Consider the following 288,358-nt stretch of genomic DNA (forward strand, 5'->3'; position numbering starts at 1 on the left):
ACAGTTCTGAGGGCTAGGAAGTTCAAGATCAAGCTGCTAGCAGATTTGGTGTCTGTTGAGGACCCATTCCTCATAGAGGGCATCTTCTGGGTTCTCACATGGTGAAAAAGACAAACAAGCTCTCTCAAGCTTTTTTTTTTTTTTTTTTCAGTAAGGGCACTAATCCCATTTATGAGGATAGAGCCCTCATTACCTAATCAATTCCCAGATGCCCTCCCCGCCCCCAACATACGGCACTGGGGATTAAGTTTCAACCTATGAATTCTAGGGTGACACAAACATTCTGCCCCTGCCCCCTCAAATTCATGTCCTTCTCACATGCAAAATACATTTATACCATGCCAATAGCTCCAAAATCTTAACCTTTTCTAGCATCAGCTAGATATTATCTCAACTAGATACTGATGAAATTCAAGGTGGGATTCATTCAGAGGCAATTCCCTTCCAGCTGTGAGCCTGTGAAATCAAGTCATGTGCTTTTAAAATACAATGGTGAATCAGGCCAAGGATAAACATCGCTATTCTAAAAGAGAGCAATGGGAAGGAAGAAAGGAGTAACAGGTCCTAGTAAGTCCAAAACGCAACTGGGCAAACATTAAATTTTTAGGCCTCAAAATAATCTTGGACCCCATGTTCCATTTTCAAGACACACTGGAGTAGGGTTTGGGCTCCTAAAACTCTGATGGCCCTGCCCCCATGGCTTTGCTGGGAGAAGCCAATGCAGCAACTGTCCTGGGTTGGAGTCACATGCCTGTGGCTCCACCAGTCTGAGGTCTAGGGTGACCCTGCTGCCATGACTCCACTGGACATTGCCCTAGCAGGGACTCTCTACAGTGGCCTCACCCCTGGGGCAATTATCTTTCTGGGCCTTGAGGCTTTTTGGGATCCTTTGAAATCTAGATGGAGGTAGTCATGCCCTCACAGCTTGTATACTCTGTACACCCATGGAGATGGCCCTGCATGGATGCCTCCATGGTTTACTCTCTGTGCCTTTCAGGGGGATGGTCTGAGTTTCAGCCACTTGAGCCACAGCTGGAATGGCCATAGAGTGCTGCACCAGAATATGGGGAGTAGAGCCCTAAAATTCTTCTGTCCCGATGGCCCTGGCCTTCTGGGTCTGTGATGGATGAGACAACTTCAAAGGTCCCCAAGATGTTTTGGGGGTCTTTCTTTCATTATCTTGATGAAAGCACCTGGATCCCTTCTATCCATACAAATCTTATCAAACATATACTTGGCCACACCGTTGGCATTCTCTTCCATGCTTTTTCATTCTTTATAACAGGGCCAGGCTGAGAAATTTCCAAATCTTTGAGTTGTGCTTCCTTTTTAATGACGGATTTCATCTTTAAATCACTTCCATCTTCTCACATTTTACTACAAGCACTCAAGAGAATCTATGCCACTCCTTCAACACTATGCTTAGAGATTTCTTCTGCCAAATGTCCTATTTCATCACTCACAAGTTCTACCTTACACAAAATACCAGGACATGAACACAGTCCAGCCATGTTCTTTGCCACTTTATAACAAGGATAGCCTTTCCTTTAGTATCCAACAATATGTTCCTTATTTCTTTCTGAGACCTAATCAGAATGGTCTTTTCCATCCATATTTCTGTAAACATTCTGATTATAACCACCCTCTGGGGCTTTCTCTACCACTCTTCTCATCTTCCGAGCCCTAACCAGAATTCATCCTTAAGGCTACTTTCATGACAAAGTACCTCAGAACTCTTCCAGTCTCTACCCATTACCCAATTCCAAAGCTGCTTCCACATTTTAAGGTATTTGTTATAGCAACACCCCACTTCTGGTACCAACTTGTGTCTTAGTCTCTTTGGGCTGCTATAACAAAAACCTTAGACTGGACAATTGATAAACAACAGAAATTTATTACTCATGGTTCCAGAAGCTGGGAAGTCCAAGATCAAGTTGCCAGCAGATCCAGTGAAAGGTGAGGGCCTATTTCTCATAGATGGCACCCTCCTATGTGTCTTCATATGGCAGAGGGTACAAGGGGCCCCAAAGAGTACACCTCTTATACTATCACAGTGGGTATTAGGTGCCAATATATAAGTTGAGGGGAACACATATATTCAGACCATAGCACCCAGGATCCATATCTGCCCCACAAAAAAACATGCATCTTTGCCTTCTGCCATCAGGGAGAGTACAGCTTGCAGTCTCTGTCATTAGGGTCAGCTGTCAGGTCTGATTCCTATCTATCTCCTGACCTCATTTTGTCCTGTTTTCTTCCAAGCACACTATACCTGAGCCATGCTCAGTTTATTTTGTCCTTGCTAGTTGTATCTTCTTACTTGGAAGATTGCCCACTCTCCCCTCATGCTTTCCCCCATATTCCTGTAGCTGGCTCCTTCATTCTGAACTGAGCTTAAAGGTTGCCTCTCATAGGGGATTTTCCTGAACATCCATCCTAAGGTAGCAACACATTCACCATCACCATCACATCTACATAGCATTTGTATTCCTACAAATGCTACATAGGATTTACCTTCATCTAATACTCTAATTTCTGTAATTGGTCTGATTGAGGGCTTTTAAACAGAATAGTGTAACAACATTGTTTTAGTTGTTTTTCAAAAGCTGCTATTTCTATTCCCTGTCAAACCTCTCTTTTTGCTCTGGTTAGAGCCTTCTTCATGATATAATATTTCCATGATATTCCAGTCATTCGGTTTTTAAAAGTGCCTTTTCTGTTACTAAGATTCACTTCTGTTCATTTTAAAAATTCAGTCTCATGTTTGACTCAAACCTCTTTCCTCAGCACAGGCTAAACTTTTGGCTCTGGGTGAAGGGACTGGGGAAGCCCATGTCCTCATGTCCTGCTCTCTTGTACTGCCATGTTCTTATCCCCTTGGTGTTGGGGAAGAGAGGAAGGAAACAGGTTAAAGATTATGTAAGCATACACATGTTGCTGGAAGGAAGGTTGCTATTCTTTTGGATGCTATTGCTTTCTAACAGTAGCCATAAGTTCCAAAAGTGGGGCAAGTATCCAAACGATGGGTCTTTCCTAGAGATTATTTTTTGAATCGATCTCTGGAGGGCTTTTCATGGTTTTTCTCTATACATGATTATTCTCTCTAAAATTTTTGTTTTACTTGGATTAATAATTTATTCTCATTTGAGTTTTCTATGTATTCATTGCTATTTGTTTCCAAATACTGCAAAATATTTGTCAAATGCCTACCAAGTTTTACCAGTGCTTCAGTGCATATGATCATCTGTCAGTTCATTTATTCAACTTGGAGATTTGCTTTCTCACCTTCCATCCTCCTTCTAAAATCTGGATGAATTGCTCTCTAGGCAAGAGACACAGTTGTCGTCCTGAAGGTTCCCTCACTTGCTTTCTTAGTTTGAGCCCCTTGGTTGGATTCCATGTATTCTTTATCATATTAACTAATTCTGCTGAAGCTCTTGGTACATGAGAGGTGAGCTTTTGTATTTCTGAAATGTTTTTCCTTCATACTCAGAACCGGTTGGTGGTTTGGCCGGCGTGCTGGATATTTTTGTTTTGCCTGTCTAGAACCGCTTTCTGCCCTTCTCCACTCTGTTTTCTGCTCCCAGGAGGCTGAGCTTTAGCAGCTCTGTTAATCTGGTTATCTTGCTGTCTGGCTGCTGCTTGAGTTCAGCCAATCTCTAGGGCAGAGGGAGAGTGAGGACAGGATAATTATTCCATCAATCACTCTATTAGGGCCTCCTTGGCTGACCACAGCTCTCTATTGAAAGTCACTCCTCCACTCAAGACAGCCCTCTTTCATGATCTGTTCCTTCTGAATCCTGGGAGCCACTGCTTCCCATCTTTTCTTGGGCCTAGTGATGGTAACAGCTCTGCTGTTGCTAGCCTTTGAGTTCGGCAGTATTTTATTCTCACTTTTTGAGATAGCCCTTTATCAAATCCTCCTCAGATTATCCTAATTTGAGTGACTGTATCATCTCTTCCCTGGGTATTAAATTCTAGAGTGGAAATCATTTTCCCTTGGAATTGTTAAAGGTATTGCTCTTCCTGCTTAGCTTGCCATATGCTGTTAAGAAATCTGATGCCAGAAATCTTACTCCAATTCTTTTTGTTGTTGTTGTTGTTTGTTTGTTTTTTTGTTTTTTTTGAGACAGAGTCTCGCTCTGTCACCCAGGCTGGAGTGCAGTGGTGCAATCTTGGCCCACTGCAAGCTCCGCCTCCCGGGTTCATGCCATTCTCTTGCCTCAGCCTCCCGAGTAGCTGGGACTACAGGCGCCCGCCACCATACCCAGCTAATTTTTTTTTTTGTATTTTTAGTAGAGATGGGGTTTCACCGTGATCTCGATCTCCTGACCTTGTGATCCGCCCGCCTCGGCCTCCCAAAGTGCTGGAATTACAAGCGTGAGCCACCGCGCCCGGCCTGTTGTTTGTTTTTTTAAAGACAAGGTCTCACTTTGTTGCCCAGGCTGGAGTGCAGTGGTGCAATCACGGCTCACTGCAGCCTTGACCTCCCCAGGCTCAAGCAATCCTCCCACCTTAGCCTCCTGAGTAGCTGGCACTACAGCTGAACACCACCAGAGCAGGCTAATTCTTCTAATTTTTGTGGAGATGGAGTTTCACCATGTTGTCAGGCTGGTCTCAAACTCCTGGGCTCACACAATCTGCCTGCCTCGATCCCCTAAAGTGCTGGGATTACAGGCATGAGCCACCGTGCCCAGCCCAGTGCTTTTGTAAATTGCCTTTTTTCCTTCTCTCTGGAAGCTTTTGACATCTTCTCCTTATTTCTAGTATTCTGAAATGTCTCTGATGAGACTTGGTGTGGATCTGGTTTTATTCATTGTGCTAGATATTTGATGGACCATTGGAATTTGAAGATTCATATATTTCAGTTCAAGAAATTTTTTTCTATTATTTACTTGATAACTTCCATGTTATTGCTCTCTCTTTCTAGAGCTCTTATTGGTTTGGATTTTGGACCACTGGATTTGATTCTCTGATTTTCTTATTTTCTTTTCTATTGTTGAACTCTTTTGTTCTTATTCTGAGTGATTTTCTTTAACTTTCTCTACTGATCTCCCTGTTTATTTACAAATTTTAGTTATTTTTTAAAGCCATGTAATTTTTATTGATAAGAACTAACAGTGTTAAACTCAGCAAATACTTAAAATTTCTTTATAGCCATAAAATATTTTTAAAAATGCTTATCTATATTTAAAGAAAGGAAATTTATCTTGGAATAGGCAACTAACAGAATCTCAAAACTTAAATACTTTATAAATACATTTTAAAAGATACTACTATATGTCCTTAAATTCCTTTCTTTTTATAAAAATGGAAATATTTTAAATTATTAACAAATTTTTAGTTTAAAATTATTAAAATAGTTTTTCTACTTGATTTAAATTGTATAAGAGATGATAGAAAGACACTTATCATACAAATAAAACATTTTTTGCTACATGTCTTTATATCCATTTCTATCCATTAATTGGAAGCACTATTTACAAGACACCTCAAATAAAGGTCCATTTATACAAGTACAATCAAATAATATAAAATGATAGAACTTTGATGTGAATAAAGTAAAATTTCTTCAGCAAAGAATTTTTAAGGGCAAGAATCGTTAAAAACATTTAATTTAAAAATAGTAAATGAAAATATAAACTGCCAAGACAAATAAAGGATTGTGCATTAGTACACTGGTATTAAAAAAACATGAAATCCATGTATTTTCAAAATCCTGAGAAAAACAATACTTCATTGCTTCTCAGAGGTATAGCCATAAATGCAAAGATTTACATCCACATGAAGAGAGAGGATGGGAGGGAGCAAAGAAAAAAGAAAAGGAAAGGAAAAAAGAAGAAGCATTTAAAAAATATCTTTGCTGAAAATTTGTTCCTAAAGATGAATGTGCAGATACGGAAGTTTATATGTTAAGTAAGAAAGTCATCACAGTTTAAATTTACAAGATCTTTTCCTTGTGCCCGGATCGTGTCTTTTCCATAGCATCCTGTCTGATTTCACATACACAGTATATTCTCTCGCTGGGTTTAGCATTCACTTATGATTTCTGCTTGGGCAAAGTGTTTTGTGCTTTGTTTGTTTTGGTCTCTCCCTTCAATGTTGGACATGCTTTTCCTCAAACATCTGGTTATGCTTGGCAATCCATTTGGATTTGAGCTCTATGGACTAAATTGAAAGGTTAATTAGAATCTCTGTGTGAGTCTCTGTTGGGTAGTCTGCTTCTTTGTAGGGTGATCAGGCAAGAAATTGACTTTGCGATGGGGACCCCTAACTACCAGCGTGAGGCCTCTGTCCATTTTCTTGTCTGATTAGAGCACATATCTGCTAGCATTGGGAAGAAACAGGAAGAAGAAGAGAGCAGAGGGTTTCCCAGCTCAATATAGGGACTTTCGTTTAATCACCCTGTTTTCAGTCTTGAATCTCATCTCCACTCATCTCTATACCTGGTGTATTTCATTTCAGAACCCCTCTAGTTTAATTTCTCCAGAGAATACATTTGGAGAAAGTAGGGAGGGGGCAGTTACTGGACTTTTTTATTAGTTGCCTTCAGCCAATGGGAGGTGGGAGCGGGAGGAAGGGAGATGTCACGATATTCCCCACGTTGTTCCTTTCTCCGACATAGGTTGCATTTCTTCAGTGGTTCCAGCTCACCCTACCCTGACTAGACCCACTGTGGTTCCAGCTTCCTATGGGTGACCTTAGCTCCTGGGTTCTAATCATTCTTTCTCTTCCTAGGAATGGTGGTTACTTATTACTGTTTATCTGTCTTCGGGGTCTCAGCTCTTCCATTACTTGCTAATTCTCTGTGCTAAATTCCGTGTTTTGTTTTTTTTTTGTTGTTTTTTTTTTGAGACGGAGTCTCGCTCTGTCGCCCAAGCTGGAGTGCAGTGGCACGATCTCGGCTCACTGCAAGCTCTGCCTCCCGGGTTCACGCCATGCTCCTGCCTCAGCCTCTCCGAGTAGCTGGGACTACAGGTGCCCACTACAGGTCCGCCACCACGCCCGGCTAATTTTTTTGTATTTTTAGTAGAGACGGGGTTTTACCGTGGTCTCGATCTCCTGACCTCGTGATCAGCCCACCTCGGCCTCCCAAAGTGCTAGGATTACAAGCGTGAGCCACCACGCCCGGCCTAAATTCCATGTTTTAAATTAATAGAGTAGTTTCTGTTTTTCTTGTGGGATTCTGACTGATATGGGACAAATCCTATATATATCGACAATACTTCATATTTTGCCAAAAGTATCAAAGCTTTCAATGATAGATCAATTTCCAAACTCAAATGGATAGTGGCTCTAAAGACCTAACTAACTCTTCAGGCTATAAACAAGTGTGAAGCTAGCCTGTACTCCCAGGCTGGTGTCACCCTTGGGTTGGAAATGATGTTTGTTTGTTTGTTTGTTTGTTTTTAATAATATTTAGTTTTAGTTTTAGTTTGTATTTTTTTCTTGTTCGTTTGTTTTAGATATGCTAGTGTAGTGGTGACATCATGGCTCACTGCTGCCTTGACCTCCTGGGCTCAAGTGATCCTCCCACTTCAGCCTCTGGGGTAGCTGGGACTACAGGTGCATGCCACCATGCCTGGCTAATTTTTTGTACTTTTTGTAGAGACAGAGTTTCACCATGTTGCCAGGCTTGTCCCGAACTCCTAGGCTCAAGTAAACCGCCTGCCTCCGCCTCCCGAAGTGTTGGGATTACAGGTGGGAGCACCATGCCCAGCCAGATGTTGCTTTTTTAAATCCAGTATTGATTTCTGGTAATGTCGGATCCCTGAACATTAGGGTGATACTTTACCCACCCAACATATTTTCCGATCTTAGACTGTTTTTTTAAGCCTGTCATTCAAGGATGTTAGTCATCCTAATTAACCTTGAAAAATTGTCATTGCCTAATGTCTGGGGCGAACAATTTCTAATTTGTTCTGTTTTTACTGAAGTAAAGGGGGAAAACCATGGTTTCTTTTTGTTTTTAAACAGCTGCCTTTTATTGAGTGCTTATTACATACCAGCCACTCTGGTAAGTGCTTTGCATACATTATTTCTTTTTATCCTTGTAGCAATTCCATTGTCTGTCACAGTCACATAGTAGAAGCTCCATATATTTTTTTAACATTTTAGTTTGAAAAAAATTAATCATATTTCTAAGAATAGTATAATGAACTCTCCTGTATCCCCCACCTTGATTCACTGTTGGGAGCCAATTCTTCATGGATATCCACTTTCTATACATCTCATTTTTTGTACAAGTGGAGACACTGTCAGCCTTTCCAAGACTTTTCTGGACTATCTTTTCAAGGTTATTCCACTGGTGAACAGCCTTAGAAAACAGTGTCTCTGGGCTGGGTGCGGTGGCTCACGCCTGTAATCCCAGCACTTTGGGAGGCTGAGGCGGGCAGATCACGAGGTCAGGAGGTCGAGACCATCCTAGCTAACACGGTGAAAACCCGTCTCTACTAAAAATAGAAAAAATTAGCCGGGCGTGGTGGTGGGTGCCTGTAGTCCCAGCTACTCGGGAGGCTGAGGCAGGAGAATGGCTTGAACCTGGGAGGCGGAGCTTGCAGTGAGCTGAGATCATGCCACTGCACTCCAGCCTGGGCAACAGAGCAAGATTCCGTCTCAAAAAAAAAAAAAAAAAAGAAAACAGTGTCTCTGCTTGGAATGAGGGACAGGTTTATTTACTGTTCAGTATAAGTAAAATGTCTTAGCTGGGTCCGGCGACTCACATCTGTAATCCTGGCATTTTGGGAGGCTGAGGCAGGAGGATCACTGGAACCTAGGAGTTCAAGACCAGCCTGGGCAACATGGCAAAACCTTGTCTCTACAAAAAAATACCAAAATTAGCCAAATGTGGTGGCACATGCCTGTGGTCCCAGCTACTCGGGAAGCTGAGGTAGGAGGATGGCTTCAGCCTGGGAGGCAGAAGCTGCAGCAAGCCGAGATCATGCCACTGCACTCCAGCCTGAGCAACAGAGTGAGACTCTGTCTAAAATAATAATAAGTAGGCCGGGCGCGGTGGCTCACGCTTGTAATCCCAGCACTTTGGGAGGCTGAGGCGGGCAGATCACGAGGTCAGGAGATCGAGACCACGGTGAAACCCCGTCTCTACTAAAAATACAAAAAAAAATTAGCCGGGCGTGGTGGCGGGCGCCTGTAGTCCCAGCTACTCGGAGAGGCTGAGGCAGGAGCATGGCGTGAACCCAGGAGGCGGAGCTTGCAGTGAGCCGAGATCACGTCACTGCACTCCAGCCTGGGTGACAGAGCGAGACTCCGTCTCAAAAAAATAAAAATAAAAATAAAAATAAAATAAAATAATAATAAGTATAATGTCAGTTTCTGGTGCAAAGGTGTTCAGGGTTGCTCAAAACTCATTATAAAAGATTGGGGGTCTTGGTCAGGCATGGTGACACACCGTGTAATTCTAGCACTTTGGGAGGCCAAGGCAGGAGGATTGCTTGAGCCCAGGAGTTCAAGACCAGTCTGAGCAACATGGCGAAACCTCATTTCTATAAAAAAAAACCAAAAAAATTAGCCCAGAGTGGTGGCATGCACCTGTAGTCCCAGCTACTCTGGAGACTGAGGTAGGAGGATTGCTTGAGCCCAGGACGTCGAGGCTGCAGTGAGCCAAGATCACACCACTGCACTCCAGCCTGGGCAACAGAATGAGAGCCTGTATTAAAATAAATAAATAAATACATACAAAAATACATAAATAATAAATAAATTAGGATTTCCTAAGCTCATGATTCCTCATTTGTGACCTAACTACACGGAATGCACAGTATTTAATTGGGCCATTTTCCATCACTCTGATGTGACATGAGAAGCGAGAGCAACTGACATGAACAGAAGATCGTGCTTCTTGCAGTGCCATGAATAATAAAGTCTTTAATCACTGACCTAGGAATCTCATGTCTTCTGCCAGTATTCAAAAAACTATGGCAGGGCTGGGCACAGTGGCTCATGCCTGTAATCCCAGCACTTTGGGAGGCCGAGGTGGGCGGATCACTTGAGGTCAGGAGTTCAAGGACAGCCTGGCCAACATGGTGAAACCCTGTCTCTACTAAAAATACAAAAATTAGCCAGGCGTGGTGGCGTGCACCTGTAGTCCCAGCTATTTGGGAGGCTGAGGCACAAGAATTGCTTGAAACTGGGAGGCATAAGGCAGAGATTGCAGTGAGCGAAGATTGCACCACTGCACTCCAGCTTAGGTGACAGAGCGAGACTCTGTCTCAAAACAAAACAACACAAAACAAAAAACAATGGCAGGCTGACATTTTTTTTTAATTTTTAATTTTTTTTAGACAGGGTCTCACTCTGTCGCCCAGGCTGGAGTGCAGTGGTGCAATCTTGGTTCACCACAACCTCAGTCTCCTGGGCTTAAGCTGTCCTTCCACCTCAGCTTCTGGAGTAGCTGGGACTACAGGTGTGCGCCACCACACCCAGCTAATTTTTGGTATTTTTTGTAGAGACAGGTTTCCCCATGTTGCCCAGTCTGGTCTCAAACTCCTGGGATTACAGTTCTCCATGGCTGGGGAGGCCTCAGGAAACTTATGATTATGGCGGAAGGTGAAGGGGAAGCAAGCACCTTCTTCACAGGCAGCAGGAGAGAGAAAAGCCAGCCAGCAAGGAAGTTCCACACCTTTAAAACCATCAGATTTCATGAGAGCTCCCTCACTATCACAAGCACAGCATGGGGGATACTGCCTCCATGATCCCATTACCTCTCACCAGGTCTCTCCCTCAATACCTGGGGATTACAATTTAATATGAGATTTGGGTGGGGACACAAAGCCTAACCATATCATTCTGCCCCTGGCCCCTCCCAAATCTCATGTTCCTTTCACATTTAAAAACCAATCATGCCTTCCCAAGAGGCTCCCAAAGTCTTAATTCATTCCAGCATTAACCCAAAAGTCCAAGTCCAATGTCTCGTCTGAGACAAGGCAAGTCCCTTCCATCTATAAGCCTGTAAAATCAAAAACAAGTTAGTTACTGCCAAGTTACAATGGGGGTACAGGCATTGAGTAAATGCTCTCATTCCAAAAGGGAGAAATTGGCCAAAACAAAGGGGCCACAGGTTCCATGCAAGCCCAAAATCCAACAGGGCAGTCATTCAATCTTAAAGCTCCAAAATAGTCTCCTTTGACTCCATGTCTCACATCCAGGTCAGGAGGATGCAAAGGGTGGGCTGCCATGGTCTTGGGTAGCTCCACCCCTGTGGCCTTGCAGGGTACAGCCCCCTCCCAGCTGCTTTCATGGGCTGGCGCTGAGTGTTTGTTGCTTTTCCAGGCACACAGTGCAAGCTGTTGGTGGACCTACCATTCTGGGGTCTGGAGGACAGTGGGCCTCATCTCACATCTCCACTAGGCAGTGTCCCAGTGGGGACTCTGTGTGGCGGCTCCCACCCCACATTTCCCTTCTGCATTGCCATAGCAGAGGTTCTCCATGAGGGCTCCACTCCTGCAGCAAACATCTGCCTGGACATACAGGCATTTCCATATATCCTCTGAAATCTAGGCAGAGGTTCCCAAACCTCAATTATTGACTTCCATGCACCTTCAGGCTCAACATCATGTGGAAGCTGCCAAGGCTTGGGGCTTGCATCCTTTAAGGCAATGTCCTGGGCTGCACATTGGCCACTTTAGCCAAGCTGGGATGCAGGGCACCAAGTTCTGAGACTGAACAAAGCAGCAAGGCCCTGGGCCTGATCCACAAAACCATGTTTTTCCTCCTAGGCCTCTGGGCCTGTGATGAGAGGGGTTGCCATGAAGACCTCTGACATGCCCTGTAGACATTTTTCCCCATTGTCTTGGCAATTAACATTTGGCACCTCATTACTTATGCAAATTTTTGTAGCTGGCTTGAATTTCTCCCCAGAAGATGATATTTTCTTTTCTATTGCATCATCAGGCTGCAAATTTTCCAAACTTTTATGCTCTGCTTCTCTTTTAAACATAAGTTCCAATTTCAGATCATTGCTCTCAATTTCAAAGTTTCACAGATCTCTAGGGCAGGGGCAAAATGCCACCAGTCTGTTTGCTAAAGCATAGCAAGAATGACCTTTGCTCCAGCTCCCAATAAGTTCCTCATCTCCATCTGAAACCTCAGCCTAGACTTCATTATCCATATAGCTTTTGGTCAAAACCATTTTGGTCAAAACCATTCAACAAGTCTCTAGGAAGTTCCAAGCTTTCCCACATCTTCCTGTCTTCTTCTGAGCCCTCCAAACTGTTCCAACCTCTGCCTGTTACCCAGTTCCAAAGTTGCTTCTACATTTTCAGGTATCTTTATAGCAGTACTCCACTCTCTGTTGTACCAATTTACTGTATTAGTCTGTTCTCAAACTGCCGTAAAGAACTGCCCAAGACTGAACAATTTATAAAGGATAGAGGTTTAATTGACTCACATTTCTGCAAGGCTGGGAGGCCTCAGGAAATCTACAATTATGGCAGAAGGCAAAGGGGAAGCAAGGCACCTTCTTCACAGGCAGCTGGAGACAGAAAAGCCAGTGACCGAGGAAGTGCCACACTTTCAAAACCATCAGATCTCATGAGAACTCCCTCACTATCATGAGAACAGCATGAGGGAAACTGCCCCCATGATCCAATCACCTCTCACCAGGTCTGTCCCTCAATACCAGGGGATTATAATTCAAGATGAGATTTGGGTGGGGACACAAAGCCTAAGTATATCACCATTCAAATAATTTGTTATGAGTACTATTTATGTTTGGGTTATGGACTGGACAATAAAACCACATTTATTGAAAATTGAGAAGGGGAGGCAAGTTGAATTTTAGTTCTCTGAGTCTGAATTATGAATATGCTACAGAAAAGGGTTGAAGTCTATAAATGATGCATTCTTTTGAATAAAATTAATATTCAATTATGTAAGAAACTTGGACTTCCTCTGGGCATTTGCTCCAGGGTAATAGCAATTTTATCACTTGTTTAAACATTATTTGTGTACTTAAAAAAAAATAGTTGATAACCTCAGAGTGCCCTCCAGATTAACACTGGGTTGAGGCCAAATTATAGTCATGCGTCACTTAATAATAGAGATATATTCTGAGAAACGTGTTATTAGGCGATTCCATTGTTGGGTTAACATCATAGATTGTACTTATTCAGACCTAGAAGATATAGCCTACTACACACCTAGGCTATATTGTATAGCCTATTGCTCCTAGGCTATTAACCTGGATAGCCTGTTACTGTCCTGCATGCTATAGGCAATTGTAATGCTGTGGTAAGAATTTACATATCTAAACATATCCAAACATAGAAAAAGTACAGTAAAAATACAGTATAAAAGATAAAAAATGGTACACTTGTATAGGGCACTCACTATGAATGGGGCTTGCAGGACTGGAAGTTGCTTTGGGTGAGTCAGTGAGTGAGTGGTGAGTGAATGTGAAGGCCTAGGACATTTCTACACACTACTGTAGACTTTGTAAATATTATACACTTTAGCTACACTAAATTTATTAAAACATTTTTTCTTCAATAATAAATTAATGTTAGCTTACTGTAACTTTTTTACTTTATAAACAAATTTTTTAAAAGTTTTGACTCTTTTGTAATAACATTTAGTTTAAAATACAAAAACACAAAACATTGTACAGCTATACAAAAATATTTCTTTATATTCTTAGTCAATGTGCTTTTTTTTTTTTTTGAGACAGGGTCTTGCTCTGTTGCCAAGGCTGGAGTGCAATGGGGCAATCATGGCTGGCTGCAGCCTTGACCTCCCAGGCTCAAGTGATCCTCCCACTTCAGCCTCCTGAGTAGCTGGGACCACAGGTGTGGCCACCATGCCCAGCTAATTTTTAACATTTTTGTAGAGATGAGGTCTTGCCGTGTTGCCCAGGCTGGTCTCAAACTCCTGGGCTCAAGTGATCCTCCTGTCTCTGTCTCCCAAAGTCCTGGGATTATAGGCATGAACCACTGCACCAGTAGTTTTTTTTTTTTAATATTTTTTTTTCTTTAAAAACTTTTTTGTTAAAACCTAAGACACAAACACACACATTAGCCTAGGCCTACACAGAGTCAGAATCATCAATATCACTGTCTTCTACCTCCACATCTTGTCCAATAGAAGGTCTTCAGGGGCAATAACATGTACAGAGCTGTCATCTCCTATGATAACACTACCTTCTTCTAGAATACATCCTGAAGGACCTGCCTGAGGCTTTTTCAGTTAATTATTTTTATAAGTAGAAGGAGTGCACTCTAAAATAACAATAAAACATATAGTATAGTAAATATATAAACCAGTAATACAGTCATTTGTCATCATTATCAAGTCTTCTGTACTGTACATAATCTTATGTGCTACCCTTTTATACAACTGGCAGCATAGCGGGTTTGCTTGCATCAGCATCACCACAAACATATGAGTAACACTCAGTAGCTATGTAGACAGCTATGATGTCATGAGGTGAAAGGAATATTTCAGCCCCATTAAAATCTTATGGGACCACTATTGTATATTCGGTCTGTCATTAACTGAATTATACAGTGCATAACCGTATCTGCATACTTTCTTTCCTTAAAATAATTATTGAAAAATATTTTTTGGAGCTGGGTGGAAGTGGCTCACACCTATAATCCCAGTGCTTTGGGAGGCTGAGGTGGGAGGGTCACTTGAGCACAGGAGTTCAAATTTGAGGATGCAGTGAACTATGTTCACACCACTAAACTCCAGCCTGGGTGACAGAGGGAGAGCAAAACTCTGTCTGTAAAAAATATAAATTAGGATAAAATTTTTTTAACTATGGAACATATGGTAAATATAGAGACATAAAAATAGGGGAAAATTTTTATTGCACCCATTAATCAATGTTAATTTAATATACATTAGTTTCCTTTCAATCTTTTTCCATGTATTTAAAAAAGATATTGTATAGGATATGTATCCAATTTCATATTATGAGTAACATAAACATTTGGCATTAAAAAACATATAAGTATAGTTAGTCTAATAGTATTTTTGAGTGTATATACCATTATTTACTTAATAATTCCCTTATTATTTGATATTTTGACGGTTCAAACTATTGCTAGAGATATTTTTCTGTGCTATTTTTTAATATATAAAAAAATCTATTTTCTATGCATAGAATTATTTTGAAGATGCTTATTATACTGAACTAGACTCCCAGCTACTAGAGATAAGGGGGGCTTGCCAACATTAAATACTTTCATTTATTTAAAGTATTGCCTAATTAAATTGATCCAAATGGCTGTCTTTCATTTTCAACTTGCTTTTCTTTGATTACTAGAGGAGTGTTGACCATTTTTTTCACTTTTTTTAACTTTTTTTTTTTTAACGTTTTTTAATCAATTACAAGGTAAATAGTGTGATCCTGTCCTTTGTCCATTCATAAACTGGGGTTTAGTGGAACTGATTTTAGTGAGCTTTCAATGTACTTAACACTTTGTCTTTTTTGCTGGTAATATTTCTGTTTCCCTTTTTTTTTTTTTGGAGATGGAGTCTCGCTCCGTCACCACGCTGGAGTGCAGCGGCGTGATCTCAGCTCACTGCAACCTCTGCCTCCCGGGTTCAAGTGATTCTCTTGCCTCAGCCTCCCAAGTAGCTGGGGCTACAGGCGTGTGTCACCACGTCTGGCTAATTTTTGTATTTTTAGTAGAGATGGGGTTTCACCATGTTCGTCTAGGCTGGTTTCAAACTCCTGACCTCAAGTGATCCGCCCGCCTCGGCCTCCCAAAGTGCTGGGATTACAGGCATGAGCCACCATGCCTGGCCTCTGTTTCCTTTTTTATTTTGGTGTTTTATGTTTATAATTTTTATGCATAGTTGAATCTGTTTGTTGGGTATCTGTTATTTTTAATTTTGGGGGGGAGGGTGTAACTTACCAATTTTTAGTTCAGAAAGTATGCCCATGCTCAGAACTCTTCTGTGTTCTGTCATTTTCTGACTAGCCTTGGATTTACCTAAGTTTATGCTATCACTAGAGAATTTACATTAATAATGTACCTCGACAAAGGTCTAACACTATTACAAATATTTTTCTCAATAATCTGGGGTGACTCCTTTAAAAAGTATACAATTCTTACATGGAATGGGGTCTTTTCTGGAATAATTATCTTAGTATGTGGATAACTTTGTCGATTCTTGTACCTCGTCTATACTTATAATGATTACAACTTTATAGAATGTGTTTCAAATCTGGTAAGGCTAGTTTCTTTTCACCTTTCCTTATTTTTAAATATTTGTTTGGTATTTTCATGTATTTATTCTTAAGGTGATCTTTAGAATAATTTTGTTCCAAATCTCTTAGGGATTTTGATTAAAACCATGGTAATACAGATTAATTTGAGAGAAAAATGACATCTTTATAAACTTCCACCATGGAAAATCTTTTATTTAGGCCTTTTGTTTTTCTCAATGAGGTAGTAAAATGTTTTCCACATTGATAGCACACACTCCTGTTGAAGCTTCTGGCTATTCATTTTAATCAAGCTCTTAAGATTGCCAGGAATAAAGATTCACTTGGGCAACTTTTAGTCCTGGGATTAACTATGAGATTACTCATCATAGTAAAGAGACTGAACCTAGGGGTGGCTGTACAGCCAAGCCTCATAGGAATTTGAATGTGGGGGCGGGTGCGGTGGCTCATGTCTGTAATCTCAGCACTTTGTGAGGCCAAGGCGGGTGGATCACCTGAGGTCAGGAGTTCGAGACCAGCGTGCCCAACATGGTGAAACCCTGTCTCTACTAAAAATACAAAAAATTAGCTGGGCGTGGTGGCGGGCGCCTATAATCCCAGCAACTCGGGAGGCTGCGGCAGAAGAATAGCTTGAGCCCGGGAGGTGGATGTTGCAGTGAGCCGAGATGATCGTGCCACTGCCCTCCAGCCTGGGTGACAAGAGCAAAACTCCATCTGAAAAAAAAAAAGAAAAAAAAGAAAGAAAAGAAAAAAATTCAAATGTTCGAATGTGGCCTGGGAACTGGAAGCATCCAGCTCTAGTTGCAGACTCAGTTTTCTCATTTTCACTTCAGATGCAGAAGTTTGTTGATCATTTGTCATTAGAGTAATAAATCATTTCCCTGTCTAGTTCCACTATTCCTGCAGACAAATCACCTCACCCTCTACTTTGTTTAAGAGTTTCTTCATCTCATTGCTTTGGCTTACTCAAAACCAACCTGCTTTCCTTTCACTCACAGTCCATTTTAGTCCTTCTGCCTCATTGCCTCTCTTGGAATATAAATTCTCTTTAATACTTTTAGGCCTGGGGTGGTAATGGCTTCTGGCTATTGGGGCCACAGTGTACCACCCCTTATTAGTTTCCTCCTACTTTGCTCACACCCTTGCAAACAGTTCAGTGCATTGCAATGTGGTGCATGACTGGGCTGGCACCTGCCTCAGGCCCACCCTGCCTAGGATGCAGCCAGTCTTCCATAGGTAAGACTCCTTATAATGCTGGAAGTGAGAGGTGCAATCTCATCACTGTTCTTCTGGCCTGTGGGCCTGCCTCTCTGAGAAACAGAAATGGAATTAGTCTAATTGAATCAGAGGAAAACGGTTCTTCTTTTAAAATTATAACATCTTTACTTAAAAAAGTTACAAATGTTCCTAATAATAGAAGTATATAAAACTTTAATGGCCAGGCACAGTGGCTTACACATGTAATCCCAGCACTTTGGGAGGCTGAGGCAGGAGGACTGCTTGAGCCCAGGAGTTTGAGACCTGGGTAACATAGCAAGATCCCATATTTACAGAACATTAAAAAATTAGCTGGGTGTGGTGGCGTGTGCCTGTAGTCCCAGCTACTCGGGAGGCTGAGGTGGGAGGACCACTTGAGCCTGAGAGATGGAGGCTGCAGTGAGCCATGATTGCACCACTGCACTCCAGCCTGGGTGACAGAGTGAGACCCTGTTTCGGGAAAAAAAAAAAAAAAATTAAAAGTCTACAATTTCAAGATTAATCACAAAAGAGTATAAAATTTAAAGATCAATGGTGGGGCACAGTGGCTCATGCCTGTAATCCCAGCACTTTGGGAGGCCAAGGTGGATGGATCATGAGGTCATGCGTTTGAGACCAGTCTGACCAACATAGCGAAACCCTGTCTCTACTAAAAATACAAAAAATTAGCCGGGTGTAGTGGCGGGTGCCTGTAGCCCTAGCTACTCAGGAGGCTGAGGCAGAAGAATCGCTTGAACTGAGGAGGTAGAGGTTGCAATGAGCGGAGATGGCAGCACTGCAGTCCAGCCCAGGTGACAGTGCGAGACTCCGTCTCAAAAAAAAAAAAAAAATTTTTTTAAAGATTAACAAAGATAAAATATACACTCATGCATCATTATCCAACCTAATTACTGCACATAGAAGCACTGAGAAGGGTTCTCAGCATCAACTGAATGGCACCTCCATGCACTAGGACATGCTGTTTTACATATGCAGAGGTTTGTTCTTTTTTTGTTTTCTGAGCCAGTTGAGGTACTAGACTCCCAAAGTCAAATTCTATGATGCTTCAGGGTCTAAAGAGGTTGTCCTAAATTGACATGAACAGAGATGTAAGCGGCAACCAGACAGTGACATCAAACGTATTTGCAATAGTCTGAATGTTTATGTCCCTGCCCAAATTCTTCTGTTGAAATCCTAAGCCCCTAAAGTGATGGTATTAGGAGGTGGCGCCTTTGGGAAGTGATTAGGTTGTGAGGGTGGTGCCCTTGTGACTGCAGTTAATGTCCTTATGAAATAGGTTCAAGGGAGTTCATTTGCCCCTTCTACCACGTGAGGACACAGCTAGAAGTCTTTATTATTATTATTATTATTTTTTTTTTTTTTGAGACGGAGTCTCGCTCTGTCGCCCAGGCTGGAGTGCAGTGGCGCGATCTCGGCTCACTGCAAGCACCGTCTCCCGGGTTCACACCATTCTCCTGCCTCAGCCTCTCCAAGTAGCTGGGACTACAGGCGCCCGCCACCAGGCCTGGCTAATTTTTTGTATTTTTAGTAGAGACGGGGTTTCACCGTGGTCTTGATCTCCTGACCTCGTGATCCGCCCGCCTCGGCCTCCCAAAGTGCTGGGATTACAAGCGTGAGCCACCGCGCCCGGCCTAGAAGTCTTTATTTATAAACCAGAAATTGGGCTCTCACCAGATACTGAATCTGCCAGCTCCTTGATCTTGGACTTTCCAGCTTTCAGAGCTATGAGATAACAGACTAAGGCAAGATTGAACCTTTGACTATTATTGATTGCAAATAGCTTCCCACTTTTTTTTTTTTTTTTTTTTTTTTAAGACCAGTCTCACTCTGTCACCCAGGGTGGAGTGCAGTGCCACAATCTTGGCTCACTGCAAGTTCAACCTCTTGGGCTCAAGCGATCCTCCCACTTCAGCCTCCTGAGTAGCTGGGACTACAGGCGTGCATGCACCGCTATGCCTGGCTAATTTTTGTATTTTTAGTAGAGACAGGGTTTTCACCCCATGTTGCCCAGGCTGGTTTGAACCCCTGGGCTCAAGCGACCCGCCTGCCTTGGCCTTCCGAAGTGCAGGGACTACAGGTGTGAGCCACTATGGCCACATTCTTTTTAGGAAGGCAAGCAAGCGCCTGTCGGGGAAGTGGGCTGCTTCTGCTTAAATGTGGTTTTGATCTACTCATAACTTCTGTTATTTAGAGTTTCGGCTTAGTCTGGGATTGTGCATACTCCTGGGCTCTGTGAACTGCTTTCTCTTTGAGTATCTCTCCACCTGTGGCCTGGCTCACAGTTTTGTATGTCTCACATTCAAACTCCCCAAGAGACAAAGGATCTGTGTGTTTTGCTCAGGCGTGTCATATGGCAGATGCATCTGCTGAGGCAGAGCATCACGGAGGTGGCCTCCACCGCTGCCGCTGTGTCCTTGCTCCTGGGGAGCTGGTGGCTTGATTGGCAGGCCCAGACGCAGCCTGGGTCCAATCAGCTGTCACAGGATGGTTGCATGGTCGGTTTTCCTCAGAAGACGCTATGAGTTTGGCAAGCCTTCATAACCTAATGAACTTCTCTTCAAGTTAGTGAATGTCTGAACATGACCTTGGATTTCTTTCTGGGTGTGGATAAATGTCTTTCTCCTAAATATACATTTTTTTCACTTGGGCTCTGAATCTTACCTCCTCCCTTTTTATCTTTGCTTTTGCATTGAAGTTTTCTTTCGTCAAACATACTGAGTCTGTTGTCTTCTTGGCAGGGATTACTGTCACTTTTATTTATCTGAGCTGAACCCCTTTATACCTCATTGAATCCTTAAAACAACTTTATGAGGTAGGTGTTATTATCTTCCACATTTTTCAGAAAATGAAACAGACTTTGAGAGTCAGGGTTACTTCCCCAAGGTCACTCTAGAGTTATGAGTAGAGCAGTGATTTTTGACTCCAGGGGTGCCCTTTTAACTCTTGGCAATGCTTCCCCACAGCTGGTTTCAGTGTCGATATCTGCCCTTTTAACCCTTGGCAATGCTTCCCCACAGCTGGTTTCAATGTCGATATCTAGTTCGTCCTTAATAAGGAACTGGTGGTGATGACTCAACCCATGTGGCTAGGGGAACAGTTTAGGTGGTAGCTTGATTTTTCTGTTTGCAGCTACTAGGGATTTTCTAGAAGGTCCTACATTGTAGTCTCATTTCCCACTTACAAGGCTGGCATTCAGAAGCTTTTATTATTCATAGAGTTTTCAGGTTTTTGATTATGTATGTGTTCAACGTTAAAATTCAGAGTCTTTATGGATCAATGTTTCTGGAAAGCTTGGCATCCATCTTAGGTGCTCCGCAAGCTGCTGGCTGCCAGCTTAACTTAAGCCCATGCTACGGTTTGAATGTGTCCCCTCCAAAATTCATGTTGAAACTTAATCCCCATTGTGGTAGTATTAGGAGCTGGGGCCTTTGGGAAAGTGATTAAGTTGTGAGGGCTCTGCCTTTACGAATGGATTCATGTTTTATGAAAGGGCTGGAGGGTACTAGCTTGGGCTCTTTTTGCCCTTCCTTTCTTTCCATCAAGTGAGAACACAGTGTTTCTCCCCTTCAGGGGATGCAGCAATAAGGCGCCATCTTGGAAGGAGACAGCAGCCCACACCAGACACCAATCCTGCTGGTGCCTGAATCTTAGACTTATCAGCTTCGAGAATTGTGAGAAATAAATTTCCGTTGTTTATAAATTATTCAGTGTAGCCGCACAAATGGACTAAGACAGCCCAGAAATTGCTGCATGATGCTGTAACGTCGAGTTTGCTAAGGTGGGTCTAGGTTCTTATGTGGGTTCAACACTCTCTGATGGCCCCTGAAAGCTGCCCCTGGGCCTGAGATAATGTTGTTACCATAAGGATGTGCCACTGGAATGAGGGACAACACACGCTAGTCACTCAGAGGCTCTCAGGTTCTGGGTCACTGGCATTGCAGAGTCTTTTAAAAGGCTATTTGCAAAGGCTGCAATCCCTTCCTAGCTCCTCTGCTTCTGAGTATATCCTTATGGTCTACCTCCGTAGAACGATAAAACCTGGGCATGACTCTTTTCCTTGCAACCCCAATGAGCCTGACTAACCTACTAACACATCAAATGGTAAAATCTTCAATAAAGGAAATTAGAGAGCAATATTTCCCATAGAATCATTCAGTTTCTTTCAAAGATTTCAAAACTTCTTTCATTCAACAAAGAGGACATTCAGTTTACAACTTCAGGAAATCAAATGTGCAAAACTACCAAAAATAAGATTGAGTGCTCCCTGGTCCTTAAAAGGTGGCTAAATCATTTCTTGAACTAATTATTGGTGTTTTCCCCTTGTGTTCCTCTCTCCCTCCACACTTTGACAGTGATGAATCCCTTTAGGCTTCCTTGCCTTGAGAATTTTTGCAGGAAGGACAGAAAGAAGAAGCCATCTGATCAACAGCTCTTCTTGCCTCTTGTAAAAGCCCTCATTGCACTGAAGAGAATTTCATAAGTGTCCCAGAGCGGGAGGATGGTGAGTGAAGGCTTTTGGGGGTCCAGGAGAGAGGAGAGAGCAGCTAATTTCCTAAACTGGGAAGGGATCAGAGAGATATCTGTGAGTCCTGCAGGCAGTAAGGATCCGTCCCCTGTTCTGTAGGCTGTGGGGAGGCAGTGGCATCATAGAGAGGACAACCCTGGGGTGCCAGGAGATACCAGAGTTCCCAACCTTGGCAAAGATTCTAATATTTGTCCGTTCTGCTACAGTGATCACATACATTTCCAGGACACTGGTATGACTCTCAGAAGGGAGGCCACCAATAATGCCTGAGACAGAATTTTTCACTAATCCACTGGAAAGGGAATTGGAGTTGGAATAAAGCTACTTAAACATAATAAAGAATATAGCACCTTCGCCATAACCCAGCAGTTTCACTCCTATGTATCTGCCCAAGAGAAAAGAAAATACATATTCAGAAAAAAGACATGTACAAGAATGTATGTTACAGATTTGTCTATAATAGCTCCAGATTAAAAATAGCCCAGATGTCCACAAATAGAACAGATAAACAAATTGTGATATATTCATACAGTGGAATGTTACAGAGCAATGAAAAAAACCCTGTGAAAACACAAGACGGGTGAATCTCAGAAATATGCTGAATGAAAGAAGCCAGACAATAGTACATACAATATAATTTCAATGATATGATGGTCTAGAAAAGACCAATCTCATCTATAATGCCAGAAAGCTGATGAGTGGTTGCCTTGGCTGTGGGTTAGGAAGAACCATGGTGGAAATTTTTTGGGTATTGTAAATGTTGAACATTTTGATTGTGGGTGGGTGAGTGTATAATTTTCCACACACTCATTGACTGTGCCCTTAAAATGGGTAAATATTATTTTCTGTAAATTATACTTTAATAAAGTTGATTTTTAAAAAGTGAATGAACTGCTGATACATGCAGCAATATGGATGAATATTGAAGAGAAAACCCCAAAAGATTATGCTGAGCCAAAACAAGGCAGACACCAAGAATACATATGATTCCATTTAGTGAAGCTGAAGGACCCATAAAACTCATCCATGGTGCTAGAAAGCAGAACGGTTGTTGCCTAGGGGGTGGGTCATGAGGGAACTTTGTAGGGTGATGGAAATGTTCTCTGTCTTTAGGGGGGAGGTTACATAGGTGTATATGTGTATTGAAACTCCTTGAATTGTACACTTAAGATCTGTGCATTTCACCATCTTTAAACTATGTGGCCTATGAAAGACACATAAAAATTAAGAACAATAGCCCTGGCGTGGTGGCTCACGCCTGTAATCCCAGCAATTCAGGAGGCTGAAGCAGGTGGATCACCTGAGGTCAGGAGTTTGAGACCAGCCTGGCCAACATGGTGAAACCCTGCCTCTACTAAAAATACAACAAAATTAGCCGGGCCTGATAGCATGCGCCTATAATCCCAGCTACTCAGGAGGCCGAGGCAGGAGAATTGCTTGAACCTGGGAGGCAGAGGTTGCAGTGAGCCAAGATCGCACCACCGTACTCCAGCCTGGGGGACCAGAGTGAGACTCTGTCTCAATAAATAAATAAATAAATAAAAAAATAAGCCGGGCACAGTGGTGGGCGCCTGAAATCCCAGCTACTCAGGAGGCTGAGGCAGGAGAATTGCTTGAACCTGGGAGGCAGAAGTTGCAGTGAGCTGAGATCATGCCTCTGCACTCCAGCCTGGGGAATAGAGTGAGACTGTCTCCAAAAACAAAAACAAAAACAAAAAAACAAAACAAAACAAAACAATAAAGTGACTTTTTTTGCACATATGAAATTGTTGACTAAGTCATTTCTGTACATTAACTCCCTTCATCATGGTTGTGTAACAGGCACTCCCAGTGCAAAGGGCAGAGTGGATGACACAGCCACCAATATTGAGAAACCACATCCTGCTGGACAGCCTGAAGCTCTCTACTTGCATGCTGCTGTAACCCAAGGTTTTGGAAATGTACATAGCGAGCAGAAAAAAACATGAACACATTGTCAGCTCTGCCACATACAGAAAATAACTGAGAATCACACATTGTTCTGGAGGGGCAGAGCTACATTTTCTCAAAAAAAAAAAAAAAAAAAAAAAAAAGAGAAGCCTGGGAAAGGCTTCTCTTCTGAGCATGTGGCATAGGGGGCATGAAGCCTTGAACAAACTCTGAGCTCTGCCAACAAGAAAGAAGTGGGGGTGGGTTTGGGGGCAACCAATACTTTCGGTTACGCATCCCATTTTCCCCAGCTTCATAACTATTCTTTCCAAGTCTTATGTCTGAGTCACATGTCTAGATCCATAGTCAACCCACAACCACCATTAATTATCAGGTGAAATAGCTTCTTCCCCAAATACACAAACATCTTCTGGAAGACTGGGGACTGATGACCTACAGTCTTCTGTGCCCAGGGTTCTTTCCTCTTGGAAGTGCCTCATTATTCAAGGCAAGGGCCCAGATCCTCCGAAAGCATAGTGGATCGCATATGGCATTTGTAACTGGGATGAGACGTTCTCCTATTATTCTCCCTTTGTGGGAGTCCTCACTAGTTAGTTGGTTGAGGATAAATTTACACCAATGCAGAGCTTTCCCTTTTATGTTACCACCATGTCTCAGAGTATCCTACACCCCCACCTGCCCTGCCCTTGGCGCTGGAGGAGTGCTGGGCAGAGTGCCAAGCCTCACTCCCACCTGGATGATCAGTGGTGAAGTATGGCCTGCAGTCAATTGGCAGAAATCCTGAGCTGCGCTGCCAAGCAACTCCCTGGAGTTTGGCATGGTGGTGCTTGTCTCCTTAGAGCCTTGCAAGTTTCTTGAGGTCACGTTCTCCTAACTGTTCAGCACCTCCCCCTTCCCTTCCGCAATACCAGCTTTATCTAGTTGGGGATAAGGGGGCTGGAAAATTTCTCAGGTGTGTATCTGAACTTTTTCTGTGTATCTGAAGTTTTTCTTAGACTAGGTGCTTTGTATTTGCAGGCTTTGTTTTCCAGGGCTCCAAGCAGCTGACTTGTGTCTTGCTGTCCAGATTGGGAACACGGCTAGTGGGGGCAGTGATGGTAAATTGATGGAAAGAATTTGAACAAAGGAATTTGAGGGAAGGAGGAGAGGAGAGAAGGAGGGAGAGAGAACAAGCATATAAATTAATCCTTCTTTGAAATATTATCCAGCCCCATTCATAAATACAAGTCAAAGCAGGAACTTAATTCACTGTTTACTGCAAAAGTACTCTCATGGGCTAAAAGAATTAATGCAAATTCCAAAGAATACTAGGAATTGTTTGAACACAGAGAGTATACATTTCTCACTGTCTATAATGGTCTTCCAAAATGTCAAGTAAACTCATTATTTTCCTCACTACCTTGTCTATGGTTGGTTGATCCAATTAGCTCTTTATCCTCTTTCAAAAGGGTGTATTCTCTAACAGATTATAGCTGCTTAATATTGTCTAAAGTACTGTTGCCCAGTAGAACTTTCTATGTTGGAGGTATCCTATATCTATGCTAATATAGTAGCCACATGAGGCTATTGAATACTGGAAATATGAGAACTGGAAATATGGCTAGTGTAGCTGAGGAAGTGAATTTTTAATTTTATTTAATTTGTTTTTATTTTTTAATTAAAAGAAATTTTTTTGGAGACATGGTTTCAGTCTGTCACCTAGGCTGGGGTGCAGTGGCGCAACCATGGCTCACTGCAGCCTCCAACCCCATGGCTTCAAGCAATCCTTGTGCCTCAGCTTCCTAAAGTGTTGGAATTGCAGGTGTGTTCTACCTTGCCCAGCTTAAATTAATTTAAATTTAAATAGTCACATGATTAGTGGCTCCTGTATTAGACAGCACAAGTCTAAAGTTTACCTGTGTGCTCTGGTAATATGTGAAGGGGGCTTCATCCCACTGCAGCTTATATGACTGTGTGAATCAGTCAGCACTCCACCCGGCACAGAACAGGTGCTCAATAAACCTTTGTTGAAATACCTAAAATGCTACCCTTGAAGAAAGATGGTGGTGGAACCTGGGTTTTATGTAACCGCAGTAGTAGGGGTTGAGGCAGGCAAAATTTCTCTTACAAATCTCCTCTTCCTCCTCAGGTGAAATAGGGGTAGCCCCTTCTAATTAAGGGTGGGTGCCTGGGAGACAGTTTCATTCTATGAGATAAGGTGCTAGCCTAGTCACCAGACAAGGAAAATATACATTTCAAGTGAAGCTGGAGAAAAGCTTGTTGCCAAAAGGTAGGATTTCTTGGTATCTGGTGATGAAATATCATTTCCCAAGTTGTAGATGGGATTCATCTGGAAAAAGGGGGTTGGATCTCATGGTTTGGCTTGCGTAGTTCCCTGCAAACTCTCTTTCCCCTGAGCCCAGGAAGCTGCATCTGCCTTTCATTAGATTGTGAGTTCTCTTGTATAAATATTGCCTGATGCTGTGTTATGCCGTGCCCCTGTGGCCTGAAGCACTGAATTAAATCATATTTGCCTCCTTCCTCTCTTTCACCAGGGCATCCGGTTAATCAAGTTCAGCTGAGCTTGTCTCCCAAATACTATCAAACATGTTTACCCCTTTCCTTCCCAGCTTCCACTGCTCTAGTTCAGATCCACAGCAACTTTTGCTTGGACCATTGCTGTGGGCCCCCATTTCCAATCTAACACTCCTCTAATCAGGGTCATTGTGCACAGTTGGGCAGTTTGTCTACTGCACATAGGTGCCTGGCCAAGGAGGTTGGTGGGGCTGAAGTATAGCCTGTATTCCTACACTCTGGTGTGGGCCTCTGTCCATCTGGAGAAAGTAACTTTACAAAAAATTTTATTGGATTTTATTGATTTTATTTTATTTTATTTTTTTAAAAAAGAAATAGAGATGAGATCTCATTACCTTGCCCAGGCTGGTCTCGAACTCCTGAGCTCAAGTGATCCTCCTGCCTTGGACTCCCAAAGCGTTAGGATTACAGGCATGAGCTGCTGTGCCTGGCCAAAAGTAACTTGATAATTTGCACATAGGTGCCACATAATTCTGGTGGTACAGGTTGTACTGTCCAATACACTAGCCACATTTTACTTAAAGTGATGTGAAATTTAACGTTCAGTTCCTCAGTCATGCTAGACGATTTACAAGTGCTCAATGGCCACATGTGGCTAGTGGCTACTGTATTGGGCAATGTAGGTATCGAAAATTTTCACCATCACAGAAAGTTCTGTTGCACAGCACTGGACAGACCCTGCTTCTAAACTATTCTACGCAATTTGCTAGGTGAACGATCTTTAATGCAAATCTAAACATGGTCTTCTTTTGCTCAAAAGGCTTCAATGATTTTCTCTTCCATCAGCAGCAATCAGTTAATAGAGTTTTTTTTCTTTTAAAAATGGTTGTAATGGAAAGTTAATCAATTTTGAATCAATTTTGTGTGTTACAACCAGCATTAAAAACAAAAAAGTAGCAGCAGAGAGTAGAAGGGAAAGTACTTACGGATCATTAGTACAGTTTTGGGAAATTGTTTTGGTTATATCTATATTTCTTTGCCTCTATATCTAGATTTCCACCTCTTCATAACTTGATGTCTGTATGATACTCCACCGGGTTGCAATGAAAAAAATCTTTCTAGTCGTGTGTGGTGAGCAAAAAAATTGGAAAAATTTGGGCTTATGGGATAAGAAGTCTGAGCTCCGTAATGAAGCATATAAGGCCCTCTATGATCTGATCCCTTGCTAATTCATTTCTAACTCTCACCACTGTCTTGCACTTAGGTTCCATTAATACAGAATTGCTGCTGGTTTCACCTGAGACACGAAGCTTTATTTTTCTTTTCTTTTTTCCATCTCTGTGCGTTTCCTCATTCTGAACCGTTTCCTTGGACTGCCAGTTCTACCTTCTTTTTGCTTGGAGAACTTCTCATCATCTAAGGCCAACTTAGGAAACACCTACAGCAGGAATCCTGCCTAAATGCTCCAGGGCGGGCTGGCTGTCCTTCTTCGACCTTTCAGAACATCCCACACACATCCGTTTACGGGGTTATAATAACTTAATTATTTATTTAGGTGTTCATTTCCGGCACTATACTAAGTTCTTTCAGTGCAGGTACTATCTTATTCATCTTCGTATCTGAAGCGAGAAGCGCGGTACCTGTAACAAACTAGGCATTCATTCAATAAATATTTGTTGAAAGAATAAACGCAAGAAGGAAGGAAAAATCAATCAATCAAGTGTGCGGACAATGTCAGTGCAACGCAGACTCCGGCCATCAGAGGGCGCCGGGGCGGCTGGGCTGGTGCGCAGGCGCGCTGAGAGGGCTGGCTCCGCGGCGGCAGCGGCGGCGGTCGTGGCTGTGGCCGGGGGAAGTGAATGGTTTTACCCACACGGCCCTGCGCCGCCTTTCTCTGCTGGCACCAGCGCCTCTCCCCGCTCCTCCTCCCCAGCCATGGCGTTCACGTTCGCGGCCTTCTGCTACATGCTGGCGCTGCTGCTCACTGCCGCGCTCATCTTCTTCGCTATTTGGCATGTGAGTAGCTGGGGCTGGGGGAAGGAAGGCGAGGCGGAAACACAGCCTCTTTTCGCCCTGGGCCCGCGGTCCGGGCCGCCACGGACGCCGGGGCTTTGCGCGCCGGGGATGCGGCCGGGCTGGCACGGGCCGCGCGGCGAGGGGTCTGCGCGCCCTCCGTCCGCGGTCTGGGGGCCGCGAGTACTGGAGGAGCCGGGGCGCGCGGTCGCCAGGTAGATGCGCCCGCGGTGTCTCGGCACAGGCCGCGCGCACCGCTACTCCTCCCCGACTGGGTGGGGCGGCCGCGGTCCAGGCGGGCGCCCGCCGTTGCGCGCTGCGTTCGCACCGACCTCTGCCGGCCCGCGGCCCCGCATCCCCGGGGAGGATGTCGACCGCGCGGTGGTATGGGCGTAGTGTGAATGAAGTTTTCCGAATTTTTGTTAATATAGATTGGCTTTCTTTTAGGGTTTCCACAGAACTGTGGCCAAAATGTAACCTACTTAGGGTGAATTTCCAACTCTACTTTTCAGCACTTGTTGGGTGCTCTTCAAATCAAATCACTTTTTTTTTTCTTTTTGCAGATTGTTGTTTCCTGGTGAACTTTGATGCAAGTTCGGTTGATTACTTTGTTGATTGCATGTCCGCGTTTCTCCCCCAAATCATACTTTGACCGCTGGAGTTTCAACCGGCAGCTTTCCAAGCCACCCTTATATTCAGGATTGCTTGATTTAGTAGAGGGGGTTTTCATTTGATTTTGAGATGCTCAGAAACCTTAAGCTTTTCTGGGGCAGTATTTATTTCTGTTACACACATCATCATCACTATTGCAGGGTGGAAGCACAGCCTTACTGGTCCCTCTAAGGAAAAAGAAAAAGTCGTAAGTTCCCTGTGACATAGTTTTACAGAGATAAGAATTTCTGTTGCTTTAGCACAAAATTAAAAGCATTGAGAGCCTTCTGGAAACCATTCATTAAAAATTTATCTCATACTTGCTTCTCTTTTCCCCATATTCCAGTACCTTCTGGAATATTGCTTTTAATTTGAATGACCACGTTCACTCTTATGTAGATTTTAAGTCAGGTTTCATCATGCCAGTAACAAGGATTTCTATGAAACATACGGAGGGGCAGAATGATTAAACAGCAGCAGCATCTTGTGCAAAAAAGTCTCGAAAGTGGAAGCATATCACAAATCCATTCCTTTTTGCTAAGCAGTGTGATTATGTTTATAATTATTTTAGGACCTGACTGCTTATTGTAATCAGGAATACTTATGTAGGCTATTAACTGTGTCGGAAATAACTGCTACCTCAGAATGCTTGTCAGTAGGAGCAGTAATTTGAAGAGCATCTTCAGCCCTGCTTTGGTAGAAGAAAAATACCTAAGACAATTTGGGATACAGACTAGCTCAGCCTTAGTAGGCCTCTGATGAAAATGTGTGGTGCCATGGCCAGGTGCGGTGGCTCACGCCTGTAATCCCAGCACTTTGGGAGGCCGAGGTGGGAGGATCACGAGGTCAGGAGTTCGAGACCAGCCTGGCCAACATGGTGAAACCCCGTCTCTACTAAAAATACAAAAAAATTAGCCGGGCATGGTGGTGGGCGCCTGCAATCCCAGCTACTCGGGAGGCTGAGGTGGAGGAGAATCACTTGAACCCGGGAGGCAGAGGTTGCAGTGAGCCGCGATGGCGCCACTGCACTCCATCCTGGGCCGAGACTCCGTCTCAAAAAAAAAAAAAAAAAGAAAGAAAATGTGTGGTTCCATTCCACTTGTAGATGTAGCTTTAAGTCACCCTGCTTGATGGGTGTTCCTTTTTTCTGGGATGATGGAGATTCTTAGAGCGGTGGGGTAGGCTTTTTCACATTTTACATTTTGAACCAGGTTGTGTTTGGCTTAAGGAGAACCTGAACTGCACTTTCAAAAAATGGATAATTTAATTTCAGCTTAAACGAATGCGTGTCTGGGTGAAGTAAATAATTTTAAGTCGTGTTATAGAATTAAAAAAAATTATACCACAGATTCGTGGAGAGCTTTTATGCTTAGGGATTTCTTCATTCAGAGAATTAGTATCCTTTTGGAAACAATTCTAAATAAATAGTTTTAATTTTTCTATTATCCATATAACCTCATGTTTATCATCTTAGGTAGTATCTTAGTCCATTCCTTTGTAGTGTTTATAGTGTTGCTATAAAGGAATACGGGAGGCTGAGCAATTTACAAAGAAAAAAGAGGTTTATTTACCTCAGGATTCTGCTGGCTGTAAGACTGGGCATCTGGTGAAAGTCTCAGCCTGCTTCCACTCATGGTGGGGGAGTAGCGTATAGAGATCCCGTAGTGAGAGGAAGCAAAGGAAAAAGAGGGGGAGGTGCCAGGCGCTGTTTACAAGCCAGTTCTCTTGGGTCCTAATAGCAGGAGAACTCACTTATTCCCTCCAAGATGACACCAAACCATTCATGCGGGATCTGCTTCCATGACCCAAACACCTCCCGTTAGATCCCGCCTCCAACATTGGGGATCAGATTTCAACCTGAGATTTGGAGGAGATAAACCAAAGTCTAGCAGGTAGTTGAAGTATCTTTCAGAAGACTCATTTTACAATTTTTAAATTACATTCCAAAAATCTTATTTACATTAATCACTGTATTAGAGAATGTTTTTTATGCTGATGATTGTATCTGTCAATTTAGTCCTAATTCATGTCATTGATACTCTGTGGAGAATAGAGTCGGGAGCATATATTGTTTGAAAAATTAAAAGTTTAGAAGTCATTCCTTAAAGATGTGTATCAAATTGGAAGGTATCCTGAATTGTGTATGTGGGCATCTTTAGGGATTTATCTGTTTTATTTTTGTTATACTTCTGTGGGAAATTTTTTGGTGTCTTTGCTAAGCCACATAGCTGCAAAAAGATTTGAAAATCATTAATTTAAGAATCTTCTCAGAAGAGGTTCGAAAACCCTAGCCTATAGCACTCAAAGAGAAACCCATTCAACAACATACTTAAAAAATCCTTGTGACTAGGTACAGTGGCTCATTCCTGTAATCCCAGCACTTTGGGAGGCCAAGGCAGGTGGATCACCTGAGCTCAGGAGTTTGAGACCAGCCTGGGCAACGTGGTAAAATCCCATCTCTACAAAAAATACAAAAATTAGCCAGGCATGGCGGCATGCACCTGTAGTCCCAGCTACTCCGGAGGCTGAGGCAGGAGAATCATTTGAGCCGAGGAGGTGGAGGTTGCAGTGAGCCAAGATTGTGCCACTGCACTACAGCCTGGGTGACAGAGTAAGACCCTGTCTCAAGGAAAAAAAAAAAAATTCCCTTGAAGTCACCTGAAGAAAATGTCCAAGTAAATGTCAGTTTTAAAGACAAGTTTTGTATTCTGTTAAGTTGGATCTTGTTACAGACAAGTACTTATGATTATGATTCTTGTCTTGAGCTTTATTACTAAAATGCATTGGGGTTATATACCATGGCTGACGTCAAGTAGCAGACTAATAATGTCCGTAAGTAATCAGAAATTAGTATTTTCTAATTACACATTTATGTTTTTAACATTTGTGTTAGGTGTCATTAGCCAAGGGAAATCCCCCCCGGTGAGCTCTGCATTTTTTTTTTTTTAAATCCCTAGTGCTATTTTTTCACCCCCTCCTTCCATTTAATATTTATTGAACACTGAACTATGTGCCAGGCACTATTTTATATATTAGGCCCCGGGACATAATAGTAAATACAACAATCTTTGTTCTTTCAGAGATTACATTCTAATGTTTTATTATTTTCCTTCTATTGCTATTTGGTTGGAGTTTTTTTAGGGCAGGTTGGTGAATTTTATAGAACTGTAGAAATTTAAAAAACCGTCTTTTTATGAATCTAAATTTTAACAGGGAAATAAACAGTCATGTTAAAAGATGGAAATATGTAACTTTACTGATTACTGATAATATTGAGCAACACTTTCACATATAAAGATACTATTCCTAACTCATTAGGAGAAAGATAGCTTAGGTTGTGTGTCCCTGGGGTGAGTAGTGTTAGCAACTAAAATGGTTCCCCCATCAACTTGCTGCGTCTCTCTTCTTTCTTTGTCACCGGAAATGATGCCACAAAGTGGTGCAGAGTCCCTATTTTGACTCTTAATGTACATTCTAGTGACCCTTGAGGTCGAAGCCACATTCCTCCAGAGTGTGGACAAAAGCATCCTTAGCAATGTATGTGTTTGGGCACAAATGGGAACACATTGAAGAGTTCAAGCCCATCTCTAGTGTCCCACTGAGCACTGTGCCAAGGGAGGAGGAGCATGCACAGATAAATAAAAATGGTCTTTCTCCCTGAGAGTGTAGAGGGGCAGACAGACCTGTGTGTAAATACCACACTCCAGTGTGAGAAAAGCCATATTGATGGCATTATAGAGTCCCATGCTGTGTGGAGATGTGGACAAGGATGCAATTACTTCTGCCCAAAGGAGTTAGGAAAGCCTGCAGAAAGAAGTTGACATAGGAAGGTTTGCTTTTTTTTTTAGGATAAAGAGGAATTTGGATAAAGAGTTGAAATGATTTTTCTACTCAAAAGATTATTTCAAGTAGAGATAAGTTGAAATAATTTGAGCAGAGGCATTGAAGAAATTGAAAATTGAAGGTATTTATTACAGTAATACCAAATTTTAGTGATACTAAGAGTGTTTTCACTTTAAATCGTATTCTGGTTCTTCTTTTTGTCATATATGAGTTTACCATAAATTGGTATTTGTGATCTTGGTGTACTTTTGTTCTTGTTTTATTAACTTTAATAGTTATTTGAAGACGGGGCAGGTTTGTTGCTGCTTTTAATTAAAGTGAGTGGTCGTAACTGTTGTAATTTTATTTTAGATTATAGCATTTGATGAGCTGAAGACTGATTACAAGAATCCTATAGACCAGTGTAATACCCTGAATCCCGTAAGTTATAATATAGGATTTATCTTTAGATTTTAAAAATATATTTGTTTTTAACTTGATGTAATTTGAAAATGGCCAGTATTCTGAGTAGCATAATATATTTGTACTTTTTGAAGTAGGCAGAATTTTAAAAATCTTCTTTCTCCTGTCATGCTTGACTATTCTATTATTAATCTGCTGGTGATCTTGTCAGCTGTCATACTAACATTCTTCCAATCTGCTTTTTACATTGTCGGCCAAAGACAGTTGAAAAAGTCAAAAAGATTAAAAGAGTCAAAATTGCATTAAAGGTGTGTACTGCTTCTTAGTTTAATGTTTTAATGCTATATTCATTTCATGGGGAGGGTTAGGGCATTTGTATTTGTAACGTTTTGTTCAGTGTGCTCGTTCATATGCCTGTTGAGGTTTATGATTTCATGAAATTTCATATTTTATGCAAATATATGCTTGCTGGCCCAGTCAAGTAGGGAAAGCTGTTAAATGCGTATGCGTTTTTTTATGTTATAGCCATAGGCACTTCTATGTGAAATTATTTGATGCAGTACTTGAAAGTTGGTTAACATAAAATGACTAATAAGATGGTGAGATGATTGTCGGGTTGTGACTTATTGTGAGGTAGTATGTGAGTGAAATCTTTAGTATGGACTTATCTGCCATATCTAGTTTTATCTTTGGTTTGCATATTCTGGAATAAATGAGTCATTCTTTCAGCTGATGTTTATTCAGAGCCTGTTAGGTGGATAGCTCTGTTCTGGGGGCTCTGGGATCTCGCAGCAATGCCATTCTTTGGACTTAGGGTGCCATAATTTTGTAGATAACATTTTGTATACAAATGTCTATGTAGTTATTTCTAGTGTGTATCTACCTTCTGTTTCTAAAACAGGCCTGAATTACACTGAGCTCTGAGCCATCATGAATTTAGTGATAATGCAGCTCCATTGTGCTTAGGGTTTTTGAAAAAAAAAAATATATGTATGTATTTTTAAATTTTCTTTCGAGATGGGGGTCTCTCTATATTGCCCAGGCTCGTATCAAACTCCTGGGTCAAGTGATCCTCCTGCCTCAACCTCCTGGGTAGCTGGGATTACAGGCGCACACCAGGGTACCCAGTTTGTTTTTTGTATTTTTGACTGCATTTAGGAAGATTCTCCTTTAACCTGTGTATTTGATTTTGCCTGACTGGTCAGTAATTGAAAGATTGGTTGTTTATAAGAAAGCAGTGGCCATGTCTTCAAGAAATAAAATACAGTAATTCAGCTTTAAAAATTATTTAACGAAGGGGAGAGTTTATGTAGATTTTAATTGTCTGGCATACTAGTGTACTAGCACTAGTGTGCTAGAGGGATTTTATTTGGAAAAGCATCTAGAAAGTTAGTTTGGTACTTTATTATTGTTTCCCAGATAAATGTGGATGGTGGAAGAGATTTCTAGTTTGTCTTTAGAGAACTGTTACAGTAAGAGTTGATGTAGGTACAATTAAAAGTATTAACTTATTAGCTGTTTCTTTGCTCTTAAGAAACAAGACATAAGAAGATGAATTTGCCTTCTGTTGGAAAGTATTAAGTGTTAATTGTAAAACATCTTAACCTAAGTAGTTGAAGTTGTTACCAGGAAATGAAGAAACTGAAATTTCCCCTTTTGATAGCTGTTTATTAATAGTATTCTATGCTGTTTGTCTTTTCATTACTTCAAATAACCAAATGATGATGAAGGTAAAAATATCTGAAATCAGATGAGGATTTTCCTGGGTGCTAGGCTCTGTGCTAAGCACTTTGCCTGAATTTTTAAATTTAATTCTCATGACAATCCTGAGGTAGGTATATTGTTAACTCATGAATAGGAGAGTAAACTGAAGCTTTGCCAGGTTAAAACACTTTGCCGAATGTTATACAGCTAAGATGGAGTCAGAATTTGAACTGAAGACAGCCTAATTTTTGAAGCTCAAGTTTTTGTATTTTCCTAATGTATTGTAAATTGAGGAGGGACAGGTTTCATTTTAACAGGTAATATGCGATTCCTGGCTTTTCTTAATGGAAAGAAATTCTCACTGAGAAGAGACATGTGCTTGGGACATCCTAATGCTGCAGGAGGTTGAAGGACGTTTTTATAGCAGCACAGGTTGCCTTTTGGATAGGGTGCCGATAATTGGCTGAATAGCAGTGCATCTGACAGTTTTCCCTATTTAAATTTGTTTTGACAGTTCTGCCAAAGTATGGGGGAAGACAAATATCATTGTTTTTTAAATTGTGAACTTTAACAAGAGAATATTATATTTTGCATGTTTAAATGCTATCATTTCAGCCATATTTGCATGAGGTATTTTTTCTGGATACTAGTTTCTGTTTGAACCTTGGTTCCTAAATTGAATAATTTTTTTGTCTCTTATGGGGAAATTTTGTCATTAAAGAATGCTCGGAGAGGGTTTTTAAGAGAGATGGGTAGTAAATGTTTCTGGACTCCTTTTGAGGAGAAGGGAGGGAATGACGTTGTTTCGTATTAGAACTGGTAGAGTTGTAGATTATTAACACTTTTATTAAAGTAATATTAAGAGCGGGAGGGGGTCATGCTTTCAAAATCATTCTTTCCGTACTTCAGTCTGTAAGTGTAGGATAAAACCTTGCATGAGGATTTGTTTGTTAGTTATCAGTTGGCTTTTTAGGGCTGAAATAGGCTTATATTTTAAAGACAACATCTGTAATTTAAACAAGTATTATAAAAGCAACTCTAGTGGAATTCTTAATAAAATGTATATTTTTCTTGGTTTGTTCTGGTTATAGTCCTTGAGTTTCAGAGTCCTATGGCCCTTTTCTTGTTTAGAGAACTTTGATCTTAAATAGATGCTGGCTTAAATGTTATTTAGAAGTTTAGGTACATATGCAGAGTTTGTCTTTTGTTATTGTATTGCTCAAGTTTGTAGAAAATATTTGGTTAGTGGTGTAGATGAGTTGTTTACCTGGATTTTTTTTTTAAATAGTATTCATTAAAAAGTCCCCTCTACAGCTTTAAATTGGAAAGGTAATTTGGGAGTATGAGAAAATGGGTCTGAGTATGTAGTATGATTACAATATCAACAGCCATGGTTTCCCCTCAGGAGTGATCTGATGATGATAAGTATTCATATGATTTCCATTTGGTATGAAGTAAACATTTGAGAAACTGGCTTTGTAGCTGTGACTTACAGGAGATACTTTGGGTGAAACTTGCAATGAGAGGTTTTGGTATTTTTATTTAACAAAGTCCTTAGGCTGAAATCTTTAGGATGAGAAAGATAATTTAACATAAAGCATTAACTCCTGGTCATTTTATAAAAAGCATTTTGCTCGAATTAATTTTTCTTCACTTAATACTACCTACTACCAAAAGGTTTATTTTGTTTTTGGGTTCTGAGCTTCTGTTGGTCTTCTGTTGTGTCTGTAGCATTTTGTTGGCAAGCAGGGGTAAAGAAACGGAAAGGCCACCTAAGAATGAGAACTTGGGAACCTGGAAAATCCTAATTTCATGGTTAAGAACTCAGTCTTTTCCCTCCTACATTGCAGAAAGCAAATCTTTTACATTTGTGCATATTAGTGTTCTTCCCCCCACTGTGCTGAGATTATTGGCTGATTGGCTTTCCATTAAAAAATTACTTTTGTGAGAATGCAATGTGGTTTGCTAAATATTGTGTATGTAGCATTTCTGGTTTCTGTTAAAGGCTTAAAAACACTGATATGTAAAATTCTAAAGGGGAATTTTGTTTCTGTGGGATTTTTAATATGTTGCATGTGATCAGATATCTCATTTTTGTACTTCTATCATTGTTGAATGGTGAAAAGAAAAAGTATTCTAGTTGACTAGCAAATTGTTTAACAATCTGGGTGGTATAATTTGATCTATTACTCTAAGAATTTGAGCTTTGAATTTTAAGTCACGTATCTTACTATGTTAGTGGAAGCTATATGCTCTGGTCAGTTTGCCTGTAATCCTACTTTTGGTAAAAAGTTAAACATGGAAATAAAACTCAGTAGCATCTTTTATTTCCGAGTCAAGAAAACAGTGATTTTTCCTTATGGAAACTTGGTTGCCATCTGCTTTCCAGATTAGCAGTTGACTTAATGCCGAGGCATTTTGATAACTGGCTTGTGTTTTCCTTCCAGCTTGTACTCCCAGAGTACCTCATCCACGCTTTCTTCTGTGTCATGTTTCTTTGTGCAGCAGAGTGGCTTACACTGGGTCTCAATATGCCCCTCTTGGCATATCATATTTGGAGGTAATATTTAGATACACTTTTAATATTTTTTTAAATTAAAACTTAAATATACTGTGATTGATATGGTTATCTTACATGCTAGTCACCTACATAAAAATGGAAGATTAGTTGGCATTTTTTTTTTTTAAATCAAGTGGATGAACAAAAACTATTTCAATACCTCTTATAGAGCTTACTTTATTTTTAAAGGAATTTTTTTAAAAAGTGAAGTATAACAGTGTTGTGCACAAGTCTGAAGTATATAGCTCAATGAATTTTTACATGTGTATACACCTGTTAAACCACCACCCAGATCAAGATACACAACAGGTGTAGCCTCCAGAGCATTCACTTGTGCCCCATCTTAGTCAGTTACCCTCCACACCTCCCAAGACCACTGACCTCTATCAACTTAGATTAGCTTTGCTTGTCCTTGAACTTCGGAGAAGTCAAAATGTACAGTATGTGTCTAATTTCTTTCTGTGTTTAAACCTAATTTTGGTTATTTGTAAAAGATAATATTTTATAACTTCCATAGTAGTATCTGCCGTATATAGAGTTAGAAGTTTTTGTTTTAAATAGGCATGTCCAAACCTTATTGTCCTTGATTTTAGGAGACATATACTGAAGAAATATTTAGAAGTAAAGTGGTATCAGGTCTACAATGGACTCTGAAATGATTCAGAAAAAAATGTACTTGGCCGGGCGCAGTGGCTTATGCCTGTAACCCCAGCACTTTGGGAGGCCGAAGTGGGTGGATCACAAGGTCAGGAGTTCAAGACCAGCCTGTCCAAAATGGTGAAACCCTGTCTCAACTAAAAATACAAAAATTAACCAGTAGTGGTGGCGGGCGCCTGTAAACCCAGCTACTTGGGAGGCTGAGGCAGAGAATTGCTTCAGCCTGGGAGGCGGAATTTGCAGTGAGGCAAGATCGTGTCACTGCACTCCAGGCTGGGCAACAGAGTGAGACTCTGTCTCAAAAAAAAAAAAATTTACTCAGGGCCAGGTACAATGGCTCATGCCTATAATCCCAGCACTTTGAGAGGCTGAGGCAGGTGGATCACTTGAGCCCAGGAGTTGGAGAACAGACTGGGCAACATGGCAAAACTCCCTCTCTACAAAAAAGTACAAAAAAATTAGCTAAGCATGGTGGTGTGTGCCTGTAGTCCCCGCTACTTGGGAGGCTGAGACAGAAGGATTGCTTGAGCCCAGGAATCTGAGATTGTGGTGAGCCAAGATTGCACCACTATATTGTAGCCTGGGTGACAGGGTGAGACCCTGTCTCAAAACAACAACAAAAAAACAAACAAACAAAAAAACAGTACTCAGAATGAGAAAGAGAAGGAGAAAGCAAATATAGTAAAAATGGACATTTGGAATATCTGGGTAAAAGGTTCTTATATCTTTTTTGCAAGTCTAAAATTATGTCAAGATAAGTAAAAAACAAAACACCTATTTTCTTTTTACAGTTCTTCCTATTTTTCTTGGATTTCTGAAAAGGCAGAGACTAGATGAAACTTGTTTAGCTATCTCATTCTGCTCATTTAGGGGCTCTACTTTTAAAATTAAGATGGTAAAAGGAAAGCATTTTACCCATAAGTAAAAGAATGCTTCCCTGTATGGACCACCTCTCGTAACAGATTTTTTAGAAGAAAGACCTGCTTTCTTATCTGAACGTTTGCTGCCCTTTCTGAATGCCTAATCGACTGTGTTTATTCCAGGTATATGAGTAGACCAGTGATGAGTGGCCCAGGACTCTATGACCCTACAACCATCATGAATGCAGATATTCTAGCATATTGTCAGAAGGAAGGATGGTGCAAATTAGCTTTTTATCTTCTAGCATTTTTTTACTACCTATACGGGTAAGTTGAAAAGGTAAAATGAAATATGCTTTCACTTTGCTGCTTTAAAAGTTTGCAGGCATTATGGTTTTCACACCTTAAAATCCATTCGAAGAATAACTTAGTGTCTTAAGTGTGCGTGGTGCACGCCAGCAAATTCACACACATTCAGTGTGGCCCACACTGGTGCTTGTCAAGGCAGTAAACCAGCCTGCCATCAGAGGCAGAAGGTTTGGTCAGGGATGCTGCTTCATAAGTTTTCAGACACATTCAGTCAGTAAAGGATGATCCTCATTCTCCATGGCAAAGTGATGTCATTGAAGGATAGGGACGTGTGAGTTTGCAGAAGCTTCTGCTTGTCTTCAGGGTCTCTCCAGACATTATGTTTCATTTTTTCCTTATCATTCTTCATAAGTGGGGTGCTCTGCCCTTTATTTTTTGATTTGCTTGATTTGAGTGGTATGAATGAAAGAAGTAGTTCTACCTTACAGGGTGGTGCAGTTTCCGATTTTTTTTTTTTTGAGTCGGAGTCTCTGTCGCCCAGGCTAGAGTGCAGTGGCGCGATCTCCGCTCACTGCAACCTCCGCCCCACCAGGTTCAAGTGATTCTCCTGCCTCAGCCTCCTGAGTAGCTGGGATTACAGGTGTGCACCACCACGCCCAGCTAATTTTTGTATTTTTAGTAGAGATGGAGTTTCACCATGTTGGCCAGGTTGGTCTTGAACTCCCGACCTCAGGTGATCCGCCCACCTTGGCCTCTCAAAGTACTGGGATTACAGGCGTGAGCCATCGCGCCCAGCCTGATTTTTTTCCTTTTATACTCTGATGGACTCATTGTTCCTCTAGGTCAGGGTGTCTCAACTTCAGCACTGTTGACGGTTCTGGGCTGTGTGGGAATTTCTGTGTGAAGCTGTCCTGTGTATCATAGGACGTTTAGCAGCATCCCTGGCCTTTACCCACTAGATGCCATTAGCACCCTCCTGCCCCCCTCATGACAACCAAAAATGTCTCTGGACATTGCCAGATGTCCTGAGGGGCAAAATTGCCCTGGTTGAGAACCACTGCTGTAGGTGTGTTGTAGGTGCAGTGAAATGACTGCTTATTAAAACTAGAAAAGGACACTGTTAAATGTAGAATTATATATTTCTTTAAGCTATGTGAATATACTTTTACACATCACTTATATAAAATACTTTCTCATTTTTTATTAATACATACTCAACTAGAGAGGGCTTTCTCCTTGATTTTCAGAATATTTCCAAAAAAGCTGCAAGCTTTAAAAAAACAGCATAAGCTTCCATTCTTTTTCATTACTTGAAAACTTGCTAAGATAGGCTTATATTCATATTCATATTTCTCTTCATACATAAGTTTCCATCATAGAAAAGATGAATGGTTAGACTGAAATTTAGGAAAAAGGTATTTTTGGTATTTTTATGCTTTTAGAGGCTATTACTGTGAAAATGAGTATCCTTTAGTGCATATGCAGATATTACTCATCTATGAAACAAAGAAATGCTCTGAAAAGTGAAATTGTATGTGTCATTTTAGTTTCCTGTTAATTTTCATTTCGTAAGTTTCCATAGCAAATGTCTGGAACGGGCTGGTATATGATAGGCACTTCAAACATATTTGTTGAATGAAAGAAATGAAATGAATGATTGAATAAATGATAAAGTTAGAGATGTGCAGTTGTGGGAAAACGTTCACCAGGATATGGTAGCACCAAGACATTTGTTCTGTTTTAAGGTTGTCTATCAAGCTTGTTCAACTCCTTTGTATTTCTGTTTAGAGATACATGCTTTTTGAACCATGCCCCTATGCCGTTCCCATATCACTCTATGTAGAAGTGCCCTTGGCAGTTCTTAAACCTAAATCAAAAGGTCATTGCCTTTTATTTTGCTGTTTTCCCTCATTTTCCTTTTTAACCGCTTCCTAAACGTTGCTATTGTCTAGATCCTTTCTGTAATGGGAAAGATCCTTGATTGATCATTCCTTTCTATACAGTGGGGATACACATGGTACCTGCCTTCTAGGACTGCTTGGAGGATTAAGCGAGGTAATGTGTATAAAAGACCTAACAGGGCCTGGCATGAAGTGAGCCCTCCAGAGATGCTCATTCTATTATTAGACACGACTCCAGAGTGTGTGATGTTTGGATGGCTTCTCTAAGCTCTGATCCCCCATTAAGCTTTCAGCTGTGCTGTTCTACTTGCTAAAATTGGAAGGGAATAGGGGACAACTACAGTACATGCACTGAGCCAAGTCCTATGTTAGGCAGAATTCCATAAATGCAAATTAAAATCACTGTGAACTTGTCATTAGTCTTGTCATTTTCTGTGATACTAGTTTGCTATATAAAGCATACTCTCTCATGCTCTGAGTTTTTTTAATAATTAGGAATGTTCAAATTAACATCTTTTTTCTTCTTTTCAGCATGATCTATGTTTTGGTGAGCTCTTAGAACAACACACAGAAGAATTGGTCCAGTTAAGTGCATGCAAAAAGCCACCAAATGAAGGGATTCTATCCAGCAAGATCCTGTCCAAGAGTAGCCTGTGGAATCTGATCAGTTACTTTAAAAAATGACTCCTTATTTTTTAAATGTTTCCACATTTTTTGCTTGTGGAAAGACTGTTTTCATATGTTATACTCGGATAAAGATTTTAAATGGTATTACGTATAAATTAATATAAAATGATTACCTCTAGTGTTGACAGGTTTGAACTTGCACTTCTTAAGGAACAGCCATAATCCTCTGAATGATGCATTAATTACCGACTGTCCTAGTACATTGGAAGCTTTTGTTTATAGGAACTTGTAGGGCTCATTTTGGTTTCACTGAAACAGTATCTAATTATAAATTAGCTGTAGATATCAGGTGCTTCTGATGAACTGAAAATGTATATCTGACTAGTGGGAAACTTCATGGGTTTCCTCATCTGTCATGTAGATGATTATATATGGATACATTTACAAAAATACAAAGTGGGAATTTTCCCTTCGCCTGAATATTATCCCTGTATATTGCATGAATGAGAGATTTCCCATATTTCCATCAGAGTAATAAATATACTTGCTTTAATTCTTAAGCATAAGTAAACATGATATAAAAATATATGCTGAATTACTTGTGAAGAATGCATTTAAAGCTATTTTAAATGTGTTTTTATTTGTAAGACATTACTTACTAAGAAATTGGTTATTATGCTTACTGTTCTAATCTGGTGGTAAAGGTATTCTTAAGAATTTGCAGGTACTTCAGATTTTCAAAACAATGAGAGAAAATTGTATAACCATCCTGCTGTTCCTTTAGTGCAATACAATAAAACTCTGAAATTAAGACTCACTTTCAGTGCATTGTTTGAGATTAAAAATAGTATTTCTTAAACTTGCTTAATCCATGATAAAGACGTGTTGCTGTCATTTTTTAAAAAGTGAAGTACTGCATTATGGTTTTTCTGAAAAATACCATGCCTAGATCTAAAAAGGAAAAATTTTAAATGCCAAGCACATTAACCTCTTTTGTCATTTGACAAGATTCATAAACGTGGATGGCATAGCATCATCATTTCTCTTACCAATTAAGAAAAATTATGGTGACACTTAAAATATTTTATTTTTATTTTTCCTTTTTGGAACAGTCAGTTTTTTTTTTTTTTTTTGACGGAGTCTCGCTCTGTCGCCCAGGCTGGAGTGCAGTGGCGCAATCTCGGCTCACTGCAAGCTCCGCCTCCCGGGTTCACGCCATTCTCCTGCCTCAGCCTCTCCGAGTAGCTGGGACTACAGGCGCCCGCCACCACGCCCGGCTAATTTTTTGTATTTTTTAGTAGAGACGGGGTTTCACCGTGGTCTCGATCTCCTGACCTCGTGATCCGCCCGCCTCGGCCTCCCAGAGTGCTGGGATTACAAGCGTGAGCCACCGCGCCCGGCCTGGAACAGTCAGGTAAAATGGCTTGTAAATTTGAGTTTTTGCTGGTGCTTGTAAGGCAGGTAAATTATGGCTTGCATGTTTTCATAAGCACAAATAAATCTTGTGCTTTATTTGGGATGAGGAAGTTAAGGCAGTTGAAAATAAAATAAGTGGTTCAGAAGTTTCTTGAGAAGAGGGTCAAAAGAAAGAGAACCAATATATAGAAATTTCACATGATCAAGGAAGTTTATGGATGTTTATGGAAATCTTACTCTATGAACTTGTTGTATTAGATGCTGTTTTATTCTCTACTAGTGAAAAATGCTTTATTTCAGTGCTTTCCCATGGTTGGGAGAGAGTAGCTGTTAACTATTCTGGGTAATGGGGGTGAGTATGTTGAGGAAGAGATGTAGAACCAGAAGAGTGAAGAGACTCAAAACTGTTCCATAACAAGGAAAGCTTTAAAGACCTTGTATTTTACAGTCTGGAGAACTAGAGGGATCTGACTCTTGGTCAGTTCATGCAACAAATTATTTATTGAGTACTTGCTGGGCTCTCAAGATTCATGCTTTGAGCACAGGCAGTCGTTCAGTTTCCAGTCCACCTGATTACATCAGCATGCACTTATTTTTCTTTCTTGTTCACGAGGACTTTTGATCATGCAAGACCTGGCCAAGTCTTCTATAATCCAGATGGGTTTCCTGGGGCTGTTACTTGAGTATTCCTGTCAAAATATTTTCGTGAACCTGCCTCTCTTAGCAAACACTACTTTCCTTCATAAGTGTTAACAAAACATCCTTTTAATAATCTATTCCAGAATATTCTCCAGGAGTAAGTTTACTGGTTGGAATTTGTGGAAGCCATTTTCTCATGTTTCCCAAGTAAGATATGTAGTCCTCAGCTGATTCCTCAAAGATGATTGACAGTGAGTTTCACCCATCTTTGTGGTAGTTTGTTAGTTCCTAGGCATGTAAGTGATTAAAAGATTGAGTACCTGCTTTTACCATGTCAGTGTTTTATGAATTAGATCACTTACCAAGAGAAAGCAGAAACAAAATACTTGAATTTGACAATATCCGACTGGCTCTTTTCATTGCTCTGGATTTATTTTCCACATCAATCTCTTTGGGGTGGCCCTAGCCTATTATTCCTGTGGGTTCAGCTGAGGCATGGTTAGCCTGGGTTTATAATTCAGTTTATGTTAAACATTCCCTGTGCAGCAACAGCTGTTCATTTAGGTACTCTTCTTTTTTTGTTTTTTCCTTATTACAGTTACTTTTGGTATTATGTGCTTTATCTTTAAAAGCTTTCTAGCTCTAGGAAATTGTTTTCCCTGTTTGTGTCTATTTTATTGCATCTAGTGTAACACTATGGTTATATCTATAGCAACAACTTTTTGTTGCTATAGATACCACAGATTGTCCTGAATTAAAACCCTAACATAATAAATGTCTGTTTAGCAGTTACTTTACTGAGTAATAATACTATATGGTGGCAATATGGCCCTTTAATACTAAGGGGGTATGGGGTAGAAATTATTTGAACACTCATATCCAAATGTTATTAATGATGTTTGACAGTTTTCTCAATGCTTAATGATATTCCTCACTCCTCATTCCAGGGTAGAGGAGGGTTTGGTCCCAGGCTATGGACAAACTGCTAATTGTTTGAAGTTTGAATTATTTTTCATGGGAAAGGGAAGTGATAGGAAATGACCAAGACCATCCACTTTTGACTTGAGTATGGATCAAGTATTAGTAATAGTTTCCTAGCCTCTTTTGACTTGAGTATGGATCAAGTATTAGTAATAGTTTCCTAGCCTCACTTATTGTACCATGAACTGACAGACCTACCAGTCAAGTTCATGTACGCAGATAATGGTCTCTCACATGGCAACAAAGTACACAGCAGTTTGCAGTTATGTGTCTCTTTTAAAGCCAGTTCAGTGTTTTCACCTTGACGACCACTCCTGCTAGCATTTCTCATAGAGCTCTTCTCTGCTCCCCAAATCAATATATTTTGAAGCTATGTCAAATATTTACATAGAAAGGAAATAAAGTTGTATGTGCTTTGAAACCAGCAAAATATTTTCCTTTGTACAACACCTCTCTTTTCCCTCTATGTTTATGAATAGAGTTCGTGGAATATTGCCATGGTGCAAATAATGACTTCTGTGTATCACTTATACCCTGTAGGGGGGTGAGCTTTCACTTTAGGTGTGGTTATATCCTGGCAGTGTATCAAGCCCACTCAAATAATGATCTATATTTAAAAGTATGTGTCTAGTTCACTTATTTATGTCATTTAACATCCATAAATGTGCATCTCTTAGTTGTATATTATGATTGTAGATCAGAAATTTTGATGGCAAAAATATTCTAAAACAACATTCTTTAGGGGAAAGAAAAATATGGATACCTTATCTAGCATTGCTCTTAAAAGTACTCATGTTCATCCTTTTTGGAAACTATTAATCATGCTAGCCTTAGATCATTTTAAGCTCCTTTGCTCAAACCAATCATTGATCTGCAGTATGACCAGCAGCTAGTAAGTCTGTGGTGCTGCCAGTGTAGCTTAGAAGATGGTTCTGAATTAATACCTCAGAATGATGTCAAAAGTAAAAGAGTGGTTCTATTGCTAAATATATTGACTAGCTTTCTTATAACAATTTTACTTTGAAATTCAGAGTTCTAAAGCTAAATGTCTAAAAGAAGAAACTGCAGCTTGTTCTGCTGATTTTGGAAAATAGTATTAACCATGTAAGATCTTTGGGGTTGGAGTGAAGGTCTTATCTGCATTAATTTTGTTAATGCACATTGTAGACGATGTAGAGAACATCTTGACATGCATAAGAATTGCATCTCATAATTTTATTGTGTAGTGGTTTTTCTAAATATTTACATTTCTTTGGTTACCATGTTCATGTATTCTGGAGAAGTAAAATTTCTTGATTACTAGGCAGACCCTAAAACTACTAAGAGAAACATAATATGTAGTTAGCTGTCTCTGCTCATGGTTTGTTAAAATCTAAGCTAACCTTAATGGTGCTGTACCCGCTATCCACAGAAAATGCCCTTAAGTAGCCCTACCTTACTCCTTAGAGCTTATTTTGCTTTTGTATTTAATAAAAACTGTCTTAAATGTTTCCTTGTGTAGTTTATGCATAATGGTTGAGTCTGTGTGTTAAATCAATTTCAAATGCCACTAGTTCGTGTATGACCAGGACTCTGATTCTCTCTCCGCCCTCTTTCCTCATTGTTTTGGGGAATATCACACAGGTTAGGTAGAGAAAATACTTTTCCCTGGAATGCTGGAATATTTAACTGGACAATTATATTTTAGTAATTGACATCTCATGTTTCTCTGCTGTAGAATAGTTGGTCTTTTCCCTTATACTTAAAGTAGTTTAGTGAAGCATTTAAAAAAATTTTTTAATTTTTTTTGAGACAGGGTCTCACTGTCGTCCAGGCTGGAGTGCATTGGTGTTATCATGGCTCACTGTAGCCTCTACCTCCCTGGGCTCAAGTGATCCTCCAACCTTAGCCTCCCAAGTAGCTGGGACCACAGATGCATACTACCACACCCGGTTAATTTTTGTATTTTTAGTAGAGATAGGGTTTCATCATGTTGCCTAGGCTGGTCTTGAACTCCTGAGATCAAGCGATTTGCCTGCCTTAGCCTCCCATAAGTGCTGGGATTACAGGCATGAGCCACTGCGCCTGGCCTACTGAAGCTTTTTAAATGTAGAGGCTTAAATAGCACTTGCCGTGGGAACTGAGAGATGCAAATACTTTCAAAATTCAGTTGATTATTAAAGTATTTGATTAATCCATGCCAATATTTTCTCTCAATTTTCTAAGTATTCATGAATAAGTTATGTATTTATGTTGCGAGAATGATAATATATATGCTTCTCAACTTACAATGGGATTATCTCTGGACATCATAAGTTGAAAATGTAAGTTGCAAATACTTTTAATGCACCTAACCTACCAGGCATCATAGCTTAGCCAACCTTAAACGTACTCATAACATTTACATCAGCCTACAATTGGGCAAAATAATCTAACACAAAGCCTATTTTATAATAAGGTGTTGAATATCTCAAACATTGTACTGTACTGAAAGTGAAAACAGAATGGTTGTGTGAATACTTGAACTATAGTTTCTACTGAATACATATTTCTTTCATACCATTGTAAAGTTGAGAAATCCCAAGTTGAACTATTATAGATTGGGGACTGTCTGTAAAAGACTGGCTAATGTAAATATCAGTGACTGTCTAAAGTTTAATAGAAATTATGATTTTTAAATTGCATATGGTTATAATACAAAAATCCTGAAGAAGGCCAATCTGTTATTACAGTGTGTACTTAAAAAACATGCCTTTCTTGGGCCGGGCATGGGGGCCAACGCCTGTAATCCCAGCACTTTGGGAGGCCTAGGCGGGCATATCACGACGTCAGGAGATTGAGACCATCCTGGTTAACATGGTGAAACCCCGCCTCTACAAAAAATACAAAAAATTAGCCAGGCATGGTGGTAGGCGCCTGTAGTCCCAGTACTCGGGAGACAGAGGAAGGAGAATTGCTTGAACCCAGGAGGCGGAGGTTACAGTGAGCCGAGATCGTGCCACTGCACTCCAGCCTGGGCAACTGAGCGAGACTGTGTCTCAAAAAAAAAAAAAGCCTTTCTTGCTATAACTTTTGGTATTAATTATATGAGAAAATGAAATCCCTAGGTTAACCATTTAGATACTGCTGGGATATGTGATCCTCCTCTACCTTCCTTAGTATCCTCATAAAATGTTAAGTTCTAGAAACAGCATATGTATAAAAGTACAGTCAGCTGTTTGTATCTATGGGTTCTAAATCTGCTGACTCAAACTCAGATTAAAACTATATGAAAAATAAATACTACAAATAAAACCAATACAGTATAATAACTACACATCATTTACATTGTATTAGGTATTATAAATAACTAGAGATGATTTAAAGTATACAAATACTATGCCATTTTATATCAGGGACTTGAGCATCCATGGATTTTGCTGTTGGGGGTGGGGTGGGTGGTCCTGTAACCAATCCTCTGAGGATACCCAGGGATGACTCTTAATATATTGATTTTATATTACGATACATAATAGTGCTCTGAAATTCCCAAACAGGGCTGGTCATTATTTTGCAGTATTTTGTAATGAAATTCAAGCAATTCAGCAGCAGCAAGAAGAGTAGTGTGAGACGAAATAAGATGTTTAGTCATCGTACTTTTTTTTTTTTTTTTTGAGACGGAGTCTCTCTGTTGTCCAGGCTGGAGTGCGGTGGTGTGATCTCGGCTCACTGCAACCTCTGTCCCCTGGGTTCGGCTGACTCCAACCTCTGCCCCGCCGGGTTCAAGCGCTGCTTCAGCCTCCTGAGTAGCTGGGATTACAGGCGTGCACCACCACGCCTGGCTAATTTTTGTATTTTTAGTAGAGATGGGGTTTTGTCATGTTGGCCAGGCTGGTCTCAAACCCCTGACCTAGAGCGATTTGCTCACCTTGGTCTCCCAATATGCTGTTATTACAGGCATGAGCCACCACACCCAGTCAGTCATTGAATAATTATTTAAAAATGAAATTTTGATGTGGTGAAACTTTGTCTTTTGTGGAAGTGCCTATGAGTCTGCAACCTGGTGGTCATTGCCAAATGGCCATTGGTTCACACTTGTAATTACCAGTAGCCAAGAGAGCCATGTGACTACTGTAAGCCCTACTGAAACCACTGACTGTTACAACAAGTGTGTCTGTTTGACACATTGTGTGTGATCCTTGTCTACAGCCCAAATGACTGTTTTGGGTAACTCGAACTTAAAGATGAAAAAAGATAGGTTTCATAGTATAGGGGGAAGTGAAAGAGTGAGAGAGTTGGAAATTGTTAATCTGTAGCTAAGTTCTTTATGAAATAAATGTGAAAGGATTAAGCTCATTCCATGTAGTTCCTAGGGTGGAAAAAAGGTGGAGCAGCTGTCTGAACCAGTGAATTCCTCATCTCTGAAAATGTTCCAGCAGATAGTGAATAAACACCCTTGGGGCTGATCCAGTACTGGGAGGGGGCGAGTGGAAGACTCACAGCATCCTTTTCAGTTCTGTAGGTCTATGAAGTAAAAAGCGGAAGAAGTTTTGGGAGGAATAGAGGGGGAGGGGGACATCATTTAAAAGTAAGTTTGGGCACTCATACCAATTCCCATACTTATTACTTTGTCATATGCTACCCAGTGGTTACAAACAGTAAAATGAAGTAAAAGTGCAGTCTAAGTATTAAAAATAGGCAGTCAAATATTTTTCCAAATGCATGTTTTCAGCATTACCTCCAGGTAAAATATACCAGAACAACCAGTTCATTTCTAAAAGGAAAATTGCATACCAATTTTCCTATCCCAATTTTCCTATTCCTATAAGAAATGAAAGAGACACAATGAGTTTTGTCAATAAAACTTTAGGAATATCTGCACATGTACATTTACATTCAAGTTGATAACACTGGTGGTTTCATTTCAATACAAATTATGCTAGAGAACTGACATTTTAGACATGGTCATATATATGCTATTTGAATTCCTTTATCTTGATACAGATCTTGATTGTGAATCTCTTGATGATAGATGTGCAGCTAATTTGTCCCGAAACTCATGAAGATAATTGTATTGCTGAAAAAAGTAAAGATACATTGGAATACACTGTAGAAAACTATCAGTGTGGGCACAATATTAGCAGGTATCAGGAATAAAAAAATACTTGCTAAGCACAATTCTACATCTTTTTGGGTAAGGAAGCATTTGCATCATGGGGAAGTTTTATCTTTTAGTAAAGACATATAGTGTGAAAAACTATTGTTCTACAAGTCTCTAAAAATCAGAAGGTGAAATATAGATGGATATGTTTTAAGTCTAAAATCCTTTCTCTCTTTACTTACAGGACCAAATAAGATTAAAACAGTACACAATGGCATTATTTTTGCTAACATTTTTCCCCCCTCGTAAGAAGGACAGAGCACTTTCTGTAGCAAGTAACTGGTGTATTTAACAAACTCCATTTCTCAATTTATAGAAGCCCTAGTCTGCTTTTTGTGATGACATAATGCACTAGGGATAATTTTTACAGACAATATTTTTTAAAAACAAACTGTATTGCTAATCTCAGCAGATAAGCAAAATAAAAGCTTTAAATAATTTATTTGGAGTTTTAATAGCTTCCCAGAAGATATTCTTACTCTGCCAATCATCTCATTTCATATCCTTATTGAGATGTGGAAACTGCATTGCTAACACCAGCAAGCCTGTTTGCCACAGAATGCTGAGGTGATAAACTGACAGTCTGTAGTAATATGGGCTTAATTATCTGCAATGTTAAAGATGTAAAACATATGGATATTCATATATACATCTGGCCATGGCCATGTATTTTGTTTTCAAGAGAAGAGAGGCGAACTTTTTGGATTTGAAGCATCATTTGATTTTTTTTTTTTTTTTTGAGACAGGGTCTCGCTTTGTCGCCCAGGCTGGAGTGCAGTGGTGTGATCTCGGCTCACTGCAACCTCTGTCTCCCAGGTTCAAGAGATTCTTGTGCCTCAGGCTCCCAAGTAGCTGGGACTACAGGCACACATAACCACCCCGCACCCCGGCTAATTTTTGTATTTTTAGTAGGGACAAGGTTTCGTTACGTTGGCCAGGCTGGTCTCCAACTCCTGGCCTTAAGTGATCCACCCAGCTCAGCCTCCCAAAGTGCTAGGATATAGGCATGAGCCACCACGCCTGGCTGCATCGTTTGATTTTAACATAAGGAGAGTTGTCTGTTTCAGACCTGTACAGTGGAGTGGATCCTGTATGGATTGTCCCGTTAATGACCTTATTTAAGCCCTAAGAATCAGGTTGCTTGGTGAATTTATTAGTAATTATGATAATTCACTGTTAATGACACTGGATTAGACCTCCAACCCTGGGAAGATGGGCTCTCAAGTCTAGGGAGCTGCCTAATGGCCAGGATTCTTTGGTGCCCACTCCTCTGATGAGTGGATTCTAATGCTGAGGGCACGCTTCCAAAAGGAAGGCACATCAGCTTTACAGATCTACAAAAATGAAGTGAAATCTGCAGAATCTTTTCAGTAACATGATTAATACAATATCCTTGGCATTGCTAGTGCAGTGTTTTGAAGTGTTAGGGGAATGTACATGTGGAAGATGTCCCCAGTTATCCACTGCAAAGGATAATTAGCACTGCTTTCCATTTTTTGTATTATAGTCATTCATCTGTCTTTATTAAATGTTTTGGTGATGTAATAGGATCTTCCATAGATTTTTTTTTGGCCAAGTATCTACCCAAGAACCTACCAAGTTTGTATTAATAACAACCATCTCATTGTTCTAGGTGAGAGGATCCATTCTCAAAACTGACTGGGGCAAAAACTGAGCAGTAGGTAGATCCTGGAAAAGCAAACCAGGAAGTTCAAATTTTCATTATCTTGTTTGAAATTCTGTGTGCTTTTTTAGACTACCTGGATTATATTTACGTGTAAATTTTTAAAAACTAAAAGCATAAGCAAATGGTATTTGACTAACAGAGTGCTTTGGATTTTCATTTCACTGCCCTTTTGGATTTTCATATGTAACCTTTTGGTTACATATGAATCTGTATTTGTAACAGCGACCCCAACCACAACTGAGCAAGCACCGCCCACCTCCTCACCTTGATGGTCTGTATTGCCCCGGATCCTCTTAGGTCTCGCAGGCTGTCTATGGCTTGCTCTGGTGATATTGTGTCAGACAGGTATAGTAGGAGACAAGCAGCTACTAATGGAACATGACAGAAAATATGTTATTAAATAACTAGTGACAGGGTAGAGCATTTTATATTTAATAAGACTTCTGTTGATACAGAAGACTGGTGTAATTGTTCCAAATGAATTAAAAGACTGAGACTTGTAGTGTGTGTTTTTGACAGTTAAATTATGATCTTAAATGACCGTATGGTTGAATTAAAGTTTAACACTGGCTTCATTCTGTCATCCATTTAAAGTGTTCATCCATTCAGTGATTTTAGTATATTCACAGATATGTGCAACCATCACCACAGTCAATTTTAAAGCACTTCATCACCTCAGAAAGAAGTGTACCTTTTCGCTCTCATCCTCTATTCCCCATCAACCCCTGCCATAGGCAACCACTAGTGTACTTTGTCTCTGTAGATCTGCCTATTCTGAGCAATCACATAAATGGAAACATACAATATTTTTTTTGTGTGTGTCTGACTTCTCTTAGCATAATGTGTTCATGGTTCATACATATTGTAGCATATGTCTATTTAATTCCTTTTATGATCAAATAATATTCTATTGTATGTATATGCCACATTATGTTTATCCGTTCGTCAACTGATGGACATTTAGGCTGTTTCAATTTTTTGGCTATTATGATTAATGCTGCTATAAACATTTGTATACAAGTTTTTGGGTATATACTTTGGAGTGAAATTGCTGGGTCATATGTTAACGTTTACCTGTTTGAGGAACTACTGCCAGACTATTTTCCAAAGCAGCTGCACCATTTTACATTCCCACCAACAGTGTATGAGGGTTCGAATTTCTCTACATCCTTGCCAATACTTGTTATTTTTCATGTTTTTAATAATACCCTTCCTAATTGGTGTCAAGTGGTATCCACTGTGGTTCTGATTTGCATTTCCTGATGATTAATGACGTTGAGCATCTTTTCATGTGCTTATTGACTATATGTGTATCTTGCCTGTAGAAAGGTGTATTCGGATACTTTGCCCATTTTTCAATTATGTTGTTTGTTTATTATTATTAATTATTATTTCTTTTTTTGAGAGAGAGGATCTCACTTTGTCATCTAGGCTGGAGTGCAGTGGCGTAAACTTGGTTCACTGGTGCCTTGACCTCCTGGGCCCAGGCAGTCCTCCAGCCTCAGCCCCGCAAGGAGCTCGGACTACAGGCATGCACCACTATGCCTGGCTAATTTTTGTATTTCTTGTAGAGATGGGGTTTCACCATGTTGCTGATGCTGTTCTCAAACTCCTAAACTCAGGTGATCTTTCTGCCTTGGCCTCCCAAAGTGCTGAGATTACAGGCATGAGCCACGACGCCCGGCCTATCTTTATTACTGAGTTGTAAGAGTTCTTTTTATATTCTGGATACAAATCCCTTATCAAATATATAGATTGCAAATATTTTTTCCTATTCTATGGGTTGTCTTGTCATTTTGATAGTATTCTTTGAAACACAAAAGCTTTCAATTTTGATATCATCCAACACTAAAAAAATAACTACTACTCCAGTGTGGCATTTCATGAACTCTTTTTGTTTTTCCTAGTACATTTAAAAAGTTTTTAGGCTGGGCGCGGTGGCACACGCCTGTAATCTCAGCACTTTGGGAGGCTGAGGTGGGCGGATCACGATCGAGACCATGGTGAAACCCTGTCTCTACTAAAAATACAAAAAATTAGCTGGGCACAGTGGCGGGCACCTGTAGTCCCAGCTACTCTGGAGGCTGAGGCGGAAGAATGGCGTGAACCCGGGAGACGGAGCTTGCAGTGAGCCGAGATTGCGCCACTGCACTCCAGCCTGGGCGACAGAGCGAGACTCCGTCTCAAAAAAAAAAAAAATTTTTTTTAAATTAACATAATAATTAACTTTGGTATTCATAAATAGTTACCTATGGAAACTATTTGGAAGTTACTGTATTATAACACCTCCACAGGAAGAACATCAAAAAATGTTAAAAAATAAGAATGCAGGTGTTAAGACTTGTAAATGATGTTTTGCCAGAATCCTCCAGAACAATGCTGAAAATACCTCCCACTCCCACCCAAGCTTTCCAGGGAACACCATGTTTAGGGCCTTAAGTAATCCTTTGAGTCTTAGCAAACTTATATTTTGGTTGGTTCCATTTTAATACAAAATGAACATATGGTCTGGAAACGGAAGTTTGTCTATTTGCGGTTAAAAAAATAATAGAAATATATTTCTTACCAAGACAAGATCTCCCAAGTCCTCCATAGCAGCTGAAAGGGAAATACAGTTTTGAAGTTTGTACATTTCATTCCATCCCTAGTTACAACTAAAGACTTGCTCTTTCTGCCTTCTATTTACAACTCTAATGCCTAGCACAGTGCCTTGCACACAAAGATTAATAAGTATTCTTGATTTAATCAACTGAGAGCAAGGTGTGCTTATTTCTTTGTTGGGAGGAATTCTGAATGCCTCTAAGCATCAAGATAGGCAGAGTCTTTTTATTGACCTCTTTAGGCTCCAAGATCCACATCTGAGAAATGGAGCATGTTACCAATAGATAGAAATCAGACTTTTACCAACTGTCACTTTGATTATTCCTCTGTCTAAACAAAATCTGAGTGGTTACCGGACAAATGCCATGTAGATAATAACTGTTCATGTATCTAAAGGAGTCCAGAGATAGGGTATCACCAAAGTCTGGAGCATGGGCTCTGGAGCACCACTGCCTGGGCTTGAGTCCTGGCTCTGCCACTTATTAGATGTGTAAAGCTAAGCAAGTTATTTAATCTCTCTGGGACTCAGCCTTTTCACCTTTAAAATGGTGATAGCAATAGTATGTACATCAGAGTGAGGATTAAATGAGGCTCACAAATGAGTGAGCATTTGCCAAGGATTTAGAACACAGCTTTGTGCAGAGTAAGAAGTAAATGAACATTAGCTGCTGTCATCTAGCACTGTAAAGAAATTAGCAGTTTTGTATAACTGGATTTTCCAGAAAAATGGAGATTAACCCTCAGTAGCAAAACTATTCATTTAAATCATTTTCAAAGATCCTAAAAAATGTATTACATGCTTCCTAATGTACTTAGAGGGTATACAGAGCCTAATTTAGTGTGGATGACTTATCATTATGGACATCAATTACTGTATTGTATTGTAGGTAAAGGTGCAGGTATATATTTTGCTTTAGGATGTGAAATAGAGGACTGAATAGGTACTGACCCCTAGTCTTACTCATGAACTTGCTTTCCACAAAGTGTTCCAGACATAGGCCTGTTTCAGAGATCTGGATCTACCATATAAAGATAGAGGCTGGGCATGATGGCTCAGGCCTATAATCCCAGCACTTTGGGAGGCCAAGGTGGGAGGACTGCTTGAGTCCAGTAGTTTAAGACCAGCTTTGGCAATAAAGCGAGACCCTGTCTCTACAAAAAAAAAAAAAAAGGCCTGGCACAGTGGCGCACACCTGAAGTCCTAGCTACTCGGGAGCCTGAGGTGGGAGGATCTCTTGAGCCTGGGAGTTCAAGGCTACAGTGAGCTATGACAGTGCCACTGCACTCCAGCCTGGGTGACAGAGAGAGACAACTGCCTTATTTAAAAAAATAAAATAAAATTAAAAAAGATCAAGATAGAACACTGCAGTGTCTTTTTGCAAGATTAATACTATTTTATACCTTTTGCTATTTTCATCTTTTTTCTTCTATTTGATGAATTCCTACTCATCTTTTAAAACCTCAAATTTCATTTCCTAAAATGCCTTTGTGCTCCTACAGAAAGGATCATTTTCCTGTGTGCTGCCTCTCCTGTCTTACCGCACTTAAATGGTAGTGTTAGTTATAGGTTCCTCGAAGGTGGGGACTGTGCCTCCTTTGGTAGTCTCAGCATGTGGTACACGGCAGGTGTTACTGGTTGAATTATGTCCCCCCAAAAGACATGCTGAAGTCCTTATCCTGTACCTGTGAGTAGGACCTTATTCAGAATTTGTGTCTTTGCAGGTATATTCAAGTTAAGACAAATTAGAGCGGGCCCTCATCCTAGATGACTAGTGTCCTTACACGAGGACAACACCATGCAAAGACACAGACACACAAGGAAGCGTGTGATGACAGAGGCAGACCGGAGGGATTCGGCTGCAAGCCAAGGCCTGCCACGGATTGACGGCCACCACCAGAAGCTAGGAAGAGGCATGGAAGGACTCTCCTCATTCTCAGGGAGCATGGCTCTGCTCTCATCTTAATTTTGGACTTACAGCCTCTAGAAATGGGAAAGAAGAAATTTCTGTTGTTTTCAGCTACCTGGTTTGTGGTACTTTGTTACAATAGCGCCAAGAAACTACAAAATACAGTAGGCAAGCAGTGTTGTTCACTGATTTTATAAAGGGCTGCAAATGTCCAGGCAGAACCAGTGAGATGGCACTGGTAGACAACAGGACAGTGAAAAAGGTTTACCAGACCCCGTTGCTGAAGGATAAGCTCTATAGCTGTCTAGAAGTGTGGGTCCTCAAAGATGGCAGAATGGATAGAAAATAAACTAGTCACTGTAGGACACCTTTGAAAGCTCTAGGACAATGAAAAATTCGAGTTGTCAGATACTTTATTTTATGGGAGACTGAAACATTGACAATATGTAAAGTCACCCATCTACTGTCTATCCTGTTTGTAGTCTGCACAAACATCAGAGCATTTGGGTTGCCAGAACCAGCTAGAGTAAAATTTGTTAAGCTTCACTTCACTAAACAGAGCTAGTTTGATTTCTGGAAACTTTCCAGTAGAGGCTGCTTTCAAAAATTTATTTGAAAAAAAAAAAAAGATCTCAAAATGGTTTGAAAAATAGGGCCCTATATTGGAAAATATTTTTCCCCAGCTACATTTAACTATCTAATACTATTTTACCTACATGCATCAGAAACTTTCACATCAACAACTGGATCTATTTGAAATTTGGCTTTTATAATTAGTACTGGTTAAGTGACTATGCTTTTCCATAGAGGAAGATGGGAAACAATAGGATGTAGAATAGCTTCTAGTTCTTTACTACATATTCTGCAAACTATATTTCTCTGTATGTCAGAGTGCAGTCTGGCCACAAACAGGTGTGTGTCCCCAAAGACCCTCGTACTAGTTGGTTTGCCTTCAGAACTGGCACTGTTGGCATGAGGCCTCTGGGCTGTAGGTTTAAGTGGAGAAGTTGGCTGGGCTTGTCCTATCACTAGGTGCCCTGAGAACCTCATGGCTATTTGATATAATTTCTATACTTCTAGCTCAAAGCAATGCCCTTAAGGAACTTGGGGCTTTTGAGGTTGTAAACTATTTAATACCCTACCTTATTCCAGAAAGGATTCAGCAGGTTATTAGAATATGAAATGTACATTATGCACAGCAAAGGCCAGTTTCCTCCCCATGGCTGGCTCTCTGTTGCTTTGTGTGTTTCACTTCCGGCAGAGTATCTCTTATTTATTATCCACATCGCCCCTTTTGAATCTTTGCCATCCTACTATCTACTGCCCACTGCCACTCTCTCCGGCCTTCCTCCAAGCTGCTTTTCTTTCCTCCTCATTTTGTCCCCTTTCCTTAATCCATCTTATTTTGTTTTAAACTTTCACACCAGCAGCTTGTGTTTTTATAGCCACTGACACACAATGAGAGGCCCTCTTTCAATCTGTTAGCAGAGTCATATCATCAAATGTAATTTTCAAGTCATATTTTTAAGATTGCTTATTGCTTAGAGGTAATATTTTTGGTAGCTAATTTTGAAAAAATTGACTTTCTTTATTTATTTTTATTTTTATTTTTTTAAGATGGGGTCTCCCTGTCACCCAGGCTGGAGTGCAGTACTGTCATCTTGGCTCACTGCAACCTCTGTCTCCCAGGCTCAAGCAGTCCCCCCACCTCAGCCTCCTGAGTAGCTGGGACTACAGGCACGTACCACCACGCCTGGCATGTTCTTTTGTATATTTTTTGCAGAGATGGGGTTTTGCCATGTTGCCCAGGCTGGTCTCGAATTCATGAGCTCAAGTGAGCCACCCACCACGCCTCCCAAAATGCTGGGATTACAGGCGCGAGCCACTGCACCTGGCCAAAAAATTGATTTTCTTGCTATTGAAAGCAACTAAGCAATTGAAAAGCTAATAAGTGAGGCGGTGATGGTGAGGAAGGGAAAGGAGGGTCCCAAAATTGCAACTAAAGGTCTAAGACTAAAGGAAAGAAATTTAAAAAAAGCTTGTAACCTTGTTCCAATAATTTCCAAATCTACTCATTTATTGTCCCTACTCTTGAAAAGTAATAACAGCACATATTTGACTACTTACCCTGTACCAGACATTGTGCCAGTGCTTTTCTAGTGCATTATTACCTTTTAATCCTTACGACAAACTAGGAAGTAGGTAATAACTGAATAGGGCTACCATAATTCCAGAAATCATTTTGACTGAGACATTTCTCACGTAGTGTATGAAGAAAAGAAGAACGTACTGTATTAAGGTTTTTCGGTAATTTTTAAGGCAGATTGTAAGCTCTTCCATTATTTCACAGCAGCTGGCTATATCAGGAGTCCCTCCATCTGCGATTGGATGATGATGGGTGATAATTCCACATTGCTGGTAGAGATCCAGAAGGTTTGGGACTCTATATTTTGACAGTTCCCCTCTGGTGCAGAAAACAAATATGTCTTGTATACCACAGCTCTTTAGTTCTTCTGCCAATAGACCAGGATACACAGACACACACACATAGAAAACATCACACATTTAAATACCATCAAGAGGGAGAATGTGAAGTTAAGTTTCTTAAGCCAAACTAATACCAAATGACAATCTATAAATCTGAAGTGCCTATTGATATGTCTGAATCAAAAGGTGTCTAGAATTAAACCTCATATTACAAGTCAAAATGCCTTTTACTGAATTTCAAAATAAGTCAATTGCTGTTCTTACAAAAAAATTTTTTTTGCAATAAATACTGCTTTAAAATAACTCTTTTTTTTTTGAGATGGAGTCTCTCTCTGTCGCCAGGCCAGAGTACAATGGCACAATCTCGGCTCACTGCAACCTCTGCCTCCCAGGTTCAAGTGATTCTCCCGCCTCAGCCTCCCAAGTAGCTGGGATTGCAAGCATGTGCCACCACACCCGGCTAATTTTGTATTTTTAGTAAAGATGGGGTTTCACCATGTTGGTCAGGCTGGTCTTGAACTCCCGACCTCAGGTGATCCACCCGCCTCAGCCTCCCAAAGTGCTGGGATTACAGGCATGAGCCACCATGCCCGGCAAAAAATAAATCTTAAAACACTTAAAATCGAGTAGCAAATATGGTTGATTTTGTGAGAAAAAGAAAAAAAGTGCTATCAATTAAGGTATGATAGATCTATGTTCAATTAAGGATGTTAGCACTTTTTTCTTTTTCTCACAAAATCAACCATGTCTGCTACTTCATCACTTAGCTGTTTGCTTGACTCTGAGTATTGTATATAAAATCTCCAGCATGGCCATGGTGTCAGAGTGCTAGTATTCTCCCTCATATCTGCACTGTAACACATCTTTGTGTATTTAATTTTATAGACTAGGTCGCCAGTAAATAAAACATTACCTATATTAAACTTATGTGACCTAGCTATTCTCATTATAATGATATGAATACTATGGGCATTCTATACACTGGGACTTCTTTAAGGCAATATTAACTATAGATCATTTGGTTTAAAATAAATAACTCTGGATGATCTAAGTGCCCCCAACTCCAGCCCTCTCCCTGCCCCTTAAATCCAAGGACATTTAGCTATTTAAGTACAAAGTACCTTCTCATGAACTAATCCCTGAGATGTACAGTACTGTACATCTATTTGCCTCTTGTACACATTTGGTAATTTTTATTATCCAGTGATTTTCCAACTTTCTGAGAAAGGGCTAAGAAAGTATCTCAGGAACTGCTGCAGGGAGATTCTAGGTCTCCAATCAAACATATTGACCTGTTTTATGTACTGGATTCCATTTAAGATTTCATGGCAGAAAAAAAATTTGAAAAAAATTGGAAACCATTTTTATAGAAAATCCTAAATGAATGTGACATTCCGAAATATACAAGTTCAAATGACTTTGAACCAATGATTTAAATTACATATATTTTGCTTATGACCTAAATGTTCTCCAAATGGAAATTTCCTAGCATGGTGGGTGTGTCTAAAGCAGAAAATTTTTATAAATACTACAAGGGTCAACTATCTATTAGCGTCTTTAAGTCTTTTTTTGGTAGGTAAGGAATACTTTTTTTTTTTTTTTTTCTGAGGCAGGGTCTTTCTCTGCCACCAGGTTGGAGTGCAGTAATGCAATCTCAGCTCATTGCACTCCAGCCTGGGTGACAGAGCAAGACCTTGTGATCTCAGCACCATCTCAGCTCACTGCAGCTTTGACCTCCCGGGCTCAAGCGATCCTCCCACCTCAGCCTCCCAAGTTGCTGGGACTACAAGCACATGCCATCATGCCCAGTAAATTTTTGTATTTTTTGCAGAGACAGGGTTTTGCCTTGTTGCCCAGGCTGGTCTTGAACTCCTGAGCTCAAGTGATCAACCTGCCTCGGCCTACCAAAGTGCTGGGATTATAGGTGTGAACCACTGCACCTGGCCAGGAATAAATTTTTAAAAGTACATTAGCAAACTGATGTTCCAGAATAACGAGGAAAAAGTTTTAAGATTCAGAAAATCTATACTGGTTAGAATCAAGCAATATATACATTTTAATTTGCCGTACTATAAGGATATTGGTAGGACCAGTAGGTTTGAGACATTCCAGGCCAATCAGAATAAAATCTTTTGAAAATCCACATTTGTTAGTATCATGCAATATGTAAATTCCAAATTGGGGCAGATTATGAGGATTATTAGACTTGTGGCTATAATGGTATGAACATCCTTGGGCATGCAACAACCAGTTCCCATTCTGTCTTTTCCATCTAGATGCTGGCTCTCAAAATTTTCCATCCAGGATTCACAATTTCACTGCTAACTTGGAGTTCCCAGCTCATGTTTAATTTCTACTATCACAGTCAAGTCTGCAAGGAACAGTAAAGACCTGGGGGGAGCAATATGTCAGTTTTCTATTTACATACTTTTTTTCCTGCCAACTTCTACATTCTAACCTCAAATGTAGTTTATACATGTAACTACAACAATCAGTGAAAAGCAACTCCATGGTTAGGTAAATGATGATCTTCACAAATACCTCTTTACATATCAGAATAAGTCTATAGTTTGAAACTTCACAAAATATTGAAAATTTATTGCTATATTGAAAATAAACTATGATTTGTTCTTTTTGACAGAGAGATTTTCAGTGCTATTTATTTAAAAAACCCATGAGTGTGGTTTTGTGATGTTACACCTACCTGTATCTTTTTGGACATTTCTTCTAACATCTTTAAATTTACAACCTATAAGTAATAATAAAGCAGGTAAAAAAGTCAGTTTTTGGTCATATGTAACAGGTATGTTTAAACACTTATATAGCTACTTTATAAAGTCATTTCACGTAATCATTTATATGTTTCAATTATATTTTGAATATGAATTTCAATTTCTTATATATCTAGGAATATAATTACAGGGATTCATCCTAATCAAGGATTCTGTATTCTGTGTTTCTTCTGTAACAAGTACCTGGTTGTAGTCCTGAGCCTCATTTGTACTCAAAGCTTTAAGCTTTATTAAGATTGGCAAAGCACAACTGTAGGGCTGTGACTGCAGATCTGGAAGGGCTGAAAGGTAGATCTATGTTCCTTTAGCTATAGTCCACCATGAGGGCTTCACAAAGTGTGTTCCCCAGTGCTGATGGTCTGTGAAATTTACTTATTGCCCAGTACAGAGAATGATGTGTTAGTTGACCAAATACTTGTTCTAAATATATTGTTGGCATGGATGTGGTGAAAAGGGAACACTTTTACACTGCTGGTGGAAGCGTAAACTAGTACAACCACTATGGAAAACGGTGTGGAGATGCCTTAAAGAACTAAAAGTAGATCTACCATTTGACCAGCAATCCTACTACTAGGTATATACCCAGAGGAAAAGAAGTCATTATATGAAATGATATGAAAAAGATACTTGCACACAAGTTTATAGCGACATATGCAACTGCAAAAATGTAAAACCAGCCCAAATGCCCATCAATTAATGAGTAGATAAAGAAAATGTGGGATTCCCAGGCAAGATGGCCGAATAGGAACAGCGCTGGTCTGCAGCTCCCAGCGAGACCAATGCAGAAAGAAGATGGGTGATTTTTTATTTCCAAATGAGTGGTACCTGGAATGCCAGCGAGACAGAACCATTCACTCCCCTGGAAAGGGGGCTGAAGCCAGGGAACTGAGTGGTCTTGCTCTGTGGATCCCACCCCCAACGGAGCCCAACAAGCTAAGATCCACTGGCTTGAAATTCTCGCTGCCAGCACAGCAGTCTGAAGTCAACCTGGGATGTTCAAGCTTGGTGGGGGGAGGGGCGCCCACCATTATTGAGGCTTGAGTGGGCAGTTTTCCCCTCACAGTGTACACAAAGCCAGCCAGAAGTTCGAACTGGGTGCGGAACCCACCACAGTGTGGAAAAGCCACAGTAGCCAGACTGCCTCTCTAGATTCCTCCACTCTGGGCAGGGCATCTCTGAAAGAAAGGCAGCAGCTCCAGTCAGGGGCTTATAGATAAACTCCCTTCTCCCTAGGAGAGAGCACCTGGCGGAAGGGATGGCTGTGGGCACAGCTTCAGCAGACTTAAACATTCCTGCCTGCTGGCTCCAAAGAGAGCAACACATCTCCCAGCACAGTACTCGAGCTTTGCTAAGGGGCAGACTGCCTCCTCAAGTGGGTCCCTGAATCCCATGCCTCCTAACGGGGAGACACCTCCCAGCAGGGGTCGACAGACACCTTGTGCAGGAGAGCTCCGGCTGGCATCTGGCAGGTGCCTCTCTGGGACAAAACTTCCAGAGGAAGGAGCAGGCAGCAATCTTTGCTATTCTGCAGCCTCAACTGGTGATACCCAGGCAAACAGGGTCTGGAGTGGATCTCCAGCAAACTCCAGCAGACCTGCAGAAGAGGGGCCTGACTGTTACAAGGAAAACTAACAAACAGAAAGCAATAGCATCAACATCAACAAAAAGGACACCCACGCAGAAACCCCATTCAAAAGTCACCAACATCAAAGACCAAAGGTAGATAAATCCACGAAGATGAGGAAAAACCAGAGCAAAAAGGCTGAAAATTCCAAAAACCAGAACACCTCTTCTCCTCCAAAGGATCACAACTCCTCGCCAGCAAGGGAACAAAACTGGACAGAGAATTTTTTTGATGAACTGACAGAAGTAGGCTTCAGAAGGTGGGTAATAACAAACTCCTCCAAGTTAAAGGGGCATGTTCTAACCCAATGCAAGGAAACTAAGAAATTTGATAAAAGGTTAGGGGAACTGCTAACTATAAGAACCAGTTTAGAGAAGAACATAAATGACCTGATGAAGCTGAAAAACACAGCAGGAGAACTTCGTGATGCATACACAAGTATCAATAACTGAACTGATCAAGCAGAAGAAAGGATATCAGAGATTGGAGACCAACTTAATGAAATAAAGTATGAAGACAAAATTAGAGAAAAAGAATTAAAAGGAATGAACAAGGCCTCCAAAAATATGCGACTATGTGAATCAACCAAACCTATGTTTGACTGGTGTACCTGAAAGTAACGGGGAGAATGGAACCAAGTTGGAAAACACACTTCAGGATATTATCCAGGAGAACTTCCCCAACCTAGAAAGACAGGCCAACATTCAAATTCAGGAAATACAGAGAACACCACAAAGATACTCTACGAGAAGAGCAACCCCAACACACATAATCATCAGATTCACCAAGGTTGAAATGAAGGAAAAAAATGTTAAGGGCAGCCAGAGAGAAAGGTTGGGTTACCCACAAAAGAAAGACCATCAGATTAAGAGAAGATCTCTCTGCAGAAACTCTACAAGCCAGAAGAGAGTGGGGGCCAATATTCAACATTCTTAAAGAAAATAATTTTCAACCCAGAATTTCATATCCAGCCAAACTAAGCTTCATAAATGAAGGAGAAATAAAATCCTTTACAGACAAGCACATGCTGAGGGATTTTGTCTCCACCAGGCCTGCCTTACAAGAGCTCCTGAAGGAAGCACTAAACCTAGAAAGGAACAACTGGTATGAGCCACTGCAAAAACATACCAAAATGCAAAGACCATTGACGCTATGAAGAAACTGCATCAACTAATGGGCAAAATAACCAGCCAGCATCATAATGACAGGATCAAATTCACACATAACAATATTGACCTTAAATGTAAATGGGCTAAATGCTCCAATTAAAAGACATAGACTGGCAAATTGGATAAAGAGTCAAGACCCATTGGTGTGCTGTATTCAGGAGACCCATCTCACGTGCAGAGACACACATAGGCTCAAAATAAAGGGATGGAGAAATATTTACCAAACAAATGGAAAGCAAAAAAAAGCAAGGGTTGCAATCCTAGTTTCTGATAAAAGACTTTAAACCAACAAAGATAAAAAAAGAAAATGAAGGGGATTACATAATGGTAAAGGGATCAATGCAAAAGAAGAGCTAACTATCCTAAATACATATGCACCCAATACAAAAGCACCCAGGTTCATAAAGCAAGTTCTTAGAGACCTACAAAGAGACTTAGACTCCCACACAATAATAGTGGGAGACTTTAACACCCCAGTGTCCGTATTAGACAGATCAGTGAGACAGAAAATTAACAAGGATATCCAGAACTTGAACTCAGCTCTGGACCAAGCAGACCTAACTGACATCTACAGAACTCTCCACCCCAAATCATCAGAATATACATTCTTCTCAGCACCACATCACACTTATTCTAAAATTGACCACATAATTGGAAGTAAAACACTACTCAGCAAATGCGAAAGAACAGAAATCATAACAAACAGTCCCTCAGACTACAGTGCAATCAAATTAGAATTCAGGATTAAGAAACTCACTCAAAACTGCACAACTACATGGAAACTGAACAACCTGCTCCTGACTACTGGGTAAATTAAGACAGAAAAAAAGAAGTTATTTGAAACCAATGAGAACAGAGACACAATGTACTAGAATCTGCAGTGTTTAGAGGGAAATTTATAGCACTAAATGCCCACATGAGAAAGCGGGAAAGATCTAAAATTGACACCCTAACATCACAATTGAAAGAACTAGAGAAGCAAGAGCAAACAAATTCAAAAGCTAGCAGAAGACAAGAAATAACTAAGATCAAGCCGGGTGCGGTGGCTCACGCCTATAATCCCAGCACCTTGGGAGGCCAAGGCGGGTGGATCACAAGGTCAGGAGATCGAGACCATCCTGGCTAACACGGTGAAACCCCGTCTCTATTAAAATACAAAAAAAATTAGCTGGGTGTGGTGGCAGGTGCCTGTAGTCCCAGCTACTAGGGAGGCTGAAGCAGGAGAATGGCATGAACCTGGAAGGCGGAGCTTGCAGTGAGCTGAGATTGCGTCATTGCACTGTAGCCTGGGTGACAGAGCGAGACCGTCTCAAGAAAAAAAAAAAAAGGAACTAAGTAAGATCAGAGCAGAACTGAAGGAGATAGAGACATAAAAAGCCCTTCAAAAAATCAATGAATCTAGGAGCTGATTCTTTTGAAAAGATTAACAAAATAGACCACTAGCCAGACTAATAAAGAAGAAAAGAGAGAAGAATCAAATAGACACAATAAAAAATGATAAAGGGGATATCACCACTGATCCCACAGAAATACAAACTACCATCAGAGAATACTATAAACACCTCTACACAAAAAAACCAGAAATCTATAAGAAATGGATAAATTCCTGGACACATACACCCTCCCAAGACTAAACCAGGAAGAAGTTGAATCCGTGAATAGACCAATAACAAGTTCTGAAATTGAGGCAGTAATTAATAGCCTACCAACCAAAAAAAGCCCAGGACCAGACGGATTCACAGCTTAATTCTGCCAGAGGTACAAAGAGGAGCTGGTACTATTCCTTCTGAAACTATTCCAATCAACAGAAAAAGAAGGAATCCTCCCTAACTCATTTTATGAGGCCAGCATCATCCTGATACAAAAACCTGGCACAGACACAACAAAAAGAAAAATTTCAGGTCAATATCCTTGATGAACATCGATGCGAAAATCCTCAATAAAATACTGGCAAACTGAATCCAGCAGCACATTAAAAAGCTTATCCACCACGATCAAGTCATCTTCATCCCTGGGATGCAAGGTTGGTTCAACATATGCAAATCATTAAATGTAATCCATCACATAAACAGAATCAGTGACAAAAACCACATGATTATCTCAGTAGATCTGGAAAAGGACTTTGATAAAATTCAACACCCTTCATGCTAAAAACACTCAATAAACTAGGTATTGATGGAACATATCTGAAAATAATAAGAGCTATTTATGACAAACCCACAGCCAATATCATACTGAATGGGCAAAAGCTGGAAGCATTCCCTTTGAAAACCGTCACAAGACGTCTCTCACCACTCCTATTTAACAGAGTATTGGAAGTTCTGGCCAGGGGAATCAGGCAAGAGAAAGAAATAAAGAGTATTCAAATAGGAAGAGAGGAAGTCAAATTGTCTCTTTTTACAGATGACATGATTGTATATTTAGAAACCTCATTGTCTCAGCCCAAAGCTGATAAGCAACTTCAGCAAAGTCTCAGGGTACAAAATCGATGTGCAAAAATCACAAGCATTCCTATACACCAATAACAGACAAATGGAGAGCCAAATCATGAGTGAACTCCCATTCACAATTGCTACACAGAGAATAAAATACCTAGGAGTAAAACTTACAAGGTATGTGAAGGACTTCTTTAAGGAGAACTACAAACCACTGCTCAAGGAAATAAGAGAGGACACAAACAAATGGAAAAACATTCCATGCTCATGGATAGGAAAAATCAGTGTCGTGAAAATGGCCATACTGCCCGAAGTAATTTATAGATTCAATGCTATCCCCATCAAGCTACCATTGACTTTCTTCACAGAATTAGAAAAAACTACTTTAAATTCCATATGGAACAAAAAAAGAGCCCATATAGCCAAGACAATCCTAAGCAAAAAGAACAACGCTGGAGGCATCATGCTACCTGACTTCAAACTATACTACAAGGCTATAGTAATAAAAACAGCATGGTACGCATACCAAAACAGATATATAGACCAATGGAACAGAACAGAGGCCTTAGAAATAACACCATACATCTATAACCATCTGATCTTTGACAAAACTGACAAAAACAAGGAATTAGGAAAGGATTCCCTATTTAATAAATGGTGTTGGGAAAACTGGCTAGCCATATGCAGAAAACTGAAACTGGACCCCTTCCTTACACCTTATACACAAATTAACTTAGGATGGATTAAAGACTTAAACCTAAGACCTAAAACTCTAAAAACTGTAGAAGAAAACCTAGGCAATACCATTCAGGACATAGGCATGGGCAAAGACTTCGTGACTAAAACACCAAAGGCAACTGCAACAAAAGCCAAAATTGACAAATGGAATTTAATTAAACTGAAGAGCTTCTGCACAGCAAAAGAAACTATCATTAGAGTGAATAGGCAAGCTACAGAATGGGAGAAAATTTTTGCCATCTATCCGTCTGACAAAGGTCTAATATCCAGAATCTACAAGGAACTTAAACAAATTTACAAGAAAAAAACAAACACCCCCATCAAAAAGTGGGGTTGTAAAGTATAATAAAAAAAGAAAACGTGAGATATACACACACACACACACACACACACACGAACACACGCACACACACACCATGGAATACTACTCAGCCATGAAAAGGAACAAAATGGCATTCACAGCAACCTGGGTGGAACTGGAGACTATTCTTCTTTTTTTTTGAGACAGAGTCTCACTCTGTTGCCAGGCTGGAGTGCAGTGGTGCCATCTTGGCTCACTGCAACCTCTGCCTCCTGGATTCAAGCAATTCTCCTACCTCAGCCTCCCAAGTAGCTGGGACTATAGGCACACGCCACCATGCCCAGCTAATTTTTTTATTTTTAGTAGAGACGGGGTTTCACCATGTTGTCCAGGACGGTCTCGATCTTCTGACCTCGTGATCTGCCCGCCTCGGCCTCCCGAAGTGCCGGGATTACAGGTGTGAGCGACTGCACCCGGCCACTGGAGACTATTATTCTAAGTGAAGTAACTCAGGAATGGAAAACCAAACATCATATGTTTTCACTCACAAATAGGAGGTAAACTTTGAGGACACAAAGGCATAAGAATTATACATTGGACTTCGGGGGCTGGTGGGGAACGGGTGGGAGGGGGATGAAGGATAAAAGACTTCACATTGGGTACACTGTACACTGCTCTGGTGATGGGTGCAACAAAATTTCAGAAATCGCCACTAAAGAACTTATTCATCTAACCAAACACCACCTGTTCCCCCAAAAGCTACTGCAATAAAAATATATTTAAAAAATATATATATTGATAGGAAGCCCATTATTGTGTTACCCACCTGGAAGAGCACATAAACCGAGAAACTGAGAACAATTCACTCGTGACAAAGATAGCCTGAAAAGAAGAAAAATTTATTATGTTTAGTTAAGTTTTCAAAAAAGTTATAAATGGAAATTCAGTTTAATCAATATGGGTGCTTGCCACCAAATAAGGTTGTGTTAAAGTTTTACAGTAGTCACAAAGTAAGAATTCATAGTTAAATATCAATATGTTGGTCCCAAAAAAAAACCATAGAAAGACAAAGTTTTAAAACAGGGACTTATTTGCTTTGTGATTATTTAAGTCTTAAAAATGACAAGTTAAGCTGGGTGCAGTGGCTCATGCCTATGATCCCAGCACTTAAGAGAGGCCGAAGCAGGCAGGCTGTTTGAGTCCAGGAGTTCAAGACCAGCCTGGGCAACATGGTGAAATCCTGTCTCTACAAAAACAAGAAAACAAAAAACCAAGTTAATTTAAATTTACCTTAAAGATAATAATGCCTAGATTGCCAACAGGTAGTATACGGTGTACTTATGTTATCCTGTGGTATATTACCCGAGATAATTTGTATTAGTGATTTAGGAAAATAAATTGGAAAATGACTATCTGACAATTTTCTCCCCAGCATTTATTCTACATTATTATTTTAAGATTTTTTTTTTATAGAACTTCCTTAACAGATATAATTTCATATGATGAAAACCACAGGTTTTTGGTTAAAAAGAAATAATGTGAAGAAATCACATTCCCAGTTTGCAGTACTCATGTCAGAAGATGATTTAAAGGAAAACAGGAGGCATCATCTAAATACCACCTGACTTTGAAAATTAGATGAATTTTTGTGTTTAAATGGGAGTTTTAAGTGGAAATGGAAGGTAATGCTATTTGATGGCAGGACAAAAGACCTTTAGGACTCTCTTTCTCTTCTGACAGTAGGGATAGTGCTTTCTTAAGGGGAGAGACTATTATATTTGCAGTGATGAGAGAAAGCATTTGATTGCTCATTGTAAAGAATCTGGTATGACCATAAGTCACTTGCCAAGATTAAAAGGCTGATTTTATATAGAAACTTTTTGTTATTGCATTGATGTGGCTTTTATCTTAAACAGTCTGTTGATAGATGCATTACTGTGACATTACTTCTAAGTATTACCTAGGATTTGATTTAATGAGAAATGATTAAATATCTCATCTCATATTTGGTATATTATTCTTTTGTCATAAAAGAATAAGTAGATTTAGGTACTAAATGGGAGATTATTTCAATCCTACCTTTATTTCCTACTTACTTACTTCTACTAAGTTAGTAGAAGGGCCAAAAAAAAAAAGGGTCTTATTCTATATTATAAATAGTAAATGAATCATGGAGTTAGAATGTATAAAGAAGGGCCAAAAAAAAGGGTCTTATTCTATATTATACATAGTAAATGAATCATGGAGTTAGAAGATCCCTTAACGATTAGAATTATATAATCAGAGGGGGATAATCCCTTAACATTTTCAATATGTGAACTACGTTCTACTAAGATTATGATGTAACTAAATTTACATTTATGATGTAGATTGTGATTTTAGCTCATCATTGATCAGAAATGCTAACATACCATGATATCTGAATTGGAGTCTGTTCATCTTCAATAGGCTCTTCATCTGATGAGTCAAACTCACTTGTTTGTATTGAACTAGGCTTCAAAAGAAATGTTATGTTAAATAACTGTAAAGAATTTTTTTGTAGTTTTAGGATAGTTAACCCTTGTCTAAACACACACTGAATTCATATTTGCAATGTATTCAGCCATCAATCCAGAATATCAATGAGATCAGCAATATTAATAATAAATGACTGCTATTTACCTTCCTATTAATAATTATAGCACTGCATAGTGGAAAGAGAGTTGGATTGGGAACCAAGAAATCTGGCTTCTGATCTTGGTTCTGCCACTTACTGTATACTCTCTGACAAGCCACTTCAGTTGATTCTGGATCTCAATTTTCCTCAACTATAAAGTGAGGAGATTTATTCATTCACAAATATTTCTTGTCCACCTTCATTTGCCAAGCACTGGAGATGCAAAAGATCTATAAGATAAATAGCCTGCCTTCAGTATGGCTGGAGAGACAGACGTGTGCATAGATTACAGAAGAAAGGTATTATGTAAGTGCTGAAATGGAAGCAGAACTACGCACTGTGGAACAGAGAAGAGAGTGACCACGTAGGGAGCTGGCAAAGGCTTCACAGAGGAAACGCTTTAGCTGGGTTTTGAAGGAAGAGCAGGTTTTTAAGAAGATAGGAAAGGGAGGGTGCGGTGGCTCATGCCTCTAAATCTCAGCACTCTGGGAGGTGAAGGCGGGCGGATCACCTAAGGTTAGGAGTTTGAGACCAGCCTGGCTAACATGGCAAAACCTGGCTCTACCAAAAATACAAAAATTAACCGGGCATGGTGGCACATGCCTGTAATCCCAGCTACTCGGGAGGCGGAGGCAGGAGAATCCCTTGAACCCAGGAGGCAGAGGTTGCAGTGAGCCAGGAACACACCACTGCACTCCAGCCTGGCTGACACGGCATGACTCTGTCAAAAAAAAAAAAAAAAAAAAAAAGAAGAAGAAAAAAAGAAAGGAAAGAAGTTAAGCCAAGGGCTTGTGTATCGAGGAACTGTGATATCAAAATAGAGATGGAGTAGAGGAGATGAAGAAGTAGTTTTGCCCACCCCTTTTATCAAAAAACATCCCCACACGGCCTACTAGTTTGGTGGGGGTGGTATAGGTGAAATAACCTGCCTCCAACTTTATGAATTACTAGACTAGAGAGATTGAGATAGACTTCGTATGCTGATCTAAGCAGTTGGAACTTAATCCTGCAGCATTTTGACATGGAAGACTTCTACACTCCTTGTTGAAATTTTAAGGAATCAAAAGAAAAACAAAAACAAAAACAAAACAGAACAAAACCCATACCCTTTTCTCACTCCCTAGTTGAAACCAATTGAAAGATAAGGAAATGGAGTTTTATTATTGTATATCAAATGGAGTATGCAGCTTAAAGCTGTTGCCATGTGGGCTTGCCCCTTGTTCACCCCAGAATTAGACAAATGTATCCACCCAGTCACAGGTGGCCATGGACAGTCTGGGGCTCCTGTGTGCCAGAAAGTGGACCAGAAAGCACCTTCTGCAGGCAGGCAGGTAGATCTCAAGAAGGAAGGAAAGAAAAAGTTGAGATACTGGTGTTCAGTTCCTTCGAAACTCGGGGATCAGATAACTCTATGGGGACAGGTGGAGAAAGAGGCCAGGAGTGAAGGACAGCTGATGTCCCTCCACATGGCAACATAGGGATTAGCAAGTGTAACCACCTAATGCCCTTTCTAGCTCTGAAGCTATATTCTACAACGGTCTTGGTACTAGAAGATCACAGGACGGCCAATTTAGGCTATGGATTTTTTCTTTCTTTCTTTCTTTTATCTTGAGACAGGGTTTTGCTCTGTCGCCAAAGCTGGAGGGCAGTGGCGTGATATCAGCTCACTGCAACCTTTGCCTCTTGGGTTCAAGCTATTCGTGTGGCTCAGCCTCCCGAGTAGCTGGGACTACAGGCGTGCACTACCACGCTCAGCTAATTTTTGTATTTTTAGTAGAGACGCAGTTTCACCATGTTGGCCAGGCTGGTCTCCAACTCCTGGCCTCAAGTGATCCGCCCGCCTTGGCCTCCCAAAGTATTGGGATTACAGGCGCGAGCCACCACCCGGCCCTAGGCTATGGATTTCTGTTGTTTTTGGCTCTGTCTTAAGTATTATAATCAAGTGCACCCAAAGGAAATGCGTCCAGTAGGTTGTCAAGCCGGGCAGTAGGAAATATGGGTTAGGTGGGGGATCTTCAGCCCCTTGCCTGCATCTGTTTTTTCTTTAAAGCAGCTTTGATGATTCATATTTCAAATTTGTGTTGCCCATTCACCAGGTTTATTAATCCTAACAGAGCTGGACGTTTCTGCTTCCCCAGGCCCTGTGATTCTGAACGTCACGGGAAAAGAGCAGCATTGCCAGGTGGCCCTGGGGCATGGTGACAGCGGTGGTGTCGCCCACAAGCCGCGGTGTGGCATTCGTACTCATGGTTTCCCCAGGCCCTGTGGGCGCAGGCAGCGCCCAGGCACCCTTCGGGGCTGGAGTATCGCGACCACTCATCGCTGACACTCAAGCCCCTCGACTCGGTTTCCTCGGTGCAACGAGGCTCGGCCCTCTTTGGCTGGGCGGTTGGGAGGCTTATGAGACCCTGCAGGGGACAGGTGACAGCCCACAGCAGGTGCACAGCGAATGTCAGTTTTTCCGTCGTCGGCCACCGACCCTGCTCCTTCGTCTCTCGTGCCCGTGCGGGGCAGAGTCACCTCCCCGACCCGCAGGACGGTTACGGCGCAAGTCGCACTGCTACCAGGCTAGGGCTACCCTCCGACCCAGGATCGGGTCCCCGGGACCGCTTGCCTCCCTGCCGCCTCGCTCCTCCAAGCCCCAGCACGTCCGACTCACCGGCTTCATCGCTGGCCGCCCCACGTCGAGACCAGTGCCTCCTCCCTCTGCAGCGCCGGCGACTCACCGGTGCCCCGGCCGAGCCCGCGCCCCCCAGCTTAGCTCACTGGTTCGTCCTCCTGTGAGGTGGGCGCGGCGTCTTCCAGCAACCAATCAGATCCGCTCCTGGTTTCTTACTCCGCCTTTGGGTGTCCGAAGACTCGGCGTCTAATCGCTGATTGGTTCCTAGAACACCTTTGAAAGACGCGCGGGAGGCGGGCCCTGTGGGACGTTGATTGGCTGGGAGGGCGCCCTCCTCCCGTCAGTTGGGAAAGTGCAAGGGGCGGAGGCGGGGCGGAAGAGTCAGAAGGCGGCGCTAGCGCTTGGGGGACGCTGGAAAGCTTTGCTTTCTGATGGCAGGATGTCAGCGTGGTCCATAGGGTTGGGAGGTGATTTTTTTTTTTTTTTTTGAGACGGAGTTGGCTCTTGTTGCCCAGGCTGGAGTGCAATGGCGCCATCTCGGCTCACCGCAACCTCCGCCTCCCGGATTCAAGCGAGTCCCCTGCCTCACCCTCCTGAGTAGCTGGGATTACAAGGATGTGCCACCAAGCTTGGCTAATTTTTGTATTTTTTGTAGAGACGGTGTTTCTCCATGTTAGGCTGGTGTCGAACCCAGGTTGGGAGTTTTTGTGTTTGTGACGGAGGTCTTACTATGTTGCCCAGGCTGGCCTCGAACTCCTGGCCTCAAGCAGTCCTCCCGCCTTAGCCTCCCTACGGTAGGGAGTTTTTGTTTCTTTAAGTTGCATTTTTTTTTTTATTTTTTAAGGGCTCAGGGAAGCACTGTATTGGATCGTCACATGAAAAACACATCACATAGACTTTGTAATTATATCTAGACATACAAATAAGAGGGAAAAAACTAAAAATTTAGAGTATAAACATTTTATATGCTTGAAGTTTTATTTTATCATTCCAGAAACTAGACAAGTTACAGTGTAGATCAACATTCCTGTCCCCCAAATATGAATTAAATTATATTGTGTGAAAGGGAGATTATAAAATGCCAGGTAAGATATGTCTAAGGGCCAGTGTGTCTACATAATTAGCTGTAATCTTTTAAAAATGTGTTTGAGTATTTCTTCCCCTTTTCCAGTCCCTATTTAACTAGCCATGGGAAAGGAAGTCGCCTGGGGCAGATCTGAGAAAAATATGCAGAAATTTCAGCCCCTGATTCGTGTTGTGAAAGCCAATGGGTATAGAGCTATTAGAAGGAATTCCTTAGTAAATAAGGTATCACAGTTTGACTTAGAGACTGCATTAGTTGGTCATGGTTGCCCAGAGATAAAGAATGAATAGGATGTGTATATATGAATATAGAAACAAATTTATTTTAAGGAATTGGCTCCTGTGCTTGTGGAAGCTTTTAGATCTGTGCTGTTCAATATAGTGACCATATTGGCTGATTATCTCAGGCCAAATTAGAAAACAAAATCAAATCAAAGGCAAAATTAGAAAACAAAATTTTTGCGTGAACTCAAGGGCTACTTAGGAAATACTGCTCCGAAATACTGCTCTCTTTGAATGTAGATCTGCTTCCTCCGATGAAGGCCTTAGTAGGGTTAAGGAACAGACCACACCCACCACATATTTATAGCTATTGTTTTGACGTGTAAGTTTACATTTCATGTTAGAAATGGTCCTGGTACCGTGTACAAGAGAATGTAGACGGGTATGTACGTCTAGACGTAGAGTCCTGCCTTTGGTCAAATAATCAGGCAGTTATTTAAGGTGCACCTATTGAGAGGTGACAACGTGCTAGCAGCCCTCACTGGCTCTCAGCGCCTCCTCGGTCTTGGCGTCTGCTCTAGCCATGCTTCGGCAGCCCTTCAGCCCGCCGCTGCACTGTGGGAACCCCTCTCTGTGCTGGCAGAGGCCAGAGCCGGCTCCCTCTGCTTGCCGGGCAGTGTGGAGAGAGGCGCGGGCGGGAACCGAGGCTGCACGCGGCCCTCGCGGGGCAGCGCGAGTTCCGGGTGGGCGCGGGCTTCGCACTGGGAGCGGCTGGCTGGCACCGCCAGCCCGGGGCAGTGAGGGGCTTAGCACCTGGGCCAGCAGCTGCGGAGGGTGTGTTGGGTCCCCTTGCACTGCCGGCCCGCCCACGCCGCGCTCGAATTCTCACCGGGCCTCAGCTGCCTCCCCGCGGGGCAGGGCTCGGGACCTGCAGCCTGCCATGCCAGAGCCCCCGCCCCCTACTCTCCGTGAGCTCCTGGGCGGCCCGAGCCTCCCCGACAGGCACCACCCCCTGCTCCACGGAGCCCGGTCCCATCCACTGCCCAAGGGCTGAGGATGGCCCAAGGGTTGAGGAGTGCCGGCGCGCCGCGCGGGACTGGTGGGCAGCTCAAGGCAGGGCGCAGTATCCACTAGGCTAAGCCAGCTGAGCTACTGAGGCGGGTGGGGACTTGGAGAACTTTTATGTCTAGCTAAAGGTTTGTAAATGCACCAATCAGCACTCTGTGTCCAGCTCAAGGTTTGTAAAGGCACCGATCAGTGCTCTGTGTCTAGCTAATCTAGTGGGGACTTGGAGAACTTTTGTGTCTAGCTGAAGGATTGTAAATGCGCCAATCAGCACTCTGTGTCTAGCTCAAGGTTTGTAAATGCACCAATTAGCACCCTGTCAAAACGGACCAATCAGTTCTCTGTAAAATGGGCCAATCAGCTCTCTGTAAAGTGGACCAATCAGCTCTCTGTAAAATGGACCAATCAGCTCTCTGTAAAATGGACCAATCAGCTCTAAGTAAAATGGGCCAATCAGCAGGATGTGGGTGGGGCCAGATAAAGGAATAAAAGCAGGCTGCCCGAGCTGGCAGCGCAGTCTGTTGGAGTGTAGGTCTGTGGAGGGGCCAGCTTCGTTGTTTAGGTCTTTTCACTAACGCTTGTTGCTGTGTATTTTTTTGGGTCCGTGCTTCCTTTACGAGTTGCAACGCTTGCTGCAAAAGTCTATAGCTTTGCTCGCCAAGCCGATGAGACTACAAATCCACTAGAAGGAGCAGATAACTCCAGGTGCACTGCCTTAGCTGTAACACTCACTGCAAAGGTCTGGAGCTTCACTCCTGAGGTCAGTGAGATCCATGAGGCCACGGGGAGGGGTGAATAACTCCAGACGTGCTGCTGTAAGAGTTGTAACACTCACCGAGAAAGTTTTTGTAGCTTCACTTCTGAGGCTAACGAGACTAGGAACCCACCAGAAGGAAGAAACTGAACACGTCCAAACATCAGAAGGAGCAAACTCTGGACACGCCATCTTTAAGAACTGTAACACTCACTGCGAAGGTCTGTGGCTTCACTGTTGAAGTTGGTGAGGCCAGGAACCCATTGATTTTGGACACAATGTTATATTTTATGGCTAGGACTGTGGAGTCTTTAAGCAGAGTGGCACAGCTTTAAATGCATTTGCATATACTTAAAAGTAAATCAGGTTGGCCCTGGGTGAAACACTGAAGTACGGTTGGCTGTTGGTGTTTTGGGCTCATTCCTAATGTTCGATCCTCTGTCAAAGGTGAGAATCCTTAAGGTTGGTCTGGTATGTTGGAGGAGAAGGGAGTAGTGGAAACATTTGCCATGCATTGCTACGAGGCCACTGAGGACTGAACAGTTCCAGAAAGTGGGTGGGCTGTGGAGTGTGTGGGATGGGGAAGCACGCTCACGTGTGCGTTTGAGTATGCGTAAAAACAAAGTACCCCCGAATGGAAATTGAGCTCTAAGATGGGAACCAGGTTGTACCCTTGGAAAAGGGAGCCTGGCCCAGGAAAGTTGAAAACGATAGCAGAAGACAAGGAAAGCAACTACCATCCAGCCTCACATTCAATAGAATAAGCTCATTTAACCATAGGCGTTTTCTGTGTCATTTCTTGGTGGACCGTTTTAACCACAGGCTTATTTCCATCATAATCTCAGTATCTTGAGTTCAAGATCTTATAATCAGCTGACCTTTTCCTTCCACTCCTCTGTTTATCTGACTCCTGGATTTTGAGAAGGCCCACTCTACTGTATCACCTGTCAGCCTGTCGCTGGCCAGCTGCTTCTCTCAACTCCAGCCCCAACTGCAGCCTCTGCGGGGTGATGGTGCTCTTTCTTCCTGGTCTTGTCATTCACAGTCTCAGGTCCCTGAGTTTCTGCTGTTTCAACCTTTACATTCACCCAAATCTGGAATTGCCACTTCATTTTGAGAACAGCTGGGCTGGGTGTGGTGGCTTACGCCCGTAATCCCAGCGCTTTAGGAGGCGGAGGGCAGGCGGATCATCTAAGGTCGGGAGTTCCGAGACCATCGTGGCCAACATGGTGAAACCCGAGCTTTACTAAAAATACAAAAATTAGTTGGGCGTGGTGGTGGTGGTGGTGGTGGTGGGTGGGCGCTGGTGGTGGTGGTGGTGGTGGTGGGTGGGCACTGCTGGTGGTGTTGGGTGGGTGGCGGTGGTGGTGGTGGTGGTGGTGGTGGTGATGGTGAGTGGGCTCTTGTAATCCCTGCTACTGGGGAGGCTGACACAGGAGAATCGCTTGAACCTGGAAGGCAGAGGTTGCAGTGAGCCAAGATTGTGCTATTGCCCTCCAGGCTGGGTGACAAGAGTGAGACTGCATCTCAAAAAAAATAAGAACAGCCGGATATACTACTTTACATGCTGCTGGGATTGGGGTGGAGACAAGGGATGGAAGGGAGGAACATGGATGGATGGTACAAGTGGGTAAAGCACAGGAAGTGGCTGTTGGGGAAGCAAATGCAATCAATTCATCTTTTAATTGTGTGTGTAGAGGACTAAATTTGAAAGACGAATCTGCATGTGTTGTTTATAGATACTAAAAGTACAGGAAAGGGGAAAAAACCTTGTTTAAAAAAATTTTTAACTCATTTTCTTTATAAACACGAGAAATTGAGAAAGATAGAAGTCAACATGATAGGAAGCTAAGTGTGAACATTAGAATCAAAATTAAGATAGAAGTCTTAAGCACATTCAAAGCAGCAAAGCTTTGTTTCAATTCAATGTTTAATGAATCTAGCGGGGGTCAACCATACATGAAATTGTTAAGGAAAATAAATAGAAGACAAACGGTCTTTGACCATTCTTACCAAAAAAAAGATGTTTTATAATATTTTTATAGTTTTTATTTTTGAGAATGATCTTCTTATGTCATGCTGGAGGCAAACATCCCTCCCAGGTTCACGCCATTCTCCTGCCTCAGCCTCTCCAAGTAGCTGGGACTATAGGCGCCCGCCACCACGCCCGGCTAATTTTTTGTATTTTTAGTAGAGACGGGGTTTCACCATGGTCTCGATCTCCTGATCTCGTGATCCGCCCGCCTCGGCCTCCCAAAGTGCTGGGATTACAAGCGTGAGCCACCGCGCCCGGCCAATTTTTTTTAATTTTTAATTTTTTTTTTTTGAGACAGCAGTCTTGCTCTTTCCCCCAGGTTGGAGTGCAGTGGCGAGATCTTGGCTCACTGCAACCTCCGCCTCCCGGGTTCAAGCAATTCTGCCTCAGCCTCCGGAGTAGCTCAGATTACAGGCATGCGTCACCACACCCGGCTAATTTTTCTTTGTGTTTTTAGTAGAGACGGGGTTTCACCATGCTGGCCAAGCTATTCTCGAACTCCCGACCTTGTGATCCGCCCGCCTCGGTCTCCCAATGTGCAGGGATTACAGGCGTGAGCCACCGCGCCTGGTCTGATTTTTTTTTTTTTTTTTTTGAGACAGTTTTGGTCTTTGTCACTTAGGCTGGAGTGAATAGCACAATCTCGACTGACTGAAACTTCCACCTCCTGGGTTCAAGCGATTCTCTTGCCTCGGCCTCCCGAGTGGCTGGGATTGTAGGTGCCTGCTATGATGCTGGACTAATTTTTGTAATTTTTGGTAGAGACGGGATTTCACCATGTTGGCGAGGCTGGTCTTGAACTCCCGACCCCAGGTTATCCGACTCGGTCTCCCAAAGTGTTGGGATTACAGGCATGAGCCACCGTGCCTGGCTATTTTGGTTTATAAAGTTGTTAATTATATAAACATCTAATTGTACCCTTTTGCCAGGCATGTGATTATCTCTGTACATTTTATTTGGTTAGTACAAAACTGTTAATATATGTTTATGCTTCTTTTTGTTTTGCTTATGTATTCCAAATTTAAGAAATTAGGCCAGGTGCAGTGCTCATGCCTATAATCCCAGCACTTTGGGAGACAGAGACAAGAGGATTGCTGGAGGCCAGGAGTTCAAGACCAGCCTGGGCAACATATCAAGACCCTGTCTCTACAAAAATAATAAAATTAGCTGGGTATGGTGGCAGGTGCCTGTAGTCCTAGCTACTTGGGAGGCTGAGGTGGGAGGATCACTTAAGCCCAGGAGTCTGAGGCTACAGTTAGCTATGATTTTGCCACTGCATTCTAGCGTGGGTGACAACAAGACCTTGTCTCCAAAAAAAAGTTTTTTTAAAATGAAGGATATTGCCTTAGTGTGCCTGTGCTGTATAGAGCTGTTCTGTTAGATACTAGTGGGGGAAGAAAGCTAGAAGAGACTTTGAGTGATGCTAGCAAAATAAATAGCTGAGTTGAAAAGAGTGGAAGGTTCAGAAGGGCTGAAAAGGAAGAATAAATGAGGTGAGGGGAGTCATCTGGGAACTGAGGACCGGGACTGATACCGCAGCATCTGGGTCAGCAGATGCCCCTCATTCTCTATGTTCGGGGGGACCCAAAGAACCAAGAGACGATTGCTGCCTCCTTGGGTGGTCAGAAAAGGTCATTAAAATAAAAACTTATTCTGAACTATAGGCAGGAATGTGTAAAATTCAAAAAGAAAATACATACTTCTTGGCTAGCTGATGGAATAAGAATCTGCATTGGATACAGAACGGAGCTCAGTGGTTGGGCAGAGGTTATTGAGAACTAAGTGGTCTTTAACAATAATTAGTAACAGCTGACATTTTTTAAAGGGCTTATTATGTGCCAGGCGCTGTTTTAAGATGTTTGCCTGCATCTTTTCCTTTAACTCGCTTAGTTTTCCTAAGAGGTGGTTCAAAAAGATGAAAGCAACTTGCCCAAGGTTAACTGGCCCCGTTAGTAAGGAGTGGAGCTGGGAGTTGACTGAGGCAAGTTGACACTAGAGGCTGATACTCTTAAGCACTGTACTGCATCCCCTAGGAAAACTTGGATCTGTACTTGAATCTTAAATATGTTAATGGGGATATGTTAATCACTGGAAAGGTACATCTCCGTTGTAAATGATATATGGACATTTGATTTATATCTTGAGTTTTTGCTGATGTGGTTAGAATTTAGAATGCCTTAGTCCTGAAGGGTTTTATCAATATGTGGTTTGATCAATACCACTAGAATGTTAGCTCAGTTTTGTCTGCTTTGTTCTCTACTGTTTGCTCAGCATCTGAAAAACCTCTTGCACATGAACAAACATTTATTGGAGGAATGAAGACAAAGTTGGAGACTGCCTGTAGCTCCATGACGCCTCGTCTGACAAACTAGTCAGCTCTCATCGGACTTAGCCATGGGAAGGCTTTCAGATGGTGGCAAGAAACTCAGTGAGTCGGATATTTTACCTTAATGGTTGACAGTATTGTTGGGGAATATGATCTTTTTTGTAAGGAACTTGAAGAAAAACTAAGGTCTGCCATATAGGTAAATAACAACTGTTGAAAAAAGATAAGAGAAAGGAAAAATCAACATAGAAGAGAAATATCTGGGATGGCTTTGTAGAATAATAATTTATTCGACACTGTCAATTTGTCAAGGGCAGTTCTAATTTCTTCATATATTTACACGAACGGTGGTAGTTAGAATTAATGGTCCCGACCTTTGTCTCTCTTTGTAGCCAAACTTTCTGCCATGAGATTTTGCGGTTCCTCCCACTAATATGGTAAAGTATATTTTCCAGTTCCTTGACTTTAGATTTGGCTGTGGAACTTGCTTTGGCCCCTGGAATGTTAGTAAGCATATATGTTGGGGTGTCCTCAAAACCACCCCAAGGTTGAATGACTTGCTAGTATGGACTCACATGACTCGCACATTCGTAGTCACAGCTATGATTTCTTACAAAGAAGGCATACCAAGCAACATCAGCAAAGAGAAGGGTGCATGGGGCAAAGTCCAGAGGGAACCAAGTCCAGGGCTCTCTCCCCGGGAAGTCACATGGGACATGGCTAACTTAGCAATGAGTTGTGACAACACATGTGAAGTGTTGTCATAGGGAGGTGTGTAGAAAAATTATCGGTAGGATCCCATGCAGTAGGGTGGAACTCACTTGCAGTTACCCTTGTTAGGGGTCGTGAGCTTAGCCAGCTGAAATGAACCTCATTAACCATAAAGGTCTATTTTTAGAAAGCTATGTGGCTTCCTCATTGAGTTTCTGTATAAACCTTTCGTTTCTAACCTGAGGCATCAGTTCAGGGGCAGCACAACTCTGGCCAGTAAGCTGGAGACTCCACGGCTGGGGCAGTTCCATGGTAGTCAAGGTAAACCCCTGAGAAGTACAGGGTGTGCATGCCACCCCTTGAAACAGAATTTACAATTCTAGGGTATCCCAAGCAGGACATACGTGGGCCAGGCAGGATAGGTGAGCAGTGCAGTGCCGCAGTGTGCCCTCTCATGCTGGGACCTCGTACCCTAGGGTTCTCAGTCCAGTCCAGATAAATTCAATTCGGTCCTCGGCTTTAGGGAGACTTTGAGACAGTCAGTTCCAAACAGCTCTGCTTGTCAGTGACATGGCTTCATTTGCCTCGTGTGTGGACATAGGTGTGCTGTACAGAGCGCAGGGGGCTGGAGCTGGCCAGCTGTGGGTGCCACGGTCAGCGCTGGCCTCATGTGACTTTGGCTCAGGAGTCAGTTGGAATTCAAAGTGCCCGCTTCGATCTTGGAAAGGCAGCATGGGGAGTTTTCCCTCATGAAGAGGAGGAAGCTTCCAGAAACAGTTCTAAAAACAGAGGTCATTAATGCCTCCCTGCCCCTGCCCCATACCTCCCCAGTGTTTTGTTTTTTCTTCCTTGTTACAAAATTATATTTCCCATTTTATAATCATTACTTTATGGTTTTTTCTAGTCACTTTTTTCTTCTCTCATCAGACCTTTTGTCTGAAAGGTTATAGGCAAGGGGACAAAAGCATTTTCACAGAAAAAGTTTTATGCCACTTAAGCAGAAAGGCACGTCATGTTCAGGAATCAGGACAGAATCCTGAAGTTTCAAAAAGTTTCAAAATGATTGACGTAACCTCCCACCTCTTTTGTCCTGATAATGCATCTAGTGAGCAGCCTAGAAAAGATCAACCCCTTTCTGGAAACAGTTGCATATAACGATTATCCTGCCTTCTGTATTGTGTGTACCAGGAGAAAGGTGAGGGAAGTAGAATCAGGTTGTCAATTCGTTATAGTCAGTGGCAGTGAATCCAGAACACAACAGGTCAACGGATGTAAGACCCAGAGGGGCTTGATAGTCTTGTCTGTCGGGGCGGTGGAGGGGTCACTGTGATCTCTTCCGTTCCAGTTGCCGTGATGTGCTTCCCCCAGGGTGTAACTTTTGGCAGTAATTGCAAGTTAGGAACAGGTGTGTTAGAAACACAGAAATGAGCAGCTCAATTTCAGATGGTCCCATCAGAGAGTAAACCTTCTTCTATGAGCATCTGTATATAACCCAGGTGGTCCAGCCAGCTCCCGTGATGTTTTCATAGCATCCGTGGTCCAGCCAGTGTCCTTGATGTTTTTGTATGTCTGCACAGAGGAATGTCTCAAACCTGCACTGGTCCTCAAGTTGAAGTCCTATTCACCTAACCTATGCCTGCCTTCAGTTGAGCATAGCTTGTCTGGAAGCTGTAACAGCTCATAACAGATAGTGTCAGCATTTAGCTTAAAGTCCCAGGAATTAGGATCTGTGATTTCAAAAATTAAAAAAAAAAAAGCAGAGGCTTTGCTTTGGCAGCAGCAAAGGCAAAGTCTTGCAGGGGGCAGACAGCTGTGTTCCAAGTCCAGGTGACAAGCAAGGCTTTTTCTGAGGCTTGTGATAAATATCAGTTCAAACTGACCTTAAAATATGCACATCAGGCCAGAAATTCATCAGCCTTCCTAAGGGTCAGACATCTGATTTCGAGAGAGTTCATTAGCAAACTAAAAACTGGTCTTTAAAATTCTAAAAATGTATCTTTATCTGGAGATTGCTTCTTTTCTCATATTATCTCCTTTTTCCCTGAGGTTCCAATTGGCAAAAATAGTAAAAATCATCAGTTACGGAGACTGGCTCTGTTTTTACTGTAGTAAAAATGCCTATTTCAGACATTATAGATTCAAGTTTCAGACTGCCTCAAGAAAGTGAGTTACACAAGTATTTTAGTGTCCCAGTGCGTAAAGAAGTTATATTTATGTTTTATGCAGCATTATGTATAGTGCAATACATGTGTAAAAGTGTCCATACCTTAATTTAAAAATACTTCATTGCTAGAAAGTGCTATATACAGCATTATGTATAGTGCAATACATGATATCTAAAAATGTCCAACCTTAATTTAAAAATACTTCATTTCTAAAAAGTGCTAACCATCATCTGAGTCTTCAGCAAGTTGTCATCTTTTTGCTGGTGGAAGGTCTCGCCTTTATGTTGATGGCTGCTGACTGATCAGCTGAAGATTGGTTGCTGTAGGATGAGGTGGCCCTGGTGATTTCTGAAAATGAGACAGCAATGAAGTTTGCCACATAGATTGTCTCTTCATTTTATGCAAGTTTTCTCTGTAGCATGTGATGCCATTTGATAGGAATTTGCCCGTGGTAGAATTTAAAAATTGGAGTCAATCCTCTCAACCCTGCTGCTGCTTTATCAACTGTTGATATAATATTCTTATTCCTTTGTTATTCTAACAGTGTTCACAGCATCTTCACTAGGAGCAGATTCCATCTAAAGAACCAATTTTTTTGCTCATCCATAGGAAGCAACTCATTCATTCAAGTTTTATCACGAGATTGTAGCAATTTAGTCACATCTTCAGGCTCCACTTTTTATTCTAGTTCTCTTGCTATTTCTACCATGTCTGCAGTTATCTCCTCCATTGAAGACTTGATCCCCTGAAAGTCATCCATGAGGATTGAAATAGCTTCTTCCAAACTCCTGTTAATGTTGATATTTTGGTGGCCTTCCAAAAATCACAAATGATCTTTATGGCATTTAGAATGGTGAATCCTTTTTGGAGATTTTCAACTCACTTTCCCCAGATTCTTCAGAGGAACCACTACCCATGACAGGTATAGACTTATAAAATGTATTTCTCAAATAATGAGACTTGAAAGTCAAAATTACTCCTTGATCCACGAGCCGCAGAATGGATGTTGTGTTAGCAGGCATGAAAACAACATTCATCTCCTTGTACATCTCCATCAGTGCTCTTGGGTGACGAGTGCATTGTCAATGAGCAGTAATATCTTGAAAGGAATCTTTTTTCTGAACAGTAGGCTTCAATAGTAAGTTTAACACTCACTAAACCAAGTTGTGAACAGATGTGCTGTCATCCAGGCTTTGTTGTTCCATTTTTGGAGCACACAAGCAGAATCAATTTAGCATAATTCTTAAGGGCCCTAAGATTTTTGGAGTGGTCAAGGAGCATTGACTTCAACTTAGTCATCAGCTGCATTAGCCCCTAACAAAAGCATCTGTTCTTTGAAGTTTTGAAGCCAGACATTGACTTCTCTCTAGCTATGAGAATCCTAGATATCATCTTCCAATAAAAGGCTGCTTCAACTATCCTAAAAATCTGTTGTTTGGTGTAGCCACCTTCATCAGTGATCTTAGCTAGATCTTCTGAATAACTTGCTGTGGCTTTTGCATCAGCACTTGCTGCTGTACCTTGAAAGGAGATTCGGGACACAGCTTCTTTCCTTAAACCTCATGAACCAACCTCTGCTAGCTCCCAGCTTTTCTTTTGCAGCTTCCTCACACCTGTCAGCCTTCATAGAATTGAATAGAGTTAGGCTGGGCGTGGTGGCTCACACCTGTAATCCCAGCACTTTGGGAGGCCGAGGTGAGCAGATCGCTTGAGGTCAGGAGTTGGAGACCACCCTGGCCAACATGGTGAAACCCCATCTCTACCAAAAACACAAAAATTACCTAGGTGTGGTGCATGCCTGTAGTCCCAGCTACTAGGAAGGCTGAGGCAGGAGAATCGCTTGAACTCAGAAGGTGGAGGTTGCAGTGAGCTGCGATCATGCCACTGCACTCCAGCCTGGGCGACAGAGACTCTGTCTCAAAGGAAAAAAAAAAAAAAAAAAAAGAAGAGCGTTAGGGCCTTGCTCTGGATTCTAGATTAGGCTTTGGCTTAAGGGAATATTGTGGCTGGTTTGATCTCCTACCCAGAATATTCAAACTTTCTTCATATCAGCAATAAGTCTGTTTCACTTTTCTGTCATTCATGTGTTCACTGGAGCAGCATTTTCAATGTCCCTCAAGAACTTTTCTTTCCTTTTACAACATGGCTAACTAGTGCAGTAGGCCTAGCTTTCAGTCTGTCTTGGTTTTCGACATGCCTTCCTCACTAAGCTTAATCATTTCTAGCTTTTGACTTAAAGCGAGAGATGTGTGACTGTTCGTTTCGCTTGAACACTTAAAGTGGTCATTGTAGGGTTATTAATTGGCCTAATCTCTTTTTTTTTTCTCTTTCTTTTCTTTTTTGACATGAAGCCTTCCTCTATCACCTAGGCTGGAATGCAGTGGTGCGATCTCGGCTCACTGCAATCTTTGCCCCCCGGGTTCAAGTGATTCTACTGCCTCAGCCTCCCAAGTAGCTGGGTTTACAGGAGTCTGCCACTATGTCTGGCTAATTTTTGTATTTTTAATAGAGACGGGTTCGCCACGTTGGGCAGGCTGGTCTTGAACTCCTGACCTCAGGTGATCTGCCTACCTCGGCCTCCCAGAATTCTGGGATTATAGGCATGAGACCCTGAGCCCTGCCTAATTGGCCTAATTCCAATATTATTGTGTCTTGGGGATAGGGAGGCCTATGAAGAAGGAGAGAGATGGGGGGAATGGCCAGTCAGTGGAGCAGTGAGAGCATACACAACATTTATCAATTAGGTTTGCTGCCTTATACAGGGATAGTTTGTAGTGTTCCAAAATAATTACGATACTAACATCAAAGATCACTGACCATAGATCCCTATAGTAATAATCAACAAGTTTGAAATATTGTTTGAATTAGCAAAATGGGACACAGAGATACGAAATGAGTACATGCTGTTGAAAAAATGGCACTGATAGACTTGCTTGGGGCAGGGTTGCCACAAACCTTCAGTTTGTAAAAAACCCACAATATTTGCAAAGTACAACAAAGCAAAGTGCAACAAAATAAGGTATGCCTGTATTCAAAGAGTTCACATTCGAATCCACCCACTGGTGGCAAAAAGAAAAAACCTTGTTTCTTATTAACATTCTTTGCAACTTTCTTTGATTGAGATTATCCAGTAGTAATTATGAAATTACAAGCATATAATATTTTGCATCAGTTTATATCATACATCCAGATGCAGTAGTCACAAAACAAGATATTTTAAAGAAATTTATTTTTTTCTCATTGCAAATTTACTCAACTCTCTAGCCGTAAATCCAGCATTTATAGGGTTAACATTCAGCTGTCAGGGAAGAGTCTTGCTAGAATGCATGGGAAAGGGAATGGTTACTGTAGCAGTGGCAGCAGCAGCTAGGCTGAAGACTGGACAGCCAGAGTATATTTTTCTTCCCCTGCCCTTCTCCACTTTCTGATTTATCTAAAGCTTTGTCTAGCCCTAGAATTGATTTAATGTTTTCCCCACTTACTTGGAGGAAAGAGCAATATAAACTTTTAAACTCTTAATTTTAATTTCTTAGAGACAGGGTCTTCTGTCACCTAGGCTGGAGGGCAGCAGCACAATCGTAAGTTTACTGCAGCCTTGAACTCCTGGGCTCAAGGGAGCCTCCTGCCTCAGCCTTTCCAGTAGCTAGGACTATAGACAAGCACCACCATGCCTGGCTATTTATTTATTTTTTGTAAAGATGAGATCTTGTTATGTTTAAGCTGGTCTTGAACTTCTGGCCTCAAGTGATCCTCCCACCTCAGCCTCCCAAACCTCTAGTATTACAGGCATGAGAGTCACTGCACCAAGCTGTTTATAATATTTTTGTTTTTTAGGTCTAAATCTTTTTTTTTCATTTATTAGAAATTTAGTTGATTTAAAAAAATTTTTTAAAAAATTTATTATATTTTAAGTTCTGGGATACATGTGCAGAACATGCAGGTTTGTTAACATAGGTATACATGTGTCATGGTGGTTTGCTGCACCAATCAACCCGTCACCTACATTAGGTATTTCTCCTAATGTTATTCCTCCCCTAGCCCCCACCACCCGACAGGCCCCGGTGTGTGATGTTCCCCTTTCCTGTGTCCGTATGTTTTCATTGTTCAACGCCCACCTATGAGTGAGAACATGCGGTGTTTGGCTTTCTGTTCTTGTGTTAGTTTGCTGAGAATGATGGTGTCCAGCTTCATCCATGTCCCTGCAAAGGACATCATTTGTTATGGCTGCATAGTATTCCATGGTGTATATGTGCCACATTTTCTTTATCTAGTCTATCATTGATGGACATTTGGGTTGGTTCCAAGTCTTCGCTATTGTGAACAGTGCTGCGATAAACATACGTGTGCATGTGTGTTTATAGTAGAATGATTTATAATCCTTTGGGTATATATCCAGTAATGGGATTGCTGGGTCAAATGGTATTTCTGCTTCTTGATCCTTGAGGAATTGCCACACTGTCTTCCACAATGGTTGAACTAATTTACATTCCCACCAACAGTGTAAAAGTGTTCGTATTTCTCCACATCCTTTCTGGCATCTGTTGCTTCCTGACGTTTTAATAATCACCGTTCTAACTGGCGTGAGATCTCACTGTGGTTTTGATTTGCATTTCTCTAATGACCAGTGATGATGGGCTTTTTTCATACTTGTTGGCTGCATAAATGTCTTTTGAGAAGTGTCTGTTCATATCCTTTGCCCACTTTTTGATGGGGTTGTTTTTTTTCTTGTAAATTTAAGTTCTTTGTAGATTCTGGATATTAGCCTTTTGTCAGATGGATAGATTGCAAAAATTTTCTCCCATTCTGTAGGTTGCCTGTTCACTCTGATGATAGTTTCTTTTGTTTTGCAGAAGCTCTTTAGTTTAATTAAATCCCATTTGTCAATTTTGGCTTTTGTTGCAATTGCTTTTGGTGTTTTAGTCATGAAGCCTTTGCCCATGCCTATGTCCTGAATGATATTGCCTAGGTTTTCTTGTAGGGTTTTTATGGTTTTAGGTTTTACATTTGTTTTTATCCATCTTGAGTTAATTTTTGTATAAGGTGTAAGGAAGGGGTCCACTTTCAGTTTTCTGCATATGACTAGCTAGTTTTCCCAACACCATTTATTAAATAGGAAATCCTTTCCTCGTTGCTTGTTTTTGTCAGGTTTGTCAAAGATCAGATGGTTGTAGATGTATGGTGTTATTTCTGAGGCCTCTGTTCTGTTCCATTGGTCTATATCTCTGTTTTGGTAACAGTACTATGCTGTTTTGGTTACTGTAGCCTTGTAGTATAGTTTGAAATCAGGTAGCGTGATGCCTCCAGCTTTGTTCTTTTTGCTTAGGATTGTCTTGGCTATACGGGCTCTGTTTTGGTTTCATATGAAATTTAAACTGTTTTTTTCTAATTCTGTGAAGAAAGTCAATGGTAGCTTGATAGGGATAGCATTGAATCTATAAATTTGGGCAGTGTGGCCATTTTCACGACATTGATTTTTCCTATCCATGAGCATGGAATGTTTTTCCATTTGTTTGTGTCCTCTCATTTCCTTGAGCAGTGGTTTGTAGTTCTCCTTGAAGAGGTCCTTCACATACGTTGTAAGTTGTATTCCTAGGTATTTTATTCTCTTTGTAGTAATTGTGAATGGGAACTCACTCACGATTTGGTCGTCTATTATTGGTGTATAGGAATGCCTGTGATTTTTGCACATTGATTTTGTATCCTGAGACTTTACTGAAGTTGCTTATCAGCTTAAGGAGTTTTTGGGCTGAGATGATGGGGTTGTGTAAATACACAATCATGTCATCTGCAAACAGACAGTTTGACTTCCTCTCTTCCTATTTGAATACCATTTATTTATTTCTTGTGCCTGATTGCCCTGGCCAGGAGTTCCAATACTATGTTGAATAGGAGTGGTGATGGAGGACATCCTTATCTTGTGCTGGTTTTCAAAGAAAATGCTTCCAGCTTTTGCCCACTCAGTGATATTGCCTGTGGGTTTGTCATAAATAGCTCTTATTATTTTCAGATACATTCTATCAATACATAGTTTATTGAGAGTTTTTAGCATAAAGGGGTGTTGAATTTTATTGAAGGCCTTTTTCTGCGTCTATTGAGATAATCATGTGGTTTTTGTCATTGGTTCTGTTTATGTGATGGATTATGTTTATTGATTTGCATATGTTGAACCAAGCTTGCATCCCAGGGATGAAGCTGACTTGATTGTGGTGGATAAGCTTTTTGATGTGCTGCTGGATTTGGCATTTGGAAGAGTTAATATTTTTAAATCATCCAAAACCCACCTTTGGGTATTTTTGGTCCTTTTTTTCTCCCAACTGGAGGAAAGAATGAAAACCAAAGGTATCACCTGAGCTATACTATTTTCCCTCCTCACTTTAGCCAGAATGGCTGAAAATAGCCAGGTGATCCAGTGATTGGGTCTCCTTTCTTGGGTAAGGATCTATTATTTAAAAATTCCATGGGTAACTTTTAACTCACAACACTCAGCAGCCAGCTGCCGTTTAATATCATGGGTAACTTTACAACCTTCCAGCCATTAAGGGTTTGTCACCTCCTGTCCCTCAATCCGTCCTTTAACCAAAGAATGCATTTGTCATATTTCATTGAGTCAGAGTTGGTCTAGGGAAAATCCCACTTTTGACATGAAATATATGTCAGGGAGGTCCCTAAGACCACTTCCAGATTTGAGGATTCACTAGGATTGTCAGGATTCAGTATGCAGTTGCACGCATGGCTAGGAATTGTTAGAGTGAAAGGATACTGAGCAAATCAGCAAAAAGAAGGGCATGGGACAAAGTGTGGAGGAAACTAGGTTCAAGCATCCACACATCCTCTCCCTGGGGAGTCAGACAGGATGTGCTTAATTCCCCAAGCAATGGGTTGTGACAACACGTGTGAAACTGATACCAACAGGAGACAGGGAAATACTGGGTAGAAGAGGGCAGTTCCCTGGCAAAGGCCCTACCCTCAAGCCTGAATACCCACAGCCCTAAATTGGAACAGGCATTCCTGTTTTTGCACCCAAAAGTTGCCTTTTGGCCCTCCACGCCCCCCTATCCTGTACCCATATGAACCCCATATCCTCAGCTCCAGAAGGAGACCAGGAGATGATCAGAGAGCAGAAGGATGGCAGAATGGTGCAGCAGAGAGAAGAAAGTGCATCTGAATGCCAAGAGGAGTTCGACTGGGGTTGATGGGAGAGGAGATTGGCTACCGGGTGGTGAAACTCCAGGGGAAGATCATCTTCCCACTTCATCCCCCTTGTAGCTCCCCATCCGTCCCACTGAGAGCCACCTCCACCACTCAGTAAAACCTCTGCTTTCACCATCCTTCAAGTCTGTGTGTGACCCAATTCTTCCAGGATGCTGGACAAGATCTCAGGATATAGAAAGCTGTCACATTGGCCCTCTGCCCTTGCAAAAAGGCAGAGGGTCTACTGAGCTGATTAACACTTAAGCTGTCCATGGACAGCAAGGCTAAAAGTGCACCATTAACACACACCCACTTGGGCTCCTGTACCTGTCCGTCTGCGTGATCCCCCTCCTGTCAGGGGTTTGAGCAGCGGTGGTGACCGAACAGGTGAGCCACACCCCTGTTGCCATCTGCAAGGGGGTTCAGGGAACTCTCCCATCTCAAAACGTTGTCTATCAGGGAAACTTAGAGACTCGGTGACAAGGGTTTCTAGTGGGGGCTGATCATGCAGGCACCTTTGCCTGGCAGCTACTAAAATTTCAGACTCCCAGAAGGAAAGCAGATCTTCAGGATAAAAGTATTGTTTGCACAAAATGTTTAGGTACAGTGAGGCTTTTTTATCAGAGATAGTGTTATCTCTCCACAAATTCAATTTCCAGATACTAGCAAAGGGCAATCTTGCAAGCAGGTTTTTCTAAGGACAGCGGTATCAGGCTTGCTATGCTCTTTTCTGCACAGCATGATGTGGCGAAAACTTCAAAAAGTTTTTGCCCAATCAAGCTTGTCCTTGTTTCCCTCTTCTGTTAGGATGAGAAAAACATGACTGATATAGCCCACTTATCTGAGGAGGAATATATGACATATAGGAAATAAAGCTGGGACTCCAGCAGACCTCAGTCAAAATCAACCAATAACCCTAGGCATTCTCTATGTGAGGAGCTCAGCTGAGATAGGTAGAGCTGTCCAGCTGAGTCCAGCTTAGGTAAGCTGACCCTTAGTCAATCCTTAGCTGACCCTTACATCTGTGAGAATAATTGTTTTAAGCCACTGTGTTTTGGGGTGGTTTGTGGCCATAGCTAAATGATACACTAATTTAACACTCGAATAGCACTATGAGGTAACTATTATTTTGGAGACCAGTTCTTACTCTGTTACCCAGGCTGGAGTGCAGTGGCATGATCTCAGCTCAGTGCAACTTCCGCCTTCTGGGCGCAAGCAATTCTCCTGCCTTATTCTCCTGAGTAGCTGAGACTGTAGGCACGTGCCACCACTCCCAGCTAATTTTTGTATTTTTTTCCTTGCAAAGATGGGATTTCACCATTGTTGCCTAGGCTGGTCTCGAACTCCCGGGCTCAAGTGATCTGCCCGCCTCGGCCTCCCAAAGTGCTGGGATTACAGGCGTGAGCCATGGTGCCTGGTCGAGGTAAATATTATGAACTTCATTTTAGAGATGAGGAAACTGAGAAAACCAAAGAGGGAAATTAAGGTCCTATTTATCCAAAGTCCCACAACTTCTAAGCAGAAGGGCCAGGATCTGAAGGCAGAATTTCGGCTCCGGAGTCTGCATGCTTAACAATTGCTCGATGCCATCTTGGAGTTTCGGCTGGAACTGGGAGAAGGGCAAAGCCTCAGGTAAGAATAGGCACATCTCGTAAGGAAAGCAGTTGGAAGGCCAGCAAGCGAGAAGGGAAATAATTGTGTTAGAGAATCATGAGGAGTCATGTTAGAACCTTCGTCTCCTACCTTTATTTTGAATGTAATGTTGTGAAGGCAAGTTTTGAGATCTCAGGGAGTAAATGGAAAAGGAACCTCAGAATCATGTTCAGAAAACCTCGTTGATGATGATAATTAATAGAGATTGGGCATCTGCTAAGTGGTAGATACTGCTAAGCACTTACAGTAATCATTGGTGCTGTCAAAAAATACCTTCAGTTTTTTCTCCAGGGCCCACAGTAGAATTTCACTTTCTTGCTTTCTGGAAGTAGAGATGGCCAACTGATTAACTTTACTCTAGGGTCAGCAAACTACATTTTTCAGCCTGTAAGCTAAGAATAGTTTCTACCTTTTTTATAGCATTAAAAAAATGAACTATGTGAAAGAGACCACATGTGGCTACAAAGCTGAAACTTTTTACTGTCTGGTCCTTTACAGAGAAAGTTTGTTAATCCGTGTTCTAGTCAATACACTGATAGTGAAGGTGGCATGTGTCACATCCAGGTGGAAGCTTTTAAGGGCCAGCATATGATTTTTCCACTTTCTCTTTTCTTCTGTCCTGGTTACAGAGAGAGGATCTCAGTCTGGAGTGAGGATAGTGCAGGCGGAGCCTTTACCTGACCTGCTGTGGACATGCAGTATGATAAAGGCATAACATTGTTGTAATTTTAAATCACTGAGATTTTTCTTTTTATTACTGAGAAATACTTAGACTATCCTGACTGACATAGCACTTTACAGACATTTAATCCACACAATTGCCCTATAAGATATTATATCCTCCTTTTGAAATGTATCCTGAATCAGATAATTTAAAACACGTGAACCACCACCATACTCCATATCATCATCATATCTCTCTTACACTATTGTCACAGCTCCTGATGGCCTTTCTTTTTTTTTTTTTTTTGAGACGGAGTCTTGCTCTGTTGCCCGCACTGGAATGCAGTGGCTCGATCTCAGCTCACTGCAACCTCTGCTGCCTGGGTTCAAGTGAGTCTCCTGGCTCAGCCTCCTGAGTAGCTGGGATTACAGGCATGTGCCACTACGCGTGGCTAATTTTTGTGTTTTTAGTAGAGATGGGGTTTCACCATGTTGGTCAGGCTGGTCTGGAACTCCTGAGCATCAGCCTCCCAAAGTGCTGGGATTATAGGCGTGAGCCACTGTGCCTGGCCTCCTGATGGCCTTTTTGATGATATTCCTGCCTCTTATAGACTGTTCTCATTAGTCAGAGACATCTTTTAAGAATTATAATAGATGATTCCAGGATTTCATTTCTGGCAATGATTGGCTAGGTAGCTTAGACAAGTCTTCCCATTTAATACAACTAGGGAAGCTGGATAAAAATTTTAAAAAATGTTTCAAGGCATCAGAGAGCTACCAAGGAGGTGACAAATTATAGGGCAGAGATCTGGGAGGGGAGAGGAATGCAGAGATGTGGGTCTGGCATTTGGGGCTATTTGCCCCTAATGGCTGCTTTTAATTCTGAAAGTGGAGCTTTCTATGGACTCACAGAGCCAGTAGATAAAAAATTGAGTTCAGGGCTTGTCGAAAAGGAGGGTCTTGATAAGAACCCAAGGCTTTCAACTGGGACTCTAAAGGGCCATACCCTAGGAGTAAGAGTGAATGAAAATAGGCCAGTTTCCAGAGGATGTGAAGCCAGCTCTGAATCATCTGAGTCCCTGTTTGCCTTAAGATAATCTGAAACAGCTAAAACACCACAAATCAGCCTTGATTTATTATTTTGTTGGTAGTCTAGATCTGGGTTTCTGAACCTCAGCAGTATTTGACATTCTGGACCAGGTAATTATTTGCTGTGAGGGGCTGACCTGTGTATTGTAGGAGGCTTACTAGCATCCCTGGCCTTTACCCACCAGATTCCAATAGAATCTTCTCAGTCATAACTAAAAATGGCCATTGCCGAAAGTCCCCAGGAGGGCAAAAGGCAGATTCGGTTTATAGTGTGCTATACCTCTAGCTGTTACGTTGTGAGTAGCACCAAAATGTTGAGGAAATGTTCTCTTAGCATTTGACAAGTGTTATCCTATTCAGCGGACTTTGCTCAATTGATGAATGAATGCAATTCTTTGTTGTTTCACTTTTGTCTTGCTCATTAATGTAAATGAATGTACCAATCAACATTCATGCTACAACTGCACCCATCCGTCACTTAAAAGCATACAAAAGTTTGGCAAAAACCAACAAAAACATTTTATGAGAATCAACTAGCTATATGAAATTTACAATGAGGAGTAAGGAGTATTTGTACCTTTTATTATTACCTGTAAATTATTCATTTCAAAGAACTTTTGGATTGTCGACCCTCTCTGTTGTGTGGTTGTTTGCTGCTATTTCATTATTTTTTTATTTTTATTTTTTTTTTTTTTTGAGAGAGAGTTTCACTCTTGTTGCCAGGCTGGAGTGCAATGACATGATCTCGGCTGACTGCAACCTTCGCCTCCCGGGTTCAAGTGATTCTCCTGCCTCAGCCTCCCAAGTTGCTGGGATTACAGGCGCCTGCCACCGTGCCCAGCTAATTTTTTGTATTTTTAGTAGAGACGAGATTTCACCATGTTGGTCAGGCTGGTCTTGAACTTGTGATCTCAGGTGAATTTCTGTTTATTATTTCATTTCTTCTTTTTGCTTGGTTTTGTTTTTTATTTTATTTTTATTTTTTTAGACAGAGACTTGTTTTGTCACCCAGGCTGGAGTGCAATGGTGCGATCTTGGTTCACTGCAAGCAGCCTTGACCTCCTGGGCTGAAATGATCCTCCCACCTCAGCCTCCTGAGTAGCTGGGACCACAGGTGTGCACCACCACACTTAGCTATTTTTCTGTATTTTTAGTAGACATGGGGTCTCGCCATGTTGCCCAGGCTGGTCTTGTACGCTTGAGCTCAAGCAATCTGCCTGCCTCGGCCTCCCGAAGTCCCGAAGTGCTGGGGTTATAGGTGTCAGCCACCATACCCAGCTGGTTTTAATTTTTTATTCTTTAATTTCTTGAGACAGATGCTGTATTAGTTATTTATTACTGTGTAACAAGTTACCTGAAAACTTAGCAGTTAAGAAAAACGTAATCATTTATTCATTCCTTTTTCATCAGTCTTGTTCTATTTTCCTCCCTTTTTTTTTCGAATTTTTTGTCCTTTTTCTCATTCTCTTTCTGTCTCCCTCCCTTTTCACCTTTCCTTCCTCTGCTTAATTGCTTCAAATATGGGATTGAAATAAATTAAAGACCAAAGCATGGGTGGTAAATTGATGGCCAACAGGCTGAATCTGGTCGGGACATCTTGGGAGCTTGTACAGTGTTCTAATCATTGGAAAAGTCTACATTAAAAAAAAGGGGAGGTGGCTGGGTTTGTTGAATTATGTCTGTAGTCCCAGCATTTGAGAGGTTGAGGGAGGAGGATTGCTAGAAGCCAGGGGTTCAAGACCAGCCTGAACAAAGCAAGATCCCATCTCTACCATTTAAAAAAAAAAAATTAGCCAGACATGGTGGCATGCACCTGCAGTCCTAGCTTACTCAGGAGGTCAATGTGGGAGGATCACTTGAGCCCAGGAGTTTGATGCTGCCTTGAGCTATAGTCACAACACTCCAGCCTGGGTGACAGAGTCATACCCTGTCTCTCTTAAAAAAAAAAAACAAACAAAAAAAACACCAAAAATCAGGGAACATGCGGGTGGGGTGGGGTAGATTTCTCTTCAGAAAATCTGATGTCACAGCAAAGGGTCTGTTTTCCCACATGGAAACAATAAGCCAGAGCTTCTTTAATTCTCTCTTCCATTCCTTGAGAGGCCTTTAGACCTCTTTTAGGCCAAATTATTTGTCCATAACCTTCATCACTCCCTGTTGCCATATACAACTTTATCTTGCTTAATTTTGTTCCCTTCAATGTCCCATGGGCATTGAAGTTTGAGGCTTTTGAAATAAAATTGTATAATCTTCACCTTTTAAATTAACAAAGGGAATTCCTTCTCTGCAAAAACAGCCACCCTCCAACAAAACAACTGATACAAGAAAATAAAACCAAAACTGAAGGCAACACTATAGTTAATCAGGCAAGCTCTCTTTTTATGTGGCATAGTCACATCTCTTGTTATTCTTGTGAGTGGGGTTATAGGAAAGGAGGCAGGGATTGGTCTAATGGGCTACGGACTGGCTAGTTCTGTTAGTTCTCCACAGTGGGTGGCCAGTGGCCATGGGATTATTATGGAGTAGAGGGCCCACTACTTTCTGAATACCTTCTTATACATCTTCTTCAGGCCAGATACAAATTGTATTACTTAGGGTTCTCTAGAGAACAGAACCAGTAGCAGATACACACACATACACATACACATTATCTATCTATCAATTGATCGAGATATTTAGGTTAAGGAATTGGCTAATGTAATTATGGAAGCTTGGAGGTCCACATTCTGCAGGGCTGGCAGGCTGGAGACCCATAAGAGCTGGCACTGCAGTTCAAGTCCAAAGGCTGTCTGTTGCAGAATTCCCTTTTGCCTGGTCAGTATTTTGTTCTATCCAGGCCTTCAACTGATTGGATGAGGCCCAACTACATATGCAGAGCAATTGTCTTTAATCAAAGTCCACTGATACACATGAAAATCTCATACAAAACAGTCTCACAGAAACATTTAGAATAATTGACCAAATATCTGGGCCCTATGGCCCAGCCAAGACCACACATAAAATTGACCGTCACAGGCATGTTAAATTTTAATTCATCTATTCACTCAGTAATTTTTTTTTTTTTTTTTTTTTGAGACAGAATCTCACTCTGTCCCCCAGGCTGGAGTGCAGTGGCGCGACCTCAGTTCATGGCAACAGTCGCTTCTCAGGTACAAGAGATTCTCCTGCCTCAGCCTCCCGAGTAGCTGGGATTACAGGTGCCCGCCACCATGCCCAAGATAATTTTTGTATTTTTAGTAGAGACGGGATTTCATGATGTTGTCCAGGCTGGTCTCAAACTCCTGACCTCAGGTGATCTGCTTGCCTCAGTCTCCCAAAGTGCTGAGATTACAGGCATGAGCCACCATGCCTGGCTTCACTCAGTAAATATTTATGAGCACCATCTATACCCCAGGTACTATTCAAGGTGCTGGGAATACTATAGTGAATAAAATAGACAAGATCGCTGCTTTCGTTTGGGTTCACATGCTCTTGGGAGTGATAGTCAGGTGGTGATATGTGTTACGGAAAATTAAAACAATGGGGCCTCATGAGGATGTTATTCTAGATAGAAAAGTCAGAGAAGGCATCTCTGCGATGTCATTTGAGAAGCACCCAAATGAAGAGAGGGAGTGAGCCATGTAAATATTTAGGGGAAGAGTTTTCAGTTTCAAGAGTAAGGAGGTGCAAAGGCTGGGTGTGTCTGAGGAACAGCAAGGAGGCCAGTGTGGGAGGAGCTGACTGGGGGAGGAGGGGAAACAGGACCTTGTGGGGGCTTAAGAAGTTCCTATGTTGAAGGATCCAAGAAAAGGGTCCAGGTAAACGAATTCACACCTCTGTGTGACACAGGGGACAAGTCCTGGGTGGGCTTCAGGATGTTGGGTACTCCCTCTCTAACTCTCACCTTCTCCCCATTCTCCCAGAGTTAGCTCCCCAGATTTTCTTTTCATTCTTCAGCATCAGGTGTCTGCTCATTTCCTCAGAATCTATTGTCTCCCCCACCCCACTCCTTGTGATGAAGGAAATCCCAGTTCCTTAGAATGTCGTGCAAATTCTGCCACCTCTGGCGTCAGCAGGATGTGAGCAGAGTCCCAATCTGTTCTAGCTCCTGCTGACTGCAGAGAGGGGAGGACCAGCTCTGGTCCCATGGTAGGAAGGAGGTGGGGGGCTATGGTAAATCAGGGGTGTTTGAGCTTCCATTTGTTCTCTCCGCAGGCAGGGTTTGCCCAGGTTTTCTCTTTAGCCCATGACAAACACAATTCACCTCTGTGTGTTTTTTTTTTTTTTTTTCTGTGTAGTCCAGGGGTTGGCAAACTGGCTGATGAGACAAAACCCACAGGCCTGTTTTGTCAAGCTTCACACTCCTTTTTGCTGGTATTATCTGTGGCTGCTTTTGCACTACAACAATAGTGATGAGTAGTTGCAACAGAGACCTTATGGCTGGGAAGCCTGAAGTATTTATTATCTGGCTCTTTACAGAAAAATTTTGCCTACCCCTGGTCTAGTCTCTGAGAGAAGTATGTGTTTCTTCTAATATATTTTTTAACTCTGCTTGCAAAGCAATGATTCTGGCCTTATAATGCTAAAGCGCTCTCTTCTGCTCGGCTTGGTCCCTTCATCATGGAGGGTCCCACATAAACAGACAAGGCCTCTGGCTGAGCCATCTGATTGGATGGCATCATAGTCACCTGGTTTGCCTCTACTCCCCAAGATTCTCTCCTGAGAGGAAGAGGGGGAGGGTTAAGTTCAGCCTGCCACACCTGTAGTCTTCAGTTAAATTTTTGGTGTATGACTGACTCATGGCTGTTAACAGAAATGTATGTGTTCAAAGCAATGTGGAAGATTTTTCAAACTACCAGAGAGGATAGTGTTAACACATGTTCATAGACAAGTGAGTCTGTTGAGAAGTGCTCAAGGAGAAATTAAACATCATTCCTATCCATAGTTGTACTTGGATGTGTGTTTTACCACTAGATCCATATTTTTAAAATATTTTAATATTAATGCAAATGGATTTGACACGTGTTAGGTAGAGAAGGCAGGAGTTTCAGAGTTGAATGTAATTTGGAGGGAACATACTTCCTCATTCTTGACATACCAAGTTTAAGAGTTTCTCACATGCTGCTGGGCATGGTGGTGCGCTCCTATAGCCCCAGCTACTTGGGAGGCAGAGCTGGGAGGATTGCTTGAGTCCAGGAGTTTGAAGTGACAGTGAGCTATGATGGCACCAGGGCACTCCAGCCTGGGTGATAGAGTAAGACCATCTTTAAAAAATACAAGAATTTCTCTTGTATGACCATCAGATGCAGACCATACAATTTCTCTTGTATGACCATCAGATGACCATCAGATGCAGTACATGAGGTATGCAGTAGACATCTGTTGTCTCCCCATTGCTTCTCCCTTTGGAGAATTGCCCCTCTCTTATTTTATGTGGTCTTGTTGGGCACGTGGTTAGGACTCACTCGTAAATGTACCCTATTTCTACCGTATTTGTCTGGTCATAGTTATGGGTCCAGGGAAGGCATATGACCCAAGCTGCAGCATGTGCTTTAGAGGCTGGTGCTCTCACTTTCTTCTTTACCTTCCTAAGCTTTCTGCTTTACCCCAAGATGATGCTGAGCTCTAATTTGCACTGGATAATTGGAGTAGATTGTAAAATTTATTTAAAATATTCCTTAAATTTGAAAAATTCTTTTGTATTTTATAATGGGAATCAATTGTGTTTTCATAACTGTATCATTCGTCCCACTTACTCTACTGTGATGTGGCTTGCCACTCCCCATCAAGAGGTGGAGTCCAATACTCTCTTCCTAAATATGGGCTGGCCCTACTGACTAGTTCACCTAGTAGAGTGCAGCACAAGGGACAATTAATAGGATCGATAAATTTTCATACCCACGTAACCAGCACCCAGATCAAGAAATGGAACATTCCCAGCACCCAGAGCCTCCTTTGTGTCCCCATCCACTAGCCCCTTCCCAGAATAACATCTGTTTTCTCTCCTGACACCATTGCTTAGTTTCGCTTGTTTGCGAATTCTATCTAAATGGAATCTTTTGTGTCTGGCTTCTTTTGCTTGACTTTATGTTTGTGAGATTCATTTCATGTTATTGTATGTGGTTGTACTTGTTTGTTGTCATGGCAGTATTCCATTGTGTGAATATACCATAAGTTATTCATCTAATCTACTGTTAGGTCATTTCCAGTTTGGGGCTATTATGAATAGTGCTGCTATAAACATTCTTGTCTATGTCTTTTGGTAAACATATTGTATACATTGCTATTGGGTGTATAACAGGAGTGGAAGTGCGTATGTTCATCTTCTGGTCGATACTGCCAAACAGTTTTCCAAAGAGCTTATATGAATTCACATTCCCACTAGCACTGTGTTAGAATTCCAGTTCAACATCTTTGCCTGTGTAGTGTCTGTGTTATCACTTTAGCTATTTAGTGAGTGAGCTATTTTGTTTCAAAACAGTATTTAATTTCAAATGGTTGAAAGACTAACCTGTTGAATATTAGAATCAGTAGATGACATTCTTTAAGAGATAGCAAAAGCCCATAATTTTTAGGACTTTTTAGAAAATGTTTCTATATTACATGTTAATTAACCATGTGTAAATATTTTGCTGCATTATTTTATAAATGCACATATAATTGCAAGGTATATATTTTGGGAGTATGTGCCTACTCTAGACCATACTAATATAAACTGAGTGGCTCCAAATTAAGAAGGTTCTCTAATTTAGACATAACATCAGTGAGTACTTTGTACTCTGATGAAAGAAATATTACCTAAGTTTTCCAAACATCACAGATTGGAAATGAAGTTAAAGTCATAGTTATTATCCTTTACAAAATATTATTTCTCTGGTTCTTCCTCTGTTCACTGTGTGAAACTGCAGCCTCTCTCTACTCATAATAGTTCAGTGAGTCCTCCAGGATGGCCTCTGTATCCTCTAAGATATAAGAGCAAGGCACCCACCATCTTCTGGCTCTCCTTTGCTGGGGTAAAGTCTCAGATCACTGCCCAAGCCCACCAATGTCCCACTCTACTGCAATGCCAGCTGTACCTTCTCTGTTGCTGCTGATACTGCTGGCACAGGATTTTGCTAATCCTTGCAACTTCAAGGTTCTGCGGAAATTTTAACAAAACAGCTCTTTTTAGTTTCATCTGCTTTTAAGATCCATGGCACCTGGATCAGAGGACGCTGGGGCTGACCACCACTGGGAGGCACCAAGACTCGTCCCTCCCCTCTGGCCCTGTCTTGATGTCACTGAACTCAATTTGTGTGCTTAGGGTGAGTTACTTCCCAGGAGTCCTCTGGCCTCTCCTGTAAACAATCCTAGCAAGATTACCTCACCCTCTGCCAGCTGTGCCCAGGCCTGGGTGAGTCCTGAGAGCTTGGTCTCAAGCTGAGGCTGACCGTGTGTCCTCATCGGCATGGGTTAGTCCTGGTTTGTGACTGTCGTACTGGCATAATTATTAACAGCTCTCCCTTTCACTCTTGCAAGCCTCCTGCTTTGAATGGTTAATTATACAGGGTCACCCTCTCTCAAGCCATCTTTAGGAAAATGTTACAGAAGTGAAACAATCAACAACACGTTTTAAAATAGTCAGGAAATACACTATGTAGAGAAGAATTTTGACCTCCGATGGCTGGAGTGAGCATTGCAGTAATCTGCTAGCCTGCGGGTCCTGCAGTGCTTCTCAGCCCCTAGCTGGCAGCTACGTGGCTCCATCTACAGGCTCTGCTTTGCTCTGCTCTGGCCGAAGACTATTTCTTCCTTTCTCCTGTGACTGAAAGAGATCACCAGAGATCACAAGGAGGGATTGAAGGAGCCGGGGGTAGGATGCTCTGAAACCCAGCCAGAGGTTAATCATTGTGGTGGTGGGTCCTCACCATACCCTTGTGCCCAGTTTTCCTAACCTGGCTTTGGCTGTGTTCCTGAGACAGCTTCTATTTCATTTGTTCCCTAGTTCCTAATGGGCCCTAATGGTCTCTTGCTATTTCCTCCAATCCTTGGCCTGCCTTGGACCCGGACTCTGGCTCCTGACCTCAGTGACACGGGATCTGCCATCCACTGTATCTCTCTTCACATGGCCTGCCTTACTCTGTTGTCTCTCCCACTTCCCCAAAGTGCAGTTTGCTCTTTTGGAAGCCATGCTGTAATCTCTCGTACTTGCATGCGGGGTTTCCACCAGGAAGGCAAGGTGCTCTAGCAGAAAGGAAAAGGGCTCTGAACTCAAAAGACCTGATTCAAGTCCTAGTTCAGCAATTAGCCACGTGTCCTTGGATAAATCACCTAGATACTTAACCTGAATGATAATCCCCTCATCTGTGGCAGGTAGAATGAAATTGCCAGTTGAAAATGGATGGATTGACTTCTGAACTCAGGATTTCCTGCTGAGTTTGTTTGGTATCAATCAGTTGACTGGGGCTTGGTTAATCTTTGGGAAAGTCAGATTTCTGAGCTTGAGGAACTAAGGCTGTATGTCAAGGATGCTGGGATAATCAGCTTGGAACCAACATGATTCCCAACTTAATTTTAGGGGAAAGTTCAGCCAGCTTTGGAAGCTGGGCTATTCACCTACCCAATTGTTGCAAGCCCAGACAGGTCTTGAATCAGACAACTCTCACAGGAGAGTGTAACTGGCATCTTTTCCCCATCTCATCTGTTGGTTTTGGTAATGAGATGAGATGGGGTAGTTAAATTTGCCAGGAATGGAGAACGGCCTGATACTCTTAAATCTCTATCTTTCAGGAATACCTAGTTCATTTTATCCTAATTTATTTATTATTTATTTTTTGAGACAGGGTCTTGCTCTGTCATCCAGGCTGGAGTGCAGTGGCACAATCATGACTCACTGCAGCTTCAACCTCCCAATCCAATCTCAAGCAATCCTCCCACCTCAGTCTCCTGAGTAGGTGGGACAAAGGCATGTGCCACTGTGCACAGCTAATTTCTTTTTTTTTTTTGTATTTTTTGTAGAGACAAGGTTTCACCATGTTGCCCAGGCTGGTCTTGAACTTCTGGGCTCAGGCACTCTGCCTGCCTTGGCCTCCTAAAGGCCTGCATTTACAGGCGTGAGCCACTGTGCCCAGCACTTAGTTCTGTTTAAATATAATCTAAAATAAGGAGAAAGAGCCTTATTTTAATCACTTCATACTGAAGTACATTCAGAATGAGTTGAGAACCCATGTATTGTAAGAATCCATATTAATGACCAAAAATATAAAACAGAAATGGCAAGGCCATCCAGTAGTTCTGTTCTTCCTGGAATGGGAGATGGCAGCCGAGAAAAGCAGGATTTCAGTAAACATCTCCCTCTTGTGCAGAAATCCCCAGTCCGGGATTCAAATCTGATTAAGTGAGTCAGGCTTACCTTTATTACCGTATATTACAAACATTTTTCAGCATTCAGGAGTGAGTGGTGTCTCTGTGGATTTGGCCAGTTCCTGGCAATTATGCACTTGGCTGCTAGTGCAAACCAGCATGCCAAATGCCTGGAATGACGATCCATGTCTGAGCAGCTTTCAGTCTGGGAAGGATGTTGTCCAAACACCACATTCCTTCCCAAGGTGGCCAAATCCTGGTTACAGTTCTGTCCTTTAAATCTATGTATCCTGAAACTTGGCCAGAAAGGATATGGCCACATCCCTTTGCCCCTTTAAGCTTCCGCAGCAAACACCTGGGGGAACTTGCATTGATTTTGCAGTGTCTGGCGGCTGCTTAGTCCAGAAGTAGTTTCGTGCCTAGTGCCTTAATCAGAAAATCACATTCTGAACATAATCTGTCAGGTGGATTATTAGAAAACACTAATTCTTTCAGAGACTAAGTCAGGAAGCCTGGTGAAATGCCAACTGAGTGATGGCATTGTTTTTCTGAAATGCCCTTCCAGCTTTATTTGCATGGTTATTAGCCAACCTGTCCAAATTGTAGCTGATTCACACTTGTTTGCACTTCAGAAAACAGCCCTGGGTTAGAAAGAGAGTCTATCTCTTGGCATGCCCTTTACGGCAGTGGGTCCTGGTAAAACCAAAAACTTTTAATGAAATTTAGCAAGGACTGTCTTGGTATACAATTGGCTCTCTGTCTCCACTGGTTTTGTATCCACAGAGTCAACCAGCCATGGATTGAAAATATAGTATTCGTGGGATGCAGAACCCACATACATGGGGGGCCAACTTTTCCTATCATTGGGTTCTACAGGGCCGGCTATGGGACTTGAGCACTTCAGTATCTGCTGGGGGGTGAGGGTGGCAGAGGTGGGGATAGGGTGTCTTGGAACCAATCCCTTTCAGATACCAAGGGATGACTGTATATGGAGAGGACTAAAATGTATGTTCAATGAGATGGGAATTTGGTCTGTTTACCATCTGTTGAATGAATAAATAAGTGAATGAGCTTGTGAGGCTGAGGCAGAAGGATGGCTTGAGCACAGGAGTTCAAGACCAGCCCAGGCAACACAGCAAGACCCTTGTCTTAAAAAATAGATGAAAAATAAGTAAGCAAACGGATAATTGTAAACCTACCCTCTTCTTAATTACATAGTATATATCATCTTGTCCATTTCTTATTTCCTTTTATATTTCTCACTTTCTTTTTATTCAATTTAGATAGAAGGCAGTTAAAAGCCTTTCTCTATGAAATAGGCAAATGGAAAGTGAAAACGCCTTGACTAGGGTCCTGTGCCCACTTGTCTTTCTGCTTATCCCTCACTTCCTCCCATGAGCTTGCCACTGTCTTCAAGAAGTAGCCCCACTCCCCTGCTTTCTCAGCTGGTGGCCTGGCCTTCTATCTGCCCCTAACAACACTCATGTGTTTTTTCCTGTAGTCCAAATGAGGCATCTCTTCTATAATGAAAACCCCTTCTCTTCTGTGGAACCTTGCAGCATTAGTTACTCCTCTCTCCTCTGCCTTCAGTATTGGCTTTTCGGAGTCCATAGAAGAGCTCAAGTCTCTCCAATATTAAAATAAAAAAACACCAAAGCACAAAAACAAAACAAAACAACTGCCACACCCCCAAACCAAAAAAAATCCCACCTAGCCCCATATCACTTTTACCTTCACAGCCCAGTTTTTCAGTAGAAAGATCTATATTCAGAGACTCTATTTTCTTACTTCTTTTTTATCCTTTGTAAAAGTAAATAAGAAAAAGGTTTTTTTCCAGAAGGTAAATATAAAATTAGAAAATCAGAACTATATCTCTCCTTTGAGAATAGAAACAAATTTTTTCCCTTGGTAGCTAGATTTCTTAGGGTAAGAATATAAATCCCAAATCAGATTGCATTTCGTTTTGACAACAAAGGAGAAAAGCACAAGAACAATATTTTATTATAAGACTTGTTTATAATCTTAAGCACTGGATGCAATTCCACGTGATTCCCTGTCGTAGCTCCTTTCCTCAGACAGTCCTCTGACAGTCCTGCAGGTCCTTTGCTGGGCTGTCTCCTAACTCGACATGCTCGTCTTTAGCTGTCTTATTGCTCTTGTGGTTTCAGCTGCCAGCCATCCAGTGAATTCCTAATCACCACCTCTGGCCATTCTCTGTCTTCTGAGTTTCAGACTCATGTATACAAACACCTCCATCCTGATGGTCCCTGAGCAGTAAAAATCAACATGTACAAGACTGAACTTAGTGTCTCTTTCTTAAACTTGCCTCTCCTCCATATCTCTGTAGCCCCACACCTGAGAGTCATCGTAGCTCTTCCTTCCCCGTCACTGTCTGTATTTAATTGGTAATTTAGTATTGCCTTTTCAGCTTTTTAATACTTCCTGTTTTGGCCTCCTTCTGTCCATTCTCGTGCTGACGGCCCCAGTTCAGACCTTACTATTTTTCATCCTTTGAGTTTTCCACCTGCCTGCTTCCTCCTGGTTATACACTTCTCCATTGCCTTCTCCATGTGAATATTTTGATGATGTTGAAGGAATCACTTTAAAATGCATATCTGATCATTTCACTTCCCTGTTGAACACTCCTTACTAGCTCCCCAATGCCCAGAGGATAAAGCTAAAATCTTTAGCATAGCATAAAAGATTAAAGTTTGTTACTTGTTTTCCCTTCCTCAACTATGCATCTTAGCTTTCTCAGGGGTCTCAGACTCAAAGGTCTACAGTGGAGGGTATGGTGGTGACTAGGTAGGGCTACTGTGAACTAGAGGATTCATAATCGCATTGAAAAGGGTGAACCGTTGCTACAGACCAGATTTTCTCTTCAGCATTCACATGTTGAAATCCCAATCCTTGATTTGATGGCATTAGGAGGTAGGGCTTTTGGCAGGTGATTAAGTCATAAGGATGGAGCTCTTAGAAATGGGGGTTTTACCATTATAAAAGAGACCCTAGAGTCCCTTTGTCCCTTCCACCATGTGAGGCACAGCAAGAAGACGGCCCTCTATGAATAAGGAAATGAGCCCCCACCAGACACTGAATCAGAGTGCCTTGATCTCAGACTTCTCATCCTCCAGAATTGTGAGAAATAAATGTCTGTTGTTTAAGCTACAGTCTACAGTGTTTTGTTACAGCAGCCTGAATGAACCAAGACAGCCACTCTTTGGCTCCAGCCAATTACTGGCGAGTGGGAATTTGGGCTTAGTGTGGCCAAGGTAATAACTTCTTTTTTCATGAGAAGCTGGATTTTTACATCAAACTTTCTGTTTACTAAGTGTTAGAAACTAATTTTAAAACATTAAAACTCATTTTTTGAGTCTCACTGTCATGCAGGCTGGAGTGCAGTGGTGCAATCTTGGCTCACTGCAACCTCCGCCTCCTGGGTTCAAGTCATTCTCCTGCTTCAGCCTCCCACATAGCTGGGATTACAGGTGCCTGCCACCATGCCTGGCTAATTTTTGTATTTTTAGTAGTAACAGGGTTTCACCATGTTGACCAGGCTGGTCTCAAACTCTTGACTTTGTGAGCCGCCTGTCTCGGCCTCCCAAAGTGCTGGGATTGCAAGTGTGAGCCACCGTGCCCAGCCAATCATTGCGCTTTTAAATGTTCATTATTAAAGTGAAAAAGAAAAACAAACATATAGCCTGTGTACCAAATTAAACACGTCTGTGTAAGATTGTGCAAGATTGATGCCCATGTCTATAAGTTCTTCCTGAATTCTGATTCTTAATCATGTGGAATTGCTTCTGGTACCCTAAATATGTACTGTGCCTCCTCACCTTTGTTTTTGCTGGCTTTCTCTGTTTGGAATGCCCTCTCTCTTCCTCACACTCCTTCTATCCCACTCTTACTCTTATCCCAAACATATGGTAAAGATTTTGAAATGTATACTTACTTGTCAAGACTCCTCTCATGGGAGGGAGGTTGTAGCAAGATGGTGGAGAACTCTTCAGTGATTTTCACCCCACAGAAACATCAATTTGAACAACCACCTACACATGAAAATACCTTCACAAGAGTAAGGAAACCAGTTGAGAGATTACAGTACCTTGTTGTAGCACAATAACAAGAAAAGATGCATTGAAGTGGGCAGGAAGAACAGTTCTACATTACATGTGTTATTCATTCTCCAAGCCCAGGCAGCATAGTGCAGAGACAGATATAATTTGCTTGGGAGAAAGAGAGGGAAGTGAGCACAGGACTTTGGCTGGAATCCAACACCAGGCCCATAACAGTAAAACTCAGCACTGAGAAGGCCCCTCATGGCCCCAGACTCCAGGCTGGTACCTAAGGATGACGCCTTTACATGCACCCCAGTCCCAAGCAGGACCACACAGCGCAAGGCTTCAGGCTTGTGTAGTAGACTTGATCTTTGGCCCACACCACTGCCGAGCAAACATCAGTGGCTCCATGCTTTGATCATGTCTGGCAGCCCTCAGTGTCTCTGGGTGTCTGGTGTATATCAGTGCAATGCTTGTCATAGCAGGTCCTGGGCTTCTGGGTGTGCCACACTGGCCATAGCAGGCACTAGAGTTCTGATGCACCCTGGTGCTGTCCCTGCTGCAGGGCTTTTCTGAACAAAGCTGGTCTCTGAAAGCTGGAATAAGAACCTATTTCTTCAAATATGCTGACATTGGTGCACAGCCACAAGGCTCAAGAACAATTAGGCAAACGTGAGATCCCAAATGGATAAAATGAGATGTCAGTGACTGGTGTTAAAGAAATGAAGATGTATGAACAACCTGACAAAGAGTTCAAAGTAACTTTTAATGAAACTCTTTGACTTCAAAACAATAGAGAAACATTTCAATGAAATGAGGAAAATAATAAGTGACCAGAATGAGAAATGCAATAGAGAGTATCAATAGCAGAACTGATTAAGCAGAAGAAAGAATCTATGAACTCAAAGACAGGTTATTTGAAAATACACAGTCAGAAGAGAAAAAAAAAAGAATGAAGAAAGCTTACGGTTTTTTTTTTGTTTGTTTGTTTTTTGTTTTTGTGATGGAGTTTCGCTCTTGTTGCCCAGGCTAGAGTACAATGGCATGATCTTGGCTCACTGCAACCTCTGCCTCCCAGATTCAAGATTCTCCTGCCTCAGCCTCCTGAGTAGCTGGGATTACAGGCATGTGCACCACCCCAGCTAATTTTGTATTTTTAGTAGAGATGGGGTTTCTCCATGTTGGTCAGGCTAGTCTTGAACTCCCGACCTCAGGTGATCCACCCGCCTTGGCCTCCCAAAGTGCTGGGATTACAGGCATGAGCCACCACCCCTGGCAAGCTTATGGGATTTATGGAACAGCATCAAAAGAGCAAATATTCAAGTAATAGTTTAAGGAGGAGAAGAGAAAAATAAGGGAGTAGAAAGCCTATTTAAAGAGATAGTAGCAGAAAATTTTCCAAACCAAAATGTGGTATATATACATAATAAAGAAAGGTGCAAGTATTCAGGTACAAGAAGGTCGATGGTCTCCAGTCGGATTGAATCCAAATTAGACTACCCCAAGACATTATACTAAAACTGTAAAAAACCAAAGACAAAGAGAATCCTGAAAGCAGCAAGAGATAAGTAAATAACATATAAGGGAGTTGCAGTGTGACTTGCAGCAGACTCCTCAGCAGAAACCTTAAAGGGCAGGAGAGAGCGGGATGATATATTCCAAGTACTGAAGGAAAAGTATTGTCGACCAAGAATAATATACCCAGCAAATATGTTCTTCAGAAATGAAGCAGAAATAGACTTCCAGACAAATAAGAGCTGAGGGAGTTCATCGTCACCAGACCTGTCTTAACTTAACAAGAAATGCTAAAGAGGAGTTCCTCAAGCTAAAGGCAAATGATGCTAATGAGTAACACAAAAACATCTGAAAGTATAAAACTGACTGGTAAAAGTACCAGTCAAATTTAGAATACTGTAATTGTGGTATACAAATTATTTATTATGAAGGTTAAAAGACAAAACTATTAAAAATAACAGCTACAATAATTCTTTAAGGAATATGCAATTTAAAATGATACAAATTGTGACACCAAAAATTCAAAATGTGGGAGTGGGGAGCTGGAGTAAAAGGGCAAAGTTTTTTGAAGTGGAATCAAAGTTAAGTTGTTATCAGCTTAAAATAATCCAGTATAACTATAAGATGTTGAGCATTTTTTCATATATCTTTGTTATTTGTATATCTTCTTTTGAGAAATGTCTGTTTAGGTCCTTTGCCCATTTTTAAGTGGGTTGTTTTCTTGCTATTGAGTTGTTTGAGTTTCTATATATTTTGGATATTAACCCCTTATTAGATGTATAGTTTGCAAATTTTTCTCCCATTCTGTAGGTTGTCTCTTCACTCTGTTTATTGTTTCCTTTGTTGTGCAGAAGCTTCTTAATGTAATGTAATTCCATTTGTCTAAAAAAATACATAGGAGTAAATTTAACCAAGGAGGTAAAAGGTCTGAAAACTATAAAACATCACTCAAAGAAATTCAAGGACACAAATAAATGGAAAGATATCTGTGTTCATGGATTGAATAAATTAATATTGATAAAATGTCCACACTACCCAAAATCACCTACAGATTCATCACAATCTCTATCAAAATAACGAAGACATTTTTCACAGAAATTGAAAAAACAATCCTAAAATTTGTATGGAATCGCAAAAGACCCTGAATAGCCAAAACAATTTTGACCAAAAAGAACAAAGCTGAAGGCATTGCACTACCTGGCTTCAAAATATACTACAAACCAAAACAACATAGTACTGGCATAGAAACAGACATGTAGACAAATGGAATAGAGTGGAAAGTTCAGAAACAAATACATGCTTTTACAGCCAACTGATTTTTAACAAATGCACCAAGAACACACAATGGGGAAAGGGCAGTCTCTTCAATAAAGGGTGTTGGGAAAACTGGATATCCACATGCAGAAAGATGACTTTAGACCATTATTTAATACCACAGACAAAAAATAACCAAAATGGATTAAAGACTTCAATGTAAGACCTGAAAACTACTAAAAGAAAACATAGGGGAAAATCTCCATGACATTCGTCTAGGCAACGATTTTAAGAATATGACCCCCAAAAGCACAGGTGACAAAGCAAAAATAGACAAATGGAATTACATTATATTAAAAAGCTTCTGCACAACAAAGGAAACAATAAACAGTGAAGAGACAACCTACAGAATGGGAGAAAAATTTGCAAACTATACATCTAATAAGGGGTTAATATCCAAAATATATAGAAACTCAAACAACTCAATAGCAAGAAAACAACCCACTTAAAAATGGGCAAAGGACCTGAACAGACATTTCTCAAAAGAAGATACACAAATAACCAACAGGTATGGGGAAAAAATGCTCAATATCACTATCAGGGAAATGCAAATTAAAACCACAATGAGATATTACCTTACCTTGTTAGAATGGCTATTATCAAAGAGACAAAAGGTAACAAGTGTTGGTGAGAATGTGGATAAAAGAGAACCCTCATGCCCTATTGGTGGAAATCTTAATTAGTATAGCCATTATGGAAAACAGGATAGAGGTTCCTCAGAAAATTAAAAACAGAACCATCATATGATCCAGCAATCCCACTACTGGATATATATTTAAAGAAAAATCAGCTTGTCAAACAGACATCTGTACTCCCATGTTTATTGCAGCATTATTCACAATAGCCAAGATATGGAATCAACCTGTCAATGAATGAATGGATTTAAAAATGTGGTATATATACACAATGGAATTCTATTCGTCATAGAAGAAACCCTGTCATTTGCAACAACATGGATGAATCTGGAGAACATTATGTTAAATAAAATAAGCCAGGCACAGAAATACAAATACTACATGATCTCATTCATATGTGAAATGTGAGAAAGGTGGTCTCGTAGAGGTAGAGAATATAATGGTGGTTACCAGGATCTGAGGAGGTTGGAGGAGCAGGGGATACAAAATTTCAGTTAGAAAGGATGAATAAGTTTAAGATATCCATTGTATGACATGGTGTCTATAGTTAATAATATATTTTTGAATAATGCTAAGGGAGTGGATTTAAAGTGTTTTCACCACAAAACTTATACGTATGTGAGATAATGCATGTTACTTAACTAAAGGTAGCATTCCACAATGTATATATACCTCAAAACAATGTTTTACATGGTAAATACAAACAATTTTACCTGTCAACTTAAAAATTTTTCTTAAAAACTTTCCCCTCATGAATCCCTTCTCTCTAAAGCATTTCCTAACATTCCTTTACTCCACTTTAGGGAGAACCGACTCTTTGCTTTGCACTCCAACAGAGTCTGTGGAATTTTTCTTTCCATGATGCACACTCTAAGCCTCTAAGCTCCAAGAAGACAGATTTCACGTCTTAGTTATCCACTTATCCTCCAGACCTAGCACAGTGATTGGCACATAGTAGGCACTCAATAAATTTTTGTTGAATGAGTAAACTAGACAGTAGTTAGTTGCCAAGATGTATGCTTTCTAAAATTTGGACTCACTTTAATTTTTATTAAAAAATTGCCAAAATGATATTTTATGGCTGAAAATATCATTCCAAGATCCTCATAAATATTGATGGTTCTTTTGGAAGCTAGTCTCCAGTGATGGTCCCCAGTGAAACGTGCCTCCTAGTACTCTTGTGTAGTTCCCCACCCTTAAGTCTGGGCTGGCCCTGTGACTTGCTTTTTGACCAATAAAGTGAGGTGGCAATGACACTGTATGACTTCCAAGGCTGGGTCAGGTCTTACAGCCTCTATCCAAGCCTCTTAGAATGCTTGCTCTTGGGATACTTCCTCCGGGATCCCAGCTACTGTGCTGGGTGGAGTTCAGGTTACATGAAGCGGCCACATGTAGGCTATGTGATGTGCTTTCCCAGACCGCTGCTGGGCTCTTGGCCAATAACTAGCTTCAACTGCCATCACAGGAGTGAGGCACAGTGAACGTCAGGCCCACTGAGCCTACAAATTGAAACTCACTCCACCATTTGACTGCAACATGACGTCCCTGGATGAGAACTGTCCAGCTGAGCCCATTCAACATTCAGAATTGTGGGAGATAATAATAAAATTATGTTTTAAGCCAATAAGTTTTGGACTGGTTTGTTAAGCAGCAGTGGATAGCCAGAACATCTTTGAAGTGAATAAAATGTTTGAAATTATTAAGTCAGGATAGTTTAAATTGTCTTGCTATGATTGACTTTGGAGTTCTGTGCTACATTATTTCACAAATAACCTACTTGACCTCATGCCTCAATGATTGCTTTTAAGTGTACAGTTTCCTTTATTTAGTTAGTATTGATATATTTACATATTTATCTTTAAAAATCTTAGTTTTAAGTTCTCTAACACATTGATACACACCAAATTTTTAGACAGTGAATAACAGGATGATGAAAAATAACAGTATAAATTCCATCCTATAGTAGCCAGTAAATTTTTATTTTATTAGACTGAAACTAAAAAAAAATCTTTTAATGATCCTATTAGCAGTCATTCTCTAGTAAAATAATCTGTGGCAGGGTTTAGTCAGTAATATTTATTTCACTTCTATCTGTTGGATGGTTCTCTCCCTCCATTTAGAAATTAAACTATACACACAGTAAAATCATGCTTATTTGTATGTAGTTTTATAAAATAGATGCAAAACTATTTGAATGTATAGTTTCTACATTTGACTAATGTAGATAGCTGTGTAACTACTGCCACAATCAAGATACAGAATAATTCCATCATCTCCCAAAGTAGTCCTGTGCCCCTTTATAGTCAAGTCTCTTCCCAACCCCTGGCTACCACTGATTTAAAAAAACTTTATTGAAGTGAAACTCATATAACATAAAACCATTTTAAAGTGAACAATTCTGTGACATTTAATACATTCACAATGTTGTGCAACACTACCCGTCTAGTTTGAAAACATTTCCATAACTTCAAAGTAAAATTCCTTACAGTTTTCTCCCTCTTCCTTGCTCCCCAGTCCCTGGTAACTATCAATCTGTATTCTGTCTCTGGATTATCTAGTCTGGGTATTTCATACAGATGGAATCATATAATATGTGACCTTTTGTATCTGGCTTCTTTAACTTAGCATAATGTTTTCAAGGTTCATCCACATTGTAGCAAGCATCAGTACTTCATTCTTTTTCATGGCTGAATAATATTCCACTGTATGTACATAATCTATTTTTTTGTCCCTATAATTTTGCCTTTGCAAGAGTGTCATATAAAATGCAATTATATCATCTGTCAGCTTTTGAATCCAATGAGATGTTTTGATCTGTGCTTTTAGAGTGTGTGGATACCTTCCCTATCATTTACTAAACTTTTTTTCCTCATGGTTCTGTGGGGGATGATATTTTGGATTTACAACTTACGTGTACCGTCCTGCTCTATGCTTTATCAAATTTACTCATTTTTACATTGAGGCCTTGCCCTAAGCCTGAAAACTCAATGTTAGTCCCATCACTTTAAGGAAAGATTTTTGGTGTGAAATCGGTGAACACAAGTTCTGAATGTTCATTTTAAATTCCAAAGCCATTTCATGGGTATAAGCAAGATTTGTGAAGAATACTTAAGGAGTCGGGATTATTTATCCCCCATAAGACACAGAAGAGAAGAAAACTGGGCTGGAGAGGCGAGACAGAGGCAGGAGTAAGCGATCTCTGAGAAAGCAGAACCTTCTGCTACTCACGCCCATTCTAGAGAGCAGCACTGTGGAAGGAGCAGTGTGCTGGTGAGGGAGAAAAGGAAAAATGAGTTGGGCAGACAGCTAAAGATGGGTCCTTGGTGTAAAACTCCTTCAAACAGAAACGGCCTGAAAAATCAAAGCTATAGGCACAAACAGAGCAGCCTGGGGAAAACTCAGGCTGCAGTTGCACAGATAAGAAAGCAAGACCCAACACAGCAGCCTTTGTTATTGGTGTAATCAGCAGGCTCCCAGGAAAAAGTTTCCTCCCCTTTTCAGGTATGTACATGGGGGGCTCCATGGGAACTTGCACGGGGAGAGAGTGGGGCTTACCCAAAACATACCCACAGTTACACAAACAAGAGAAGGTGCACTCTGCTTTCCTAAAGACATGCCCACAGCTGCACAGATTAGGAGAGTTAGACAGCTCCGCAGATTAGGAGAGTTACACAGACAGCTCCACAAATAAGGGAAGTTACACAAACAGCTGCAGAGATAAGAGTTTCTCATAAAAGCTTTTGGATTCAACTGTAAAAATGGCAACTCCTCTTTTGGGCCCTGTCTCCATGGCAACCCCTCTTTTGGGCCCTCTCTTCTTTCACTTATTAAACTTTGACTCCAACCTTGCCCTTTGTGTCCACACTCCTTAATCTTCTTGGTTGTGAGACAAAGAACTCTGGTGATACCTCACAAAGAGAGACTGCTACATTGTGGTGCATTGGCTGAAAGCCAAGAGGTAACAAACTGTGTAACACTGGGACATTGAGATCCACATGGGCACACAAGGGCAGAGGGAGCTTGAGATGATGTCCAGGATGAGTTCTGGGATAGCATGCCATGCTCTGGAGCTTCCCTCCCACACTGGTGGGATGCCTCACACAAGTAAAGACAAGGAGCGTTGATATCAACACAGCCAACAACCTACCTGGTTTACTGCCCTTGGCAGAGCACAGTTTCATATCACTCAAGAAGGGCTTGCAAATTAGCCAAGAGGAAGTGTGAGAGCAGGTGGGTCTGAAGGTGTCCCTTGGTAGAAAGACCAGCATTTTGAGTGCTCACTTTGTGGCTGGAGACCAGATAGGAATTCAGCTCCCCCAGCACATGCTGGCTCTGGAGGGTCATCAGATCTGAGGACCAAACTGAGCAGAACATCTCAGCAGTTGCCAGTGTAAGGCAGATGATGGCCACAAGGGAGGAGATGCCTTTTTCAGGTGTCACAGTGCTACACAAGTCCCCAAGAGCTTAGAAACGACCTTGAGAAATGGAGGAGGAGGAGGAGGAAATGCTGAACTGTTTTTAAATTTGAAACGGCTAATGTACCTGGGGTTAGCTAGGAGTGTAATTTCTGCCAGCAGTTTGAATTGGAGCTTGATAGAGATGAGGAGTGGCAGACTTACTAGCTTCTGTGTGCCTCAGTCGTTTCAGCTGGCAAAGAGGGAGGTGGTCATAGTACCTCCCCGCGAAGGTTACTGTGAGGGTTAAGTAAGCTAATGTGTGCACAGAATTTAGGATGGTGCCTGGCGCACAGCAAGCATTCAGTAAATGTTTGCTCTCATTGTCTGCAAAATACATACCTACATACCATGAACAAACAAACTGAAAAACAAAAGGTGACAGAAAATAAAGACATTGTTGGAAAAACTTACCTGTGGTAGTTCTGTGGTATTGACAAGTAAACCAGGAAGTCAGACTTCCTGCCCTTTGGAGCTTTCAATTTAAGACATATTCAAACTTCTGACAGTCCCTAATGTTGCCGATAAAGCTAAAGATGAAATAAATGTTGACTGCGGCTAGGCACAGTGGCTCACGCCTGTAATCCCAGCACTTTGGGAGGCCCAGGCAGGCAGATCATGAGGTCAGCAGATGGAGACCATCCTGGCTAACACGGTGAACCCCGTCTCTACTAAAAATACAAAAATTAGCTGGGCGTGGTGGTGGGCGCCTGTAGTCCCAACTACTCAGGAGGCTGAGGCAGGAGAATGGCGTGAACCCGGGAGGCGGAGCTTGCAGTGAGCCGAGATCGCGCCACTGCACTCCAGCCTGGGTGACAGCGAGACTCCGTCTCAAAAAAAAAAAAAAAGAAAAATTAGCCAGGCATGGTGGCACGCACCTGTAGTCCCAGCTACTTGGGAGGCTGAGGCAGGAGAATCAATTGAACCCGGGAGGCGGAGGTTGCAGTGAGTCGAGATCACGCCACTGCACTCCAGCCTGGCAACAAAGCGAGACTCAGTCTCTTAAAAAAAAAAAAAAAAAAAAAAAAATTGTTGACTGCACGTTAAGCATCAGCCAATTGAGATGATAAGACTGGTTATTTTAGGAAGGCTTTATAGGGTCTTTGCATCTGGGGACCTGGGATCTTTATTAATTCCTTTTTTTGAGACAGTACAGTGACGTGATCACAGCTCACTGCAGCCTTGACCTCCCGGGCTCAAGTGATCCTCCCACCTCAGCCTCCTGAGTAGTTAGGACCACAGGTGAGAGCTACCATTCCTGGCTACTTTTGTTTAGTTTTTGTAGAGACAAGGTCTCCCTAGGTTGCCCAGGCTGGTTTTGAACTGCTGGGCTCAAGTGATCCTGCCTCAGCCTCCCAAAGTGCTGGGATTACAAGCATGAGCCACTGTGCCTGGCTTTCACCTGGGATCTTACCTTCAACCTTGTACCTTGACGGGCTTGACTCAGTGTGTACTCTTCCTATAATCTGACTCTCTTTCCTTTCCATGTATATTACATGCAAAAATATTTTTCTGTTCAGCCAACCTTTTCAGTGATTTAAAAGATGTATTGGTCGGCCGGGCACGGTGGCTTACGCCTGTAATCCCTAGCACTTCAGGAGGCCGAGGTGGGTGGATCACGGGGTCAGGAGATCAAGACCATCCTGGATAACACGGTGAAACGGTGTCTCTACTAAAAATAACAAAAAATTAGCTGGGCGTGGTGGCAGGCACCTGTAGTCCCAGCTACTCGGGAGGCTGAGGCAGGAGAATGGCGTGAACCCGGGAGGTGGAGCTTGCAGTGAGCCAAAATTGTGCCACCGCACTCCAGCCTGGGAGACAGAGCAAGACCCCGTCTCAAAAAAAAAAAGAAAGTATTGGTCAACTTGATAATAGCATATCATTACAAATGTGTTATTGCTAGGAATTAGCAGCCAAAATATAACATATGATAGAGTGTTCCTTGTAGCTTCCTTGCTCATCTTACATTGCCCATCGTAACATTTTTAGGATTGTTAACCATATTATTTTTTCATGTTTCACAGTACTGCATTTATGATTAGTGTCTATCAATGTCTGTTACCATACTGTCCTCTTGGCTTTCAACCAGTTATTTGTTGGATTGCTTTTCAGAGTACTGGCTGCCTTCCCTATGACGTGCTGCCTCCCCTCCCGCTGATCATCTTACTCTTCTGTTCTTTGCTATTTTCAGACACTATTTTGTACTCATTATGCACAAGTTCAAACCTTAGTCCTGTGAAGAGAGCTGAGTGCCTTGTCTAATTTTTCAGCACCAAAACCAAATAAAAAACGCATAAAGTCCATTTAAAAATATCCACACTGCGTCAAGGAACAGAGAAGCTTTTTCTCATGTGAAATCTTCTCCAGGAAACCATGAGGCCTGAGGCCCCCATGGCGCACACATGCTTGCTTTAGGTGCTTACGTTAAGATGGTATTTCATTGGTTTTGGATGGTCCCTTCCACAGAACTCAGATGCTATGCTTCTTTCTATTTTAAAAGGGGGGAAGAAAAGATTGGCTTTTCATCCAAAATACTCATGTTCTTCTAGCATATTAAAATTCATTCGTGACTAAGTCATTATAGTGAAGTACTTGGAAACCTTTCTGTTCTAGAGAGTTCTGGGCACAAACACATTTACAGTGTGCACTAATGCCAGGCTCATGTCCTCGTGTCCTCCAAGGGACAGGGATGAGCTGGGTCATAAACCAAACAGTAGGACTCTGGCAATCTCTTTTAGCTCAGGCAGATGCAAAATTGAGGACCCAAAAGAAGCCTTCCAAAGGTCAGAGCAGGTTGCTCTCAGGAAAAGAGAATCAGTAATTTATTTTTTAGCAATCTCTTAGCCTCTGTTACAGTTACGTTTCCTTGTAAGCTGCTTTGGAGCCACTCACCACTCTGGAATTGCAGAGTAGGCTACGAACAGTCTGGCTTCGTAAGAACATGCAAGTGAGGACCCACGAGGAGATAATTCATGTGCTTTTTAAAGTGCTTCTCTCACTTTGCTTCCTAAACTGCCTTAATTGAGGCAAGGGAGCCAACACGAGTGAGTTCCCTCCCGCGGCTTGCTCTGCCTTGGAGTTCAAGGATGCCTGAGCCCTGAAAACACGGCGCGGTGCAGTTGGGCTGATGGCAAGTCCTGAACAGCTTGCTGAATTATTACTTCATTCTCGGCTGAAGCAGCAGGAGGCGAGATGATGAGTGAAGGAAAAAACCCATGGACTCCAGCGTGGGCTGAAGGAACGAAAACAAACACTGAGAAGACAGGCCAATACTGAAATCTGTTTTAGGGATGGAGCGCACAGGAATGTTTCACCATATTTTGTCTAAGGAACAGATTTCATTTTTTAATGGCTGTATTAATCAGTGGAAGCAGAACGGCAGTAAGGAATCCGTTTTCCCCTCTCCCCAACGCCTCCTGTGGCTCTCAGGGACATTCCCCCCATTCTTTGTACTGAAGGTGGCCTGGAAGTTTTAGAGGCGTGAGACAGGTTCTGAACTCGCATGCCCTTTCTTTCTCCTTCCCGAATAAATTTTGCGTAAGAATATTTGGGACAAGGAATCCACCATGGTGGGGTGCAATAAAAGCGTTTCACAAATTATGATTTCCCATTCTCTAGGCAGCTCAGCTCTGCCTAACAGCTCTAATTTCCTAGACAAATAGTTCTCCCTCTCCTCTCCAGCTGCTCACAGGCGCCTCTCTGGGTATTCTTTTTAAAATCCCTCTCCTGGGGAATTTTTAAAAAAGCTTCTCGCACTTTTTCATGCTTCCATCCATCTCCCCACTTTTTTGGTCAAGGCCTTCCTCCCAAATATCCGTTGCTTTTTCAACCCGTCCATACTACTGCTCAACTGTTGGTTGAGCTCCCAGCCTCCTGCCACTGTCACTGGGCCAATGGAAGCCAGTCCCTTGCCTCTTTGTTCTATTATTTTATGGCAAGATAATAAACTTCTACATTTTTGAAGTACTTTTCACCGAGTTGATATCAACTATTTTGATAATCACAAAGTGATCAAACACATGTTCTCTTTTTCCAGTTACATAATGAGATCAAATATTGATTAGCAGTGAGTAGATAGATGTATATTGTACACACACACACACACCCCCGACCATCCTCCTTTGGCCTATGGAGACCGTTACTCCAAAGGGCAGACACATTTGTGTTGACATTTCAGTCATCCAAGAAAGCTGCCAATTTCACTTCCTTTGAATATTTTCCTCCAGTTTTCAGAAAAGAGTTGGGGGAACTAGCTTGTCATGGATGGCATGAGCTGAGGGGATGGTAATTTTTCACAGTATTAATAAAAGTAGACGTTCCAGGCTAATAGTAAGCTGTAATCTAGACTCATAACTGTAGAGGGCGCCCTTGACTTAATAATGACAGCATTGACATTGTCACTCCAGGAAGCTGGGTGGTGACAGAGTATCCTTTTATTACTAAGTATTTTATGGGGAAAGCGATAAGGTGCCTTTTGGAATAGACAAGAAATCCATATTGTTTCATATTACCTTTTATAACATGTTTTCTTAAGAATAAGCTCATTGTCTAATTCGTAGCCCCTGGTTACAATTTTGTTAAAAGTGCAGAAGCTTCCAACTGATGAGAATGAATCTCATCGATGTCTCATACCTTGTGTGGGTCCTGCCACTTGGTAATGGGTGCTTTGCGTGCTGGGAGTTGTGAGCGATCTTCCAAAAATGGCAAGTGAGGTGGGCACTCCTTTGCAGAAAAGTCTTCCGTGGGTTTCAATTTCATTTAGCATGAACTCCCCACTTCTTACTGTGCCCTACCAAGGCCTTCTAGGATATAGCTTCTTCCTACCCTTCAAGCTCTCTTTCTCTCTTCCGTCCCAGTGTCTGGGCCAAATCTGGGACAGCACATGGACCTTGTCAAGCGGGGCACACTCTGTGGCATCTGCATTTGCTCTTCCATCTGGACAGTGAGCTCTTCCGTGCATCTTCCAAAGGCTGGCTCCTTCCCATTTCTCAGTCCTCTGGTCATAGAAACCCCTTGGAGGGAACTTTTTTGACTACCTCATCTAAAATAGGCCCGGCCCCAGCCAGCTTTTCTTTTTTAATTAAAAATTTAATTGTGATATAATTCACATAAGATTTCACAAAACACCACATTCACCATTTAAAAGTGTACAATTCAATGGTTTTCGGTATATTCACAATATTGTACGGCCATCACCACTATCTAACTTCAGAACATTGCCATTGTCCCCAAAAGAAACCTCATACCATGAAGAAGTCAGGGCCCACCTCCCATTCTTCCCAGCCTCTGGCATCCACTCATCTACGTCTGTCTCTATGGAATTGCCTGTGCTGGGTATGACACACCCACTTCTTTTTAAATGTTAAAGCACCCTGTTTATTTCCTTCCTGGCATGGATGTATTTGCTTATTTACTTGTTTACCATTTATTCTCACAATCTATGAATAAGTCGCAGAGTTTCTTCACAATTCAGTCTACCCAGCCTTAAAATGAGCCCAGCCTTTCACCATAGGATCCAATCTATGTGGTGGTGCAACCACTTTTGGGGCTACTGTGGAAGAGACTCCTCTGTGGTAGCATGTCCTCCAAGAGCTCTTGAGGGCTCCATGTCTTTTGAAGGATTTTCTGCTTTTCACTTGCAACCCACAGAAGCCATAACCTTCTTCAGAGTACTGCGTGCATTTGTAGAAGACTCTTTAAGGCCTGGGCTCTTGCTGGAGCAATAAATACCAGTAACCTTTACAGAGCATGGGCCGTATGTCAGGCACAGGGATATGTGCTTCACTTGCATTTTTTTCCACTTGGTTTTATTACAGTCCTGTGAAATAGGTATAATTATTGCATCCCATTTTAAAGATGAGAGAATTAAGGTTAAGGGAATTGGCACATTTTACTCAGCTAGCTTGTGGCAGAGTGGAGACTGGAGTCCCAGCAGTTAGACCTCCAGGGCTCATGCTCTTAACTACTCTGCTCTTTCTTCAGCCTCTCAGACTTCAGTCAAGTGTTAGCACAAAGTGATGGTGTAATGTTTGCATGCGGCATATGAATATTATTGCTTCTGGTAAGATTGTTCACAATGACATCATAGACAAAGAAATGTTTCCTTGAGTTCCTAGTATAGCAGCTGAGCAGCAGTTTTTGTTATATGGGATTCTTTTCTGCCCTTTAGTTTGGGAAGTGACCAGCAAGGTGTCCTGGGAATGCCAGGGGGCTGTGTAAGCCTTTGTGCATGGATGAAAGGAAGAGGCATGAGATGGCAGCTCATGCTTCCAGAGCAGATGGCCCTTGGAAGAACTTGGTTTCCTGCAGGAGGGTTGACTCCCAGGAGAACTACATCTCAACAGCTTAGGCATGTGTATTAGAGTTCTCTGGAGAAATATAACTAATACATGATATGTTTTTTATATATATGTGTATATATAGTGTATATATGTATATATATGTGCATATATGCATATATATGTATATATGTGTATATATATGTATATATATGTGTGTGTATATATATATAAAGGGATTGATTTTTTAAAGAATTGGCTTATGTGATTACAGAAGCTGGAAGTCCCAAATCTATAGGGTGGACCAGTAGGCTAGATAACCTGGGAAGAGCCAGTGCTGTGGTTCAAGTCTGAAGGCTGTCTGCTGTAGGATTTATACTTGCTCAGGAAAGGTCAGTCTTTTGTTCCATTTAGGCCTTCAGCTGATTGAATGAGGCCCACCCATATTATGGAGGGTACTGTGCTTTACTCAAAGTCCACTCATTTAACGTAAATCTCACCCAAAACCACTTTCACAAAAACATCCAGAATAATGTTTGACCACATATCTGGGCTCTGTGGCCCAGCCGAGTTGATATAAACTTAACCATCAAGGTGAGGTACTCAGTGCTCAGGTCCAGTTCACCTAGGATCTAGGCTGGAAGGCAAGGAGGGCAGTGTTGGGAGGGCATTCTACCTCCTACAAGGTGAGGGGAGTCTGGATCTCATCTACTGTAAGGGATGACCAGTCGGCTCTCCAAGGGTGGTTCTGGTGGAGAAAGATGTGTCTCAGTCATCTTGAGTTTGCCCGGAGACCAAGCACTTGTCAGAGACCCTGCTTTGGGTTGGTGGGTAGAAGAGCAGATGGTCTCTGCACTTTCTCACTGGGTGGATCTCAGGGACTAAGTGATTATTCACCCACAGAAGGCTCACTTGGTGCTGGCTTGAGCCATCTCTGGATTGTATTCATCCATTCAACAAATACCTGTTGACTGTTTATTACATGCCAGGGCTCTTCTAAGTAGTGGGGATACAGCAGTGAACAGACAAAAATCTCTGTCCTCAAGAAATTTACATTCTGGGAGTGAGAAGCGACAGACATCTAAAGAAAATAAAGAAGTAAAGTAGTATATTGCAGACCAGATAGTGATAAGTGCCATGAGAAAAAATAAAGGTGAGAGGGGAAATGGGAATGCTGTGGTCAATGGGGTGGGGGTTAAGGGGGGTAGGGGTAAGGGGTGCTGGTGGCTTGTACTGTGACGTAGGGTGGTCAGGGAAGGCCTCCCTGTATAAAAGGTGCCTTTTGAGTGAAGAGCAAGTCATGAGGGTAACAGGAGGAAGGGAACTCCGGGCAGAGGGCACAGCAAGTGCAAAGCCTCTGAGGAAGGACTGCGCCTGCTGTGTCTGAGGACCCCAGAGGCCAGACGGCCTGGGACAGAGCAGGGAGGAGGAGCATGGGGGGAAGTGCAGTGAGAGAAGACGAGGACCAATAGGAGGCCAGAGGGAGTGGGGCCCCAGCACCACTGTGAGGTCTGGCTTCTAATCTGAGAGATCTGGAAGCCAGTGGAGGGGTTTGTATGGAGGAGTGACACGGTCTGGCTGCTCTGCTGGGACGGATGGTGGGGTGTGTGTGGGAGGGTGGAGGGGAGAGCCAGGCAGAATCAGGGAGACTCTTCCTGGAATCCAGGGGAGGGGAGAGATGGTGGTACCAGGGACCAGCGTGGTGGGAAGTGGCCGGGTTCTAGATCTGCCTTGAAGTTCAGGCTGAAAGGATCTGCAGCCTAGAATGAGGACTCTGAAGTGTGTGTGTGTGTGTGTGTGTGTGTGTGTGTGTGTGTGTGTGTGTGTTGTTGAACAGGGGAGGTTTAAAATTTACCTTCCCATCCAGCCCTCTCCTGCACAACCTCACGTCAGGGTTGGAAGGGGGTGGTCTTTGGACTTTAGGATTTCTGCCCTCAACACGAATGTCTGAGAACTGCCTTTGGGGGCTGTTGTAGGAGGTGAAACCAATTTGATCATAATGGAAGAGAAAACCTCTCCGCGGCCCAGGGTGGATTTACCCGATCACCCATCTTTCCCAGTCCTTGGTGCCCTGCAGACATCTGCGACCCAGTGGCCACTCAAAGGAAATGACCTCATGAGCGTGCATTTCAAGCCACACAGGATGGGTTGGAGTGCGACATTTGGCCAGTCGCTCTGGTTTACACCAAATCCAACAACTTGTGGCCTGCAGATCCTCAGTATAAATAGCTGGAAAAGCCTGACCTTGACAAGCTCATTTCTCATTCCTTTCTTGTTACAGGTAATAGAGCTGAAAATGTGGTTTTAATTATAGCACTAATGAAAACTGAAAATCCAGACAGACACTTGATGAACTCTGCTGCGCTTTATATTACATTTGTGCTAACTACAAAGTGCCCAGCTGGGTGTAACATGATCCCCTTTCCTCGAGCATCCGCCTGACTGAAGCTGTATAATTGATGTGTACTTTGGCAGGAGGTCAGCTTAAAGGGATTTTTTTTTTTTTTTTTAGATTTTTTTTAAAACATCTTTAACGGTATTTTGGGGAAAGGAGTACGTTTATTACCTGGGCTGGGAGAACATTTCTCTGGGTTGCCTGACATGCCCCACCCCCATTCCAAACTTCTTCTAGAGCATTCCGTATAGCACCTTCAGGAGAAGCTCCAGGGCCAGAAATGAGCTGAGAGACTGACTTTAACTTGGAGCCCTGTAACTTTGTTGTTGGCCGGTGACTTTACCACACAGCCCTCCTCTCTCTTTTACCTGTCAGAAGGATGTGTTCAGAGTCTCTGGAAGGGACAGTTTCGGTAGCTGTGACATGGAGGCTGTGACCCATTGGCCTCGCGTGCTGGCCCTTGTGTGCTGCATGGCGTCTCTCCCCAGGCCGTGGGGCTCCTTACATGTAGAGGTGCTGAATAAAATATAGGACGCCCAGTTACATTTGAATTTCAGATAAACAGCAAATGCTTTTAAATTATTTTTATCTGGAATTCAAATGTAACTGGGCATCCTGTAGTTTTATTTTTGAATCTGGCAACCCAGCTCATAGAGTTTCTGCGGCTGGACAGGGTCTCTGAAGGGACTTAGGAAGAATTCCTGCCATGACTTAGAGACAATGTAAGGTTAACTCTGCTTTAGCTAACCACAGACCTTCATCCACATCCCATCAGACTACCACATCGCTCTCTCACCCTGCTCCTTAGGCCGCACCCTGCATTCACTCCTGTGGTTCTAGATGATTGGAATTCATGGCACGGCCAACCTCAAAAACAATGAAAGGTTCTGTAAAGGCCCACTGGTGTCAGGTGTCTTTACCGGCTGGGTGGGTGGCCAAGTTACATAATCTCTTTCTTGTTTAGTTTATAATCTTTTTGTTTTTATTTACATTTTTGAATGGGTAATCTATTCAGAGATTTCAATAAAACATGAAAGGTATACAGTAAGAAGTCTCCCTTTCCCTTTTCTTGTTCAGCCATCCAGTTCCTTCTCTTGTAGGCAACACATACTATTAGTTTATTATTTTTCCTTCTAGAGATATTTATGCATAGATACACAAATGAGTATATATCCTCCCTCTTCCCGATTTCTACACAACTGTCAGCATATTGGACCCACTGTGCTCACTGCAGTAAAAGCGTCTTCTTTACTTCACCTCCAATATCTTGGAGATCTTCTCATACCACAGCATAAAAAACTTATTATTTTTTTAATGGCTGCATTGTGTGGTCATATCATTATTTATTTATTTATTTGAGACAGGGTCTGGCTCTGTCACCCAGGCTGGAATGCAGTGGCATGATCTCAGCTCACTGCAGCCTTGACTTTCTAGGTTCAGGTAATCTTCCCACCTCGGCCTCCCCAGTAGCTGGGACTACTGGCATGTGCCACCACCCCTGGCTAATTTTTGTATTTTTTGTAGAGACGAGGTTTTGCTATGTTGGCCAGGCTGGTCTTGAACTCCTGGGCTCAAGAAATCTGCCCACCTTGGCCTCCCAAAGTGCTGGGATTATAGGTATGGGCCACTGTGCCCAGCCCCATCATTTAATCAGCTTCCTTTTGATGAATGTTTATGTGGATTCCAATTGTTTACTGTTACACACAGCAATGCAGTACATGCATTATTTGTATTTATGTGAATGCCTTAGGTTAAATTCCTAGATATGGAGCTGTTGGGCCAGAGTACCTGCATACATTTGTAGTTTGCCAAGTTGTTCTCCATGTTAGTTTCCCATAGCTGCTATAACAAATTACCACAAAGACAGTGGCTTTAAACAGCACAAAATTATTATCTTACAATTCTGGTGGCCTAAAGTCCTCAAACCAAGATGTGGCAGGGCTGTGCTCCTTCTGGAGGCTCTAGGGGAGAATCCATTTCCTTGCCTTTTCCAGATTCTCGAAGCTACCTGCATTCCTTGGCTTGCGATCTCTTCCTCCATCTTTAAGCTCTTCCTCCATCTTTAAGGCCAGCTGTGTGGCATCTGCAAATCTCTCTTTCTCTGGCCACTGCTTCTGTTATCACAGCTCTGCTGGCTCTGACACTCCTGCCTCACTTGTATAAAGAGCACTATGATGATATTGGGCTCACCTGGATAATCCAGGACACTCTGCATTTCTAGATCTGCAACTTTAATCACTTACACAACGTTCCTTTTGCCATGTAAGGTAAATATAGTCACAGGTTACAGGGAGTAGCATGTGGACATCTTTGTGGGGTCATTATTCAGATGGCCACACTCTCCGTAGAGTTTGTCCCAATTTAAACTCCCAACACAGCCGTAACTCGCAGAACATGCATTCAAAATTTCTGAATATTTACCAACCTGGGAGGTTAAACAAATGGCATCTCCATGTGAATTTTACATAGCATTTTTCCTTTTATGGGGATGGAGGACCTATTCTTTAAGAATCATCTCTTTTTTGCTTTCTTTTTGAATGTCTATTCAAATACTTGCTTATTTGTCTATCAGGTTGTCAGTTGGAAAGTGATTATATATTAGTGAGAGTAGATGGTGTTTCTGAAAAACAGGTTGCACTTTTTTTTTTTTTTGCAGTTTGTCATTTGTTTTCACTTTGCTTTTAAAAGCTTTTTCACCATGTAAAAGGCTTTAGTTTTATGTAGTTGAATTTATCAAACTTATCTATGGCTTTTGGGTTTTGTGTCATAGTTACAATGACCTTCTCCACCTCAAGGTAATAAAAGAAACAGTTTCTTTTTAAATTTAAGTAAACGGAAAACATACAGTCTTTTTTGAAGAGGTAGAAAATACAGATTGACAATAAAAAAGAAAAGCCACCTAAAACATATACAGTATTCTGTGGTATATTTTATGTAAGAGGGGCCTACAACGTTACACTTTGTTTGAATGTGGGGGCAAGGCAGTGGGTCGCTGAAGCTGGCCCACATTCAAGGGTAGTTGAGGCTATGGTGAGCATCTCTTCCCAACACCATGTTTGGTAACATCAATTTGGGAGTTTGAAATTAATCCTGTTGAGGGCGTTTACAGTATAGAAGTTGGCAGAAGCTACAAATCAGAGCTTTTTTCCCTAGCGAACTAGTTGTTAAACATTTACCAGCACACCACTAGGGCTAGAGAACTTGTTTTCAAAGCTTTTTTTATTTAAAAAAATCCAATAACTCAGTTTACTTAGGTTTTTTTTTTTTTTTTTGTCTGTTTGAGAATAACTGAATGGCTATTGGTGGGACTAATAGGGATTGTATGTGGGTAGCTTTAGATTAGTGGTGCTTCTGTGCATGAGTGTGTGCAAACACACACATTTACTAGAAGATCACGTGGTGCATTAAGTCTGATGACCTGTTTTTTTGTCTCTTTAATGGTATTGTAGCCATCTTTCTACCTCAATAAATATTTATCTGAATCATTATTTTAATGGTTGCATTTTATGCTGCAAAATGATTTATTGCATTTCGACCAATCCCCTGTTGAGACACTTATGAAACTTCTGTATGTTTCGGTTTCCCCCTCCAGTTGCTAGATGAGGCTATTCAGTTCTTCTCAAGGATGTTGGGATTATCAGTGAGAAAACTTTCAAGGAGTGCTGTGATACCCTCAGATATGTGAGATCTTTCCAGTGTTGGCATCACTCTTCTAACTACCCCCAACTGGGCAGGCCTTTTGGTATAACTAGCTCAGACCCCTTAGAAACATAAATTCTGGAGCTATCTGTGTAGCAACAGCAGCTCAGGAAGAGCTGAGCTAAATAATGCTAGCACTAAAGATGTGGATCCCAAAACACAGAAGCCCTGCCATGAGACAGACAGGGAAGGTGACAATTAAGCCATAGATAACAAGATGAGGACAAATTCCATCAACTCACTGTGAAGTTTCAGACAGGCCAGCGGGAATGGAGGATTCAGGGTGGGGGATAATTAGACAAGATATTTTTGGGCTAAGAGACAAAGTGGAAATGACATTCCTAGTTAGCGTGGACTAAAATAGTGCCACACGATAATTCTTTCTCAGATTATCTTTTTTTTTTTTTTTTTTTTTGATCTTGCTCTGTCACCCAGGCTGCAGTGTAGTGGTGTGATCATAGCTCACTGCAGCCTCAAACTCCTGGGCTCCAGTAATCTTCCTGCCTCAGTCTCCCAAGTCGCTGGGACTACAGGTGCATGCCACCATGACTGGCTGTTTATCGTTATTTTTTTTCGCAGAGACAGAGTTTCTTTATGTTGCTTAGGCTGGTTTTGAACTCTGGCCTCAAGTGACCCTCCTGTCTTGGCCTCCCAAAGTTCTGGGATTATGGGCGTGAGCTGCTGTGCCTGGACTGAATATCTTCAATTCTGTGTTTTGGAGAATTTAAGAGAAATATGAGAAAGGAATGAGTAGACTGATTTTAGTGAGGAAGAAATTGGACATTTTTTAAGTTCATAAACATCTTTGAACAACCACTTTGCCAGGCATCAGTTTGATTTTGTTATATCCAGAACCACTGGCTACTGGTGATGCTTTTGATGATGAAATACAGTATTACTGCATTCAATTTAGTCCACAGAGTTATGCTGTGATATTATTTGAATAATGTAATTGCTCTTAGTGGGATTCCCATCTACTAAAGGGAGGAAGGTGCTCTGAACATTTTCAACAAGTGCTAAGAAAGATTATTAATATGTACATTTTAAATTAGTGCCTACACTAAAGGTTTGAAAATACTCTTTTGGTGTTTCCTTGACCTTAAGGACAAACAGGCACTACCAAGGTGAAATACCATAATCTACTCTGGTTTTTGATTTCTTAAGACATGTTGTTGCCACTGGAAGGCAGTGTTGCTTAGCCACCGTGTGCATCCAAGACATTGGGCAGATCTAAAGGTTTGTCCTGAATTCACAAGGAATCCTACTGAGCTAAAGAAGCGGTTTTCTGTATGCCTCTTTTCAGAATCTGGCAAAGATCACAGGCTGCTCATGGATGCACCTTGCTTGTTGGGTGTTTCCTTTAAGCAGGAGTGTTGACTTTAATTATGTGAAATCAGCCTGTATGTGCTAAGCTGGTGAGCCTTGATTCCCTTTGGTCTCCACCTTTCTCAGTTGTGAAATGGCACCATCAGTCCTCGAAACCTAACAGCATAATGCAAACACAACACAACACAGCAATCAAACGAACAATGGCAGGGTTTCCATATAGTCACAGAAAAACTGACCAGTTGATCAATGAATTATAGAGGTATTCTTTCAGAAATCTCACTTTGACTATTGGCTCTCATTAGACAAAATTATTTCATGATTATCCTAGTTTTTTTTTTTTTCCTATCACCTACTGTACTCAGTAGAATTCTAGGTAGATCATGAGTTTTCTCAAAGAAAACTGATTTAACAAACAAATATTCTTCCTGCATTTTTTTCTCATCAACAAATCTTCAGGTAGGGTTTTGATTTAGAAGCACACTTCAGGATGCAAATTAGGGAGTACTCTCTGTTGATTTTTTAATAGTATACGTCTCCCCTTTAGACTGTTTAAATAGTAACCTTTATCTTTGTACAGTGGATTCAAAATTTAAAGCCTTTGAATGTATTTTCTCATTGAATTCTCCTAACAGTCTGTGAATTTGGTAAAGGGAGGAATCATGATTTCTATTTTGATGCTCAGGAAACAAGTTCAGGTTGAGTGAAGCTCCCAAAGCCAGTTAATCAACTTCTGGTTTTAAACTGGGCTTTCCCTCTTCTTTGTATACACTATGTATGAACAAAGGCCCCTTCGTGACACAGGCTGTGGTGAGAAGGCTGGAATTATATAGGCTTTTATTCATGGCATATTTTTGTCCCATCTTTCTTCCTTCAGTTCATAGACAAGCTTACCTCATTTTGGTTTTGTCAATGAATGGTCAGCACAGCATCATTTTTCATGGACTTACGGTGAATAAGGGGCTCCCTACGTTAAAAGCTTTTCTGCTTCTTAGGGGGCTTTATTCTAAGGAGTGTTTCTGCAGAGATGTCTTTTACCTGAAAGACTGTGGATCACTTTTCAAACACGGAATTGTCTTATCTGAAATACATTTCTACCTGTGCTGAAAGACACAGGCATAATCAATGCCTTGATCATAGGAACAATCTTTATCAAAAGTGCCTTAGATCCTGAAGAGCCTAAGGGTAAGAGAGAGAGCAGCCCTTTGCTGGTGTCAGAATGTGGGCAGGAGCTCAGCTCCCTTGTGGACTCGGCTCGATGGAAGGTTTCAGCAAACGCTTTGGAATCCCTCTAATCCCTTCCGTGTTTTCAGCATCAAGTAATTAACATATTTCTAGATGCAGGTCGCTTTAGTTCAATTGTTGCCTTTATATCCTGCAGCGGCTTAGTTTTAGTGTCATTTTAAAAACTGAAAGCTGCAGTGTACCAGGTAGTGAATTAGTTAATGAGGATTCTTTTGTCTATTATACTGGCTATCAATATGGATTGAAAGTTAAATTCGCCTTCTTCATTGCCCTTCAGCAAAGTTCATGAATGAGGAATAGTCCCTCAGAAGCTGCTTAAAAAATCAAAGTCAGACTTACTATTAATAGCAGTATTCAGACATAGTTGGTAAGATTCTAAGGTAGGGTCCTTTATCCTTGACTAATCCAGCTCAGAGCTAGGAGTTTTGAGAAGACTAGATAGATGGATCACAGCTGACATTCTTCTTTTTGTGTTAATGTTGTACCATGCCAGTGAAGTCTCTCACATTGTGCCTATATAATTTAATAATATATCACACACATATAACTTTTAATTTAAAATTTTCATTTTTCTCTTTTTTGAGGCAGGGTCTGACTGTCGCCCAGGCTGGAGTGCAGTGGCACGATCATGGCTCAAGTGATCCTCCACCTTAGCCTCCCAAGTAGTTGGGCCAACAGGTGTGCACCACCACACCCAGCTATATTTAAAAAAAAAATATTTTGTGGAGACATGATCTCAAATGTTTCCCAGGCTGTTCTCAAACTCCTGGGCTCAAGTGATCCTCCCGCCTTGGCCTCCTGAAGTGCTGGGATTACAGGCATGAGTCCCTGCACCCGGCCTTAAGATATTTTTAATTAAAGTTTTTACTGAGATAGTTTTAGATTTACAAGCAGTTATAAGAAATAGTACAGAGATGTATTAGTCCATTTTCATGCTGCTAGTAGAGACATACCCACGACTGGGTAATTTATAAAGGAAAGAGGTTTAATTGACTCACGGTTCTACATGGCTAGGGAGGCCTCACAATCATGGTGGGAGATGAAGGAAGAGCAAAAAGATGTCTTACATGGTGGCTGGCAAAGAGAGAATTTGTGCAGGGGGCTCCCCTTTATAAAACCATCAGATCTCATAAGATTTATTCACTATCATGAGAACAGCACAGGAAAGACCAACTATCATGATTCAATTACCTCCCATGGGGTCCCTCCCATGAAACATGGGAATTACAGGAACTACGATTAGAGATTTGGGTGGGGACACAGCCAAATCATATCGAGAGAGATACCACATAATCTTTGCCAGTTTCCCTCAGTGGTAGCATTTTGCAAAAAACTATAGTATAATATCATAACCAGGGTATTAACAATAATACAGTCCACCGATCTTGTTCGGATTTCCCCGGTTTTATTTGTGCTCACCTGTGTGTGTGCATATGTGCATGCATATGTGTTCATGTGCTTAGTTCTGTACAATCTTGTCATGTGTGTTCATGTTTCACCACTACGTCTAGACCCTGAACAGTTCCATCACTGCAAGGATCCCTCACGTTGCTCTTCTATAGCCACACCCACCTCTATCCTGCCCATGCCCTCACCTTTCCTTAACTCCTGCCACTACTAATCTGTCCTCCATTCCTAAAATTTTGTCACTTCACAAATGTTGTATAAATGAAATCATGCACTATGTAATCTTTTTAGGATTAGCTTTTTTTTTTGGACTCAGCATAATCCCTGGATAGTCATTCCAGTTATTATGCCTATCAATAGTCTGCTCCTTTTTATTGCTGAGTCATATTCCATGGTATTAATGTACCACAGTTTGTTTAATCATTTACCCATTGAAGGACATTTATGTTGTTTCCAGTTTTGGGCTATTATGAATAAAGCTGCTACGAGTATTCATGTACAGGTTTAGCATGAACATAGTTTTCATATATCTAAAATAAATGCCCAACGCATACATCATTTTAAAGAATAAAAGGAGTGGAATTTTTATGCTACTTTCCAGAAGTTATATTCTTCTAAAAGATGACTCATTTCAGCTTGTGTAGAGACTCCATACTTGTAAACACCATGAATATTTATTATTTCCATCTTGTCCTAGGTAAACAGGTTTTTTGCATGAAAATAATTTGGATTTCAGTCAGTTCATTATGTGGCTATTTCATGGGGCGATGAGGTATTAGTAATTAAAAAAGAAAAAGGATGCACAGGCAGAGTTATCACCTCCTGCTTTGCCTTGCCACCTCTAAACTCTGCCAGCTATATGAAGTCCCTCTGTGGCTGTCATAGTACATTGTGGTCATTTGTTTTCACACCACACTCCCCACCCTGGTGGTCTCTCAATTCCTTGAGAGCAGGGATCCTGTCTTAATTATCTCTTTTTTTTTTTTTTTTTTTGAGACGGAGTCTCGCTCTGTCACCTAGGCTGGAGTGCAGTGGCGCAATCTCCGCTCACTGCAAGCTCCGCCTCCCGGGTTCATGCCATTCTCCTGCCACAGCATCTCCGAGTAGCTGGGACTACAGGCGCCCGCCACCTCGCCCGGCTAATTTTTTGTATTTTTAGTAGAGACGGGGTTTCACCGTGGTCTCGATCTCCTGACCTCGTGATCCGCCCGCCTCGGCCTCCCAAAGTGCTGGGATTACAGACGTGAGCCACCACGCCTGGCCGGTAAAGAAAATATTTACAAAGACCAATGAAGTGTGCACATAATTATATACCAATTTTTAAATTATAAATTTGAACTTCTTTTATAAATCTTCTATAGGAATTTTTAAAGGTAACAATATCCAATAATTGTCTTATGATCTCTCCTTTTGCAACCTCTGCTAGGGCGCTACACAGATATATAAAGCTGCCAAATGGCATGTTGAAACAATGAAAAAATTAGTGTTTGAATAATATGAAAATTTAATTTTCTGAAGTAGCCCATACAATCTTATGTGATCTGATATAAAAGTTGTCCTTTCCTTTTAAATTTTGACAAATTTTGTATCAAGGAGTTTTTGGACATTTTCTTCCTGGGAAGACTAGAAAAAATTAGAAACTCTTCCATTCTTGACATCCTTTCTATTATATTTTGGAGAGTTTACATTGGTAGGCTAATATGTGATATTATTTAAGAAGCAACAGCAATTTATAGTTTGGCTGAAGCCAGTTCTTGTAATAATGACAGGCACGATTCAGCACTAATCCATGGGGATCTATGCAACATGGCAAACAATACACTTTCCAAGACGTGTTTGAATTATGAATCCAGTGGTGGGCGGTCTCTAAGTTTTGTGCAGAATAGCTTTGGTGTGAGTTGATGGAGCATTTTGTACCTGGGATTCAGAACTTTTATGAAGGCCAATACCCTGAAACTCATTCAAGCAATAAATTCACTTGTCTTTGAGTTTACAAGGCAATAAACAGTGAAGGCCTTTGACCTTAACATTTACTGAATACATTTGCAGCAGTTGTGTTTATTGACAACTATTTATAGGGAAGCATTGGGCACTGAATTTCCTAAGGACCAGGGGATGGGGGGGGCGGTTAGGGTAACCAATTTTGCAGGTCTTTTTTTAAAAATAAAAATTCTTTTTTTTTTTTTTATTATACTTTAGTTTTTAGGGTACATGTGCACAATGTGCAGGTTTGTTACAAAATAAAAATTCTTAATTTAATTTTCAGCTATTTGGCAAATTTTTAGTTTTAGAGTTAGGGTTTGATTCTGTGTATAAATCATGCTTTGAGTATTTCTTTCATTGTGATAAAAGCTTGATTAGGTTAGGTATTTTTAAAGAAGACTCATAGGGAGAGGCTAACATTGGAATAAATGCTTGCCCTTTAAATTCATCTCTACACTTTGAAAGTAGGACAGACGAGAACGGTAAAAGGATTTAAAGTTAGTATTATTTTTTTTCCCATGGGTTCATTGTATGTCGTGAAGTAAATGACTTCCCTTCCATATGAGCATACAGTTGTAAGGACTGATAATATGATGTCTCTGAAAGATGTTGGAAGAATTTATTAATCCCAAGCACACTGTGCATTTTGAGTTTCATGGATTAAGCACATAAAAGTAAAACAGGGATCTTTATTATTGAAATAATTGCTGTCGTGGAACAGGTAGCCTTCTGCTCTTTGCTCTTCCTGAAAGTTGGGAGGGATCACCATTGTTCCACATTGCAGATGGGAACCTAGGCCATGGTAATCAGTTTTGTTTTGGTTGGAGGGTGAGTCTGTGGTGATGGCTGAATTAGGAAAGATGTAACAGGGCATGAAGCAACAGTAACGGGAAGGGCCACTTTTATTCAAGGTGGTGCTTCCAAGTCAAGTTTTACTATAGACTCAAACCGCAGTTACTTCCCACCACGAGGGAACCCCTTCTGGTGACTCTATTTGAACATGCTTGAAATAGAAATTCCGTGCTGGTTTCGGTGGAGCTCAAGCTTTGGAGAACAAGATGTGCTGATCATTATCTTAACATCTGATGATGGTGGGAGTACCTGGGGGAGTAGTTAACAGAATCCATCCTTCTAGATTCCACGGTAACATTGACACCACACTCTCAGTAGAGGAATTCTGCAGAAACTGCATTTGGCAGCCTTGCAGTTAGCTTAAAATACTTCAGCTCACAAAGTTCTTCACAAGCTTTCTTAGCACAGAAGGAGTAAACTGCAAATGAAGTATGTGGTTTTTTGTCTAATAAAAAGTGCTGTCACTTTTTATTAGATACTATGTATCTGTGGCCCAACTCTATTGAGTCCTGGTCTGTATTTTTGCTTATTGACTTGCATCTGGGCTTGCTTACATGTCTGTTTCAACAGGTTGTGAATATAAAGGCTGTTGCATTTGCTGGTTGAGGGGATGGCATCTGATTCGGTTGGTTTAGCTAGGTAAATCTGGTGTTACGGTGTTAGTGGCTAAAGTTCTAGTTAGCCCTGCCTAGAGAAAAAAAAACATGTTTCAATTGCACTGAAATTGAAATTTGTGAAAGAAATGACCGTATTTCTTTCACAAAATATGGTCATTGTTCTGGGGGAGTGGAGGGACAGTGTGGGTGACTCTGGACAATTCATTGATTAAACCCAGCAAAGTCCAGGGTAGATACTGCTGTTGGAAATCAGTTGGTGAGATTAACTGACAATAGCTGGAATCATGCATCTTACAGAATTAAGAGTTTTGCATTATTCTTTTCATAATGATCAGACGCTTGTCAAGTGTTTCCCCATAGTCATATTCAGCATGACATTTCAGTATGGTCTTCTCACATTGAAGTTAATTTCATCTTAATTTAGCCATTTGCTGGTGTGCTTCTGGCCTGTAATTGAAGACAACACTCCACACAAAGTTATGGGGTTGTGTGGTGATATTAGCTGGGCAAAGCAAGTGGCTGCTTTCTAAGGTTATCCTGTGTAATGCCTTTTTCCAGTTCAGGAGCATATCTTGTTTTAAACAACTTTTTGAAAGGCAGCCAAAGAAAAGTTTGGCTCTGATATGCCCTTACCCGTCCTGTTTATGGGATACAGTGTTCCATTTCTTGGAAGAAGATGATAAAGTGAAGCTGGATTTCGGAGGTGCACAGGAATATGTGTTCGTGTATTTAAATTCCACGTGTAAGAAGAAAGTCCAAAGGAAAAGAATAAAATAGAAAAACATTACAATAGGAAGATGGATTACTATGTTATACTTAGTTACAGGTACCAAAGTAGGAGTGAAGTTCTAATCTTTTTTCGTGAAAAGAGTACATTAGGAACACCTAATGGTGATGAATTGACATTACTTTGGATGGATTGAAGTTGGGGCAAGAACATGAGAAATGGCATGGATTTGGAGGAATTTTATTTTCTTTCCTGTTCATTCTTATTAAACATAAAGGCAAACAAAATTTTCTTGAAGGCCAGAATTGTTTTTATGATTCAGCTGATCTCACATGTTAACTTTGGGACACTCACCTAGAAAAACGGGAAGCTTAACTCTCTGACAAAACTAGGAATTCCCTGAAATAACTAGAAACTTCCCAGAAAGTGGTGCACTCAGCCTTGTGTCGAAAACAAACAAACAAACAAAAAATTCCACAGGCTGCGGAAACCTGTTTGTTAAGCAGCGAAGGGAAGTGCCGTTGGCCAGACAGTCTAAACACAGGAATGTCAGGCAGGAGATCAGATCTGCAATCGGAAGGGGAGAAGAGGCTGATAAGGCCCCCAAGAAAGCAGGTCAGTCACCAAAACTGGTTTCAGAGGTAAAGTGAGGAGGGCCAGGATGTTTGTGATACAATCACATTGTGCTGCTAAATTCTGGCACACACTGCAGGAGCTGATACTAAGAGGCACTATTTAAATAATGCAGTATGTGCAAATGTGGAACCCCCCCAAATTGTGCTTATGTATGACATGAAATACGTTATATTTAATGTGAAACAATCTTACTGGGAAGTAGTCTTCCTCCTTCTCAACAGGGCATCTTCTGTAGTCACTGCCATTGAGCAACATGTTAGTTGTATAACTAGGGTTACAGATGATCTGTGTGTGTGTGTGTTTTTTTTTTTTTTTTTTTTTTTTAGACAGGGCCTCACTCTGTCACCCAGGCCGGAGTGCAGTGGTGTGATCATGGCTCACTGCAGCCTTGACCTCCTGGGCTCAAGTAATTCTCCCACCTCAGCCTCCTGAGTAGCTGGGAGCACAGGCACCACCACGTCTTGACTAATTTTTAAAATTTTCTGTAGAGACAGGGTTTTACCATGTTCTCGAACTCCTGGGCTCAAAAGATCCACCCACTTTGGCCTTCCAAAGTGCTGCAATTACAGGCATGAGCCACCGTACTCGGCCAACAATCCGTGTTTTGAACTCTGGATCTGTGAGGCTCATTTCCATATATTAATACGGAGATCATTTTTGTGCAATGAGGATTTTATATGGCGTTACTTACTTTTCCTCCAAATGTAGACTTACTTCAGTTAGGCTCAAGACAACACACTTTCATGCCTCTCTTTCTATTTTTGGTTTCTTGAAGTATAACCTTTCTGGAGAAGATGGCAACTTTGAACATTTTCTGTGCATTTGTGAGTTTCTAGGATTTCAATTTATGGTACCAATTCCTACTCTGAAACACTGGAACTTGTGGTCATAATGATAAGCAGTGAAAATAGAGTTTCAAAATGTACCCTAGGTAACCGTGAGAGTGAGCCTCGTTGGGGGATGCTGTGCAGGTAGCCTTGTGAGTGAGCCTCGTTGGGGACACTGTGCAGTGAGCCTCGTTGGGGACACTGTGCAGGTAGCCTTGTGAGTGAGCCTCTTTGGGAATACTATGCAGCTGAACATTTTTGAACTCTTGCTTCATCACTTCCAATTCTGCCCTTGGAGGGCAGAGATATGCAAAAGCACATGCTGGGGATTTAAAGTAAGCTAAACTGTATTCCAGGGTGTTCTGAAGCTTGTTTTCAGCCAGTGTAAGCGTGGTGTTCTTGACGGGGGAAGTGTTCAGGTGTCCACATGTGGAAGACGAACATTGCTGCTAAGTGAGAATTGTCAGTAAGTGGAAATCAGAAGTGGAATACCCTCAGCTTTCCTTCTTGTTCAACATTAATCTCAGGACTACATTTATAGGCTGATACCAGATGTGCTTGATTCCAAGGCTGAGTTTTCAGAGGTGACACGTGGTGTTTACTTCCGCATAAAAAAGGTCAAATTGTGTTATAGATCGAAGGGCAAATGTCTGACTATCCCATGGGAGTGCCTGATAGATGGGTTGCAATTTGGCCCAGAAGCTGGAGGAGAGAGTGCTTACTTACCACTGGAGTAGGGAAAAGATGCCATTCTCCATGGCTGCAGTAGAGGTCGCAGCTCGAAAGGAAAGAGCTACTTAGAGAATGTGAAATAGGAGCTTTTAACTTAGTGTCTGCCGGGGTCATTCCCCTTGGTGCACCACTCTAAGCTGCTGGCTGACTCTTGGTGTTGTTATTCTGCAGCTATGGTATTTGGTGAGCTCTGCTTTTAGGAACACTTAATTAGTTTGACCTGCCCCACTGCTTCTTACATGAGGGGAAGCATTCCAGGGATAGAGCTTGAGATCAGTGCCTCTCCAACTTGAGAAATGCATGGACATCTTTTCAAGGGACAACATTGTCTTTGTGCATTCTGCTATTGACTAACATCCTTTTTATTATTATACTATATATGCACATCAAGTTTAGATATACATTCCTTATGCTTACAAAACCAGTACTATTGAAAATAATAATATTCATCAAATAGAGTGGATGATATCATTTTGCCAAATCCCAAATCACTGGCTAAGAGTAGAAGCACAAATTTGAAGCTGAACCCTATGTTTAATTTGTATTAAATTAAAGGATTTAACTTCAGTGGTGCTAGTTCAGAAAATTTCTGTACATGCAAGTAAGTTATGAGAAAAAGATGAATAACTTCAGGGCTTTGTTTAATAGTTTAAAAATCTCAGGCTTCATATGAAAGCCAAGTTTTGCTGGAAATCAGTTTTTCAATGCCAATCTGAATGAGGAAGCAGTTAATGATGGGAAGGTGTCTTCTGCACTAGAAGGTACGATTAGCATTGAAATGCATTGAAATCTGCATCAAATGAGTATTTTATTCAATGCTTATTTGAATTGGGTGTAGAAATTTTTTTGTTGGTTATTTCCTATCATACTTTGCACATAGTGATGTACAAAGGTGGGGCCACTCAACACATTAGCTCACACTATAAGCAGAATACAGACTGTTGTAGCAAAAGTTCTTTTGAGCACTGCATGCCTATGTTACTATGAGCCTTGCGATGACTTTATTCCTCCACCAGTGTGTTTAAATGTGAAGTACCTTGAGGTTGCCACATGTGGAGCACGTGCCAAGGGAAGGCAGAAGCAGATGCCAGGCATGGCAATTCCAGACCTGGGCTCAGTTGTAAGACACTAGCAAGATGATTCAGAATCTGCTTATGTTACACATCTGAGATTGTTGTCATGGGAAAAAAATAAAAGTTCTAATGGAGCACGGTAGCCAACAGGTGGAAACAACTCACGTGTTCATCAATGGATGGATAAGCAAACTGTGGTGTATACACGCGCGCGCGTGCATGCACACACACTGACACACACACACACACGCGAATATAATTTAGTCTTAAAAAGGAAGGCAATCCTGACAAGTTACAACATAGATGATCTTTGAAAATTTCATGCTAAGTGAAATAAGCCAGTCACAAAAAGACAAATATTGTATGATTCTACTTATAGAAGGTACCTAGGGGTAGCCAAAATCATGGAAACAGAAAATAGGATGATAGTTTCCCAGGGCTGAGGGATAGGGTAGGGTATGGGAGTTGGTGTTTATGGATAGAGTTTCAGCTGGGGGAGATGAGAAAGTTCTGGAGACAGGTGGTAGTGATGGTTGCAAAACAATTTGAATGTACTTAAGTGTCACTAAATTTTATTTAGAATTGGTTAAAATAGTACATTTTATGTTGTATATTTTACCACAATAAAAAACTGTAACAGAGGAATTTCAGATTCCCAGGAATACTTCACTCTGAGAAACTGCTTTGACCTGTGGATGTCCCAGCATGGGCCAGGACGCCAGGACCAGGCCACTGTCCTTGGTGAGATGAGGAAAAAACAGACCAGTGTCCTAGCTTCTCCTAAAGCTAAGGTTTATTCTGGGTTTATCTTTATGTCGATCCTTTTCTGGAGAGTGGAGCCTTAAAATCTTCTTCCTTTTGTGAAATGAAGAGAGAAGAAGCAGTTGATTTTTTTTTTTAATGTATCTATTTGGCAAAATAAGTAGTTGGGAATGCCATGTTGCTACCCTCAAAATAAGCTTTTGAAGCTTATTTTAAAAAATGGATTAGTGAAACCCAGAAGTATGGGAACTGCCGCTTTTTAAAACTGGCATGTGGTCCTGTTATTTCTTCCCATTTTGATGGCTACACTTACTCAAGGTGCGTTGAACAAGAGAAAAATTATAGCTTAGCATTCTAGAGCCAGATTCCACCATCTCCCTCAGCGGCCTTTGCAAAACATAAGGAACTACACAGATGTAAGCTGTTGCTAACTCTCTTTCAGTATTTATTGAACACCTATGGCAGGCTCGGGGAACAAAGATGAATAAGGTTTGGTCCCTGCCCCGGAGGAGCCCGTGGCTCGGCAGGGGAGGCAGTCACATCAACAACCAACTCTAACATAATGTGATAAATTCTGTCATAAAGAGATGGACAAAGTGCTATGGGGAGCACGAAGGTGGGGGTAGTAAAACCGAAACTTTATCCCAATGTTTTACAACTTTTATAGTAAGGAAATATATTGTCTAAGACTTGAAGTCAAACCCTTTTGGTTGAGACGTGGGCCCATTTCCCCTCATTTTGACCTCAGATTAGAAAATGATCTTCACAGCAGGATGTGGGCAGCAGTGGATTGGGAATTCAGGGTTAGGATCTGTGGCAGAAGGCACATTTGAGGAACATGGCATTTATCAAACCTTGACCATGTCAGAGGGAAGAGTTAGGGGCTCATGAGCTGGGTGAATCAGACAAGACCCAGGGTGGCCCAGATTTCAGAGGACAGAGGAAGGCAGGAGGGCTACATGCCCGGCCCCTACAAAGACCCCAAGTGGCACAAGGGCAGGAGGGCAGCTGTGGTACAGTATTCAGAACTGATTAGTCACTGAAATGAAGGGAATGACTGATAGAAAAAATAACAATAGGCATTGTTTATTGAAGGCATAGTGTGCTCTAGGCACTGTGCTGACATCCGTTCTTTCATTTAATACTCACAACAATGCTGGGGGTATTAATACTTTTCTTATTCCCATTTTGTACATGAGATAACTCAGACTTAACAAGGTTACTAACTTGCCCCAAATAACTTAAATAGAATGTGCTAGAGGTAGAGCCAGGGCTTGACCTTAGGACTGCAGGACCCTAAAACCCATCTCCTCCAATCCAACCTCTCATACCAGTTCCAGCACAATCCCAGCTTCCAGATGAGTATCTCCATCAGAATATTCCACCAGATCTCAAATTTAATGTGTGAAAGTGAAAATCATGTCTCTTCTGCTCACTCCAGTTAGTAACCACATTTCTCTTCTGTCAGACTTAAGATCTCAGCTTGTTCTTTTCTCTTCTCCTTTTTGCTTGCCACGTCCAGAAGGTTACCTAGCTGTGTTGGCATCCAACCCAAACTTTCCATTCCCACTGCCATGGCAGCAGTTCAGCCCCATGCTGCCTCCCACCTGCTATTTTGTCCCGTGGCTACTAGTCTCCACTGTCTCTAATGGATAAGGACTCTGCTGCCAGATAAAGCCTCTTTTAAAGCTCAGCTCTGATTACCTCATTCTCTGCTCAATTGAATATAATATGAATAATAACAATGACTTTCTTCCTATGGACTCAGAAGAATGTTTGGACTCCCTAGTTTGTCATCCAAGGTCTTTAACAGTATTCTTCAGCCTAACTTTCCAGTGTTAAATTGCATTAAGTTCCCCCCTTGTGTTCTTTTATTCTAAGCAAACTGTCCTTGAACGTGCTTTGTGACATCTGTGCCTTTATTCATGTGGTACTGATTGCTTGAAATGTGTTCTCCATCACCTCCACCAGCTGACATCCTAACAGTTGTTTAAGATCAGTTTCAAGCGCCACTTCTCTGAAGACTTCTCTCCTTACCCTTGTTGGAAGCAACCTCTCTTTGCTTAGGATGCCAGTGGCACTTTGTACCATGTAAGGCAATGGTCCCGTGCTGCCCCGTACCTCCATATATGCTTGCCTTAACTGCCCCGTTAGACTTTGACCTCCTGAAGACAGGGATCTTGTCTTACTCATATTTAGGTTCTCCGTAGGCCCTCACTTGGGGAATTCAGACATGTATTCATTGAAGGCACGAATGGAGTTGGACGACAGTGATAGATGAAAGAACGAGGGAGCCGGAAATAAAGCTAGGTTCCAGCAGCCTCATCAAATACTCTAGATGCCCCTAGAATTCCTCTCGAAGAGATCTCCAACTTCTTCATTACTATGATTTTGTTTTAAGCTCTGCATTGCTGCTGTCATATCACATTGTCTTCTCTTTCTTCCTCAGAAAACCATTGTCTTTTTATTCTGCTTTACTTTACCAGAAATGGTCCCACCTTTTAGGATTACATCAACTCTCTTTCATCACTCCAGAAACTCATTTACACTTATTTCAGGGATTTGGATTTTATATTATAAAAATATCCTTACAGCTTTCTGTTATTTACATTTGGGGGATTTAAATTTGTGATTATTTGTCCTTGCCCATATTCCTTAGTTATCTTTCTACCAAGAGCAGGGCCACTGTGTTGCACAAAATTGGGGGCACTCTTTGCATCGTAGCCTCTGCATACAGTGCTGTCTGGAGTTGAGCAGTGCTCAGCCTGCTTAACTGTACGTAGCAGCCCTGACTGGGCCCATGAAAATCAGGTGCACATTTGGCTGATTTCTTGTCTTCTTAAATTTTATTTTTCTGTAAGTTATTGGGGTACAGGTGGTATTTAGGTACATGAGTAAGTTTTTTAGCAGAAATTTGTAAGAACCTGATGCACCCGTCACCCAAGCAGCAGCATAGTTTTAGTCTTTTTTTTTTTTTTTTTTTGAGATGGAGTCTCACTCTGTTGCCCAGGCTGGACTACAGTGGCGTGATCTCAGATCACTGCAACCTTCACCTCCTGGGTTCAAGCGATTCTCCTGCCTCAGCCTCTCGAGTAGCTGGGACTACAGGCATCCACCACCACACCCAACTAATTTTTTTTTTTAATTTTTAGTAGAGATGGGTTTTACCATGTTGGCCAGGTTGGTCTCGAACTCCTGACCCCGGGTGATCCACCTGCCTCGGCCTCCCAAAGTGCTGGGATTACAGGTGTGAGCCACTGTCCCAGACCATATTTGTAGTCTTTTATCCCTTGCCCCCCTCCCACTCTTTCCCCTGAGTCCCCAAAGTCCATTGTATCATTCTTATGCCTTTGCGTCCTCATAGCTTAGCTCCCACATATCAGTGATAACATACAATGTTTGGTTTTCCATTCCTAAGTGACTTTACTTAGAATAATAGTCTCTAATCTCATCCAGGTCATTGCAAATGCTGTTAATTCATTCTTTTTTATGGCTGAGTAGTATTCCATTTAGTGTGTGTGTGTGTATATATATGTATGTGTGTGTATATATATACATGTATGTGTATATATGTATATCTGTATATATGTGTATATATGTATGTATGTGTATATATGTATATGTATATATGTATATGTGTATATATGTATATGTATATATGTATATGTGTATATATGTATATGTATATATGTATATGTATATATGTATACATATGTATATATGTGTATGTGTATATATGTGTATGTGTATATATGTGTATATATGTATATATGTGTATATATGTATATATGTGTATATATGTATATGTGTATATATGTGTATATGTGTATATGTGTGTATATATGTATATATGTGTATATATGTATATATGTGTATATATGTATATATATGTATGTGTATATATCCCAGAGTTTCTTTATCCACTCATTGATTGATGGGCATTTGGGTTGGTTCCATGATTTTTCTTTTTATAGGTCATTGTGGGCTCATTTGGACCCCGAGTATCTCCAGAAGGGTCAGATTGGAAGCCAACTGCATGCTGGTTTCTTCACCACTCATAGAGTTTTAGGAAACCAGGCTCCTGTTTGGACATCTCGCCTTTGTCTGGTCAGTTACTTCACATGCAGAGACTCCACAGACTGCGGATGTGAGAGCTAGGAGTCCCAGAAACCACTCACATGTGGTATATTTCACATTTGGGTATTCAGACTGACACTGAGAGAAGAAAATACTTGGAATCCAACAGCATTGCCAATTGTGAGAAGTTAGTTGTGGCCTTTTGTGTCAAAATTATGTGCCTGTGTAAGCCCTGGGTACTATGGTGATGGGTCCTGTGTAAACACCAAGACAAATAACGCTTTATATTAGTCTGCCACCTGTGCCTGTCAAGTTACCCAATCGCCAATTCATAAGCTGACTTCTCCTTGAATGAATGTAGCAGGCAGTATAATTAGATGTTTCCCCTTTGAGCATTGGGACTGCTTACCCCATGTGGGATGCCCAGCTCTCTCTGAATGCCATGACAACTAGGGATGGGGCCTTCCCTGCAGGGGAGTCATGGTGTGCAATTTTCTTGGAATTCAATGTGAGTTTGAAAAGAAAAATGACCCAGAGGAGGACAAGCAAGAAGAGACAGCCCATTAGCAGCCGAACCATATGACAGAGTAAAAAGCAACTTCAGAGCTGTCAGCGCAACAGCTGGGGGAGCATGCCAAGAAGCCAGATGCTGCTGCTGAAAGACCATTTTCCACAAAGCTTGGGCCTGTGATGTTCATCTCAGCCCCATGTGTGGCCCTGGGCGCGGGGCTTTATTGCTGGATAAAATAACAAAGGCTGGGGGGGGTGAAGGGAATTGTGTGCAGGCCCAGGGGCTGACTTAGAAAGTAAAGCAGACAGCAAGAGGTGGGAGTCTTGTTCATTACAACCCCCCTACCCATGTTATTAGAAATAGGAACTCTGAACGTACTCCCTCCGTAAATGATTTATTTGGAATACTACCTAACAAGGGGCATATTTTCATTTGAAGCTAGATATTAGGTTGTTGAGATTCCACTGCTAGATCCTCCTGTCGGACTTCCTGGCTGTGGTTCCAGGGATATCCATACATGTGAAATCTTCTGATGTTGATCGTCATCCCAGATAAGTGAAATTTGTTCTCATTTTACAGATGAATGAACCAAAAAGAATCTTACTGACTTAAAGGAATGCTAAGTGGCTTGCTTAGAGTTATTTCATTTGACATCTCTAGGAATAGAACTTCCTGAGTGCTGAAGCCTTTTTCTCAGCACATATCGTTAGCTGCTTACCACCAGCCTACATTTTCTGTGGCTCTTCTCCTTTCCTTGTCTAATTCCTCAAATTTGCCTGTTTCCATCACGTGCTCTCTCCCCTCCATCCCACTATCCTGGACTAATGATAAAAGAAGTTAAGGCCGGGTGTGGTGGCTTATGCCTGTAATCCCAGCACTTTGCGAGGCTGAGGCAGTTGGATCACCTGAGGTCAGGAGTTCGAGGCCAGCCTGGCCAACATGGCAAAACCCTGTCTCCACTAAAAATACAAAAATTAGCCAGGCGTGGTGGCATGCACCTGAAGTCCCAGCTACTCAGGAGGCTGAGGCAGGAGAATCACTTGAACCGGGAAGGCGGAGGTTGCAGTGAGCTGAGATCACACCATTGTACTCCAGCCTGGGTGATAGAGTGAGACTCCATCTCAAAAATAATAATAATAAATTAATATATTTTATTTCATACCCAAAAGACTACTGGAGGAATCATTTCTTGACTTCTTAAAAAGGAAAGATTTTTTTTTGTTTTTTTTGAGTTGGAGTCTTGCTCTGTCACCCAGGCTGGAGTGCAGTGGTGTGATCTCAGCTCATTGCAACCTCCGCCTCCCAGGTTCAAGCGATTCTCCTGTCTCAGCCTCCCGAGCTGAGATACAGGCAGGATTACAGGCGTGCACCACCACACCCAGCTAATTTTTTGTATTTTAGTAGAGACGGGGTTTCACTGGTTGCCCAGGCTGGTCTCGAACTCCTGAGCTCAGGCAATCCACTGGCCTTGGCCTCCCAAAGTGCTAGGATTACAGGTGTGAGCCACCACGCCTAACCAGAGAAAGTATCCTTTAAAAGATTATTTACTGGACAACATTTCTGGAAACAGGCTGAATAGATACTTAAAAAAATCCTTAGGTGTGAAGAAATGATTCATTCTGCATCAGGTAAATAGAGCCATCAGAAGATAAACCATAGAGAACAAGTTTTATGCACTTCCTGAAGACCTTGCAGGGTAAGAAGAGTACTTTGCCTTCATGCTAGGGGAGCTGAGTTGAAGTAATTTCTAGATGTCCACTCTTTGTTTATTCCCCTGACTGAAGGAGAGCAGATCAGGGATAATGTCAAGTATTGGGCCATTTAAGGATCAATACCTTGTAGCTGGCATGGAGTGTGGTTCTGCCTCGACAGTGTGCTCATGAGGGTGAGCAGGGGAAGGGCTTAATCATAAAGGCGTGGGTGTGGTTAAGGGAAGCAGCAACTGTGGAAAGCCTGCAGGAGTGAGCAGCTACTGAGCCCTGAGAGCTATAGCTGTAGTTGGAGTTGAGAATCTGTGGCCTTCAGAAGAATATATCCACTCCACTGAGACCCAGGAGGAAAGAAGTTAGGGGAATAAATATCTTGATCTCATTCTCCTCTTGCCCTCTGGTCTCCTGCTGATGCCTCCCGTTGGCTGAACTCAGCTGGAAGACGGGTAAAGGGGCCCAAGTCTCAGTTCATGCAGGACAGCCTTCCTGGGTACCAAACAGGGAGGAGAAAGGTGAAGAGCGGATCTGGAGGGGCAAATATAGCTGGTGCATATATTGGGAGATACTTGGCATAGCTGGTGCATGATTTACATGGGCAGTTAATGGTCCAGCTCTGTCATATTGGGTATTTGGGTGCTATTCACATCTGCCTGGGAGTGGCTTGCTTTCACACAAATAGGAATCTTTAGGCAAAAAAAAAAAAAAAAAAAAAAAAAAAAAAGACTGGCTTAATATAGATCTAACTGGAAGATGTGGCTCAGAGTGTGGCTAGATTGATCACTATGGGATTTTGGTATATTCACAGTTACTTGGCAAATATTTTTTTACAATGAGACTAGGGAGACACTTATTTACTATGTAAAAATCAACTTGGCCAGGCTCACACCTGTAATCCCAGCACTTTGGGAGGCCAAGGCGGGCGGATCATGAGGTCAGGAGATTGAGACCATCCTGGCTAACACAGTGAAACCCTGTTTCTACTAAAAATACAAAAAATTAGCCAGGCGTGGTGGGCGCCTGCTGCTAGGGAGGCTGAGGCAGGAGAATGGCATGAACCCAGGAGGTGGAGCTTGCAGTGAGCCGAGATCGCGCCACTGCACTCCAGCCTTGGTGACACAGCGAGACTCTGTCTCAAAAAAAAAAAAAAAAATCACCTTGGCCCATGGACAAGGGCTGGAAGGAAAATGATGAGATTAAAAGCAAGTACATGGTTCATGGTGGGAATGGGGAAAACTTCTCTTTTCTAATTTCCTTTGTTGCTATTTTAATGCAGTTTTTGCAGTAAATTAGAAGTAAAAAGAAGCCACTAGTCCCCTAGATGAGGTTGTTTAGGTTTCTGGACAATTTTACTGGCTATACCAAGTATCCTGGGAAAGAAAGATTTTAAACATGAATATTTCTTGCCCGAGTCTTGGAAACTTAAACTAGAATCCATGTGAGGCTCATTTTAATAGAGCCCTCTAGGTTTTTAAGCATCTTTTTTCCATAATTACTTCTGTTTTCTTTATAAGCAGTTTTATGGGGAGTGGAGGGGGAGGTATTTTCCTTTACCCCTTCGAGTGTCTTCATGCCCAGATTCCAGGTCATTGTGGATGCACAGAATGAGACCCAGTCTCTTACACAGCTTCACTGAAATGGGACATTCTATGTTCTGAGACCGCTTTGCTTTTCGGAGGCACAGGGAGAAAGGTTGTGATTACTGGGTGTGGGGCGGGGAGCCAGTGCTTTTTATCAGACTCCTGCAAAGACCAAGAGCCTCCCAATACTTACCTCTTCCCTGATGAGGAGGCTGCTGGGTGTCACTAATATTGATCAGTGTATGGAGACCAAATGCCAGACACTGTTTCTAGCACATAACCCTGAGAAGCAGAGACAGGCGGCTTTCCTACTCCTCTTTCTAACCACAAGTGCAAACCTGACTCCAATATCTGTGGACTGTCATGAAAATTTACCCTGAGAAAAATGTTTTAGTTGAAAAGTATTGTTTCTGATCTCATAGACTGTGACCAGTTGACAGGTTATCTGAGCTGAACTGGTTCAGCGGCCTGGCTTCCAGATGTGAACTGGGAGTTTGGTTTTTCATTCTCCTCCCACCCCCATCTGCCCAACAAAGACCAAAAAAAAAAAAAAATTTTTTTTTCTTTCTTTTTTTTTTTTTTTTTCAGAAGAAAGAAGTAGCTGGCTGGTTCTTGGCATACATCTGATATAATCAGGTGGGGACTGTATCTAAAGAGAATTTTATTTCTATGGAATAGAGGTAACTACTATTTTATATACACTGTGGCAAGATAGTTTTCTGTCTTAGCTGAGTGCAGGGAGTCAGTTCAGTTTGAGTCAGAATTTACCAGCAATTGATTATGGCTTCCAGATTTATGCCAAAATTTAAACATAAAAAAAGACTAACAGGTAAACTTTCTTTGACTGAGCATGGTTGCTTGGTATTCTCATCCTTGGTGAGATTTAAAAAATTTGTTTTGAGACACGGTCTCACTGTGTCACCCGTGCAGTGGCAGGATCTCAGCTCACTGCAACCTTCACCCCCTGGGGTCAACTGATGTGCCTACCTCAGCCCCCTGAGTAGCTAAGACTACAGGTGCACACCACACCCAGCTAATTTTTGTGTCTTTTGTAGAGATGGGGTTTCATCATGTTGCCCAGGCTGGTCTTGAACTCCTGTGCTCAAGTGGTCTGCCTGCCCTGGCCTCCCAAAGTGCTGTGATTACAGGGGTGAGCCAAAGCACCTGGCCTCCTTGGTGAGAAATTCACGGTTGTCTGAAACATCTTGAACATCAACTGTGCACATGGGTGGAGTCTAAGAAGACAAGGGATGGGCTCTAGCCTCAGAGGATGGGGTGGCGGGAAATAGAATTGAGAGGCCTGGATGTGGATCCAGAGTGTCTCACGGGTTCCGAAACAAGCCAACAGGCTGTAGACAAGTCCCTTCTGCTTCTGCGTCAGCTTTCCTGCCCCTTTAAAAATTGGATTTTTTTGTCCGTATGTATATAGTCCAAGCAGCAGGCCATGTGTTAGCGTGATGTCTGCATGTCGGGGTTGGAAGGTTCAACTTAGGTTCAAAGCTTTACCTTTAAAGAGTCCAGTGAACTAAAGTCAAGATAATGGACTCTTCTTTCTGAAGCAGTTTGGACAAATAAAAAAAAAAGATAATGGATTTTTCTGTTCCTTTTTTAATTTTCAAAAGAGAATACTAATTGCTTACTCTGGCGGATGCTTGTGATACTTACATGAAAAGCATATCTGAAAACCTTTTTTATTCAAATTATCTATTTTAAGCTAGGTTATTTTCATGTCTCTCTTGTCTCACTTCCTAAAAGCTTTAAATATAGAAAATGTGAACTATAGGAAAGAAGGTGGCTAAACTCCGAATAGAGTGTGTGAAACTGAGGGTCAAGAAGAGCTCACAACTCAACATCCCGATGCTGTAAGATGCACAGAGTTACGTGTGTCTGCAAAAATGTCCTTTTCGAAGCACAGAGCACTCCATGTAGTTTTCTAAGGGTCAACTCTAAAGCCCAGACCATCAGAGGTGGTGGAAGTCCGTTTTCCCCGAAGGTTTCAGTTGCTCCCAGGCCACAGTCACTGGACACGCAACTCCCACACTGGACTTTTGCTCAGGCCCGAGTCTCTGAGAAAGAACTCTCTTCAGCTCCACTTTGTTGCTGTAGCTGTGCTGGGAGAGACCAAGTTGACGTGCAAGGGACAAGACGAAAACAACAGGAATTGTTTCAAAATTGGAGACAAATGTAAATTAATACAAAAATAACAGCACTCCCTTGACCCTGTATCTTTGAGGTTTTCAGGGCCTCAGAATTCTCTAATGTATTGTTTCATGGTTTAATCTGCTTTGTATTTCTCCAAGTTTAGCAGTGCTGGGAGAGTGGGGAACAGGACTCTAGGAACTTAAACAAAAGACAGCAAAACGAATGCTTGGTGACATTAAATTTTTAAAATATCTTTTGTTCTTGTATCCCATCATGAAAAAAATCATCCCACTCTTGAAAAAAATTTATACAGAAAGGCTTTTCAAATAAATTAGTGTGTGTATGTATTTATTATATATATATTTGTCACTGTTTTAGGATGGATTTTGTGTATCACGTTAGAATAATAGAGAAAATATAATAGTAGTAAAGCGCAGTGGGGACTTACGGGCAGTGCTTTTCCTCCTCCTTCCTTCTGTTGCAGAATTTTTGCTCCTTAGTTCAGCTAAAACTGGGTTTTGGTCACACAACCAGGAAACATTAGGAATGCGGACACATTGAAAGGGTGAGTAGAGCGGAATTTATTGGGCAAAAAAAAAAAAAAAACAACCTCTCAGCAAAGTGAGAGGGGGTCCTGCTAACAGGCCCCCACCTCAGATGGATTCCAGGTCGCCACACAAGAGCCGAAGAGGCCAGGCCCCTCGCCCTTGCACAAGGCGTGACTTCCCATGGCTCCACCTTGTTCTCCAGGTGCGCAAGTGGATCGGAGATTCTCTGGGGACCCTCCCCCTTATCTGCCTCCTGCATCTATCACTTCTTTCAGGATTTCTAAAGTAAATCTGTAAGATAAAATTCAGGGATGGTAAAAAAGTTTTTGATGCTTTAACAATTTGGAAATGAGATACATATTCATGGTAACTTTTAAATTCAATTCATTGTGTTAATCAAGCACCTACTAAATGCCAAGAAAAAAAAAATAAGTACACAACTCAATTCTCATTCCAAAGCGGCTTACAGTCTTGTCAGAGCTGCTTGGAATCCAGGCAGAGTGGAATCTGGACACAAAATGACAGGAGATGCACAGTGACATGCTGAGATGGCATGATGCATGTGTGTAAATGCAAAAGTGACCCAGTGATGCTGAGAGGGAAGGAATGACGGAAGTGAAGGCAGACAGGGACCACGAGGCCTCCAGGGAGGTTTTCTTCCCCTTACAAAAAGGTCTCAGGAGAGCAGTTGTTCACTGCTAGGCTTGGCACGTACGGAGACCAAAGATAGAAGCAAATGGTGTGAGCTGCATTTCCTTCCTCCCTGGTGGAGGGTGGCATCAACTGGAAAGATGTTCATGCTTTGTTCCAGGAGACAACAGACCTCACTGATTTTCAGTGAACACATCATCAGGCCACCAGAAACTGTGACCAGATCCCAGGCTTCCAGGCCTCCACGGTTCCAGGAAACTATAAGCTGCAGGGGGACAGCAACTCAGTGTTTTTGTTTATTCTCCCTGGACTCCCAGAGCGGGGCTTTGCTCATGGCCTGTGGCTGATTTTGGCTGGTTGAATTGCATTAGTTCTGATGGTACATTTTAAATGTGAGGTCCCGGGATCCTTCCCGTCTTTCAGTTTAAATGTCATCACTCAGGGAGGTCTGTCCGGATTGCCCTACCTAAAGCGATCACAACCTCCCTTATTCTTCAGCACAGCATCTTGTTCATTTTGTTCATGGCACTTTTCACATACTGTTTATTTTGGTTACTAATTCAGATGAATATAGCAGCCCTCTATAATAAGACAGTATTATATGTCAGTAGTTTTGGAAAAAGGAAAGTTAAGTCTCAATAGGTTTTTAGCTCTCCTTGCAAATAACCTTCTGGAAGTTTACTTGTGTATGACCATGGATCTGCTTCCCTTCCTTTACTGAGTATCACAAGGTCTCCTCTTCTGCACCTGAGTGTCTGGACCCCAAAGCCTTTCTCCAAGTGGTGCTCCGCTCTTTGGAATAATTTCGAGGCAGCCAGCCTCTGGGGTGTGGTGGTCCCAGTCTCTGGGCGGTGAGTACTCTTGTCTGTCTCTGCAATGCCCTTCTCATCAATGACAAGACTCTTTCACATTCTCAGTGTATGGTCTCTTTTTTTCCACTTCAAAATATTTGGTATTTAATATCCGTCTCTGTTGCTGGATTAGACACCCCATGAGGGCAAGGACCATGTCTGCCTTGCTCTTCATTATATTCCTAGGGTGTAGCGTAGTGTCTACCCCATACCAGGTTCTCAGTCAATATTGATCATTGCTTCTTCCCATTCCCACCAGCTGCATTTTGCCTCCCCCATCTTCCAACACCTGTGTAGCCCGCCCGAACTTCCCGAATTTGAAGGGTAAAGAGGGAGTAGAGGTAGAGCAGCTTCTTCTGGTTCTTCTCCTAATTGGTAACAAGCTGTCTTTTGCGGGGTTTGGGGAAACAGTGGAGGAATACAAAAAGTTCCAAGAGAGTCTTTTCCTTCCTCCCCACCCCCTAGCACGCAATCCAACCATCGCATTCAGCCTAGTGGCTATTTTTGAAATCAGCCTCTGCTCCTTTGGAAGTCTCTCGCCCGGCTCCCTATGTGGGCTGTTCTTGTTCTTGGATGCTTGGATTGCCCTTTATCTACTCGCCATCTGTGTAAGGGGATCCTGCCAAGATGATCAGATGTGAACTCAGCGCCAGAAATATTTTAATTAATTTATGGTGATAAAATGCGAAAAGAAAACCATTGAGGAAAGCCTGGGCCAAAGAAAATTAAACATAAGAAGAAACAGAGAAACTGGGGCCGTGCGGTCTTGGAAGGGAAGGCCTGGTTGGCAAGGAAGCCAGCAAACTCTTTCTCTTGCCCTCTTCACTTGTTTAAGCAACACCCAAGTGGAAAAGCTGCAGAGGACCTTGTGGCAGGGACTGGAGGGGACAAGGGAGATCACTGAATAGCCTGCTATTGGCCTGGACTTCTTGATTAGGGCACTCGAACATGGGTGTGTAGGAAACATTGAGAGCAAGGCTGCAGGGTTGCAAGCCTCCCTCTAACAGGGGCAGCCAGTGTTTCTCAGGTGAGCAGAAGAGGGAAGGTTCTTAAGCTGCAGCTCTGAAAAAGCATCAGCACGTGTTTAAAGAAGTCACTAGAGTAAGTTTGATTTCATTGCAGTCTGGCATACAGTTACTAGGGTAACATCTATACTGAGAAAATACAGAAGAAAACTAGTATTAGCTAGCTTTGCCCCTCCTAAGACAAAAACAGGCCAGCAATGTTTATTTGTAGGCTACTGGGTCATTTGACTTACTTGAGATGTCGATTAGATTTAGTTTTCCTTTTTTTTTTTTAATAGGAAATAACTACTCAGGGTTGAAAAAGACAAACTTCTCAGTTAGTCCTTCCCATCGAATTTTAGAAGACGAAAACACTTGGGAACTAGCACACAAGAATTCAGTCAAAATAAGACATTATTTAACTAATTAAATAATTTAGTTTCTAATTTATTTGGATATTATATGTCCCTACAGATTTGATGTCTCAATCTAACTGGTGCAATTTAAAAAATAGACTCTTAAAAGCAACTGGGAGAAGAATACAGCAGTCAAAGAGAACAAAAGGGGACACATTAGCTGAAGAAAAAGAAGAGAGAAACTTCTCAGTGATTTGAAAAAATCTATAGCACACATTACCTATTCGTCCTAATTAAGAGGGAACTATGTAAAATTGAATAAATTTATGTTGAGCTCAGCAGTAGATTATTTATACAGCTGATTTAATAGGATAATAGAATTTTAGAGCTGTGACTTCATACCATGGGTCTGAATCAGAACTGCCTAGATAGGTTTTTTCTTTTTTAAAAAAATGTATAGGATTGGGTCGTACTTGCCAGGATTTATGGGGTTGGCCTTGGGATGTGCATTTTGAAAAAGCTAGCAGGTGAGTCTGACATGCATTCCTATGCATCCGTTCATCACTTATGCAGTACCTATCTGGGGCCATAATACTATGGTGGGTGCTGGAGACACTATGGTCAGGGAAAAAAGACATGGTCCTTTTCATTATGCATGTATGGTTTGCGGGTAATATGCACCTTTTTATTTTCAGCTAAAGACCTGATTATCCTGAAAGTTGAGTGGCCCTTCCCTGGATCATCCAGTTAGGTGGTGGTAAACTGGAATGGAACAATACCCTAATTTCCCACTTCTTATTTCCATATTCTTTCCACTAACCACTCTTGGCTGATTTTTGGATTATATTTTGTTTAGGCTTATATTGAGATTCCAGTTGTACTGGAAAAAACAGCTGGGTTTAGATTTAGGTTCAATGCCGTGCTCTACTATGTATGAGCTTTATGATTTGGGCAAGTGAATAACTTCTAGCAATCTTGGTTTCTGTATTAGTCCCTTTTCATGCTGCTGATAAAGACATACACAAGACTGGGTAGATTATCAAGAAAAATAAGTTTAATGGACTCAGAGTTCCACGTGGCTGGGGAGGCCTCACAATCATGGCAGAAGGTGAAGGGCATACCTTACATGGCGGCTGGCAAGACAGAATGAGAGCCAAGTGGAAGGGGAAACCCTTTATAAAAAAACATCAGCTGTCGTGAGACTTATTCACTACCACAAGAACAGTATAGGGAAACACGTGGGAATTATGGGAGCTATAATTCAAGATGAGATTTGGGTGGAGGCACAGCCAAACCATATCAGTTCACTCATCTGTAAAACAGAATCATACCTACTACATGCAGGTGGAGGGTAAGGTTGTGAATATTTGATGAGGTCATATAAGCAAAAGAATCTAATCCACTGTCTAGCACTTTGGAAGATCTCAGTTAGTGAAAGTTCTTTCCAGTTCTTTACAGGAGGCAACACACCCAAAACTTACTGGGTGTTGCTGGGGTGGGGCATGTGGGGAGCCATCCTGGATACTGGCAGAGTGGCCCAGGGTGGCCTTACCCTTTGGATAGGCCAAGTCGGTGTTAGGTCCCCTTGGCATCGGGTGAATTCTGCCCATCGAAGCAGCAGTGGTGTGCATAGGATGCCTGGGGCTGGTCACCCGGGCTTACAGCAAGGAACTGGAAGCCTTTCCAGAGCAAGTCAGAAACTCAGAGCTAGCACAAAGCAGTGGCAGTGATTTCAGAAGTCTACCACTGAATGCTTTCTCAATTTCCTGTGCAGACCTGTCAGCTTTGCCCTAGGGGCATGTTGTGGTTACATTCCAAGGTTCCCTGCTGCTGGCCAGCTCAGCTTCCTTGGCCACAGCCTGAGTCTTCAGTTGGAGTTTCCCCACTAGAACAGAAGTCACCACCCAGACTTGTTGCGTGTACCAGCATCAGATAATGGGACTGAATTAGAAAGAAAGAAATGAGAAGAAATTGGTTGGATCAAGGTGGAGGCATAGGTACCACAGCAGCAAGAATCAGATTTATCATGTACTTCTCCAAGCTTTTTCAAATCTTTATTATTTGAGAGAGCATATGACCCCTTCTAGGTATATAACCAAGAGAAATGCATGTATGGGTTCATCAGAAGACTTAAAAAAGAATGTCCAAAGTAGCAGTATGTGTAATAGCCCCACACCGAACACTACTCAAATGCTCATCAGCAGCAGGATGGATAAATACATTGTGTTATAATCACACAACAGAATGTTATGCAGCAACGAGAATAAACAAACCGTAACTACATGAAACAACATGGTTGCATCTCCCAAACAAAATATTACAGGAAGTAATATCAGGAATACAGTAATAGTAATACAGTAATAGTACAGGAAGCCAGATGTGCAAGAGTACATACAGTGATTCCTATACAATGTTTGAAAATAGATAAAACTTACTTATGATGTTAGAAGTCAGGATAGCAGCTGCTTTTGGTGGGGGATAGTGAGTGGAGGGCCATCCAAACTAGGTTTCTGGGGGTGGGGGTGCTGGTGGTGGTGTGAGATGCTGCTGCTGCTGCTTTTTTTTTGAGGCAGAATCTCACTCTGTTGCCCAGCCTGGAGTGCAGTGGTGAGATCTCAGTTCACTGTAGCCTCAACTTCCTGGGTTCAAGTGATTCTCCTGCCTCAGCCTCCCAAGTAGCTGGGATTACAGGCATGTGCCACCACACTCAGCTAATTTTGGTATTTTTAGTAGAGATGGGGTTTTACCATGTTGGCCAGGCTTGGTCTCGAACTCCTGACCTCAAGTGATCTGCCCACCTCGGCCTCCAAAAGTACTGGGATTACAGTTGTGAGCCACTCTACCTGACCTAATGTGCTTCTTCTTGATCTGGGTGTTGGTTGCATGGGAGTGTATGGCTGGAAAATTTATTGAGATGCATGCCTACAATTTGTGTTCTTTTTTATCTACATGTGGAGCTTCAAATGAAAACGTGATAATGTCTCTGCACCCTTATCCTCATAGATTGCAGCCTGGAATGGAAGCCTGCTTTGTGGTTTTTCCACCAGTGAAAGAGTTTAGTAATACTCAGCATTTTCTTATGTCTGGCCCAAAGTAGGCACTCAATAAATATTTGCTGAATAAGTAAAGAATGGGTGCTACAGCACAGTTCTAGACAATCCTGACACCCAGCTGCATTCTTGCCCTAGATGATGGGAAATAAATTAGATTGAGAATAAATTTTGTATCATGATAATAAATCCTTCTTTAAAAAAAAAAAAGGAAAGGGTCAGAAGCTATTAGGTAAGGATGCCAGGGAATTTAAAAAGGTCTCATAGGGACATTTCTATTATCAGAGATTTTCCTTATCTAAACCATTGTGGCAGACATTTAGGAGGGAAGCCTCAAACCTCCTGTGTGCCATCTGGCTCAAATCCACATGTGCATGCATGCGGGTGTCCTCACTGGCAGTGGAGAGCAGCCCAGATGTACGGCGATGGGGGCCTCCTTGTAAGGAGCTTCTCCTCTGTTCCACAGCCCCTGGGAGGCCTTAATCAGGTTCAGTTCAGTTGGATCTTTGATGTCATCTCTGTGTGAATGCTGCATGATCATTTTCTCTTGGTCTTTGATGAACAAAATGTGAGGGGAGATGTTTGACCTGGGGGCATGGCTTGTGGCAAGACAGGAAGTGCCTCATCTTGTTGGGGTACATAAAAGGGCAATTAAAGGGTACCGCTAACCAGTACACGCCTATTCACGGGTCTGCCAAGACTCTTTCAGGAAGTGTGACAGGGCATGAGCACAGAGCTGCAAAGAGGGGCGGATCTGAGGCAGTGGCGACTGAGATTTCCCTACCTCCAGCCCGAGTGGAATCTTACTCAGTCCTCCACACCCTCTAGCCAAACCCGAAAATCAGGAGGCCAAAGTGACAAGCGTTTGAGAGACAGCTTAAGCTGTATAAAAGGCTGGTTGAAGTCATTTTCCCATTAGAAGATTGTGGATGGGGAATGTACAAACATGCATTCCAACATAGACCAGTACTGTCCCCATTAAACTTGGATTTCGCTTTCTTTTTTAAGGCTCAGGAAACATTATGCCACACAAGTCAAATCCAACGAATAGTACAATATTAAGAAATGTGTACCTTTTGAAACCAGCTTCCAAAGATGGGACTCGTCTGTTAAGATAGCTGCCCTTCCCTTGGCCCTGATGAGATGGCCTTGGTTTTAGGGAGCGACTTCAGAACTGGGTTCTCTTTACACCATTGTTGAGTGGTGGTGAGCTAACACTTGGATGGAACTGGAAGCCCTCTGCCTGGGATCTCTCAGAGACCTGCTTCTCTCTAATGAGGAAGTTGCCTAATCAGTTCATGTAACATGGATATCTTTGTTTTGCTCAAATATCAAATACCAGTGACATTTTCTTGGACATGAAGTCAAGGAGTGAAGCCCACCTTCCAAGGGCAGTCTAGTTCAGAGGGTCTTGTGGAGTCCATCCAGAGGATTGGACACCCCGGCTCTTGGTGCTTGGGTCTGACTCTCAGCCCTGGATGTCATCCTCAGAGGACAGTCATCTTTAGAATAAGAGTTGTTGTGGGCACTGCTGAGGGGCTGGGGTAATCAGCCTGAGGGAACAGGGCTGGGTGAAGTGGAGAGAAGAGCCAGGAGGACAGTTGGGTAACGCAGGCTTTGGAACTACCAGAATAGGCTGACAGACCCTAGGTGTTGAGAACAACCAACAAACATACATAATCAGCATTAAGCCCTGGCTATGGTACTGATAACCCTTCTCCGCTTCTGCTTCTAATGCTGCCACCTTTAGACCCATTTTGAGGGTGACAAAAAGCCTGCCCTTTTATTTATTTATTTGAGACAGAGAGACAGACACAGAGAGAGATTGGTTGTAAAGATCCCTGCAAATCTCACTACGTGAGCTTGGGTAGGTCAGTTGTCATGTAGGTCCTGGAGATTCCATTTTCTACTCTGCTGTAGAAGGAAGGAAATTGGACTCTCTAGTCTTTAAGGTCCCCTTCTGCTCAAAGTTCTGCATTCCATAGCATCTTCCAAACAGCTTCCCAGGGAGGTGTTTTCACCAGAGGCTACAATTAAAATTCAAATATGTTTCCTGTGAAGGAGAGTGTTGTAAGCCTCATTAACACTAACATCTCAGGTCAAATGTGTTTTCCAGATATACTTTATGCATTGAGCATCCAGGACACAAGTTTGGCTCATTTATATTGAAAGAGAAAGAGAGGAACACTCTGGAAAAGGGGGAACTGACCAAGGAGTTCAGGATTGAGTGATGTTCTATGGAGGGTGCTCTGACCACTATTTTATGTAAAAGATTATTCGAGGCAAATTTCAAGATTCCAGAGGCAGGATTTCTTTATTCTTATAACTGGCCCCGGAAACCAGAATCCTCCAGGATCCACAGTTGGAAACAGAAGGCAGTCAGACTTTGAGATGCCCCCCAATCATGCCCATCTCCTGGTGCCCATACCTTTTTATAATCTCTCCCTCTTATGTGTGAGCTGGACCTGGAATCTCAAACTTCATTCATGTAAGGGTGGGGATGGTCTATATTTGTTGTTATTCTATACATGCTATGTACTTGAAATTTTACCAATGAGAACCTATTTTGAACATTCATTATTCTAGTAAACAGGCTACTATTATTGTTTAAAAAAACACAACAGCCTATTTCTGGCATTGAATATGTTAATTTGCAAGCCTTAAGTTTGATTGAGATACGGATTAGAAACATTTGTAGTAGCTACCTCTGGACTGTGGGTTTCCTAATGAGGACTCCTGCTGATCCCTGCAGGTCTGTGCATTCTTGAGTAGAACGCTTTCTTGAGCTTGGGCAGTCTAGCCCTAGACTTATAGCTAAAACCAAATTACACACACACACACACACACACACACACACACACACACACGACACACTCGCAGCGCCCCCTGCACATGCTGAACTATCTTAAAACAAATTACAGTCAAGTAGTAAATAAAGGTAGGTTTGCAGAAGGGTCATAATTCTCGTTCACATGGATGGCCAAACCCTTAGTCTCTTGTTTGTCTTTACAATTATTTATTTCTTGCTTTCTCATTCTCCACCTGGTGCCCTAGAGTTTTTCTGAGATATGGTGGGAATAAAAAGGATGATTACAGTTCCCTACTACTCCAAGCAGGGTTGAGAAAAGAGTTGAGGAGTGGAGGGAGGGGCTGAGGTGGTGGAGTTGTTCCCACAGCCTTTGGATCACCAAGGACTCCAGGTCTGTGCCGTTGGAGGTTGCGTGTGGGCAGCAGCCATGGCTCAGATGTGGTGGGTGTCCCAGGGTTTCGGCCTGTGATAGGCAGCTGGTCGTGGGGCCCTCCGTCTTATAAAGATACTGTTGGACTGGGCCGCCTGAGCACATCAAGAATGGTCAAAGACACTCTGGGGCTGGATTGCCCTGGCTCAAGATCCCATTAATGTTCTAAAAATATATAGCTCATAACCAAGTACAGTATTGGCACCTACATTCTAACCACTGTCCTTTTAAATGCTCTGCTCAACACGTTTAGAGATGCATCTGCCAGTTTTATATTGAAGATCTGTAGGCTTCCGTGTCCTTGGAGGGCAGTTTGGTGACCCAAGGCAGCAAACCTCCTTTCCAGATAGAATTTGGGGATCTAGGCCTCATGGAAGGTATTTCCTAGAACTCCCTTATCAAACTACTACTAACCTGGTAAACAATGGAAATCAAATATCTTAGATTAATAAAAGTTTGCAAAATAAAAAATAAATTGATCATAAGAACATGATCTGTTCTCAGAACTGTTTCTTTTTCTGGTTTTACAGGAAGCAGTTGGCTGAGAGGCAATGGCTGGGACCTGTTCACATTAAGGTCTTCATCCACCCCCATCCCCACTGGGCCTCAGTCATTCATGAACATTTTGCCTTGGCTTATGGTTATTCATTCCCTTTCCTCCTGTAGACCAGAGTTTTTAAATTAACTCCTTGCTTTTTAGCATGTGCACATGTAGGGTTGCTGCACGTGGGTAGCATAGCTGCAGTGCAATGGCTCATGGGGCTTTCCAAGAGGCTGACAACAGCCATGAAGTATGATTTGTTCAATGAACAGAAATGGCGCTGTCCTCTGGGAGTGCCCCCAGCCTCTGGGTCCCTCGCTGGTCAGGACTGGCTTGGACTGTGCCCATGGAAAGATGTGTTTCTTACTGGCTCCTCTCCTCCGGGCTGAGTTTATGCTGACCAAGCTCCAATTGTATTTTGCTTTCTAGCCTGCCTGGGTGGGTAAGAAAGGAGCAGGTTTCTTTTGGGTGGGGAGGAACATTCCTTTCTTCCTGTGGGGAAGGTGGTATTTATGTTTCTCAGAAAAGAACTTCCCGAAGAATAACATATTGCTATATGCTTTGGATGTTTGGGGTAAAAAAAAGAACAATTTAAGCAATCTATTTCTACTCTAAAGTGCTGTCAGAAGGGTCAAGAGGGAGTACAACCTAGGAGAGCCCCTCTTCGGATTTAGCATGCGAAGAGAGCATTGGTGCTGAACTCTGCTTAAAATCACCTTGGAGCTTTTTAAAAAAATACCAATGCCAAGTTCCACCCCAGACTGAATAAATCGGACTCTCTTGGCGATGAGGTCTGAGTCTTGGTATTTTTTTAAAGCTCCCCAGTTGATTTGAATGTGTGGCCAAGGTTGAGAACCACTGCAGTAGAGTATTGCATAGCTTATATTAGAGTGTGAGCAAGATGGACTCTTGATTACCTGAGGCTAAGTGAAAAAAAATAAAATATCGGTTATTTACTGAGTGCCTTCTCTTTGTCAGCTGTTGTACTGGGCAGTTACCTTATATTAACCCACAATCCCCACAACAGCTGGACAAAGCAGGTGATATGTTCTGTCTCCATTTTACAGAAGAGAAATTGAAGCTTAGAAAGATGAGCTGATGTGCACAAGGTCACCTAGCTGAAAGTGGTGGAATTTGAGGTAAGGTCGATGAGATTCCAAAGCTACTAAACCCTGTGCTCCTGTAAAGGACCCGTCGAGGGGCTGATGGCGAGATAGGATGCTGCATTTGTGGCTATGGTAATGGGACAGTTAATAAAGAGAAGCAATTTCAAGGTACTTTAAAGGACAAATTCCAAGTGTTCATCTGCCGTGTGCTTTCCTTGGCTCTTCCCATGTTTCCTGCTGCTGCTATTCCCTTTTCTTCTGTCATTTAGTATGGCTTCTTCTGGCTTTCCAGAAGATAAGCTGTGCTAGAATACAGCACATGTCAAAACTGAAATCCATTGTCTTTCTATCCAAGCCAGTTTCTACCCCTGTGAGCTGCATTCTGCAATGGAGCACCTCCAGTCCCCCAGGCATGGCAGCCTGGAACCTGGAGCTCATCCATAACCCTTTCCATATCCTGATGTCCCCACCATGTGGATGACAGAACTTGGTCTAGAGCCAGCTCCTAATGATATGAAACCCTCCTCCTCTCTCTTGCCTATTGTCGTTAGTTCTTCTCTCCTTCTTCCTTCTGTTTGATCATTTTTTGACAGAAAAGGCATGCTACTTGTTTAAAAACAGGAGTAAAACATAGTGTAAATTTCTCTGAGTATGGCCTTTCACAGAGTTTTGACTTTCAGAAGCATGTTAATGTTCTACATATTAAAACAATAAAATCAAACTAGCAATTAGGAGAAAGTAAAAAAAGCATCCCCAAACTAGAAGAAAACGGAAGCAAATGAACCCCACTGTATTTCAGATGGATAACATGACCACAGTGAAAAAAACCTGATTGGAATAACTTATGAACGTGGTATTCAACTCTATCCATGCTGTCTTGGATAGGGCGGTGAGATAAGAATAACCAAGTCCTGAACTCTTTATAGTAGGTTTGCTTTTGGGAGAAACCCTTCTGAGACTATTTTAGGTATATTACAGGATTGAGTAATGAATAAATTAGTTCATATTGTTGGGAACAAGAGTTGTCATCGTGGAATAAGAGAGGTACAAATGTGTAAGTCAAGAAAGAACCCTGTAGGAACTGATTGGAATTAGAGGCATTGGTGTGGACTCAGAATCGTGTGTATGAGTATCGTGTATAGATACAGATATATGCATATTTCCAAGCTCTGTCCACTGAAAAGGCCAAGAGGCAATGAAAGTCCAGCAGCAATGAGTACATCTGACACCCAGATCTTGGTCTCTGGTATCATTCCGCAATAAAGGGAACCAGGGCTCCTTGGAGAAATGACTGATCCTCAGGCTGAGGCAAGGAAGGTACAAAATGAACCTGAAATATCTTGTTATACCAGAAATGAAGAAACTGATAAAGGAAAAAAGATGGAATGTATCACTAGGACACAGAAAGCAGCTTGAAAGGATTCTGACCGGTCAAGTCAGAGATAATTTGAGCACTTAAAGACAATAGTGAATTATAAACCATTGAAGAAGAAAGAAGTCATGAGTCTATACTGGTAATAAATAGACAAAGAAATCAGTAGAGAAGAAAGGACATCTCTTGCTTATAGTGGAATACCAAGTACCTGACTAGTAAATGTGTAAGGAGTGCTACAGTTGGAAAAGTCATCATTTCGTGACTGGTCGTAGTGAAATTACTTCTAGTAAGAATCATCAATAGATGCCATCATAGTCTGAGTTGTTTTAACAGAATTATCATAAACTAGGTAGCTGTGAAACAGCAGACATTTATTTCTCACAGTTATGGAGGCTGGGAAGTCCAAGATCAAGGTGCTGGCATATTTGATGTCTAGCAAGGGCCCTCTTCCTTTAGATGGACACCTTTTTTCACTGCAGCCTCATATGGCAGAAGGGGCAAGGCAGCTCTCCAAGGTCTCCTTTGTTAATGGCACTAATCCCAGTCATAAGGGCTCTACCTTTATGACCCAATCACCTTCCAAAGGCCCTACCTCTTAGTACCATGACATTGGGGATTAGGTTTCAACATATGAATTTTGGGGGGATGCAAATATTCAGACCATAGCAGATACTAGATCTAGGAGAGAAGTTTTGATGAAGAACAGATGATGAGATGGATGCCTCCACAGTGGCCCTGAAATGGGGTTGGAAACTAGAGACACCCAAAACATAGGTGATGCCTCAAGTCAGACACCCAACAAACCATTCTCTCTCAACATCCATGTCATAAAAAACAGCATAGTCTAGTCCCAAAGCTCTCTTTTAGATTGGGTTTTTCAGTGACTTTAAACCTTAAAATAGAAGTGTACCAAGCAGACACCTCATTTTTCAGTGTAGAATTAAGTTCTGCTGATAACGGATGGATACTTTCCACATTAATGTAAAATGTGAGCACGCATCTCAAGATAGTGTAATGCACTCCAGGAACCGACAGTGATATATTAAGATACTGATTAGATGTAAAACTGATACATCATTCCTTACAGTGTACACGAATAGTACCAGTGCATAACAGTGCCTTTTGGGACTGAGGTCATTTATTTTTTCTCCTGGATATATTGTTTATATCATGTTCTCTCCCTCATGTTATATATTAAATTGTTTAATGTAAGCCATAAGAGAGCAAATGTCACTTAAAGGTCTTTTCCCTCCCTCTTAAAATCTGAAGAATCAAATCTTCTAAAGCAGGTGATCTGTCAGTTTTCATTCCTGAATGTCATTGGTACGTATGGCTTTTCTTATCAGTTCATTTCATATTCCCAAATCAAATGACTATTAATCTACAACATCTGAGTAGAAAGACTGGGGGCTTCCTGACTTTTATGCAGTCTAGTTTCTGGGTCCCAAATGTGTGTCTTCAGGTAGAAAAACTTCCCTGAAGTTGATAGGAAAATCAATTCATCATTAGAAAGTTTGCTAGGAGGGAAAGGCTGTTTAGAAGCAAGTTGATAATTAATAACCACTATTATTATTTTTGGAAAATCTGCGTGTGTGTGTGTGTGTAGTGTGCATAGTGATATTAGGGTAAAGCAACTATATATCTTGGAAAATAGAATGATCCAAAATTATACTCTTCTGTTATCATAAACATCTCTTCAATCTAGAACTACAGCAATAATAATCACTACTTATTGAGGTTTGCCGTGCACTGTGTACTGTGCAAGAACTTTATATACATCATCTCACTTAATCTGCACCAAAATACATCCACTATGAGGTGACTATGATTATTCCACATCCAATCCATCAGCAAATCTTGTTGTCTCTGCCTTCAAAATATCTTCTGCATCTGTTTCCCAACACCTTCCCCTGTGACCGCCCAGTCTAAACTGTTCTCATCGATTGCCTGGATTACTGTAATAGCCTCATAATAGGTTTCTCTGCTTCCGTCTGGTCTCTGTGGTATTTGTTAGTGCTGTTCACACAATATTCCATCTTGCAGGCACATGGCAGGGTTGTATTCTCCCACTGCCTTTGAAGTCAGATGCTGTCAGCTGATTTGCTTTGGCCAATGAAATGAAATGTGAGTGGAAGTGACGCGTGTCACTTCCAGGTTGATGCTTTAGGGCCCGTGCATGAGTTGTTGTGCTCTTTCCTTTCTGTCGTGGTGATCTACAATGATTCAAATAGAGGCTGCTCGGTCCCCAGTTTCCAGGGTGGGGCAGAACCCCAGCCAACTTACAGTGGATGGGGAGTGTAAGTGGAAAGAACCTTGGCTTTTATAAGCCACTCAGAGTTTGTGGTTGTTCATTACAGCAGCATGATCTAGCCTATCCTGATTGACGGGCTCCCTTTGTAGTCTCCTCTTCAAACTGCAACTGAAGTTGTTCTTTGAAACATACATCAGCCTATGCTGCTAAGAACTTCTAATGGCTTTTCATCACCATAGAATGAGAACCAAAGTGCTCTCTTTTAGGCCTTTTATGATCTGGCTTTGACCTCATTTCCTACCACTTTCCCCATCGCTCCCTTTCCTCAAGCCACACTGGCTGGCCTCTTTGCTGTCACTTGATCATTCCTCAAATGTTCCTGCCTCAGGGGCTTTGCACCTGCACTCTGCTTCTGCCTGGATGACTTTTGCCTGGATATGATGATGCTCCCTCCGCCCTTTATTCTACCCTCTGTTCAAATGCCTCCTTCTTAGAGAGGCCTTCCCGGATCACCTTATCTGAAATAGCCTCCCAGCACTCTAGCTCCTCACCCTACTTTATTTTTCTTTATAGCATGAATCAATTGACTGTTACATGACCCTGTAGTTTCTATTTCTTTGTCTCCTGTCTGTGTTCCTCCTGAGGGCAGGGATTTTTGCCTGTTTCACCCACTGCTTGAGCTTACTATATAGTTACTGTTCCACTCTGGGTACTCAGTTAATGTATAGTTACTGGCCCACTCTGGGCACTCAGTTAATGTGTAGAATAACTGTGAGCCCTATTTTACACACAGGGGAAACTAAGAAACAGTGGGGAAACAGAGAAGTGAAGTAACCTGACCAAGGTTACACAAGTAGTTACTAGGGAAGTTGTGATCAAGCCTAGTTCTCTGATTTAATGTACTCATAAGCTGGACTCATTGCCACACAGCACCCCAAAACTTTCATCAGCACGTGTGAGTGCTGTGTCCCTGGGTGACTAGGTCACCCCAGCCACGCACTTCCCCTGGTTTGCATTGATGAGGCCTGGGGTTAGGATGAGTGGTTTGGAGACAACCCACACTCAGTTGCGGTTCGTCTCATGGGTTGGAATCTGTTTTCTAACTTCATTCCCACTACACCCTCTCATTGTGCTAATAGAGAAGACTTGTCATATACTAAATTAAATCAGAGATCCAAAGGTCACTACTTGCCTTTAAAAGGAAAGGTTTCTGCACTTAACCTTGAAAATGCAAGTGTCTGTTGTTTGGGAATGCACTTTGTGCACAAAGGTCATGTAGCATTTTGAGGAGGCCCCTGTCCTGGAGGTTTGGAGGAGCCCTTGGGCTGGGCAGAGCTGACTTGCTCAGAGTTTGGAGGGCAGCGCTGCCTCCCCAACTGCACTGGACCTCACACTCACCTTGGAGCAGGGCTTGCCTTGCTCACAAAGTTCACAAGGACTGGAGATGCTGATAGAGAGGGGTTTGTCAATGAACATAAGGTTTGCCTGGATAATCAGCTAATCTCCAGCTGAAGTTTTTATACAGTCTCCGACTACTGGAAGAAGCAGCACCTTAGAGTTCATCAGATCAGTACTCTCAGAGCCTGGCCTGTGGACTGGCTGCCTTAGACTAAGCAGAAATGTCTTGCTGGGTCCAAAACTTCAGACTCAGAATTGTTGGGAGTGGAACTCAGGAATCTGCATATTTAACCAGCTCTCCAGGTGTTTCTCATGAGCGCTCCACTTTGGGTCTCATTCAAACTTCTCATTTTATAGGTTTAGAGAAACTGAGGCCTAGGGATTTGATTCTTGTGGAAATGATTATGTCAAATTGCAACAAGAAAAGGTGAAAGCAATTTTCAGGGTAAAATAAAATTTTAAGAATCATCATTCATCTCTGTTTTTGGCACAGATCTCCTTAATAAAAAAACATAAACATTAAAACACAGGTCCATATATGAAGCATGTGGCAAGTAGAGGTTTTCTCTAATATTCCTTGAAGTCGGTTTATAGATTCCCTGTACACCCTATTCTAGAGCAGATGACTCTCATCTGAAACAATAGCTTCCCATGAATTTTGCTCCAGTGTTGACTCAAAGAATGAAGGCTTCTAGGAGTTAGCTAGCATCTGGAAGAAGGGAGAGGAAGAAGAAGAGATTGAGGAAGAAAGAGATGAGTTAAACCCCAACAGGTTACTCACCAAAATAAATATTGTGAAGAGGTTTCTCAGGGGCCCTTGCTACATGAGGTGAGGGAATCGTGCACAGAGCGTTAGTAAAGTCAATGTATCCATGTGAACTACCAAAAAAAAAATTTTTTTTTTTTTTTTTTACAGATGTGAAGTCAGGCTAAGAGCCTATCAATCAGCCCAGAAATGACTAATTATTGGAGAACAGAAGATTCTCTGTGGTTTCTCCTTTGTATCAATACATGAAAAAAAAAACACCAGAATTTTGTGGTCAAATGTGGCTGTAAGTGAACAGATAAGAGCCGAAGCAAATGGAAGCATGCCTCCATTCCTAAGGGAAGTTGGTGAGCTGCCCACAGAATTTGCTGATAAAGACCCATCTGTTAAAACAAAGTCGAAGAGCGTTGGCAATGCATTTCAACCAGAGACCGTAAGTGGTTATTTTTTCTTGACAGGCTTGTTGGCTTTTTTTCTTTTAAAGCCCAGAAAACTATTTGAGAATGAAATATAGATGATGATATTGGCTTTAAGTTAATGTTACACTTTTTGTTTGGAGAGAGAAAAATCCGTCGGCCCAACTTCTCTGGTAAACACTGTTGCGTGATAAATTGTTATGAGAATAAAGTCATAAGGAAAACTCAGCTTCACAAATGACACACGTAGAAAAACAGCAGATGTCTGATGAAGTAAAGAACCAACTTACTGCCAAGACCTTGAAAAACAAAATTAATTTCCTTTCGTCTTTGATAATGATGATGTAATGTAGTTAATAGGAAGAGCCTGCCACGCTCAAGTAGTTATAAAAGGAGAAACGTTCGCCAGGCACCGGGTCAGTGCTATTACTCTCACTATGTCAGTCACTAGACGAAGCAAGTGAAAGAAGCAAGGAACTTTGTTTTGTGTTGTTTGCAATGTAACTGGACTTCGGCTGTATTATGACTTTTAAGCAGCTATTTCATAAAGAGGAAAAAGGCCGTTATGTAAGTTTTGCTCTGATGATTTCAGATATTTGAAGTCTTGGAAGTCATTATCAGTGAAAAAGATACTTCACAAGAATAAAACAAAGTCATCGATATTTTAGAGAACAATTACATTTCTATAGGGAGGAGAATGCTTTGATTTTAGGTAAATGAGGCACATGGCTGGTGCCCTTTCCCACACAGGTGAAAATTTTAAGCTCATACTAAGGAAACCTTTATTCAACAATTACTTAAGCCCATGAACAATTCATAGGTGCTCTCTCCTTTCAGCACCAGCTAAAAATAATCAACACAAAGGCTCATTTTAAGGACATCTGATCATTGCTGGCATCTCATGTTTTAGGATGTAGAAGCTGTTGAATTTTCTGGCCCCAGTAAACTAGATTTAAAATCAATGAAGTGGCAGGCAGCCTAACCATGGTCTTGGTATTAGAATTGTCTCCATTCTACCACACATCTGAATTTGTTTTGTCTGCTATGAACTATGGGCCATTGGAACAACCTTTCTGTGAGGTTACTCTGACTCTGAGGAAGGGAGACATCCCCCTCTGGATAGTTGGTGGCCAGAGGGCCAGAATATCAGCCGTTACAAGTACCAGTGTGGTAAGGTTGATGAAGTTAACCCCTCTCTCCAGGGCATTCCCTTGAATGTGCATGCATTTAGGATTGAAAGTATATGTGTATCTTCCTTAGGATCCCTCTTTCAGTGGCTCCACCAGCAGAAACTTGGCAGACAGGTCAAAAACACGACCTGGAGACTGCTAGCTCAATGCCAAACGCCAGAATTTTGCATTTTCTCTTGGTATTTTGAGACTAGTCATTACCTCTCTTGTCTGGGGGAGATTCTTCTCCCTTGAGAAAAGAATTTTGAAGAACTCATGGATGAGTCTTTTCCAAATTCATGACATCTGTTTTCTCTGTTGTTATTTTTTTCTTTTCTGCTTTTAGACCATTTATATTAGAAGCACATTTTAAAAATTCTTTGTTTATTATTTTTCTTCCTTTCTATTTACTTCATCTGGTATAAAGCTTGGATTATCCAGGAGGGAAACCTGACAATATACTCATTGGCCCAAACTCTACTTTGCTATCATGAGAAGTTGCCTGGTTCAATGATGCTTCAGCAAATAAAAACAATAATAATAATAATAGGAACTGTTTATCAAGCATGGTACCATGTGTGTTAAATAGGTGCTTTTTGTACTATTCATCAAACATTCATAGATAAATGAGGTAGCTACCAGGAATAGCCTCATTTTACAGATGAGGTAATTGAGGCTTAGAGAAGTTAACTTGCTCAAGATCACACAAACTCTTCTGTGGTAACACTGGGATTGCAAGGCCCATGCTTTTAGTGATCAGTATATATCATTTCTTGCTGCTCTTCAACATTGTATTTCCTCTGCCTTTTAGTTACTTTACCCAGGAGTGGGGCCTTGTTCTGTGACATCAACACTGGCTATTCTCAACTGGCCTGAGAGTAAGTCTGTGTGCACACAGGCTCTCCCTATTGTGAAAAGGTTCTTATTAAATCCAGTCGTTTGGTTAATACATCATGTAGGCTGCTGAAAGTGTCCTTAGACATACGGATCAGGCTGTGAAAACTCCGTCGCCACTGTAATGCGACAAGTTCAAAAGTTGCTTTTTTGATTGAACTGGGAGCTCTGGATATGTCTTCAAAACCCCTCTTCTGCTGAGATTTCAGCTGGGGGATTCTTTGCTCAGTAGTCAAGCCCCAGAATAGGGAGGAAGAGAGCCTTTTAAGCAGAGCTGTAAATCTTAAACCCTTGCATTTTCACACAAAGTTAAGCAGAAAGAAGTAAGAACTTGGGAGCTCATCTCGCAGAAGAAAAAAAATTAAGGGAAGAGCTGGTGCACTTCATGTAGAAATTGAGGGTGGGGGGAGGATTAAAAGGCAGGGGAGGGACTAAGAGCTTAATAGGTAGATACTCTAGTGACGAGTTCTAAGAAGAAACGGGAAAAAAAGAGAGGCAGAAAGAGCCATCTACATGGTAGATATATTAAGAAAGAAACGTCAGGCATCAAGATAAAAGAGAAATATCTGTCTGAGGATTGGAAGATAATAAATTATTTCTTTCTTGGATTTTCTCTAAAATATCCTCTTGTTTTCATAGCTTTCTTTGAGTGGCAGTGCTGCTGATATAGCCATTATTATAGGCTAGAGAAATTAGGAATTGTACATTTTACTCTTAGGAACATTAGTTTTTTCAGCCTTGATTTTGGTATAAGTTTACTACCAAAAAAGGAAAAACTCAGCTTACAGCTTTGAAAAATATCAGACATTTGTGACTCTGAACAAAGAGCAGTACGAGTGCTAAATCTCAAATAGTTGTGTTTTCATTATCTGGAATGGATGGGGGCAATATGTGAAAACCCAGAAGAACTCACAAAAAAAATTGAAGTGCTTGTATTACTATCCTGCAAATAAGTACTTCTCTAGAATGGGTATGAAGGGGTTGGCAAACAATTGCTACAAATAACATCACACAAATGCGTTTTTGTTCTTGCAGTATCATATGTATGGGCAACCATGGACTCACTTTCTTTACCGTATTGATGTTTTGGGTTCTTGAAACCAAGATGAGGTTAAAAGCATAAGCTTTCCAGATAGATAAGACAGACAAGGTTCAAGTTTCAACTTTAATCATTATTTGTTCCATATGTTGTGGGAAACCACTTGAGACTCAATCTCTTCATCTCTAAAATAGGGATAATCTCTACCTCATAGGGGTGCTGTGGGGACTGATGTGAGAATATGTTATACACATTCCTGGTGAGGGAAGATACTCACAAAATTGTAACTATTATTATTCCCTAGATGCTAAACATATCTAAGCATTTAAATACTTACAGGCAATTTTGTGTTTGGATTATTTCTCCCAATCCCCCCAAAGCCAGGCAGGTTCTCAAAATACCTGCACATTAAGCAGAGTGCCAGGTTATTAGAAGCCTTCGATGCTCTTCAAACCCTCTAAATAACAAGTCAGATATTCCATAGCTTCTCTGGAGAAGCTGTACCTTTCTTCTGAGGAACACTGGACATTTCATTCATTCATTTGCTCATTGAATGTTGATTTAGCTCCTGCTATGTGCTAGGCATTGCGTAGGTCCTGAATGTTTAAGAGTGCAAAAAACAGATAAAGCTTCCTCTTCATGAAACTTATATTTTAGAAGGGGTAGAGAGCTAACAATGAACAAATAAACACCAAAGAGGATTCCTTTTTTATGATAGTACTCTAAAGAAAAGTCTCAGGGCAATATAATGGTGAATAACAGGTGGAGGTGGAGGAGTGATTCAGGTAAGTGAGGTCAGGGAAGTGTCTCTGAGCAGGTGATCATTGAGCCAAGATCTGAAGGACAAGAAGGAGATGGGAAGGGTCTTCCAGGTAGAGGTTACAGCAAATGCAAACATCTGTAGGCAGGAAGGAGCTTGATGTGTTGGAGAAGGAAAAAGAAGGTGATCGTGTCTGGAATGTGGTGAGGGAAAGGGAGTGTGGTGCAGGCTGAGGTCTGTGTGAAGGGACAAAGACAAGGACCAAAGAATTATAAAGGGGAAGGGGGGGGTGGCCACTGCAGGAAATATCTCCATGATCAGACTCCACTTAAGTCCCCTAAAGCAGAAGAGTGTCCATGGTAAACTGACTCCTTGCCCCTTAGATACCCAACAAAGAGAAAGATCAGGAGATAAACTTAAAAAAAGTATCACAGGGAAAAAGAACATTAGAGTTTTGGTGGCAATTTTACTTTGGAAAGTAAAACAAAATACAATAAAATCCTCATTTCCCCAGTCTTCCTGGTGAGCCTGAGTGAAATGGAGCCACTGTAAAGCTTCTGAAACACCTTATTTCAGCTTATCTTCAATATGGTCCTCAAATATTATAAATATTATATATCTAACATGTCACAATATATATTACATGTATTATGTATTTTTATATATAGTCTTATATTTCTATTAAAGGCTTAAAATAAACTATATTCATTTCATATAAATTTTGCTATTTTTGAAAAATAGAAACATGTTGTATGAAGTATAATATCACCTAGAAATAGATGCTGGTATGGTTCGAAAGTGTCCCCACCAAATTAATGTGTTTGAAACTTAATTTCCAATGCAACAGTGGTAGGAGGTAGAGCCTAGTAAGAGGTGATTAGACCATGAGGGCCCTCATTAATGAATTAATGTAATTATCACAGGAGTGGGTTAGTTATCATTAGTGGCTTCATTAAAAAAGCAAGTTTGGTCCTCTCTTCCTTGTTTGCTATCATGCTCTCTTGCCCTTCCATCTTCTGCCATGAGATGATGCAGCATGAAGGTGCTCACCAGATGCTAGCACCGTGTTCTTGGACTTCTCAGACTCCAGAACCATGAGCCAAATAAATTTCTGTTCATTATGAAGCTCCCAATCTGTAGTATTCTGTTACAGCAGCAGAAAACAGACTAAGACAGATGTGTAGACAGTATTTTAGCCTTAAATTCCCAAGACTTTCTTGCCAATCCAGGGTTCACATGTTTGATGGTTTCATGCTTGATGACATGACCACATAGTATTTGCTCTTTAACCCTGTTGGTGAAGGCGTGGTGCTAATGAGGCAAAGAACATCAGGTCAAACATCAGTGGTTGGTTATCCTTGTTTTGTTACAAGGCCAAGAATTCATTTAGCCAGTTTCAGGCACATGTGCCTTTGGCTATGTAGAGCCCAGGTGACAGTTTGTCGGGGGCAGGGCAGATCTATCAGGCAATTGTCTCACTGTGGCCCCCACAAGGACACCTTGAGCTGAGGCTCCTCCTTTGATAGCAAAATCCTCTGATATTTGAGAAATCCTGTTGAAAGGCATATTCTAGTATTTTTCATTAAGACTCATTCATTGGGCAAGTTAGTTTTCCCTTTGCTAAGATAGTCTTGTTCGCCTAATGTTTCCCTGACTTTATTCAGCAACTTGGTTTGATTACATTTTAATGTAAATCTCAGCACACTTCTTCAAGTTATGCAGTATTGGGTGCGGGAAAATAATTTGATTTTCTCAACAGAAATGAAAAAAAATGCCTTTGGGCTGGCTTATGGGTTTTTAAAAATTTGTTTCTTTCTTTCTACCTGTGTTGGCTGAAGAGTGTATGGCCTAGCTTAGAGATTTTTTATTTTCTCCAGAAAGTCGATCAGTGGTGCTGATCAATCCTAGGCCAAGTTCCATCCTCAGGCAGGCAGACCATTCCAGATGAGTTTACTGAGAGATGTAGTATGTATGCATCCAAAGACTCTTTGATGCTTACCCCTCATGGTGAGCTACTTGAGAGGGCTGGCAAAGAAGTCATTGAACACAGGGTCTGAAGACAGTTGCTCATTACCTTTACAGAAAGAAAGGCTCCCACCCCAAAAGACTGGTGAAAATCACAGCTTACAGTGGGAAGAGGGAAATGAGTAAAATGAGTATACTCCTGCTGGAGGACAGAAATATCAATAATGTCAGGCTTCTGTAAAATGTTGCACTTGAAAACCAAGGAAGTTAATGTAAAAGATACACTTCCTGAAGATCGCAAGACACAGGAGGTAGGCATATGGCATCAGTGGAGCTGTTACTATGTCCCTACTGATTCACTTTGTGATCCATTCTGCTAATTCAGTCAGGTTTTCTCCAGACAATTCACAGAAATGCAAGAAAAAGGGGAAAGTGTTTAAAAAGTAAGCTAATTGGAGATGGGCAACGTAAGCATATCTCTGAATAAAACAAGCATTGCTAAAGTCATATGAAGGTTTGGATAGAGAAGGCTGGGAGAAGATGTCATAGAAGAGAGGCTGTTGTCTCTTGGTTGAAATGGAAAATATTGGGTTAGTAGGAAAGTTGCGGATGTATTTATCTCAGGTTGGCAGTTCACGTGCTGGTTCTGAAGTCAGATGCCTCTGTTCAAATTCCAGCATTTCCAATTACATCCATGTGACTGGGGGAAGGTCATTAACTCTTTAGGACCCACTTACCTCATCTGTTAAATGGTGCCTACTTCTTAGGACTCTTGTGAGGACTGAAAGAAATAATATAAATCTTGTCAAGTGTTTAGCTCTGTGCCTGGGAAATATGAACTCTCAATAAATGGTAGCTATCAGTATTAACTAACGCTTTAGAAGGAAATATACAAACAGCTTGGCAAGGAGTTGACATTCTTCCTCCAGGCTATAAATGTAAGGCTGACACACCTTATTGTCTGTATATTGAACTCAATCTATAGCTGTCATTGTGCCCCAGGATGCTGTTTTTCCCGCTTGTCCTCATTTTCTGGCTTATATTGCTGGACTACTTTGCTTTCTGTTATTTGGATCCTACATCAGAGTGGTGTAGTATGTTTCAGTGATCTTTGTCAAGCACTTCCCATACATACTAATGAAAAGCTCAAATTGATGTAAATTTACATTTTGTAAAGGAATAAGATGCAAGGCTTTATTCCAAATGCTGGAATAATATATTTGATATAAATGAAGGCATACGTGAGTAAACATGACATATTTGTTAATGTGGCAACCTAGATGGCCATATTCCACATGAGTCCCATGGACCATTTTAGCAATTTGGTTTCCATGATCCCTCCCTTTGAATTTCATGGATTGGGGATTTAGGAATCAAAGAAACAGTCGTAGGAGAGTGATAGAGAAATTAATAGAACTGATATTCAAATGAATATTCTTACGGGTTCAAAAGCAATTGATATGTCCCAAAATGCACAGCATCCTTAACTTAGCTGTATTTGTTGTACTTTTTGATTCATGGTTTCAGGGCCTTGTTGGTGAAGCGCTTTTGACTTCTTTGGGTTGAACGGTGGGAGGAATGTGTTAGTATTTATTATACTTCCTAAATTACAAACTTGTTAAAATTAGATCTACTTGCGTAGATAGCTTTCCAGTTGCTTCTTGCCAACTTAGCTGTAGTGGAAGGAAAGTTGCTTTTGGAAGATCCCAAATGTCCAACGGTACTGCTAGCCCTTCTCTTATGGTTTGTATGTTTAAGACAGACAAAGATGAGAAAAGTGTACTGGGACTATTGGGTCACTTTTTAATTCAGAGAACAAACTTTTGAACTCCACACCAGATCTTCACAGTTCTCAAAGGGAGAGCCGAGCAATGGACCACATGAATCCTGATGGAAAATATTGGATCGTTTTGTTTATTCTCCTGTCAGGGGTTTATTGATCGAGTGAGCTCTCCGGTAGCTTGGGCAGCCTTTGATCTGCCAGGGAGAAATTGGGTTTGGATTTTGGCGGAAGGGAGGGGAGGAGGTTGAGAAAGGATTTGGAATGTAATGGCCCTTGTTATCTGTAGTGGTCAGAGACTCTTCTGGGCCAGCGCAGAGCTGCTAACTGGGAGGAGGGAGGAGTGGAGGTGAGGGGACAGCCAGCCGGAGTAAGCTGAAGGCAGAGCTTTGGTGTTTTCAGTAGGAGCAGTACTTAGTTAAAGCTGCTGGAGTGATTTCTTGCTGCTAATAGATTTGTTTCTTTAGAGGCAGATAAGTAAAGGAAATGATGACTTTTAAGTGAATAGTTCCCCTGCACGGGGCTGGTTTGTGTCAGCTAGTGCAGTGGCAGGAAATACCAATGGGTTGTTTTTTTTTTTTTTGGTTTTTTTTTTTTTTTTTTGGTAACCCAGTGACAAAAGACTTTGCTGTCTCCTCCCATGCCCCCAACCTTCCCACCGTTGCTCCTTCTTGCCTACAAAACCCAGACGCCAGCCCCTGTGCCTGCTGGTGGAGGGCCAAGTCTTGTCTGAAAGCCGTTTAAGTAATTGCTCATAATTGCACAGGTTCCCTGGCTGGGCTTTTACCTCTCCACCCCTGAAATTAAAAGGGGCCAAAGATGTGTGACCTTTTTCTAATGGGATGGGTACTGGAACAAAGGAATTCAAGGAGGGGGCCCTAGGCCTTTATCAGGGCTCATCTATGACAGCTAAAGGCCTGGGGAGAGACAGGATTGTCTTTTTTCAAGTTGAAGAGGAACAGGGGTGGGAGGGAATTCCTCCTCCCTAAACCTCTCCCTTCTCTTTCTTCCTCCACTCTGGATGAACATAAAATCTTTGCCTGATGCTGAATACCATTTATTTCTGAAAAGGGGATGGGTGCTACCTGACTGATAACACCTGTGGCAGCTCAGGAGGTGTGTGTTTCTGTTTATGAGCCGCCTTAGATAATTTAACATCTCTGAGCCCCAGGTTCCTCATCTGAAAAATAGGGATAATGAGATAATGCCACCTGTCAGAGGGACTGGAGATAATATATGTCATGCACAGTGCTTGCCACCAAGGAATCCAATAAGTGGTCATTGTTCCCTCGATATAATTTACTGATGTCCTTTTACTTACCTTGATTTTATTTTTCTGAGTTGGGGAGAGACAAATTCTAGGCCTTGAATTTTATGACCCAAATTAGTTAAGATCCACAGAGTCTTATATCCAGAACAGAATTTTAGAATTATTTTATTCACTGCTTTGCAAACCTGGCTCTATATTAAACCTGGGGAACATTTAAAACTATTGATACCCGAGCCCTGTATCTAAAGATTCTGACTTATTTGGTCTGGGGTAGTGTCTGATCAGTGTTTTTGTAAAGAGATTCTAGGTTATTCCAATGAGTAAACAGAGTTGAAAGCCACTGATTTTGTTGAACCGCCTCATTTCACAGGTGAGAAAACTGAGGCCAATATTCCTTTGCTAATTCCTTTATTCATTAACTTACTGGTCCATCCATCTATGCATCTGTCAACAAACATATATTGAGCATTTCCTATGTGTCAGACAATGTTCTAAGCACTGGTGATAAACTTAAGTGGGTTGATCTTGAAGGAGAGCATAAGGACCAGAACTAAGACCTGGCAGGGGATAGTTTCAACCTATCAGTTGTTGGCTTGTTGCTCTGAGTTGCTTCTTTAGGTCAATAAATGTCACACCTGGGGCGGCAAGGAGAACTCAGTCATTAGAGATGAGTTGCTGGTAGGGATTTAGGCTTCTAGCCCACATGGTATCTTCTCTGTGGCTGAGATTTCTGTGATCATTACTGAATGCAAACATTGCAGAATATCCTGTACCTGAAGGTTCTGTAGGTCCCAAGCTGTTTTCTCTAGGCTATTCTCTTGCCCTCAAACTTACCCCCTATAGTCAGGCACAGCTCATGAGCTTCAGCTGGATTCTGGGCCTGGAAATCCTGCTGACACAAACAGAATGGAGACAATGTGAAAATTCTGTGCCTTGGTTTATGCTATTATAGTTAATGATCTGTCAGTATTTCCATTACAAGCCCCTATTTTTGGGGATGTATAACCCAGTCATAAATGTTCTGTCTGGGCTAAGCCTTGGCATTTGTGATTTCAGCCTGGGAGCACATGTGTGTGTTGGTGTGTGCATGTGTTTTTATAAGGATATGAGAGAAAAAATGGGTTAGCCATTTTTAAGCAAAGGATGGTAAGAAAGAGGGGGAAAAAGATGGTAATTGATTGCAGATGCTCTTTTGATGCTGCCAAGACTAGAAAACTGCTGAGTTGCTTTGCCCCCCCAGTTGAGGCCATGAAGGGTTGAGATGCTATTCTTTGCCTTAATTTTGTGCAAGTAATGTTAATTGACAAAGTCAACATCCATATATGAAGGGCAAAATATGGGCCAGGATGGCTTCTCCAAGGGCAGGGATTGACTCAAGGTCAAAGGCTATGGAGGCCAGAAGCCAAAGAAATCAAAACAATACTCTGCAAAAACGAGTTTCTTTCACCTGCGCCTGGCTCTTTCCCTCTTTCAGCCCCTCTTGCTCTATCTCTATTTAATAGGAGATGGAGCAGGTTCTCAGAGGCCTGCCATCAAGTTTTTGATGGTATCCATAGTTGTCATGGTGTGTGGTTGATGGGTGGAGTAGTCTATTTCCTTCTGAATAGGGCCTGCCAGAAGACTTTTCATAGTTTGAATATAATAAGATTCTGTCATAACTTAATACATAAAAGGTACCAAGCTGATGTGAAACATACCAAGCTAATCAGTATTTTTTAGAATCCAGGAATCAATCCATAACACTCAAAATGTTGTACCTCAAAATAGCCATTTTGCACTCAAGATGAAACAAAAATCATGTTGTGAGTTGCTTCTCCCACAGTTTTTCCAGAAAGATGCTGTTGCTTAAAACCTAAGAACGGCCAACCCTGAACAACGAAGAAGAAACCAGGGCATGTAGAGTCACAATCGGTTTTGTCCAAAGACATGCCTATGAATCAGAGTCTAAAATTGTACCCTCAAACAAGAAGCTTCACAGCTGCTGATGGACACAGACGCTGGGACTGCCTTCATATTTATCTCTTGAAATCATGAGCAAACCAGGACACAGAATTTTCTAGATCTGCTTTCCCTCACAACTATTCAACAGCTATCTGCTGTGGATTCCACTGTGTATATGTATATGTATGTGTATATGTATATGTATACATATATATTGTTAAAAGCTGATTTTGAGACCATATACCTCAGGAAGCACTCATCTCATACAACTTTCTCTCTTGCTCACTGTATTTAGCCACCCTGCTCATCTTTGTGTTCCTTGAACACATCAAGCTCATCCCCTCTTTATGGCTTTTGCACAGCTTTTTCCTGTGCTTGAAGTGTTCTTCCCTTCTCTCTTCGCATGGCTGGTTCTTTATCCTCATTCTAGTCTCAGCTCGAATCTCACCTTTCTGGCAGAGGCCTCCTTCTTTCCCTGTCACTCTGTTCCACAGGGGTCAGCAAGCTATAGACTCGGGACCGAATTTAGCTGTCCATTTGCTTTTGTAGGGCCCAAGAGCTAAGAATGGTTTTTATACTCTAAATCACTGAATAAAAACAAAAGAAAAATAATATATCATGACACATAAAAATTACATGAAATTCAAATTTTAGTTTCCATAAATAAAGTTTTATTTGAACATAGCCATGCTCATCATTTACATATTATCCACGGCTGCCTTCATGCCACAGTGGCAGAGCTGAGTAACTATTGTAGAGAGTGTCGGGCCCACACTTACTTTCCCTCGGGCCTTTTACGGAAAAAGCTTGCCAGCCTCTCCTCTAATCTAGTCTGCCTTGTTCACTCCTGCCTAGTGTGAGACGTAAAGTGGGCACTCAAAACTTATGTACTGAATGAACTGATGAAGAGATGGATAGGGTCCTTGGGCCAACTTATTGACTCTGAAGTTTATGTGGGCACATCCACCTTTCCATTCATTCAATAACTGTTTACTGAATGCGTACTATGTGGCTTACCCCTTAGGTTATCCAGTCCATTGCTTTCGTGGCCTCAAGTGATCCTTCTGCCTCAAGTTGACCCATCAAGATGGCTGTCTGTCCTGGGCCACTGTGAAGTTAGCTTCAATGGGCTCGGCAGACTTCCGAAGTCATCAGACAGTTCTGACTCTCGGTGTCTGTTGACTCTCACACAGGGGATATCCTGCGTGTTATATCATCCTCTGAGGACTGTATTAGGGTCTTGCATTGCAGGGCTCTAAATCTCCTTGCAGGATGACCTATCCACCCTCCCTCAGGAAGAGGCATCTGCCCTGTTTTTGCTCATTCAAGCACAACCTTTGCTTCTGCTTGTGTCCCAGAAATCCTCCTCTCCCCACATTCCCATTCATCCGGGCTTGCCCCGGTGGCCTCCCACACACACCTGCAAATCTCGTTCACACGGCGTCAGATTCATCATTGCTAGCCTGGAAGCCTGAGAGAGGAGGGCCAGAGTCCGGTGGCGCACATACTTCCCCTTCCTCCTCCTCCTTCCTGCCTTCTCTGCAGAGGAGTTCTTGTGAAGGAGCCTCCGTGTGCTTTCCCTGGATGCCTGGTTACTATTGGTGCTTTTGGAGGAGGAGGATGTAGCAGTCTACTTTTATATATTAATGTATCTAGTTCGTGGTGATGATAGGAAGATAATTATACCCCGTGAGTTTACTTAGCAGTTGTTACACCGAGCAAGATGTTGAAAGATCTGATTTGAACACACAAAGGAGAATATGATTCATCTTTATGGAAGCCTATCCTCTATCTCATGTTCTAGGATAAAGTGTCCTTTTTTTTTTTTGAGACGAGTCTCGCTCTGTTGCTTAGGGTGGAGGGTAGTAGTGCGATCTCGGCTCACTGCAACCTCTGCCTCCCGGGTTCAAGCAATTCTCCTGCTTCAGCCTCCCGAGTAGCTGGGATTACAGGTGCCCACCACCATGCCCAACTAATTTTTGTATTTTTAGTAGAGACAGGGTTTCACCATGATGGCCAGGCTGGTCTCGAACTCCTGACCTCAAGTGATCCACCCACCTCAGCCTCCCAAAGTGATGGGATTACAGGTGCGAACCACCACACCAAGCTTAAAGTGTCAATTTTTATACTTATCTGGTTTGCAATGATAATGACCTTACAATCTGGACTTTTAGGCCCATCTGGTTTAAAATGTACTTTCCGGCCGGGTGCGGTGGCTCACGCCTGTAATCCCAGCACTTTGGGAGGCCAAGGCGGGTAGATCATGAGGTCAGGACATTGAGACCATCCTGGCTAACATGGTGAAACCCCGTCTCTGCTAAAAACAAAAATTAGCTGGGCGCAGTGGTGGGCGCCTGTAGTCCCAGCTACTAGGGAGGCTGAGGCAGGAGAATGGCGTGACCCCAGCAGGTGGAGCTTGCAGTGAGCTGAGATCGTGCCACTGCACTCCAGTGTGGGTGAAAGAGCGAGACTCTGTCTCAAAAAAAAAAAAAAAAAGAATGTACTTTCCCATTATAAAATCAGAAACTCCAATACTGAGTTAGTGAGTCTGGTCACTCTATCTGTGAGATTTTAATAGGAAAAGTTGATTTATTTTGACACTCTTTTTAGCTCTTGATGGTTGTCAAATTCTCCTCTGGGCAACAAGGAGCAGACAGAGTTCAGCCAGGGTGGGAGATGCCTACAGAAGTTAAGGACAGCTGTTGGTTGGGCAAGGCTTATGCGGAACTGAGATAAGATAACTGACTGATCACAATCAGTTCACTGATCTACCTGATTGATTAAGAGTCGGGGACTACATCTCCTGTGTCATGTCTATCCCCTTGCATGGTTCTTACTTTAAATATGGGTCTCCTCATGTGCCTGTAGAGCCTCCAAGAACACGAGTAGAAAGTTCAAATAAAGGGTAATGCCATTTATGTTGGCCACCTGGCAACCCCAAGCACTGAGAAAGGCTCCAGGCCCATGTGGGTGCTTCATAAACATCATTTAACGTTTAATGGAGAGAAGAGACTAGTAAATCTGCTCTTGGTTGGCAAGAGGATAGGGAATCTGATCCCTTCCTTCTGACATTTAAGCCCTGCTTTTTTCCACACACAAAAACACATAATACAGCCAAGAAGAAAAGATGAGACACATATAGGAGGTTCAATAAAGCAATTCATAAGGAAAAAAATAATTCCTGCTTTTATTGTTAAATGGGCATTCAAAAATACCAACCCCACAGTGCAGAGGGGGATACATCCTGACATCATTAAACACAAGGCTTGAAAAATACACTGGCCAGTCAGGTTTGGACAGCGGGTAAAATCAGGGACTGTCTGGCCCTTCTTTTCTCCCCTACCACCATCCTTTGTTCCAAAGCCCTCCAGGACTCAGCAGAGCGTCTTAGAATTGTAAGTCCATGTGTATCACCTGTGAGTCTTGTAAAATCCAGATGCAGATTCACTAGGTCTTGGGCGGGGCTGAGATCCTGCACTTCCAACAGGCATCCAGTGATGCCAATACTGTGGGTCCACAGCCCTCACTCTCAGTAGTGAGGCCTTAGAGACAAGTTCTTCAGTCTAAATTGCTTGCTTCGTCTTGGCCTGAGGTTCAACTCAATCCTGGGGCCAGGACTCTGAAGTGAGTGACATTTTCCAGGGCTGGAGCGTTGGAAATGTGTGTGTGCTGTGTGTTGGTTGGGCTCCTTGCAGTCCTGCTTTCGGAGTTCCTGGACAAGTACCCTCCACAGCTTCCAGTGGGACTGAGATGCTGTTCACCTTCCCTGCCACTTGGTGTGCTCTGTCTTCATCAGGGTCCCTGATGCTAGGCCGGCAGTGGGAGCTGCTCACCCCTAGGTAAAGGCTCTGCCACACGTTTGCTGTGAATGCTGGGCAAATTACTTGAGTGCTTGGTGTCAGTTTCTTCGTTGGTAAAATAGGAACAATAATATTACCTATGTGATAGTGTTTGTAGTATTCAGTGAGTTAACCCAGGTAAGATATGTAACACAGTGCCTAACTCTGAGTAAGCTCTCAGGGAATGTTGGTCAGTCTGGTCACATACACTGGTCTCTGCCCTTTTGATGATGCTTAGGAGGGATGTGTTGTTGTATGTGTGACTAAGTTTTCATTGTATACGTTGGCCTCAGGGAGGCAGTTAGGCATACTGTGATTAGAAGATTGTGAAGTGAGTGAGCTCAGGGGGCAAAGGACAGGGCTAGTCTTGGCCACCTAAGGTCACCCAAGGTGGCAGATTTGGTATATGGACACTTGGGGCAATCCAAGAGACTGGCAACCACCCTAGCAGTTTCAGCAAAAGTGGAGGACATTCTAGATACACAGCCGCTGTGGTAGCAGGCATCTTATCCTCTCCCAGAAGTGACGCCAGTGCTCCCGAATCCTATGACCGGGTCTTACAGATGATTCTGCTGATCTCTGCTGCTTCTATCATCACCTGGATCTACTTTCTCACCCTGGCATCAGTGAGAAATCCCTCTACTCTCCTTCCCTCATGCTTTCTGCTCGTTTTTCCTGTGTCTGTCTTCCATTCTGCTGCTGTTCTTCTACTCACTGTCTTTCTCGATGTCTTGAACTCAAACCCTCTGAGAGAGTATCTGTTTTGGTTCAGTCAAATCCAGTGTGGAACGCCTCATTGGGCCCCTTATGAGTCACTGATCAGCATGTGGTCCTATTAGCTGTGGCTAGCACCCCATGGTTACAAGGTATAAATCATGATAGTCCCTCTGGTTGGTAAAACGGGTGCAGGCACATAGGTCATGTGCCATTTAGGATGCTTTTGGCAGAAAATTTGATTCAAGTGGCTTACAAAATAAGGAACCAATGATCTAATGTAATAATATGTCCAGAGGTAAGATGTTTCTTGAGTGAGCTATTGTTGGTTGCTTGTCTAAACCTATTTTTGTCTTCTTTCCTTGCTTAAAGAGCATGGATTTTGTTTCCACATGAAAATATATAGTTGGGAAAGATTGCCCTAGCCCCAGAGCCATGAGAAGGGATTTTGATGAATTTCTTTCTGTTCCTTCTGCCAGTGACTAGCTTAGGAAGGGGCATGTGACCCAAGACACATAGGAACTTCTGGAAAAAGTTTACTTGCTCTTAAAAAGCAAAGTGTGTTAACTCTCCAACTTAGCAATCCTACTAGAGGGAAATGAAAACATATGTCCACACAAATACCTGTTTGTGGATGTTCATAGCAGCTTTATGTATAGTAGCTCAAACTGGAAACAGCCCAAATGCCCATTAACTGGTGAATGGATAAAAACCTATGATATAGCTATACAATGGAATACTGCTCAGCAATAAAACAGAATAAACTACTGATATTTGCAACATGGAACAATCTCAAGTGCATTGTGCTTAATAAAAGAAGCAAGACACAAAAGGCTATCCCAATGTATCATTATATTTATCTGAAATCCTTGCAAAGGGAAAATTATAGGGACAGAAATCAAATTAGTGGTTGCCAGGTGCTCGGATTGAGAGAGGGGACTGACTACAAGCAGACCCGAGGGAATTTTTGGTGTGATGGAAATGTTCTCTACCTTGATTGCTACGTGACTGTATACATTTGTCAAACTCATCAAACTATACATTTAGAAATGATTAATTTTACTGTTACTTTTGTATCCATAAACCTGACTTTTAAAAAAGCCACATGTGAGAGGAAGCAGGCCCTTTTCTGCCTTTGGACAATGCCTTCAACATATGTTATCTGAAACCGAAGTGGCATCATGGGACCATGAGGGGAAGCCAACCTGGAAGGTCTCACACTGAGGAAGGTGGAGTGGAAAAATTTGTTGAGTTGCTAAATTAACCAGCCCTAGAATTGCCCTACTGATGGGACCAGTGGTCCCATCTGGAGCAGCCACTGACATGGTGCTGACTGAAGTTGGGGAGGCACAGCTGGGGCTGGGCCCTCCATGGAGCTGGTGCAAGCCGGTGGGAGTGGGGAACAGGTGGAAGCCCCATCCCCTTCCAAGTTCGCAGGGCAGGAGCCTTGTGCAACCTGGGTGCAGCTGCTGCCACCCAGCCAATCCTGCAGGCCCCGGAGTCTCTGCCCTCTTTGGGGTGAAAAGCCCCCCTGTCCCCACAAGCTCAGAAGCGCCTGGTCCTGCTGCCTGGCTTCTCCCAGCTCCCTGCACCTGTTCCAATCTTGGAGCAAAGTTGAGGCTGAGCCTGGGCCTATTGCAGCCTGGGCTACTGCAACCCAGCCATGTGTGTGCACACTTGGGGTAGCGCTGACATGCCAGCCCCTGCTGCCTTGGACCCCTCCAGACTTTGGGTGCTGATGGGGGATAAGGGTGGCTTGGCACAGGCTTGCAGGCACCCCTTGGCACAAACAGCCTGGGTGATGGCAGGAGGCAGACAGGCTCCTGGGTGGAAAGAGGCTCGTGAAGCCCCACCTTCATGCCAGGGACAGCCTGAAGCCTGGGGTCTGGGCTGATGCACCAGAAAGGGAACTTACGGTGCTTTTCCTGGGCCTGCTCATGGCCACCCCTGAACAAATCAGCATGCACTTCCTCCCCTCTGAAGCCCATAAAAAACCCTGGACTCAGCCAGACTCCAGGAGATGACCAGATGACCAGCTGTGGAGAGGAGCTGACTACTGTGGGCCTCCTCCTTGCTGAAAGCTGAATACTCATCAGGATGCCCTGCCTGTGGAGAGGAGCTACCCACTGCGGGTCTCCTCTGAGCTATTCAGCTGCTCAATAAAGCTCGTATTCACCTTCCTCACCCTCCCCTTGTATGTGTACCTCATTCTTCCTGGACACAGGACAAGAACTCAAGACCTGCTGAATGGTGGGGATAAAACAGCTGTAACAAACAGGGCTGAAACATGCCCTTGCTCACCACATTGTGAGTGACAAGAAGACAAGAAAGAAGGAGAGAAGTGCTGTGGCCTTTTGGGGAGCTCAGGCCTAGGAGCTCCCTGAGCCAGGATTGTGACACCCACTCTGGGGCTCTGTGGTTCCTGGGGTCTCCAAGCTTCCGGGCACCACCACATTCCCTGGTGCCAGCCATGGAAGCAGCTTGTAGGATACCTGGTCCAGCTGCAGCCTCATAGGGAGCCAGTGCCCTTATTGGTGCCTGGAGCTGCCTGCCCCACTGCAGATGGCATGCCTGGCTGTGCGCAGTGGCTGGATCCCATGCTCGCTTGCCCACGCACACCTTACTGCTCTGTGCTTGGCTCACTCTTGGCAGGCTGGTAGTATGAGCTGGGTGCAGCCTGCTAGGCTGAGTGGGCAGAATGATCCCAGAGGGCCTGAGTAAAAACTCGGGCAAAGGCGCCACCAGCCACAGAGGTTTCCAGCTGGTGAAGTGACACCCCAAGGATCCCGTGACACTACCTCTGACTTCTTGTTATATGAGAACATTAACTCTGTGTGCTTAAGCTTGTTGAATCAGGTTTTCTGCCCAAATCATCCCATCCTAAATGACACATGATCTATGTGTAAAGGACTTCTTGCAGTAGCTTTGTCCATCAGAATGGGACTGCAGAAATGGAAGAAACTCACAGGATCATTGTCCATCTCGTACAATAATCTACAGACACTGCATGTGGTGATTTATTCATTTTATGTCTTGAGTCTCTTAGTTTGTACTTCCCACTCATTACTACAAAAGTTTCTAGTCACATAGACAAATGGAACAGAATAGAGAACCGAGAAATAAGGCTGCACACCTACAACCATCTGATCTTCAACAAACCTGACAAACACAAGCAATGGGGAAAGGATTCCCTATTTAATAAATGGTGTTGGGAGAACTGGCTAGCCATATGCAGAAAATTGAAAATGGACCCCTTCCTTACACCATACACAAAAACCAACTCAAGACGGATTAAGAACTTAAATGTAAAACCCAAAACTATAAAAATCCTAGAAGAAAACCTAGGCAATACCATTCAGGACATCAGCACAAGCACAGATTCCACGACAAAGATGCCAAAAGCAATTGAAACAAAAGCAAAAATTGACAAATGGGATCTAATTAAATTAAGGAGCTTCTGCACAGCAAAAGAAACTACCAACAGAGTAGACAGACAATCTACAGAATGGGAGAAAAGTTTTGAAATCTATGCCTCTGACAAAGGTCTAATATCCAGCATATATAAAGAACTTAAACAAATTTACAAGAAAAAAACCAAACAATCCCATTAAAAAGTGGGCAAAGGACATGAACAGACACTTCTCAAAAGAAGACATACATGCAGCCAACAAACATGGAAAAAAGCTCGAAATCACTGATCATTAGAGAAATGCAAATCAAAACCACAATGAGATACCATCTCACACCAGTCAGAATGGCTATTATTAAAAGTCAAAAAATAACAGAGGCTGGAGAGGTTGTGGAGAAAACGGAACACTTTTACACTGTTGGTGGAAGTGTAAATTAGTTCAACCATTGAGGAAGACAGTGTGGTAATTCCTCAAAGACCTAGAGATAGAAATACCATTTGACCCAGCAATCCCATTACTGGGTATATGCCCAAAGGAATATAAATTGTTCTGTTATAAAGACACATGCACACGTATGTTCATTGCAGCACTGTTCACAATAGCAAAGGCATGAAATCAACCTAAATGCCCATCAATATAGGCTGGATAAAGAAAATGTAGTACATATGCCTCATGGATACTATGCAGCCATAAAAAGGAAAGGGATCATGTCCTTTGCAGGGACATGATACATATTTACCTCTGTAACAAATCTGCACATCCTGCACATGTACCCCTGAACTTAAAAAAACAAAACCAAAAAACAACAATAACAAAAGTTTCTGGTATATCTGCTTCCCTTAGTCTAGGAGTCCCCAACCCCCAGGCTGTAGACCCGTCCACTACGAGGCCTGTTAGTGCAGTTTTCAGGGCCCGCTTAGAAATTAAATATGAAAGTGAATACTTATTTAGCATAAGAAAAGAAATCACATAATATTACACTTTTGTAAGTGCTGGCAACTACCATACATATCGTAATAATGCAGAAAAGTAACAATATTTTATTGATTAGCTGCCTGACATGCTGTCCTAATATGTTGCCCTCTGCATTTCCCCTCCTTAGAATTTTACACACATGGTGACTGAAAACATTTTTCCATAGATTAGCTTCTGGTTGCTTACATTTCAAACCCTGTTTCTCTCCTGGTACCCACATACTTGTGCTGCTCACAGAGTAGCGGCTCAAAGAATGGTGAGTGAATGAATGAGAGAATGGATCAGTCCATTGGAATTTGAGCTTGTGTTGAGAACTAAGAAGCACATAGTTTATAATTCGCAGATACATAGTTTCTCCTTTCCTACCACCCCTCCTTGCCCCCAGGTTATAGGTTAGGAGTTTCAAGTTAGACTAGCTAGTTTCTGATGATTCTGTCCGTGGATATTTGAAGAAATTTGGACATGTTTACCCTTTTATTACAAATATAAATACAGCCTAATCAGCACTGATTGAAAATGGTCTCAGAAAAGGGGGCTTATCTGTAATGAGTGGAGCAAAGAGGTCCCTTTGTGAAATCAAAACTGAGTTGAGTCTGCCCCATTCCTCAAGAAGCCAGGCAGGACCAGTAATGTGGGATGACATAGTGTCCAATGTGGGTGCTACTGCCTGAGATCATCCATCAGCTGCTGGAAAGGAAGGAAGTGAAACCTGCTTCATTTACTTTGAGACAGTTCTGACAAACAAAGCCCACACAGCTCCATCAACAGCAGAAAGTATGAGGGGAAAGGGGCTAGTGCTGAACCATGCTCCTCCACTCCCCAAGACATGGCGCCCAGTGCCTGCCTGTCACCACCCTCTCCCCACCATATTGGATTCCCACCACTTCCTCAGCCTGAAGCCTCCATCATCAAGACCCACTGGGAATGGCCCAGGCTTGCTGCCGTTGTCTGTAGCTGCCTACCTCTTCCAGGATCAAGTCCAAACTCCAGCTTGAATGCAGTTTCTTCCTGCCAGGCCTTCCTGCCTCTTCAGCCCCATTGGCCATGGACACGTTTTGCACTTTTGCATGATTCTCTAGTTTTTCCCAGGTATCCTGGTGTTTTGCTACTTAGTACCTTTGCTCACATCGTCCCTCTCCTGTCTGAAATGCTGTAACTCTCTGCTTTCTCCAGTCAGGTCTGACTCAGCTTTAAGTTTCAGGGCAGATATCAACTCCTCCAGATGTTCTTGCTGCCTGCCTCCCCAAGTGCTTGCTCACTGCTGTGCCATTGCTCTAATTTTCTTCCTGTCCCCAGAGCTTGAAACGTAGTAGCTGCTCCAATGCACATTTTGCTATATTGTTTGAGAATATTCAATTCTGCTGTAGAAGGAAACAAATAGAATGGATAAAACTTGTAAGGTGTGTTCAGCACAGATAACAAGTAGCCTAAGGACAAATAAGTAGAGCATGTGTGAATGCGGACACAAAGAGGTGGAAGGACCAAGTAGTTACTAAATATTCATGACACACTAAATACACATGAGGTACTGTTGCAGGACTTTTCCTTAGTTCAGCTGAAGATAGGGTCCTTGTCCATTGAAGGGTATGTAAAGCTGGGTTTTATTGGGTAAAAAGGGGGGAAAAGGGGGAAACAGGATCCTCTGCAAGGCCAGAGTACCTACTAGAGCGCTTCCCACCCACAGTTTGAATCCCAGGTTCACACAGGAAGAGAAGGGGCCAGGTTCCTCCCTGCTGCAAATGGCAGGAACCTCTGTGGTTCCACTCCAGTGTGCATTCCTCTCAGTGTGCAGGCCAGCTGGCATTTTGCCAGGGAACCCCTCCCACCTGACTGTCTCAGTACTGAATATTTACAATGTCTTAATTTGAATCCCCATTGTCACACCCTTTTGGCCCCGTGTGTCTTCTACCCAAGAGGTGCAGATATAATTCATGGCTGCTCAATAGGGTAACTGTCGCGTTACCCAAGTGGACTTTCTCCTGGGTCTATCTGATAGAGCAAGTGTGCATGTTCTTGACTGCTGGCACCTTTGTCGGTTGGGTCCTCTTGCTCAAACCTCAACTCTGGCCCTCACAATCATACCATTGGTGGAAAAGGCAGAACCCAGAATTTAGGTTGTATGGTTCTTCCACCTGCTTTCATTCTATCCTATGTGTGATAATTTACACCATGTATTTTCCCCTTGCTACTCAGTATGTGCTTTAAATTGACATAATGAACCATATGATATAAGCATTTTCATGTGGTCTGACAGCCTTTCTGTTCCATGACCTCTGGGAGAGCTTGTCAGGTAGTGTACTTGGGGACTACCATTGTGTCATGGCAATTTCTCACCCAACACTGCTCAATAGATATTTCCTTAAGGAGTGATTCTGTGAATGAACACACTGAGGAATTCAGAATTGTCTTTTAGGCCTCATAGACTCATAGTTGTACCTATCACAGGAAAAAGAGCTGTGGGCCGGGCGTGGTGGCTCACGCTTGTAATCCCAGCACTTTGGGAGGCCGAGGCGGGCGGATCACGAGGTCAGGAGATCGAGACCATGGTGAAACCCCGTCTCTACTAAAAATACAAAAAAAAAAATTAGCCAGGCGTGGTGGTGGGCGCCTGTAGTCCCAGCTACTAGGGAGGCTGAGGCAAGAGAATGGCGTGAACCGGGGAGGCAGAGCTTGCAGTGAGCCGAGATTGCGCCACTGCACTCCAGCGTGGGCCACAGAGCGAGACTCCGTCTCCAAAAAAAAAAAAAAGAGCTGTGAAAAACCTGACTACTGTTGCTGCCTTTTATGCATTCAGAATGACGTCTACTTTCCCTGGACAGGTAGGGGAGACTTGCAAGACTAGAAGTAGGGTAAGCAGATTAGGGGCAGGGGGTTTCGATGTGAAGAATGAGAACAGAAGCTGGGAATGCATGGTAGGCAGGGATGTCATTTCCCAGAAAATGGTAGTGATGGGAAGAGGATAAGAAGAGTGGTTTATGTATCCAGAAATGAAATGGAGCAATGCAGGGAAGATGAAGAGAAATGTGGGATTTAGAAATATAGAATGGAAGTGTAGTGGGTAGGAGAGGGGGGTGGAATATTGGGGCACTAGCAATGTTCTGGGTTGTGTAGAAAACAAAGTATGGAAATAAAGTCTGGGCTGGTACAAACTCAGGAGGAGCTGTGGGGGTTCAGGATTCTTTGATTCATGAATTTATAGGAGTAGAAAGTTTCTACTTTACTGATGTGTTGCTTCTGTTTGTGATAGGTTAATTCTCCATGTATCCTTCCCCTCCCATTTTTAATTTTTATTTTTTTGAGACAGACTTTCACTCTTGTTGCCTAGGCTGGAGTGCAGTGGTGCAATCTTGGCTCACCACAACCTCTGCCTCCTGGGTTTAAGCAATTCTCCTGCCTCAGGCTCCTGAGTAGCTGGGGTTATAGGCATGCGCCTGGCTGATTTTGTATTTTTAGTAGAGGTGGGGTTTCTACATGTTGGTCAGGCTGGTTTCAAACTCCCAATCTCAGGTGATCCACCCACCTCGGCCTCCCAAAGTGCTGGAATTATAGGCGTGAGCCACCGTGCCCGGCCCCCTCCTTTTTTTTTTTTTTTTTTTTTTTAAAGTGCAAATGCTCTCTATGTTGTTTGATATATTTTAAATAATACAGGTCACCTCAGTCTCCTTTCTTAAATAAGTTCCTTGGAGTACAAGTAAGCAAATAAATACTCAAACAATTAAATGAAATTTCCTTCTATTGATGGTCTGTGACCATTCTGAAAAATAACATCTGCCCTCTACTTGGCTCCAGGGGATTTTATGAGCATTAATGACATGTCTGAAAAGCGTTTCATTTCCTTGGAAACGAGCTTAACAAAGTGTTTTTCTCTCTACAATGATATAACAAGCCACTCATGCTGTGCTACTGATTTATAATAATTGAAACTTTGGTTGCTAAAAAATTTAAGTACTTTGATGGCAGCTCAAAATAAAGTCTTTAATATTTTTATATCTCTTACATGTTTTAGGTGATAGATAAGTAAATGGCCTTTTCATGACTTGAAAAATATTTCCACGATATTTATTCTTCCATCATATTTTAACTAGTTCTTATATCAGTTCACAAGGTCATGGACTTGGCCTGTTTTTCATTTCACGAACATCTGGATTTATAGTGAATGATTCATGTGGCCTGATACATAGCTGCCCTCTTTTTGCTCTCTCTTATTATCACTTGTGGAATTCGATTTACCTCCTACCCTGTGAGCTATTCTTTCATTTGAAACAATTTCCTCAGTTATACAGGTCTCTAGTTTAAGGAATAATCATGATTAATTATTCCACTGTAATGGAAAATGCTATCTGGAATGGGTTTTCCCATTTTGAGATAGAAAAATTCATGTCATCTTTTGTGAAGAAAACCACAAAGGGCTGAGACAACAACAAAAACAATAACAACAACAAAGCCCCAAAGCAGGAGAAGGTCTCATACAAAATAGAATGGAGGAAACGAAGTCAGAATGCTTAGATACACTTTTCCCGCTTTCCTTTTCTTCCTAGTGCTCCTCACCACCTGACAAGTTACGTGGCTGTTGACGGATTATCTCCCTCCCGCTCCCTTAGCATATAACCTTCATGGAAGCAGGGAGTGTGTGACCATCAGCTATAACTGTGCCCAGCACATAGTAGGCACTCAACAAATATTTGTAGAGTTAATGAAGGAAGGGTCCATCCATCCATCAGTCAAATAACAAAAACAGTACATAATAATAATTATTAGAATTTATTGGCTGTCCCTGTACCAGGTTGAATAGTGTCTCGCCAAGATTTGTGGCCAGCCAGAACCTCAGAATGTGTTGTTATTTGGAAATAAGGTCCTTGAAGATCTAATTAGATTAAGATGAGGTCCTACTGAATTAGGAGGGTTCCTAAATACAATATGACTGAGATCCTTATAAGAAGAGGAGAGGACACACAGAGAGAGGGACACACAGGGAAGAAGCCCACGTAATGATGTAGGCAGAGATTGGAGTTATGCAGCTGCAAGCCAAGGAATGTCAAGAGGTGCCAGCACCCACCAGAAGGTAGGAGAGAGGCATGCAACAGATTCTTCCTTAGTGCCTCCAGAAGGAACCAGCTTGCAGACACCTTGATTCTGGACATCTGGCCTCCAGAATTGTGAGATAATACATTTCAGTTATTTTAAGCACACTAATTTGTAGTACTTTGTTACGGCAACCCTAAGAAACTAATATAATCCAATTTTTGTCAAGTCCTGGGCAAGTTCCATTTCCAAAGATGCTCAGGCTAAATGAGAAGCTAAAAGTCTGGCTAGTGGGTGACTGAGCCCAACTCTGGTCTCTGTTTTCTAGCATTTCAGACTGTTGTCTACTACATGGCCAGCTTGGGGCCAGGAGTGTAGGGGCTTGTAAAAAGACAACATCTCTACCTTGGGGTAATTTCATGGCTGCTTTTTTACCAAGTTATGATTAGAGAAGGAAGTATGGGAGGGGGTGTACCTTCTTTAATAAGAGGTTTGTGCCCAGTGGAGTCAATGTTAATGCAAGTCAGCCAAAAACCAGGGAATGTGCTCATTGCATTTCCAGAATTTCTTCTGAATCTGTGACTATTACCAGTTGTTCTCTAAGGCTTTGAAAACGGTCTGACAATATCTGCTGAAGTTGAATATAAATATGCATACTCCATAAGCCTGCAATTTTACCCCTAGACATATATACTCAACAAAAATGCATACATATGTTCACCAAAAGACATGTATCAGAAAGTTCATAACAGTACCATTGGTAGTAGTCTCAAGCTAGAAACTACCCAAATGGCCATTTATGATAGCATGAAAAATAAATTATGGTATGTTCATTTAAAAGTAGACTATACTGCAATAAGAATGAATGAACTACTGTTACATGCAACAATATCTCACAAGATAATACTGAGTGAAAGAAGCCAGCCAACTAGAAAAGGTATATATTGATTAATTTCATTTGTATACATTTCAAAAATGAGCAAAATAAGCTATAGTTTTAGAAATCAAGATAATGATTTATTTCTGAGTGGTGAGTTAAGTACTGATTCACTAATATTTTGTTTGTTGATCTGGGTGCTAGTTACCTGGGTTTGTTCAGTTTTTAAACAAAATGTGAGCTGTGCCCCAATAGCAAAGAGTTAGAACCAACCCAAATGTCCATCAATGATAGACTGGATTAAGAAAATGTGGCACATATACACCATGGAATACTATGCAGCCAGAAAAAAGGATGACTTCATGTCCTTTGTAGGGACATGGATGAATCTGGAAACCATCATTCTCAGCAAACTATCGCAAGGACAAAAAACCAAACACTGCATGTTCTCACTCATAGGTGGGAATTGAACAATGAGAACACTTGGACACAGGAGGGGGAACATCACACACTAGGGCCTGTCGTGGGGTGAGGAGTAGGGGGAGGGATAGCATTGGGAGATATACCTAATGTAAATGACAAGTTAGTGGGTGCAGCACACCAACATGGCGCATGTATACGTGTGTAACAAACCTGCACGTTGTGCACATGTACCCTAGAACTTAAAAAAATTGCACAAAAGAATCCCAAAAAACAAAATGTGAGCTGTGCCCTTATGATTTGTGTATTTCTGTACACTTAGAAAGTACTTCGATAAAAAGTATAAAAAGTAACATGAAGAAAACTTTCAAAAACCCTCTGCCATCCTGTTCCACCTCCACACTAGAATGATCCTCCAGCTGTGCCTGGAAAAACTGCTCTTGGGATGCTGTGTTCTCTAGCCAGTAGGTTGGTTTCCAAATTGTTCTTTCCTCTGTACTTAGCCTGTTGTCTGGCAGGGGAAATGGGCCTTTGAACATCCCCATGCTCAGAAGAGATGAAGTACCATTTCGAAAGTGGCAAACTGCAAGGACTCCTGGCAGCCTTCGTCACAGAGCAAAGGACAACCCATGTTTTTAGTGAACTATCAGAAAAGAGATGTCTTCTGAACTCAGGGAATAACTTTTAAAAATCTATGTTTTTATTGTAGTTCTAGAAAAAATATTCAGTCAGATGCATACAATTTTAAAAGAAGATAAGCTTTACTCATTTTTTTCAACCAGTTGGCTGCAATTCTGAATTAGATTTAGTTGTTGAGTCTAAACTCCATGTAATATGATGGTGGTGAAGGTTAGGGAGAGCTGTTCTGCTTCCTGCACACACCTGCTTTATACTCTCTGATGCTTGAAATTCCATTATTAGGAGGGCAAGTCATTTCACAATTGGAGATGTAGAAGAAAATAAGATGAAATATACCTGGTAAAAGTAACTCATTGGCTTTAAGCCACACTAATAGATTAAATAAGTGATTGCAGGGCCTTTCTAGATTTTGATAAGATGGTCAAAATTTAGAATGCTGGAAACTAAAACGGGTAAAGATACCAAAAACACTATTAGTGCTCAAGGAGGGTAGAGAAGCTGTGGTCCAGAATCATGAATTTCAAAATTTTGTGCTGTGGATGGATGTGGGTGAAAAGATTAAAAAAAACAAACAAACCCCAAACCCTTTGTCTTGAACAAATTGATAGAGTCAGACGTTTGCCAGGACAGTTCTGGTGCTATTAAAATATGTTCCAAAACTGGAGAGGCCTTCCTGGCCTAGGCTAAGAGAAACTTTATCTCAGATGGGCTGTATTCACAAGATGGCTCCTGAACCCCCAGCACCCAACCCCATCTCATTTTCTACCTGTCCCCTTCTGGTTCTGACTTTCAGCCTGGCACCTTGCTCCTTGGTGCTATATTAAGGCCACCTCTGCATGGAACTATTAACCCCATGGTAGATGAATCCCTCTTTGGCCTAGCCACTGAACTCTCCTATCAGTACACACGGCCATCGGAATCCACATCTGTGGATTCAACCAACCGTGGACTGAAGTGTATTTTGAAAAACAATAAAAAGTAGTAACATGACAATAAAAATTAATAGAAATAAAAGTACAATATGACAACTATTTCCATAGCATTTGCATTGTATTATGTATTCTAAGTAATCTGGAGATGATTTAAAGTATATGGGAGGATATTCGTAAATTATGAGCAAATACTACACCACATTATGTCAGGGACTTCAACATCCATGGATTTTTGGTATCCATGGAGGCTCCTGGAACCAATCCTCCATACTGAGGGATGACTGTACCTTCCTGGGAATGTCCCAGTTTCAGCACTGACAGTCCTGTGTCCTGAGAAACCCCTCAATCCTGGGGAAGCCAAGATGGTGGGTCACCTAGTCCTGGTAGGTAAGGAAGCTCTGACTGGCTATAGCCCAGGTTTAGCTCCTTCCTGGCCTGGTCCTTGAGATTTGGTCAGACAGATATGAACAGAAGTCAACAGGAATAAGAGGGTGAAGGTGCTTTGTGTTTGAGAAAGGGCCAGCTTGGGAACACTCTCTAGGAGACATCATACTTTTCTGCAAAGTGATTTGAGTTCTAGGAATAGTACCTTCTCCCTACCAAAGCTGCCACAGTGGAATATAACAGTAACAGCAACCACAGCTAAATTTAACTGAGCCCTTTCTGTGAGACAGGTACTGCGCTAAGCCTTTTTCATGGATCATCTTGTTTAATCTTCAAAACAACCCAACCTTAACAAATGAGGGAACTGAGGCCTAGAGATGTGTACTTGCCCAAGATCACTTGAAAAAGCTTGAAAAAGAAGAGCCTTTAGCCCCCAACGTGGGGTCACGAGATGTAGATTTGATTCCCATCTATGTATTTACTCTATGTGTGACCTTGGGGATGTCACTTTTCTTTTCTGAGTCTTGTCTGTAGACAAAAATGTCCTCCAAACAAAGTAGTTATGTAACTGAAACAAGATACTGTATGTAAAAGTGCTTGGCTCCTAGCAGTTGCTCAATAAATATCACTTTCCTTTTCTGTCTTTCTTCCACTTGTTGTCAATTCATTTCCATCCCTCTCTTTCCTCCCTGATGTTCTGATTTCCTCACACTCCCAAATACATTGTTTATACTTCTTTGGTGATACTTATATTGATGGCACAGTAGTATGGAAGAAACTTTAGAATTACATATTTCCAGGTTCAAATTCTGGTTCAATTCCTTTCTAATTGTGGACCTCAGGGAAGTTAACCTCTGAGAATCTTGGTTTCCTCACTTGTGAAATAGGAATAAGTTCTTTTTTAAAAATATGTAATAGATACAGATACTGTTATTGCTTTTGGTACCCTGTGCCACCCTTACTGAGCCCATATCTCATTTCCACTGTAGCAGTAGTTACTTGGGACTCAAGACTCATGCTGATAGTACATAATCATGTCTCTCTCTGCTTTTTAGCCTCAAGTCTTATTACAAACAGAAATGAGAGATACAGGACTTCAAATGGAGTCAGGTATTATATCACCATCTGCTATGATCTAGGATGAACAACATATCAGAATTTGAACAAAAATGCAGAAACAGATTAGAAAGGAGAAAATATAATGAGTATAATGAGTTTGCCATGATTTGCATTGCTCATATTAATTTGGACTATAGTTTCAATCTAACTAGGAGTAGAATGCAATGTATTAGCCTATTAAGTAGTTGTGTCTATCTCCAGAACTTTGTGTCTTAGGTCTGGAAATCTCCAGCAAAGATTCAAACATGGACTTCCAATAATATGGCTTAGGATTCATTTCTGTCAGTTAACCCTACAGCATAACACTGTAATGTGGAGTCTTAATGATGCTCTAGTACTCTGTCTCCCAAACAGATCATTTAAGTGTGCAATGCATTATTAATGATGCAAAGATGAAAAAGATACAGTTTGTACCTTTAAAGAGCTATAGCTTAATTGAAGTGAAAAGCTAAGTGCAGAAATACTTTTGTCAAATGTCAGCGTGACAAGCACATCATTATGCGCCATCTCTAATCACCCCAAAAAACCTTTCATAGAGCCTGGGTTCCCTCTAAAATAAACACAAAGAATTCAAGGTGGTTTACAACTTTAAACCTTGAGGTGGATTATAAAAAGTGTGCAAAGTATAAACTACATGGTTAAAAGACTCCAGGGAAAGGAAAGCTAATTTAGGATAAAATAGCACACAGGGATATATCCTGTATGGTTCTGGGTGACAGCTTGAGGTTGATTGCATATTTGAGTTTCCTAAAGACCAAAGGAAAAAAAACAGGCATGGTTTTGGGAATATTGGTTTCAAGATAAAATCGAATCAGTTTAGGAGAAGTACATTTTTCCGTGGAGAGTTGAAAGCAAATTCTCCTATAGGTCTTCATTAAGCGGACCCTGTAATATAGTAGATGTTGTCCCAGAAAGTATTCCTACACTAGAAACCATGGAAAGCTATTATATGACTGTTTCTTATAGTGTCCTTCAATATGTCTAAGATGAAAGCCCATTTTAGCAAAGTCAACATAAAATAAATATTTATGTTTTTCTAACAATTTCTGTATAAATATAATTTCTTAACAATATTTTAGATTCAGTTATTTGAATCAGGATCCTCATATTGCATTTGGTGGAGGTCTTTACATCTTTGCAAAACCTATAACAGTTTCCACTCTTGTTTTTCCACCTTGCCATTTAGTTGTTGAATAAATAAATAATTTATCCTATAGGATTTCCTACATTTAGGGTTTGCCTGACTGTATCCTCATGATTTCACTGAGTTTTTTTTTTTAATTTTTTTAGTAGGCATTTCATTTATTTATTTATTTTTATTATTATACTTTAGGTTTTAGGGTACATGTGCACAATGCGCAAGTTTGTTACCTATGTATCCATGTGCCATGTTGTTTTGCCGCACCCATTAACTCGTCATTTAGCATTAGGTATATCTCCTAATGCTGTCCCTCCCCCCACCCCACAACAGTCCCCGGAGTGTGATGTTCCCCTTCCTGTGTCCAAGTGTTCTCATTGTTTAGTTCCCACCTATGAGTGAGAACATGCAGTGTTTGGTTTTTTGTCCTTGCGATAGTTTACTGAGAATGATGTTTTCCAGTTTCATCCATGTCCCTACAAAGGACATGAAGTCATCCTTTTTTCTGGCTGCATAGTATTCCATGGTGTATATGTGCCACATTTTCTTAATCCAGTCTATCGTTGTTGGACGTTTGGGTTGTTTCCAACTCTTTGCTATTGTGAATAGTGCCGCAATAAACATACGTGTGCATGTGTCTTTATAGCAGCATGATTTATAGTCCTTTGGGTATATACCCAGTAATGGGATGGCTGAGTCAAATGGTATTTCTAGTTCTAGATCCCTGAGGAATCGCCACACTGACTTCCACAATGGTTGAACTTGTTTACAGTCCCACCAACAGTGTAAAAGTGTTCCTATTTCTCCACATCCTCTCCAGCACCTGTTGTTTCCTGACTTTTTAATGATGGCCATTCTAACTGGTGTGAGATGGTATCTCACTGTGGTTTTGATTTGCATTTCTCTGATGGCCAGCGATGATGAGCATTTTTTCATGTGTTTTTTGGCTGCATAAATGTCTTCTTTTGAGAAGTGTCTGTTCATGTCCTTTGCCCACTTTTTGATGGGGTTGTTTGTTTCTTGTAAATTTGTTTGAGTTCATTGTAGATTCTGGATATTAGCCCTTTGTCAGATGAGTAGGTTGCAAAAATTTTCTCCCATTCTGTAGGTTGCCTCTTCACTCTGATGGTAGTTTCCTTTGCTGTGCAGAAGCTCTTTAGTTTACTTAGATCCCATTTGTCAATTTTGGCTTTTGTTGCCATTGCTTTTGGTGTTTTAGACATGAAGTCCTTGCCCATGCCTATGTCCTGAATGGTATTGCCTAGGTTTTCTTGTAGGATTTTAATGGTTTTAAGTCTAACATGTAAGTCTTTAATCCATCTTGAATTAATTTTTGTATAAGGTGTAAGGAAGGGATCCAGTTTCAGCTTTCTACATATGGCTAGCCAGTTTTCCCAGCACCATTTATTAAATAGGGAATCCTTTTCTCATTTCTTGTTTTTGTCAGGTTTGTCAAAGATCAGATAGTTGTAGATATGTGGCATCATTTCTGAGGGCTCTGTTCTGTTCCATTGATCTATGTCTCTGTTGTGGTACCAGTACCATGCTGTTTTGGTTACTGTAGCCTTGTAGTATAGTTTGAAGTCAGGTAGCGTGATGCCTCCAGCTTTGTTCTTTTGGCTTAGGATTGACTTGACGATACGGGCTCTTTTTTGGTTCCATATGAACTTTAAAGTAGTTTTTTCCAATTCTGTGAAGAAAGTCATTGGTAGCTTGATGGGGATGGCATTGAATCTATAAATTACCTTGGGCAGTATGGCCATTTTCACGATATTGATTCTTCCAACCCATGAGCATGGAATGTTCTTCCATTTGTTTGTATTCTCTTTTATTTCATTGAGCAGTGGTTTGTAGTTCTCCTTGAAGAGGTCCTTCACATCCCTTGTAAGCTATGCCCACGGAGTCTCGCTGATTGCTAGCACAGCAGTCTGAGATCAAACTGCAAGGTGGCAGCGAGGCTGGGGGAGGGGCACCCGCCATTGCCCAGGCTTGCTTAGGTAAACAAAGCAGCCAGGAAGCTCAAACTGTGTGGAGCCCACCACAGCTCAAGGAGGCCTGCCTGCCTCTGTAGGCTCCACCTCTGGGGGCAGGGCACAGACAAAAAGTCAGCAGGAATCTCTGCAGACTTAAATGCACCTGTCTGACAGCTTTGAAGAGAGTAGTGGTTCTCCCAGCACTCAGCTGGAGATCTGAGAATGGACAGACTGCTTCCTAAAGTGGGTCCCTGACCCCTGAGCAGCCTAACTGGGAGGCACCCCCCAGTAGGGACAGACTGACACCTCACTCGGCCGGGTACTCCTCTGAGACAAAACTTCCAGAGGAACTATCAGACAGCTGAATTTGTGGTCTCACGAAAATCTGCTGTTCTGCAGCCACCGCTGCTGACACCCAGCCAAACAAGGTCTGGAGTGGACCTCTAGCAAACTCCAACAGACCTGCAGCTAAGGTCCTGTCTGGTAGAAGGAAAACTAACAAACAGAAAGGACATCCACACCAAAAACCCATCTGTACATCACCATCATCAAAGACCAAAAGTAGATAAAACCACAAAGATGGGGAAAAAACAGCAGAAAAACTGGAAACTCTGAAAAGCAGAGCACCTCTCCTCCTCCAAAGGAACGCAGTTCTTCACCAGCAACGGAACAAAGCTGGACGGAGAATGACTTTGACGAGTTGAGAGAAGAAGGCTTCAGACGATCAAACTACTCCAAGCTACGGGAGGAAATTCAAAACAATAGCAAAGAAGTTAAAAACTTTGAAAAAAAATTAGACGAATGGATAACTAGAATAACCAATGGAGAGAAGGGCTTAAAGGAGCTGATGGAGCTGAAAGCCAAGTATCGAGAACTACGTGAAGATTGTAGAAGCCTCGGTAGCCGATGCGATCAACTGGAAGAAAGGGTATCGCTGATGGAAGATGAAATGAATGAAATGAAGTGAGAAGGGAAGTTTAGAGAAAAAAGAATAAAAAGAAATGAACAAAGCCTCCAAGAAATTTGGGACTATGTGAAAAGACCAAACCTACATCTGATTGGTGTACCTGAAAATGATGGGGAGAATGGAACCAAGTTGGAAAACACTCTGCAAAATATTATCCAGGAGAACTTCCCCAATCTAGCAAGGCAGGCCAACATTCAGATTCAGGAAATACAGAGAATGCCACAAAGATACTCCTCGAGAAGAGCAACTCCAAGACACATAATTGTCAGATTCACCAAAGTTGAAATGAAGGAAAAAATGTTAAGGGCAGCCAGAGAGAAAGGTCAGGTTACCCACAAAGGGCAGCCCATCAGACTGACAGCTGATCTCTCGGCAGAAACTCTACAAGCCAGAAGAGAGTGGGGGCCGATATTCAGCATTCTTAAAGAAAAAGAATTTTCAACCCAGAATTTCATATCCAGCCAAACTAAGCTTCATAAGTGAAGGAGAAATAAAATACTTTACAGACAAGCACACGCTGAGTGACTTTGTCACCACCAGGCCTGCCCTAAAAGAGCTCCTGAAGGAAGCACTAAACATGGAAAGGAACAACCTGTACCAGCCCCTGCAAAAACATGCCAAATTGTAAAGACCTTCGAGGCTAGGAAGAAACTGCATCAACTGATGAGCAAAATAACCAACTAACATCATAATGACAGGATCAGATTCACACATAACAATATTCACTTTAAATGTAAATGGGCTAAATGCTCCAATTAAAAGACACAGACTGGCAAACTGGATAAGGAGTCAAGACCCATCAGTGTGCTGTATTCAGGAAACCCATCTCACATGCAGAGACACACATAGACTCAAAATAAAGGGATGGAGGAAGATCTGTCAAGCAAATGGAAAACAAAAAAAGGCAGGGGTTGCAATCCTAGTCTCTGATAAAATAGACTTTAAACCAACAAAGATCAAAAGAGACAAAGAAGGCCATTACATAATGGTAAAGGGATCAATTCAACAAGAAGAGCTAACTATCCTAAATACATATGCACCCAACACAGGAGCACCCAGATTCATAAAGCAAGTCCTGAGTGACCTACAAAGGGACTTAAACTCCCACACAATAATAATGGGAGATTTTAACACCCCACTGTCAACATTAGACAGATCAACGAGTCAGAAAGTTAACAAGGATATCCAGGAATTGAACTCAGCTCTGCACAAAGTGGACCTAATAGACATCTACAGAACTCTCCACCCCAAATCAACAGAATATACATTTTTTCAGCACCACACCACACCTATTCCAAAATTGACCACATAGTTGGAATTAAAGCTCTCCTCAGCAAATGTAAAAGAACAGAAATTATAGCAAACTGTCTCTCAGACCACAGTGCAATCAAACTAGAACTCAGGATTAAGAAACTCACTCAAAACTGCTCAACTAAATGGAAACTGAACAATCTGCTCCTGAATGACTATTGGGTACATAAGGAAATGAAGGCAGAAATAAAGATGTTCTTTGAAACCAACGAGAACAAAGACACAGCATACCAGAATCTCTGGGACACATTCAAAGCAGTGTATAGAGGGAAATTTATAGCACTAAATGCCCACAAGAGAAAGCAGGAAAGATCCAAAATTGACACCCTAACATCACAATTAAAAGAACTAGAAAAGCAAGAGCAAACACATTCAAAAGCTAGCAGAAGGCTAGAGATAACTAAAATCAGAGCAGAACTGAAGGAAATAGAGACACAAAAAACCCTTCAAAAAATTAATGAATCCAGGAGCTGGTTTTTTGAAAAGATCAACAAAATTGATAGACCTCTAGCAAGACTAATGAAGAAAAGAGAGAAGAATCAAATAGATGCAATAAAAAATGAAAAAGGGGATATTACCACCGATCCCACAGAAATACAATCTACCATCAGAGAATACTACAAACACCTCTATGCAAATAAACTAGAAAATCTAGAAGAAATGGATAAATTCCTTGACAAATACACCCTCCCAAGACTAAACCAGGAAGAAGTTGAATCTCTGAACAGACCAATAACGGGCTCTGAAATTGTGGCAATAATCAATAGCTTACCAACCAAAAGGAGTCCAGGACCTGATGGATTCACAGCCGAATTATACCAGAGGTACAAGGAGGAACTGGTACCATTCCTTCTGAAACTATTCCAATCCATAGAAAAAGAGGGAATCCTCCCTAACACATTTTATGAGGCCAGCATCGTCCTGATACCAAAGCCTGGCAGAGACGTAACCAAAAAAGAGAATTTCAGACCAATGTCCTTGATGAACACTGATGCAAAAATCCTCAATAAAATACTGGCAAACCGAATCCAGCAGCACATCAAAAAGCTTATACACCATGATCAAGTGGGCTTCATCCCTGGGATGCAAGGCTGGTTCAATATACGCAACTCAATAAATGTAATCCAGCATATAAACAGAACCAAAGATTCACTGAGTTTTAAATAATAATTACTTTATTTCCAAGGTAAGAACTTTTATTTGGTTCTTTTTCAAACATATCTGGTCTTTTCTTCATTTTAGATGGTCTCTTCCTTTTTATTCATAGCTTCAATTATTTGTTTAAAAATATTAAATATACTTATCTTTCATTTAGTATCTGCTAGTTCAATTATCTGAAGCCTTTATGGGTCTGTGTTCTGATATTTGTTGTTTCTGATGACTCTGGTTCAAAGGTACTTTTCCCCGGGTAGATTTTGTGATTTTTGATTGTGAGTTCATATTTCTTGGAATTATCTCTGATGGAGTACTATGAGACCTGGGTTGAGGGTTCATTTCTTGGGGTGGATTTCAAATTGTCTTTGCCAGTTACCTGTGAGCATCATGGACTTGGGTCCGCGTTAAATGATATTCTCGTTGAGGTTTTCTGGGCCACACAGATAGTGTGATTTCTAACCACTAAGTCTTGTGTGTGGCCAATTTGGGTTTATGAATCTCAGAGGAAGAGTATGTTGTTTTGTTTCTTTTAACCCCTATCTGGAGCCAAGATTTCCTCTGTGCTTGCCATTGGTGGATGGACTCTCTTTTAGTTTACTATTTTCCTGAGAGAATAACTCCCTAGTGAATCCTATGTGGATGGATCTCCAATCCAGTTTCCTGTTCTGCACAATGGCTGCATCAGTGCTCTTTCACTTCTCTGCTCATGGCCTCTGCTTCTTAGCTGGTCTTGGGCTACTTCACTTATTTTATAAAATGGATTAATAGATGTCTGTATACTTATACAATTTATATACTTTATATTGCATAATACATTTTATATGATTACTGTCTGTTACATACAAAATAATAATATAGGTATCATTATTATGTAAATAATAATGTATATATATCTTCAGCATTTTTATGGTTGGATGATTTCATGATCTCTTGTCTACCATTTTGCAAAAATGGAAGTCCCTGAGTCTTCAGTTGGATTCAGATCCAGTATGTCTGTGTGTCAGGCCTGAACTCAGAGAATCTATCATGACCCTTTGAGCCCGTGAGTTATGGGGTCCATTGTATTCTCCCATGATGACTCAGAATGTGTTGCTAAGCTTTTCTGTTATCCTGATGAGAACTTACCATCTCACTTGACTACCCTAGACATAGTCTCACTCCTAGTGAACTCTACCCGCAGATGGGTAGCCCTGCTGCTGACTAAACAGAACTTCAGTTGCCCTCCCTGGCTTTCAAGTTCCTCCCTGGATCCTTCTCTGATGTCAACTGCCATATTAGTCTTCTTGATTCTGAAGATTGCCTGAACCTAAGCTTGCTATGATCTCTAGAGAGCATATTTGCTATGATCTTTAGAGAGCATATTTGCTATAATCTTTAGAGAGCATATTTGAGCAGCCCCATTGTCTTCAATAATCTCCTACTTCTGCCACCTGATTTATCTCCCAAGCTACCCTCCCTGCTCACCCCACACCATGCAACCTCAAACATTCAGCCTCATTTTTGGTACCAGTCTTTGGGTATTCCCCAGATTCCTTTGCTAGCCCTGGATTGCTGAGATAACAGCAGGCCTGGTGGCCACAACTTCTTGAGCTCTGTCAGGAGTGATATTTGTGAAAAAGAATTAATACAAAGCCCTTCTTGGACAATCCAGCCAGAGTAATTGCCCTTCCTTGAATTTTGACAGAATTTTGTACCACTCTTAAGGCACTCATTCACCTTCTCCTTTATGCTGTACTTATTTATGTAGATGTTTTGTCTTCCTTGCTAGAAAATTAGCTGCTTAAGACTAGGACATGACATTGGGGTCAAAAGACCTGGGTTCAAATCCTGACTCTCTGTATTCTAGTTATGTGACTTTGGGCAAATTAACATCTCTGAGCCTCCATGTCCTCCTCTATAAATTGAGGATAATACCCAGTTTTTTATATAAAAATTTTGGGGCCTGATGTGTTTAGAAACTTAGACATCTTTCAGATTTTAGAAAAGTAATATGGTGCATATATATCATGTAATATGTGGCAGAACCCTGTAATCAAATACCTGCCTCTTTTTGTGGCAACACATACAAATATTCATAGGAAATGGATTAAATTAGGATAGTAACTACACTCATAGCATTTCATTTAGGTCAGTCTTTGCCACCAAATGAGTTAAAATAACTTTCAGTTTTGTGCACATGGAGGTTGGTGGTGGGGATTTTTCTGTGAGTGACAAAACCTTCCAGTTCCTTTATTTCTTTCTTTGGTGACTTACTTGAAAGCACCAGCTGTCACCTGGTTCTTCTGACCACACCAAGGAAATTCCTGCTATCTGCATAAGCCAGGAGTGGGTGACCTGAGAACTAGAGTGGCTGGAATGTTAGAATTGGGCTGGGTCTTGGAGACCAGCTGGCTCATGTATGTGAACCTGTTTAAGATGCTAGTAGTCAGTATTGACATTCACTTTTCATTTTATAATTAAGGAAATTGTATTCTGAAGTGGAGAGAGATGTGACTTGATTTGCCCAATATATAGAGGTGGAAAAAGTTTGAATGTCATGTGAAAGGAAGACATCTGTATTAGTCCATTTTTATGCTGCTAATGAAGACATACGTGAGACTGGGAAATTTATAAGGGAAAGAGTTTTGCGTTTTTTTTTTTTTTTTTTGAGACAGAGTCTTGCTGTATCACCCAGGCTACCGTGCAGTGGCATGATCCTGGCTCACTGCAACTTCTGCCCCATGGGCTCTCAAGCAATTCTCATGCCTCAGCCTCCTCAGTAGCTGGGATTACAGGACATGCCACCACGCCTGGCTAATTTTTGTATTTTTAATAGAGACAGGGTTTCACCATGTTGGTCAGGTTGGTCTCAAACTCCTGACCTCAAGTGATTCATCTGCCTTGTCCTCCCAAAGAGCTGGGATTACAGGCATGAGCTACTTTGCCCAGCCAAAGGAAAGAGGTTTAATTGACTTAGTTCAGCATGGCTGGGGGAGGCCTCAGGAAACTTACAATCATGGCGGAAGGGGAAGCAAACATGTCTTTCTTTACAAGTCAGCAGGAGAGAGAGGAATGAGAGTCCAGTAAAGGGGGAAGCCCCCTATAAAACCATCAGATCTTGCGAGAACTAACTCACTATCATGAGAACGGGACAGGGGAAACTGCTCCCATGATCCAGTTATCTCCACCTGGTCTCACCCAATGACGTGGGGATTATGGGAACTGCCATTTATGATGGGACTTGGGTGGGGACACAGCAAAACCATAGCAATGTCCTTTTCACAGATATGCTATGGAGACCATCCCTCTTCATTGAAAACTACTTTCAGGAAAAAGTAGAAAATTATGTCATTTTTTGATGTATTCATTTGGTAAAAACGTATTGAATTTATGATTTTAAATGTGTCCTGTCTTTAAATATCGTGCAGCTAGTTCTAGTATTTTGAAACCTAAGTACTTAGTAGCTGTAGTACATCTATTCATTTGACAAATGTTTGAGCTCCAGATCTTGTTCTTGGCCTCTGGAGAAAGTGTCAATAAAAACAAAAGTTTTGCTCTAATGGAGCAAAACATGGGTAGAGAAAGGAAACAGAAAAAGGTCGGGTGAACAAATAAACAGACTAGATAATGTCAGCCCTTGGTAAGTGGCATGAAGAAAATACAGCAGGATGGCATAAAAAAGAGTGGCTGGGGATGGAGAGCTTTGCTTCAGATTGACCAGTCAGGGAAGACTTCTCTGAAGCTGTGATATTTGGGTGACATCTGAGTGTCACCTAAAGAAGGATGCAGCCATTTGGTTATCTGGGGATAAGAGCATCCAAGACAAGAGGCACAGAAAACACAAAGTCCTGAAGGTAGACAGAGTTTGGGATGCACAGAAACATGAAAGGCCAGTGTGTCTGGAGAACGTGGTTCAGAGGGAGCCAGAGGTCCAGTCATGTGTGGACTTGAAGGCCAAGAGAAGGAGTCTGGAGTTTTTCTATGTGCCACCGGACATGGCTGGGGGACTTTGGGGGCATGGAAGCACTCTCAGGAGAGTAAGGCACTCACTTCAGGGACAAAATTCAAGGCACCAATCCGAAAGTCAACCAACAAGATAAATTACAGTTTTTAAAATGGAAGGGGATCCAAAAATCTATGATGACCAAAATATCAAAATTTCAAATAAAGACAAGGTGTGACCCTGCACCTAACTGATGTTGAGAATGAATTTCTCACTCTTCTTGCTCTGTCTCAGCCTTGCGTAGGAGTGAGAAGAACTGATTTACGTCTCTGAAGGATCATTCTGGAGTCTGTGGAGACACTGCCGGGAGCAAAAGTCCATGCAGGAGTGCAGGCAGGATGGAGCCTGTCATGGTGGTGCCCGGAAAAAAGGGTTTAGGAAGAGATCAGGGGACAGAGAGGCAGATGGATCCCAGATATTTTTGAGGTAGAGACCACAGGACTTGTTGCAAAACTGAGTTATAATATTGACATCCATAATTGCAGTTGGTTTGCAAGTTCCTTTTTCTGTGTCTGCAGTCTGAGCTCCTATATTTTACTTCATGACATGGAGCAGTGGACTGAGCATGAGCATTTGTGGCAGGGCAGTTTCTTCACTTTTGCCTGTTTGGCTGACACCAGCGTTGACTCTTCATGTCTTAGTCTTTAGCACAGCTTTTGGGGGCTGTGCTGACGCTGGTTTCAATCCACTGGGAACAGGCAGAACAATGACTTTTCACTTAGGCCTCAGAGTCTACCTGGGGACTCAGGTGTTGCTCACAGTAAAGCCACCTGATGCCAGAGCATGCTTGGAACATGGCGGCCCAATGCCCTCCTGCCTCATATTCCTCATATCCATCTTCACAGGCAGAAGCAAATGGCCTGGCTCACGCACCTCCTCCTGGCCCTTCCTGTCTATTCTGAATTTCTTTCCTCTGTGCTTAACTTCCCTCTGCTTCCTTCTTTTCCAAACCCTTCTAGTGTGCTACTAGGAACTCTTGCTCCACAGAAATAAAGCCATTGCTCCCTCCTGGAGGAGGCTTTCCTCCCACCCATAGAGAGAACTGTCCCCACTGAAGGAGATGTCTGAGATACGCAGAGGTAGTATAGTGTCTGTGCACAATTGCACTACCCTGCTGTATTTCTTTGCCACCTAATTGTGGGTGCCAAAGTCCTTTTTTGATCTCATTATTATAAACTCCTCCCTGCATACTTATTGACCTCCTGTGTCTTTTCTTTCTGTTAGACTTCAATTTACTCAGGTAGCTAAGGTAGCGACTTGCATACCTTCCTCTTCCTCACCCTGGGCATTTACTCCATGGCGCACCTGCTGATTTGCCTTCAATCCCAGCTCTCCATCCTTTCCAGGAGCTCTCCACGCCTCTTCTGGATTATGGCAGCAACCTTTTAAGCTGTTGTGTTTCGTCTCAGGCACTGCAAATTCACCTTCACACTGCTGTCACAACTTAAAATGCAAATCGAAGTCATTTCCCTGCTTAAAATCCTTCCATAGATGGAGTCTGACCTCGACTGTCTATTTGTATTGTATGAGGGGCCCTCCAGGTTTTCCAGGCTTTGGTATCAGCCCCTATCTTGTACCACACATTTGAGAGAGAGTTTAGCAAAGCCGATTTTTTAACCCCTCCTTTGAGCCATGCTGTCCTTCTCTTTCGTACCATGTTTCTGGGGTCCCCTTTATCTGAAGCACCCTGCTGCCTCTCCTCACTGGCTGAAGTCCCACCCACCCTTTAAGATTCAACCCTTGCATTACTCCCTTCAGTGACTTTTCTCCCACCTCTCTCCCCACCACCCTCCCAACCTCCCCAGTTCTGTACTTTCAGAAGAACTTGTAGATAGGCTCTTTGCTCTCATCACATTGCAAGGTCCTCTTTTCTGTGTCTTCCACAGTCAGTGCAAATGCAACACCCCTCTATGTCTATTTCTCTGCCACCAATTGTGGGTGCCAAAGTCCTTTTTTGATCTCATTATTATCTCGCTTCTTGAGGGCGAGGACTGTGTTGTGCACATCTTTACATTTCCTGCACTTAACATCTCTCCTAGCACTTACTTAGCAGATGCTCATTAAATTTCTTCCTTAAATGCAGAAATAATTCCCATTTTTGTTGCTAACAACATTTGTCTGGGCCAATTTCCTTAACTAATTGAGCCTCAAATTTCTCAGCTGTAAACATGGATAATAGTGTCTACACTACACTGCTGTTGCGAGGGTTAAAAAAGATATCCTTAATTCAGTGGCTCACAGAATGCATGATTAGAAGTGTTAGTTCCTGTTTTCCTTGTTTTCTATCTGTTAAGAACACAATGTTAACATAGTAATGGTAATAGTAGTAACACTAAAAATTATTAATTCTATTAATATAGTGACAGCTACAATGTATTTAGTTTACCATCTGCCAGATACTGTTCTAAGTACTTTACTAATATGAACTCATTGAATTACCATGGCAACCTTGTAACGAAGGGGATGTTACTATCCTCACCTTAAAGTTGAGGAAACAGAGGCTGTATAACTTTCCCAAATCCCCACAGTCATTAGTGGTAGAGCTGAGATTTGAACTCAGGTGATATGGCTTTAGTATATGGTTAACCAGCTTATTAAGTTGCCTGACTTAATTTAATCCCCTTGAAAACAGTTTAAAGTTTTGTCGTCCTTTCAAAGAAGAAGAAATTGAGGTTCAGAGTAGGAGACTTACTCAAGGTCACACAGCGAGTAAGTGGTGCAGTTAGGGTTCCACCATGTTCTCTGCTTCAGCAAAGCTTTCACTTGGGGATGTGGGCTTTGGTCGAAACTTTGCCAGACTTAAAAATATGAGTTGGTACACTAACAACAAACCGTTCAAGGAAACAAGCCCATTTACAAGAGCTGTGAAAAATATTATACTTAGGAATAAATTTAACCAAGGAGGTGAAAGACTTACACACTGAAAATTGTAAAACGTTGATGAAAGAAATTGAACAAGACACAAACAGAAAGACATCTTGTGTGCATGGACTGGAAGAATTGATGTTGTTAAAATGTCCGTACTACCCCAAAGCAATCTACAGAGTCAATATAATCCCTATCAAAATTCCAGTGACATGTTTCACAGAAATAGGAAAAACAATTCTAAAATTCATATGAAACCACAAAAGACTCTGAATAGCCATAACAATCTTGAGCAAAAAGAACAAAGCTGGTGGCTTCAAAATGTACTACAAATCTATAGTAACCAAAACAGCATGGTACTGGCATTAAAACAGACACATAGACAAATGGAACAGAATAGAGAGCCCAGAAATAATCCATGCATTTACAGTCAGTTGATTTTTGACAAAGATGCCAAGAACACACAATGGGGAAGGTACAGTTTCTTCAATAAATAGTGTTGGGAAAAGCAGATATCCATATGTAGAAGAATGAAATTAGACCCTTACCTAATATATAAAAATCAACTCAAAAGGGATTAAAGACTTAAATGTAAGACCTGAATCCATACAACCTCTAGAAGAAAATGTAGGGGAAAAGGTCCACGTCATTGGTCTTGGCAATGCTTTTTGAATATGACCCCACAAGCATAGGTGACAAAAGCAAAAATAGACAAATGAGGCTACATCAAGCTAAAAAGCTTCTCCACAGCAAAGGAAACAATAAACAGACAATCTCTGGAATAGGAGAAAATACTTGCAAATAACTCATAAGAGATTAGTATCAAAATACATAAGCAACTCGGACAACTTAATAGCAAGAAAACAACACAATTAAAAAATGGGCAAGGGCCTGAATATGTATTTCTCAAAAGAAGACATAAAAATGACCAATATGTACATGAACAAATAGCCAACATTGCTAATCATCAGAGAAATGCAAATTAAAACTACAATGATATATTACTGTGTGATATAATGAGGTTTCTCTTCAAATAATCTGATCAAGCTTTTATTCTTTAATTCATGGTACCCCCCCTTTTTTTTCTCCTTTTTTTCTCCTTTTCTTGCCTTTGTTAAATGCCCAGGCACGCCACAGTAACAAGCGTTATCAGTACCAGCTCACATTCCTTTCCTTATTTGGAAAGAGGACTAACTTTGTAGCTCATTACAGACACCCCTTCCCCTTCCCCTTCACTTTCTTTTACGTGCCCACCCTATCTAAAAAAAAATCAAATGTTTAGCCTACCGGGGTTAGTTTAGATTGTACGACCCAACCCCGGCCAATGGGGAAAGGGTACAGGGGCAGGACTTGTGTCAGGATTAAAGGCTCTCGTGCCCCTTTGTTCAGGTGTGCTCTCATGGCGACTGGCCAAGGAGGCACCCCTCTGCGAAGAAGTAAAATAGCTTTGCTGAGAATCCTTTGTTTGAGTGTTCAATTTCCTTAGGATTTTGAGCGTTATTCCTACCATTACCTCACATCCGTTAGAATGGCCATTATCAAAAAAGGTGAAAGATGCGTTGGCAAGGATGTGGAGAAAAGGGAACCCTTGCCTCTGTTGGTGGAAATGTAAATTACTGTAGCAGTCATGGAAAATAATATGGATATTTCTCAGAAAATTGAAAATAGAACTACCATATGATCCAGCAATCTTACTTTTGGATATATATCCAAAGGAAATGAAATCAGTATGTCAAAGAGATAGCTGCACTCCCATGTTCATTGCAACATTACCCGAGAGCCAAGGAGTGGAATCGACCTAAGTGTCCATCAACGATGAATGGGTAAAGAAAATGTGGTGTATATACACAATGGGAATACTATCCCAGCCTTAAAAAAATAAGGGAATGCTATCATTTCCAACAACATGGATGAACCTGGAGGACATTCTGTTAAATGAAATAAGCCAAAGACACAAAGACAAATACCACATGATTTCACTCATATGTGGAATCTAAAAATGTTGATCTTATAGAAGCAGAGAGTGGAATGGTGGTTACCGGGAGCTGCAGGGTAAGGGGTTGGGGAGACGTTGGTTGAAGTGTATAAAGGTAGACAAGAGGAATAAGTTCAAAATATCTAATGTACAACATGGTGACTATAATTAATAACAATGTATACATATTTCAAAACATCATGTACATCATAGATATAATTTTTATTTATCAATTAAAATTAATTTTAAAGGTTTAGAAATAAAAATCACGAGTTAGGCTATAAGCAATATATTTAATGATAATGCATCATGATTAACAATAACGGAACAGTTTATTCTTTGGGAGTTAGGAAATAAGTGGCCCATCCTTCTGGGTGGCTGAAAATGTCTGGAGTGGGATAAAATCAGAGTATTTTACATTGTTATTTAACATTTAAATAATATCTCTAGCTCCCAATCAGCTAGAAATCAAGGCCCTTTGCCACCAGCTTCCGAGAGCTGCCTTAGGACAGTTCTGCTTTCTGAAGGAGGGAGAGGGCCAGCCAAGGGACTCCATGGAGCTGTGGAAAGGGGGTATGACTGGGTTGCTCCTTTTTCTCCTTGAGTTTTGCCAGAGGTCATCCTCACAGAAGTTGGAAGAAATGGAGTGTGCAGGAATTTAGGGCTGGTAAGTTATTTATTTACTTGACCGAATTTTAAAGGCTGAAAAGCCATCCATGAAGTCTGTGGAATTCATTGTCATGAGAGGTCAGTAAGTCAAGCTCTGCGGCTGTGTTTTCAAAAGGACTGGATAATTTTGTGAATTTGGTGACCAAAGACTATTTGTAGTTAAGATTAAACCTCAGGCTTGGATAAAGCTTGAGTCTGGGGAGAAGGATGGTGGGAAAGAGACAATTACCTCCCTTCTCTCCTCAATTCCGATCTCTGAATCTCAAGTTACACCTCTATCCCCCTATATATTTTGGAATAGAGACATTATGGGGGTAGAAAACCATCACAGAACAGTTAAAAGAGAAACACTGGAGGATGTTTCAGGGATGATTCTGCTATTCTCTAAGTAGAATCCAATGATGTCCTAAAAAAAATTGAAAATAGAACAAGAGACCGGGAACACACAAGTTGAACAATGAAGATTGTAATTATAATGAGGGACTCCTACCGACAGGTGGAAGACACAGTAGAGATTGCCTGAATCAGTCCTCCCTTTTAAAAAGAGTGATGGACATATTTTCATTTTTTGTAGATATAACATATCGTCAAAGTATATATGTACTATGTAATATGCCCTCTCCTGAATGTTTATTCTATTTAATCCTTGCAGCCAGCCAACAAGGAATTGACTATCATTATCTACAATATAACGTAAGAAAACTGAGGCCCAAAGACTTGAAATAAATTTCTCAAAATCAGGTAGCTTAGTTTGCCTAGGCCAGGCATGGTGGCTCATGCTTATAATCCCAGCATTTTGGGAGGCAGAGGCAGGAGAACTGCTTCAAGCAAGGAGTTTGAGACAGGCTGGGCAACACAGTAAGACTTCATTTCTACAAAAAAATTTAAAAAAGTAGTCGAGCATGGTGGCAGGTGCCTGTAGTCCCAGCTATGTGGGAGGCCAAAACAGGAGGATCCTTTGAGCCCAGCAGTTCAAGGCTGCAATGAGCTAGGATTGTGCCACTGCACTCCAGCCTGGATGATAGAGTGAGACCCTGTCTCTTAAAAATAAATAATAAATAAAAATTTTAAAAAATAAATTATCTGGCTTCCAAGGAAAAATGCATAAGGAGATAGTAATAAAATAAAACCCTGTACTATCTTACCACCTAGGAGTAACTCCTCTTGGCACCTGGCATTTCATAGATACGGAATCTGAGGCCTAGCCTACTTAGGTAACCTGCTTAACACCCTGGTTTTGTTGCTGTCATTCCACATAGCACTTTTCACAGTTAAGCAGGAATAATTTTGGTAATATTTGTCTCCCTCAGTAGGCAGTAAACTATGAGAAAAGGGATTGTTTGTATTTATTCACCTTTGCATCCCCAGGGCCTGGCACCTGGTGGACTTGCTTCAATATTGCCGAATGAATAAATGAATGGACAGAGCTAAGTTTTGGCAAGTCCAGTGTTTTTCCTGCCCTCATCTTCATGACAGGAACTGGTTTTCCTTTGATCTTGGAAATAGAGAAGTGTCATAATCTTGTCCCCCCAGGGAGCTTGACCTTCTGATGACATTTTCAAGGCTGCGATGAAATGTCGCAGGGACATCAGGTTGCAGTGCCCTCTTTCTCCCCTTCTTATCTCCTCCCCTCTTTGTCACAGTGCAAAAACTCCCTTCTAGATGGGTGCCCTTCTGCCCCAGGAGGCAGGCTCTGAACCTCTCCTGAAGCCTCTGGAGTAACTGAAGGGATATAGGCAACCCTGGGCCAGCTGTAGAGGGGCCTGTTGGCTGGGATGAGTGGACAATGAATGTGAGCACTGGTGGAAATGGTCCTGTGTGCGACCCCTCAGCCTGGAAGGTTCCCCTGATGTGAATTTCCTTGTTGCAATATGCCTTGGACTATGCAGTGGGATTTTCAAGGGACTCTAAGAAAAACAGAAGGGGAAATAAGATGTTCCTAGTGGGAATGCGTTCTAGAAGAGAAAAATAGTTGTGACTCTGTGATTTCTAGATAAAATAATGCAGGATGATGGTAGTTTATGAAGGACCGTCCATCTCCCAGGGCAAAAGGAATGAACAAATATCCTCTCAGAAACCCATCGAGCCCTAGTTAACATGTGGCCAGACTTCAAGGGAACGCTGCACTGAGGATTTCTGTGCAACTAATTACATAAATACCAAGACATGTTGTCTCCCCCCAGACTAAAAGGTCTCTGGGACAATGAGGAGACTATGGCCCCCTTGCCCCCTTGTCATGCACATTAACGTCACAGGCCTCAGCAGAGAACTTGGGGTGCTTTGATGCCCAATGTGCTCAATTTGGTTTCAGAGATTTCCAATTGCTTGCACCTAAGCACATCTCCTCAACAAACAAATAGCACTGGGACACAATTCTCTGAGAGGCTGTGGACACTTAATTACCTCAACTCAGTGGTCTTTCCCACTGTTGAGAACATCACAGATACTTGGCAGCATTAACATTCCTGAAATTGTATTAGGCTGGCCTTTGTAAAGGAGTTGAATACTGCCTCATTAGCTCCAGCTCGTGGGGCATTTGTGTCTCTGACAACAGTTTAATTATGGACATTGTTTACTAATCAGTATTACATCGACAGACTAGAGGGCTAATCTAAAGATTAACACAATAGCTTGTTTGCGGTTTATTCTTTCAGCTAGTGAATGTAAGAGTTAAACAAACCTGTTTTTGTAGCTCTTGTTTTCCATAATAAGATTCAGGAACACATTCTGAGGCATGGATACACTTACGGGATCTACATCTCTCTTCTTCAGTTTAATTTAGCCTAGTACAATTCAAAGGAAGAAATGACAGTTTTCGGAAATATGTCAGAAGGTTGGATAACCCAAAGATCTGTGGCAACTGAATTTAGGGAACTGTCTTGAGCCTTTGTCTGTTCCCATAAACCTCTGGGAGGCCATTTGGAATTACTGGGGATGAATCTTCCAAAAAATTGAAAAACGGAATTTAAAAAATGCCTTTTATGCACATTCGCTTTCCTTTATCTGTAATTGAAGATTCAGTTTGCTTCCACTTAGCACTTTAGTAACTGTGAGTACAAAGCATTGTGAAATCTCATCTGGTCATTCCAAATATACTCTGGAAATTTAGGTCTGATTCTGAGATACTTGTATAAAAATGTTTCTATGATGAGCAGTTTTGATTAATTAAGGAAATAGCCTGAGCATTTAAAGACATAATACCTCTAACTTCTTGAATATTGGAGGCAGGGTAGCAGTCAGAGAATTCAACTTTCCAAAGTCAGTTTTTGCAAAGGTAGAATGTGGGATAGACACCACGGTGAGTTTGCTGCCGGTGGAAGAGATCCAAGTTACCCCAAGTTACCCGTGGTGTATCTGTACGTGTCCGTAGCAACTTCAGTCCTTGCCTCCTCAGAAGAAAGAATTCGACTGAGGGGCATAAAGCAGAAAAGGAGACTGAGGCAAGTTTCAGGGCAGGAGTGGAAGTTTATTTAAAAAGGCTTTAGAGCAGGAAAGAAAGAAAAATTCGCTTCGAAGAGACCCAAGCGGGTGCCTGAAGGTCCAAGGGAGAAAAGAGAACAAAAAAAGGGGCCTTTAACCTTAATCTTACGATTAAGGTTTCTCCCACGATTCTTACCTTAGGGTGGGCTTCCCGCATGCACAGTGCTTCCCTCACCCTTGGGAACTGAGCATGCGCAGTGTGTTTAGGAAGTTGCACGCATGCCCATCTGAGGCTTTCTTCATTGTGTCTGGTGGAGTGTACCCGGAAGACCATACTTTGCCACTGTTGTCTCTTAATGTGCGTGCCCAGGAAGTTTCTTCTCCCTGGGGTCTGCCTTTAACTAACACTTTAATATTAACACATGTGGATCATCAGGAAATGCCCTCTCCCTGGCACTGGCTGCCAATTTATCACTTTTAGAGAGGCAATGAGATAATAGCGGAACCATCACCCAACATTTCTAGTGGGTGGAGGGAGAGCCCTCTCCTGCCTTGCTCATGCCTTTCTATCTACCTGTGACAAGTTGAGGGAGAATCTTGGAGCCAGATCTTGGGTTGTCCCAAGTGTCACATGGGCTGGGTGGCAGGCTTCTGGAGGTGGACAAACAAGCCAGGAAGGGAAATGTGCTCCATTTCACAGCTGTCGGCAGAGCCTTGGGCCTCCAAGCCTACCTTGAGCTTCAAATAAGTCTTGACGGCACTGTCCCTTGGGAGCAGGATCCCCATCTCCATTCAAAATACTCCCAGAAACTCAAGAACACAGAATAGTTCCACTATTTCTAGTAAAAGGAGACATTAAGGCCTCCACAGGCCTCAAGACAGCTTTCTTGTTACTCTCTTGCCTGGGTAGAGACTGAAATAGGAAGTGGGATGGAAATCTCTTTGCTCCTCACTGCCATGAGCAACCAGTAGTGTTAGACATAGTGTTAGAGACATTGAATTTTTGCATAGCAATACCAAGGGTGAAAGCTGGGAACAGGAGAGTCATATCAGTGTGTGGATTAGGGTGGTTTTCCCTAATATATTTCATTTTTAAATTTTTCAACTGATTAGTAGTCAACCTAAAAATGTCAAGATTTCCCATGAAAATCTAGAATTCTGGTTTCTCTTGAATCCTTGGTGGCTCTGAGAGGAGGGGCTGGCATTCTCAGAAGGAGATGGCTGTCTGAGGCCGTGGCTGTCCCCTGGATGCTGGCTGTGTGCTTGCCCACACACAGTTGCCAGACTCTCCAGCCTCTCTGCCTTGGCCCTGCTCGCACATCTTCCTGCCTGGCTCCAGGCACATGATGGAATTCGTGGGACTTAGGAAGGCCTCTCTTTCACAGGTACTGGCTTTTAACAATTAGAGGATGTTCTTTCACGCAAAAATGTCTTCTCTCTTTCAGAATGTACTGTTGACCCTTGACCAACACAGGTTTAAACTGTGAAGGTCCACTTATACATGAATTTTATCCCATCTTTGCCACTCCAAGACAGCAAGACCAACCCCTTCTCTCCCTCCTTCTCAGCCTACTCAACGTGAAGACAACAAAGATGAACGATCCACTTCCTTGGTGTGATATTCCTCTTCCACTTAATGGATCATAAGTATATTTTCTCTTTCTTATGATTTTCTTAATAACATGTTGTTTTCTCTGGCTTACTTTATTGTAAGAATGCAGCATATAATACATGTGACATACAAAATATGTGTCAGCTGACTGTGTTATCAGTAAGGCTTCCAGTCAACAGTAGGCTATTCATAGTTAAGTTTTTGAGAAGTCAAAAGTTATACACAGATTTTTAAGTGTGTGGTTAGGGTGGCGGTCAGTATCCCTAACCCCTGCATTGTTCGAGGACCAACTGTAATACTTTGGTGTAGATGTCCATGAAGTCATATATACCTTAGTGACCAATGTGAATTAGCTTGTCAGATGATACCAAAAAATAGGACAACGGTGGGCATAAAGGAAAAAAAGAGGAGGAGGTCTCAATGAAGGACCTTGTGCTCACTTAGCATGTGGGCTGAGGACAAAGATTGGGCAGAAAGTACAGCAGAGCTCCCTTCCCTCATCTGTTTGAAGCCTCTACCCAGGCACGTGAGTAACAAGAAAGCTGTCTTGAGGCTCGTGGAGGCCTTGGTGTCTCCTGTTAATAGGGACAGTGGAACTGTTCTATGTTCTTAGGTTTCTGGGCATATTTTAAGAGGAGGGAAAGAGTTATAGGGTGACTATAAAGGGAATAATTCTGCAGATAGTTTTGAGCAATACCATTACATAAATCATCTCTGTTTAGTCACTTGACAGAGAAAAGAGGACTATTTTAGCTTCAGCTCTTTTTAATTCTCCATACAATAGAGGTACTAAGGGTGTTAGCAGAGTGGCCAAAAGTCAGGGAGCTTGAGTGAGGAGGGGAAGAAGGAAAGGTCTTGGGCATCCCCTGACTTTGAGTCCTGGACCCTGGCCCTAAGAACAGCCACACAGGCCTTTCCCCACAGCCTTGTCAGCCAACATCCCCCCCAAACTATGTCCCACTTAAAATAATGAGTCCCAGAATCCCTTATTGGATTCAGCCAATCCACACGGTGTGGTTCGGCTTTTAAGAAGAATAAATCAACATTTAAAGCCTGCCTGGATTTATTGTAAACAGTCTCTCTCCACTAAAAATGGCCCACAGTGTGATTTGGCCCCGCGCTAGGATGGTGGCTCCATTTTGGAGCCACATTTGCCTTTAAAATAACACAGCCGTGAGCAAATGCACCTCACTGTTGGCTGCGTGCATGTTTTCTTAGGGACTTGAAAGGGCTTCTCTCTGAGTCACCTTAACTGCTCTTCTGAGTCATTTCTAGGGTTGAGAAGGAGAATGACAGAGAAGGGAGCAATGAGGCTGGGTGAGCGGCAACCTCACTGTTGTTCTTGCCTGCTGTGACCTGTGACGTGCTCAGATCTCCTCTGGCCTCGAGGAAACCCCTGGAAGGCAGTCTTCCCATCTACCAGGAAGGAGTAGACAGATTTTTCTACCAGTGCAAAAGGGTGTTCAGTGTGTATTGCAGGTTGCCCTGTAGCCTTCCCAAAAGCAACTTTCCAAGACTTCCAGGCTTGATCCCCTTTGAGGCTGGTCCCAGGTGGAGGTGGCTTTCACCTGCAGCACCCATATACTCTGTAGCCAGCACAGGGAGTCTGCCTAAATCTCCTTACTTACCTATGAGGTATGCATAGATCTGAGGCTTGAGTCACGGTGGAACTTGGGACCTATCCCTGATCCCACTCTTTGTTTGTGATCTGGAGGCTGTCTCACATCCCCAGTTTCTGATAGAGTCTTTGCCTCAGTATTTGACTACTGCTCGGGCATATTACAAAGACATTACCTACCTGGTGAGATTTCTTATTAGAAATGTGTTTTTCCACTTAATGGTTCCCTGGAATCCGAATAGGTATATTCTAACATTGGCTTCACTATTTGTTAGTTTGGTGAATTAGGGCAAATTAACTTAATGTTTTGAAACCTCAATTTCTACAGTCATATAACAGAGATTGCAATAGTGGTAACTAACTTCATAGGGTTGATGTGAGAATTAAATGAGGTAGTCTCTGTAAAGTACTTATCAGGGTACCTAGAACCCATTGAGTAGTAAATGTTCCCATTATTATATCTTCATAAATGTAGAAATTAAGATTATGCACTCTTAAGAATCCCAGAGCATGACTGACCCATTGCAAAACATCATAGCTACCATGAACATCTGAGTCTTCATAACTGGACCTGGCCTCAAGTCCTCCTGGCAGGTGTATCATGCTGATCTCATGGCTCGTCTGTTCAGGAAGTTCATTGCTGGCTAAGGAAAGAGCTTCCCTCCCAGAGGCACATGGGCATCCCCTGGAGAGAAGATTCCAAAATTTCCAGCCAGTCTTCAGCCAGGTCTTTGGACCCAGGATCTGAGGCTACAGCAGTATTCAGACTTCTTAAACTATTTGAATAGCTGCTTCCTTCTACATCCTTGGACACATTAAAAGCAGTGTATGCATAAGACTCTTTGGCTAGTGTTCACAAGCTGAGTCAAATTCCGAGTTGAAGGTGAGACACAAAATAGCAAACAGAAGCAAGGCAGACAGGCACTCACACCTGGGTGCTAGGAATGAACAAAACAGATGCCCAAAAGTCGGGAAGAATTTGTTGGTGAACACAGAGTCTTCTGGATTTACCATTTTGACTCCAGCAACTCCTAGAAGACTTTCAAAGTGAAGGAGTGCCCCCTTAGGATTGTTGAAGTGGCCAAGCACCTGTGTGGGGAGCCACACCCAGCCATTCCTAAGAGGACTCTGATTTATGGAGAGAGGGATTCTGAGCTCAGCTGCATTCTTGTGGCTGGGATCAAAAGGGCTTTCTCACTGACCACAGATCATATCCTGGCAATTCTTCCCAGACAGAACATTCCTGAGAATGAATGTGGTCTTGACCACAGCCCATGGGGTGGAGTGAGACTGGGAGGGTACATACCTGGGAGGATGGCATTTGTAATAGTCTAAAACAAAGGTTTATGTACCCCCAGACAAGATTTGGAGAACGTTGTACTCTCCCCTTCTTGCCTAGGCATAACCTGTTTAGTGGAAAATGAGCTAAACTGAATTTTCATCCTGACAGATTACTTTACTCCTCTGGGACTTAGTTTCTTTGTTGAAATGGGAATGTTTGATTCTAATCAGAGGGACTGTTTTTAGGTGGTTTGCCACAGTCCTCACCTTTCCATATTGTCTCATGTATGGCTTGCTTCACTCCTTTCCAGTACCTCTCTGACCCCATTAAGAATTTGTATTTGTAGCCTCTGGACTGGATAATCTGTAAGCCCCTTTCCCCTCACTTTCCAGCTGCAACATTCTTGAAAATCATAGTTATGAGTAGACTATTGAAAATAACTGTCTAGTTGAGATGTGTATGTGTCTTCTGGAACAAGGAATGGATACAGCTGGGACTGGGAGTGGGGTGCCTGCTGGTAGAGTCATGTCTGGCAATCCCAAAGCAGAAGAGAGTGCCAGTGTTAAGTGGGAGAACCTGCCTACGGGACTGACACACCCAAGATACTCCACTGTTTGCTTTTCCAGAGTATTCTCCAGAGTTGGCTTGCTCACTTGTTCCAGGGCAACTTGTCCCCGAAAGGGTCAGCAAAATTGTACTTTCTCCTCTGACGGGGTGTGTAAGCCTGGCAGAGAGAAGAAGGGGATGAGGGATTCTGAACTTTCTTCTGCCAGCCAGCATCACTTATGTGAATTTCAGTTGTCTATGTCTGTAATAAGGAGGAAAAAAAATGCTCAGTATAATTGGATCTCCAAATCCAAATCCATTTTGGAAGATACTGTACCTAAAATGAGCTGGTATAGGGCAGAGGGGGCTACCCAGGCCTCCCTTTGTTTTTCTTCCATTCCTGATGAAGTCAAAGCCAAGAATTTTGTGTGATGGCGAAGTAAATTATATCATATGTGTAGGTCTTTAGAGATAGTACCAGCCATATTTGAAAGACTTTTAACACAAACATTAATATTTATATCTGGCCTGTGGGTTCTATTTGTGGCACAATAGCCTGAACTTAGATAAGAATCCTGTAGATAAGAAGAAAGTTTATGCTTTAGTTAATGAGAGATTTCTCGCCTGCCCTTCCTAATGGACTCAGCAGTTGGCAATTGTGTTGTGCTGATAACTGGCCTCTCTCGGCTCCCCAAGCATAGAGCCAAGAGAAGGGGTATGGTGGAGGGGGCTGGTAGACAGGGAAGAGTACTGTAGAGTAAGGAGAATATTATATGATAAATGGCTCCTAGCTCACAGAGTGGTATCCAAAGCCCGAGAAAAATAATATTCTGAATACTGAACCATTAACTGAGGGACAAGATCTCACTCACAAGCTGGGGGCACTGGAAAAAAGAACAATGTATGGCTCTGCATCATCCACCATTTTCTTATATGTGTAAGTACGTTTTTTTTAACAGCTTTCTTTCTGCACAGAGCTCATTAAATTAAGGAAAGTAGGCTACTCATTTGGGAAGTGGACTCTGACAAGTACCGAGAGAGGTGTAGCCTCCTTGAAAGTTCTAGAGATCTTGTGGGTTAGAAAAAACTCTTTCAAAGCAGGCCTTGATGGTTGCTCATAATATAGTGAAGTGTCTATAATATTACTGGGGCTTAGAGAGACCCTGAATATACAGGAATCTTTTACTTTCCTAATAAAAATACCTTTTAAAAAATAAAGCGGTTATGTTAACTTTTAGGGATATGGATTAGTCACTTGACTATATACTGAGTTTATCAATGTAGTTACAAATATTCAAAATTGTCTACAATATAAAATGTTTTAATTTAGAAATACTGCATTGTTCACTGTCGTAGTTTAATAAACTAGATATTTTATTAAAACTCTTCACCCCATCTGTGACATATAGGTCTTCTTTCTAGCCCTGTAACGCAATTTATCATAGCACATGGTCCTCACCTCTGTCTGTTTCAGAGATAGAGTGTTTGAATCGGTTTATGCCAAGCCACAGTTTGCCATTTGTATAACATTGGGGAATTATTTTGTTTTTCATTGATTTTCTACATGTATAGTTGTGATCTGCACAAATGTAACCTTTACTCTATGACTTCTTAAAATGTTTTTTTAAAAGTTCCTTTGAAATGACACATAATATTTGCGATTAATCTGGGTGAAATTTCTTTGTCTCTTTGACTTTTTTTAAAAAACACTTCTATCAGGTGACTTCTATAAGTATTCTAAATTAGTTTGATTGTGTTCTTTTAGTCTAATTATTTAATTTTTGATTAAATAATGTAATCGAGAGCATATCCCATAATATAAAGTATATATAAAGATGGAAATATAAGATTACATCCTTAACAGTTAACTTTGGGTTTTAAAAAAAGGTGCCTTATATTTGGGTATGTATATAGTATATATTTTAACATATTTTCATTTTTTATTTAGTTGGTTGATGTGGCACTTTGCTGCAATTTAGACACAAATCATGAGATTAATTATTTACTAAGATCCACAAATATAAGTGATATAAATGTACACACAAATGTATATTGGGAATTGTTTTAAGTTCTATATGGGTCAAAATAAGTAGGAATGTCCTGGTGTTGAAATATTCATGAATTTGCTAAACAAATGGCGGTTTTTATTCTACATAATATGAATTTCTCTACTTAAAATGAATTCTGTGGAGCATTGGTTTCTTGAGGTGTCCTGAGGAAAAAAAGAAACAAAACTATGGCCAAATAAGGGTAGAAAAAGCTATATACTGGGTTCTTTACTTAGATACTTAAAGTGCGCGTTAGCCTGTTAGAGGCTCTGAAAGTCCTACAGGAAGTAAGTTGTTTTTAATCCAGTGTTTTGCTAATAGTTTCCACTATGGAACCTTCTGTACAAAGCAATTATTAACATTTTGTGAAACTCTTGTTATCTGTGGCACTCACTTTCTCTCTCTCTCTCTCTGTCTGTCTCTCTCTCTGTCTCTCTCTCCTTCTCTCTCCCTCTCCCCTAACCTTTCAAAAGCAAAGAGGGAGAAATGTGGAGGGGAGATGCCTCATAGCACCTGGGAGGGTGCCCATGTCCTTGAGGGAATATATGCAGGCACTTTAAGGCGCAGCTGGGAAGAAGAGCAACAAACAAAGGCAAGCATCGGGGGACATTTCCTTTGATAAGGGGGATCTTATTATTCTGTGTGCCCCTTGGGGGAACTGGATGTGCTGGGCCAGGCTGCCAGGCGTGTGTGTGCATGAGCTCTGGGGGCCCCCTGAGAAAGCCCTGGCTCTCCTTCCTAACAAGGGAGACCAAGAAGTGTAGCCCTGTCACTCCTGAGAGGGCAGGGCTACCTCTGAGCAGGCAAGAGTAGTAACTGAATAACTGAGGGATGGTTTCCAGGGTCTCATGGGGTGACATGACTCAAATGATCTATTATCTTTGGACCAATCCCCCACCAACCCCGATCTCAAGAAAACTGATACCAAATTCCTTAAAAAAGGGAATTTCGGAAACCTTGTTTAAATGCATGGCTTACTGTTTTTTTGTGACTTAATGAAAAATGTTAAACCTTGTGGGTGGAGGGCCCTCTCCTTAACATAGAACAACCTCCAGCCATGGCAGAAGAGTGGCTTGGGTCACTCTACCCTGGGTGACTGCATCAGGCAGACAGTGGTAGGAGCACAGCTTTAGCCAGGGACATCCCCAGTAGGCCAGGTGGGGAGCGCAGGATCACAAGGAGGAGGGATTCTATGTGACAGCCCAGAGGAGGGCTGAAATAGTAGACAGAGTCCTGGTGAGACATTGAGAAGATTCTTGAGCAATGGAAGAAGGTGCTGTGGACTGGATGTGCCAGATCCCACAGCTACACGTGTTTCTTCAGGTCACCCTGAAACTGGTATAGCTGGGGCAGAAGTCCCCAAATGTCATATGTGGACCACAAAACCTTGAGTAACGTTTGAAAAAAGAAGCTTTGATTTTTGCAGCTCCCCTGAAGATCAGGAATTAGCAGAGATGATCCCTGAATTGATTTTTTGCAAGGTCCCCCAGTGATTCTGAGGTGCATCCAGATTGAAGGACCCACTAATGTGGGGGAAGCACAGGTTTTGTATTAAAAACATTTCTCAGCCAGGTGCAGTGGCTCACGCCTGTAATCCCAGAACTTTGGGAGGCCAAGGTGGGTGGATCACCTGAGGTCAGGAGTTCAAGACCAGTCTGGCCAACATGGTGAAACCCCATCTCTACTAAAAATACAAATAAACAAACAAATAAGCTGGGTGTGGTGGTGGGCACCTGTAATCCCAGCTACATGGGAGGCTGAGGCAGGAAAATCACTTGAACCTGGGAGCCAGAGGTTGCAGTGAGCCAAGATCGCACCACTGCACTCCAGCCTGGGCAACGAGAGAGAAACTCTGTCTCAAAAAAAGAAAAAATTCTTGAACATCACAACAGAGAATTTATTGAATTTTCTGTTGTGAAATAAACTTGGAGAAATTAAAATACATTCTGTTAATCTCACAGACACTAATAGTTTATGAAATGTGGAGTATTCTTAAAAATAATGAAACAATTGCACTTGCTTATCCTGGTATAAGAGTCTCGTCTCTTATTCATACATTTGCTTGCAGACCCGAGTTCTCCCTTGTTCTCCTCCACTCCTTTCCCTTTCTTCATTTGTCCTTGTTTGTCTGGGACCTTTCTTTGTGCTCAGCCTGCCCAAGCCAGGATCCAGCTCTGATATCTGTGGGGATCCTTCCCATTTGAAGCTTTTCTGCCAGACTACTCAGAAGTAAAGTGATTTTTGATGTTTATTTTTTACTCTTGCTGGATTATCTACCCATTGATACTTATTAAATAATCTTACTCTCTTCATTCCTGAGCCATCTAGCTAGAAATAGCCAGGGGATAATTTTCTATTCTTAATAACATTGATGGCACCAGAGAGCCAGACTCTATCCTCAGAGGTCAATTTCATGCATGTCTTACCAGGCAAATCCATTTGAAGGGAGACTTTGACCAACAGAGAAAAACACTGTAAACTCCACGCCTCTGATCAGTCTGCTTTATGGCAATTCCTCTTTAGATTTTTCTATTTGAAATAGACAACAGTCTTATTTGTTCTGTGTCATTTTGCAAAACTTTTGGGCAAGGTGCTTGTGTCTCAGTTTCCCCTTCATCTGTAAAATGGAAGTAATAATGTAATAATACAAAATATGAACTGTTTTGCAAAGAAGTTCGTAATGCAAGTGTAGCTGGTTTAAATGTAACTTACCCAAAATGTGTTCATCATTTAAAATTGAAACCTGCAAAGAACAATTTGATAGCAACTGCATTTTCAATGAGCGGCTTGAGGTCACAGTTCATAAAATAGTCCTGCACCACTTCGGTCGTTTTCTGCAGAATTTGTAAACTGAAGGGATGGAATGCTCTCCACTGTGTAAATTCTGCATCTGCTATTTCTTACAACTGCTTTCCCCAGGGCATGAGTGACTGAAGCAGTGGAGTTAGTAGAGAAAACAGGTGTGCCTGTTCAAAGGAGGAATGTAAGCCCCTCTCCAAGAGAGATTCACAATCCAGGCATCCCTGTGGGCAGAGCCGACTGGTACAGAGCCGGCTCCTTGCATGGATTTTCCATCTTGAAGCTTGGCACATTCAGGGGAAGATTGACCCTGTCTGCAGGATGGGATGTATGCTTTTTCTATGTGGTATGCAGGAGTTCCTCTGGTTTTCATTGTGGAGATTTTGCCAGTTAGAGTAAAAGGACTATGCTTGCCTGGGCACATACCTTCAAAACTTGAACCCTAGAACTGCTCATTGGTGAGTTTGAATATTTGTCCCCTCCAAAATTCATATGGAAATTTAATCCCCAGTGTGGTAGTATTGAAAGGTGGGGCCATAAGAGGTGATTGGGTCATGAGGGCTCCGACCTCATGAATGGATGGATCCGTTCATAGATTAACGGGTTAATGGATGAATGGGTTATCATGGGAGGGGAACTGGTGGCTTTATAAGCAGAGAGAGAGAGACCTGAGTTAGCACATTAGCACACTCAGCTCCTCCTCACCATGTGATGCTCTGCACCACCTTAGGACTCTTCAGAAAATCTCCACCAGCAAGAAAGCTCTCACCAGATGTGCCCCCTCGACCTTGGACTTCCTAGCCTCCATAACTGTAAGAAATAAATTCCTTTTCTTTACAAATTACCCAGTTTCAGGTATTCTATAATAAGCAACAGAAAATGGACTGAGACAGTGCATAAGACAAATCAGGAAAACTGGATTTTTATTTCATTTTGAAGCTATTTCTTTAAGACTCTGAGGTATAGAGGATGGCAAGTCACAGCTATAAAACATAAGGGACCTTAATGTCTAATCTTAAAGGAGCACTACCAACCCTCAAAGGGATGCTTCCCAGCCAAAGTGTCAAGGTCGCATTACCTCAAAGACAATAGGGCCCAGGTTCTATCTAGTCTTAAAATTTGCAGATTTGGAAACAATTTTTTTCAGTACCTAGGAACTCTTGAAGACTAACTATCTCATGCCCACAAAACTCAGAAAAGGTTATGTAAATCAAAGTGATGACAGTTTGGCTTATACTGAGAAATTATCTGTTAAATTGGCTAGACACTTGTTGGCTGGATGAAATATTTGTATTGCTTTCTAACAATAAATATAACTGTTAAGTGCACCAGACATTTATACCAGCTTGCCTAGCACTTCTCTCTGTAGGAAGGCTATGGAGGAAGCTAAAATATAATCAAAAGGTTGCATAATGAGCATGGAGAGTGAGCTTGTCAATATTAATACCAAGTGCATCAAGCCGTATAACTTGATGCATCCACCCACAGCATCAGAATTCATGCCAAGCAGGCTGGATATTTGAGCCAGAGGATCAGAACTCCTTCTTCCCTCTCTGGTGCTGGAAGCTTAGCTCATTTTTTTCTATGTATTCTGATGGCAAATTCCTTTCCACTCCCAATGTTTCTCACATATGTCCTGTAGTTCTCTAGTCCTGTTAGATTCTTTGGGGAAAAAAAGGTTCTGTGGCTGAAAAATTTAATGCTCCGTACAGTAACTTCATTTTGTGGATTCATCATGTTCATTAGCACATTAAAAGTTCTGAGCAAACCTGTTTAACTTTGTTTACTCCCACAGTTTCCAAGCTTACTTGACCAAAGGATACTTTCTTTATGGAATATCTACTAGCATCCTGAGAAAGTAGGCGTTCCAGGGAATACTCTTTGGGAAATGCCAATGTTGGAAATGCCAATAGCTATAAGTGCCACCAATTGAGCAAGAGGCACATTCTCTCTCTTCTTACATTTTGCTTGGATGACACTCAGGTTTTGTGGTTGCCTTACGTTTGTCTTCAGGTCCTGCCTATAATGACAGAAGACAAAAAGAAACAAAAGAAACCAGGGAAAATCCAAAGAAAGATAAAATGGCCCTAGGGTGAAATAGGTTTCAGGAAGCTAGAAAGGCTAGCTTCTAAATTTCCTTGTAGTCCTAAATATTTGGGGCCCTAAAGACTGGGGAAAAAGCATTCACTTATTTATTTATTTATACTTTTTTTTTCCTGCTAGCAAATGGAAAAAAAATGACAATTTTGCAGAATAGGTAGAGTGAAGAGTTTCTGAAAGTTGACAGTAGTCATTGTGTTCTTCTTATTTGCAATGGCTTCTAAGACTTAGCAAGTGACATAGTGGAAAAAGGCCTAACTTGACATTAGAAAACCTAGGTTCAAACCCCAACACTGCTCTGGTATTACCTTGGGCAAGTGACTTCAGCTCTCTGAGCTTCAGATTCTCCTTTATCAATTCAAATGGGAATAACAGTGTTCATAGTGCCATTGTAAGGATGAAATAATGGCATGAATAATATCCAACAGTGCTAAATATTTGTACCTTGTTTCTTTTTGAATTTTCTAAACAAACATACATACTAGGTACAACAGAAGCAGAAACTAAGGCTTAAGGAAGTGAATAGCCTGCCCAAAAACACACAGCTAGTAATGGTAGAGGTGGGATTTGAATCCAGGTATGTTTGGCCTCGAAGTCCATTTTCTCTGCAGTGAGGCTACACACGGAGTCCCAGTAACTAGCACAAAAGTATCTAATAAATATTTTAAAATATAATGGCTTTCCTTTTTTTTTTTTTTGACATAATTAGTCCATAGCCAAAAACTGGGCTGATTATGTCAAGTATGAAACTGTGAAAATAGGTAGAGAAGATGACTCTCTAGGGAAGAAAAATCTCAAATCACATAAACCTTATATATTGTTTAACATAAATATTTTTAATTATGTCACTATTCAGAAAGGTCTGCATGATGCCTGATAATCACCGCATAGAGGCTTTTGGTTTTGGCTTTTGTTCATATGCTATTATACTGCATTGAGTGCTCCATATTGGCAGACTACGTCATTCTTTAGAGTGAACAGTTGTGCTCAGCCAACCTTTTGGTTATTTACCATATTATGAGACATGCCTTTTCAAGGTAGAAACCAGAAAATGCATATGTCAGATTCCTCTGGGGCTAGGGGGCAGGGCTGTGACTTTGGCTGCATGACTACATGGCCCATGAAAGGTGAGTTTGGAGTGAGCCAGGCAAAGAGATGGCTGTATGAAAGAGAATCAGTCTTCCACTAAGGTTGATAGTGGAGTTAAACAAGGGAGGTGATACAGTTTAAATGTATGTCCCTGCCAAATCTCATGTTGAATTGTAATCCGTAGTGTTGGAGGTGGGGCCTGGTGGGATATGTTTGGGTCATGAGTGCAAATTAATCATGAACGGCGTGGGCCATCTCTTTGGTGGTAAGTGAGCTCTTGCTCTGAATTCACACAAGATTTGATTGTTCAAAAGTGTGTGGTACTTCCCGTTTTACTCTCTTTCTTGCTCTTGCTTTCATCATATGAGATATCTGCTCCTGCTTTACCTTCCACCATGAGTAAAAGCTCCCTGAGGCCTCCCAACAAGCTGAGCAGCGTTGGTGCCATGCTTGTACAGCCTCCAGAACTGTGAGCCAATTAAACCTCTTTTCTTTATAAATTATCCAGTCGTGGGTATTTCTTTATAGTAACACAACAATGGCCTAATAAAAAAAAAATTGGTACCAAGGAGTGGGCATTGCTATAAAGATACCTGAAAATGTGCAAGCAGCTTTGGAACTGGATAATGGGCAGAGGCTGGAAGAGTATGGAGGGCTCAAAAGAAGACAGGAAGATGAGGGAAAGTTTGGAATGTTTTCGAGACAGGTTAAATGGTTGTGACCAAAATGCTGATAGTAATACGGGCAGTGAAGTCCAGGCTGATGAGGTTTCAGATGGAAATAAAAAACTTATTAAGAACTTGAGCAAAGGTCACTCTTAGTATGCCTTAACAAAAAACTTGGCTGCATTCTGTTCATGACCTAGGGATCTGTGGAAGTTTGAGTTTAAGAGTGATGATTTAGGGCAAGGGTCTCCAACCCCGTAAGTTGCAGACCAGTACCAGTTTGTGTCCTGTTAGGAACTGAGCCACGCAGCAGGAGGTGAGCAGTGGGTGAGTGAGCATTACTGCCTGAGCTCCACCTCCTGTTAGAGCAGCCATGGTATTAGATTCTCATAGGAGAGTGAACCCTATTCTGAACTGCACATTTGAGAGATCTAGGTTGCACACTCCTTATAAGAATCTAATACCTGATGATCTGAGGTGGAATTTTCATCCCCATACCATCCCCCTTACCCCCTGCCAGTCTGTGGAAAAATTGTCTTCCACAAAACTGGCCTCTAGTACGAAAAAGGTTGGGGACCACTGATTTAGGGTATCTGGAAGAAGAAATTTCTAAGTAGCAAAATGTTCAAAATGTAGACTGTCTGTTTCTAGTACCCTACACTCAGATGCAGAAGCAAAGAAATTAAGTTCAAATTTATATTTAAACAGGAAGCAAAGTGTAAAAGTTTGGAAAATTTTGCAGCCTGGTCATGTGGCAAAGAAAGAAAAAGCTTTTACAGGAGAAGAATTCAAGCAGGCTGCAGAGCAACCACTTCTTAGAGATATTTGCAGAAATAAAAGGGAACTAAGTGCTAATATCCAAGACAATGTGGAAGAGACCTTGAAAGCATTCCAGAAATTTTCCAGGCAATTCCTAGGCCCTGAGGCCTAGGAGGATTGAATGGTTTCAGGTGCCAGACCTCAGAGCTTCACTGCCCTGAGCAGCCTTGGGACACTGTTTCTGCATCCAGGCCACTCTAGCTCCAGCCAGAGCTCAAAGGGGCCTGAGTACAGCTTGGGCTGCCACTTTGGAGAATGTGAGCTGTGAGCTTTGATGGCTTCCACGTGGTGTTAAGCCTGTGGGTGCAGAGTGCAAGAGTTGACTCTTGGCAGCCTCGTCCTAGATTTCAGAGGATGTTTAAGGAAGTCTGGGTGTCTGAGGAAGAGCCTGCCACAGAGGCAGAGCCGTAACAGAGCTTTACATGAGTAAAATCTTCCTGAGGCCTCCCCAGCAGCTGAGCAATGTTAGTTCTATGCTTGTACAGCCTGCAGAACTGTAAGCCAATTAAACCTCTTTTCTTTATAAAGTACTCAGTCTTAGGATTTCTTATAGCAATGCAAGAATAACCTAATGCAGGAGGGGACAGTGGCAGAGTTCCTTGCCTCCAGTCCTAAGGGTCAACAGTGGCAGAGTTCCTTGCCTCCAGTCCTAAGGGTCATAGGTACTGAGTATTGGTGTAATCAATGTTTTCCTTCAGGGCTATGGTGAGCATCGTTCCTGGTGGTGTAGCTTCAGGGTTTGGCTTTCCTGCCCTTCTGGAGAGTCTTGAGCTACTTAATACTGTTTAGTAAATTATTTTGCCTTGCCAGAGTGGGTTCTGTTGTTTGTAACCTAAAATCTTCACTGATACACAGTTTAATTGCAATGCCTGGCACACACTCAACAAATGCTTGCTAAATTCATAAATGGAGGGAAATTGTGAAACTGGTGATATCTGTGTGTGTGGTGGTGGTGGCGGGAGGTGATCCTGATACAATTGAATTTTCGGCATTGATCTTCATCCCTTGAAAACTGTATCTAGGGGTTTAGTGTTGGGGCATTTTTTTTTTTCTGCTGTGACATTGCAAACAATGGGAGCACTGTGAATGTTATTATGTCCCTTCTTCACCCTAATTGTTTTGGGAGCTCTTACTGAAGATATATGAATAAGTTTGTATTAGTTTTTCCTCCTCTGTAATTAAGTGGACCAGTTTTCTTCATTTCAGCTTGTCAGAAGGAAATTTGGAATATATGAGGCCCGAGGTTAACTTTTGAGTTAAAGCCAACATTTTTTTTTTTTTTGGTGGAGAATGTACCTGCAAATTGCTGCATCCTTTGAGAGACATGAACTGTGGGCCTCAGAGAGGCCCAGGAGCAGTTGCTTAACCTACCATTTTTGTTTAATGTTTTGAATATATTTTACTACTTATAAAGGGTTATTTAGAAATTGGTCTAATTTAGTTTTCTGTTTTATGGTGTTTAATTCAGGGATTAATTCAGGGATATCAGATCTTTGCTTGCAGCCTATTCTTTAGGACCTAGAAAACTTCAAAGTATAAAGTTGATACCTGAGTATCAGATTTATCACAGAAATGATATATAATAGGAGATTTATATGTTGGGTCAAATTTTGCCTTATTTTCCTTAACAATTTTGCAGTTCTGCTTGAGCATCCACTGGTTTCTTGGTGCACATTGTTGAAGAAGAGGTTGTGAATAGAAATGCTTTATTAAATCTATACAAAATAGATTTGGAATTCTACTCCAAAAGAGGCAGAAAGAGGCCAATGAGTAGCAAGGAAGGAGATTGGATGGTCACATCCCCACCTCTCCTCTCTCTGAGGCCAAAAGGGAGACTGACTTTCCTGGAGGGGGTCACCCACTCCTGCTGCAGTCCCTCTTAAAGCATAACACCCATGACCTCCTCCAAGTGTAATGTCCATATGCTGGAGGGGTTTTTTTTTTTTTTTTTTTTTTTTTTTTTTTTTTTGGACACAGAGTCTCACTTTGTCGCCAGGCTGGAGTACAGTGGCGCAATCTTGGCTTACTGCAAACTCTGCTTCCCAGGTTCAAGCTATTCTCCTGCCTCAGCCTCCCGAGTAGCTGGGACTACAGGTGCACACCACCACACCCACCTAATTTTTGTATTTGTAGTAGAGAAGGGGTTTCACCACATTGGCCAGGATGGTCTTGATCTCTTGACCTTGTGATCCGCCCACCTCAGCCTCCCAAAGTGCTGGGATTACAGGCATGAGCCACTGTGCCCGGCCCGTATACCGGAGTTTTAAGATAACCATCTTTATTATTTTTTTGGGCTCAAATTTGTGTTAATTATGGGAAATTTCACCAAATAGAGCTAACACACATGAAGGTGTTTTGTGAAGATTATTTTTCCCAAGGGAAAAAGGTGAACTAATTGCCTTATAATCACATGTTAGGATGCTCTTAAGGATCTGGCTTATCTGGAAACGAAACACTTAGATAACATTGACACTTCACTTAAATCTCACCCCTAGCAGAGTCAAATTTTTGTGGCACTTCTCTTTGTCAAGAATTAAGGATGATATGGCGAGAAACAAGTTTTTTGTTCTTAAAACAGCAGCTGCTAAGCAACCACTGTTATCTATCTTTTGTTATCAAATTTTGGGCAGATAGTCACCAGGTATGTATTTCCAGGACCTCTCCCATTTTTCGGTGCTTCAATCGCACAATTATCACTGAATATCTGGCTGAACCATTTCTCCTCTCATTTTAAATCTGGCAGTGTAACTACAATTTTGTAATTACCTTGCAAGGGAAGTGTAATGGGAAATTGTATATGACTGTGCTTATATAAGAAGTGCAATGGAAATAAATAGTAATGTATAATATTTCTTTCTTGGCTTATCTGAATTAGGTTCTTGTTAATTAGTTAGTCATTTCTTTGAGTTTCACTCCTGATCAGTGGTTGTCACAGAAACCATACTCTGCTTAACTTAGTAGGCTGCTGATATTTATGGTGGGTATGAATAAAAGATATTAATTTCATCCACCAGGGTTCTAGAAGCATAAAGGCAACTGTTGTGCCAACACACTATTTATCTTTATTTTGTATAAGTGTGTTCTCTTAGTAGGGTGGGAAAGGAAAAAGTGAAAATATCCTTTTTATTTCAAGGATAAATTGTGTGTTGACACTTGTATTCTATCTTACATTATAGAATAAGCTTCTTTTAAGAAATCAGACTGTTTATACCCGAAAGTCCTTGAAATGATGTGTGTAAGTATAAAAAATTTCAACTTTGCCACTTTCTACCAGGATATTGCTTTGTGCTCTCCAGTAAAATCTGATTTTTAAAGTAACATGTGTACATATATTATTATTGCAAATGATGTGATATACAGTCAACCCTCTGTGTCTGTGGGTTCCATATCTATGTATTCAACCAACCATGGATCAAAATTATTCAGAAACATTTCATTTGTACTGAACATCTACAGACTTTTTCCCTTGTCATTATTTTCTAAACAATGCAGTGTAACAGCTATTTTCATGGCTCTTACATTGTATTAGATATTATAAGAAATCTAGAGATGATTTAAAGAATACAGGAGAATGTGTGAAGGTTATCTGCAAATATTACACCATTGTATGTCAGGAACTTGAGAATCCATAAAGTTTGATATCTGAGGGGGGTCCTAGAACCAATCCCCTGCAGATACAGAGGGACAACTGTATGCCATATCATGTGATACATGTAATGTTAATATTTTAGTATGTTCATGTTCAATCTATTTTTGTTTGGATATTTGTACTTACATGAGTGTATGTGTATGTATTGAAAATGTAATCATGCTATGCTTGGTGTTTTGTAATTTGTGTTTTTCTACTATGACAATATTGCAAGTATTTTCTGTTTTATTAAATATTCTTTTAAAAACACGATAATGCTCTAGTATAAGCATGTACCAGACCTTATTTAGTCAATCTCTAAATGTTGGATATTTAGTTGTTTCTAAAGTATATTGAAAGTGCATCTCTAATTCTGTCATAGGGATAAGTTCCTAGAAATGGAGTTGGTAGATCAAATAGTATATACATTTTCACATATGTTGCCCAATTGCCTCCAAAAGAGTGAAGCAAATGAAAACCCTTACTAGTAGTGTGTATGTATTGGTTTCTCTCTATGCTTGTATATACTGGTTACTGCTACATTTTAAATCCCTAGTAATTTAACAGGCAACAAAGAAAGTGTCTTGTTTTTAGATTTGCGTTTTTGAGGTGTGATTAATGTCATCTTCTATGTTATGATTCCTAGAAACTCTTAGTTCCTCCTACTTAACTTGTTTTAAAGGGAACAGACAATGTAGTGTTTTGCATACACTAAAAGTTGTATGTGGAAATTTAAAGCTAAGATTGAGGAGAGAATTCACAGACCTATGGATGTCCGACTGTTGAGATTTTCCTGTAACAAATACAGGCTGCTTCTTTGGTAATATAAAATGGGCCACTTTATCTAATATTATTTCTTAAGGAAGATCTTAGAAATGTACACCTTATCTAATCAGATAAGCTCAAAGGAAAATTATGCAGGGATTTATTGGGCTGCCACCTGAGATACATCTGTGAGTTCAAGGATATGTTAAACTTGGCTGAATCCAGATATCAGACAGCAGCGTTCGAAAGGAACATAAAACCTGTCTGAACATATTTCTGTGTTCCTACTTTCATCATAAGCCTTTGGCACTTGCATATGTGCACATGCTTTTTAAGGCTGAAGTAAAAATATACACAAAAGTGTTCAGGTGTTTCTGGACAATACACAAGCAGAGAGATCTTGGGATCAGCTTTCCATCCCTGACTGTTTTTACTGCAGCCTGAAGGATGGGAAAAAAATCATTATTCAGTTTTGTCAAATAGTGAAATCACTGTAAGGTAGCTAGAAAATGCGAACATATTCTTTAAAAGCTAGGAGATCTACGTCTTTCTTAGAACTTTGAGATATCAACCTACAAACCTCTGCCAGGAATCAGTAGATGGCTCCTGGATCAGCAAACACCAGAACTGGATGAAAAGGGAACTATTCTTGCCCTTATCGTAACAGGTCTGCTTGCTTTCCTTGATCATTCTCTACTTCTCCACCAAAAGCAGAGTTAATCCCTTTTCTGTGTTCTCTTGTGCATGTTTCTATTTTGGCATCAGCTACAATGCATGCCTTGTAGTTGTATTTTCACCAGTCTAGTCTGCCCAGATACCCCACAGTGTGAACTTCCTTACAGCAGGCCTTGTGTCTTACCCATTTTTATACCTCAAGTACCTAACATAGTACTTGGCACATATAGGCACCAATCTATACATTATGGTTCAGTGATGATTGTTCAGTGATGAGATTATCTGCCTTCAGCTACTCTGAATGTTGACCAGAAAGGCAGATTAGAGCACCTGGGAGGCACAGACTTTGCTAGACCTGCATAGTTTAGGGAATCTGCTGTATTTCATTGTAGACCCAAATCCTGCATCACCCTCTGAGACTTTGATTTTTTGCAGTCAGTTTTCTCAAATTTGCTGCTACTGAAATACCACAGGGGTTGTAATTTTAAACAAAATTTCTATTGAGATGTGTTTGACAGTAATAATGGGAAAGGAGCAGATATTATGAGAATCTGGTTAAAGATAACATGCAGTGATGACTTAGTTTATCTGTAACCTCAAAGGATGGGGAAGGGACTAATGCAAGGGAATTGCAATCATTTCCATTATTGTTTTAAAGGGACTGTTGTATTCTATACACCCCAGAGCAGCCCTACACAGGGTACCTTTTAAATCAGCTGGGGAATCTGAGTGATCTAATCAGAAAGTATAATGTTCTCAGTTTCTGTTAGGAGTGTAAGATGCCTTTTGTGTAAAACTTAGTTTTATTTTAGTTTATCTGGGAAATATCTTTAATAGCTCAAATAAGCAGTAAAGACTAAAAAAAGTGCATGGATTATTTATTTTAAAAAGGATAAGCAATTTTCTTTCCAATTAGCTTGTTCTAACAATACTTTGTCTGCTGAATTCATAAGGTTTTCAGATAATGGCCATTTTCTATTGAAATAGTCAAAGAAGAATATTCTTTACACCTCAGCACATGGAAGAGATTCAGTAGATGCATATATTTATTTCAAAGTATCACACCTACAGGTAAAGAATCAAAGTTCAATTTAGGTGAGAAAGATAAACTTTGGTTTATTTCTGATTAATAAATATGCACCAGATAAATAAGACCCCCATGAAAACCAACTATATGTAAAATTTTCTCTACTTTTGTATTTTCTGTAGCCCACTAGAAAAAATATTGGCAAGTTTGGGGATTTTCTGATCATTCGAATAGGAAGAAAAAACCATGGGAGGTAGGCACATTTTGTCTCAGTGTCTACTTTTTATGTGGAGCAAGAAAACTCTTACTTCACATCAAATTACACAGGCAAAAATTTTGTTCCTCTGAGGCTAGCAATTGCATCACTCCATGTGTATTTCTTATTTTGGCTGATAGACCATTTAAAAAAATTCTAGTTTCTTATCACTTTCACATGTACTTTGATTTTTGGCTCAAGTTTATACTACAGCTACTAAATTGTAACTGTGATTTTGCCCTTCTTGTTAGAAGTCTGTCAGCTGTATTCATATGAACAGCATGACTTTGGAGGAATAATTGTTGAACTTTGCAGATTGCCATTCCATTTTCATTGCAAAGCCCTGCAATGGGAACTTTATATGCTCTTAGAAATTTTTTTTGAGCAAAGAGTATACAACAGAGAAGAAGGAGAATAAGAACAGATAGAGCTGATAAAAGATACCAGAGAATACCATAATTAATCAGCAGGTTTTGGTCACTTTTAAGCCAGAGATACATATTTTTTTAAAAAGAGAAAAATCCCAACTTTACTAAACAACATATGGAATCCACCCTATTAATTTCTGATTGAGTTTTCTTTATCTTCTAGGATCCCCCTCCCTATTCCCCATCCCTTGGCCTCTCGTCTCTCAGCTAAAATATCATTTTTCAAAGGTGAAAATATAAAACAATCCTTTATATTTTTGTAAAGTTTTGTAAGGCATCATCAGTTATGGGTGTAGACTGTTCACAAACTTGGGGGAAAAATAAACTGGTAAATTTTTTAAAAGGGCAGAGTTCATTTTTTTTTTCTTTCTTTCTTTTTTTTGAGACAGGGTTGCACTGTGTTGCCCAGGCTGGAGTGCAGTGGCATGATCACAGCTCACTGCAGCCTCAAACTTCTGGGCTCAAGGGATCCTCCAGCCTCAGCCTCCTAAATAGCTATAGGTGCATGCCATCTCTCTTGGCTAATTAAATTTTTTTTTTTTTTTTTTTTGTAGAGACTGGGGTCTCACTATTTTGCCCAGGCTGGTCTTGAATTCTTGTCCTCAAATGATCCTCCTGCCTTGGCCTCCCAGAGTGCCGGATTACAGATATGAGCCTAGGGGAGTTTATTTCTGAATACAGGATTTGATTCTGACTTACTGAACATAGCATGAAAGCTTGAACTTTAAAAGCATGTATAAATAGGGGAATGGCTAAATAAATTATGGTGCATCTGTGTTATGGAATATTATGCAGCCTTTAAAAAAGAACAGTGTAAACATACCACATCAGGATAGCAAATTCAGAGGTCTAACTGGCCAGGCTGGATGTAGGCGTAGGGGATGTGTGAGCTTGTGGTGCCCTGGAGCTACCACAAAGCTCCTGTTTCTGATTGGCCCCATATGAGAATTGGGTATAATGTGGCTGGATCTTTTCATTTTTTAAGGAAATGGAGAATGTGGACTTTTATATGTTGAAAACAAATTCAAAAAATTTATAAAAGGATTTGTGAACTGTGGCCTACTAGTTTACAACTTCTAGTCTAAATATACTGACTTGGAATGATGCCTGAGACAAATTGTTAAGTGAAGACTAGATACTCATAGAACAATACATATAGTATAATATTTTTATTGAAACAAAATACTTTCCCCATTACATATGTTTATAGGTATATATATGTTTGCAGATGCATATAAAAAGGTCTGTAAAATACTTTGAAAATTGCACACTTATGACTGAGGAGGAAGGTGTGATGTGTGTATATTTTCAAGGAGGAGATTGGGGATGTTTAAAGGAGGTTTTTGCTTTTATTCTATATACTTTTGTATTGTTGTTATTTAAAAAATAGTGAAAATGTTTTCATTTATTGTTTAATTTCAAACTGTTTAAAACTGAGTTTTAATGTTCCATTACCATTTAAAACGTTTTCTTGTATTGTCGTTTTCAGGATGTAGACCATAAAGTAAGAAGAAATAATAAAAATGCTTTGGAAGATATTTACTTCTGGCTGGGTACCATGATGGCTCATGCCTGTAATCCCAGCACTTGGGGAGGCCGAGGCTGGCGATTCACTTGAGGTCAGAAGTTTGAGACCAGCCTGGCCAATGTGGTGAAACCCCGTCTCTACTAAAAAATACAAAAATTAGCCAGGCATGGTGGCATGTGCCTGTAGTCCCAGCTACTGGGGAGGCTGAGGCAGGAGAATCACTTGAACCTGGGAGGCGGAGGTTGCAGTGAGCTGAGATCGCGCAACTGCACTTCAGCCTGGGTGACAGAGTGAGACTCTGTCTCTCAAAAAAAAAAAGAAATTTACTTCTTTGGGACACAGCATAGACTCATTTATATCTTATGGCATTGATAGTCTCTCAAAGTCATTGATGAAATGGAAGTATTTCATGTATTGCTGTGACAGACTCAAGTTTATAATTCTAAAGAAAATCAAAGCCCATTTTATTTTAAATATATATTGGTTTTGTTTTTTCATTAATAAATCGATAGTTCTTGGTCATTAAGTGTGTGTTTGGTCACCTTGATTGATGATGCAATGGTATAATCTTGATTCCTTTTATTCTGTCAATGATCAGAGACTTCTCTTAAGTGTAGATGTCTTTGGAATGTGTTTTATCGATCAAGTATTAGATGGATAAATCCATCACTGCTACTGGAATGACAACTGAAAGTAAATAACCTGCTAATTGTTGATTGCTCCATAATTGTACATATTATATAAATGTCTGTACGTTGAAAAATTATTTAGCAGAACAAGTTATCTATTTCCTTGAATTTTCTAAAAAGGAGAAGAGAAAAAAGTAAAAAAAGAGCCCATATCACTTACATGAAAAATATTTGGGGAAACAAAACCATTTATTTCCGATATGAGGTGTATAAAATGGGAATTCCAAATGTGTTTTCTTCTCCGCATTTTGCAATTGTCCATATGCTGCAGAGCTTAAAATTGAATGATTCATAGACAACATGGTGAAATGCTATGTAAGTTCATGCTGCATGTGAACTCTTGTAAATTGCAGTGCTGACATGAACTCAAAACCTTCATCATTCCAATTCATTGTTTGAAAACACATGTTTCAATACCAGAGTGGCAAAACTTCCCTAGACAAAACTTGCTGCTCTGAATCTACACTGCTATTCATGATTTTAAACATCTCCTAACAATTAAATACTTAAACGATGTTACAATCATTCCTCCTGTTTCTTATATTGAATTGTACTATGGAATTTCATTTAGATCTTTCCTCAGTGGAAAGGAAAGAAAAGTGAATGAAACTATACCATTCAAAATATTAAAAATGATCTAGGGCAGAGATGGAGGATTGTTTCATTACCCAGGGTTAACTGAATAAGAGGGAATAAAAGAACGTTGCAGCATTTTATTATCCACTCTCCAGCCTAATGCAGTTGTGGGACTCTTGGCAAAACTGCCGCTTTATCTTAAATGAACTGTAGTATGTTGCAGTACTGAAGTGTTTCGGAAGAACAGGCACTCCATTATTTTTGCAGAGATTACCTGCTTCAAGTGAAACCTATATGAAATCCTTTCTGACCTGTTTGGTATTGTGATATTGATAACCAGCCACACTTTCCAGCCCCTTATCTTGCCTTCTATGGGATAATCTTTTCTTCTGGATCTTAATTCTGCTAATAGCACCCTTGACTGGCTGCCAGACAACAAACACAGGCAGGTGAAAAATGAATGGCTCCAGCCTGACCGCTGATAACTTCCAAAGGCTTTTTATTCTCAGAATTCCCTCCAAAAAATACAAGATGACAGGATGCCTGTCAATTGCATTCCTCTTGCTCTGTTCTGCAGGCACCCACCCGTCCCCGGAAGCCCTCTCCCTTCTTATGATTTATTCCTGTAAGGGGATGGCTAATTAATCTCTGCTCTGTTTGCTGTTTTCTTTCTTTAAAAAATTTAGAAAGTAATATGTATGTGTTAAAAGCTAGAAAACACACAACAGTGTATGAAGTAAAATGTTCTTTATAAAGAAAATGTTCTCTTCTTCATACCTAATGGTTTTCCTTGCAAACAGTTTGGTGTGGATTTTTCCAGACCTTTCTACATACACATAAACATATGTCTTATTTTTCTTTTTAATAACAAAAAATGATGCCAAGCTATTCACGTTGTGTTCTTAATATATCACGAAGATCTTTTCTTAGTACATACAAACATTCTTCGTCCTTATTTTATTGTCTGTAAGATACTCCATATTCAGCATGTAATGTAATTCATTAAATTGGTCACTATTGAGCATTTTTATTGTTTCCAATTTTTCTATATTTTATGTGTAATGCATTTCTACTTTTATTTTCTACCACAGTTAACATTTTTTTTTGTATTTTCGCAATTGTCCAAGAGTTACTTCCAGTTGCTTTTTTAAACCCCCATAGTTTTTGTGTGTTTTGGTTTTTGTGTTATTTTAAAAACCAGGAACATGTGATATAGCTAAATTAAAGGTAGAGTTAGAGAAAGTGATTTCCCATATAACTGGTTAATGTATGGATTTACCTTCTGTCATTCTGAGGCTTATCATAGTTTAAAATTAACAAAACAAGTATGCACCATAGACACACAAAATAATTTTAGAAAAAATTACTTTCTTGATTTATTATCTGTGGAAATGAGTTATACAACTCTAAAAATTCAAAAAACCCAGAAGTTTTATTCTGTGAAACCAATATACCACATTGTATAGGACTTGAACTCTGAAAAGTGCTGAAAACAGCTTACTGCCTTCAGTTTGCAGGGGGCTCTGGAAAGCCCACACTACAGGCAGCACAGGGGAACAACAGCTTGTTGGCTCCAGAGTAAAATTTTGTACTCCTACAAAATTCTCGATGCTTCTGTGACTCCCAGACCTGGGCACTGTATCTAACAATGTAGTGAAATCAATCTCAGAATAAGATTCATTTGGTACCAAAGCAGTGATTTAGGTGGAACATTTGAGCATATGATTATAAGGTAAGTCCTACTAAGGAGGCCTGGCACGATTAGCTTTGCTGGAATATATAAAAGTATCAACTGTTCCTTCAGGGAAATCATTTTAATAGATAACAGCATGTTGTACAATGTTTCATCAGTGATATTTAGATCTAAATTAAGAGCAGTTGTGAGATGGGTTGCCGATTTTTCTTGTGATAAAAGGGAAATAGTTCAAGAAATATAGACCAGATGTTATCTTAATCCAGACCTCATGTAAAAAAGCACACTATGGGACAGTAATAGTAGTCCATTCTACCTGTTTTTAATTTTCCTACTCTTAGACACCCCCTGTGAAAAATAGATTAAACCAACACATCATTTATGCATCAGTACTAGACTGGAGTTCACTCTGTATGGAATGTACAGATTGACGTTTGTAGCCAGCCATTGGTTTTTGATAAATGTTTTAAAATGCTCATTTGGCAGTAGCATTTAAGAGGAAAAAACCCTTAGACAGTCAATGGCTTAGAAGAAAACTTCACAGTTTGGGGATAGTCAAGGCTTCAGCAAAGATTCTTAAATTCATTGCTCTTCGAGCTACAAAATCTAGCATAAATTTATATGAAGTCAATATCAGAAACATGAGTAATAAAAAACTTCTCCCGATCCTGAAAGGTGCTTCTAGCTTTTTTGTATGCATCCACCTATGGCCGTGTTTGCATCTGTTGAGTAGGGAAGCGTGGCTTCATAGGTCACTGGAGTGTGATATCCAGTGCCCTAGGAGGGTATGTGGAGGGGACTGTCAAGGGTTCGTTTTGCAGGAGAGGGGCTTTTCAATCATGTTTCTATCATGGATGCCACCTTATGCCTCTCACCTCACTTAACCTGGGCCTGGGTTAATTGGGGGTATTACAGGTTAAAATCTGATTCTAGCAAGTCTGTGAAAGTTGTATGTACATGTGAGAGCTAGCACAGGGTCCCTTACAGCAGAAGATGGCTGCAGGGACCTGGCAGGTAGCCTAAGTTAGTGAAGGATGGATGGAAGACCAGAGGGCAGAGTCAGGGTCATGGTGAGCTGAAGCGCACATTTAAGGGTGCAAGGGCTCTTCAGCTTCAATTTTTGTTCTTCAAGTTTGCTGGCTAATATTAATAAGTTACTTAGGTTTCTTTGTTTTCAGATAAATTGTAAATCCATTTTAATGTCAAGTATTTTGATTTATTCTGGTTATATATATATATCTCATACAATTTGCCATTTTAGCTGTTTTAAATGTACCATTGAGTGATATTAAATACATGCACATTGTTGTGAAACCATCTCCAGATTTTTTTTCATCTCTCCAAATTGAAACTCTGTACCCATTAAATAATAACTACCCCCAATCCGCAGCCCCTGGCAGCACCATTCTACTTTCTGTTTATGAATTCGACTACTCTAGGTAGCTCATGCATGTAGAATCACATATGATTTGACCTTTCGTGAGCAGCTTATTTCACTTTGCATAATGTCTTCAAGGTTCATCCATGTTGTAGCATGTGTCAGAGTTTCCTTTCTTTTTAAGGCTGAATAAAATTTGGTTGTATGTGTATACCACATTTTATTTTATCCATTCATTCGTTGATGGAGACTTAGGTTGCTTCTACCTTTTGGCTATTGTGAACAATGCTGCTAGGAATCTCCTGGGTTTTAAAACACGTTGGCCTTGGGAAGCATGTCTTCAGGCTGGATTGAGGTCTTGGGTGGCCACTTTGTAACCTGTGTCTGAGGACAAGTGTGTGGTAGCCAGATCATACTTTTCCTCTAAAGGAAAGTAGCCATGTATAGAAAGGGATACTAAAGCAAAAATTTAATGGAGTCACCAGTGGTCCAAAAGAGTGAAACCAGACCGGCATTCTCTTCCTGGGTATACTTTTTCACAGAGGGAGAATTTGGTGCATTGTGATCATGGCTGCCTCCAGGCCTTGCTTGCTTTCTGTTGTGCCAATGGGAGTCACTATGCTGAATGGAACAATTAAGACAACCCAGAGTCCACTCCCTGGAAAGACCCTTCAACTGCTGGCAAAACTCTTCACTACTTTTTTTCTAGGAGAATCAATGCTTTTTTCAAAATGTGATATTTCCATTTTTATTTCACAACAGAGAGGCAAGTCTGCGCAGTAAGAAAAATGAGCCTTTCGGGGCCGCCCACACAGCTCGGCCTCGGCAGGGGGAGTTGTTCCAAACAGCTTCAATAGGGATTACAGCTCAGGATTTACATTTTAAAATAATTAACCTTCTGATCACCAGTGACAGTCTGAGAGCATTTTAATGACCATTGTTGTTTTAATTGGAGTGAAGGCAAAAGCTTTAGAAAACTTTTTTTCTTATCAGAATCTAGGTAAAAATGTGATTTTTGTTATTCTGAAGGAATGGGAGAAAATTACAAATTTTTCTAACTTTAAATTACCTACAAAGATTTATCGTGATCAGAACTATATCTGCAGTGCTAAACACATGCTTGCATACTGTGGGTGCTTGGTAAATATTTATAAATACTGCACTTAACAACTCTATGCAATTGTTATTGGAAGCCATTAGAAGGGTTTCGAAAACAATGAAAGTGTGGGATGAAAAGTACGTCTCAGTTTATGTGTTTTAAATATTCTTTCCAAAATCTATATTTGCTTTTAAAACAAAGACTTAGCCAAAATTAGCTCTTAATGTAAAAAAGACCCTGTCAGTAGTTGCAGCAGGACATACAGGTTAATACTGAAAGAGTGTTATTAGTAATGACCAAAGACCTTTAGCCTCCTGTCCAAAATTCTGTTTTACTGTATAGAATGAGAATGTAAACTCTATCATGTTGGGCTATTTAGTAACTTATTAGTGCATTCATCTTTTCATCATTTGACAGGTGGAAGTAGTAGTTCAGTTTTTAGTTTTAATTATAAGGGATTCCAGATGTAGAATGCTACACAAATTAAAACCAGAGCTGCTCATATGTCCTTTCAAAGTAGGCTGACTTCAAGGTATCTGCTTTTCATTTCAAAATGTTATTAAAGCTATTACTAAGAAATTCATAGTCTTAGCCTGTTCCAATAATTGACACCTTTAAAGTGACTAAACAGATTTAGAGTGTGCAGAAAAGTAAATTTGTCTTAGAGAATGACCCTAATCATCTATTTCCATATAATGGACAAATCAGTGTCCTTGGAACAAGCCTGGGAGTTGATGAATTAAGCTAAAGGGTTCCCCTGTTCCCTCACTCTCAGTTTTACTTTTGCCTTCCCAAATAAATCTTCCTTACAGATACATGCAATTTAGGAGTGAAGATTGAATGATCTGTGCTTACCTGAATTTATGGTTCTGCAACTTTATTTTTGCCCCTTGGAACAAGCAGAAACATTTTCATGGAAACGAAACAACTGAAGCCAGAAACCTTTTGCTTTTTATTTACTTTGATAAGCAGTCGTGGGGAAAGTTCTGTCCACGAAAACTTTCCAGCATCCATTTCCTAGCTCCTTGTTCACTGAACACCTACAAAAGTAGTTTCATAAACAGCGGAGATTTTCAGTAATTAGAAGGATAGCTGGCTGGGCTGATAAATCAGAGAAATAACTTGTTTGGTGTAAACCGAGCCTGTTTCTGAGGCAGAAACGTTAGGCTTTTATCCTCTGGAGTGTGATTGAAAGGGTGAGAAGTTAATTTGGCAGCCTTGCTTCTATGGTTTCATAATGTTTCTCCCCACCCCCTCCCTCCAGCCCCAGCGAAGCCCCGGGATTGCAGCGCTTTGCGCCTGCCCTCATACAAGGCAGGACCGTGACCCGAAACGGAACCCCTCTCCCCAGGGCACATTCTGAGCAGCAACAGCTTGGCTCAAGTGTTTCTTATGAACAGCCGTCGTGAGCACTTGATCTAAATCATGCCATTTCCTTCACAGCGTGGCACAGTTAACAAGTCAGTGCACCAACACAATCTACAGATGGCAGTTCAAAAGGTGCGGGTCCCCCCAGCAAGATAAAGGGCAGGCAGTTCCAGGGGGATGCTCATTACGGGAATGCAGCCGGGGGCTCCGGAGGGGTGTGAGCGCCGAACTGGGCTGCGGATGGGGGGCGGGCTCGGGGAGGGGGTGCGTCAGTCCAACTCGGAAAAGGCATGCGTGTCTTCGCAAATCGAGTCAGTATTGGGAGAGAGATGTTATTGAAGTAAAGTGCAAACAGCTTGCAGAGAAAGGGTACATTCAGCCTGGGCTGCGTCCTTCCTGATTCGGGAGAGGAGTGAGGGTGGTGACAGGGTACAGCACTTACCTTGTTCCATTTATCTGCAACTCTGGCAAGTATAAGGCAATTTCCTGAGCAAAGCCTCCAACATCAAAAGCCGTGGGGGGAGCTCCCCGAGAAGGCACGAGTCCCCCTGGCACTGGGAAAGCGCCCTGATCCGCAGAGGGCCCCGGCCGCCTTCTAGATCGCGGCCTGCGCTCCTCGGCAAATTACATTAGCGCTAATGTCCAGCGAAGAATCTATGAGACATATTGGGCCTTTAGACTTCAAAACAAGCCTAAATTGGAACCACATTGCGGGAATACTTCTTAGCTAACATTTATATTACTTCAGTTACCAAATCCAGACTAAGTCCCCGGACTCGGCAGGGGAGGACATAATATATTAGGAAGTGAGAGGAGGGTGTTCTCTTCTGGTCTCCTTTTATGAAAATGTACAAAAACTTTCCTCGAACTAGCGAGGAAGTGACTACAAGGCCTTAAAATGTGGCTGTTCGGCGGCAGCTGGGGGGTCGCCCCCTGCCCTGGCCGGTCCCATTTGCGAGTCGGCCGCGCCTTGGGGGACAGTTGCAGAACCTGGAGTCAGGCTGCGGGGAGCAAGGGTCAGGTGTCAGGCAGGCAGTTACACACTTAAAGCGAGATTCCGCGGGGCGCAGCGAGCTGTCAGAGGATGAGATCTCCGGAGACCCAATCAGCCTCGCCTACACCGGTCTTTGTAAGCGAATCTCTTTGGGAACCCACAAGACGGTGCTTTACCACGAATTTCAGGGCTCAGGAGAAAGGAACGCTGCTGTGCTGCTCTTTCTAAGTTCTGCTGAAGCAGCTAGTGAAGATTTTTCCTTTCTACACTGATTTTAATGTGAACATACTGAAATGGATAACATTCCTGCAGCTCAGAAATTTCAACAGCAGGACTGTCTAACGGGGCAGATGGTGCCAGCGATACCACTTTTAAAGGCTGTACAGGAAGAATTCAGAGTGACTTTGAGGGGATTCTGTTGCCCAGACTGGTCTGAGGTTTACACTGGTGTAAATGCCCCTACCAAGCGGTTCCCCCATGAGCTCCTCTTCTCTTCCATTTTTATCACTTCACCTTCTATCCCCATGAAAAGAGGGGGTGTAGTGGGGAAGAAATTGGAAGTAAAGCTGAAGGGGATCAGCTAGACAGTGTAAAGTTCAGGTTAGGTGGAGGAGGGCTTTAGTTCTAGCTGCACTTTAGGGCGCAGATTTCACAATGAGTCTCACCTATTAAGAGCCCCCAGCACCATAATCCAGGGACTGCAGCCATTGCCCTTATCAGGTTCCTGAATATCCTTTCACACAAGGAGAGCTTCAAAGTCGCAGAATGGAGGTCAGTGGGCTCATGCACTGCTATGAGCTTCAGGAATTCTGTCTCCCAAGTTTATTTTGACTTGGTATCTCCAAGAAGTGGGTATGACTTTGGAGAGAAAGGATCATAATTATATATCCTGTAATTGAGCAGTATTTTGTTGTTGTTGTTTTTTGTTTTTCTTTTGAGATGAGGTCTTGTTCTGTCATCACCCAGGTTGAAGTGCGGTGGTATGATCTCGGCTCACTGCAACCTCCACACCCCAGGTTCAAGGAGTCCTCCCTCCTCAGCCTCCCAAGTAGCTGGCACTACAGGCACGTGCCACCACGCCTGGGAAATTTTTCTATTTTTTGTGGCGACGGGGTCTGACCACATTTCCCAGGGTAGTGTGCAACTCCTGGGCTCAAGCATCTGCCTGCCTTGGCCTCCCAAATTGCTGGGATTACAGATGTGAGTCACTGTGCCTGGCCTCAGTGTTTGTTGTAGCAGAGGCCCACATTTGCATCCTGTATCTTAGATTTGTTATCATTAGGGGAAATTTCATTGGCCATCTCTTATCTTGATTTTATTTGGAATTTCCACTAGGACATACATAGAAATTATCAGTTGCTTATTGCTTGGTGTTGAAGAGGCTATCAGCTTAGAAGTACCTGTGTGGACTCATTGGTGGTACTATGATGTCTAACATGCAAATTTATGAAAATTGGTCAAGGGTCAGGACTAACTCTGTTTCCCATAGAAATTAGCATAATGCTGTGATCATTGCAGGCTCTCAGAATTTTTATTGGTAATTTGAGTAACAAGTGTTGACTTGCTGGGGAAAATAGAAACAAAATACTAAATGTGTTTACTACAAATCACTGTGAAGTACATATGGGGAAGACTAGAGAGAAGGGAAATTTAAAAGATAAGATGAAAGAGTAAAAGCAAAACTCAGAACTTGCATCAAGTGAGTTTTACTTTTTAAAGTATCACCTTAAGGGATTATGCATTTATACCAACCATGCTGCCATTGCTGAAAACATTCTTGGAAATGCTCATCTGAAATTACCCTCAGACCCAGTTTGCTACTCAAACTAAAGCTACTCAATAGATTAGCTAATTTGCCTTATGATTGCACTTTGCTTTTATCCATTTCCAACTCTGTTATCCACCTTGATCATTTATTTAACTGATTCAGAAGACTTCATTCCAAATGAGCTCTTCAAATATCTGAATCCAGCCTCCAAGAATGAACATGATTTTTTTCAGTGAGACCACTCATGAGAAAGAGACCTCACCTTTGAAGGCAAGTCCAGAAGTGAACATGTATAAATGTTTTGAGCAAGGGAAGCACCACATTCTTTGTGCTATTAAAAACTGTGTTTATTATATTTTGTTCATACCTTTTAGTTAATGAAAAAGCAAATAGTGAATCAAATGGAAGAATTGAAATAAAAACTTTCAGTAACCTCTGATTTCCCTCTTAGGGCCTTCTAGTATTTACTACACTGAATGTATCAGATTTGATGTGACTTCAAAGTACAACTTTTTGTTAATAAGCACCAATTTCCATTGTATTTTTTTCTTTTCTATTATTGCCTCCCCACCAAAAAAAAAAAAAAAAAAAGAACTTTGAGAAACTTTTTGGTTGTATTGGGTTATTGTTCACCACGATTTACCTTCTGCATTCCTCTTCCTGTGGCCTGTGACTTCCCCTGCCTCCAGTATACAGCAGTGTACTTTACTGATTTGCTGACTTTGAGCTTGACCATGTGATGTGTTCTGGCCAATGGGAATGAATCAGTGTGGACCGAGCAAAAACCAGTAGAACTGTAGCCAACCCACAGCCCTCATGAATATGAGCAAGATAAATACATCTGTTGTAAGTCATTGATGTCTTGAGGTTGTTACTATAGCAAAATACAGATATACTGGATATAATTTTATAATGTATCTATACAGGCAGATAAAACTTCAGTTAGTGAGGCTATAAAGAAAATCCTCAAATTCCCAAATTCATCCAGAAAAAGAATATCTAAGGAATTATATCCAGAACTCCAGATCCAAGTGTAATGGTTAAAGAATTCCACAAGGATCAAAGTCTGTGCATTATGTTTATTGGGGAAATATTTGTGACTAGAGGGTGGTCTGGGAATTTCCAGTCATTAAAAATGAACTGCAATCATCCAGATATCATATTTGATAAACAAGTCTTGGCACTTTAATGTGGTAAGCAGCAAGGACTGGCAATAGAGTTTACAAGACAGGTCGTGTGTATTTATTATAGGAGTACAAGTTACATGATGATTTCCAGTGGAGATGACCTGAGTATAATTATCAAGTTATCTATAGAAATAGCATGAAAACTTGGAGAAAGCAACATAGCAACATCAGTCCATTTTTTTCTGTGTTCAGACTTGACTTTAGTTCCTTGGGTTCAGAAGTGAACTGATGCAGGAATCTCTGCATATTTCTTTTGCCTTTCTCTGACTCCAGCCCATCTTTTCTGGTTGGGCTACAAGTAAGCGATTACTATTTTACCTTGGAATAATTTGTAGTTCCATTTATCCCCTTGGGCTGCTTCGTAACCCTTTTACTGTTTACCCCAAGAATACCTGCCAGTGGGGCTTGCGGCTGCAGTGTTTACCCCGAGGTAACTTGGCCACGAGATATCTTTAATTATTAGTTTTGCCTCACTCTAGTATATTGACTTTGGAAACAAAAGACATCATTCTATTTATAGCACTCTGTTTTTAGTAGTGGTATTTCCATTTATAAACTATTGTAATTCTTGATCGCTGAAAATGTCAAATCCTAGAAAACATAGCATTCCTACGTGTGATGTTAACACCGTTCTTGAACAGGTATTGGCAGAAGATTCATTTGATGAATTTCATTTTTTCTTAATTAGACGATTCTGATGTTCTGTTTAGAAATAACTCCAAGAACAGCTTTTAGATCTTATTTTCACATCGAAAATCAGTCAGATTTCGTTCAGCCTCAAAGAGCATGTTTATGTAAAATTCAATGAGTGAGCTGCACTTCTTTTTTTCTAAATGAGAAATTAAAGACAAAAGCTCAAATATCATTGGACAGATCTCCTAGACTAGTGTACCAAATTTTTTTAGTCATCTACGATGTCTTAGCCTGGAGGAATAGTGAAAACTTGGGGGTTTAAAATGAAATAGCCATTATCTCCTTGGTTTGGTAGATGACACAGCTGCATGGGAACTTCCAGGTTCTTTCTTTTGCCCTATTTCTTCCCTTTCATAGATAGAAGACATAGTTTCTCTACTCTGTGGAATTGAGCCATTTTGTGGCTGTAAAGCAAATATTTAAGACTTGGCTGTTGAACTGATTTTTCGGGACTTGCCTATTGATACACAAAAGGATTTTAGAAAACCATCTCTTAAAATTTGGCTTTAGGCGTTTGGGTTGAAGATGTTTATAACCTATTAACTGGTATTTTCATTTTAGATAGATGGTAAGTTAGGCCATAGGAATTTGTCATTTTATAGGTCAAAATTGTTGAATTTGGGCAATTTCATATGATTCAGTCTAAATATCAAAGGATGTTAAAGTGCCAAAACATGTTTATCAAATATGATATCTCGATGCTTGCAGTTCATTTTTAATTATTGTTTCCCCAATAAACACAATGCACAAACTTTGATCCTTGTGGAATTCTTTAAACATTTTACTTGGATCTAGAGTTCTGGATACAATTCCTTAGGGTTTGGCCTCACATATGTACAAAGAGGCAAAAATATTGATTGAAGCATTGTTTGAATGATTAAAAACCAAAAACAATCTGCCTGTAGTTAGGAGAATGAACAGAATATGTTATAAAACTGACAAAATGAATGAACAACAGCTACATCTATCAATTAATCTATTAATTCATCTATTAGTCTCAGAGAGATAATGATTAGTGAATTAAAGCAACTTAAAGATATACAGTATGATACAATTTATGTAATATTTAAAGACACACAAATAGTAACATATATTGTTGTTCCTATATACATATTTAGTAAAATAATACAAACATTCAGGGGAAGGGTCACTGACCAGAGCAGAGAGGAATGGGCTTGGGGAGGTAGCTATTATGTTTTATTTAAAAAGGTCCAAAGAAGCCCTGGAAAAAATTAATAATTTTTTTATTTTGGAGGATAGATATAAAGATATTTATGATATAATTATGTCTTCTTTTCTGTGTGTTACAAATATTTTATAATAAAGCATTAATTTTAAAAAGCCTCTCTTAATGAAACCTGACTTACAAACCTATTGCCTTGTTTTGGAATCCTATTCTGAAAACTAAAAGTTGAGTATTAATTCTTTTTTTTTTGAGACAGAGTCTCGCCCAGGCTGGAGTGCAGTGGCGTGATCTTGGCTCACTTTAACCACCGCCTCCCGGCTGCAAGCAATTCTTCCGCCTCAGCCTCCCGAGTAGCTGGTATTACAGGCATATGCCACCGCGCCTGGCTAATTTTTGTATTTTTAGTAGAGACGGGGGTTTCACCATATTGGCCAGGCTGGTTTCGAACTCCTGACCTCAGGCGATTTGCTCACCTCAGTATTCCGAAGTGCTGGGATTACAGGCGTGAGCCACCGCGCCCGGCCTGAATTCTTTATTTCTTCTTACTTTTCTGACAAAACAATTGTACTTCACTATAGTAGCAAGAGAATGCCTTAGGCTGACTAAGGGGAAGTCATCTTTGTGGAAATAAAAAATTTAAAAATCACTCGGTATTTTCAAAAACATTACTCCAGTCACCTCCATTGCATTAATTTTCTTTTAATGCAGGAGCCAACTCTTTCACTGACTCCAACTTGCCTTTTGCATTTTCCTAAGTAGATCTGAGGCTTATGAATAATCAACATCTCAGAAAGATGAGGAAACATTTTAGCTTGGAACTGATGGAGAAAGTAAGCCCCTGTTTCTATAACAAGATTGTATATTTTGTTCTTGATGTTTTGATGCAGTGTCAGCAGGAGAGCATTTCTAGCAAATTTAACCAAAATGGGCATTCCATGCAAATGCAGGGTAACATTCCGTAAATAGTCTTCTATGAATGAGCAGGTCTTAGGGCTTACGTAAGATATGGCTTTTTGCCTCCTATCTCTGAATTGTGGATGGACATGTTGAAGCTTCTGTGGCCTCTAAACCAGTGTATATGTCAGAAGAGAGGGGATGCATCATTTGGGTTATTTTTGGCCTCAGGCAGCAGGTAGCCTTGAGTCAGCTGGCTTAAACCCTATGGAGATTTATTGCTTCACATTATGGAAAGCCCAGAGGTGGGGTGGTCTCTTGGGTGTGCTCCTTCAGGGGCTCAATGATGTCATGAAGAACCCAGGTTGTTTTCATCTCTATCTTCGGCCCCCCCTGGGCTGGCTGCCACCTCAGGCTGGTAGCAAGACAGCTGCAGCAGTTCCAGGAGTCCCATCTACTGAGGTCAGTGTTCAAGGTAAATGAGACTTTCTTAGGAGTGAAGAAATACTTTCTAGAATTTCCTAAAAAGCAGACTTTTCCTCACATCTTATTAGCCAGAGTTTGGTTGTGTGCTTATCCTGAAACATCCCTGAAAAGGCCAACAGTATTATCTTAGACTGGTTGGGCTTAGTCCCGTACCATGTTCCCAGAAGTAACATGGCTGTGCAGACGATTAGTGGCTAACTAATCAAAATCAGGGTCTGTCAGGAAGAAAGGAAAAAGGAATAGATGGTGGGTAGACAACTAGCAGTGTTCACTACTGTGGCCTGGCATGTGTCTGGGGGTTATTTTTTTTTACCATAATTTTCATTAGATCACTCTGTAAGACCCTGCACTGCCAATAAGTGTACTAAGTAAAATCTGTGGGCTTCTAGATAATCTTTGTGATGCTTAACTTTCTGTGTAATTTGACTGGGCTACAGCGTGCCCAGATATTTGGTTAAACTTTATTCTGGGTGATTGTATAGGGTGTTTTTGGATGAGATGAACATTTAAATCAGTAGATTTCATAATGCAGATTCCCCTCTCTAATGTGGGTGGACTTCATCCAGTCAGTTGAGGGCATGAATAGAACAAAAGGCTGACCCTCCCCTGAGCAAGAGGGAATTCTCTCTGCCTGGCTGCCTTTGATCTGGGATGTTGTCTCTGCAGATTTTGGACTTGCCAGCCTCCATAACTGTGTGAGCCAGTTTCTTAATCAATATATTTACCCATTCTATTGGTTCTGTTTTCTCTGGAGAACCCTGACTAATGTAGTCTTCAAGTCCTAATATCCAGATAGTCTGCCATAAGCACCTTCTATATAGAAATTCTGGGACCACCACTGCCCCCTGCTTGGCAGGGACTCCTTCAGCAAAAGCTCAGATATTAAAAGCAAATGAAATTAGAAGAGGAAAAAAATGTTCCTTTATATAGTGTTATTAGCACATTTATTTCCATAATCTTAACACTTTTTAAAAAATTCACCTTGTTTATATTTTGGGGAATTCCAAGTTTTTTCTCAGGGTACATTCACTTGCCCAATTTGAGATTTTAGGAATATCTTCAAGAATTTTCCAGAAAGTGTTTCCATTTTGGCAGCAGCCAACTTTTCTTTTTTCTTCCTGTGAGTCAGATGAGGTACTTGCCACATTCCAAATTACTCATTTGCTTTGTGAATGTGCTTGTTGTTGTGGTGACCAGAAAATTTGTTGGCTGAGGGGAAAAAAAACTTCTATTTTGTGGGGTGGGGATAGAGGGGTGGACAGAGGAAGAAGAAAGGAAGAGGTTTAAAGGAAAGAAGAGGAAACTCATGGACTATTTTGAGTCTTCTGTGAAAAGAATAGAAGAGAGGAATGCTTGATTTTGGCTGCCAGAGAAAATTTCGCAGGACTTGTGCAATGAAAATAGGGTCACCAGTTGTATTCTCCTTTGTCAGTCACATATCCTTTTCCTGTTTCTTTCTCCAAACACAAGTCCAGATTAAAATCCAAGATCTGTGATCTTTTTCACTGGATGCGGTAAGTCTCTCTTACTGTAGGGAAGTCTGTTCTGAAGCAGGAGGAGCCCACTATATTTGTCATTGAGTTTTTTTACAGGCCACTCTCATAGTAATTACATAAGCCACCTCCCCAAGTCAGGAACTAGGAGGAATGTTTTCAGTATTTGTTTGAAGGAGAGAGGATAAGTGAGATTTTTTTCCTCTGGTTTCATCAGGAATTCTTATAAAATATAATTTAATTGGAAAAACAAAAACAACTTTGGTTTTTTCCCCTGAAGTATCATTCCTTCACCATAACTGAATTAAGGCTAACAAAACAAAACTGTAGCTCTTGTATTCTTGCCCCAGCCAAAGAACTTCAATACCTTCCTCTTTGCTTTACTACATCCAGTGAGAAGTGCTAGTGAACAGGTCAGGCCTGGCCCCTACAGACCTCTTGAAACTGCCTCTGCTACTTCTTCGTGGTGCACCTTAGGCAGGTTCCTTAATTTCTCTGAAATTCAGACTCCTTTTTTTGTAAAATGGGGATAGTAATAGTATCTATCTTATTGGGTCCTTGTAAGATGTAGCACAGAGTGTCTATGACACCAAATGTGTTCAGCCAAAGTTAGATATATACAGATCTATATTATAATTATTATATGAGCTTTATTGGGAGGGCCATCACATAACCATAATTTAGCACTGACTCTGCACTGTCTGCCCTAAGGGAGTGTAACTTTGAATGCAAAACTTGCCTCAGGTTCAGTTTCAAGAAATCATATTCATGGATGATTGCCTGAAAGACGTAGAATCTCTACTTTCATTAAAATATTGTAAATTTTACACTTAGATCAAGTCAGACCATCAGGGAGTACTAAACCAAGATTAGTTAGATATTATTCTCAACAGATCGAAAAGAGGGCAGAAAGAAGTTTGTTAGAGGTAACTAGGCAAAAAATAGAGGAGTTTTGGTGCAGTAAAGGAATTAATGCTATTTCAACTTCTCAATGTTCATCTATTATGAGGAAGACTGCATGTACAGTATATCTGAGACAGGCAGGCTGATACGGGAGTTGCTAAAAGGTGAGAAATAAAAGACAAAAGAAAACAGACTTAAAGGGCATAGTCACCTACTTTAAAGAGGAGGAAAGAGGAGGCGATAATAGCGGTCTTAGTGGCGTAATATGTTTGTTCAGAGTAAGAAGCAAACTGATAAACATAATTTTACATCATAAGTAGTATCTGCTACCTAGTACACAATAACCTTCCACAAGTGACTGAATGACACACAAATTCCTGCAATAGACCCCCTAGTATTCGAAATATAAAGTTTCAAAAAGAGATTGCTTTATTTTCATGTCTTACCTCTTAGGGTTGTTAATCTTCTGTCTAACATTGAGTATAGAATTTTGAGTTCTACAGTTTGCATCATAGGCCCCTAGAATAATAATTTAAACATTGGCATGGCATTTGTCTCAGCTGTCCTTGATCACATTGGATCAAGAAGTTAATATTAAAAAACAAAAGCAATTTCTTCTCTAAGGTGAAACAGATCTAGAAAGGCAGCTGTATGTATGTCACCAGGCTGAATGCTGAATTTGAGAGAGAGAACTTCATTGAATTTGAAGTTATTTGAAGGACTTCAATCAAGCTCATTAAAAATGTTTTAGGTTCTGCAAAAGCCAAAATGTATTTCGCCTCAAGTGCTTTTTCTCTTGGCCTTTAAACTCTGGTGCAGTTGAGGAGAAATTTAATCTGCGTGTTTGTGATTCATTTACACTTAACTCATCCCTGTGTGGTTTCTCAAGGGCTAGTTGGTGTTCAGTAATCTTTGGAGTTTTTTTTTTTTTTTTTTTTTTAGCACTGGGAAGGTGAATTTTGCCCAGAGTAAATGAATTCAAATCCCAAAAGGTTCAGGTTCAGTGAGAAGCTCAGAACCCGTAAAGTTCAGGTTGATTCCACACTTACCAAAAATGTGTCTTCCTCCTATTCCTGTGGGTTTCATACAACACTTTGCCTTGGATTTTGCAGAAGTTTGCATATGCAGGTCCCTGGATTGATATTTGGCTATTCATCCTTGCATATCTCCCTTTCACAGCTGCTCCACCCTCTCCAGAAACGAGAGATTCTTGCTCTCAAAAGACTGACTCTACCCCTACACTTTTCAACTCAGAAGTAAAATTTCCTTTTTCCCTGCCTCATCTGCCAAGGGCAAAAATCCTTGATCCTAAACATACTTTCCTCCCATCTTTTAATGTGTTTATTTTCACTTTAGAAGGTGGCCAAAATTCAGCCTCCAGTCCCCAAACTCCCTTCCTAATATGCCCTTCTACCTAGAAATTCTACTTTTCCTTCTCAGTATAGGAGCTCCCCTGGCCTAAATTCTAAATTAATAATCTAAATTGTGTAGGTAATTATGTATTGGATGTATCCTATTTCTCCAGCGGTTCAACATGGAAGATGCCCATTTTGCATCCCTTTGTAGCAGACATGGTGAACTGGCATTTCAGTCAGTACTGTTTCCTTCTTGCTTTCGGGCAAAGCCCTGACTTTGTGGGGGCGGCCCACACTTCTACAGGACTCAGAAGTGAATCTTGATTCATCTGAACCAATCATGGTTATCCTATTCATCTTGCTGGAGTATGGTTTAGAAAGGGACTGGGTTCCAATCCTGGCGAAAGAGATACAAGGGCTAAGTCTTCTGGGAGCTTCTGGGAAATATTTTCTCACCCTTAAAGGGGAGTGGAGAAACCCACAGTAGAAAAAGCCTCTCTTTCTTCTGTTGATGCCTATTGTTGTGTCTTACATGTTCCTGTTTCTGAGTGTGATGCTTGGAACTGAGCCAGACATTCTATGACCCTGGGAATAGCACACCTGAGGAGAAATCTACTCACTGAGGGCTTCAGAGTAGAAAGATAGCAAGAGTCTGGGACTTTTATGACATTGTTGGGCCACAAAATCAATCAAACCACTCTCTCTTAGGACTTCTTGCTATGTGAGATAATAATATTTCCTTATTGTTCAAATTGTCTTGGTTGGGTTTTCTGCTCCGTGAACCTGAAGGCTTTTGTAATGTTCCTCTTGCTCTCCTGAATGAACTCCAATCAGCTTTGGTTGGGAGAGTATGGGTAGTGTCTCAGGGTGCCAGCTACTCCTCTACCCCTTCATGTCTTTTTCCCCAGATGTAGTAACTTCTCTCCACCCGTGGTTTATGACAGTGGGGGTTGTTCTTTCACTTCTTCTAATTCATCTATCTGAAATTTCTTTTCTGCCCCCGAGCCACTAAATCAGTTCCTCCCTTTAAATCTTATCCTGCGACAGACCCTTTCTCATCAGCGTTTGATTAGCTCCCTGTGATAGCTTGCATGAAGGATGTTCTATAAAAGTGAATTATGCTGTACTATGTTATACTGCTCCACCCTGGGGCCCAGTAGGAATCATGGGAAACAGATGAGCACAGAGGTCAGAGGCACAGACTGCAGAGGAAGCCTGCAGAGGGGTGGCAACATTGTGATCCTCACAGGGACACATGGAAAAGCTCCAGTAGTCTCCAGACTCTCTAAGGTATAAGCTAGAAGTAAAACACTAGTTTATGTGACAGCCTGAGAGCCCCAGGGATGAACTGAGGAGTTTCATCACTATAGATCATAGAATTTTAAATAAGTGTGATATTCCAGAAGCTGAAACGTTCTTTGAAAACAAAACATGCCATAAAAGCCCAAGAATGAGGTCTCCACTGGATGTTTGCCAGATTCGGGCTTTGTTTCCAGTCTTCTTCTGACTCTAAAAGAGTCCCTGTATATGATCTGGTGCAAGTTAAGGAGCCTTGATTCCTATACTGAAAATTAGGTATAAACTTTAATTTGACTTGCTGTGCTTTACCTAAGGGGACACTATAGTAGCTGTAGGACACATAAGTAGCACAAGAGTGACACATGGTCTCATTTCCAGGCTCTCATCACAACTTATCCTTCCACTTCTCTGTGGCTCTTCTTGTTGCACTTCTCCCCGACCTTTTCCAATTAATTCAGTGCTATGCATTCTTAAACAATGTTTGCATTTTCTGTCTTTCTTCATTTGCTCACTTTTGGCAACTCTCTTTTAGGTTCTCCTTAGCCATGTTGCAATCTTCAGACCACATGCCATTTCCGCCTTGAAACTTCCCTAATTTTCCCAAGAGGAAGCTTTGGAGTCAAATCTGGGCCTGTATCTGTCTCTGCTGTATTACCTAGGGATAGACTTTTCTGAGTCTTGGTTTCTTCTTATAAAGACTGGGGATAAAAATATTCAGGGCTGTGGTGAGAATCCATGAGTGGCACATAGTGGATCACCAAAAATATTAGCATATTTTCTTCCTTTCTCTTCCTTACTGAAAGTGATCATTTTTTTTCTTCTATTGGATCTCCCCTACAACTTCTTTGAAACTCTGTCAGAAATTATATTTTTAAAAAAGTTATCTGTGGTCAGGCATGATGATTCATGCCTGCAATCCCAGCACATTGGGAGACTGAGGTGGAGGATTGCTTGAGCCCAGGAGTTCCAGACCTGCCTGGGCAACATAGAGAGACTCTGTCTCTACAAAAAATTTTAAAATTAGTCAGACATGGTGGCGTGTGCCTGTAGGCCCAGTTACTTGGGGGGCTGAGGTGGAAGGATCCCTTGAGCCCAGGAGCTTGAGGCTGCAGTGAGCTATCTCTGAGTTTGAGGCTGCAGTGAGCTATCTCTTTAAAAAAAAAAAAAAAGTATTCCCGAATGATTCCCAAATGTGGACAGGCATCTCATAAACAAATTTGTTTATGAGTGTGTGAGAAATGAGATTGATAATTGAGATAGCTGAGAGTGGAGACAGAGTTTTTCTGGCATTTATTTTTCCTTGGATCATTCAATTTCACTCTTAACATATTCCTTTAAGCCAGGTTGACTATTCAAACCTGTGTGGCTGGAGCCCAATATGAGAGCCCTTCAGGTACCTGATCTTGTATACAATAAGCTCTCTAACTCTCTGACTTTGGGCCAGGCTTTCCTCCTTTCCTTCTTTCACTCTCCTGGCTTCTTTTCCTGTTCTTGGCTTGGAGCCAGCTCCTTGATCTTGGTTCGACTGGATTCTCCGGGTTGATCCCCACATGCTGTCTTGAATGTGGTTCTGTATTTTCACTCAGTCTCTGCTTCTTGCCCCCCTGGACTCTAATGTCCTGCCTGATTAAGCTTCTGGAACCTAACCCTGGTGTAAGCCTCACCCCCTCCGCAAGCCAATCCCAGGAACTAGAACATTCCTTTGAAGATAACTGTATGTATTTAAAGGAACCTCCACCTCCTTTTAAAACTCATGTATACATATAAATAGAACCTTGCTCTAGACTATGTCATAATTAGTGCCTCCTTACTCCACTTTTCAGAATGAACATTCTATTATGGGGAAAGGAACCATTTCCCATTTACTTCAACCCCTTACTGACTGCCCCAAAGTGCTAGATTTATTTATTTATTTTTGAGATTTAAGAGGGTAAAAGTTTCCCTAATTCTTTTTTTTTTTTTTTTTTTTGAGACAGAGTCTTGCTCTGTCACCCAGGTTGGAGTGCAGTGGCATCATTATCAGCTCATTGTAACCTCCGCCTGCTGGGTTCAAGTGACCCTCCCTTCTCCCGAGTAGCTGGGATTACAGGCACACACCACCATGCCCAGGTAATTTTGTATTCTTAGTAGAGATGTGGTTTCACCATGTTGGGCCAGGCTGGTCTTGAAATCCTGACCTCAAGTGATCCGTCCGTCTCAGATTCCCAGTTGGGGGAAGTCAGGCCTGGCCAGTTCCCCTAATTCTGCCACTAATTTTTTTATCATCTCAGATCATCTTGAAGTCTCATCTTGATGGCTCCACGTTGCTTCCTCTTTGCTCTGGTCATTAGATTCTTGCCTGGGTAAAAATAGCCCTCTGTGTTCCAGGTTTAGGCATATGGGTTTGGATCTCCCAGTTTCTCTTTTGGTCCATCAAGGCCAAGTAAGAAAGCTGGTGTGCTCCTTACCATGACCTTGGGTCTTTGACCACACACACACACACACCCCCACCCACCCACACCCACACACACACACCCTACTTTACCTGGGTTAGAACCAACAATGACAGCAGATTTGGGAACACAGTCACTCAGGATATTGTTTCAGCACGGATTCCACGTGAATCTGGGGAGGCTTCATTCTGCCACTTTTATAGTCCCAGGTCATTTGTCCTAAATTTCTACTATTTCAAATCCTCTGTGATTGAATCTTAGTAATTCCTGCCTATTTAGTTTATCTGATTTAAAATGTTAAGTACAGTTTCAGGTGATGGTTTCTATCACCAGAATTATTTGAAGGCTAATCTGGTTAATAGACTCTTGTCCTCCCAACAAGTTATCCTCATCTGTTTCCCTGGTTACTTACGATTCTGCCTTGGATAGACTCAAAGCAAAATTACTCTAAAAGGGCAATTGCATACTCTGTCTAAACTACTGACCTATTACTTTGCAGGAACTTCCATTAAAATACAGCCATATGCCACATAATGACATTTCCGTCAATGACGGACTGCGCCTGTGATGGCGGTCCCAAAGATCGGAATCAAGCTGAAAAATTCCTATTGCATAGTGACATCCTGATAATCCTGACCTTGTATAGGCCTAAGCTAATGTATGTGTTTGTGTCTTAGTTTTTAACAAGCAAATTTTAAAAGTAATAAAGAAAATTTAATAGAAAAAAGCTTACAGAATAGGGATATAAAGAAAAATTATTTTTATACAACTGCATAATGTTTTAAGCTAAGTGTTACTACAAGAGTCAAAAAGTTAAATTTAAAAGTTTATAAATTAAAAAAGTTACAGTGAGCTAGTTTATTATCGAAAAGAGAAAAATTTTCAATAAATTTAGTGTAGCCTAAGTCCACAGTGTTTATAGTCTATGGTAGTGTACAGTAATGTCCTAGGCCTTCACATTCACTCACCACTCACTCACTGACTCACCTAGAGCAACATCCAGTCCTACAAGCTCTCATGGTAAGTGCCCTATGCAGAGGCGCCATTTTTTAATCTTTTATTCCATATTTTTACTGTATCTTTTCTATGTTTGGATGCGTTTAGATATACAAATACCATTGTGTTATAATTGCCTATGGTATTCAGTACAGTAACATGCTGCACAGGTCTGTAGCCTAGGAGCAAGGCCACACAATGTGGCCTAGGTGTGTAGTAGGCTACACCATCTAGGTTTGTGTAAGTACACTCTATGATGTTCACACAGTGACGAAATAGCATAGTGATGCATTTCTCAGAACATATCCCTGTCATCAAATGATGCATGACTGTATTATGCTAGCTCCCTTCCTAATGGGCTACCAAGGCTTGATTTCTTCACAGTTACTTTCTTTTAGCCACCTTTGAGATGGATAAGGTGACAGAAACAGCAATCACTCATATTTCCTTTGCTTTTGCTCCCACCTGTTGGTGCATGGGTCTTGCTCCCATCTCCTAGTGATATTCCCCTAAGTATCTCTGGGAATCCCTAGGGAAGGCCTCACACGTGGTTGCAGTCCAGCCCCATCCACTTTGACAGGTGGTGCTGTGAGACTCTGAGCACTGTGGTCACTGGCAGGTAGGTAGTGGTACTGCACTACTGGACGCTGTGTCTGCCACAGGATGGATGGGGGTGGAGAACTTGTACTGCTCCACCAGGTGCTGCAGGCTCCATGGACACCACCACTGCTCTCATCCTCAGCACCCTCTGATGGGTTATCTGCTGAGCACCAGTATCTCACCGCAGGAAAGCAATGGAGCTCTAGAACTGCCGAAGCTGCACAATGTTTGATTTTAGACTAAGAAAGAGTCCTCCTGTACAATTCACTCTGTCAGAGGGAGTCCTTAAGGGTTGGGATGCTGCTTATTGAATTTAAAGAATGAATTGTTCTTTCAATATTTAATCATGGTCCCCAAATCCAATAGGTGGCTCAACCAGAAGACAAACTCAAGTGACAGACATTATATTGCACCGAGAATTGCTATTGCCTTGCCAACTAAAGCTTTCTATTTTGTTAAATCTTCTTATGCTTGGCTTCTTGATATTTTGCATTAACAAAAGAGCTGCTCCACTTGTTGTCCTACTCGTTGGTTCTCCAGTATACTTGGAGATTTTCAAGGGCAAGGAAGCCCAACTCAAAAGAACTTAAACAGTGAGAAATCTTCTCATTTCCCATTAGAGGAGGCCCTGTAGTCGGGCAGCTCCAGAGTTGGTAAGTCACAGACCCTGGTTCTTCCCATTTTTTTCTCTCTGCCACTTTCAGCTTTTTAATTCTATCCTCAGACTAATTCCCTTCAAGGTTGCAAGAGCATTATGATGTTTACTGTTGTCTGACATAGAGAAAGAAGAGGCTGCTTCCTCCTAGATGTCTCTACGAGCAAGGAAACCTTTCTCAGACTTTCTCTCACTACTCCTCCAACCCCCAGCAGACTTTTCTCATCTCATTGGTCAGAGTTGCATCTAATACTCATTGCAAAACCAGTTCCTAGCAAGGAGAATGGAATTAGCATGACTAGTTTAATGAAGCACAGGCTATATATAGTGTATGGATTGCCCGGAGAAAATCCAGGGTTAGAAATTCTGGGTAGACTGTGGAAAGCAGTTTGGAGATTTCTCAGAGAACTTAAAACAGAACTATCACTTGACTCAGCAATCCCATGACTGGGTATATATTCAAAAGAAAATAAATTGTTTTACTAAGAAGACACATGTGCTTGTATGTTCCTCACAGCATTATTCACAATAGCGAAGACATGGAATCAATCTAGGTGCCCATCAACAGAGGACTGGATAAATACAATATGTTATATATACATTATGGAATACTATGCGGCCATAAAAAAGAATGAAATCATGTCCTTTGAAGTAACATAGATGCAACTGGAAGCTGTTATGCTAAGTATAATAAATTAATGCAGGAACAGAAAACCAAATACCGCATGTTCTCACTTATAAGTGGGAGATAAACATTGGATGCACATGGACATAAAGATGAAAACAATAGAAACTGGGGATTACTAGAGTGGGGAGGGAGGAGAGCAAGGGTTGAAAAACCAACTATTGGGTACTATGCTCACTGCCTGGGTTATGGGATCCCCCCCAAACCTCAGCATCACAAAAGGTACTCATGTAACAAATCTGCACGTGTACCCCCTGAATCTAAAATAAAAGTTAAGATTATTAAAAGAAAAGGAAAGAAATTTTGGGTAGATAATCAACAAAGTTGACTACACCTGTGCATGACCAGCTATGGCTGAATCCTTGTGCTCCCAAGAAAAACAAATAAATGAACAAGATGTTTAGTCTTTTCTGCATTCAACAACTATAGCTAAGTACAGCAGGTGTCTTGACTTGCAGAGAAGCAGAGGAATTGACATCTTTCACCTTCAGGGGCTTTGGAAGAAAACGCCCCACCTCCCGTGTGTCCTGTAAGGGCGCTTAGTTCTGGGGAACTCTGGAAGGACTGGGGGTGGTTCTTCCAGGTCCAGACGGGGACTGGGAAGTATGTGGAGGCTGCCAGCCTCCTGGAAGTCTTATAACCCTGAGCTTCACTGAGTTTGAGCTGGGATTCCTCAAGGAAGAGATGGAAGTCAACCTGCCGGGAGGAGAGGAAACACTTAAGTGAGTGGAGCAGGAATGGGCTCTGAGGCCTAAGGTGGTTTTGATTATATATTTTTGGTTCATTTTCAGGAAGCTCGGGGAGTTTCTTTGACTTGAAAAGGACATTTTTTTTTTTTTTTTAGTACCAGAAAACAACTTTCTAAGAAGTATGAAGTATTTTTCAAGTTTTGACTCTCTCCTCACCGCCTGTGCATTTCCACTCCAAGGGAAACACTACTTCCTCCTTACCTGAAACTCTTGCTCTGTGTATCTGGTGAACAAAGTTTTGAGTTCTATATTCTATAAACTCTCAGCAGGATTTTGAGATTGATGTGGTCTTGTAACATCAGGAGTTTTGCAATTTATTGAAGATACAACATGTTCACATGAGAAAGAACTGGTCTGAGTCAACCAGCTGACACCTAGTAAGCATTTAACATATTATATTGCAATCCTCTACTTGTGCATTTTTTTTACTAGTCTTCTAAGAGCTCAGGAAAATGGTGATTATGTAATAATTATATTTTGTAGACATTAAACAGTACAGGCTTTGAGGTACAGCAAATAAATACACAAACCATCAAATCAGTTCTGAATCTTGGCTTTACTCTGTTCTCATTGAGTGACATTCAGAGTTAATGAATTTGGAGCTTAGTATTCCTTATCTGGAAATGGGACATTATTCATTTCTAATACTTCCCCTGCCCCCAGTACATACTGTGTTCAACACATATTGACTGTCCTTCCTTCCCCATCAAATAATGTTCTGGTGTCTGAACATACAATGTGTGACAATTGAAAGGACCCTCTTGATTTATAGAATATTTGCGAAGAAATGTGTTATCAGGGCAACCACCCCCAATATTTCACATAGGTTCTTTTCTATTTCCCTAAGTGTCGGCCGGTCTGAGAAATAAAGGGAAAGAGTACAAAAGAGAGAAATTTTAAAGCTTGGTGTCTCGGGGAGACATCACATGTCGGCAGGTTCTGTGATGCCCCCCAAGCCGCAAAGCCAGCAAGTTTTTATTAGTGATTTTCAAAGGGGAGGGAGTTTATGAATAGGATGTGGGTCACAGAGATCACATGCTTCATAAGGCAATAAAATATCACAAGGCAAATGGGGGCAGAGTGAGATCACAGGACCGGGGCAAAATTAAAATTGCTAATGAACTTTTGGGCACTCATTGTCATTGATAACATCTTATCAGGAGACAGGGTTTGAGAGCAGACAACCGGTCTAACTAAAATTTACTAAGTGGGAATTTCCTCGTCCTAATAGGCCTGGGAGCACTACGGGAGACTGGGGCTTATTTCATCCCTTATCTGCAACCATATAAGACAGACATTCGCAGAGTGGCCATTTTAGAGACATCCCCTTAGGAATGCATTCTCTTTCTCAGGGCTGTTCCTTGCTAAGAAAAAGAATTCAGCGATATTTCTCCCATTTGCTTTTGTAAGAAGAGAAATACGGCTCTGTTCCTCCCAGCTCTCAGGCAGTCAGACCTAATGGTCATCTCCCTTATTCCCTGAACATCGCTGTTTTCCTGTTCTTTTTTCAAGGTGCCCAGATTTCATATTGTTTAAACACACATGCATTATGAACAATTTGTGCAGTTAACGCCATCATCACAGGGTCCTGAGGTGACATACATCCTCAGCTTACGAAGATGATGGGATTAAGAGATTAAAGACAGGCATAGGAAATCACAAAAGTATTGATTAGGGAAGTGATAAATGTCCATGAAATCTTCACGATTTATGTTCAGAGATTGCAGTAAAGATAGGCGTAAGAAATTATAAAAGTATTAATTTGGGGAACTAATAAATGTCCATGAAATCTTCACAATTTATGTTCTTCTGCCATGGCTTCAGTCGGTCCCTCGGTTTGGGGTCCCTGACTTCCTGCAACATCATGTAAACCAAAGATACTATATATATGAAAAAGAATACAGTTATGTATTTATTTATCATGGATAATGTCAACATGGGGCTTTTATAGTCTGGTATATCCTGAGTTTTAAATCATGGAGTCAGTTTTATGGCTGAAAGAGACTTATTCTTGTCCTAGCCATTCCAACACTGTAGCCAATATGGTCTTTCTAAACTCAAATCCAATCATATCATTTCCCTGCTTTAAACTCTTGAATGAATTCTTATTTTGCTTTGTAAAGCAGAAGCCTATTTATCTTGTTTACTATTCTGGTAACTCCAGAGCCTACAAAAATGCCTGGCACATAGTAAGGTCAACAAATAGTTCCTGAGGGAATGAACAAAGTCCAAAGTCCTTTTGCTGATATCTAAGGCCCCTGATGATGGGTCTTGCCCCTATCTCCCTTTCCATTTCCTCTATCCCCACTCCCTTTTCAGAAACCAGATGTAGTAAACTACTTGTGTTTTCACAAGAGGCTGTGACAGCGACTTTCCAGGCCTCTGCCTGGGCTGTGCAATCACCTTGGGTGCTGTTCTCCATCCCCACACTACCCTCTGAGAATGCTAACTCCTATAGGTTCTTTATGGCTGTGCATTAGATGTCACTCCCGCTACTGTATGCTCTCCTCCTGTGCACCTCAGAATGGATCAGAAGCTCCTACTAGGGACTGCTATGGCATCTCCTATTTACTATTTTATAGCACTGATCACACTTCATTGAAATTGGTGGTTGTGTTTTCTGTCTCCTCCACCAGACTATAAATATTACGAGGGCAGGCCTGTGTATTGATACCTAATAATAAAAATCTGTTGAATAAATAAATAAATCTTATGGTTCAAATCCATCATTTTATTCTTGAGGAAGCTGAGGACCAGATAAGTGAGTGGACTGTCTAAAGCCACCAGCATGCTGGCATCATGGAAGTGAGGCCTTGAATTAAGCTGCTCAGCTGTCCAGTGTTTCCGTGGCTAACTTGCTCTAATACCCAGCTAACATTGTCCCAGAAACTGCAGAAAAACTATAATTGAATGTTTGAAAAATGTGGTTTGGAACTCAAATAATTACATAATTGATTCAAAAGCCAGATACAAAGGATTTTTTTTAAAATCCTCTATTATTTCAAATTATTCTTATCACTGTTTTCCTCCATTGTCCTGGAGCTATTGAAAGAATGTGACATGATAGTGTACTCACTGTTGTTGGAGGCCTGGGTATCTGTATGACAGCCAGGATGTAACTCCATTCTGGCAAAATCTGATGTTATCACTTGGAGTTTTGTTGCACTGAAGTTAAGACATTTTCTGCTGCAAGGATCCTGGTGGAAAAACATCCAGATATCAGATACCTTTGTTCAGCAGTGCCAACTAGCAGCATACTCAGTTAGAATGAGAGCAAAGGAAAAGTGGGATGGTAAAAAAAAAAAAAAAAAAAAAAAAAAAAAAAAAGCAGAGGCTTTGAAATCTTGAAACCCTGCTTTGAATCCTACTTTACAACTTTGCAAACTTTGGCATAATATTTTTTTCTGAGCTTTTGTTTCTTCATCTGTAAAACGGGGCTTACTGGGGAGATCATCCAAGAACTAGCATGTATAAACATCCTATTGCAGTGTCTGGCTGGAATGGGTCTTCGGCAAGTGTTGGGTCTCTTCTCTCCTTATGTAGAAATGCCCTATCACAGTCAGTTTCCCAATTCAGGTACTGCAGAGCAAAGATCTTCATCAGAGTGCTCAGTCTAGGAAGCTAGTCAGTGTTCAGTAAATACTGGATAATTAATGATCATAAAGGAGATGCATTGTCACTGAATAGCTAAATTCTTGCTTCAAAGAACCTGAGGTTACTGTCTCTTTTATCTGTTTTCTACTGGGATATGTGTTGGAGATATATTTACTTATGTCTTCTAGACATTACTGTTATACATACATATATACCTACATGCATACACACTCTTCAGAAAAACAGCAGTCTGGTTTTATTACAATAATAGGATAAGACAGATCTTTGTAAAAAGGATCAAAGAATCTCTCAACAGAATATGGATTTTTCCATTTTCCTTGCTTAGATGAATGAATTGGATTGATTTAAAAAGAGTTGGGGGTCTTCCATAAAATGCCTGACAGAGTCACTTAGGGTCTGCATCGAAATCTGAAAAAATTTGGCTGAACACCAATTAGGAATTGCTGGGGATCTTAGACACATGACTCTACACCTGTCAAAGACTTTTCTTTTCTTTTCTTTTTTTGAGATGGAGTCTTGCTCTGTCATCCAGGCTGGAGTGCAGTGGCATGATCTCCGCTCACTGCAAGCTCCACCTCCCGGGTTCACGCCATTCTCCTGCCTCAGCCTCCCAAGTAGCTGGGACTACAGGCTCCCGCCACCAAGCCCAGCTAATTTTTTGTATTTTTTAGTAGAGACGGGGTTTCACTGTTAGCCAGGATGGTCTCGATCTCCTGACTTCGTGATCTGCCCGTCTCAGCCTCCAAAGTGCTGGGATTACAGGCATGAGCCACCTCGCCCGGCCCTGTCAAAGACTTTTCTTGAGGTAGTTTGGGGGATTTCCTTGGGGAAAGTATTAATATTGACCTACTCTGACTACTATTACTTATACTAGTCTCTTCTTATGCTAACACATGCTGTTTTTGGAATGTACACTCTTGACATTTAATTATGTACTATCTTGTATGTCCTCCAGTAACAAGGTTGTAAGTTTCCCACAAGGACCAGACCTTTATGTTGAAGCAGTACTGGGACTTCCAAGGAGTACAAAATGTAATAGTTCATTAATTGGGTAAGTTACAACATCATCTATGGTTTTTCTTTTCGTTTTTTTTTTTTTAGCAACTCATGAGCAGATTTTCTCCCCATATTATAGATGGGGGAAAAAAGACTTGCACAAGCTCAAAATGTGCAAGCTGGAATTACCATGAAAACCTTGGCATATAGCTATTGTTTGAGGCCATTGTCTTGGCAGGATTCCTTTGGGAAATGTAGCAGGCACTATAATTTTAAGCCAAAACAATGTGAATTCTAATTTGTTTCTTCTCATTTAAAAAAAATGAATGTGGAAAGGAACACTTCTGATAAGCAATGAGACAAAGATATAATATCAGGTGAGGGGATGAAGTGCAGAAAAACCAAAACCATTTAGTAAATGGATTGAAGCTAGCCAGAATTTCACTACATTTTAAAATGTAAGCCCAGTGTAATACAAAGGAATATGTGTCTTACTATGTCTTTAGTAAAGGCCATTTAACACTGGGAATCTTTCCAACAGTGTATTTCAATAACAGTAACCCTTCTTACAACATTTGGGGCATGCCACTTTGAAAGTCGATACTGTTCAGTGTCTACTGAAATTGCTCATTTGTTCTCTGTAAGGTGTATATAAGGATGATCATATAAATTATCTTTCACACTGGGACATTTTTGAGAGTGAAAGGAAAAGCCATTAATAGTTGTGCCAGGACAATAGGCATAAATTGAAACTATCCTGGGAAAACTTGAGAGAAAGATACAGAAACTGACCATTATAGAAATATAGACTCTTATGGTGTATTTAGAGAAATTGTTATTTTATATATTTATGTGTATGTATTTATATACCCTTAAAAGAATAGTAACCAAATTATTTAACTTATTGTGGTGATGGAATTGAGCTGAATCATCTACATACTCTCAACTAGTCCCTTTGTAACTTAGACCTTGCATCTGTAGGTCTATTGCATACATTCACCTACTCCAATGCAAAGATCACAGCAGGCCTACCCAGAGATTGAACCCACAATCTCGCTTTCATCAGTTTTGTTTGTAATCAGTTTTAGGTCCTGTAGGGCCCTATCAGTGGGCTGCATGCTAGACTATAAGATCAAAGTAAAATCACAGAGGGTTCTGAGCTTTTCTGTAAGGCCCCGGATTCTAGTCCTGTCTTTATCAGTAACTAACTGTGATTTTTGGCAAGTCACATACCCTCTCTGTGTTTTTGTTTCCTTATCTCTAAAATGGGAGCAATGCTATCTGATGTGCAGACCTCAAAGCTTTGTTGGGAGGATGCAGTGAGGTGATATATGGGGAAGCCTTCTGGAAAGTGCTATACATACGTGAAATGTTATCATAGGAAAGAAGGGGTGACATGAGATGTGAGGGGAAAACAGGGCTTTCAAATCTAGCAGGCCTTGTAGATTAGGCCTGTGCAAACAAATGATGAAAATAAAGACAGGGAGAGGCATTATACTCTATTTTATGAATAAGAATGGGGAGATTGAGAAAAGTGAGAACAGGGAGTGTAGCCAGCAAGCACGAGGTAGATAGAGTGGGACGGCATCTATACATTCTTCCTATATCACTATTTAAAGTCTGGAAAGACCTCATTAAAAATGAACATGTTGGAGAAATACTCATGTTAGACTCTAAATTTCTAGGCTGTGGGTATATACTAACTCACTCTGATTGAGAGGATTGGCTTTATTTTGCAACAGTAGGAATTAGAATACCATACCTGCCTTTCTTGTTGAAATTTTGTCAAGATAAAACAAAATAATTTATGTCAAATTGTTTTTGATGAACTGCATGATAAACTATAAATTACAGTACAAAATAATAACTTAATATGGTGACTACTGATGCTAGTTATTATTATAGTAAGAGTTAGGTTTATTGTTTTCTTCAAAATGATTACTGTATACATTCTTTAAATTACAAAAATCAAATGTGCTCACAAAAATTTAGATATACCGAAAGGTATAATGAAGAAAATAAAAGTCAAACATAATCCCGTTACCAAGAGATAAGAATTAACAATATTTTGGTGAATGGTCATCCAGACTTTTTTGGTTTTTGTGAATAATTAAAAAAAATCAAAATTGAATCATTAATTTTTCACTCATTCTTTAAGTTGTTTGCATTTATGTATTAATAGATAGAATGCTAATCATGTAGTTTATAATTTCCTGAGGGAATTCAAACAGATGATTACTATATAAAATGAAGAATGCCATGATGGGGAAGCAGTGGGTGCTTGGGAGCACTTAGGAGGAGCTCCTCTCCTAGGCTTAGGGAATCAAGGGAAGCTTCCTAGAGGAAGGGACCTCTAAGTTGAGATCTGAAAGATGACTAAAGGTAACTAGACTGTAGTGGATGTTGTGGTGTACCACCACATACCTCTTTAAGGACTGGGCCACTTATCCCCCAGGTGGCAGTAGTCTTGCCTTTGATGGCTCTTAGCTAAAGTCCTATCCAGGAATTGCCTTCTGCTGAAGGAGGCTGCCTTGCTCAAGGTTATCTCATCTCCAGGGACAGGCGCGGTAAAAGGGCCACCTCCTTGCCTCAATTAGGACAATTCTGAAGGGCCATCCTAGTTCCAAAGCTCCTCATACGTTTGGCTGAGGCCTCAGTTGCACCTCCATGGCAGTTTAACTTTTCCCTCTGCCCAGTCCTGCCTCCCTTCTTCTTTACAGATGTTGTTCCCAAGAATACTGCCCAACAAAAATCCTGCACACAAATAAACCCTCTCCTCAACATAGGAAAAGAATGGTAATTATGGTGAGGATGCAGGGAGTATGTTACTAAAAGATGAAATGGCATGTTCAAGGCCTAGAACTGTTGCGGGGCGGGAAAGCAAGGATTTTTATGAAGTCTGGAATGTGTAATTGAAGTCAGTGGAGGAGGGACATGATTCCAGAAAGAGGATCAAGTTCTTGTAATCCATGTTACGGAGATGGGGAATTTGGACTTTAAAGTAAGGCCAATGGGAAACGCTTAAAGGTTGTATATCATGGAAGAAATATGATCTGATTTGTGCTTTTGAAGGATCATTTTGGCTGCTCTGTGGTGCCATTAATGAAAACTCTTGTTATCATGATCACTGTATTTTTTATTAGAACATTGGAGTGACTCATGATTCTTTCTGCATGTCATACCTTTATAGAATGTATGGCAAACTGCAGACCCCCCAGGTAAGTCATGTAATAAACACCAGTATTGTAGCAGTATTGTGAAAACTGAAACTCTGAAGGGATTCAATCACAGTGCTTCAGTCTTTTTTTTTTTTTTTTTAACTTGGTTTACACTGTTTTAAGTATTTGTTGAGCACTAACTACTTGCCAGAATGCACTGTGCTATTGCTGTGGAGGATTCAAGACAAAAGCTCCAAGAAGAATGCCATGCCTGTCTTTTCCATTGCTGTACCCACTGTAGTGCCTGACAAATAGTGAGGACTTAATAAATGAATAAACAAAGGAGGAGTCTCAGAAACATGGGCAAATTACTTAGTCCTCATGATCACGAAATGGATAGTAGTGGTGTCTACCTCTTCAGGTTGTTGTGAGGGATAAGTGAGGTGATGTAGACAAAACACTTAGTTCACAGGCTTAATATTTAGCAAAAATCATATTTACTGAAATCATTCAAGGACTGCTTGTTATTCTCAGTATTCATAGAAAAAAGTTAAGACCTTAAATGATTACCACCAAACTTCTGAGGTCAATTTCTCTTTTGTCCTATTCACCCTGTAATATCACTTCAAAAAGAAATGTGATTTGAAACCAGGTTAATAGATTCATTCACTCATTACTTTATTCAACGAATTGGTTTTGAGGCATCCGAAGTGCCAGATATAGGTTATACAGTGGGAACAGAATAGACACCATCCTTGTTCTCTTGGAGCTTATAGTCTAGAAGGGAGATGTTAAAAGAAAATCTCATAAATTATATGAACCAAAACAGTCTGCCATGAGAGAGAATAATAGAAAGAAGCTAATTTTGATCTGGGAATCAGGTAAGGCCTCTCTGAAGAAGTGACCTTTGATCTGAGAACTAAGAGTAGGAGTTGCATTAAGGATAGGGATAAAGCACTCCATGCAGAAGGAAAACCCTGTGCATAGACCATGGGGTAGAAAAAATGCTTGGCCCATTAAAAGGACAGAGAAAAAGCCAGCGTGTCATAGTGGAGAAAGGTGAAGCTGGAAAGAAGGCAGGAAAAGATCTTCCAGGGCTTTTGTTGCCACATGATCTTCATTTATCCAGACTAAAAGGATACACAAAATGACTAAAATCTGACTGCTCTCTATATCAGAGTAAGTTCTTGATGCCTGTTAAATAGGAGGACAGGGAAACTGCAGTCTGAACAGTCACATCTAAGTCTTGGGAAAAACTGGCTATTTTTTTCCCCATGTGGTCACCACAATGAATGAAAAAGCATATAGCAAAGGTGCTTAGTTGTTTGATGAGAGCACTAATATATTTGCAGAAATATATTGCATATCGTTCTACCTACATTTCTACCCCTGAATAAAGTGGGAACTATTTGAAAGTCTTTTTCTGCTTCCCTACTGCCCAACCCCCTTTTTTCTTGCATTTCTTTCAGCAGAAACAATCAATGGGAGTAGGGGACAATTTAGAATCAAGATGCTGCGGTGGTTTCCTAGGAAACTCAGGAGAATTTTGGGTGCCATAAGTGTTTGGGTAGTGGCTTGCATAATGGATTTACTTAGAGAGGCCTCCATTTCCCTCTCAATGATTAGAACAACCTGTGTTCTGGAATACAGTATTTAAACAGTGAGATTGGCATTGCTATCTTCCAGGATGGTGAAGGTTTAATTAACATTTGAAAATGCTTTGAGATCTTTGGATAAAAGTGTTCTGGAAACATGAAGTGTTATTATCTTTGGAGTGATATAGGTCACGTGACACAGGAAGTGGCTTTGAAGGAAAGGAAAACCTTTCATCAGGCAAACTCCTTAGGGTGGTTTGAACCTGTTTTGAGTGACTCAACATGCCTGTATCATCTCTCCCTGGACTGTGAATGAAAGGAATAACTTGGCCTACAGCTTAGCAACTGCCACCATCATTAACTGAAAAATTTAGTAAGCTTGTATGTTAAACACTCTACAAATTATGCAGAATCCTAAAGTATTTAGCGCAGTTGTCCCTTAGTAAGCATTGAATAAATATTAGCTGTTACTATTATTGTTATTGGCGGTTACTGTTATTATAATATTAACTGTTACTATTATTGTTATAGTTGAAGACATTTGGACTTTTCTGTGAATTTAATGCTCTTTAACCAAAGAACTTAGGATTCTTCAGTGGTAAACCAACTTTACTTTCATTTTCGAGACTTGGTAAAGAGCAAAATAAATGTAAACTGTTACTACAGAGACCCTAATGTGAGGGCTACAGATAAGGCATGTTTAGTGTCTGGAACCCTTCCTGGAAGGTTGGGTACCTAGTCTTTCCCTTTCCCAAAGCAGAAATTAGGTTTCCTAACTTTAGTTCCTTGATGAATCCCCAGGGTCTTAGTAGACAGGATTTCAAAGAGAACACTTTAAAGTAGTTCCAATTTATTTAAGAGTAGACGTGCAGAAGGATTTCATCCTGTTCCTTCTATTAACTTACGTGTCTTCATAATACTGCCTGGAAATGTAGAAGACAGGGCAGGGGTGGGGAGTGGAGAATAGGAATATGGTTCATTTGAAAAAAGTTTATTTTTGAGGAATATATATGTCAAACCAAACCTGTCCATGTGTATTTGTGAAATTAATTTTACCAGCTAGAAGACCCAGGGGCTTTGTAAATATACAAATTTGCCGCAAATAATACACACACACACACACACACACACGCACACACGTATTTATGTATTTTTTACTAAGAAAAACTGGCAGGCGTGGTGGCTCGCGCCTGTAATCCCAGCACGTTGGGAGGCCGAGGCGGGCAGATCACTAGGTCAGGAGTTCTAGACCAGCCTGAACAATATGGTGAAACCCCATCTCTACTGAAGATACAAAAATCAGCCAGGCATAGTGGTGGGCACCTGTAGTCCCAGCTACTTGGGAGGCTGAGGCAGGAGAATCGCTTGAACCAGGGAGGCAGAGGTTGCAGTGAGCTGAGATCGCGCCACTGCACTCCAGCTTGGGCGACAGAGCAAGACTCCGTCTCAAAAAAAAAAAAAAAAATTAAAAACTGCTTTGGTAGAACAAGGCACACGAGGGAAGGAGGGAGGGGACTAAGAAAAGGGTGTCCGCAAGAGGCTAACGGGTCTAGGGCACAGGAGAGGCCGGCGGGGCATGCTGGGAAGGCAGCTGCCCGGAGCATGCCGGGATCGAGGTTCTCTGGGGCATGCTGGGAAGGCTCCCAGGACTGTTTATCCCGCTCCTGAGGGTGGGGAGGTACCCCCCCAGGCGCAAGCACACAGTACAGTGGGGTCAAGCATCTAGCTGACCTAATTAAAAGCTCATTACACCAGCCCATCCCCATTAACAGGCTGACCCACGTGCAAATCCATTAACGCAGGAGTCTTCTCTGCTTCCCAAACCAGGAATCCCAGCCGCAGGCCCCGGGGCCTGGAAACTCCGGCCGGTTTATTAAAGTGCCTTCCCCGCCTGTGACCATCAGGTACAGTTTCTTTCTGGATTATTTCACATTCCAGTAAATTAGTTTTATCCGCTCTGAAACATTTTAACAAAGCTCTCTGGTCATCGCATGAGTAAAATAACAAGGGATAAAAGAACATGTACGTCACCTAATCAGAAACAAGTAACTTTAAATCTCCCTTCAAAATGCAGCCTTTCCTGTCCGCCACCCTTTTCATTTATCTTACACTGGTGGGATTTTGAAATTTTCGTCCTAGAGTCAGACTATGGTACAGGTCTTTCCTTGTTTTTTTATTTAATTGTTGCCGACCTTGACAGAAGACCTCAAAACTTGTTAAGTATAAAGTTGGTAAATGATACTATTGTTTGGGAGGTGGAGGTGGGGGCGAGGGTGAGGGTGGGGGTGGGGGTGGGGTGGGAGCAGGGGGTTTATCTAGGAAAAAAAGAAAAAAAAGGAAAATGCACCCTAACCAGGCTCAAATTAACTGAAATGGATCAAAGTAAACAGAGACATCTAAAAGCTTTTGTAAGTTAAAAGTGGCTATCTGTTGCAGGTCTTGCCTCATTAACCGCTGATTGAAGCTCTGCTTGGCCCTCTGGGATACCTAACACCCCAGGGCCTATCACCAGATGAACCCGGCTTAGGCGCTCTTGCCTTTCTCTGTGTTGCTTTGCACAGCTCCTTGACCTCAACCTTCTTACAAATGTTTATCCTTCCTACCAGGCAAAGGGAGAATCTTGCTGGGAATCTCACTTCTAGCCAATGAGGAATTTTCAGAAAAGCGAAATGGAAGGCATCATTTTGGCATCTCTGCAGATCTGTATTCTCAAAGGTAGATGCTCAGCTGTGGTGTTTTAAATAAGCCTCTGCACAACATTATATAGGGCAAGGAGTCCACAGTTTGTTTTTCCCTGGGTGTCGCCTCATTTTCATATGTGAATGGTGAAAGGTGATGATTAGGCCATGTGCTTTAAGATATAGCTATCTCTTGGCCCCCATGGTCCCAGCCGGTCACCAGGCCATTCAGCTGGGACAAGCAGCTGAAAATGAGAGGCTGTCTAGGGAAGGCAGAGAGAATGGTAGTAGGGGAGATCTGGGCGAGGAGGGGAGGGAGGAGCAGCGCTCTTTGAGTAGGACCAGATAGGTCTCTGTGTAGAGTAATATTACAGCTCTTTCTCTCATAAACAAGCTGCATGCCTGCTTCTAAAGACCCATCTGGCATAGCTTTGAGAATGGCAATAATTACAAGCTGATGATGGACATGGAAAAAAAGCCCCGCTGAGCTAACTCATAAGGAAGTACAGGCCAGGACTGCAGGGAAATTACAGGCTGAAAACCTTTCTAGTTTAGGCCTTTTGGTGTTCTTAATCACAGACTTTAAATGTTGTAATAAACACTGTTGCATTTTATTGACCAACTCCCATGACAGGCAAATCTTTTTCATTTTATTTTATTTTTACCATTTGCTCTTTGGTAAGCTGCTTGGTAGTATCTGCCTGGGCCATGCCAATGGGTCTTTTGCTTTTCTGCTCATAGAAAAATTAGGAAAACAAGAGTGACTGTTATTTAGTTCCCAGAAATCTGCAACTTTTTTCTAAATTGTTCTCTGCATTCTGTGGTTCAGACAGACTTCCAGGCTCTGTGCTTAACCTATAGCTATGTAAGATAATGGTCTGGTAGTTCCAGTCAAGAAGATTGAAGAGGATTAAAAAAAAAGAAAAAGCCAACTTGGGAAGATTAATCTATGATTCTATTCTATATCATCAAATAGTGTTTATGATATAGAAACAAATAAAAATCCAAGTTAAATACTATATTGTTAGATTAATGGAATGCTAAGTCCTGGCCTTGTTTTAGAGATACATAATCCTTATTTCAAGGATGAATTTTATATTGGAAGGATGATCCTTTTCAAAGTTTTGGAGCCTAATATTTTACAAGTAGGCCTAAGACATTTTGTCCTCTCAAACATTTTAGGTAATTTAATGGAGCAAATACTTTTAGGAAATTATCCTAAGAAGAAGAAAATGGAAACACTGGAAAAGAATTTACTCCCCTGAATCATTATTAACCTCAAAATCCATAGCTTAAATGTCAAAACAAAGGAAGTCTTGAATATAGCATATTACTAGTTGCTGTTATGAGTGTTTCATACTGTAATGTGGAATTTATTCTAATTCAACATACGATATCAGTCTCCATGAAAAGAATTTGATATTCATTTTATACATTTTGAAAGTTTGAGGTTAGATATAAGGAAGAATCACATGGATTAGGATTTTTATTGAACCTATTAACTTATACAAGTGTATCTTTGTTCTAAATATACCTTTTTGGATTTTAAAGCAGAGCATGTAAAGTTCCTTATTCTTTAAAGAACTAGATACTGCTTTTGGAACTTATTTTCAAGTCTTCCCTTCTGTGCCACGATTTCTTATTCATATTCCTTAAAGACTTGTATTTTATTCTTTGTGTTTTGTATACAGTCCTTGCTATCCCAGATGGATTATTTAGTTCTGTCCTTTGCATTTGATTACTTGTTCAAGCACATAAAGTTTTGGGGTCTATGAAGTTAAAGTAATGAAATGGTTGCACAATGGAAATTTACCAAGGTAAACGTAGTCTCTTGTCCTTTCATAGGCATTGCTTTACCTGAAGCTCCCTTGTCAATGAGAAATTATTTCCTTATATCTGTCTTTTTTCCTATACAGGCTAGAATTGTTCCTAACAAAAGAAGCATGAATTGGTGAAAACTATATATTAAATGCAAGACTATTTTCTAGTTTTCATTAGGTTGCTGAGTGAAAAGCCTCAATTCCTCTCTTTTCCCAAGGTACTCAGATATCCACGAAGTCCTCCTCATCTCACACTATCGTTTCTCTCACTGGGCACAATCCAGCTTTAAAGAATTCAACACTTACTGGTCTTCAGAGGACTGTCAGCAATGACAGCAGCCAGGGATGCTGACATGTCTTGTTGTTTACAAAGGATGAGCACAAGTCCTTTTGGATAACCTGATAAGCCCTGCAACTCCTCTCTCCCTGTTCCTCACCTCTCTGGACCAGCTGCCTTTGTGTGGTGAGCTAAAGATGCAAATATTAAAACTTGATCTAAACACCGACAAGTCAGCAAACACAGCAGCAAAGATAAAATAAGGCTGCTCAAGGATATTGTGTAAATCGTGAAAACAGTAACAAGAATATTTCTGTCCCGAATCTTTATATGCAAATCATTTTTATGTACTTAAAATTGGATGGAAAAAATCCTAGAATAGGATTAAATTCATATATTATTATTATGGCCTTGAATATTTAATCTTTGTTTCTCGCATTAACATCCCTCCACTTCTCTAGAAAACCAACCAATTTGTAGTTAAATTAAGTACAAAGGTTTTTTTTTGTTTGTTTGTTTTTTTTTAGTATTCCAAATATACTGTTTCCTATTTAGGGAGTCCAGAAATGTCTTGGAAATTATGCAAATGCACACGCCTTTCCTCATTCCTACTTAGTAAAGTGGAAATTTCTTTTCAGGAAGGGGATCCTGGGAAGTTGGACCTCCTTTCTCCTTTTCCTTTTGCTGCCTTTCAGTGTTGAATACATGGAAGGATTTGGTTCAATACTTTGGTTCAAGTATTTGGTTCAATGCTTTTCTTAGATGATATGTGAATAAATTATAATTCCACCAATGCATGGGGTTTAGCGGTATTGTCTTCCTTAAAATCTTTGTAATTGATTGAGACAATATTGTTTATCTTCTAAAGGTGTCAGACTATTCCTAGAAATGAGCTCTTCAAGGTATGTGTACAAAAGATTTTTACAGTAGGCTTTTTTCCTCCTGTGCTATCTTTCTTGCAGAAATGTGATTGCTGACAATGTAAGTGTGTGCCACAGTCAGTGAAGTGCCTTTTTACATGTTAGCAACTTAAAGCCCACATCAATCATGAAACTAAAGTTTGACATTGACAGTTACAGAAAGGGATTTCATTTTGATTATGAAACAGAATCTTTCTGAGAATTGGTCACTTCTGACAATCTGGTCCACTCTTTCTGAAGAGTTTTCATGAGAAATATGCCTAATCTTTACCAAAGTGTCTGCCTGTAGAATTAGCTCCATTTCTAAATCACTACTTCATAGCTATTGAGTCTCAGGTCGCTGATAAAAATGGTTATTCCCTTTTCACAGGTGGCGAAACTGAGATTTTGGGATCCATGCAGCTCTATGGAATGTATTATGGGTGAATTTTGAACCCAGGTCTATGTGCTTCCAGGTAAGTTTTCCGTTTTGCCACTCTCTCCTGTGAGCCTAGTCTTAAGTTGGAGTCCTAACTGGGACACTGAGGACAGGAGGGCCCATTGATTGAGACTCTCTGACTGCTAGAAACAGTGGAATGCAAAATAGCATGCTCACAGCTGTTTTCAAGCAATAGCACCATCTAAAACCACTTGGAATGAAGAGACCTATGTGGCTAGGAACTGATGCAAAGGAAGAATATTCACTCTGGGTCAGTGGTTGAGCCTATAGAATTAGCTAATATTGTTGATTTTGCTGCCTCTCTGATATGTTGGAGGCAATTTCCATCCTCCTAAACACGTTAAATGCATTTTGTGATTTTAACAGGCTAAAGTGTTAACTCTTGTTTAAATAGCTATATTTAGCATTACTTATAGAAGTAACACAAGTACATTCTCTTCCGTACAGAGAGATTAACTTTTACAGAAAATTATTCAAATAATTGATTGAACCATTATGTTAGGGATACTTACTCATCAATTCCGGATACAGAGTTGATAAAGATTTGTGCCCATATGGGATGCACTCTGTAGAGTATCCACATATAGATTGGACCTACTAGTGCTACCTCTAGCAAAATGAGAATGTTACCAGTAATCATCACACAAAGGATGTCATGGTAAATCAAGGCTCAGAAAATGATACGCTACCTAAGGGATGTGGCATTGTGCTTCTACCCTGTTTCTTCTCAAGCCCAGTTATACCAGTCTCTTATTGTTTCTTCTTTAGTCTGGCTGTGGCATTCAGATATTTGTTCAGCTCCAGGTTTTGTTTATTTCTGGTTTTTGTTTGATTCTGGCTTGAGCTTGTGGGGAGTAGTTGTGTAGTTTAAGGTCCTTCTGCTTCTAGCTCATCTTGAATCCATGTGTCATTTTCATGACTGGGTTTTTTTTTATTTCTCAAATAAATCCATTGGTCTGCCTGCCTAGCTTTTGCACATTTCAGGCTTCCATCTGCAAAGGAAAGAGACCATGACATCTGCTAACATGCAAAAAGAAGATAAAAGCATTTAAAAAAATGTCTTCCTGCACACAGGCCTGCTTTATAATAAACCAGAACAGTGCAGGAATTAAGATGTTGTTGAAATGCCCAAGTGTTTCTGCCCTTTTATTACGTCCAGGGTGATGAGGTCATGGCTTACTGTTTAGCTTATATGGTACAATTAAGAGATTCATTTCTTAATGTGATTCATCTCAGGAAGAGTTGACTCAGAAAAGTTTTGGGGGAGAGGCAAGACTTGTATGAGGAGATTTTGAAAAATTATGCTTTTCTTCTGGAAGTTTGAGTGCATTTTTTATTCCAGGTAAGAATGAGGAGAACTGCAATGAGTCTGTCTCAGACTTCTGAGTAACAGGGAGTTGTTGTTGATTGTTTTTGGAGGCAGGATCTCACCCTGTTACACAGACTGGAGTGTGGTGCTACAATCATGGCTCAGTGCAACCTTGACCTGCTGGGCTCAAAAGATTCTCCCACCTCAGCCTCCCAAGTAACTGGGACCACAGACAAGTGCCACCATGCCCTTCTATTTTTAAAAAATTATTTGTAGACACAGGGTCTCGTTATGTTGCTCAGGCTAGTGGAATTTGATTACTTAATGCTAGTAAGGCTAAAGAGGTGGTTTTGGTTTTGGCTTTTTTCCCCCTTTGGAATTATGGCAAAAAGGTGAAATAAATATTTATTTTACTAAGACATCATTATATCTCTGTGTGTAGACATGTTTAAATGAAATAGTTTCTCAGATATATAATAATATCTGGCCAGGTGTGATAGTTCATGCCTGTAATCCCAGCACTTTGGGAGACTGTAGTGGGAGGATCACTTGAGGTCAGGAATTTGAGACCAGCCTGGGCAACATAACGAGACCTTGTCACTACAAAAAATAAAAAAACTTAGCTGGACATGGAAGTGCACACCTCTAGTCCCAGACACTTGAGAGGCTGAGGTGGGACAACTGCTTGAGCCCAGGTGTTGGAGGCTGCAATAAGCTATCATTGCACAAGTACACTCCAGCCTAGGTGACAGAGCAAGACCCTGTCTCTCTCTCTCTCTCTCTATATATATATATATATATATATATATTTATACAACTATGTGGTATATATAATCTTTACATTTTGTATATACAGTTTTTTTATTGTGTTGTTTATCTGTCAATCCCTGATTGAGTTCTTTCAAATACAGCATTTACGTTCCTACTGCTGAAAAAGAGGTAGTTTCTCCATTTAGTTAGAGTGGCAGTTCTCAATCACAGTCAACCCCTTCACAAGTATGTGCCATTACAAAAATGTTGATAAGTAGTGGATCAGGCCATCTGTATTAATTTATAAAAGATTTATTCATGGGCCTCTGGGCAGCATTTACTCAAATTCGTTCCTTCCCTGTGAGTTGTCCTTGCGTTTGATTCTCAGCTTGGTCTTACATCCAGTCAACTTTTAGTGAAAATTCCTAATTTGTGTATTGGTCAATTTAATATAACAAATGTTTATAAAATGCCTATGCTGTTTAAGGCACCATGCTGGGTACTCAGGATCATTTTTGGAGAGATTAACTACTGTCTCTGTCCTTTAGAAGGAGATGGAAAATTCTGCCGTAATGAATATAAGTCAGATTGGGATAAACATGGTAAAAAGGGGTAAACACAGTGTCATATGTTCCCTGAGGAGAGGACAATTTATTTTGCCTAGGAATCCAGTAAGGGTTCCTAGAGATGGTGACATTTGAATCAGTCCTTAAAGGAGAAACAAGATTTTGAATAGATGAAGATGGAGGAAATGTGCTAAGTTCCAGAAGTATGAAAGCCCATAATACAATCAAGGAAAGGAGAGAGGTCTGTTTCGACTTGAGCATTAGCTGTGTGCAAGGTGTGTATGAGGAGAAAATGACAGGTGAGTTTCAAAGAATATTTTCAGTTCCTGAGGGACATTGAACATTATGCTAAGAAATTTGGACTTTATTAATAAAAAAACCCAGAAAGCTGGTAAAAGTGTTTGGAGTGAGAAGGTACCCATGATTGTAACTGTACTTTAGAAAGGTAAGTGTTCAGGATGTTAAAGATAAATTGGGGTAGAGACAAAGCAAGTGGAGACAGGGATCCATTGGCAGGGTATTGTAATAATCCAGGTATAGGTGAAGTGACGTAGGACAGTGATAATAAAAGCAGAAATGAGAGACATTCTGAGTCTAGAACTGGATGTGGTGGGATTCAGAGGTGATTTACAGATGACTCTGAAGTTTGTAGTTCAGGTGGTTAGTAAAAGAAGAAACCATGAACTGAGAGAAAGAACTTTAAGAGAAGAAGGTTTGAAGGAGAAAACAATGATTGTGTAAATTGACATTTATAATACACTATGATTATACATACCATTTCTTTCTTCTTTTGAACTAGATTGTTACAGCCATTCTTTTTGGATTCCATTGTTAGAATTATACTCTATTTTCCTTTAAATGTAGGACCCTGACACTTGCTGTTTCCTCAAAAGAGGAGAAGAAAAGGTATATCTGCTCTCTACTACTTCTGAATGCATTCCTATTTACCATAATCTCAATGTGTATGTGAGGAGTATCTTGAGTCTTACTCAAGGTGGACTCTTTGACCTAACTCCCCTTTCTCTGGCCATGCTCCTGTGGATGAGACAATTAGAAATCCTCACTAATGTTTATAGGATTCTCAGAGTTAGACAGAACTGGCCTTTATAAAGGCAAATTGGAGCCAAAGTGGATTCTTGGATCATGTATCTCCTGCCGGTTACAAAGCTGCCAGACCCCATCCCAGTGGGTGGAAATGGACACCAGCCCCCGAGGAAGTGATGGCTGCACATGGGCGTCTGCTACTGCTGCTGCTTCCTCTCCTTCATGAGGAAGGAAACCGTGGGCTTTCCTAGGCATTTTTCTTATTCTCTTACACAGGGGAGCTGAAGAGTCTTGGCTTTTGGAGTTTGAATAGTGAATCTAAGGCTGGAGGGGTTTCCAGAGAGCAGACAATTCCCATCTCTGAACTGTTGTTACTTTCTTCTTCCACCCCCCTTCCTGTGCTGTACAATTCATTCTATCTCCAGACTTTTAGTGTATAGTGTTAGAATGTCTTAATGGAGAGCCTGGAGCTGAAAGCCCCTGTACAACTTCTAGGTGGAGAAACCTAAATGAAAGGAAGGAATTGTGCCACTGTGATTTCCTCCTGCAAATGAAATGTAATTTGTACAAATATTCAAACTCTTCTTTTTTCTTTATCAGATTTGCACACCATATATTCGATGACAAGTCTTCTTGAAAGGTGGTGAGAAGTGTTATTAAATTCCAAATATCTACTTCTCATCTGATAAAGTCATTCCGATGTTTGCAGTATGAATTTGATTTGCAGTTAGAATTCCCCACATTGAATACAAATCCCAAACAGCAAATTCAGCTCTGAATCTCTGGAAAATAGCGTGTAATGGGTGGATCGATCCAACTAGAGTGTAAGTTTAAGGTGCCGTGTGCTTTATCTGAGCATTAACAATTTATTCAGACCATTTTGTGTCCCATTTCCCACCCAAGCAAATTGAGAACACTACATTTGCTTTTTAATTTTTTCCCTTCATGTTATGACACAAAATCATTTTTCCAGTTTCAATTACTTTGATGATTGCAGCAGCAATGATTAAGAGAAAATACATCTTCGAAAGGGGCAGAAATATGGTAAGCCTTTCCCACTGATGGTAGCTAAAAAGCATATACTAAACAACTACAGAATACCCAGCACATTGATGGGTGCTGTGTGGTACAGGAAGAAGAAACAAGCCCCATAGGAGCTCACTGCAGACATATCTGAGTGAGAGAGGAAAGGGTTGGAGCTCAGGAAAGGGAAAAACGTATTGTCATCTCATTGCTGGACTCTGATCCCTTAAAGCCCAAGTTGAGGAGGAAATGGTCAGAAGAAAAGCCTATTTTCAGCCCCCTCCCATTTTAGAGACGTTCTAAGATGGAGCTAGCAGGAGAAGGATAGATATGGGATGGCAAACTGGTTTATTTGCAATAGGCTGGTTTTAATTCTCCACAGTAGTGAGTTTGAGGGCAATGCAATGCAAAGGACAACTTATTTATTTAATGTTAGGTTATAAGCAACCTTGAAGGCAAAAATCCTCCTCTTTTTGTCTTTTGTTTTTTTAACCCTCCATAGTATCCCCTCCAAAGGCAGCAGGTGTGGTAGGGTCCAGCCCTCAGAGAAGCTGATATTCTCCACACACCTCCATATGTGTGTAAGCTGAGAGCCAAATCCTCTGTCAGACACATTTTCCTTGTCAAATCATGCCCGTCCCACCTCACCGACACTGATAGTCCTGGGAGCCAATTCTGATGCCAACCTGTGTTGAACTCCTAGATGTGAGTGCACTTTCTTGAAGGGCAGGTTGAGCTAAAACTTGACCTTTGGGAGCTTTGAGAGGTGGGAAGAGGAGCAGAGGGCTGCCGGGGAGAGAGAAATTTCCTGGTTATTGCTATAGGGAGTCTGTTTACTTGCCTTCAAGGGTCACAGCCATCTGAATGGACTTCTCTGGCTCTGCTCTTGGGTTTGATTTCAGAGGACTCGGTCCTGTGGAATTCCACTCCCCATAGACCCTCCCCTTACTGTTAGGTATGGGACTTTTATTCCACAGTTATGACTCAAGCCTTCCTGAGGAGCACTGCAGCTTTCTTGCAGGAGCAGCAATTGGAAAGGCTGTTTTAAGTGGAGTTTACTGTTGTTGTATAAACCTTCATTTAAAATTGACTATAAAGTGTTTCTGAACCTGCCAAACACGCATTAAAATATTTTGCTCCATTTATGCCTATGTGTAACATTTGGTTTCTAAAAAGCTTTAATCAGTAATCTTCAAGTAGGAAGTTATTCATCTTTATTGCCAGTTGGTTCTCAGTGGTGGTCGTGGCAACAATCTTTTTATTGCTTCTGTGTTTAGTTGTTCTTTGACATGATAGAAGTCAGCTGCAGTTCAATGAGCTCACTATTTGTGCAACTTAATTGCTTGCTTCCTTCAATACATACTAAATTTTTCCTTTTATGAGCAGGGCTGTTGGAAAAATTAAGCTTAAGGATATAGCCATCCACTGTTAATTAACCTCCTTCCCAAACACATTAGTAAAATAGGTCAAATAACTGCTGAGTGCTAAGTGTACTGTTAGTAAGGTCCTCCTCGGCTGAGAAGTGAATCCTGTATTAAGTGGACAAATAGTGGAACATTGAGTATTTTCTGGAAGCCATGATGACATAAGAATAATGCTTTATAACAGTACTCTCTGCTGCACCATCTCCTCTAGGTTGTATGTATGGTTTGACTTTATCTGGCTCTACCATGGTTTTAGGTTATTTCATGACATCTGTGTGAAAAGAAATAAAATATTTCTTTGGGTTTTGTTTTCATTTTTGCCTTCTAGGTTGTTGCTTCTTTTAAAGGGGGACCCAAAATTCAGCTTTTCCTTTTAGTAGTAACCACTGCTGTTACTTTGATTCACGATTCTTAGAATAATCTGGATATGTATAAATGCTTGTGATGAGTACAAAAATATGTTCAGTGAGGGAACTAATCTATCAAAATAGATTTATATAGAACTCTTATAATTCCTCTCCATGTCAGGGTTATATTCAGATGGAAAATCACTTTAATTGCAGTGGTGAAGGGCAGATTGGAGCTTTGCTAGCTTGACAGAAAATATTTTGAAGTTTATAGACCAAAAGAAAAAAAGAAAACGTGACAGTTTCTGAATTTGGCAGAAGGCAGGAAAATGTCAGGATATAGTTTATACTTTTAGAAAGGGGAACACAAATGCAAAGACAATTAAAATGGGAGAATGTTACAGATAGAGCTAAAGGTGAACATTTGTGATCTCTGTCCTCTATCTGCAGTTCCATGTTTAGCCTTTAAATGGGAGTGAGTGAAGAGTGAAGAGAAAAAGGAAACCCACCCCCCCAACTAAATGCTAATAGACACAATAATTTCTTAAAAACTATAACTCAGTTATAATCTAATCTAAATCTTGCAGATTCATAGGTAGAGAATCTACGTTTCTAAAATAATCTGTTCTGATAAAATGACTACCAAATAATGGTTGGGTCAATACTCGTCCAGTGTATTTGTACCTCCTGACTTGGGTATATTTTCTGCGTTAAGCTGAGTTATTGAGAAGCTTCTTGCAGCACCTTTTTTTCCACTGTCGCATCAGAACATCAGTGAGTTGATGATATTCCGAACAGAATTGATGTTGAAATGGTAAACTTTATGGATCTTAGTTCGCCTACCTGCTAAAGAGGGGTAATGACCCTGTGCCAGTCTACACTCCAGGGGATTGTTAAAAATGTTGATTAATCCTTGTCAGGAGCCTTAAGGCAAAAACATTTTCCCTGTGCCTTACTGTACCCCATCATGATGAAGTTGCAGAATGATTTTTTCTCATTGGAGTACAGTGGCACGATCTCAGCTCCCTGCAACCTCAGTCTCCTGGGTTCAGGTGATTCTCTTGCCTCAGCCTCCTGAGCAGCTGGGATTACAATCATGCACCACCATGCCTGGCTAATTTTTGTATTTTTCAGTAGAGACAGGGTTTCACCATGTTGGCCAGGCTGATCTCAAACTCCTGACCTCAAGTGATCCGCCCACCTTGGCCTCCCAAAGTGCTGGGATTACAGGCATGAGCCACCGCGTCCGGCTAGTTGTGGGTTCTAAAGGTTATTCTCTCTTATCTTTTGCCTGGCTAAGTCCTAAGATGCAAATGGCGATTGTTGACACATGGAAAATAGTTGAACCATCTGAAAGGTTAAGTATGGGAAGGGGGAACTGCATTTCCACATCCCTGTAGATGCTCTGGTGCCTATCATTTGTGTGCTGGTCCACAGACTTCAGGCTGGGGTGGAGAGGGAGACTGTAACTTTTGGTGAAGAAAGAGCTGCTATGAATCAAAGTCAAGGGACTGAGTTAATGCTTTATTCCTGTCTAAACAATTATGATGGCAAATTTCATACCTTTGGGAAGTTGAAAATACTTGTCTAAGAAAAGAGAAAAAAAAAGTGGAAGTCTAGGATTGACCAGTATGAGGAAATAAAGGATTTTGGAAACTTTCTGAGGCATTTAGTCTTGGTAATCATTTTTTTTTTGTATTCTTACACAGAGCCCTGTTGCCAAGCTGCCCGAGGCAAATTTGCATGTGTTAGGTTTAACTTAGGCAACTTAGGTTTGCCTTTAAAATAGCCAAACCTTTGCCTCGGCATATATTGGTTCATGTTAACCCTTCATGAATTGACATTTTTCTCATTTCATGGATTTGTCCACTATGGCTGTGGCTTTTCTAGCAGTCATTGGTAGACTTTAATTAAACAAATCCCGGAGGGAGACCTTGGAGCCACAAAAATACTTTCTACAACCAGCAGGTGGCACTGTGGATACTACAGTGGTGAAGAAACTGGGATATAGGAGGCAAAGATGAAAGGGGGGATAACTGGGATAATGAGATAATATAAGCTAGTCTACAGATCTTTGAGAGGTTAACAGGGCATCTCAGAAAGCTATAAACCAGTCTCTGAATGTGGAAGGCTGCCATGGATTTGCCTTATAAGAACATTTCTCTGATTTTTAAAGTCTTTCCAGTGATACAATTGATATCTGCTTAAATTCTACTTATATGCTACTGCCCTG

General features: G+C 41.3%; 2 protein-coding genes and 2 long non-coding RNA genes across 7 annotated transcripts; 3 read left to right on the forward strand and 1 right to left on the reverse strand.

Annotated features, from left to right (window-relative positions):
- Window positions 1-28,241: 28,241 nt before the first annotated feature.
- CNIH1 (cornichon family AMPA receptor auxiliary protein 1) lies at window positions 28,242-45,093 on the forward strand. Of its 3 annotated transcripts, XM_032179196.3 has the most exons (6): window positions 28,242-28,433; window positions 33,276-33,344; window positions 33,587-33,634; window positions 37,478-37,590; window positions 39,291-39,434; window positions 41,849-45,093. In XM_032179196.3, the coding sequence occupies exons 1-6, from the start codon at window positions 28,353-28,355 to the stop codon at window positions 41,874-41,876; spliced, it is 483 nt and encodes a 160-aa protein (XP_032035087.1). In that variant the 5' UTR covers window positions 28,242-28,352; the 3' UTR covers window positions 41,877-45,093. The 3 variants fall into 3 exon arrangements, with proteins under 3 accessions (XP_032035087.1, XP_032035089.1, XP_032035088.1); XM_032179197.2 differs by lacking the exon at window positions 33,587-33,634 and having other exon boundaries at window positions 28,243-28,433; XM_032179198.3 differs by lacking the exons at window positions 33,276-33,344; window positions 33,587-33,634.
- A 4,695-nt stretch (window positions 45,094-49,788) lies between these two features.
- CDKN3 (cyclin dependent kinase inhibitor 3) lies at window positions 49,789-73,287 on the reverse strand. 2 transcript variants are annotated; one of them, XM_032179200.2, is made up of 8 exons: window positions 73,156-73,287; window positions 70,252-70,334; window positions 68,667-68,722; window positions 61,486-61,530; window positions 58,585-58,807; window positions 54,353-54,384; window positions 52,051-52,151; window positions 49,789-50,015 (listed from the first exon to the last, which is right to left on the reverse strand). In XM_032179200.2, the coding sequence occupies exons 1-8, from the start codon at window positions 73,162-73,164 to the stop codon at window positions 49,929-49,931; spliced, it is 636 nt and encodes a 211-aa protein (XP_032035091.1). In that variant the 5' UTR covers window positions 73,165-73,287; the 3' UTR covers window positions 49,789-49,928. The 2 variants fall into 2 exon arrangements, with proteins under 2 accessions (XP_032035091.1, XP_032035090.1); XM_032179199.2 differs by having other exon boundaries at window positions 52,051-52,154; window positions 73,156-73,282.
- Window positions 73,288-76,041: 2,754 nt separating this feature from the next.
- On the forward strand, window positions 76,042-217,692 carry LOC131381539 (uncharacterized). The gene is made up of 4 exons (XR_009210356.1): window positions 76,042-76,246; window positions 80,547-80,703; window positions 167,232-167,514; window positions 217,547-217,692. It is a non-coding gene; the product is annotated as an uncharacterized LOC131381539 (long non-coding RNA).
- A 57,510-nt stretch (window positions 217,693-275,202) lies between these two features.
- LOC131381547 (uncharacterized) lies at window positions 275,203-279,679 on the forward strand. The gene is made up of 4 exons (XR_009210365.1): window positions 275,203-275,432; window positions 276,135-276,243; window positions 278,245-278,489; window positions 279,594-279,679. It is a non-coding gene; the product is annotated as an uncharacterized LOC131381547 (long non-coding RNA).
- Window positions 279,680-288,358: the final 8,679 nt, after the last annotated feature.

This window comes from Hylobates moloch, unplaced genomic scaffold (genome assembly GCF_009828535.3).
Source record: "Hylobates moloch isolate HMO894 unplaced genomic scaffold, HMol_V3 SCAFFOLD_16, whole genome shotgun sequence".
Classification (NCBI taxonomy): Eukaryota; Metazoa; Chordata; class Mammalia; order Primates; family Hylobatidae; genus Hylobates; species Hylobates moloch.

What these genes read in the sequence shown, in the direction of transcription:
- CDKN3 (XM_032179199.2), bottom strand. An exon ending in ACTCCAATTCAGATATCATG is followed by an intron (nt 68,723 to 70,251) that starts GTATGTTAGCAT and finishes TCTTCTTTTCAG; the next exon opens with GCTATCTTTGTCACGAGTGA. An exon ending in TACCGAAAAACCTTAATACA is followed by an intron (nt 54,385 to 58,584) that starts GTACGTTCTTCT and finishes TTTCCCTTTCAG; the next exon opens with CTGCTATGGAGGACTTGGGA.
- CNIH1 (XM_032179196.3), top strand. Translation starts at nt 28,353, where the DNA reads ATGGCGTTCACGTTCGCGGCCTTCTGCTACATGCTGGCGCTGCTGCTC. An exon ending in TTGGCATATCATATTTGGAG is followed by an intron (nt 37,591 to 39,290) that starts GTAATATTTAGA and finishes TGTTTATTCCAG; the next exon opens with GTATATGAGTAGACCAGTGA. An exon ending in TTTTTTTACTACCTATACGG is followed by an intron (nt 39,435 to 41,848) that starts GTAAGTTGAAAA and finishes TCTTCTTTTCAG; the next exon opens with CATGATCTATGTTTTGGTGA.